General features: G+C 42.9%; 1 protein-coding gene across 1 annotated transcript; it reads right to left on the reverse strand.

Moving 5' to 3' along the window:
* Positions 1 to 53,582: 53,582 nt before the first annotated feature.
* LOC144797936 (vomeronasal type-2 receptor 26-like) lies at positions 53,583 to 54,533 on the reverse strand. Its single transcript, XM_078668739.1, has one exon. It carries the CDS (start codon positions 54,531 to 54,533, stop codon positions 53,583 to 53,585), a length of 951 nt encoding a protein of 316 aa, XP_078524865.1.
* Between the last annotated feature and the right edge of the window lie 233,825 nt (positions 54,534 to 288,358).

Genomic DNA, 288,358 nt, shown 5'->3' on the forward strand with positions numbered 1-288,358 from the left:
ATGAATAATTTTTTTTTTAAATATTTTTTTTTCTTCGTTCCCGCTTCGCGAATCGGGAAGCTTCCCGTTAGCTGACCTTGATGCCGCGAAATAGACCGCGAGCCGGTAAACGTTTCTTTACCGCAAGTGCCGCGTTAGAAAACAACATCGTGACGCCTCCCGTCCGCATGACGTTCCACGTTGTCGCGTGATACGTCATATGACGTGCTACGTTAGCGAACTGGTACGCGAAGCGAGTGCCAAAGCGCAGGTTTCTGGAAGCAAACCGGGAGGCCCTGCAAAGCGCTTAACGTAAACACAGCAAGTCATGTGACTTGGTAATAACACTTTTCATTGGTTCATTTCACTTTTGGTTTCCTAATGATGTAAGACTAGGTCATATAATCTAAAATGAACACTTTTGATTGGTTGAGAACTCTTGTTTTTCCCAAATGATGAAAATCCCTCCTTCTTTCCTCACTCTGACTTTCATCATTGTGAGAGAAAGACCCTTTGTGATCACTGAGCAATGGCTTCTTTAGTAGCTTCAGCTGGTGCTTCCCCACCACCTCCACCACCTCCAAGGAAGAGAGGACCACCTGCTCAAGTTGTAATTCAACAAGAAGAAGAAGAAGAGGAACAGGAGGACGAGCACGAAGAGAGGCAGTTTTTGCCTGAGCAGCCCAAGACGTCTCACCGGAAAGAAAACTTCATTTGGCAATTTTTTAAAATTCCCAAAGGTCAGAAAAAAGTAAATGCAAGATACGTAACTTGCCTTATATGTCAAGATAGACTGTCCAGAGGGACCGACAAAAAATACAGTTTCGGAAACTACACAATGCATCGCCATATGACTAGGTGGCATCCTAACAACTACAGTGCTGCACAGTTTCGGAACGACCTAGATAATCTCCCTATTATGGCCAGAAGATCTGTTGTACCGGAAGTAACGGGACCAGAGGGCAGGGAGATGGTGCCAAATATACAAATGAGATTTGGTGAAGTAAAACACACCTGCGTATTTTGCGATGGATTCATTTCCTACGGAGAAAGAAGCATCACTCTGATCAACAGAGCTATTGACTATCATATGCAAGTTTGTCCGAAACGCCCAAAATAATAAATACTTCTTTTTTTTGTTTTGTTGCTCCTGTTGAGCCCTTTACAATGAATCGTTTTCATTGCCCCCTCCAAGAAAAACCCAAAAAAATATAAAACTGTTCCGAAAAATTCAAAAACATTAAAAAAATGTTCAGAAAAATAAAAAAAAAAGTTCTTTTCAGAACTACCTCCCCGTTATTAAAAAATTGGTACAATATTTGGAACTGTGCCAACCTCTATTTCTCTTAGTTCGCTTCCTAGTTCGCTCGCTGGTACGCGAACTGGAAGCGAACCAAAAACAGTAAGTATAAGGGAAGGAAACACACACTTATGTTAAAAGAAAGACAGCTATAGGGGAGTAAACTAGAGATACTATTACCCATAATCCACTACTGATGATGTCACATATTACATCATTCATGACATGCTCAGTGACATCATCAGCAGAGGATTGCGGGTTTTTTGGCAACATGCCTTATCCACGGTTTAATAACGCTGCCTTTTGCTTTATATAAGTTTTCAAATTGTATGAAATATATACCAATAGGTCTTTATGAACCTTTAGGTAGTGCTTTTGTCCATGAGGTCTGGTCGCTTCCATACACATACAGATGTTTCAAAGATGATCAAGAAGTTTATCTGAATGGAGAGGAATGCACTGAGACGCCAGATCATTCACTAATGTGTAGGCACATACAGTTACACGATTCATGCAACAAACACCGACCAAATATGGCTTGCGTGTTGCAAGGCACGCCAGTTCCTGCTATCATCCCCACGTTCAAGTTGTTGGAAAATGGTAGTTATTTGATGCTCAATAATGAAGATTGTTCTGAGTTAATTAAAAGTATTCCTTTTATCGTAACAGTAAGTGAACGGGTTATTTGCTGCAGAAATGTTCTATTTCCTCCCACACATGAACATAGGGAGTTTTCAATCTGGCCACAAATACCAACCTTGGGACACGTTTCAACGGCATGACAAGAATAAGAGCTCTTTTGTCTCAGAGAGAGGTGGCCTTGAGTTCGGCCCGTGAAACTTTCGTACTTCACATAGCGAACACCCGTACACAGGTTTGCCTTTCAATTTCAGCAACATGTTTCCGACTATCTTTAACGCATCCTCCACAAAATCCCTGGCACACTTTTTTAAAGTTGTTACCAGTGGTCTCGTGACTTCATTTGAGAAAATCTTTGGAGTCATCCCTGCTCCCTTTCATTCCATTTTCTCCACTCTGGTTCGTGGATTGCATTTTTACTTGCATTACCAGCGGACGCTCTTGTGCTTTTTTACATTTTTAAATATGGATGTCCCTCCTATGCAACCTCCGACCCTGCAGCTGCTGACACTGTTCCGCAATCGCATGCTAGAATATTATGGCACAATGCCGTTGGCGATATTAAGCACGGCATATGGATTATCTTTTCGGTTCTCCTACTTCACCTGTGTCCAGCCTGTATTTCACTGCCTGACCTGTGATTTCGATTGGGCCATTGATTTGTGTCTCTGCGGACCGGTTTCTCCTGACGTCGACTTTAATCAGCTGATGACTCCTATCATTACTCACGAGTTGGTTTGTCCTGGCGAAAGGATTATGGCTGTGGCATTGATGCATGGACTACTTGGTCCCTGGAATTTACTGGCGGCAGCACAGTCTTTCTTGGAACACAGCTTTCTTGAAAACCCACCGAGCTGTCCTCTGATGGTGATAGAGGATCCGGTGCTGGGAGAGCACGTATGTTCTTTTCCGCTTTTAAATTGGATGGCTGAACTGTTTTCGGATGAAGACGGTGACTTCCTGTTGGAGGCTGTTGCAGCTTATTTTGCATACACAGTTATGTCATAGACCTTTTTCATGTTTCATATGCTGAGTACTAGCATTTCATTGACAATTCATTGACTTAATTGTCAAGTTTTTATTATTTACCTTGCCTATTGGCTTAAGACTCGATAAAGTACTTGGCTGTTTTATTTTTCTTTAGCATTGAATTTTCCTAGTTTTTAATGCTTTACCTTGCGGACCGTCCACATATAAACTTGCAATCTGCTCTCATGAGATGGCACTTCTATTATCTTATTCAGTTCGTTTCCGGATCATGGGGAGGTGTCATCTAGGTCCTGGATATCTTTACACCGTGTTAAGTTAGCATGGGCTCATTACCGGTTTAAACGCCATTTTTCCTTTTTTGCAACTTCTGCACACGACATTTAGTTGTTGCTTTAGCTTTCCACCTAGTAGTTCATCGTGGTTTACATGAGAATAATATGTTATTGGTCTACTATCTGCTTTACTTGTTAAACTATATCTGTACAGCGAGTGCTAAAGTTTCAAGAACAACACGATACAGAATTGTTATGAGGTCTGATCTCCACGACTTCATACTCATAACATAAGTGCAACTTCTGCCAATTCTGGGCATGAGGCGGGTTTTATATTGCTTTGCCGAACACACATACACAACAGTTGATGCGGTTCACATGAAGAGAGAGCTGGTGTATGCTGATGTGATTCCTTCAAATCTAAGACACTAAAGTATGGGCACGCCCTAAACCAACACAAAGAGACCTTCTTAGCAAATAATATAATATGTGTATTAGGGAGGGTGAGATATAAGCAGCCGCGGGCCGTGGAGGGAGTTACGGTGAGGCAGGGAGGCGGGGAGGGGGAGAAGCAGGGTGGAGCCCTCTCTACCTTGCCCCTCCCCCTCCCCGCCTCCCTGCCCCACCGTAACTCCCTCCACGGCCCGCGGCTGCTTATAAGTGTTGCTAACTCTTATTCATTTACAGCATGTTAACATACTGTCACCATTCGCTTTTTATGTACTAGTAACTATGCTGGTAATTTTGCTACTGATAATATGTGTACTTGTATTCTCCACCCTGCTTCTCCCCCTCCCCGCCTCCCTGCCTCACCGTAACTCCCTCCACGGCCCGCGGCTGCTTATAAGTGTTGCTAACTCTTATTCATTTACAGCATGTTAACATACTATCACCATTCACTTTTTATGTACTAGTAACTATGCTGGTAATTTTGCTACTGATAATATGTGTACTTTTATTATCTAAGGTACTACGCCTGAGAAGACGGCATTAGTAAATAAACATTTCAAATACACATGTGTTCTTCTTAACTCCATGTTCTGGTTTCTAAGAAATATATAACGACCGACTGTTCATGAGTTCCACGTATCCTGAGGTACTATAAGTTCATATTCTGGATTGTCTAAACATTGAGAGTTTGTTATATCCAATGTGACACTGTACCTAGCTTGCTAAATAGTTTTTGATTACTAACGTGAGTTTTGGGACACCCTAATTCGCCGAGGTTCCAATCCTCTGTCCACAGTTCTGTGTGAGAACAGAAACCCTGCGACAGGGGCACCCCCGACCCTTGCTGGAGCTTCATCACACTTGCGATACAACTCCAGCAATGCGCCACCTTTACGGCACAGATACATCACGCATCTGTGCTGTTTTTGCCCCGTGATGCGCCGCATTGTAAATGCAGCACACCATAGGTGACGGAACAGCGGCACAGAATGACTAACACATCCCTGGTGATGCGCCAGTCATCATAAATCTATCCCTATGCTTCTTATCTTGTTAGAGATGAACCGCCATATGTATCATCAAAGTTATTTGCATTTCCTAAATAGCGAACTTTAAGGAATAAATAGCGATTCTTTACCATTCCTAGTTTGCGATGAGCTATTTGCTAATTAGCCGAATGTAGCCCAATGAAGCCCAATGTAGCCCAATGTAGCCCAAAGATGGCCGCCAGACACACAAAAAAACAAATGTAGCCCAAATATCAGCCAGATGTAGCCCAACTATAGCCCAGTGACAGAATGACCAATCAGCTTCGCAAACCTCCGTTACGCGAAGCAGAGCGCTGTTACAGATATATATCTTTTTTTGAACGTTAATTTCTCAAAATCCACTGGAGCACATATATTGAGACCTAGCAAAGGCACATCGGGCTACCAGTCCCTAATATTTTGCCAAGTTTCGTGCAAATCCATTCAGCCGTTCAATTATTATTTTTATTATTTTTTTTTGCCCCGCGGGGCCCTTTTAAAACCTCCACATCAAACCTAGGGGGTCAGCGAGGATCTACTATGCCCCCTTATAGTTATTTCCCCCTTTGTTTTGACCTCCTCTTGTCTCTCGATCCTACCGAGAGACAAGATGGCGGCCGCTACGGACTGTTTGGAATGTTGACAGACGCCGGAGAACCAATCAGCTTCGCTTCACAAAGCTCCGTTGCGCGAAAAGTCCGCGAACCAGAGCGCTAACCGGTCCGCTGTTACAGATATATATCTTTTTTTAAACGTTAATTTCTCAAAATCCACTGGAGCACATATATTGAGACCTACAAAAGGCACATCGGGCTACCAGTCCCTACAATTTTGCCAAGTTTCGTGCAAATCCATTCAGCCGTTCGGGCTAAAAGTGAGGCCAACCGCCCTATGGAAAACTCAATGTTAAAAACACGTTTTGGGACCCCCCTTTTTTCTCGGCCCCCACTGGACGAACCCCCCCCAAATTTTCAAGGGCTGCTCAGAAACAAAATGTGCCATTTTCCTGAAAATTTCAGCCGATTCCGTCCACAAACGCCAAAGTTATTAGACATAGAATTTTCAAAAAACCCATAGAGAAAAAATCCTAACTATATATACCTACTGGCGACCGCCAGTAGGTAATATATATTTTTATATATATATATATATATATATATATATATATATATATATATATTACCTACTGGCGGTCGCCAGTAGGTATATATAGTTAGGATTTTTTCCCTATGGGATTTTTGAAAATTCTATGTCTAATAACTTTGGCGTTTGTGGACGGAATTGGCTGAAATTTTCTGGAAAATGGAACATTTTGTTTCTGAGGAGCCCCTGAAAATTTGGGGGGGGTTCGTCCAGGGGGGCCGAGAAAAAAGGGGGGTCCCAAAACGTGTTTTTAACATTGAGTTTTCCATAGGGCGGTTAGCCTCACTTTTAGCCCGAACGGCTGAATGGATTTGCACGAAACTTGGCTAAATTGTAGGGACTGGTAGCCCGATGTGCCTTTTGTAGGTCTCAATATATGTGCTGCAGTGGATTTTGAGAAATTAACGTTCAACAAAAGATATATATCTGTAAGCGCGGACCGGGCAGCGCCCCGGTTCTCGGACCTTAAGCGTACCGGAACTTCGCGTAGCGAAGCTGATTGGCTCTCTGGTGTCTGTCAACATTCTAAACAGTCCGGAGCGGCCGCCATCTTGTCTCTCGGTAGGATCGAGAGACAAGAGGAGGCCAAAACAAAGGGGGAAATAACTATAAGGGGGCATAGTAGATCCTCGCTGACCCCCTAGGTTTAATGTGGAGGTTTTAAAGGGGCCCCGCGGGGCAAAAAAAAAAAAAATTTTTTTTTGTTTTTTTTCGTGGTTAGCGCCCGGTCCGCGAACCGGGAAGCGTTCTGGGGAGCGTACTACAATGAAAAATGAATGATAGTCTTTTCAAATGCTGTATGTTAATTGATTGTTGGATTTTTTGATTATTTTTTATTTCCTTTATCTTCCCAGGGAGCGACCCGGTACGCGAACCGTTGAGCGCCTCGGTTCGCGGACCTTAAGCGTTCCGGGAGTCCACCATTTTGTGTTTCGGTCGAATTAAGATACAAGATGGAGGGCAAATAATGTTCGGAATGGGTAGAAGGGGGCACGGTAGAGTTATCTTGACCCCCTAGGTTTTCTGAGGGTGGCTGAGGAGGTTTATATGTGCGAAAAAAAAACATTTTTTTTAAAACATTTCGCGAGGTTAGCTCCCGGTACGCGTACCGGGTAGCGCCCCAGGGAGCGTACTTTGTTGAAAATTAGTGAAAAAAGTTAGAGTAAAATAATAATTGTGAGTGATTAGATGTAGGGTAGCTCTGAGAAGAGCTTTTGGGTTTATGGTACATTTAGGTACTTATAAGTAGGTACCAATGCACATTCTTAAATTCAGAGTGAAAACTCTGTTGCCCTCATCTGAGAAGTGAACTCCATCTCCTCTGTAGATATCTTGCATGTAGTAACGCAAGTTATTGTTGTACAGGGAGCCCATTCCATGGTCTCTCATGTAAGCTGAAACAGATTTGTTTACATGCTTCCTCGACTTCTCAATTTGTGGACAAAATTGGTTTGACCACCTCCATTTCTGTCTTTGGCATATATTTGAATATACCAAGGCAGTCTGAGGAAAAAGTGCCATTAATTGCTCAAAGGTGTCCTTTAAAAGCATTTCCAGACCTACACCAGTCAAAGTGCCCAAGTCATTACCTCCACAGTGCACAATTAACAGGTCAGGTTTTGGCAAATGCATAAAGGTTTTCACCAATGGTATCAATTGGTGACATTTTAATCCTCTGTGGCCAAACCACTTAATTTCCACATCTTGTAAATTGAGGTTAGGTAAATTCCTGCTTTCAACGTACCTTTGAGCCCAGTGAATATAACTATGACCAACAATCCAGACAGAAAACATGGTGAGAGAAGGTTCTCCTGCAGTCAGATGAAGTGTGGCAATGAAATGGCAGTTGAAAAAATGAGAGTGTAAAATGAAAAAAAAACTGTGGAGTTTCTGTGTTCATGAAGCAGTAACAGTGATTGGTGGATTTTGATTGATGAAAACAGAAAGTTAGGGTGCACAGATGTGTTCTTTGAAAGATGTATTTTGAGTGGTCAATAAAAAATCATTAAATGAAAGAATGCACTGGATATGCAGGTGCACTGAGAGTTCAGAGTTCAATTGCAACATTGTTGTGTGAACTTGCAAACACCAGAGTTTTTCCAAGAGGTGGTTGCTATGGAAAATAGGCAGAAAGGGCAGAGGGGGAAGGGTTTTCATTTGAAAAAAAGTGAGGGAAGAGTTTTGATTGGGTGACATGAGAAATATGTGTGAAGAATTACAGCATTTCTGTGCTTTTGATAGCTGCAGACTCTGGAGTGCATACCTTTTGCTCTGCTGAAGACAAATTGGTGTGTTTCTTAGACTGTTTTCAAACTCAAAGTATTTGCTAAGGTGAGAAAATATTTCTTTAATTTAGATAGAGAATAGTGTGCTTTAAGGAGAAAATTATGATTTATGTGGCGCAAATTGCTTGTAAATATGCTCTCACATGTGTATGGAAAATTTTGATTTTGAATGTTTGTGTTACATAGCCATGTTAAAAGTGACCCAACCATGCTGGAAAGCCAATCAAAAAATGCTTTCATGTGTTTTAATGACATTTTAAGTCATTTTCCCATGTGCAGTGTTTAGAAATTATGATTTGAAAATCGTTTTTGGGGAAAAGGAATTGTTTTTAAATTCATGACAAGGACATAATGGTGTATGCTTCTTTATAAGGCAATTGACTGTCCCTGATGTTATTTTTCTCATTTTAGTGTAAGACCTTTCTCTGTGGCGCAAATTGCTTGTAAATATGCTCTCACATGTGCATGGAAAATTTAGATTTTGAATGTTTGTGTTACATAGCCATGTTAAAAGTGACCCAACCATGCTCGAAAGGCAATCAAAAAACGCTTTCATGTGTTTTAATGACATTTTAAGTCATTTTCTCATGTGCAGTGTTTTGAAATTATGATTTGAAAATCGTTTTTGGGGAAAAGGAATTGTTTTTAAATTCATGACAAGGACATAATGGTGTATGGTTCTTTATAAGGCAATTGACTGTCCCTGATGTTATTTTTCCCATTTTAATGTAAGACCTTTCTCTGTGGCGCAAATTGCTTGTAAATATGCTCCCACCTGTGCATGGAAAATTTTGATTTTGAATGTTTGTGTTACATAGCCATGTTAAAAGTGACCCTACCATGCAGGAAAGCCAATCAAAAAACGCTTTTATGTGTCTTAAGGACAATTTAAGTAATTTTCCCATGTGTAGTGTTTTGAAGTTATGATTTGAAAATCGTTGTTGAGGTAAAGGAATGTTGTTAAAATTTATGTGCGCCATATGCCCCCAAATTTCTTTTTTAGGGTTGCAGCAGGGTGTTCTTGAGACACCCCTGCACCTTTGGAATAAATTCCTAATTTGTGATGAGCAAATTGTTAATCGCAAATTGCACCTTCATTTATATGAGCCTCCTAGCCCATGGAAATGAATGGGTAAAATAGCAATTAGCAATTTGCTCATTGCAAATTAGGAATGGTAAAGAATTGCTATTTATTCCTTAAAATTCGCTATTTAGGAAATGCAAAATAGTTTGATGATACATATGGCGGTTGATCTCTAACAAGATAAGAAGCTTATGGATTCATTTATGGTGACTGGCGCAATGAAGTAGACATCACTTACTTCATTGGTAGAGCTTTACATGTATTATCTCCTCTGTATTCTTCATCAAGCGTAAATTTAATCTGCAATCCTGAGTAGGCCTCACTTTAAACAAACCTCTGGATAGGCTACATCTTATTGTTATCCTGTATTAATCATTTAAAATGCTAGGGACAGATTTATGATAGGTGTATACCTCTTTTGCGCCACTTAGAAAACATTGTCCATGGGGAAATGACTTAAAATGTCCTTAAGACACATGAATGTGTTATTTTAAAACGTTTGCAATTTTTTTGGGTCACTTTCAACATGGCTATGTGACTGAAACAGTCAAAATCTAAATTCGCAATGCACAGGTGGGAGCATATTTACAAGGAATGTGCTTCATGGGGAAAGGTCTTATAATGTAATATGGGAAAAATGACATCAGAGACACTGAAATGCCTTATAGAGAAGCATACACCATTATGTCCTTGTCATAAATTTGCAAACCATTACTTTTCCCCAAAAACGATTTTCAAATTATATTTTGAAAACACTGCACATGTGGAAATGACTTAAAATGTCAATAATTCAAAATTTGCGATTCCTTAAATGCAATGTATCAAAAAAAATATATGTAAAAAATGATATTAAGGATTTGGAAACTACCACCAACTTCTAGTTTGTGGTAATTTGCGAATTCTTTTCAAAAAGCATTTTTTTCAACAAAAAAAAAAGGTCCCATATGACGCCCATACATGCCCTTAGGGCATGTAGGTGTGCCATATGCTCCCAAATTTCTTTTTCAGGGGTGCAGCAGGGTGTTCTTGAGATACCCCTGCACGCTTGAAAAAAATCCTATTTTGTGATGAGCTAATTGCTAATCACAAATTGCAACCTTCATTCCTATGAGCCTCCTAGCCCATGGAAATGAATGGGTAATTTGCAATTAGCAATTTGCTCATTGCAAATTAGGAATAGTAAAGAATTGCTATTTATTCCTTAAAATTTGCTATTTAGGAAATGCAAAATAGTTTGATGGTACATATGGTGGTTCATCTGTAACAAGATAAGAAGCTTAGGGATACATTTATGATGACTGGCGCAATAAAGTGCACATTACTTACTTCATTGGTAGTCCTTTATATGTATTATCTCCTCTGTATTCTTCATCAAGCGTAACTTTAATCTGCAATCCTGAGTAGGCCTCACCTTAAACAAACCTCTGGATAGGACACACTTTATTGTCATCCTGGATTAATCATTTAAAATGCTAGGGACAGATTTATGATAGGTGTATGCCTTTTTTGTGCCACTGTGCGTCACTTTTATGATGCAGCGGTGGTGCAAAAGATTTGCTATGAGGCGACAACATTACAAATTGATGCATTTAGGCAGATATGTCATGGTGTAAAAAAAACGTACCACATAAAACCCAAGCAGCAGTGATGCAAAAGATGCACCATGTCGCAAGACAGGCCTCACTTGGGGCCATATGTATCAAGCTAATTAGCATTTGCAAAGATCAAAATTCTATGAATTTCGGCCTTTGCGAATGTTAATTAGACAAATGGTATGTATCAAACAAGTTTGATGCAAAATAAGGAGTAGCAAAATTTGCTATTCCTTATTTTGCGATTGCACTGAAGCATTTGCAAATTTTGTGACTACTTAAATGCAATGTATCAAACAAAAACTATGTAAAAAATGACATTAAGGATTTGGAAACTATTGTGGTAAATTGGTGGTAATTTGTGAATTCTTTTCAAAAAGCTTTTTTTCAAAAAAACAAAAGGTGCCATATGACGCCAACACATGCCCTTAGGGCATGTATGTGTGCCATATGCCCCCAAATTTGTTTTTCAGGGGTGCAGCAGGGTGTTCTTGAGACACCCCTGCACCCTTGGAAAAATTCCTAATTTGTGATGAGCAAATTGCTAATCGCAAATTAAACCTTCATTCATATGAGCCTCCTAGGCCATGGAAATGAATGGGTAACTTGCAATTAGCAATTTGCTCATCGCAAATTAGGAATGGTAAAGAATCGCTATTTATTCCTTAAAATTCGCTATTTAGAAAATGTAAAATATTTTGATGATACATATGGCAGTTCATCTGTAACAAGATAAGAAGCTTAGGGATAGATTTATGATGACTGGCGCATCACCAGGGATGTGACAGTCATCCTGCGCCACTGTTCCGCCACCCATGTTGTGCTGCATTTACAATGCGGCGCAGCATGGGGCAAAAACGGCACAGATGCGTGACGCATCTGTGCCGTAAAGGTGGCGCATTGCTGGAGTTGTATCGCAAGTGCGATGCAGCTCCAGCAAGGCTCAGGGGTGCCCCATCTCCACAATGCTGCGTCAAGACCTATGCCAGCTTCAAGCAGGCGCAGGGTTTTGACGCAGCTTTCTCCTATCTGATTGTAAATGCGGCACACCATGGGTGGTAAAGCAGTGGTGCACATTAACTGGTGCATGCCTGGGGATGTGCCATTTAATATAAATCTGCCCTTTAACATTTAAGTATGTGCAGGGGACACAGAGTCGGTGAGGCTTATCCAAGGTTAAGAAGAGATGAGTCCTGTTCAGTGAAAAATTAGACATAGGCTTCACCTGCTCAGCATTGCTGGACATGGCTAAATAATAGCTGCAAAATGTTAATCTTGTTAAACAATTTTACTATTATAATCTCTGAGATTTGTTTCTTACTCTGCAACATCTCATTGTTGTTATCTTTCTTTAAAGATAAAGACAACCTCAACATGAGCGACAATCTGCAATCAGTTGATTTTGACCTCATCATTGAACTTGTAATTGAAACATCAGTGGATGTTGATCCTTTGGATGATTTAAATCCTGAGGATGAAGAAGAGCGTGATGAGGATGCAGATTTGTCCGAATTATATGATATAGGATGGGAAGCTGACCTGCTTGAGCCTTTGGAAATATAAACATTTATTTTTAAAATTTATAATCAATAAAAAGTAAAAAGGTAAACCGTTTAATTTAAAAATAAAGACACCTTCAAAAACAGGTTATGTGTAGTGTCTTCAATAAAATATTAAAATATGCTCATAAAATTAGATCAGATTCACATATAAAATAGCATAGGTAACATAAATATAAATGTCATTTCTTTTCTGGTATTTCTGTATTGTAAAATTGCCAATGACTAAAAAATCTTCAAATTAAAATGTCAAGTAGTGTGTTATGTTTTTGATCACTATTACTGATTTACTGTTTGATAATAATGTTTATTAACATTTTTTATTATATTTTTCCTCAGATTCAACTGCAGATCATTTCAAGATTTCACCATGCCTACAATACAAAGACAGATAAAGGCTGCAAAACGTCAAAGACAGCAGGTGAAAAAAAAAACGCAGCAGTCCTCTAACAAAAAGATTTCTCAAGCCACGAAGAAAGCACCGGGTAAGAGCTCTAAATATTTCATAAAAAATATTTGTAATAAAAAAAATATTACTACAGAAAATGTTTCAGTCCATAACACGAGAAGGAAATCAAATGGAAAGAAAAGGACAATGAAAAATGTTACTGCTAGAGCAAGAGATAAATCTGTGCATGATAGTAGAAGGAAACAACAGTTTAGGGAGATTCGTAAACGAATGTTCCGCAACAGGATAATTGGCAATTTGTTAAAAAATATTAAGAAAGGTCAACAGAAACTAGTTTTTTATAAGAGAAAAAAAAAAGTTGAGAAAGTTATTGATCAGGCATTTGAAATTAAACGTAAGTTATTTATTTTGATAATCAATAGAATTAGGAAGCTAAACAAGGCAATTTTTGATTTCAAAAGAAATAGTAGATGGAAGAGAATAGTTAATCGTAGTAATTTTTGTGAAGTTTTTTCTGGAGAATGGATGCATAGTTCAAGCTGTGAGGCATTTTTTAATGAGGAGAGTTATTTCCAGGATAATGATTTGGTGCATGCAGTTGACACCAGTGGTCGTGCTTATGAAGTGAAAGATGGTTGTCCAGTTGAAAAAGAAAAACTTGTGACAACAGAGGCAGAAGAGTTGTTAGGTAATGAGGTTTTAGGAAGACGTGCTAAGGGTCCTGTGTACACCTGGAAGTGTAGTAGTATTTGCAGTGTGCGACAGGATTCCATCAATTTGCTTTGTGATTTTGTACGGTCATTTAACAAAAAAAGTTTGAAGCAGAAAATGATGTTGTTGCAAGAATTAGATCCTTGCAGAGTAAGAGAAGTGACAGGTTTGCATGGTCATTCACTGGCTTGTCTTTCCAGGAGAGTATGCCAGAGTGTTTTTCATCATTTCAGGATGCTAGCAGTGCATCATAACAAAGTGAGGAAATTAGTTAGAATGTTGTATTATGCTAAGAGTCCAGCAATTATGCTGAAACAATTATGCGCTGCTCTTTTGCATGGTTCTGAAATAGATGTGAAGAATATATGTGAAGAAATTGAGTTTTGTTACTTTGGAAGTAAAGAGGAGAATGTTGAAATTGAGCAAGAAGTAGAGGGTCATGTGGAAGATAGTGTACAGTTTTCCAGTACAGATAATTTCCAGAGGGAAATTGCGACGTTTGACGTGAAATCAAGTGAGAGGCCTAATTTCACTTGTGTGTGTTGTAGACGCACTTATTATAAGAATCAGACTAAGTTAGTGGATTTATATGCAAAAAGTGAAAGGGAAAATAATAGTGAATGGAAGGATTTTGCAACATACTTGATGGTAGAAAATTGTTTTGATTTGGGATTGGATCAACGTGTGTGTACTTATTGTTGTAACAAATTAAAACAAAACCAGATGCCTGCTAGAGCAGTTCATAATAATCTGGAATTGGTTGAGATTCCTTCTGAATTGAAGGACTTAAATACTTATGAATCTATTTTGATTCAAAGTATCCATCCCTTTCAGGCTATTGTAAGAATGGAGCCAAAGACAGGGAAATTGCCTCCATCAGATTTACAGAGAGGATTAAAGGGAAGAGTTGTTTATTTGCCTCTAGATTTCAAGAAAAACATTAACACAATTGGAGTAGAAAAAGTGGAAGAGGAACCTCTGGTTATCTTAGTTAATGGGGTTCCGACAAAGAATAAGAAAATATGGCAAGATTTAGTAGATGTTAGGAAAGTTAAAAAGGCAACATTGTATTTGAAAAAAAATAATAAATACTATAAGAATGTATATGTTGCAGAAGAGGAAGTAAGTGAGGAAGAGGATAGCGATTTGTGTGCTGGTCAAATTGAGAAAGTAGAACCCTCTACTAGTGAAGAAATATATGAACATTATAGTGTTCATCCTTTGCATTCCAAGGAAGTCATGGGGAATGCTATTGAGTTGTTTCAAATGAAACAAGCCAAAGGGAGTCCCATTAGTGTTTGGGAGGAAAGTTTGGAAGCTCGGTGTTTCCCACAGCTTTTTCCAACAGGTCAGGGAGGAAGATATGATGAGCGACCTCATCAAATTCCTGCTTCTGAATACCGGACTTTGCGATTGTATGCAGGAGATGCTAGGTTTCGACAATGCATTCCTTATTTGTTTCATCTCCTGTTTGAAAGCGATCTGTCTGGACTGTCATATGCAGTGAACCACATCTTGAAAAGTGGTATACACATGCAAAACATCTCGGCAAGTGATTTTATGGATAAAGTGAATGTCCAAGATAGTATTTTGGATTCTCACCTGATTAATCTCATGGCGTGTCAGCGTGGTACTAATGAGTACTGGTACCGTCGTCATGGCGATTTAAAATGTATGCTGAGGAACTTAGGTACTCCCACATGGTTCCTCACTCTGAGTTGTGCCGAGTATGGCTGGGAAGACTTACTTCAATTTCTACGAGAGGCAAATGCTAACGTAGATAACATCGAATTCAAGACACCCGGAGAACTGTGCTCTTTGGATCCAGTCAATGTATGTAGGTACTTCAATCATAGATTTGAAGCTATGATGTCTTTCATCATGAATAAGAAGAATCCACCTCTTGGAGAGGTGTTGGATTTCTTCTGGAGAAAGGAGTACCAAGCAAGAGGTGCTCCTCATATACATATGTTGCTGTGGATCAAGGATGCACCTAAATTTGGAACGGATCCAGAAGACTCAGTGATGAGTTTCATCCAACAGTATTCTACGTGTGCTGTTCCAAACGCAAAGGAGAAGAAAAGCCTAAGAGAAAAAGTTCTGCGTTTCCAAAGCCATCGATGTGGAAAGTACTGCCGTCGTAAATTCCGAAACAAAGACAAGTTCTACACCAAATGTCGTTTCGGCTTTCCACGACCGGTGATTTCTAAAGGAAGAGTAAACAGTTTGATGTCTTCGCTGCGACATAATGTGATGAAGAAATCACCTAAAAACACATACAATTTGAAGAGGAACGAAGAGTCCAAGTACATCAACGACTACAACCCGGTGATTTTGTCCATGTGGAATGCTAACATGGATATACAGTTTGTGGCTGATAACTGTATGGCTGTGGCTCGGTATGTGACGTCTTACATCACCAAAAAAGAGAAGACAGAATTGAAGGATATGTGGGAGGACATTTCCCATGAAAAGAGCCTCAGCAAGAAGTTGTACAGTTTCAGTCTGAAGATGTTGTCGCATCGAGAAATCGGAGCGTACGAATGTTCTGACCGGTTGTCTTCAGCAAGTCTCTATGCCAAGTCCAGGAGTATCGTTTGGGCGAGTCTTGGTCTTGCTGCAACGCGTAATCGAGTTCTCAAACCTGTGCGGGAAATTGAGTATTTGGCGGAAAAGGAGCCAAACAGTACCGACATTTTGAAGACAAACATGTTGGATACATATTATCCAAATCGAAGCAGTCACCTCGAGAATGTTTGTCTGTATGAGGTTCTGCAAAATTACATATTCAAGAGGAACATCAAAGAAGATACTGAGAAAGGAGTGTATGCTGTAATAGGAAGTGAGGGATGTCTGGTCAAGCAAAGAAAATGCCACTTGGTAAACCATCGAAAATTGAGTGGCGAATCTCCTGAAAAAAAGGAGTTTTTCTATTTAGCACTTTTGCAACTTTTCAAGCCTTGGCGTGCAGAAGAGGAACTGCTTGGAGATTTCCTCTGTTACGAAGACTCTTTCAATGCCGCCAAGGAGACCATAGAATGTCCTGCTTTTCCCAAATATGTAGAAATGTTGAATGCGGAAATTGAGCAGGAAGCAACGATTGCAGCCGAGATTGCCAGAGACAGTTCTCAGGACAGTCAGAGTTCTGCTTCATTGAGTCAGGATCCACTAGGAGGACCTCTTATCGAAAATGAAGCTGCCACTGCTATGAATGAAGTGGAAAGAGCCATGGCACATGCTCAAGAGGATGCGGTTAACTTAGAAGAGTTGGAAAGGCAACTCAACGTTGAGCAGAGGAAAATATATGACGAAGTTACCATGCAAATTGATCATGGATTAAGTCATGATAAGAAAGAGTGCTCATGTACGTCATTGAAGCCTGTCCGACTGTACGTGAGTGGAGAAGCGGGAACTGGAAAAAGTTTCCTCATTAAAGCAATTTCATGCTATTTGCAGGAAAGGACAGAGTCATCGCTGTCTTGTGTTGTCACTGCTCCAACTGGACTGGCAGCACATAATATTAAAGGGATTACTTTACATCATTTACTGATGCTGCCAGTGGAGCATGACAACAAATTAGAATATCACAAGCTATCTGGAGATGCTTGTTTTGAAGTTTCAAGAATCTTGAGGAAAATGAAACTTCTTCTCATTGACGAAGTAAGCATGGTTTCCAATGTCATGCTTGCCTTTGTGCATTTGAGGATGCAAGAAGTTCTCAAAACAGAGTATGCTGTGTTATTTGGTGGCAAACACATCATTGTTTTCGGAGATCTTTTGCAGCTGACACCAGTGAAAGGGCAACCTGTGTTCAAAATGCTCACGCATGAAGATACCAGGAAGTGCCTAGGCAGCATTGGCAACGTCAATATATGGTTAAACTTCAATTATGCTGAACTGCATGAAAATATGCGTCAGGCGAAGGATGAAGTTTACAAGACTATTCTACAAGATGTTAGAATTGGAAAAGTGACCGAGCATGGGAAAGAAGCTTTACATGCACGATTACTGTCAAATTTATATCCAGAACAAGATGTTGTGCCTGAGAATATTTTTCAGAAAATTACTGAAAAGAAATCTGGAATATGTTTGATGCCAACTCTTGCAGAATGTGCCAAATTTAACAACAAAATGTTGCATTTAGAAAAGCAAGAGATTGTGAAACTGGAAGCTATTGATAGAGTAGAGCATATGGGATCAACAATTATTTTGTCTGAGAATCTGAAAACAAAATTGGATTCATTAGAGAAGAGTATATCTAAAACTGCAGGTTTTGAAAAGACTCTGAATGTGTGCTTGAACTGCCGTATCATTTTAAGAAGGAATTTACATGTTGAAAGAGGTCTGGTAAATGGATCAATGGGTAATGTTGTTGATTTTGTGAAATACAGAAATAGAGATGGAATTGAATTTTTAAAAATTAAATTTGATGGCATTGAGGAAGTACAGCTAATTGCTCGTTGTTCTGCTAGATTTTTGCTTGTAAAAGACTTATATGTTCGCTGTAAGCAGTTTCCTGTTTGCTTGGCATATGCGGTGACAATCCATAAATCGCAAGGTTTAAGTGTAGACAGTGCATTGGTGAATATTGGCAGTTCTGTGTTCAAGGAGGGTATGGCATATGTGGCATTGTCACGAGTTAGAACTTTATCAGGATTGTACTTGATTGAGTGTGATGTCACAAACATTTGTGCAGATCTAGATTGTGTTAAGGAATACAATAGGTTAAGAAGAGAGTATGCGCCACATTTGCCTCAGTTTTCTTTGTTTGAGAAACGTCTGGTAGGCCGGAAACGAAGAAATGAGAACAATACTGGGGAGGTTATAGCAAAAAGACAAAAAGTGAATGAACCTAAAATTACAAGCAGAAACAAAAAGGATTCTGTTGAAGATGTTGTTGGTTTTCAGTTTGAAAACAGTTCTGGTGTCAACTGCTATGCTAATGTAGTAATTAATGTTTTGTTTTCTCTAAAAACTGTAAAAGAAGAGATTGTGGTCAATTCTGATCAAAGATTTTGCGGTTTGTTAAATTCTGTGTTAGAGAAATGTACCACTGATAGAAGAAACATAGAAAGTGTGTCTGAAATTCGAAATCTGTTAGACAGATGTTCAGGCCAAACACAATTCTCTCAAAATATTCAGCAAGATTGTCAGGAGTTTTTAATGTATATGCTTGATGTATTACATGCTGAAGGTGTAGATGTAGATCAGCTGTTTGGGCTTTCTTATCAATGGAAGCATGACTGCGAGAACTGTATGATATCAAGTACTACTAGTGTAGACTCAGAAAGATTTATATATTTAACTTTGCCAGACAGTAAATCAGTCTCCTTTAATAAGCTAGTAAAAGCTGCTAATCACAACATGGAGTGTAGCCAATGTAAATCTGAAATGATGTCCACATTATTTATACGAACATATGGCCAGTACGTCATTTTAATGTTCCAACGATGTAGGCCTGATGGAACAAAATTGACAACTTTAATAAAAAAAATTGTAGCTTCGCAGTTGTCAATATCAGGAAGGACTTTTGTAACTACAGCAATTATATATCATGACGGCCCTTCAATATCATCAGGACATTACACAGCTTATTTAAAGTCTAGAAATGGCTGGTCATTCTGCAATGATTCTGTTTTAATTTTCAAAAAAAAATTGCCGTATGACCTTAAAAACTCTTACCTGGTGTTTTTAAAACCAAAATTTTAGGGAAATAATCTCGGGATGTGCTCTGTGGAATTTCAAGAAGTTCTAATGGCTCCTACACAATTGGGCCTTGAGGATAAGTGTAGTTCAGAGACATAACTTCTAATCATAGGACTGGACATCATGGAGATATATGTGCACTTTGAATGAGTTCAGAAAAACTGTTTCTTTTTATAAGCTAATTGAAGCAGCCAATCAAAACATGGAGTAGAGGGAATGTAAGTCTGCAATGCTGTCTACTGTTTTACATTGCTTTGTGATTAAAAGTGATGTAGAGAATTAAATAATTGTTGTAGTCATAGAGGTAGTGTAAGTCTGCTTCATATTAAGCAGTATCAGTGTCATAGGAAATGTAGAACATGACTGAGCAAGAAGGGGAAGATATTACTATTCCAGGATTGTGAAAATGATCTTCAACATTTTAATTCTGAAAGTTGCGGAAATGCCAAATGATGGGATTGGCTAACAAGAAATCCAAGAGTTATACATGGCTCTGACAAGATTTGGCCTTGTGGAATCTTGTGGTAGAGAGCAAGAAGTCATTTATTGTATGTAACATGTTTTTAAAAACGATGGAGATTTTCTTTCAGAAAGTGGCGGGCTGAAAGTAATAACAGCACAAAAGAGTGTAAGCTATTCATAGGACATCCTTGGACGTCATGGAAAGTAAGTTAACTTTAAGGAGTTCTGATTTTTGATTTCTGATGTTGTATGGGTTTTTTAAACACAATCATTTTGATTGTGTTTTTTTTTCCCCGCTGTTACATGATGAATACCTTCAAGTCACTGTTTTTAGTGAATTTTGATACATTCTGAGAACAGCAAAAATAAACCATTTAACATGTATAATTAATTCTGTACTGTTTGCATTTATGATGTATATGTAGAACTGTGTAGGAGGCATGGAGAAGGTGAGGCTTCTGTAAGTGTCAAAGTTGTTGCATGCAGTGCTGCACTTCTGCGTATTCTTTCATATGCTAGACTACATCTGCACAATGAGATACCTAAGCAAAGGAAACACAAGTGATGTGATTGTGAAATGAGCAAAATAAATTGCATGTATTTCAATTACATCACCTGTGTTTCCTATCATTACGAATCACATTGTGCAGATCAAGTTTAGGTCTGTCCAGGGAAACATAGGAGGTTTGGACTTTGTTGAAGATTGCAGTGGACATGACTCACTTCATTGGTAGACCTTCACATGTATTATGTCCTCTATTCTCTTCAACAACTCGAAATTTCATCTGCAACCCTGAGTAGGCCTCACCTGAAACAAAACTCTGGATAGTAGACATCTTATTGGCATCCTGGAGCAATTATTTTAAATTTTAGTGTCTTGCGACACTTTTCTGAGACAACAGCAATGCAAAAGATGCACCATGTTTTAAGATAGGCCTCACTTCATCTGCATCAAGATAGTGTTAGTTTAAAATGTATATCTTTAGGACTGTGTAGCTTCTGTAAGTGTCAAAGTTATTGAAAAACTGTTTGTCCTTCAATCTTTGCCCTTGTCTTTTGTAATTTTTTAATACATGTTTTATATTTTTCAAATGTTTGTTCTCTCTTTCACAGATTGAAAGTATAAAAATAAAAAATGAGTAATTTAACGACAATTATAAGGTAAATATTTTGTACTCTTTTCGTTACATTTCTATCACATTGAACTACTATTAGTTCCACTGCTTCATTTCTTTAATCCTCAGTTTCCTGCCTTTGCTACTTCCCTCATTCCTTTCTCTATTACCTACTTACTCAACTCCTTCCACTCTTTTTCTCAGTCCCTTTCTTCTCATAGTTCCTCACTCTTGTTCACTCACTCCGTCTCTATTACTCTTAGTGTCTTTGACTGATCACTGTATCACTATTTGTTCATAATGCTTTCTCTGTGTAGTTGAAGCACACTAAGGGGCATATTATGAATGCAGCCAATAAAATTATTGCTCTTTTTATTGGCAGAAAACTGGTGCAAAAGCGGCTTTAGCGGCAGTTTTCTGCCGCAAAAGCAGCTTTAGCGACACATTTCTGCCGATAAAAGCTGCAAAACTTTTATTGCCTATGTTGATAATATGCCCCTATGTTATTTACATTAGGGCTATATTGTCCAGTATAACAATCAAAATTGCTCTCCAAAGACACCAGGCAAAGCAGACGCTCCCTCAAACAGATCACCAAGCGCAATTTACCCTACTTACAGCCTAGCCTGTTCTCTGTCGAGACTTTAGCAATCTTTAGAGCACAAGATAAGATCTTTTCACATGGAAGAGCCAGACGTATTGCAATTCTACTTAAGAAACAAGCATTGGCATAGACAATAGGTCTCGCCTTTGGGACCTTATACGTGTTTAGCCATGCAACAGTTGATGTTGCTGCACCAAGGATATTATGCTGCATAACTAAATACTTAGAAGGTCCCAAAGTCGATACCTATTGGCTATGCCAATGCTTGTTTTTCTTTCACTTCGTTATCTATTTTGTTTTTCACAATTATACCCTCTTCTGTCTGTTCTTTGGTAAATAGATCTATTAAACAGTATCTCTTCTTCACTCCCTATAGCTGTCTTTCTTGAAACATCACTCTCTGTTTACTTTCCTTATACTTACACTTTTTTTTTTTTTAAATCTTTTTTTTTTGGTTAGCTCCCGGTCCGCGTACCGGGAAGCTAACCCGGGAGCGAACCAAAAGAAATAGAGCTTGCCAGAGTGCTAAACATTGTAGCAATTTTTTTGGAAAGGGAAGGTAGTTCTGAAAAGAACTTTTTTTTAAATATTTTTGTTGTTTTATATTTTTTTTTATTTTTTGAACATTTTTTGTTTTTTTTGTATTTTTTGAACGATTTTATAATTTTTTTTGTTTTTTTTGTGGGGGGGAAACAACAAAAAACAGGCGTTGAAAAGTGCTCAACAGGAGCAAAAAAAAATTACTGGGGGCGGTTAGGGCAATCGTGGTGTTCATACGCCAGGTTCAGTGCATTGATGCTCATGTTGCCACAAGCTATTAATGCACGACAGTGCATACATAAGTGAATCATGTGCCCAAAATTTGGTTGGATATTTGGCACAGTTTCCCGTGCCTCCTCTGGTGATAAAGAAACCGATGTTGTTGGTCTCGCCACAGGAGTTGGTCGAGGATTGTCCATCATATCCCTTAATTCCGCCCGGCTGTAATTTAGGGGATGTTTCCTCGTCATGTGCCTATGCATGGTATGATTACCATAGCTGTATTTTTTGTCCGTCCCTCTGGACAATTGTTCCTTGCATATGAGGCATGTTGCGTACCTGGCATTGACCTTTTTTTGGCCACGAGGGATGGAAAAAAACTGCCAGATGAAACTGGGTTTCTTTCTTGAAACCCGGGGCAACTCTTCCAGGAATTGTGGTTGTTCTCCCTCCTCATCCATCTCTTCATCTTCCTCCTCAGTGTTGGTAACCACCTGGGGAGGTGGTCCTCTCTTCCCATGAGGAGGTGGAGGTGGTGGTGGGGGTGCACCAGCTGAAGCAATCAGTGAAGCCATTTTCATACAATCAAAATAGGTCTTCCAAGAAGCAAAATAGGTCTTCCTCTCACAATAATGAAAGTCAGAGTGAGGAAAGAAGGAGTGGTTTTCATCATTTGGAAAAAACAATACTTCTCAACCAATGAAAAGTGTTATTTTTAGGTCACATGACCTAGCCTTCCATAATTATGAAACTAAAAGTGAAATGAACCAATGAAAAGTTTTATTAACAAGTCACATGACCTCTCACGCTCATGTTACGCGCTGCGGAACGCTCCCCGGTTAGCTTCCGGGTCGCTCCCCTTCGCGCCGCGGTCCGCGCCCTGGGACACTTCCGGGTGCGCTAACGCGATACGTCACAAGACGCATTTCGCGGCAACGCGATACGTCGCGCTTTCGCGCCGGGGATCGCTTCCGGGGAGTTGCGTTTCGCGCCTCGGTCCGCGCCCCGGGGCACTTCCGGGTGCGCTAACGCAGTACGTCATAAGACGCATTACGCGGCAACGCGATACCGTCACTATGTTGATTTGTTACCGGTTCGCGGACCGGATCGCGGAATCGAATTGAGCTAACGGGAAGCTTCCCGGTTAGCGGACCGGGAGCGAAACAAAAAAAATATTTAAAAAAATTTATTAATAAACATATAAAATATATTTTTGGATTTAAAGAAGAATACATTTTACAGCTGTAGATATTAGCTTTTAAAAAACCAATGAAATTCACTGAAAAAACCATAGGTTATAGACCATATATAGTTAGGAATTAGCATTTACAAAACCTTGAAAATTCACTGAACAAACCATAGGTTATAGACCATATATAGTTAGGAATTAGCATTTAAAAAACCTTATTTTACTCACACAAAACCATTGAAATTCCATATATAGTTAGTTGTACTAACTATATATCGCGCACCCGCAATCCACTGCTGATCATGTCACATATTACATCATTCATGACATGGTCAGTGACATCACTGATGACATCACTGATGATATCTCAAATGACATCACTGATGACATCACTGATGACATCTCAAATGACATCACTGATGACATCACTGATGACATCTCATTTGACATTACTGATGACATCACTGATGACATCATTCATGTGATAATACGATGAAGCTCTTCAGACTCTAATATAACCTTAGATACAGTAAGTGTAAACAGACACTCACAGACTGTCACTCATCCATAGAGTTACACACACACCTAGTCAGTCATGCAAAGAATCAATCACACATCCATTTTCTCAACTATACAGTTATACACACCTTACTTATTCAAACATATACTAACACATATTTACTCTCTTATACAATCCCTGATACAAGTTCACAATGATCCATACAGCCACTCACACATTCACTGGCTCTTATGCACAGTTATTTATATATGTCAACTCTCACATGTACTGTGTTTTACATATGTACTTACTTTTACATGTAGCACTGAGATATCCATTCACTCAGCAATACACTCATGCACACAGTCAACCGCCCATACAGCTGTTTCCACATGCACTTTTGAACCCATACATCTAGTGAATCAACTGCTCACACATCTATGCACAGAGTCATACACCTCCCAGCCACCCATACACACTCTCAGTCTCCCATACAAATACGTAGGCAACCAATCAATAATGCATATAGTTAATCATATAGCTAATGATCAACACATGCAGCAGTTTATAGAACAACAGACATAATGATGCACAAATTGAGACAGTTTAGTCACTAACCCATGCACTCAGTGAGACACATTTAACCACTCACTCATACAGTCAGTCATGCACCTACTAAATCCTTCATCCAGACATTTATACATCCACTCATTCTTAAATATGTAAGACATATTTTAACTTTACAGAATTATACAGTCACTGGATGACGTCATCAGTGATGTCATCAGTGATGTCATTTGAGATGTCATCAGTGATGTCATCAGTGATGTCATTTGAGATGTCATCAGTGATGTCATCAGTGATGTCACTGACCATGTCATGAATGATGTAATATGTGACATGATCAGCAGTGGATTGCGGGTGCGCGATATATAGTTAGTACAACTAACTATATATGGAATTTCAATGGTTTTGTGTGAGTAAAATAAGGTTTTTTAAATGCTAATTCCTAACTATATATGGTCTATAACCTATGGTTTTTTCAGTGAATTTTCAAGGTTTTGTAAATGCTAATTCCTAACTATATATGGTCTATAACCTATGGTTTTTTCAGTGAATATATATATATATATATATATATATATATATATATATATATATAGTTCCGGTTTGCAGAGGCTGTCAGAAGGGCGGTCTGGCACGGGTTACTGGAAAACCCGAAAAGATTTTAAAAAATCTCCCTCCATATAAGTAAGGATACCAGACACTCCCATGTACTGCAAAATTGTAGATTTATTGGCACAAACGACATCCATAAACTTTCTTCATGATTTAAATACATGGCAACAGAAAGCGGACTACACCATCACCATGTATGGTAGCGAAAGTGAGTAAGAATAAAGCAGCCATCTTGTAACATTGTTTAAAGCTCTCAACTAAAAAAATGGTTGCTGAAAAACTCTAGATATTTACAATGAATGAACAATAGTTACAATTTCTACATTTCTTGAAGACACTTTCCCTATCATTGTTGTTTCATTCTGAAATGATAGTAGATATGATCCACTTCTGTTTAACAAACAATTTGGTGGTGTATTTGCAGAGAGATCTGGCATTGATGAGAATATATCTGAGTTGATCTAGTGGGGTTTTGCCAGAGCGCGGGATCTCGCAGAGGTAGTCGGTCCTGGAGGGGAGGTGAAGTGGCGGTGGAGACAGAACCGTCCCGGCATGAAGTGGGGAGATGCGATGTAGCAGCTGTTATGACGAGCGTCAAGGGTACATAGATCAGTGGTGGAGTACCTGTGGGGGTCCGGGAGGCCAGGGTTCATGGCACTGGGCATGGTTCAGGAGCAGAGGAACTTGCCTTTGGCACACCCTGTGTGCTCCAGTGACACAGCCATTTTGCAGCATAATTAAGTAGGTCCTTCCTGAGAGGATGGCTAGGGTGCAGGGGAGGAAAGCACTGTGATGGCAAGGGCAGGAAAACAGTGAGAGGTCCTGGAACCTAATAACACGGGAACCTGGAGGGCTGCGGGCTGAGTGGCGCTGGGCTGGGGCTGAGGCTGCACTGGCTGTCTACTGAGACTTTCTCTGGGCAGGAGAGGCCTTGCAGTACTTAGATGACTGGTACGAAGGAGAAATGGCAAAGACCTGTTCCACTTCTTGATTCTTGATTATTCACAAGTTTTACAGTTAAAGAATACAACGCCAAGTCAAGTAATGTGGTCTGTTGGAGATCACACTATTTGGTCTAATGCAGAAGCCAGGCTTTAACTTCAAGGGCATATTTTCTGGTAACATACTTTAGCTAGTCTACTGGAAATATCGTATCCTGGCTTCAGCTTCACCATAAACCATTAGGCTTTAAGCATGGTGGTCTCAAAGTCTATATGTTATGCAATTAGGTGTAGCTTCTGGCACATGGCTCAAAAATACATCTCAGCAGTTCTGCAAAATGCATCTCAGCAGTTGCAAAAAATACAAATATAAACGGAAGCATATCAAAGCACTTTAGTCATATGATGATATCATTGGCTTCCTCAACAGAACAAACTAAGGGCCACATTTTTGACCTGGTTTGCGTGACTCTTGTACCAGGCAACGTCGTGCAAGAGCCACACATACCGTAAGTATGATTTTTGAAGCCACATAAAGCCAATTTTTGTGGCTTTGAGTGGCTCCAAAAATTTGGAGTAAAGCAACATACTGGAAATTGCTGCATTGTGCTACTCTGCCCTGAGTAGGTGTTGCATGGGCATTGCATGCATGTTCCCATGCAACTCCCATGGTTTTTTACGCAAACCCAGATTTACAAGGACTTGTAAACCTGGAAATGTGCCAAAATTTACGCCTTCCCAGAAGAGGCGTAATGAGGAGAAATATAATTAGAGGAAACAGCCTCTCAGGATTGTTTTTGTGCAGGAAGGTGTGGTGTTTTACGGCTTAGGTCGGGTTACTTTCAGGGCTAAGGGATGGGTTTTTAGGCTCAATGCCAAGGTCTGGGGTGTAACCTGCACCACACATATGCCTTTATCAATCATGCCTTTACAACAAAATTTGTAAAGGCATGTGTGTCAAATCCATGTGTGGTCGTGGCAAAGACCGCTTTGTTAAGCCATGCGAAGTAATCGCATGTGTGGTTCTGTCATACAGCCCTGTGACACAGGTCTCCGGAGTTCAGCTTTGCTTTAGTCCACTAACGGTACATTCAATTACTTGTGCTTTGTTTATTTGAAAAGTTTTTTGGAAGGAGAGACAAATCATGTTTAGCTACTTGAAGTGGGCAAGGCACTAGTTCGTAAGGCGAGAGGAGTCAGAGCTGAGCCAAGGGGCGGCTTGGCCCTCATATCCAAAGCAGGAGTCGAGCCATGTGAAGGTCAGTTGTGTGTATCTGGTGGGCAGGGTTTCACTTCCTTGTTTTGCATTTTTTTTTAGACTGGAAGCCCAATGCGCATTTCGGGCCTCATTTATGAGAAATGACGCATCGCTGCGTGAAAGCAGCGATGGGTCACTTCTCAGTGCGCACTCCTTGCGTCATGATTGATGCATCATATTTATAATATGACGCATCATGTCGCAGGGAGTTACAGATACGTCAGTATTCTGACGTATCTGTAGGTGCAAAAGTGACGCATTGCTAGAGTGTGTCACAAAAGTGACGCAACTACAGCAATGTGTACTTTCACATGGGCAAGCCCCATATTGTTAGTGCCTGCGTCTGTCTTACGCCTGCCATGAAGCAGGCATAAGAGTTTGACGCATTAGTGGCCAAGAGATGGCGCAGTGAAATCTTATAGATTTCACTGCGTCACTTCCATGACTCTTTCTAGCGTCAATACGCCCCCCTTGCATACATTATCTGGCGCAGGTATAATGTGGCGCAGGGGTTTACAAAGCGACGCATCTACCTAGATGCGTCACTTTGTAAATATGGCGCAACAGGGCGCATTTTTATGCCACTGGTGCGTCACAAAAAGTGGCGCACCGGCGGCGTTAAAGTGACACATGGCCTCATAAATGAGCCCCTTAGTGTTTCATTTGTATTCATCTTATGCATTATCTGCTCTCCTCCTGGATGGAGGATGCTGCTTGGATTTGCTTACTGTTTTTTTTGTTTGTCCTTATATTCATTCATTTAGCAGCAGGCTTCATAAAGGTGGGGGGAGGGGGCTGTGACCTGCCTCTTCTGTTGCGCACGCTTCTTGTGGGCACCAGAGCGAGCCAGAGACACCTTTGACCCGAGCCAGGCTTGAGAGTATATAAGAGATGCTCACGGAGTACCACTATCACGTGTGCTGTGTTGCATCTGTTGAAGCAGCACGACTTTAGTTAACAGGGCGCTTCATGCTTATATTCACACACACGCAGATCCTTGGCCGGCCGTGCCCTGTCAATCAAATTTGAGCCAGCCTGGCTGCTGGTGCCAGACATCCAAAAGAGCCTTTTTTTAAATCCGAATATGGCTGATTTTCTGCCTGCAGAATATCGCCCGCATTACAGTAAAGATTCAGTAAACAATACACCTCGACCTTGAATTTGCTTTTTCTATTATATCCAATTGATTCACTTGAGGCAAGATTGTTTGATACTGCGTGGCTCTGAATTGAATGTAAGAACGTTTGACGTTTTTGTGAGAACCCACAAAAAGTGTCGTTTTTTAAGGCTAAATGCCGACTCGATAACCAACCAATGATGTTTCTCAGTTACCAGTGATATTTCTCGCATTCTCTACACTTGACATAAATGGGCAAAACTGTCCTTAGAGGCCGAGCCTGCAATTATCGGTTAGAATATTCTCTGCCTCGACTGCGACATTGAAATAAGCAAAGACGTAAAATCCGGCGCTGTGTCCATTTAAAGATGCATGCAGGGATAAACTCCCAAAGGTTGTATTTTAGAAGATGCTATAAATGAGATGGAAGTAGACACCGTTTCCACGATCCATTACCACTGACATAAAGTTGAGCATTAATATTAGAGAAAACAGCGTGGTAAGGTTACCACCAGTCATTACTGCATCTCTATAAGAATGTCGTCTGGATACTTGTTGTTGACATTGGGCTCTATCTGAATGTTCTAACCCCAGCAGGGGTTGGAATGACTTTACGAGTGATCGGCACAGGTTCACACCATCTAAATAAAAAGGGCTGGGACTCTAGAATGCATTCTTTTTGAAAGGGAGCAATCAGATAATCATAATGGATGTTAACATTAAATGTGTAAATGGTAAAAAAGGGAAAACAAAAATTAAGAAAATAACAATTTTTGTGAAAGTGTTAAATAGAACGGATTTAAGTATTACAATACAATGGACTCACAGGTGATCAATATATTTGAAATAAAATGCTGCTTTCAATGACTTCCATGGATCTATTTGCCTAGGAGGCACATATATCGAATTCCAAAGACTCAAATAAAGCATTTCATAACATTATTTTACATACCTCCGGCAGTTGATTGGAGCAGGTTTAATAGTGAAATTGATCTTCTCGAATTCTGCGTCATCGTGGAATGGGAAGATACCACCAAGAATGACATCTCCGTCACTGAAGAGACCGGTCACCCCATGGGCTGGAAGGCGACACCCTGACCCCACTATCTGGGCGTCGCACGTGGCAATCATGCAATGCATCAGCAGGTAGAGCAGGACTTTCAAAGGGATGGAGAGGTTGGGATGTCTTCTCCCTGATCCCCTCTCCATGGTTTGGGGGTAGACACTGATCATTGGAGCAGAGACCTGATTGGGTCCCCTGCCAGAGATGAAACTAGGATCGAGAGAAATAGACTGTGTCCATTTCACTCTCCCTAAGTTCAGAAATTAGCAATTCAGGTAAAGAAAACAGATTACTAAGGCGTGCTAATTACGGTTGCTCTTTATTTGGGCAGATAATACGTGTTTGCCACATGAAAAAAATAATGTATTCACAATTTCTCAATTTAATTACCTCGAAAAAAGTGAACTAGAGTTTAGGCATCAAGTTTTCACAGCTGAAATCAAGACATTAGGCCACATGGGCCATAGAGCCAGATGAATTTGAGCAGCACACCCGATTGAATAGCAGAAAAAAGAATCTGTTAATATCTTTTCTTTTTATCCAGCTCCTTCGTAAAAATGTGTGTCACTGGCATCTGCTCTGTGATGCTGTACCCCTACCAGGTGATAGACAGGCCTGGTACCCCACTCTTTACTAAATCACAGAAACTGACTTAACTACTTAATTATGAAATATAGACCTGACAATAAGAAAATGTAATGACCTTAAAGAATTCAAAAAAATCAAAAGTATCTATCTGTTAAACAACACTGACAAATCGAATAAACAACTAAGAGACATGTTGCGATGTTTGCAGGCAGTTTGCTTAAGGTGCCATTGTGGTCACTAAGAAGTAAGGCGAGGTTGCCTTAATATATCCTCAGCTCTGATAGTAAGGGAGGGGGAGCAAGGTGAAGTGAACAGCTGGCTTCATTTAGTGAGTCACTTATCTAAGTGCTAATTGCATGTAGATAGACATGATGACTTGAATCCATCAGGGAATACAACCTGCATGGGATTAGTGCATGTTTTCTATCTAAATTTGCGACCAGATGTATCATGTCCTTGAGAATTTGCAATGAGTCAGAAAGCTTATTGCAACAGTACAAAGCCACTGTTCAGTGAGCAAAATAACCTTTTAAAGCACAAACCAACCATAGGTACTGGCATTGCACTACAACATAATGCAATAATACTGGTCTGCTGCAGACCCAACACAAGCTTTTCATGGAGATATATAGTGAATCAGATGCAACATTGTAAAAAATTCAATATTCGGGAATCTGCAAGTGCTTGGTTACAATGGTATCCTGCAAGTCTAAAACCAAAGTGAATGCAATGAACTGCTATATATGAACTCATCCAAGAATGTATTACTTGTACGCACCGTGGTTGCACCCTATGAGAGGCGAGTCACAGGCCCTGATTTTAATTTTTGATGGGGGCCATGTAAGGCTGTGGTGGCACAGGCCCTGTTACGGCCTGGCCCACCAAATTTAAAGTTGGCCATCAGGTGACAAACAAAACTGTGATGACAGATCCTTCATACCGCAAAGCTTCTCAGATAAAAAGCCCAGGTTTATCTTAAAAAAGAAGAAGTTAGCCGGATTTGCAATGTAATGTGAGGTGGATTTGTAGAGCACTGCTTGTCAACCGTGAGGGATTCCAGGCGGATATGCTGAGAGCTGCACCCAGTTTTTACCAATCCATGCAGAAGGTTTAGCCCTTTTCCTGTCCATGATCCCCAAGATGTGCATGGAAGTCTACAGTATCAATGCTGGCAGATGTGGTGTCATAGGGCTCACACTAAATAGGCCAGCTCCCCTTCCAGCTTTTCCAAATTATAAAAATATGTGTGACTGATTCCTAGTTTCAGTTGGAATCATGACGTACTGACGTCCACTCAGCTGCGGCCGCTGCAGGTAAGAGCAGTTGGGGGGGGGGGCGGCTGGGGTGGAATTTCGAGAGACGACGACGAGAGAAAATTCAATATTTATTTAATTTTCCCTTGTGGTCATCTCTCGAAATCCCCCCGCACGCAGCCGGCCCCACCGCTCTTACGTGCAGTGGCCCTGTCTGCGTCTACTTAAGTTGAATTCTCCAATTTAGGATCTTTTCAGTCACAGACTATCAAGCAGAGTTGAAAGGAGTGGGATGAATTGGGGCGGGGGGGTTACACGAACAGGATAATAACCGCATCATTTCAACATGAATTGTTTGATTGTGATATCAACTATGGTTGTTGTGCATAGACTCTCCCACTAAGATTACATCTGCCTATTTTCCATCCTATGTGATAACAACAGAGAGAGTAAGGGATTTAATCACGCTATGTGAAGGGAGTATACTCCAATTCCCCTGGGCTAGGTATTTTAGTAACAAAAAAAGGAGTATCACCACAGAGAATCATAGATTCTGAATGGGATGTGTATTTGAGAAAAGGAAAATGTTTCCTTTTGTAAATAACCCCTCACTCACCAGCCTAGTGGTGACATGCTTCATCATTGGGGTCCACCCAGATGACCGAGTGCCATCAGGGTGTGCTGCGACACCTGAACTACAGTGGAGCTGGTTGTTGTGATTGATTAGTGCAGAAAATATGTTAAAAATTGTCCTGGTATGACTTGGTTGAAAAAACTTTATTCACAAGCTACTGGACAATGATAAAAAAGGGTGTTACAATACTTATTAGGTGATTATGACCATGAGTATCTATGTGAGTGGTCTACATGTTTCAACCTATGTGTGGCAGTTTCCAGGTTTTCATCAGGACCGAGGTGCAAGAAAATGGACGGTCTACACCCTCTAACGTGTATCCAATCCTAGATTCTTGGTACCAGAATTGCAAAAATCTGCAATTGGTATATGCTCAAACCTAACTAGGCGAGAAAAAAGGAAAAAAGACTCCTGATCGGTGTCTTTAAGACATCGTGGGGCAGAGGGAAGGACTATCTCAGCAACAATTCTATGTTCCCTCCTGCTCTCCCCGCTACCATTTTCTTGCACCTCGGTCCTGATGAAAACCTGGAAACTACCACACATAGGTTGAAACATGTAGACCACTCACATGGATACTCATGGTCATAATCACCTACTAAGTATCTTAACACCCTTTTTTAACATTGTCCAGTAGCTGGCGAATATAGTTTTTTCAACCAAGTCATACCAGGACAATTTTTAACATATTTTCTGCACTTATCACTCACAACAACCAGCTCCACTGTAGTTCAGGTGTCGCAGCACACCCTAATGGCACTCGGTCATCAGGGTGGACCCCAATGATGAAGCATGTCACCACTAGGCTGGTGAGTGAGGGGTTTTTTACAAAAGGAAAAATGTTCCTTTTCTCAAATACACATCCAATGCAGAATCTATGATTCTCTGTGGTGATACTCCTTTTTTTCTTACTAATATATTCCATCCTAGTCTGGAATATTCATTGGTACGGAACTTTTTCATCATTTGTGTTCAAACTAGTTTTGGAGGAATATTAGATATTGAGCTTGTAGGAAACGGCTACACCTTCAAGGTTTGTGTGCTCGCTGGATGGTCAGTTGACATCACTGTCTGTGCTTTTTGGTGAAAAGTAGTACTATTGAAGACCACCCGTAATTGGCTGCTGGCCTGCTCTATTACTTCTTTTAAGGAGCAAAGGGTATTCAAAGTTCAAAGTTTATTTGGTAGACCAAAAATATAATTTCATCATCAAAACATGAAAATACATCAGAACAACTTCATAAAAAGCGAAAAGCAGTTAATCAAAAAAAATATTTGAGATCCCATAATTACATTGGGCATCAACATAGAAACAGTATGGAATGTATTAATTTGTAGAAATGTGTAAATTCCACTATTTAGTGCTAAACTAAAAAACTGACAGAGATGTATCTAATCCGCTTTCCTTCAGCCCTGTTGATAACAGAGCCTGATTTCAATTTCAAAATGTTGCTTGAATGGCTTCTCAGAAGAGAAAATGAGAAATTAGGAGATACCAAATGCTGCGCATTTGAGCAAACATTGCTGTGGTAGAAGCAACCAGGTTTTTATAACCCCAATACAACATCATTTGATTAATCTAAATGGACATTTAAAAAGTAACAGGCGAGCGGCCAACACGTTAAAGCATGGCAGCTCAGGTATTGCAATTGAGTAAGTGTTCACAACCCCCAGCCCCTTGGTCTATTGATAATTTTGAGGTCATCGACCTACGAGTAAGTAAGCATGTGATTTTAAGAAATTTAACTTGGAGGAAAGTGTTTTAAAGCTCAGAGGTAACTCTCGATCTGTGCTTAACCTATAACTATAGAATAATTATCTCGATTACTGATGAAACTTTACAAGAATTGTCTAAGATTCAAATTGAACAGAATCTGTTTGAGAAGGCGAAGCTTGTTATTGCGTGGTATACCAAACTGCCTGCCACAGGAGTGCCTCTCCTGAAAGTAAAAGAAAAAACAAAGGAAATGATGGACGGAGCGTTGACAATACAAGCACTCACCCCCAGTCAACTGATCTGGGTTTAATCCATCACCGTTCTTTAGCCCACTCTGCCACCCCAGTTCAGACATGGCCATATGCAAATGTCTGAACTGGGGTGGCGGAGTGAGCTAAAGAACGGTGATGGATTAAACCCAGATCAGTTGACTGGGGGTGAATGTTTGTATTGTCAACGCTCCGTCCATCATCCCCTTTGGTTTTTCCCTGAAAATCAGTCATGAGGTAAACTCTATAGCAGGTGTCAGGACTGACGACTCCCTGAAGGGATAGTAGGATCAGGAGTTTAAAGAACTACAAGTTAGACCAAGACATAGGGCGAGTAAAGGTGTGGAAGAAAATGTGAGCTTGGAACTTAAAGCTTTGTAGAATAAGTACTAAGGGTTGCTCTCAATAAAAAGTGAAGATTTTATGAATACTACTGGGATATTATGCCTAAAGTCATTACTAAGAATAACTGCGAACTCTTCTGGCGATTGGCAAACAGTGAAATCTTGATATCTCCATCAAGTCTTCTTGAAGCACAAGTCACAGAAACTCAATGGGTAGAAATTTCGCATCTATACAACACTGGTGTAGAAACTAGCACAGACTGTTTTGAGGTCTATGGCTCTGTTAATCAACTAACCATTTTAAAGGGTGCTGAGATAATATCCTAAACAATCAGTAATATGAATCAGTTGCAAGCAGGAGGACCTGAGAATCTGTTGGCATATTATTGAGGCTGATTCATTATAGTGGGCTGATGTCCTTAGTCCCTTTTTACGTCGATCTTTGATTGACCTGTTATATCCGTTCTTTGGGGTTTAGCAAACCCACCGATTGCCATTGGTTACTATCTGTGGCACTCAGAAATGCTTGTTTGTTGTTGGTGCCTTTGTGTAAATGCCCCTCCTCTGCCTGCTTAGTTCCGTACTTGGCAATTTCACTCAGAGAATGTTTTGTTTGGCCATCACACTGTACAGTGTGTGATTGCCCCTCCTCCTTGTTTTCATTCCTCTGCTAGTTTCATTTGGTAGTGGCTCCAGATGGCTTTTTGTTTCACATCCGCTTTACTGTAACTTGTTTTAGTAATGTAGTGAAACTATTAAAGTAAAAAAGGCACATATGAGCGTGGACTTTCCAAAGGATGGAAGCTTGTTCCCCTCTGTAAAACAAAGCACTACTAGTATGTGCTGTAACCCAAGAAGGCAAGAACCTAAGAGCCATCAGCCTACCCAGAGAGTTAAACAAAAGTTGTATTATTTGTTGAAAGAGCCCTTTGGATGGGTTTGTTAGGGCAGCAGCGGAGGCCGCGGGCTGTAAAAAGTCTGGTGTGTCCCATTTAACCACTGTCGAATGTAGAGTTTGGACTCCAGGCTGGAGCAGCATGTCCCATGAGGTGCTGAGGGTCGCTGGATCTTGGTAATAGGACAGGCTTCCTCAGTCCTCCTGAATGTGACAGAACTGAGTGGAGGGCCTGGGCATCCACTCTGCCCCACCACACACCTTGTTAAGCCACCCGGCATCGGGAGGTAATATTCAATTTTGCTGACACACACAGCTCATGTTTCTGATACGTGGATCTGTAAACCAGGATTAGGCTTTGAGGGTGTTTGGGAGGTAAAGTCTTGCCTGTGTGTTGGGCTGGAGGAGCATGTTGCACCTTAACCCGTTCCTGACCTAGACTTGCAGCTCAATATTTCAGATATCCACAGAGCCTTAGTTGAAGGTGAAGCCTGTCTCCTCATCCTTATTGACTTATCAGTGGCGTTCAACATAAAATAAATCGTCTAGCTTCACTTGAGACTCTGAAGAGGCGCTCTGGCATTAATGGCACAGTACTAAAATGGTTCACTTCCTTCCTTCAGCAACGTGCTCAAAAAACTTAAAATCAACTCCTGCCTCTCTGTACAACACAAGTCAAACTTGGAATCTGCAAGGATCGATCCTCTCACCATCCCTCTTCAATCTCTTCATGGAACCCCTTGCAATTATTCTGAAACAAGCAGGGGTTCAATACCATCAATATTCAGATGACACACAAATATACTACAAAATCAAATCACCCAGTGAAGTCCGACACCTCAATGTCACGCCAACCAAGATCCAAACAAGGTTTAACGCAAACCTCTTAAAGCTGAACTCCGACAAAACGGAATTAATACTGTTCATCCTGAAAAGTAACCACAGACCAATTCAAAACTGGCTCAAGATTCTTGATCCTCTAAACTTCTCTCTCAACCTATTCGATTCGGTAAAGTCACTAGGCATTACCCTAGATAAGAACTTGTCAATGAAGGATCACATCAAAAACTCTGCAATTACCAGTCCTTCCTAAACTGGACTATGGGAACACCATCCTAACTGGGACACTAAAAGGTCACCTAGCCCCACTAAGGGCAGTCCTTAACATGGCAGCTCGACTCATAACTGGTGTAAAAAGATTTGAACATCTTACACCAACCCTCAACACCCTCACTGACTTCCCATGGAAGGTAGATGTATTTACAAACTGGCATGCATCACACACAATGCCCTTTATGCACATTCCGCCAACTACCTAAACAGCAAACTGGTAAAAGCAGGAAAATCTAGAACTCCGAGAAGCTCCAACTCACTACTTCTCATCCCTCTGGAACTGGAAAGGAAAACAACTCAGTGGCGATCCATTTCTGGTAACGTACCCACGATGTGGAACGCACTCCCTATTGACCTCAGATGCAACCCCTCCTTCTCTTGCTTAAAAAAACCCCTGAAACTCCTTCTCCTCAACCAATACTACACCGACCAAGTCAATTAACTGAAGCATCACAAAACTAGTGGACTCCCCTCTCACTAGACCTTCAAGGAAGGTGGTTATCTGGCTGTTTCAACCATCTGCATTTTTCTCCCCTTCCCTGTATACATAAGTATTATGTCTTTGCTTATATCTTTAAGCATCCTCAAGTCCTGCGTTATAATACAATTTTTTTTTCCTTTGTGTATGTAAAGCTCTCTGATAGCTACAGGTCTAAGTAGTGCTATATAAAACTTTATAAATAAAATAAAAATAAATATGTGGGAGCAGTTTTATTGTCACTCATCAACCAAATGTGACTTACTTCTCTGATATAAAAGTGATTCTGTTTTAACGCCTTCTATACACAAATAGTGGCAGTTTTTTTGTCCACTCCAGTGGTGAGGATGTATATTCAAATACATGTTTTACTAGCTCAGATAATAAGTACACCCGGGGGAGTGAGGGGACAGCTTCATCACAGGGAACAAGTACTGTGCCAGGGAAATGGTTCCCCATGTATCCCCACTAAGCTCCACCTACTATCTGCCCATAGTTTTAATTGGCTTGTGTCATTGTCCATTGTAAACTGAGGCTTTTTATTGGTCAATTGGCTCAGTAGTCTCTCCTTAGTACCGCCTTTTCCCATGTTGTAACCACACAAGAGGACACGCCCTGTTACTAGTGTTGTTGCTCAGTAGGCTTTAATTGCAGCCTCGAAGCACTATTTTCTTAAACAGCTTTGTCCTGCTTGCTCTTGCTGGTAGGACACTCTCTCTCTCTCTCTTAACGCTGAATGCATTTGCGAGAGTTTAAGCAATTGGAATTGTAAAGGACAGTGGGGCATATTACCAAGCAATAGCGATAATTATCGCTATTGCTTGGTTAGAGACAAAAATTTACCGCTGAGCTGCGGCGATTTTTATCGCAGATAAACCTTGGTATTACCAAGGTTTATCGCAAATGCGATAAAAAACGGCCGCAATGCATGAATATCGCTGAAAAGTCAGCGATATTCATGCATTACCGAGCTAATGCTCTTAGCCATGTTATCCACCTCCCATTGGATAACATGGCTAAGAACTGCTCAGGGCAGGTGTTAGCTTTTGGAGATATTCGCGCTTAGCGCGAATATCTCCAAAAGTTGGTAATAGGAGATAGCGATGTTAGCGACTGTTTCCAGTCGCTAACATCTTGGCACGCCCACTTTGCATGTCATTAGTGATAAATATCACTGACATGCAAAGTGGGGCCCAAGATAGTCGCTATCTCCTACTAGCTGTCGCTAACTGGTGTTAGTGACAGCTACGTAATAGGGAGATAATTTTATCTCCGCTTCTTGGCTTTTAAAGCCAAAAAAGCGGAGATAAACCCCCTTGATAATATGCCCCAATGTCTTTTATTTATCTGTTTTAAAAACAACACATAAATAAAAGGCATTGTCATTACAATGCCCAGACATGGGTCCCTTGCTCACTTTACTACTGTATTCAAGATAGTTTGGCTGATAAGGGGTGTTACCATGAAACCGGTTCCAGGTTGCTTGTTTCCAGTCCAAGGAAGACCTGGCATGGCAGTTCGGGCTGGACTGTTCCCATGAGGCACAGGGTCAAGACTGATTTGCACAGAGCTGGGTCTCAACTGGGGTGACGAAGTGAGCTAAAGTACGCTGATGGATTCAACCCAGATCCATGACTGGGGATGAGTGTCTAAACAGTTTCAGCATTCCATCCATCATCTCCTTGTGTTTGCTTTGTTCGCCCTAAGTTGACAGGGTATGCCCAGACATGGGTCCCGTGCTCACTTTGCTACTTGATTCAAGCTAGCCTGGTTGATGAGGGATGATACCCTGAAATGGTCCCAGGATGCTTGTTTCCAGTCCAGGGAAGACCTGGCTTGACTTTTGCTGTGAGGCACAGGGTCAACACTGATTTGCATAGAGCTGGGTCTGAAATGGGGTGGCGAAGTGAGCTAAAGAACGATGATAGATTGAACCCGGATCTGTGACTGGGGGTGGATGTGGGTGTGTTAAAAGTTTACAATGCCAATAGCTCAAACTCTCGTAATTGCGAGACCAATTGTATTGCAAATGCTTGTTTTAAATGGGTTTCATCCACCGGGTCCCAGGATAAAATCGCACTCTGTGGCGTGGCCGTTCAGTGCTTCTGTTGGCTGCAAAGGGAAGCAGCGTTGGCTTTCCAGTACAGATCACCAACCACCTAATAGCTCTTCAGGTACGAGACTCTAACGGGAGAATTTCTAACACTGGGCAATGAACTCTACTCAGCTAGCGGAAGATGCAGAGATATGGTAATTACCCATTTAATTGAAAGCACGGAATTCATGCAGGAATTTACACTCCGCTATGCTACGCAATGGAGTTACCTACAGTACCCACAACATTTTGGTAAATCAACTTTACCTTTACATACTAAAACGCATATAACCAATTCACAAAAGTGAACTTTGAAAAACATCAGGCAATGAGAGAGGTGATGATTTTGGGGTCATCCCTCACCTAGGGGGAGGGCAAGCAGATGCCTTGAACACAAAGAGCATATCATGCTGAACAATTCGGTAGGGGTCCCATCCTCCTAGTACCACCCCAAGCAAAGTAATGGGCAGAAAAACAATGCCAACCAAAGGCCAAGCAAAGCATTATGGGCGAGATTCTAGAGTTTAGTGAATATTATAGTATTAGCTCTCAGCTAAGCCCCAGAGCCCACCCCGTGAGGAATGTTTTGATATTGGATACTATAATATTCACTGCACTCTAAAATATCGTCCCATAATGCTTTGCAGGGCCTTTGGTTGGGATTGTATTTTGCCCATACCTGTACTTGGGGTGGTCCTAGGAGGATGGAACGACCCCTGAATCGTTTCCGCATTATGTGCTCTTTGCGTTTAAGGCATCTGCTTGGTCCTCTCCCTAGGTTAGGAAAGACCCCAAAATCATCACGTCTCTCACTGCTTGCTGTATTTCAGTTTAACTTTTGTGAGATGACTATATGCAATTTAGCATGTAAAGATCACATTATTTATTGTTTAACTAAAGGCACTGCTCCCTATTTTTTCATTTTCGGGAGATGGCTGTATGTATTTTAGCATGAAAAGAGAATTATTTCTTATTATTTACTAAAGGTATTTGAGAATTCTGTTTAGAACTTTTATTAATACACAACAACGGGGTTCATGCAAAAACTAAGGATTAAGCTATTGCACCCACATTCCATTGATAAAACAATGTTACTTTTACATGCTACAAAACATGTAACCAATTCACAGAAGTGAGCTTTGAAAAATATCAGTCAATTAGAGTGGTGATAATTTTGGGGTCCCCCCTAACCTATAGGGAGGACCAAGGAGGTGCCTTGAACACAAAGAGAATATCATGCTCAATGATTGTGGTGGTCCCATCCTCCTAGGACCACCCTAAGCAAAGTTATGGGCAAAAATACAATGCCAACCAACTGCCCAGCAAAGCATTATGGGGCGAGATTCTAGAGTTTAGTGAATATTATAGTATTAGCTCTCAGCTTAACCCGAGAGCCTGCCCCTAGAGGAATGTTTTGGTATTGGATACTTTAATATTCACTGCACCCTAGAATATTGTCCCATAATGCTTTGCAGGGCCTTTGTTTTGGATTGGATTTTTTGCCCATAACTGTGCCTGGGGTGGTCCTAGGAGGATGGGACCACCACCAATCGTTCAGCATGATGTGCTCTTTGTGTTCAAGGCATCTGCTTGGTTCGCCCCCTAGGTTAGTGAGGGCATCAAAATCATCACCTCTCTCACTGCTTGCAGAATTTTCACTTTTGTGAGGTGATTATATGCATTTTAGCGTGTAATAACAGAGTTTCTTGTTGTTTTACCAAGTTTATGTGAGGTGTCTGTGTTATTAACTGTGATGAGATGGAATGGTGTTGGGGAGCGGAATTCAGTGTTTTGATCAATTCTGCAGAATTTCATATAGTGGTAGTCCACCAACTATGCCCACCCTTAAGGAATTTCAGCAGGCGGTACATCCATGCCGCTCGCCGCCTAGTCCGGGGTGGAAGCTGCATCATGCTATTTGGAGCATAGCGTTGCCTGGGTGCTTTTGGTGGCGGTGTTCTTGATGCCAACCAGATTCCTCATTTGATCACAGACTGATACCCTGCTCAGGAGCAGATATATGTTGATCTACATCCCCCCTTCTTTATTGTCAGCTATGATGAAGAGGCTTGCTCACTACCTGGGCAAAAAAACCGACCCATGCCCTGCCTCTTCTGAGTGCTCCTCTACTCACTCTGATGGGATGTTATTGATTATCAGACATCTTCTCATCCTTTTCGTTCTTCTTCCCACAAAATGGTGGACATCCTCATAACAACAGAAACTGACAAAGGACTGATCCTAATTCAGCTTATAGAGACAAAAGAAGGACGTGTGCAACCTGCACTACTAACTAAACATGATAAAAGGACAAGATCTATCCAGAAACACAGGCTTTACACGGATCCCTCTTTCAAATATCACCTTGTGCTTCTGGAATCCCATGGTTTCAAATATTTGTAATTATTCCTCATGCAATTGATCTGTATCAACTTGTGCTGCTGCAATCTCATGGTTTGAAATTGCTGTAAAATGTAATTTCCATCCTTCGGCTCGTACTAGATTGATGTGCTTGTAACAGAACTGGACTCATATTGCGTGAAAATTACAGCTATAATCATTTGCCATATACTAGGTGGATTTGCAGATACCAGAATATAAACTGTCATATTAATTATCCTATCTCAATGGTTTAGCCCCCGACCTTTTCTTGAAATCGATAAAATGTAATGGATTTATTCACTCTAAAGACCATGGGTTAATCCATTGTTATTCATTCTCGCTGTGCCCTATCTCGGCATGCCCTAGGGGTCTCACCCACAGACATCACCTCAACCTTCTCTCCCTCACTTTACCCTGCCGTTTCTCACACTCACGTAGAAACATGTACAACTGATTCATACCCTTGCATCACAACATGAGTAAGATATATAACTGACTTAAACCCTTGCCTCTCATCATTCCTAAGGTCGATGGCTTCAACTTCAAACACATGCTCTATGCATCCCATTCAGCGATGGATCCAGGGACAGCAATGGACACAAGCTTAGCAAAATATGGTAAACATGTGAACAAAGTAAATTATTCCCAGAACCTTACTAAAAATGCGGCTAAGATGTTTAACCACAGACTTCTAAAAGCCCATCCTGAAACCCTGATCTCTGACCCATACTTCTGAATAAAAAAGGTGCTATCACATATGACCTTTTCCTCTATAAAAGAAGAAGGAGGAAACCTTTTTCTCTCTCCTACTGATCTCTGCTTCCCAAAAACACTCCCCATGGCTCAAGACTCTTGGTAACCCCTCTTCAGCCTACAATGCAGATGCACCCATCTCCATCTACAATAGTGGGACAATGCTCATCCAAGCCTCAGATCACAAACTAGAGCTATTTTAGAAAATGTTCCCTGTTATCCAAAAAGCTGCAACCACGAATATTTCCCCCCCAAAGGCAACTACAAACAGGTGTGCAACAGCCTTCAAAGCGATCCAAGTCAACCCCTATCACTCCCTATACCTCACCACATTCCCACCTCACACCAACGGGAAACACGGCTGAACCATATAGTCATAGTAACCATTTGCTTACTCCAACCGTACCACCCACCCCTCTCCCACTATAATCCATTGAAGTCCCAAGGACTAAACTCATTATGACGGACCTCAATCAGTCACTGACCCTGCCTCCTTCACGTCACCTTAACCCCCTATGAACTAATCAAAAGCCCTCTGACTCATTTGATCCTTTATCTACACTCGCACTTCCCCCTGGCCAGCAGCATTACGCCTACCCAGGAGTCACCTCCACACCACCTACTCTCCCTATACTCCAAGATCATAACACTGAGGCGACTCCTCCTACCAGGCCCGGACTGGCCATAGCAGGCTCCGGGCAATCCCCCTGTGCGCCGCATGGGTGGGGGCCGGTTTTGGGCCCATGGGGGCAAAATCGGCCCTGTACCAAAATTTGCCGAAAACCGGGCCCGGCAAGTGCTCGGCGGCATCTCCAACCCCCCGAGTGGGGAAGGGGGGGGGGGGCGGCTGAGCATTTTGCCTGGGCCGGTTGTGGTTCCCGGTATGGCCCTGCCTCCTACGACTCTATCTACTACTCAAACTTACCTGCCCAGCATAGATTCCAAACTCCATCTCTATCTCTCCCCTCACTTCAAGCCAACACAATACCCACACACATCCTACTAGCAACCAGGATGGATGAGATCGTGCAAACATTACATCAAATGAAGGAAGACTTACATAGTCTTATACCTCTTACAATTAAGTCGACTACCAATGAAGGGATAAGTAGGAATTTCAGTTCAAATGAGCCTGGCCGTGATGTCCAGACACATTGTCTGGGAGGTATCTGCGTAAACACAGATGTCTTTGGGATCATTTGTTCACAGAAACCATAAACAGGTCAGGACCAAGATAGGATTAAAAAAACAAGCCTTTACAATGCAATAGGTCTTGCATTGCTGACAGTTTGAGCTATTGGCATTCCTAATAACAATGCAACGCCAATAGCTCAAACTTTCATTAATGGGAGAGCTAATGCATTGCAGATGGACCGCAGCACTCCTGCTTTATATGTTTAAAGCTAAAGTGGGAGTGCCGCGATTGCTTTGTAATTCAGTAGCTCTTGAAAGCTTGAGCTATTGCTCTGCATTATTATTAGCAATGACAATAGCTCAAACTCTCAGCAATGCAAGACCTATTGCATTGCAAATGCTTGTTTTATATTGCCAGTTTTGCCTCATCATAAAGTACCGCAGAGGGTTAACATGCCTGCTACAAAGAGTGAGTATCATGCAGATCACAGAACTAAATTTTGTGTGGGTAGCTCAGTGGGTTATGGATTTTGTCACAGAGATCATTTTGCTACATGCATTTTATAAGTTACAATTCTAATAGAGCACAGTGACCTATGAACTGCCATCAAAGTCCTGCTTGAGTGCTGCATGGTGTAGGTTTGAAGGTTATGTATATTCCACTGTCTTTCATTATCCTAATCTTGATTTAAAAAAAGGGTTAGTTTGGTTATTAATACAATATTATGAATAAAGTCAAATTCAGTGTGAGCAAAAACTCTTGAATTATACGGTCTACTAATATGGATGACACGTGGCTTCTACACCTTGTAGTCCTGCAACATTTTCTGTAGGCTGATGTACACAGGTATGATTCTCTGTATCTGTATAATGTGTCTGTGTGATGTAAAGTGATCTGGCTCCCTACACGAAATGAGTAGCGCTATAAAACACATTACATGCATATGAGACCGGGGTTTGGAGATATGAGGGGCACTGTTAGAAGGTGGTAGTGATGAAAACCATGGAGACGCAAGTCATTGGGGGACGCCCAAACAATGTATCCCCCTGGGCGCCACCAGCGCTAATGCCGGCAGTGCATACGCCACCTTTCTTTATCGATGTAATATACTATGGGGCAGATTTACAATAACTGGCGCATCCCCAGGGATGCGCCAGTTATGTGCGCCGCAGGTCCGCCACCCATGGTGCGCCGCATTTACAATGCGGCGCACCATGGGGCAAAAACGGCACAGATGCATGACGCATCTGTGCCGTAAAGGCGGCGCATTGCTGGAGTTGCGTCGCAAGCGCGACACAGCTCCAGCAATGCTTTGGGGGGCCCTATCTGTCCAATGCTGCGTCAAGCCTTACGCCTGCTTCAAGCAGGCGCAGGGTTTTGACGCAGCATTGGCCTAAAAGTGCCTGCGTGAAATCTTGTAGATTTCACGCAGGCACTTTTGCGAGGCGCACCGGACCCGGAACGCCCACCCTGCGCCGGAACGCCCACATGTGGCGCAGGGCTTTACAACGTGACGCATCTGCCTAGATGCGTCACATTGTAAATGGGTCGCAGGGATGCGCCACGTTTACGCCGTTGTTGGGTGACGCAACGGTGGCGTAAACGTGGCGCAGGTGCGACATAAATCTGCCCCTATGGGATTTGTATTTTAGCAATGTGCAGTTTGAGCCTGTGTACAGTAGATGGCAGCACTCATGTCTCAATGTCAAAAGTTTAATTATTTACTAAAGGTAAAAGCATTGGTAAGATATGATTTTTTTAAAGGCCATCGTCAATCGTTGCTGTAGTGCGTTGACATTTTTATTACTCCAATGTCCTGTTCCACAGAACCATCATAATTGCCAGGGCTTAATAGGGCAAGTAAGCAAACAAATAAATGCCTAAACGTGAACGTCCAAATCTGCTGCAAAAGACCATTAGGAAGGTCTGGAGGTATAATTTTTTGGGGAGTCTAGACCTCGTTTGAATTAGTCTCTCGACCGGATCTTTCTGTGCTGTTTTGGATTTCTGCAGCACCAATGTCCTCGCCGATTATTCATCACTTTTGCGAAGCACCTCGCGCTGCAAGAATATGATTTAGTGAGCAGGGACAATTATACACATTTTACTAGACATTAGTTCCTTGGTGTTATTACATGTCCTCGGTGGTGTACAGTGCAGATGTGGAGTGCTGGAAATATGTGTGATAAGAAATGGTATCTAGTTTAAGCAGATGAACTGCAGTTGAGGACAGCAGCAAAATACCAGGCACAAGACCACAAAGTACTTTAAAACACCAAAATAACACAACAGCAACACAGCGCACAACCACCCACAATAACAAAACACAAAGCGAAAATATATCTGTAACATAACAAATGTGTAACACAACAATACATCAGCATACAACAAAACATCACTAAGATGCAATAGACATAGAAAGCACAATGCAACAATTTAAGAGCACGCCTATCCAAAACATTATAACAAGATACTTATTACACCAACACATAACATCTTAAGAGTACAACAATTCAATGGTGTTATGTTAGGTTGTTATGTATTTTTGTGGTCTGATGTTCCGTTATTGTGTTGCTATTTTGCTGTGAGTGCTTTTGTTGTGTTGGTTTGTGGTAAACTGTTGTGTTGTTGCATTGATGTGTCATTATGAAAATGTGCTCTTGTGTTATCGGTGTGAATTATGTTGGTATATTTAATGGATCATTGCTTTTTATTCTCTTTTTATTCTAGTATTGACTTGGTGTGTATTTTGTGCTGTGCCATTCTGTGGGCCTCATTTATGAAAATTGACGCATCGCTGCGTCAAAACAGCGATGCGTCACATTTCACTGCACCCTCCTTGCGACACCAATGATGCATCAAATTTACAGTATGACGCATCATGGCGCAAGGAGTTACAGATACGTCAGTATTTCTGACATATCTGTAGGCGCAAAAGTGACGCATTGCTGGAGTGTGTCACAAAAGTGAGGCAACTCCAGCAATGTGTCCTTTCAATCAATCAATCAATCAATCAAAGCATTTATATAGCGCACTACTCACCCGGAGGGTCTCAAGGCGCTGGGGGGGAGGGGGTCCGCTACTGCTCGAACAGCCAGGTCTTGAGCTGCTTCCTGAAGGCGAGGTGGTCTTGGGTCAGGCGGAGGTGGGTCGGAAGGGAGTTCCAAGTCTTGGCGGCCAGGTAGGAGAAGGACCTTCCTCCTGTGGTGGCTCTTCAGATGCGGGGGACGGCGGCGAGGGCGTGGCTGGTCGATCGAAGCTGGCGTTTGGGAGCGTAGAAGTTGAGGCGGCTGTTGAGGTATCCTGGGCCTTGGTTGTGTAGGGCTTTGTGTGCGTGGGTGAGGAGCCGGAAGGTGATTCTCTTGTTAACCGTGAGCCAGTGCAGGTCTCTCAGGTGACCGGAGATGTGGCTGCGGCGGGGGATGTCCAGGATGAGTCGTGCTGAGGTGTTCTGGATCCGCTGGAGTCTCTTCTGGAGTTTGGCGGTGGTTCCGGCGTAGAGGGAGTTGCCGTAGTCCAGACGGCTGGTGACGAGGGCCTGGGTGACCGTCTTCCTGGTCTCGGAGGGGATCCATCGGAAGATCTTGCGTAGCATGCCTAGGATGTTGAAGCACGACGAGGAGATGGCGTTGACTTGTCTGGTCATGGAGAGGGAGGAGTCCAGGATGAAGCCCAGGTTGCGTGCGTGGTCTGTTGGTTTGGGTGCACTGCCCAGGGCGGGGGGCCACCAGGAGTCGTCCCAGGCGGAGGGTGAGGATCCCAGAATGAGGACTTCCGTCTTGTCCGAGTTCAGTTTCAGGCGGCTGTTCGACATCCATTTGGCTACGTCTGTCATCCCTTCGTGCAGGTTGGCTCTGGCGGTGGTGGGGTCGTTGGTGAGGGAGAGGATCAGCTGGGTGTCGTCGGCGTAGGAGATGATGTTGAGGTTGTGCTGGCGTGCGATGGCTGCGAGGGGGCTCATGTAGACAAGCCCCAAGTGAAAGGGCCTGCGTCAGTCTTACGCCTGCTGTGAGGCAGGCGTAAGATTTTGACGCATTTGAGTCCTAGAAGTGAAGCAGTGAAATCCCATAGATTTCACTGCGTCACTTCCATGACCCTTTCTTGCGTCAATACGCCCCCCTTGCATACATTAAACCTGGTGCAGGGGTTTACAAAGTGACGCATCTACCTAGATGCGTCACTTTGTAAATATGGTGCAACAAGGCACATTTTTTACGCTGCTGGTGCGTCACAAAAAGTGACGCACTGGCGGCGTAAAAGTGACGCACAGCCTCATAAATGAGGCCCCGTGTATTTTGTTCTGAATGGATGTTTTAATGTTTTTCTGTTGCACTTTCATATTGTGTTGCTGTGTTGTTTTAATGGTGCATTATTTTGTATTGTTATTTTTGTGCAATGTGGTGCTTTGTGTTTCGTCATTCCCAGTAGAGGCCTTCAAGGCAGTATTTAGTTTGATGGTATTGTTGTGTTGCTAATTTATAGTGGGCTAGCTTAAACCCTCATATTGACCTGTTCTTCCCGTTAAAGCTCCTTAACACTGATATCCATGCGCTAGAGTACTCCAGCACTACCATCATAGTTTTCGATCTGGATGAGCTGGGAGTTATAAATTAAGCTGAAAGCAAATATCTCCAATATAAAGATTTTCGATTTTTGAAGAATTTGGTTGGCAAAAAAGCAGATTGGGCATTTGGACTAAGGATAGCTGATCATTACCTTCTTTGACAATTAAGCCCTCTGTTTTTGATATAGGGAAGTTCAATATACGGCTTCAGGGCGTCTGCAATTCAGAACATAGAAAATGCAATATTTTGCCTTCAGCAACCTATAGTCTAGAAGCAGCGTTACTAGCTTGTTGAAATTAGTCTAATGTACTGCATATGGAAGACCCAATTCAACATCTCAGGTTCAACTATGTTTAAAATGTGGTTCCATTATTCAAATAATACCAAATTTGACAAACGGGTAAGTTTACATTTGGGTTAAGGCTGCAAAAGTGGGTTCTTTAAAAGATTTGTTGAAACCTGTGATCTTAAGTGATGATTCACATTTTACTACTAGATAAAATTGGCTAAGAATGGCCTTAAACGGCTGGAGTTAAAAACCGTTAGGGATATTGGGGCATATTGACAACGATTAGCGATATTTATCGCTAACGAGGCTTAGCAACAAATTGTTTAACGCTAAGCATCGCTGGAAATTATCGCAGAGATAACTTGCTATTAGCAAGGTTTATCTCAGAAGTGATAAAAATCCTCGCGCTAACTGCCAAATGAGAGATTATCGCTGGAAAACCAACGATAATCTCTCGAAGTTTGGAGTTAGCTTGATGATAGGGGCTCACAAACTTAGCCATGATATCCACCTTCCATTGGATATCATGGCTAAATCAGGAAACTACCAGGGGGCATATTATCAAGGGGGTTTATCTCCGCTTTTTTGGCTTTAAAAGCCAAGAAAGCGGAGATAAAATGATCTCCCTATTACCTAGCTGTCACTAACACCAGTTAGCGACAGCTAGTAGGAGATAGCGACCATCTTGGGCCCCACTTTGCATGTCAGTGATATTTATCCCTAATGACATGCAAAGTGGGCGTGCCAAGATGTTAGCGACTGGAAACAGTCGCTAACATCGCTATCTCCTATTACCAACTTTTGGAGATATTCGCGCTAAGCGCGAATATCTCCAAAAGCTAACACCTGCCCCTGAGCAGTTCTTAGCCATGTTATCCAATGGGAGGTGGATAACATGGCTAAGAGCATTAGCTCGGTAATGCATGAATATCGCTGACTTTTCAGCGATATTCATGCATTGAGGCCGTTTTTTATCGCATTTGCGATAAACCTTGGTAATACCAAGGTTTATCTGCGGTAAAAATCTCCGCAGCTTAGCGGTAAAATTTTCTCTCTAACCAAGCAATAGCGATAATTATCGCTATTGCTTGGTAATATGCCCCTTGGTGTAAAAAAAGCAGTGCTAACCGCGGTTAGCGCTGCTTTTTTTTATCACTAACAGGGTTAGCGAAATCCTTGATAATAGGAGAAATGTCGCTTAACAACATTTCTCCTATTATTTTTCTCTGGAACGCCCCCTTTGCATCTCATTAGAGATGCAAGGGGAAGCGTGGAGAAAAAGGGTGCTAACACGCGAATTTGCGTGTTAGCACCCTGTTGCTGATAGGGAGATAATTTTATCTCTGCTTTCTTGGCTTTTAAAGCCAAAAAAGCGGAGATAAATCCCTTGATAATATGCCCCATTGTTTCTCTTAAAATGCAGTTACTACATAAATTCCTTGAGAGGGACCTAGCTGAATATCTACCAAATATCTAACTGGGTACACCCTAAGGATTCAGTGTTAACTCAGCCTTAATTACTGCCTACTGTCACGAACATCCACACTGCAAATCCCCTACATATACGTTTTATGTATTCTCTTTCTATTAAATAAACAGAGGGTGATTTGCAGATAATATTAATTTGTTTAGGAAAACATCTAATCGGTGTAGGCCCTGCTCTTCGTGGGGAAACATGGATTAGGTTTGTGACATTTGGTCATTGAGACTGGTTCTAGTGTGAACAGATGCAGCAAGCTACCTTGCTGTGCTGCCCTGCGTCAAAGTGAAAGGAATGGCCTATGGAGCATTCCAGTTCTTTCCCCCTGCGCCGGCGTCATTTAGCAGTCTTGAAAATGCAGGCACCCTTTCACCATGGTGCAAGAGTGCCTGCGTTGCATGCAGGATTTGTTTTGTGCAGGAAGGCACACCATCTTGCACAAAAACAACCCTGAAAGGCTTTTCCTATTTCTAAGTGTGCTCTAGAATGCGGCACACATAGAAAGTGGAAAGAATGAGTAGAAATGAAGTTATTTCTCCTCATTGCTTTTCCCCTGGGGAGGTGTAACATGTTGGCACATCCCTAGGATTACATGGCCTTCTGAGGAAGCATAAAAATCCATTGGTGTTGCCTGGGAACACGCACTGCAACACCCATAGTAAGAGTAAGTAAGTAAGTACGCAGAGTAAGGCAACACAGCGATACGCCCTACCTTGCCTTACTTCATTTCTATGAGGCCATTCAAAGCCATGCAAAGTGGATGTGCGTGGATTTATTGGTTTGCACCGCGTCACAGAAAGTGTTGCAAGGGCAGCACAAGGGGCTTGTAAATATTCCCAGGAGTGTTCTTTTGCTTTGGTTTCAAGCCTACCATGATATTAAGCAATGTTGCTACGTTTTGGACTAAGGGCCATATTTATGACCTTAGTGGCACAGGGCAGCAAAGCAAATCACATTGCTCTGCTGCCCTGTGTCAAAGGGAATGGGCAGGAATGTGCAGTATGTATCCAATATTGCAATTTTTTTATCCTTTACCCTTCCTCTGGTGCAGTTTTGGCAGTCTAGCACCAACGCAAGCACCCTTCCATCTTGGTGCCTATGTTGTAGGGGTACCTTCCTGCACAAAACAGTCCTGAGGTGCATTTTCTTCTTTCTATGTGTGGAACAGAGATCAGCACACATAGAAAGAGGAAGTAAAAAGAAGAAATAAAGATATTTCGTAACAAGATATTTCTCCTTGTTACACCTTTTTTGGGGAGGTGTATCTTTTTGGGACATTCCATGGTCTTGTAAATCTGGGAATGCCTCAAAAGCCATGGGAGTTGCATGGGAATACCCACGCAATGCCTATTGAACAAGTACCCAGGGCAAAGTAATGCAGCACAGCGATTTGTGATGCGTTGTCTAACCCCACATTTTTGGAGCCACCCAAAGCGACTTTTCAGTGCTTAAAAGATATGCCTTAAGATTTGCGCTGCTCTCGAACCACATTGTGTGGTGCAAGAGAGACACAAACCAAGTCATAGACATGGCCCTCAGTGTCCAAAGCATTACCAATTGTAAAGATTAAAACATAGTAATTGCTTTTGCAAATACAATGTTTTATTAAGGTCTTTATTTTTTAAGATGTGTTCGACTTTTGACTTGCATTCTGAGTTGTAACATATATTATAATCATATATTGCTATTTTAAGGTTTGGAATAATTATGCAATGAACTGTTAGGACTACTGCAAATTCTTTTTGTGGTGGGTGTTGAGTTGTTTTTGCATTTTACTGTGATTAATATATTGCCGTGATGCCTGCTGGTGAGGCTTTTGTGTTGTGTTATCCCTATTGAAGTTTTGTAGTGTTTTATTTTTCTCTCTTGTATCATGATATTTTGCTGTGTTTTGTAGCTTCTTTACACACTAAAACAAGTGCTACTTTGTTTCCAGCCAAAAGCAGCATACTGTACCCCGCAGTCTTTACAACGACTAGCCTTTACAATGAAGTCACTACCCTGCCTGCGATGTTACCATGTGTTACTTTACCAAACAAGTTGTTACAGCTACTTGCTGTAGGGGGCATGTTGTTGGAGTGATGTTGGATTTTTGAGTCTAACACCTTCGCTACTGTTGCAAAAACTGGAGTTGGAATAGTAATTTATACTATTCCAAATTCTAGTGCCCCCTAAAGCAAGTCATTGTAATGACTTGGTTTCTAAAGTAACACATGGTAACGTTCCAGTGTGGATAGTGACTGCGGCGTAAATGCATGCAAGTTCCTTCATACAACCTACTGTGGAGATACCAAAAGTTCAGACTGGCTACAAATGGTGAAGAAGGCTACTTCCTGGGTGGCACTCAAACAAAATAAGTTCATGGTGTCTCTCCTGCTCTGAACACATTGCACTGGTTGCCAGTAGGCTGAGAATGGTTTTTCATAATTTTGAACTTTGACTACAAATGTCTCTTAGTAATGGTTACAATTTACCTTTAGGAAATAACTAGTATGGCTGTAGCTTGATGCTGTCATGTAAAAGTCGTGCAAATAAAATAACTAACTAACTAACTAAATAAATGACCCCCTCTACAGTCTTTCAACTATTTCATATTGAAACCTATGGTATTAATCACTCTATAAATTATTAGTTGCCATGCTCACTTTTTTGTACACAGCCCCCTAGCCCTATAATTCAAAACGCCTATAAGGCTTCAATACCGAATTTGGATAAGAATGTTTACGAAAATTGATTTCTGTCTATCCTTAGTTTCTGATCATGCAGTCTAAGGAATCACTACTATTGTAAGAAGTTTATATTACTTCAAATGTTTGTACATTGTAAAATTGTGCACTGTTGTCTGAAATTCAAGCTATTTATCACTGAGGCATATATTTTCTTTACATAATCTGCTTTGCCTTTATCTGAAGTGCCATATTTTGAACAACAATTTTTTTACAAGTCTCCAAGGGGAGATATGTCTGATGATGTCTGTACATTTTGTCTCTGAAATCAAACTTACAGAGGCATGCATAGAGCAGATAATAAAGGTGGATTCATGGTCGTATGTGATTTCAAAGAAAGACAATTTGATGGAATACATTACTGAGAAACCTTTTTATCTAAACAGTTTAATGGAATTTTTCAGAATGAATGTCATTTACCTTTCTCCAGCAACCAATTCATCAAATTACTTTGTGGTCGAAAAGTTACTTTTGAATGCTCATTTTTTAGGTGTAAATTAAAAAGTTACAGGTCTTACTTTCAGAAATAGGTTTGTGGGAGATATTTATTTCATTTCATTAGTACAGGGGACATTATATAATTTTAATATCTTTTACATTGTCAAATGATTTCTTTCGATCCTTCTAAGTCACTGGACTATCACCATTCATAAACACCATCCATCTCTGACCCCTCACAATAATTAAACACTATCAACCCCTGCCCGCTAAAACCACTCTAACAACTAGGCTACACTCATCCCTGAAGCCTAAAATCCCTTTCTACCCCACAAAACCAGCATTCCTGGTCTATAACATCACTCACTACCCTTAACTCCACCCATTCCAGAACACTAAAAACCTGCTCCAACGCATAAACCCCACCCATCACATACCCCTTAAAACATCTCAGCACACCCAAACTGCAGCCATCCATGAACCAAAAAACCCTCATTGCCCTTAAACACCAGCCATCCATGACCCATAACAACTCCTCTTCACCCTAAACTATCCATGCTTTAACCCAAAAAATCCTTTCTACATCTAAACTCCACCCATCCATGAATCTTTGAAACCCCTCACCACCCTATAGTCCACCCCATCCTAAACCCTGAAATCGCATACTCATAAATGAACTATAAAAACTCTCACCAGCCCTAAACTCCAGCCATCTGTGAACACTAAACCCCTCAACTTCCTTACACTGAAACCTACAAACACATCACACACTCTAAACACCACTCATCTCTGACTCCTAACAAACAATCGTCACCTCAAACATCACCAATCCCTGAACCCCAAAACCCCAAAGTAGTCCTAAACTCCACTCAAGTTTAATGCAATTTTGGATTTTTCCTTAAACATTTTTTTCCCTTAAAATGTTTCATTTAATTTTTTGTATTTCCTTAAAATTGTCTCTCCATAAATTTGTTCTTCCGTGATTTGGTTTTCTCCAATGTGGTTTCTCCGTTTGCATTTTCCACAAATTGACACACATCAGGATTCTTTCCCCATTTCACAGAACAACATTCCAGGAGCCTCTGTATCTTTCAATTAGTTGGCATGTCCTTTTTGCCTTCCCATTAGATGGTTCTTTGAATTCAGTTCTGGTTTCATTAGAATAAGATAACACTTTGGTAAAAATATACAGGATACCAAAGCCAAACTGGAAGCAAGGATGGCAAAAACCTCCATCGCTACCATGTACTTGCCCTTAGTGCTGAGATAAGCCGGGATGAATGAGAGCCACACACTGAGGAAGGCGAGCATGCTGAAGGTGATGAATTTAGCCTCATTGAAACTGTCAGGCAGTTTTCGAGCTAGGAAGGCCACAATGAAACTGGTGGCAGCCAGGAATCCAAGATATGTCAACATCAACCAAAACGCAATGGGGGAACCCTCATTACATTCCGCTATAATTTTTCCAGGTTGGGAAAAAATGTTATATTCTGAGAAAGGTGGAGATATAATCAACCAAACAATGCAAAGAATGGACTGATTGAGTGTACAGACGCAAGTTATGATATAGGAAAATTTGTGTCCCACCCACCTCCTTAAGTTACTGTTCGGTTTGGTGGCATTGAAGGCAATGACAACCATGATGGTTTTGGCCAAAATGCAAGAGACACAAAGAGAAAATGTGATACCAAAGGCTGCTTGTCGGAGAAGGCACTTCTCTGGGGTAGGATAACCAATGAAAATCAAAGAGCAAAGAAAGCACACGGTGAGAGTCAGCAGCAGAAGGTAGCTGAGGGAGCGGTTGTTGGCTTTGACAATTGGAGTGTTTTTGTGAAGTATGAAGAGCCCCAGAATACCAAGTGGGAGCAAGGACATTGAAAGGCAAACTCCTGTGAGGATGGCGCCAAGAGGGTCTTTGTAGGAGAGATATTCCTCAACCTTCTGAACGCACTTTTCTTGACTCTGATCAGGCCACTGATCCCATGAACATTTCAAGCAAGTCACTGAGTCTGGTGGAGAAGAAATGGATGCATGTCCACATTTCATTATTCAGGCTACTTAACCATGATAATACAAATGTTGTTAAAATACAGAATGTGTACAACACACTGATAGGAGCTCTTTGAAATCAGAGCCAGATCTATCAATATTTGATACAGCAAGACAACTTTGCAAATGGAGAGGGCAGAAATGTGTCATATTTACCAAGATATGGTACATTTCTGCTCTCTCACTGCACTGACACATTATGTGCGGCCTATCACCAATGAAAAAGGAACAATTGATAGATGGAATGCTGAACAATGCAAACATTCACCCCTAGTCACAAAGATCTGAGTATAATCCATCATTCTTTTGGTCACCACGCCACCCCAGTTTGGACCCAGCATTTGGAAATTAGTCTTGACCCTGACCTTAAGGGAACAGTCCAGCCCGAACTGCCTAGGCAAGCCCTCCCTGGACTGAAAACAAGCATCCTGGGACTGGTTTTGGGGCATCACCCTCATCAGCCTGGCTAGTTTGAACTCAGTTGTGAAGTGAGCACGGGCCCACTTCTGGGCATTCCGTTCCCACTTAGGGCGACAGATGCAAAAGGAACAATTGATGGATGGAATGCTGAACAATGTAAAGTCACACCCAGTCATAAAGATGTGGGTTAAATCAATTGTTCTTTTGTTCACCATGCCACCCCAGTTTGGACCCAGCCATATTCAAATCAGTCCTGACCCTGTTCCTTGTGGAACAGTCCAGCCCGAACTGCCATGCCAGGTGCTCCCTGGACCAAAAACAAACATCCTAGGATCGGTTTTGGGGCATCCCCCCAATCAGCCAGGCTAGCTTGAAGTCAGTGGTGCACTGAACACAGAACCCATGCCTGGGCATACCCTTCCCACTTAGTGCGACAAGTACAAAAGGAACAATTTGTCACATCGAGAGGGATGGGTATGCCTAGACGATTCAGAGCTGATATTCACTTACCGGTCTGGTTAGAGATTTCGCCCAGAGGACATGGAACACAGAGGAAACAGCAGATAGGTTCACCTTCTATAACAGCTTTCCTGAATCCAGGCATACAATTTTGAGAACACACAGAGTCAGGGATCTGAAAATGTTACAAAGTTCATTGTTTTATATCATATTTTGTTTTAATTTTTAATACATTGGCCCTCAAATCCTAAATATCTGTCAGAATGTTTCCAGCACTACATTCCATCTAGAAACCTGTGATCATCAGGTGCTCGTTTGTTTCAGTTTCCTAGGATCAGAAGTTACAGAAGGGGAGGGCATTACTTTTCCTTCCTGGCTGACAACACCTGGAGCCACATTCCTTCAGTACTCAGTCACACAAGTTTCTTGTGCTGTTAGTGTTGATAGGTCCCATTGGAGCAGATGCTCTGCTTTGGAAATCGCCTACTTTCTTCAGAAAAATGTATCAGTATATAAAGGCCCTCTGTTAACATCTTAGTGATCTGCATGTTTCAATTCAGCATAGGCGCAGCTTTTCATCCTTTTAACTCAATCTATTGAGTCCTATAACAATGCGCAACATATGATATCTACAGTTCCCCGAAATAGTAAAACTTCATTCTAAATTCCTAGGTAAAAAATAATTTGTATTATAATGCTGAGTTGGAAACATATAAATTCCACTCGTATTCACAGGTTTATTGATATTTCCATTAAATGCCTTTTTTTAGTTTCCTGAAGTCAGGGAAAGTATGCATGTTTTCTGGATATCATTTGTTGTGTTTAGAGATGCTTCTAATACCATTTATCCACTTAATATGGTTAATCGTTTACTGCATAGTTTTGCTCAAAACCTTGGAATATTAAAATAAATGCAAGAAACCTCTGTATGACACATTCATACATATTTAAGATCAATAAGATGCACTCAAGAAACAGAAAGAGTTGAGGCCACTTTCCTAAATATTACAGCTGTCCTGAAAATCAACCAATCAATAAATCAATAATCTTTATTCAATCATACAATGGTAGGTCATAAAAGAAACACATTTATAAAAACACAGTATTAAAAAGACAACATACTAAGTTGTAGGTTTAGCAAATAAGATAGATAAACAATTGAAACATTACCACAGTATTTGATAAATCTGATAACAACATTTCCTCAATATAAATCTGATAAAAGAAATCCCAACAACAAATAAACAAAATGAATTTGCTACTAAAATGGGGGCAAATCGTTTAGATATGATACAAAGATACAAAGTCATATCCTGTTGCTATCATCTAAAACATCATGCAGTGGCGTAACAAAACTTGAGGGGGCCCCCCTGCAAACTACATGGAGGGGGCCCCCCAATTCTCCGTGACAGTCTAGAGCTCTCAGGCCAGTGACCCGCCATACTGCAGGAGATGCGGGGCTATTGTTACGCCACTGTCACCAATACAGCCGTTATAAGTAACACTGGATGGTGGAGTTAAAGGCTGGGCTTAGTCTGCCGGCAGGCTATCGTATGTGGTGGTCCATTCATTACAGGGTCCCTGCCATCATTAGGCCAGGGAAGTTTGCCCAATTTTAGGTGGGTTTCCTGATGCAGACTCCTGTCATGATGTACATCGGGCCCACTCATCGTTCAGTTTTAACAAAAGTGCATCCACTGCTCCTTCTCGTTTCCGTTTTAAAGCATTAGACAATGCAACAATGCAGTATTTCAAAAGCAGATGTAACTACAAAGAGCAAATTTTGATAATACATTTTTATTAGTAGACAATAGCAATCTTAAGAGGCATCGTACAGCTTCATAAACACTTTGACCCCAGTTCCATCACAGTCTCTCCCTCTCTTTGTCAGTCAGTCTCTCTCTGTCAGTCAGTCAGTCTATCTCTTTCTGTCATTGAGTCTCTCTTAGTCAGTCAGTCTCTCTCTCTCTGTCAGTCTTTCTCTCTCTCTCTCTTTCTGTCAGTCAGTCTCTCTTTGTCAGTCAGTCACTCTCTCTCTGTCAGTCTCTCTCTCAGTTTTTTAGTCTCTCTCTCTCTCGGTCAGTCAGTCTCTCTCGGTCAGTCAGTCTCTCTCAGTCAGTCAGTCTCTCTCAGTCAGTCAGTCTCTCTCTTCCTGTCAGTCAGTCTCTCCCTTTCTGTCAGTCAGTCTCTCCCTTTCTGTCAGTCAGTCTCTCAGAGACAGTCTCCCTCTCTCAGTCAGTAAGTATCTCTCTCAGTCAGTAAGTATCTCTCTCAGTCAGTAAGTCTCTCTCTCTGTCAGTCTCTCTCTCAGTCTCTCAGTCAGTCAGTGTCTTTCTCTGTTAGTCCCTCTCTCGGTCAGTCTCTCTCTCTGTCAGTCTCTCTCTCAATCTCTCTCAGTCAGTCAGTCTCTCTCTCCCTCTGTTAGTCTCTCTCAGTCAGTCATTCTCTCTCTCTCGCAGTCAGCCAGTATCTCTCATTGAGTCTCTCTCTCTCAGTCAGTGACTCTCTCTGCCAGTTTCTCTCTCTCAGTCAGTGACTCTATCTGTCAGTTTCTCTCTCAGTCAGTCTCTCTCTCTCTCAGTCAGTCTTTCGCTCTCTCTCTCTCTCAGTCAGTAACTCTCTCTCTCAGTCTCTCTCTCTCTCTCTCAGTCAGTCTTTCTCTCTCTGTCGGTCAGTCTCTCTTTTTCTGTCAGTCTCCCAGTCTCTCTGTCAGTCAGTCTCTTTGTCAGTCTCTCTCTCTCTGTCAGTCTCTCTCTCTCTCTCTGTCAGTCTCTCCCTCAGTCAGTCAGTCTCTCAGTCTCTCTCTCTTAGTCTCTCTCTCTCGCTCTCTCTCTCTCTCAGTCAGTCATTCTCTCTCTACCTCAGTCAGTCTGTCTCTCTCTCTCTCTGTCAGTCAGTCTCTGTCAGTCAGTCAGTCTCTCTGTCAGTCATTCTCTCTCTCTCTCGCTCTCTCTGTCAGTCTCTCTTTATCAATCTCTCTCAGTCAGTCTCTCTCTCAGTCAGTCTCTCTCTCTCTCAGTCAGTCTTTCGCTCTCTCTCTCTCTCAGTCAGTGACTCTCTCTCTTAGTCTCTCTCTCTCTATCAGTCTCTCTCTCTCTCTCTCAGTCAGTCTCTCTCTCTCTGTCGGTCAGTCTCTCTTTTTCTGTCAGTCTCCCAGTCTCTCTGCCAGTCAGTCTCTCTGTCAGTCTCTCTCTCTCTGTCAGTCTCTCTCTCTCTCTGTCAGTCTCTCCCTCAGTCAGTCAGTCTCTCAGTCTCTCTCTCTTAGTCTCTCTCTCTCTCTCTGAGTCAGTCATTCTCTCTCTACCTCAGTCAGTCTGTCTCTCTCTCTCTCTCTGTCAGTCAGTCTCTGTCAGTCAGTCAGTCTCTCTGTCAGTCATTCTCTCTCTCTCGCTCTCTCTGTCAGTCTCTCTTTATCAATCTCTCTCAGTCAGTCTCTCTCTCAGTCAGTCTCTCTCTTTCTCTCAGTCAGTCAGTATCTCTCTACCTCAGTCAGTCAGTCTCTGTCAGTCAGTCAGTCAGTCTCTCTCTCTGTCAGTCAGTCTCATTCTCTCTCTGTCAGTCAGTCTCACTCTCTCTCAGTCAGCCAGTCTCTCTCGCTCTCTGTCAGTCTCTCAGCCAGCCAGTCTCTCAGTCAGTCAGTATTCAGTCTCTGAGTCAGTCAGTCAGTCTCTCTACTCTCTCTCCACTGTCTCTCTCTCTCCACTCTCTCTCTCTCTCTCAACTCTGTCCACTCTATCTCTACTGTCTCACTCTCTCTCCACTGTCTCCCTCTCCACTCTCTCTCCACTGTTTCTCCACTCTTCCTCCATTCTCTCCACTCTCACTCCTCTCTCTCTCTCTTTCCACTCTCTCTCCCCAACCTCTCCACTCTCTCTCTACTGTCTCTCTCTCTTTCCACTCTCTCTCTCCAACCTCTCCACTCTCTCTCCAGTGTCTCTCCCTCTTTCCACTCTCTCTCTCTTCAACCTCTCCACCCTCTCTCCACTCTCTCTCCACTCTCTCTCCCCACTCTCTCTCTCTCTTCCCACTGTCTCTCTCTTTCCACTCTCTCTCCAACCTCTCCACTTTCTCCACTCTCTCTCCACTGTCTCCCTCCACTCTCTCCACTCTCTCTCTCCACTCCCTCTCCACTCCCTCCCTCCACTCTCTCCACTCTCTCTCTCCACTCTCTCTGTCCACTTTCTCTCTCTCCGCTGTCTCCCTTCACTCTCTCCACTCTCTCTCTCTTTACTCTCTCCCCATTCTCTCTCTCTCCCCCTCTCTCTCTACTCTCTCTCCACTCCCTCTCTCTCCACTCCCCCCACTGTCTCTCTCTCCACTGTCTCTCTACGTTCTCTCTCCATTCTCTCTCTCCACTGTCACCCTCCACTCTCTCTCTCCACTCTCTCTCCACTGTCTCTCTCTTTAGTGTCTCTCTCCACTTCCTCTCTTTCCACTCTTTTCACACTCTCTCTCCACTGTCACCCTCCACTCTCTCTCTCCAATATCTCTCCATCTCTCACCACTCTCTCTCCACTGTCTCTCTCTTTAGTGCCTCTCTCCACTTTCTGTCTCTCCACTCTCACTCCACTCTCTCTCTCTACTCTCTCTCCACTGACTCTCCACTCTCTCTCTCCACTCTCTCTCCACTCTCTGTCTCCACTCTCTCTCTCTCACCACTCTCTCTCCACTGTCTCCCTCTTTAGTGTCTCTCTCCACTTTCTGTCTCTCCACTCTCACTCCACTCTCTCTCTCTACTTTCTCTCCACTGACTCTCCACTCTCTCTCTCCACTCTCTCTCCACTCTCTCTCTCCACTCTCTCTCTCTCTCCACTCTCTCTCTCTCTCTCTCCACTCTCTCTCTCCACACTCTCCCTCCGCTCTCTCTCCACTCTCTCTCTCCACTCTTTCTCCCCACTCTCTCTCTCCACTCCCTCTCCACTCTCTGTCTTCACTCTCTCTCCCCACTCTCTCCACTCTCTCTCTCTACTCTCTCTCCACTATCTCTCTCTCCACTGTCTCTCCACTTTCTCTCTCTACATCTCTCTCTCCAATCTCTCCACTGTCTCCCTCCACTCTCTCTCCACTCTCTCTCTCCACTCTTTCTCTCCACTCTCTCTCTCCACTCCCTCTCCACTCTCTATCTAAACTCTCTCTCTCTCTCTCTCCACTCTCTGCCCCCACTCTCTCTCTCTACTCTCTCTCTCCACTCTCTCTCCACTCTCTCTCTCAACTCTCTCTCTCCAATCTCTCCACTGTCTCCCTCCACTCTCTCTCCACTCTCTCTCTCTCTCCACTCTTTCTCTCCACATGCCTGACTGAGGGCAGACACAAAGTAGTGTGCCTTCTAACAAGAGTGCTTATCTGAGGGCACCATTTTGCTGCCTTGTCCCTTCTCACATGAGCATTGCCCTGGAGAATGCTGTCTCTGGGCCCCCACCCCCATCCTCTTTCCAGCTCGTGGCTCTAACTGAAGAGAAACAATGTAACTTGTTATATTGTTTCATTTCAGTCCTGCCCTGGGTCAACGGGAGGGGCTCAGAGCAGGCTGCAGACACTGCAGCTGCTTCAGAACTTCTCACAGATCTGATCTCCACCAAAGAGCTGAGGGGCCCCCTTCACCTACTCAAGGCTGAGGGCTCCCTGCACTGCGGGGGCTGCGGGGGTGTTTGTTACCCCTGACATCAAGGTTTTCACAGTCTTCAAGATGTTATAGGAAAAGAGCAAAGAGGTCCTAAGCTTGGTAAACTCATATCTCCGTAACAGGGGCAATACATAAACCCTAGTTAAAGGGAGGTAGTATTTTCGAAAATATACAATGTGTAGAAGAGTCTGGGGTGACTGCTCATCACATGGGTAAGTACATATATCGTATAATCAGGAGGGTAGGGAGGTAGAGAGAGGATCCTTTCAGTCTCCGGAGTTAACTCATTATGATCAAAAGGGGGGAAAGGATCACTTGTCCTGCTTAAACCTTGGGTTTCACAAGTCGAGGAACTGGTATCTCCCAAACAAATATAACTCTCATACACGTGTATTTTGGATGGTTCTTTCTTAGCGGTATATACTGGGTACCCGCTTTTTTACACGTGCGTGCGTAATCATCGAGTTATTTTTTGTATTGTGCACCCTCCACCAGGGTGGAATGGCATGGAGAGCAAATAAATTATGAATTTAGGCCCAGATCTCTGTACTGGGGTGAATGTATGACATTGTTCTGCATTTTGTCCATCAATTGTTCTTTTTGCATTTGTCACCCTGAGTGGGACGGGTATGCCCAGACGTGGGTCCTGTGCTCTCCATGCCACTGGAGTCAAGCTATCTTGGCTGATGAGGGCTGAAAGCCCGAAACTGGTCCTAGGAAGCTTGTTTCCAGTCCAGGGAGGACCTGGCCTGGTGGTTCGGGCTGGACTGTTCCCATTGGGTGCAGGGTCAAGACTGATTTGCATATGGCTGGGTCCAAACTGGAACGGCATGGTGAGCAAACAAACTATGGATTTAGGCCCAGATCGCTGTACTGGGGTGAATGTATGACATTGTTCTGCATTCCATCCATCAATTGTTCTTTTTGCATATTGTCAACCCACGACACATCTGCCCCAGCAGTCACCAGTCTCTTTCCAAGCCACTGATATAAAGTAAAAATAGAATGGGGGCAATAACACAACCTTGGTGTACTCCGCGATTAACTTTGAAAGATGGAATGCACTCACCATTGTCCCTATTTCTAATGGATTCTGAAAGATCCAGATGAAGAAATCTTAAAAAGAATCAAGATCCATCTGAAGGCCCAAGAATACAAAAGCATCCCATAGTTTAGATCTATTAACCCATTCAAAGGCACTCAATAGGTCCATAAATATGAGTTGCATGGATGTTCCCTTTGCTTACTTGTATTAGGCCACAAGCAGATGTAGATTAATACACTGTTCCATAGTCCAGAGACCCTTTCTGAAGCCGTATTGTGCTGGGGACGATTCAAAATGACTATTTTACCGGTAGAATCAAATGAAGATATTAATCGGTAAAACCTTGGATCATGGCATTTCCCTTTTTAAAGATGGGTACAACTACAGAAATGCAAAAGTAAGAAAAACTCCCACCCAACATTTGAAAATAAAAACACTGGTAAGACCAGGAGAGCAGAGCCCATATCCGAAGGGATTCCGTCTGGCCCCGGGCGTTAGTCAAGGGGTAATATAAATATCTTTGAGCACCTCTTCTTCAGAAAGGGAGAGGGTCGTGGGAAAGGGGCATTCTGACTGCCCCCTTCCTGAATAGCAGCATTAGAAATGTAAATTCCAGAAAAAGGTTCTATCCAGGCAACAGAGGTGATGTGGACCGTAACTTTATCTGGGTGGGCCCAAAGGCAAGACCAGCATGATCAGCCTTCCAAAAAGCCTGGGAATATTTATTCTATTCTATTATGCAAATACAATAGTATAGTTTCTCATGTTTAATCCTTAAAGGCAACTTCTTTTTTTTCATTGCTGGAGTTTAGGCTTTCCTGCGTGCTGAACAGTCGCAGCTCGCAATACTCGTGGCTGGGTGGTGGGGGAATTGCGCGGGGGTTCATGCGGGGGGGGGTTAAAATAAAAGTAAAACTTACCTGACCGGGTCCCACGTTTTCCTGCTCCTGAACAGGAACAGGAATGCTCCCTACCCTCCTGTAAGCCAATCAAAACTCTGCAATGGCAGCATTAGACGTTATCAAAGTCACAACTTGCATGTCCTTACACTTGGCTATCACAATTAGTACCTGGCAGTGCCTGCGCCATCTACTTGGGTTGCATAAGTCCTACATTTCAGCTTGATAGGCCTTCCGCACTCTTACCCCCGTGGTCAATTAGTATCTCTGTGGTTGGGGGCATGCATGGGTGCTTATGTTTCAGGCACCACATGAGGATTGCCTCGCAACGCCGTTTGCTTTAGCTGATGCTCAGTCATTTCCACTGCAGCTTTTCAACCGTGCCACCCGTTGATGTGATTCCTCATCATCATAGACATACTAGTCTTGGCCTTACTCATCAACACCAGGACCACGCAAGATTCATTCCATCCTTCAATCCAACTTACGGTGGATCATATCTTGATGACAGTCGATGTTCACATTACCTGTATTCGTGTAGGTCCTTGTTCACCTACCACAAAGGCCCTATTCCAACTATCAAACACACCCATCTAATACTTCCCCTTTAATTGTGCAGGCTGTCCTTGTGTTCCTTTTGTCCTGAGTAAGACCCTCCATGACCACTAGCAAATTGCACATTTTGGGTCGAAATGTTGACACGCCTGTCATAATCCTGACCCTATTCTCTCTTCTCCATGTCCAAAGGAAATTCAAACCCCAAGATTTTTATAGATTTATGTATCTAGGGATAGACGACATCTGAATGATCATTTTTATCCAGCACTTTATCACTGTATATATCTCGTTCACAACCAGCACTTTTATGCACCATGTCACCCTAGCACCGTTTTGTTTGTTTATTACTTGTGACAGCCTCTTAGTGTCATTTATACACTACAAAATGTAAAAAGAACAAAACGTGATTCTTTCCTTCAATATAATTAGGCTATCGGGTTTTAGGTTTAAACCTAGAATAACTGATAAAATCCCACCAGATGGGAAATAGCCCTCACCAGTGTAAACATATAAACACTGAAAAAACAACCCTGCACAGCCACAAACTAAATGCTATTCAAAGAAAGGAAAAGGAGAATGAAAGGTTCATTTTTATTTCTTCCTGAAGGCACCAATACGATGTAACTTTGTTATAATAAGGTAGCAGTAAGAAATACTGGGCTAACATTATTCTGCTTGAGTTTTGTTGTTTGGGATGTCACTAAAATATTGTTTCTTCTTCCTTTTTTCAGTTATGTGTTCTCTGGGCTAAAGCTACAGTGGTTAAAAGCATGTTTTAGGTGTTTTATTTATTTTATAAACTGTGAAAAATCAGGAAATATAAAAATCATATTTGATTTTTTTGCTACGTTCAACTTTTTCACTGAAGGGAAAAATGTAGGTTTCATAAGAATCTTTCTCAATATGTACCATCACATTTAGCCACAGAAAATGGGTAAAAACCCTTGATACATCAGCCCCCTTTTCTAGTGAGTCAGTTTTGATAGTAGGTGAATTGCCAAACACCCCAAGCTTTAAACATTTAATGCAAGTTATAGTGACAGGTATATGTGAAAAGAGTGCAATCACAAAGCATCTGGGATACTGGTGAAAACATGACACCAGGCTTTTGGAAAACATGGAATGCAGTGTCACTTGGAATGCTGCTGCAAAAAGTTCTTACTACGTTTAACAAAGATTGGAGTGATATTGCTTGTATTTGCAGTGATTCAGCTACATAGATAAAGAAGCTGTGTGATGACCTGTCAAAATCGATATCTGAGCTTCCCTGTGAGAGATTCTTGCCGCTATTTAGATTCTATGTGAAAGCATCTTTACAATCTTCAGACTTAATGATGAATGCTATTGACTTTTTAGTCCATTCTGGTGCACTATTTTGTTATGCGCAGAAACTAAAACGGAAATATTTCTCATTTTGTGCTTTGTGTGGTATTAAAGAAAGAATCAACCCAAGTGTGTCACTTAGCTGGTGGTTCTCAGTCTTAGAGACCATGAATTCTACATTATCCATGTGGCAACCATTTATATAACTTTTGGTGAATGATGATGGCAAAGGCAAGAAATGTGAGGATCTTTGGTCACATATTGATAGTGATTTGAAAAAAGTACACCCTATTTCATTCTTAGATTTTTACAGGAAAGCATGACTGCTGTAGTGGACATAATAATAAAAAAACTAGAGTCTGAAAACACCCTTATCTACCAAGTGTTCAGCACAATTGGTGTAGATGTGAAACATCTCCTTTAGAGTACGCAGGGCAACACTGTGAGGGACTTTGGCACCGCAACATGTTCCATGTTAGAGTGCTTGCCACTGCTAAGCAAAGAAATGTTGAGAAGTAATTCAGGAACTTTTATTTTACAATGTATGAGAAATAGCCCTTTACCAATTTTGGCATTTGAAGTCAATGAAGCCTCACTGTGGTACTCTGTACAAGTTATAGATCCCTTCTGTAAAGGCAAATTTTCACCAGAGTTTCATAAGAGCTGCCTCATTTTTGACCGCTTTAATAACTGTGAGGGCATATGCACCCAGTTCAACGACGCATTGCAGAACCTGTCACAGAGAATCACAATCTTCAGGTGCACCTGTATTGGCATGGAAAGCAATGTCGGTGGCCAGAGTTAGAAAATAGCGTGCAGGCTATTTTGGTGTTGCCTGTCTCAAGTGACAATGTTGAGAGGGCCTTTTCACAGATAAAAGTTTACATGGGAAGGAAAGAGCAAGCGTGCAGGACCAAACACTCACTGAAGAAGTATTATATGGTGTACTAAGATAAGTTTGGTTTGTAAAAATGTATTTGGACCTCATATACACTGTACGTACAGTGTCTGTATACCATGCACTGTCAGTACAGAAAGCAAGCAATAATAAAAGCAACAAGTTCCATAAACACCAGAAAAGCACTGATTCTGTTGTTTTTAATGGCACGAAAATGTGTAACTACTGATAACCACTGTTTTTTTAAGGTATTGCAATCACTTGAAATATCCCCACCAGAATTTACCAAAATTGAAACTGAAAACAGGAAAGCCTAAATATAATCTTTTGATTTATTCATGATTGGTGTGTTTCTTTGTTTTCTTTTTCTCCATTAACTGCTATGACACACTTTTTATTTTTTTTATTGAGCAGAATATGTTAGAACAAACATGAAGAAGCATATTTATATATATATATATATATATATATATATATATATATATATATATATATATATATATATTACCTACTGGCGGTCGCCAGTAGGTATATATAGTTAGGATTTTTTCTCTATGGGTTTTTTGAAAATTCTATGTCTAATAACTTTGCCGTTTGTGGACGGAATTGGCTGAAATTTTCAGGAAAATGGCACATTTTGTTTCTGAGCAGCCTTTGAAAATTTGGGGGGGGTTCGTCAAGGGGGGGCCGAGAAAAAAGGGGGGTCCCAAAACGCGTTTTTCCCATGTTAATTTCCATAGGGCGGTTGGCCTCACTTTTAGCCCGAACGGCTGAATGGATTTGCACGAAACTTGGCAAAATTGTAGGGACTGGTAGCCCGATGTGCCTTTTGTAGGTCTCAATATATGTGCTCCAGTGGATTTTGAGAAATTAACGTTTAAAAAAAGATATATATCTGTAAGCGCGGACCAGGCAGCGGTCTGGTTCGCGGACTTTTCGCGCAACGGAGCTTTGTGAAGCGAAGCTGATTGGTTCTCCGGCGTCTGTCAACATTCCAAACAGTCCGTAGCGGCCGCCATCTTGTCTCTCGGTAGGATCGAGAGACAAGAGGAGGCGAAAGCGAAGGGGCAAATGACCATAAGGGGGAATAGTAGATCCTCGCTGACCCCCTAGGTTTGATGTGGAGGTTTTAAAAGGGCCCCGCGGGGCAAAAAAAAAAATAATAATAATAATCGAACGGCTGAATGGATTTGCACGAAACTTGGCAAAATTGTAGGGACTGGTAGCCCGATGTGCCTTTGCTAGGTCTCAATATATGTGCTCCAGTGGATTTTGAGAAATTAACGTTCAAAAAAAGATATATATCTGTAACAGCGCTCCGCTTCGCGTACTTTTCGCGTTACGGAGGTTTGCGAAGCTGATTGGTTTTTCGGCGTCTGTAAACATTCCAAACAGTCCGTAGCGGCCGCCATCTTGTCTCTCGGTAGGATCGAGAGACAAGAGGAGGCCAAAGCGAAGGGGCAAATGACCATAAGGGGGCATAGTAGATCGTCCCTGACCCCCTAGGTTTGATGTGGAGGCTTTGAAAGGTTCTCGCAGGGCAAAAAAATATATACCGTTTTTTTAGTTTTTTTGCGTGGAGTGCGCTCGGTTCGCGAACCGGGAAGCGTTCTGGGGAGCGTACTTTCTTGAAAATTAGTGAAAAAAGTTAGAGTACAATAATAATTGTGAGTGATCAGATGTAGGGTAGCTCTGAGAAGAGCTTTTGGGTTTATGGTACATTTAGGTACTTATAAGTAGGTACCAATGCACATTCTTAAATTCAGAGTGAAAACTCTGTTGCCCTCATCTGAGAAGTGAACTCCATCTCCTCTGTAGATATCTTGCATGTAGTAACGCAAGTTATTGTTGTACAGGGAGCCCATTCCATGGTCTCTCATGTAAGCTGAAACAGATTTGTTTACATGCTTCCTCGATTTCTCAATTTGTGGACAAAATTGGTTCGACCACCTCCATTTCTGTCTTTGGCATATATTTGAATATACCAAGGCAGTCTGAGGAAAAAGTGCCATCAATTGCTCAAAGGTGTCCTTTAAAAGCATTTCCAGACCTACCCCAGTCAAAGTGCCCAAATCATTACCTCCACAGTGCACAATTAACAGGTCAGGTTTTGGCAAATGCATAAAGGTTTTCACCAATGGTATCAATTGGTGACATTTTAATCCTCTGTGGCCAAACCACTTAATTTCCACATCTTGTAAATTGAGGTTAGGTAAATTCCTGTTTTCAGCGTACCTTTGAGCCCAATAGATGTAGCTATGTCCAACAATCCAGACAGAAAACATGGCGAGAGAAGGTTCTCCTGCAGTCAGATGAAGTGTGGCAATGAAATGGCAGTTGAAAAAATGAGAGTGTAAAATGAAAAAAACTGAGGAGTTTCTGTGTTAATGAAGCAGTAAGAGTGATTGGTGGATTTTGATTGCTGAAAACAGAAAGTTAGTGTGCATGGATGAGTTCGTTGAAAGATGTATTTTGAGTGGCGAAGAAAAAATCATTAAATGAAAGAATGCTTTGGATATGCAGGTGCACTGAGAGTTCAGAGTTCAATTGCAACATTGTTGTGTGAGAGGTCTTGCAAGAGGTGGTTGCTATGCAGAAAAAGCAGAGAGGGGGCAGAGGGGGGAAGGGTTTTGCTTTGAAAAAAAGTGAGGGAAGAGTTTTGATTGGGTGACATGAGAGATCTGTGTGAGGAATTACAGCATTTCTGTGCTTTTGATAGCTGCAGACTCTGGAGTGCATACCTTTTGCTCTGCTGAAGACAAATTGGTGTGTTTCTGAGACTGTTTTGAAACTCAAAGTACTTGCTAAGGTGAGAAAAAATTTCTTTAATTTAGATAGAAAATAGTGTGCTTTAAGGAGAAAATTATGAAGAAAGTTGTGTTTTTCAAATGTTGCTTTGTCTCAAGTGTTTCACAAATAGATTTTGTTTGTTTGAGAAATTGTAATTGGAGAAAATGTGAAGTATTAGTACTGACAGGGCTTTTATGTGCATAGGAGCTGTGGAGTGTTTTCAAATTATGACTTGTAAATCGTTTTTGAGAAAAAGCAATGGTTTTAATATTGATGAGAAGGACATAATGGTGTCTGCTTCTTTATAAGGTAATTGAGAGTCTTTCCCATTTCAATGTAAGAAGTTTGTCTGTGGAGCAAATTGCTTGTAAATATGCTCCCACCTGTGCATGGCAAATTTAGATTTTGAATGTTTCCGTTACATAGGCATGTTAAAGGTGACTGAAACATGCTGCAAAGGCAATCAAAAAATGCTTTTATGTGTCTTAAGGACATTTTAAGTCATTTCCCCATGTGCAGTGTTTTCAAATTATGAGTTGAAAATCGTTTTTGAGGTAAAGGAATGTTTTCAAAATTTATGTGCGCCATATGACCCCAAATTTTTTTTTCAGGGGTGCAGCAGGGTGTTCTTGAGATACCCCTGCACCGTCGGAAAAATTCGTAATTTGCGATGAGGTAATTGCTAATCGCAAATTGCACCTTCATTCCTATGGGCCTCCTGCTGCATGGAAATGAATGGGTAATCTTGCTGAAATGCAAAGTCGAATCTGTATTTAAAAGGGTCTGCACCTCTGTACGGGTGTTCGCTATGTGAAGCACGAAAGTTTCACGGGCCGAACTCAAGGCCACCTCTCTCTGAGACAAAAGAGCTCTTATTCTTGCCATGCTGTTGAAATGTGCTCCCAAGGTTGGTATTTGTGGCCAGATTGAAAACTCCCTATGTTCATGTGTGGGAGGAAATAGAACATTTCTGCAGCAAATAACCCGTTCATTTACTGTTACGATAAAATGAATACTTTTAATTAACCCAGAACAATCTTCATTATTGAGCATCAAATAACTACCATTTTCCAAGAACTTGAACGTGGGGATGATAGCAGGAACTGGCGTGCCTTGCAACACGCAAGCCATATTTGGTCGGTGTTTGTTGCATGAACCGTGTAACTGTCTGTGCCTACACATTAGTGAATGATCTGGCGTCTCAGTGCATTCCTCTCCATTCAGATAAAGTTCTTGATCATCTTTGAAAATCTGTATGTGTATGGAAGCGACCAGACTTGATGAAGAAAACCACTACCTAAAGGTTAATAACGACCTATTGGTATATATTTCATACAATTTGAAAACTTATATAAAGCAAAAGGCAGCGTTATTAAACCGTGGATAAGGCACGTTGCCAAAGCAGTCAACCTTTTGGATTTATACTGGAAATGTTAAAGGAAGAATTACGGAGTAGGGCCTGTAAATCTTTAATAGACAACGAGTAAAATTACTCCAACCATCGTATTCCTCTAACTCCGGGATAGTAGGGGTGTTTAATTTTTTAGAAGTAGCCAATCCAAAGCATTTGGTCTGGGAAATTGTTTCATTCACAAACAACATATGTTTTGGGATGAGACATGCACGGTGGAAAGCCTCAGTGCCTTGTACCTGCCAGGTTCGTGAACCCCAAACTGATGTAGATCCTGGATATTTTTACTCTGTATTACGTTAGCATGGTCTCATTACTGGTTTAAACGCCATTTTTCCTTTTTTGTAACTTCTGCACACGACACTTAGTTGTTGCTTTAGCTTTCAGCCTACCTGCGTCAAGATCTATGCCTGCTTCAAGCAGGCGCAGGGTTTTGATGTAGCTTTGTCCTATCTGATTGTAAATGCGGCACACCGTGGGTGGCAGAGCAGCGGTGCACGTTAACTGGTGCATCCCTGGGGATGTGCTAGTTAATATAAATCTGCCCCTTTACATTTAATTATGTGCAGGGGACACAGAGTAGGTGAGGTTTATCCAAGGTTAAGAAGAGATGAGTCCTGTTCAGTGAAAAATTGAAGATAGGCTTCAGTATATTATATACTTAAGTAGTGTGTTAAGTTTTTGATGACTGTTATTAATTTACTGTTGGGTAATAGTGATTAATAACATTTTTTATTATATTTTACCACAGATTCAACTGCACATTATTTCAAGATTTTAGGATGCCTAGCAAAGAAAGAGTAAGAAAGGCTGGAAAACGTCAAAGACAGCAGGAGCATGGAATATTGCAGCAGTCCTCTAACAAAAAGATTTGTCAAGTCACCAAGAAAGCACCGGGTAAGAGTCGAAAAACAGTCATAAGAAATATGTGTAGTAAAAAAAATATTACTACAGAAAATGTTTCACTCCAGAAAAGGAGACCGAATTCAAATGGTAAGGAAAGGCCAATGAGAAATGTTACTGCTAGAGTAAGAGATAACTCTATGCATGAAAGTAGAAGGAAACAACAGTTTAGGGATATTCGTAAACGAATGTTCCGCAACAGGATAATTGGGAATTTGTTAAAAAATATTAAGAAAGGTCAGCAGAAAGTGGTTTTTTATAAGAGAAAAAAAATAGTTGAGAAAGTTATTGATCAGGCCTTTGAAATTAAACGTAAGTTATTTATTTTGACAATCAATAGAATTAGGAAGCTAAACAAGGTAATTTATGATTTCAAAAGAAATAGTAGATGGAAGAGAATAGTTAATCGTAGTAATTTTTGTGAAGTTTTTTCTGGAGAATGGATGCATAGTTCAAGCTCTGAGGCATTTTTTAATGAGGAGAGTTATTTCCAGGATAATGATTTGGTGCATGCAGTTGACACCAGTGGTCGAGCTTATGAAGTGAAAGATGGTTGTCCAGTTGAAAAAGAAAAACTTGTGAGAACAGAGATAGAAGAGGTGTTAGGTAATGAGGTTTTAGGGAGACGTCCTAAGGGTCCTGTGTACACCTGGAAGTGTAGTAGTATTTGCAGTGTACGACAGGATTCCATCAATTTGCTTTGTGATTTTATACGGTCATTTAGTAAGAAAAGTTTGAAGCAGAAAATGAAGTTGTTGCAAGAATTAGATCCTTGCAGAGTGAGAGAAGTGATAGGTTTGCATGGTCATTCACTGGCTTGTCTTTCCAGGAGAGTATGCCAGAGTGTTTTTCATCATTTCAGGATGCTAGCAGTGCATCATAATAAAGTGAGGAAATTAGTTAGAATGTTGTATTATGCTAAGAGTCCAGCAATTATGCTAAAACAATTATGCGCTGCTCTTTTGCATGGTTCTGAAATAGATGTGAAAAATATATGTGAAGAAATTGAGTTTTGTTACTTTGGAAGTAAAGAGGAGAATGTTGAAATTGACCAAGAAGAAGAGAGTAATGTGGAAGATAGTGTACAGGTTTCCAGTACAGATAATTTCCAGAGGGAAATTGCGACGTTTGAGGTGAAATCAAGTGAGAGGCCAAATTTCACTTGTGTGTGTTGTCGACGCACTTATTATAAGAATCAGACTAAGTTAGTGGATTTATATGGAAAAAGTGAAAGGGAAAATAATAGTGAATGGAAGGATTTTACAACATACTTGATGGTAGAAAATTGTTTTGATTTGGGATTGGATCAACGTGTGTGTACTTATTGTTGTAACAAATTAAATCAAAACCAGATGCCTGCTAGAGCAGTTCATAATAATCTGGAATTGGTTGAAATTCCTTCTGAATTGAAGGATTTAAATACTTATGAATCTATTTTGATTCAAAGTATCCATCCCTTTCAGGCTATTGTAAGAATGGAGCCAAAGACAGGGAAATTGCCTCCATCAGATTTACAGAGAGGATTAAAGGGAAGAGTTGTTTATTTGCCTCTAGATTTGAAGAAAAACATTAACACAATTGGAGTAGAAAAAGTGGAAGAGGAACCTCTGGTTATCTTAGTTAATGGGGTTCCGACAAAGAATAAGAAAATATGGCAAGATTTAGTAGATGTTAGGAAAGTCAAAAGGGCAACATTGTATTTGAAAAAATATAATAAATACTATAAAAATGTATATGTTGCAGAAGAGGAAGTAAGTGAGGAAGAGGATAGCGATTTGTGTGCTGGTCAAATTGAGAAAGTAGAACCCTGTACTAGTGAAGAAATATATGAACATTATAGTGTTCATCCTTTGCATTCCAAGGAAGTCATGGGGAATGCTATTGAGTTGTTTCAAATGAAACAAGCGAAAGGGAGTCCCATTAGTGTTTGGGAGGAAAGTTTGGAAGCTCGGTGTTTCCCACAGCTTTTTCCAACAGGTCAGGGAGGAAGATATGATGAGCGACCTCATCAAATTCCTGCTTCTGAATACCGGACTTTGCGATTGTATGCAGGAGATCCTAGGTTTCGACAATGCATTCCTTATTTGTTTCATCTCCTGTTTGAAAGCGATCTGTCTGGACTGTCATATGCAGTGAACCACATCTTGAAAAGTGGTATACACATGCAAAACATCTCGGCAAGTGACTTTATGGATAAAGTCAATGTCCAAGACAGTATTTTGGATTCTCACCTGATTAATCTCATGGCGTGTCAGCGTGGTACTAATGAGTACTGGTACCGTCGTCATGGTGATTTAAAATGTATGCTGAGGAACTTAGGAACTCCCACATGGTTCCTCACTTTGAGCTGTGCTGAGTATGGCTGGGAAGACTTACTTGAATTTCTACGAGAGGCAAATGCTAACGTAGAAAACATCGAATTCAAGACACCCGGAGAACTGTGCTCTTTGGATCCAGTCAATGTATGTAGGTACTTCAATCATAGATTTGAAGGTATGATGTCTTTCATCATGAATAAGAAGAATCCACCTCTTGGAGAGGTGTTGGATTTCTTCTGGAGGAAGGAGTACCAAGCAAGAGGTGCTCCTCATATACATATGTTGCTGTGGATCAAGGATGCACCTAAATTTGGAACGGATGCAGACGACTCAGTGATGAGTTTCATAGAACAGTATTCTACGTGTGCTGTTCCAAACGCAAAGGAGAAAAAAAGCCTAAGAGAAAAAGTTCTACGTTTCCAAAGCCATCGATGTGGAAAGTACTGTCGTCGTAAATTCCGGAACAAAGACAAGTTCTACACCAAATGTCGTTTCGGCTTTCCACGATCGGTGATTTCTAAAGGAAGAGTGAACAGTTTGATGTCTTGGCTGCGACATAATGTGATGAAGAAATCACCTAAAAACACATACAATTTGAAGAGGAACGAAGAGTCTAAGTACATCAACGACTACAACCCGGTGATTTTGTCCATGTGGAATGCTAACATGGATATACAGTTTGTGGCTGATAACTGTATGGCTGTGGCTAGGTATGTGACATCTTACATCACCAAAAAAGAGAAGACAGAATTGAAGGATATGTGGGAGGACATTTCCCATGAAAAGAGCCTCAGCAAGAAGTTGTACAGTTTCAGTCTGAAGATGTTGTCGCATCGAGAAATCGGAGCTTACGAATGTTCTGACCGGTTGTCTTCAGCAAGTCTCTATGCCAAGTCCAGGAGTATCGTTTGGGCGAGTGTTGGTCTTGCTGCAACGCGTAATCGAGTTCTGAAACCTGTGCGGGAAATTGAGTATTTGGCGGAAAAGGAGCCAAACAGTACCGACATTTTGAAGAGCAACATGTTGGATACATATTATCCAAATCGAAGCAGTCACCTCGAGAATGTTTGTCTGTATGAGGTTCTGCAAAATTACATATTCAAGAGGAACATCAAAGAAGATACTGAGAAAGGAGTGTATGCTGTAATAGGAAGTGAGGGATGTCTGGTCAAGCAAAGAAAATGCCACTTGATAAACCATCGAAAATTGAGTGGCGAATCTCCTGAAAAAAAGGAGTTTTTCTATTTAGCACTTTTGCAACTTTTTAAGCCTTGGCGTGCAGAAGAGGAACTGCTTGGAGATTTCCTCTGTTACGAAGACTCTTTCAATGCTGCCAAGGAGACCATAGAATGTCCTGCTTTTCCCAAATATGTAGAAATGTTGAATGTGGAAATTGAGCAGGAAGCAACGATTGCAGCCGAGATTGCCAGAGACAGTTCTCAGGACAGTCAGAGTTCTGCTTCATTGAGTCAGGATCCACTAGGAGGACCTCTTATCGAAAATGAAGCTGCCACTGCTATGAATGAAGTGGAAAGAGCCATGGCACATGCTCAGGAGGATGCGGTTAACTTAGAAGAGTTGGAAAGACAACTCAACGTTGAGCAGAGGAAAATATATGACGAACTTACCATGCAAATTGATCATGGATTAAGTCATGATAAGAAAGAGTGCTCATGTACGTCGTTGAAGCCTGTCCGACTGTACGTGAGTGGAGAAGCGGGAACTGGAAAAAGTTTCCTTATTAAAGCAATTTCATGTTATTTGCAGGAAAGGACAGAGTCATCGCTGTCTTGTGTTGTCACCGCTCCAACTGGACTGGCAGCACATAACATTAAAGGGATTACTTTACATCGTTTACTGATGCTGCCAGTGGAGCATGACAACAAATTAGAATATCACAAGCTATCTGGAGATGCTTGTTTTGAAGTTTCAAGAGTCTTGAGGAAAATGAAACTTCTTATCATTGACGAAGTAAGCATGGTTTCCAATGTTATGCTTGCCTTTGTGCATTTGAGAATGCAAGAAGTTCTCAAAACAGAGTATGATGTGTTATTTGGTGGCAAACACATCATTGTTTTTGGAGATCTTCTGCAGCTGACACCAGTGAAAGGGCAACCTGTGTTCAAAATGCTCACGCATGAAGATACCAGGAAGTGCTTAGGGAGTATTGGCAACGTCAATATATGGTTAAACTTCAATTATGCTGAACTGCATGAAAATATGCGTCAGGCAAAGGATGAAGTTTACAAGACTATTCTACAAGATGTTAGAATTGGAAAAGTGACCGAGCATGGGAAAGAAGCTTTACATGCACGATTACTGACAAATTTATATCCAGACGAAGATGTTGTGCCTGAGAATATTTTTCAGAAAGTTACTGAGAAAAAATCTGGAATATGTTTGATGCCAACTCTTGCAGAATGTGCCAAATTCAACAACAAAATGTTGCATTTAGAAAAGCAAGAGATTGTGAAATTGGAAGCTATTGACAGAGTAGAGCATATGGGATCAACAATTATTTTGTCTGAGAATCTGAAAACAAAATTGGATTCATTAGAGAAGAGTATATCTAAAACTGCGGGTTTTGAAAAGACTCTGAATGTGTGCTTGAACTGCCGTATAATTTTAAGAAGGAATTTACATGTTGAAAGAGGTCTGGTAAATGGATCAATGGGTAATGTTGTTGATTTTGTGAAATACAGAAATAGAGATGGAATTGAATTTTTAAAAATTAAATTTGATGGCATTGAGGAAGTACAGCTAATTGCTCGTTGTTCTGCTAGATTTTTGCTTGTAAAAGACTTATATGTTCGTCGTAAGCAGTTTCCTGTTTGCTTGGCATATGCGGTGACAATCCATAAATCGCAAGGTTTAAGTGTAGACTGTGCATTGGTGAATATTGGCAGTTCTGTGTTCAAGGAGGGTATGGCATATGTGGCATTGTCACGAGTTAGGACTTTATCGGGATTGTACTTGATTGAGTGTGATGTCACAAACATTTGTGCGGATCTAGATTGTGTTAAGGAATACAATAGGTTGAGAAGAGAGTATGCGCCACATTTGCCTCAGTATCCTTTGTTTGAGAAACGTGTGGTAGGCCGGAAACGAAGAAATGTGACCAATACTGGGGAGGTTGTAGCAAAAAGACGAAAAGTTGATGAACCTGAAATTATAAGCAGAAACAAAAAGGATTCTGTTGAAGATGTTGTTGGTTTTCAATTTGAAAACAGTTCTGGTGTCAACTGCTATGCTAATGTAGTGGTTAATGTTGTCTTTTCTCTAGAAACTTTAAAAGAACAGATTGTGGTCAATTCGGATCAAAGATTTTGCAGTTTGTTAAATTCTGTGTTAGAGAAATGTAGCACTGATAGAACAAACATAGAAAGTGTGTCTGAAATTCGAAATCTGTTAGACAGATGTTCAGGCCAAACACAATTCTCTCAAAATAGTCAGCAAGATTGTCAGGAGTTTTTAATGTATATGCTTGATGTATTGCATGATGAAGGTGTAGATGTAGATCACCTGTTTGGGCTTTCTTATCAATGGCAGCATGACTGCGAGAACTGTAGGGTATCAGCTACTACTAGTGTAGACTCAGAAAGATTTATATATTTAACTTTGCCAGACAGTAAATCAGTCTCTTTTAATAAGCTAGTAAAAGCAGCTGATCACAACATGGAGTGTAGCCAATGTAAATCTGAAATGATGTCCACTTTATTTATACGAACATATGGCCAGTATGTCATTTTAATGTTCCAACGATGTAGGCCTGATGGAACAAAATTGACAACTTTAATTAAAAATTTTGTGGCTTCACAGTTGTCAATATCAGGAAGGACTTTTGTAACTGTAGCAATTATATATCATGATGGTCCTTCAATAACATCAGGACATTATACAGCTTATTTAAAGTGTAGAAATGGCTGGTCATTCTGCAATGATTCTGTTTTAATTTTCAAAAAAAAATTGCCATATGACCTTAAAAACTCTTACCTGGTGTTTTTAAAACCAAAATTTTAGGGAAAGAATCTCGGGATGTGCTCTGAGGAATTTCAAGAAGTTCTTATGGCTCCTACACTATTTGGCCTTGAGGATAAGTGTAGTACAGAGACATAACTTCTAACCATAAGACTGGACGTCATGGAAAAATAACTGCACTTTGAATGAGTTCAGAAAAACTATTTCTTTTTATAAGCTAATTGAAGCAGCGAATCAAAACATGGAGTAGAGGGAATGTAAGTCTGCAATGCTGTCTACTGTTTTACATTGCTTTGTGATTAAAAGTGATGTAGAGAATTAAATAATTGTACTAGTCATAAAGGTAGTGTAAGTCTGCTTCATAGTAAGCAGTATCAGTGTGATAGGAAATGTAGAACATGATTGAGCAAGAAGGGGAAGATATTACTAGTCCAGGATTGTGTAAATGATCTTCAACATTTTAATTCTGAAAGTTGCGGAAATGCGAAAAGACGGGATTGGCTTACAAGAAATCCAAGAGTTATACATGGCTCTGACACGATTTGGCCTTGTGGAATCGTGTGGTAGAGAGCGAGAAGTCATTTATTGTATGTAACATGTTTTTGAAAACGATGGAGGTTTTCTTTCAGAAAGTGGCGGGTTGAAAGTAATAACAGCACAACAGAGTGTAAGCTGTTCATAGGACATCCTTGGCCGTCATGGAAAGTAAGTTAACTTTAAGGAGTTCTGAATTCTGATTTGTAATGTATGGGTTTTTTAAACACAATCATTTTGATTGTGTTTTTTTTTCCCCGCTGTTATATGATGAATACCTTCAAGTCACTGTTTTAGTGAAATTTGATACATTCTGAGAACAGCAAAAATAAACCATTTAACATGTATAATTAATTCTGTTCTGTTTGCATTTATGATGTACATGTAGAACTGTGTAGGAGGCATGGAGAAGGTGAGGCTTCTGTCAGTGTCAAAGTTGTTGCATACAGTGCTCATATTCTACGTAGTCTTTTATATTTCATTACTTTCACTGTTTCTGACAGATCTAAAAAATTTTTTTTTAAAAGAACAGTAAGTATAAGGGAAGGAAACAGACAGTTATGTTAAAAGAAACACAGCTATAGGGAATAAACTAGGGATACTGTTACCCGCAATCCTCTGCTGATGATGTCACTGAGCATGTCATGAATGATGTAATATGTGACATCATCAGCAGTGGATTACGGGTAATAGTATCTCTAGTTTACTCCCCTATAGCTGTCTTTCTTTTAACATAACTGTCTGTTTCCTTCCCTTATACTTACTGTTCTTTTTTATAAAAAAATTTTTTTGGTTCGCTTCCGGTTCGCGTACCGGGGAGCGAACTGGGAAGCGAACTAAGAGAAATAGAGGTTGGCACAGTTGCAAATATTGTACCAATTTTTTTATAACGGGGAGGTAGTTCTGAAAAGAACTTTTTTTTAAATTGTTTTTGTTGTTTTATATTTTTTTTATTATTTTTCTGAAATTTTTTTTTACTTTTTTTGAATTTTTCTGAACAGTTTTATATTTTTTTTGTTTTTTTTTCGGAGGGGGCAACGAAAACGATTCATTGTAAAGGGCTCAACAGGAGGAAGAAAACAAAAAAAAGAATTTATTGTTTGGGGAGTTTCGGACAAACATGAGCATGATTGTTAATAGCTCTGTTGATCAGAGTGATGCTACTTTCTGCGTAGCAAATGATTCCACTGCAATGTACGCAGACTTGTTTTACTTCACGAAATCTCGTTTGTATATTTGGCACCATCTCCCTGCCCTCTGGTCCCGTTACTTCCGGTACAACAGATCTTCTGGCCATAATAGGGAGATTATCTAGGTCGTCCTGTTCCTCTTCTTCCTCTTCTTGCTGAATTATAACTTTAGCAGGTGGTCCACTCTTCCTTGGATGTGGTGGAGGTGGTGGGGAAGCACCAGCTGAAGCTAGTAAAGAAGCCATTGCTCACTGGTAACAAAGGGTCTTTCTCTCACAATGATGAAAGTCAGAGTGAGGAAAGAAGGAGGGATTTTCACCATTTGGGAAAAAAAATAGTTCTCAACCAATGAAAAGTGTTCATTTTAGATCATATGACCTAGTCTTACATCATTAGGAAACCGAAAGGGAAATGAACCAATGAAAAGTGTTATTACCAAGTCACATGACCTGCTGTGTTTACGTTACGCGCTTTGCAGGGCCTCCCGGTTTGCTTCCAGAAACCTGTGCTTTGCGACTCGGTAAGCGTACGAGTTCGCTAACGTAGCACGTCATATGACGTATCACGCGACAACGCGAAACGTCATGCGGACGGGAGGCGTCACGATGTTGTTTTCTAACGCGGCAGTTGCGGTAAAGAAACGTTTACCGGCTCGCGGTCTATTTCGCGGCATCAAGGTCAGCTAACGGGAAGCTTCCCGATTCGCGAAGCGGGAACGAAGAAAAAAAAATATTTAAAAAAAAAAATTATTCATAAACATATAAAATATATTTTTGGATTTAAAGAAGAATACATTTTACAGCTACAGATATTAGCTGTTAAAAAACCAATGAAATTCACAGAAAAAACCATAGGTTATAGACCATATATAGTTAGGAATTAGCATTTACAAAACCTTGAAAATTCACTGAAAAAACCATAGGTTATAGACCATATATAGTTAGGAATTAGCATTTAAAAAACCTTATTTTACTCACACAAAACCATTGAAATTCCATATATAGTTAGTTGCACTAACTATATATCGCGCACCCGTAATCCACTGCTGATGATGTCACATATTACATCATTCATGACAAGGTCAGTGACATCACTGATGACATCACTGATGACATCTCAAATGACATCACTGATGATATCTCATTTGACATCAATGGTCACATCAATGATGATATCATTAATGTGACAATACAATGCATCTCCTCACACTTTAATATAACCTCTGTTACACCCAGTGTTAAATACAGAGTATAATTTTTGAAACCATTGACACACCAATACTAGTTACTACATACCCACTCACTGATTCCTACGTCTACACACACATTCACTCATTCACCCATACAATCATTCATACATACAATCACTCATCTTTACAACACTATCATATGCACTCATACACCTATACAGACACTCACACTCTGCCACTCATCCATGGAGTTACTCACACACCTAGTCAGTCCTGTAAAGAATCAATCACAGTTCCATTTTCTAATCTACACAGTTAAACATAGAGTACCTTACATTTTAAAACATATACTAACACATACTTACTCTCTTATAGAATCACTGATACAAGTACACATTGATCTGCACAGAGTCACACACCTCCCAGCCAGTCATACACACACTCAGTCTCCCATACAAATACTTGTGCAACCAATCAATAACCCATATAGCTACTTATATAGCTACTGATCAACACATGCAGCAGCTTGCACAACAACAGACATGCTGATGCACACTTTCAGACAGTTTAGTCACTAACCCGTGCATTTAGTAAGACGCATTTAATCACTCACTCATACAGTCAATCACGCACCTACTAAAACCTTCATTGAGACACTTATACATCCACTCATTCTTCAATATGTAAAACATATTTAAACTTTACAGAAACACATAATCACTGGATGTTGTCATCAGTGATGTCATTTGAGATGTCATCAGTGATGTCATCAGTGATGTCACTGACCATGTCATGAATGATGTAATATGTGACATCATCAGCAGTGGATTACGGGTGCGCGATATATAGTTAGTGCAACTAACTATATATGGAATTTCAATGGTTTTGTGTGAGTAAAATAAGGTTTTTTAAATGCTAATTCCTAACTATATATGGTCTATAACCTATGGTTTTTTCAGTGAATATATATATATATATTACCTACTGGCGGTCGCCAGTAGGTATATATAGTTAGGATTTTTTCTCTATGGGTTTTTTGAAAATTCTATGTCTAATAACTTTGGCGTTTGTGGACGGAATCGGCTGAAATTTTCAGGAAAATGGCACATTTTGTTTCTGAGCAGCCCTTGAAAATTTGGGGGGGGTTCGTCCAGTGGGGGCCGAGAAAAAAGGGGGGTCCCAAAACGTGTTTTTAACATTGAGTTTTCCATAGGGCGGTTGGCCTCACTTTTAGCCCGAACGGCTGAATGGATTTGCACGAAACTTGGCAAAATTGTAGGGACTGGTAGCCCGATGTGCCTTTTGTAGGTCTCAATATATGTGCTCCAGTGGATTTTGAGAAATTAACGTTTAAAAAAAGATATATATCTGTAACAGCGGACCGGTTAGCGCTCTGGTTCGCGGACTTTTCGCGCAACGGAGCTTTGTGAAGCGAAGCTGATTGGTTCTCCGGCGTCTGTCAACATTCCAAACAGTCCGTAGCGGCCGCCATCTTGTCTCTCGGTAGGATCGAGAGACAAGAGGAGGCGAAAGCGAAGGGGCAAATGACCATAAGGGGGAATAGTAGATCCTCGCTGACCCCCTACGTTTGATGTGGAGGTTTTAAAAGGGCCCCGCGGGGCAAAAAAAAATAATAATAATAATAATCGAACGGCTGAATGGATTTGCACGAAACTTGGTAAAATATTAGGGACTGGTAGCCCGATGTGCCTTTGCTAGGTCTCAATATATGTGCTCCAGTGGATTTTGAGAAATTAACGTTCAAAAAAAGATATATATCTGTAACAGCGCTCCGCTTCGCGTACTTTTCGCGTTACGGAGCTTTGCGAAGCTGATTGGTTCTCCGGCGTCTGTCAACATTCCAAACAGTCCGTAGCGGCCGCCATCTTGTCTCTCGGTAGGATTGAGAGACAAGAGGAGGCCAAAGCGAAGGGGGAAATGACCATAAGGGGGCATAGTAGATCCTTCCTGACCTCTTAGGTTTGATGTACCATTTTGCCAAGTTTGGTGTAATTCCGTTCAGCCATTCAGGCTGTAGACGTATGTAAATGTCCTATGGAAAATTGCATGGGGAAAACACATTTGAAAGTGTTGAAATTTAGAACCAATTAAAATGTTACTTTGGTTTTGTATTTGTGTGTGATGAAAGTTAATTGGTTATGTATATATGTCAAATGAGAGGAAACCACAGCCATTTTGCGATACTACTGTCTGAGGTACATTTGTGAGGAATTTTTGGTGGTGAATTTCTGGTGTTTGATTTACACAGTACTAACACTTCTGCTACTTTTAAAAAGGTGAGTTGTTAATTTGTAAGGGGAACTATGTTGTACACTTGAAGATAATTTGAAAAATGTTTTCTGTTATTTATTTGCAGTCCTTCTGTTATACTAAATACTTGATGAAGTTAGTTTTATATTATGTATTACTAAAAACGATAAATGAAAGTGATTATTTTTTTCTGCAATTTACAGCAAGCAATTTCAAAATAAAATGGCTCACAATGAAGAGACCGTGGCAATTTCTTTTGAATTGTCCACTACATTGATTGAAATTGAGAGCACCAATAATGAAATATTGTCACAAGGAGGACATGACTTGTATGATTCCATTAGATTGATTGAAATGGACAGCACCAAGAATGAAATATTGTCACAAGGAGATGACTTGAATGATTCCACTACATTGATTGAAATTGAGAGCACCAATAATGAAATATTGTCACAAGGAGGAGATGGCTTGTATGATTCCATTAGATTGATTGAAATGGACAGCACCAATAATGAAATATTGTCACAAGGAGGAGATGACTTGAATGATTCCACTACATTGATTGAAATTGAGAGCACCAATAATGAAATATTGTCACGAGGAGATGACTTGAATGATTCCACTACATTGATTGAAATGGACAGCACCAATAATGAAATATTGTCAGAAGGAGGAGATGACTTGAATGATTTTTTTGATCAATCTCTTGATGGCGAATTTATCGAGTGTTTGGAGACCATAGAGTTACAAGAATCATCATTGCAGACTTTTAATGAGGAGATTCCAGATGAGATGATTGAAGAGGAAATTACTGATGAGGACATGTTACTAGTTGTTTCAAATTTAGAAAATTCTGAAGAATAAATTTATATTTAGAAATCAAAAATTGTTTGAGACATTATTTATTTTTATTTTTAATTTATGAGGTTGTAGCGAAGTGATTGTAGTATAAAATGAGACTTATAATATAGAGTGCAACATTTTTATGTTACATGGTAAGTTTACTCATATTTACTTCCCTTCTGCCACTATATTATCTCCAATGTGTATTTGACATGTCTTCTTCATCTCCGGCCTCCTTTCTCTCACTGTGTGTCTCCGATGCATCTTATCGCTGGTATTTTGTGTAATTACAGAAGAGAGTAAAATAAAATAGTTCGGAACGTGAAAAGGGGGCAAAGTAGAGTACTCCTCACCCCCTAGGCCTTTTTAGGCGGTCCCAAAAGGATCAGTTTCTGCTTTCCTGAGAGATTATGGTATGAGTTCCATATACCACAATAACTTGCATTACAACATGCAAGATATCTATCTCCTATTACCAACTTTTGGAGATATTCGCGCTAAGCGCGAATATCTCCAAAAAGTAACACCTGCCCTGAGCAGTTCTTAGCCATGTTATCCAATGGGAGGTGGATAACATGGCTAAGAGTATTAGCTCGGTAATGCATGAATATCGCTGAGTTTTTAGCGATATTCATGCATTGCGGCCGTTTATTATCGCATTTGCGATAAACCTTGATAATAGTAAGGTTTATCTTCGATAATTTCTGACGATGCTTAGTGGTAAAAAATTGGTTGGTAAGCATCGTTAGCGATAAATATCGCTTAACTTTGGTAATATGCCCCAACGTCTGTTAACGTTCGATTCGAAGGAAATGAGGAAGTGTTGAAAAACATTGTCTGCGCCATCTTGCCTTTTTTGAAATGCCACACTTTTGTCGTGCACGGCAGCCATTTTAGATGTCTTGACCAGACCCACTCTCTGCACGCTGTCGATTCGTAGCATGGCTCCTCACCCTCGCAAGCATCTTCCCCAGGCACTGGTCACCCCCGCTCTCTGTCTTATGCATGGGCAATAAACCTCCCCCCATCTGCGCTGCTCTTCTCTGAGAATCACACTGTGCCCGCCCGACACCTCCCTTTCGCCCTATTCACTACCGCACCCTGTGACACTCCTCTTCCTCTGTGTCCGATTGTCCAGGCTATCAGCTAGCCCTGCAGATGTAGTTTATGGCCCCAGCTGTAAAGAATCACCCCTCTTCAAAGGAGTTATAGTAGATCAAGGCCCACACCCGATGAGATCCGTCACACCACACGTGTTCCTACTATCTGAAAACTATCCTGTATTGTGATTGGGGAGGGGACCGAGCCTGAAGCGGAAGATTCCAGGAATGACTCTTTGTACATCAAAGTTTTTACAATTATGTGTCACATAAAAAATATATAGCACTCCAACAAAGTAGTAGGAATATAAAACTTTAATAACATATAAATATATACAACAAAACAAAAACAGTAATAGATTTATTGAAATTGACAGCACCAATAATGAAATATTCTTGTCAGTAGCGGTCTGTTGTGCGAATAGTTCCAAGGCAGCAGAACGCGCTGAAATCTGGATGTCACGAAAGTGATGTCTAGCAAGTTGCCGCCCAGCAAATAACGGCGTGGGGCGCCGCGGGGGTGAGTGAGTCCAGTAGGCACCACAGCTATTCTTACCGGCATTGCAGAATTACTGCTGGGGACAATGCCTGTGCTGGAGCAGGGTCACAGCAGAAACAAAAAGGATTCTGTTGAAGATGTTGTTGGTTTTCAATTTGAAAACAGTTCTGGTGTCAACTGCTATGCTAATGTAGTGGTTAATGTTTTGTTTTCTCTAGAAAATGTAAAAGAGGGGGAGGCAGTCCAAAGTTCCGTTAAAAGGGCAAAGGAAAGGATCGGTGGTTTGAACTATCAGTCAAAAAGGGGAGGGGGTGCAACAATTTTTCCTACCGGGTCACACTGTGCTTTCACCGGAAGTGAGGTCTGCAGGATTCTAGTAATTCAAAGTGAGGCTGGCGCCGACGTCCCGCGGATACAGTTTCGTCACTCCACGGGTGATCATGGCAGTCATTCCCCATCGGGGGTCGGAGACTCCCGCGGCTCCTCTAGAATCTTCAAGGTCGTGGAGGACTACGGTGGTGGAGTCAACCAGTGACCGGGCCATTTCTTTATGCTGGGCCCGCTCTTGCCAGGTCGACCGCCATTTTGAGAGTTCGGTAGCTACTGGCGATCGCGGGGTCAAATGAGCGGACGGGCTCCACCCTGCCGGGCGAGACGTTGCAGCATGGCCACAGTGGAAGAACTCTTTTCCGGGCGCCTGGACCGCTGAGGGTGCAGCTGGGAAGCCTCCACTGGGGAGGCGGGAGAGGCCTGTTCGCACCGTCTCTCCCTCCCAGTGCACCCCACGGCGTCTCGCTTGAGATTTGTTATGGCCGGACCAGGCGATGAGGACGAGGGGGGGGGGTCGGAGGCATGTGCAAGACATCCCCCCCCAGGGTTGTTGCAGCAATTATACAAGAAAGAAGAAGTGTCCCGTCCGTCTTCGGGCCGGGCTTCCGGTAGATGTCGGCCGGACGCCCCTGGCTCTGGCCCCATGAACGGGTTTCTTGGTTTATCGGCTGCAGCCGGATTCCGTCGGTCTCGGCCCCCCGACCGTTGGTGGCCGGACCGGAAGAGCATGTGGCGGGAATACCTGCAACTCTCAAGGGCCACCGCGGCCGGACTGGGAGAGAGAGGGGAGGGTCGAGGAGACATTCCCCCCCCCTGCAACTGTTCAGCGTTGTAAAGGCAATTCCCTGGCCGGGTCCCGTTGGTCTCGGCCTCTCCTCCGGCTACACCCTACGTTAGGATCTCCTGGCCGAGGCGTGGCAGCAGGACCTGCCTTATATGGGCTGCTCCCGGCTGGGCGTAGCCGGAACCCTGCCCCACCTTGGAAGTTTCCAGAGTGGGGGCGGATGTTCTACTGACTTGCATTTTCCCTAGTCTATCGATTTTTTTGGCGTGGCAGGCGGTGGGACAGCGAGGGGTGATTTGGTTTCTCTTACTGTTTTTCTGGTCTCTCACCACTGGCATATTTTAACGTTTTCTTGTTTCTAGGACATTAATAGGTTTTATCATTACGTTATGTTATCGTTTCTTTGTTCGTTGTTTAATAAAAGTTCATGTTCATCAGTGGCCTACTGATTTTCGTTTTCCTATTCTTTTCTTTCCAGGTTGTTTCATGCTAAAGTTTCTGTTAACAGGATACAGTGATCACTTCGTTATTATTGCATATGTCCTTTTCACTAGGGGTGCTCTCTGGTCGGGCCAGATGACGTATGTCTAGTAAATGGTCCGGGTGAAACAGGTGCATCAATCAGTGGGGAGTAGATAGGCATGACAGATTACAACGGGGGAGAAAGGTCCGCATTACGTACCCTTTCACTACTTGCAAAGATTTTCCTACGTTTATTTGCAAACAGGGAATACCTCCAAAAAGAACTAATTCCCAAACAGTCAATGTTCGGACAATCAATCAATCAATGAGGAATGAAATAGGTACGACGTGTTAAAGGCTTGCGTTACCTACCCTTCACTATCTGCAAAGGGAGAGAGAATATTCCTATTCTTCCTCGTTTGCAGGTAGAGAAGATCCTTAAGAGAATTAACATCGAACAATTCAATGCTCGATTGAAACAATCAACAAGGGGTACTGTGAACACAAATGAACGCCGCTTATGTACATACGCATTGCTATTTTCAACAGGTTGTTCCTAATGTTTCTATTTTAGCGAGGTCAAAAAGAGATCCCATTAGTGGCCTACTGATTTTGCTCGATTCCTTTTGTTTTTTTACACGATTTTTCGCTATCTGCAAAGACTAAACAGAGTATTGCGACTCTGTGCTTGTTTGTAAATAGAGAATGAACCAAAGAGAACAATCAATCAAATGGAGAGAGAAGCAGGCACGACGGATTACAAAGGGGGCAAAGGGCTGCGTTAACTACCCTTCACTATCTGCAAAGAGAGAGTACTCCTAATAGAAATGAGGGGTGGGGGGCAGCATTCAAAGCAGATCAGTGTGCATAAACACGAAAATGTTTTTACTTACCACGTACTTGACATTCGACAGCTTATGATATTTGCTATTAAAAAACCATTGAAATTCACTGAAAAAACCATAGGTTATAGACCATATATAGTTAGGAATTAGCATTTACAAAACCTTGAAAATTCACTGAAAAAACCATAGGTTATAGACCATATATAGTTAGGAATTAGCATTTAAAAAACCTTATTTTACTCACACAAAACCATTGAAATTCCATATATAGTTAGTTGCACTAACTATATATGGCGCACCCGCAATCCACTGCTGATCATGTCACATATTACATCATTCATGACATGGTCAGTGACATCACTGATGACATCACTGATGACATCTCAAATGACATCACTGATGACATCACTGATGACATCTCATTTGACATCATTCTTGTGCTAATACGATAAACCTCTTCAGACTCTAATATAACCTTAGATACACTCAGTGTATACAGACACTCACACACTGCCACTCATCCATGGAGTTACTCACACACCCAGTCAGTCATGCAAAGAAACAATCTCACCTCCATTTCTTCAACTATACAGTTAAACACACCTTACTTATTGAAACATATACTAACACATATTTACTCTCTTATACAATCCCTGATACAAGTTCACAATGATCGATACAACCACTCACTCATTCAGTGGCTCTCATGCACAGTTATTTATATATGCCAACTCTCACATGTACTGTGTTTTACATATGTACTTACTATGACATGTAGCATTGAGATATCCATTCACTCATCAATACACTCATGCACACAGTCAACTGCCCATGTAGCTGTTTCCACATGCACTCTTGAACTCATACACCTAGTGAATAAACTGCTCACACATCTATGCATAGAGTCTCACACCTTCCAGCCACCCCCACACAAACTCAATCTCCCATAGAAATACTTGGGCAACCAATTAATAACACATATAGCCTCTCGTATAGCTAATGATCAACACATGCAGCAGTTTACAGAACAACAGACATAATGATGCACAAATTAAGACAGTTTAGTCACTAACCCATGCATTCAGTGAGACACATTTAATCACTCACTCATACAGTCAGTCATGCACCTACTAAATCCTTCATCCAGACACTTATACATCCACTCAAGACATATTTTAACTTTACAGAAAAATACAGTCACTGGATGTTGTCATCAGTGATGTCATTTGAGATGTCATCAGTGATGTCATCAGTGATGTCACTGACCATGTCATGAATGATGTAATATGTGACATGATCAGCAGTGGATTGCGGGTGCGCCATATATAGTTAGTGCAACTAACTATATATGGAATTTCAATGGTTTTGTGTGAGTAAAATAAGGTTTTTTAAATGCTAATTCCTAACTATATATGGTCTATAACCTATGGTTTTTTCAGTGAATTTTCAAGGTTTTGTAAATGCTAATTCCTAACTATATATGGTCTATAACCTATGGTTTTTTCAGTGAATATATATATATATACTAATACAGTTAATACTATTTAATACATAAGATTGCCAATTTTTATATAAATGTAGGAATAGTCCAATCATCAAAATTAAAGTGCATTTAGTAGCGTACTACATACTCAACAAGCTTATTTTCAACATCAGCAGAAGTCATCACCTAAATCATTTATAGTCAAGAGAGGGCTATTCTCCTAAATTAAAGTGCAAATGCAGATTCATTTGAGGTCAGAAAAATACAATTAAATGGATAGAATTGGTACGATTAACTAAAGTACAAGTGCAAATTCACATATACTATACAATTCTTTCCTTCAAAATAAGCGGACATACATCTCAAAAACTAATACTTGAGATAAAAAAATACACATGGAGAGCATCACCTGGATAATAATACTTAATCCAGCAATATCATAAACATGATAAAATTATCCCTGCAGATTCCTCTCCATTTAATTGAAAAAGTTTCCAAACCGAAACAAATTTCTTAACAGCTCCAACCCTTTTTTGCATAAACTTCTTCATAAGCTCCAACTTGGTTCATTTTTTTATATACCATTCAATAAAAGTTGCAGTTTTTGTTGTCTTCTAATTCTGCAGAATCAGAGAGCGTGCCACCAGAAAGGAGATTGATAAAAACATTTCCCCCCCTTTTGTTAAAACCTAGTTTGGGCTTTGTTGTAATAGACCAAACAGTGCCACCTCCGGTTCTGGTTGTATATTGCTTCCCAGAGTGTGGCTAAGCTCAGCGCATAATTCCATCCAGAAATGACTCAACTTAGAGCATCCACAAGCAATATGGAGCCAGCTGCACTCACCAGCTTGCTGACAGCAAAAACAAGTATTTTCAATCATGGGATACATTTTATGAAGGACATATGGGGTATGGTAGGCCGACCATCGGGACAGGAAAGCCATCCTTTTGAAATTTGCAGCCCTAAGTAGGGCCGCCAAGCTATAGAATTCCTTGCCTGTCCACATACGTGCTATCGATGGGCTCCTCGCTTTCGGGAAGGCTGTAAAAACCTTTCTTTTTCCCTTAGTCCCTTAGTTCTGTTGTGCTGTGTTTCTCACTCTTGTCCGGATCTCTGTTCTGTACCAGCGCCAGGACGCCCCTTTGCTGGGGCATCTGCGCGCTCAATAAATCCGGGTAACATAACATAACATAAGTGCCTGATTACCGTACTGCGAAATCACTTGCCATTCTCTGATTGAGAGGTTGCAGGACAATTCATGTTTTATTTTATCCAGAACATTAGTCACAACAGGAGGCTCCCCTTGATTTTGAAAGAGTCTATACCAATTCCCTATTTTTTTATTTTTTATTTATTTTATTAAATTTATATTGCGCACAGCTACCCGTAATAGGTTTCCCGGCGCCAGGGACAGACTAAAGAAGAAAACAAGCAATTGCTAAAAAGAAGAAAAGAAGAACAGAGTCAAACTAGAACAGAAAAGTTTTCAGTTTTTTGCGGAAAACCAAAAGGTTGGTTTCAGTTTTTAGCGCCAACGGGAGAGCATTCCACATCTTTGGTCCCAAGTGTGCAAATGAGCGACCACCCATTTTTGCCAGTCGGATTCTTGGAACTACGAAGTAGGCATTGTTTGATGACCTGAGAGAGCGACTGGGCTGATATGGCTGGACAAGATTTTGCAGATAGATAGGGGCAGAACCCTGACGAATCTTAAACAAAAGACATAAGGTTTTAAAAACCACACGATCAGGGATTTTTAACCAATGAAGGTCACGCAGGGCTTGCATTGCAGACATTCTCCGCGGAACATTGCACAAAAGGCGGGCAGCTGAGTTCTGTACAACCTGGAGTTTATTCATTGTAGCTTTGTCAGCTCCTAGATAAAGCACATTGCCATAGTCGATACGGGACATCACAAGGGCCTGCACAACAATTCTTCGAGTAGACTCAGGCAACATCCATATGATCTTCTGCAACCAGCGTAAGGTGTTAAAGCAGATTGCAGCAACCTTAGTTGCCTGCTGTCTCATCGAGAGTTTTTCGTCGATCAGGAAACCGAGGTTACGAGCAACTGGCACGGGGATAGGTAACGGACCCATTTCACTGGGCCAGTGTGTAGAGCCCCACAGATCTTTATGTTTGCCTAGTATGATAACCTCAGTCTTTTCTCCGTTGAGCTTTAGCAGATTGACTTGCATCCAAGCCGCAACGCGAGAAAGGCCAGTTTTTAGGGCAGAGATGTCCTGAGCCCTGCTGCCAGACAGAGAAAACACAATCTGCCTGTCGTCTGCATATGAGTATATAGACAGACCGGCGTCCTCTACGATAGAAGCAAGTGGTCTGATGTAAATATTGAACAACAGAGGGCTCAATATAGACCCTTGAGGGACGCCGTGAGCAGATGAATGGATCGCCGATTCAGCTTTGTTTGAAAAAACCTGAAATGTGCGCTCATTAAGAAATGAGGCCACCCAGGCAAGCGCTGGTCCAGCAACACCAAGGGAGCGGAGGGACTCCAATAGAATGGAATGAGACACGGTATCGAAAGCTGCGCTTAAATCCAGAAGGATAAGCGCAAAGGTCTCACCGCTATCAATACCATGTCGGAGTCGCTCGATCACCCCAAGGAGTGGGGTCAATTCAGTACTAAACACAGTCGAAAGGACCAAAGGGTTGCCTATGTCGCTTAAAAGTACATTTTTATCTATCAAAGAACTTATCTGGAGGAAACTAAAAAAAAGGACCCTACTCCTGCTATGACACAAATGTTTGAATAATTGTTCATTTTCGTTAATGTTGTGTTTTATTCAGTAAGAAAGAAAGGAATTGTGTACCAGACAGAACCAGCATTACTACGTATATAACCACCTCAATTGTGACTGGATCTATTTTAGGTTCCAGCAAGGTTTGGAGCGGTTGTATCGCCGTCATTATTGCCCCAGGGAGGATTCCGCTGAGGCTGCTGAGGCCTCCGGACTAGTGGGTCATGCCTCTTATCCCTGAGGAGGACTGGGGGCTGCATATTTATCCATTTAGTTTGATTGGTGTGGTTGGCTCCCCTTGGGCTTCACCATTCCTCTAGCTGTATGCTTTTGTCGGGACTGCTGTCAGAGAGTTACTACTTCTCTTTGCACTGTCCTGCCTGATCCTCCAATCTGGGTAGCCGGCGACATGGTGGGTATTTGAATTTATGTTGCCAGTTCCCTGAGGATCCCTACTCAGATTGTTTTGTTCTCTCACCACTATGACTGACAATGGCCCACGTGTAGTCTACTATAGCCCTTGGAGTATAATTGAAGTCATGGGGAAGTACCTCCACCTCCCCGAAGCAGCAGGGCCCCAGCGCTGGTCCTTTTTCTTTCTTTAAAAACAAAAAGAATAATCTGGCTCAGCCTTGCATCTCCCCGAGTGGACGTCCAATTACCAGTGCCCACACACACGTCCCTCTGACCTTCTAACCTACTGTGGTCTCAGAGCGATTGTTCTGTGGTTGCTCAAGTCTCCTGCATTGTTTGTTTTCTGAATCGCACTGTTGTGGAAGGGCCAGTGGGGGCATAACTTTACCAGAGGACCCTGGATACCTATAGCTTCTTCCCACCGCATCGGGCCACTTTCTTCAGGGCACCACTAGTTCCCTTGCTTGTAGGTCTGCTCCCAGGCCTGTTCACCCTGGTTAACTATATATTTGCTATTTCCGAGGTATAGGGCCGCACTGTCACCTACGCCACCGCTGCAGTCGCAGATTTACATCTTCTCTCCTGCCACGGGTAGTACTCGCTCCTCCTTCCTGTTCTCTCTGGCCTTCCAGGGCCTCGAGGGGTTCACACATGTGTGGGCCTACTCTCAATATGGCCGTCACCTCCAGATCTCATTCGCGGTCTAGTACTTGCATAGCTGCCACTCGATCGATCGGGGGAGCCCCTCCGATCGTGCGGGCACCTGAGGCTTCTCTGGTCTTGCTTAAGGTGGAGAGTGTGGCAGGCATGTACGCCTCTGTGCCTCCACCCCCCAAAAGCCCTCGGGACTTCAATTCTCAGGCTGCCTGCTTCAGCTGGGCCCTTCCCACAGCCCCGCTACCCTCCATTCAATCTCGGCTCACAGATGAATATGAGCTCGGCTCAATGTGGTCCTGGTGAGTTCCCGGAGAAGCAGGAGCCTGATGGGAGTATGGAGTTTCTCACTTAGGCGGCCATTACGATTGGTGCCACGCCACAACCCCTGCTATAAGAAATTGTATACAAATCTCTCTCTTCTCAGTAATTTAAATAATGCCTGAAAAGATGATTAGCAAACAGCTGTTGTATTTTTTGGAAGAGAATCAGCTACTCCACAGAACTCAATCAGGCTTTCTCTCAGGATTCAGTACTGTAATGGCCCTGCTAGAAATTGTAGAAATTATTACGGCTAACATAGATCAGGACCATGCTGTTGTAGCCATTAAGAGACAATGTCACCCTTGTGCCCAACTCTGTTTATTATACACATGGCTCCCCTTGGTAAAATAATTGAATCCCGACTCATATGCAGTTGATTCTCTCTAGACACCACGTCAATGAAGGACCCTTGCCTCGATCAATATGTGTAGCACCTTGGTTAGCAACTCATCTCTCAGTACCATAGCACATCCATGGTAGACTAGTTACATGACAATAGTTACATTTTAATTTGGACCATCTAGGGTTTTTTGTTTAGACCAAGTCTTGATTCGTCAGGAGGATGCTGTCTTTAAATGAAACATGTATTAGGCCACACTGTAGCTGGATAATTAGATTATATTTGTTAATGATGATAGAATTAAGGGGAAAGGTTTAATGACTTTAATGATCATATTCAGCTGAAGGTTGAAGCATGTATTATTTGCTAATGGTAGAGGATAGGGCTCTTACTGAGGATTGTCTGAAGACCAGGTGGAGATGGAATTCCAGATTTGGACAATTGTGCTTGAGAAGAAGTTAAAAAGTTTGGTAAATTTGGCTTGTGGTTGAATAGGCATTTGTGAGGAACGTATTCTCAGTAGAGGCTCATAATTTAGAAAAGCTGTTTGGTTCAATATAAAGTATTGTTAATATGGGTCTGTAGATAGTTGGCTCCGGAGATGATTTTATGTTTGTAATTGTTCCTGGTGGATTTTAGAATGAAAGTGAACTGGGTGTCTTTTTGGTTTCCCACTGTTTCTGTAGTTTTCCCATTCCCTTGAACCAGGGCTGTGCCGCAGTCACTATTTTCTTTTTAATTGGAGAAAGTGTCTTGAAAGTTTGAAGCTTTTTGTTTTTGTTCATTAAGGTTACAGAAGGATTCATTAATGTCCTGAGGGATGATTGTGCAGCTTGAAATCATGTTTTGTACATTGAGAAGGCCAATGAAATGCCTGAAAGATGTTTGAAGTGTAAATAAATGATGGTGAAAGGGTGAGAGTGTGTTGAGTTTAGCTTTCAGGATGTATTGAAGAATGATGAAATGGTCAGACAAGTGTACATCAATGTGCTTGAGGCAATTTACCTCAGTTTGATCATGGATCAAGATTAAGTATTTTGACCTTTAAATGTGAAAGGCATTTAGAAGGCTGTTTTAAGTTTAGCTGCATAAAAGGTTTCTGGAGGACTATAGCACAGGCATCAGAATTATCATAATTGTTATTAATGTTTCCCATAAAAAATAGTAGGGTCATTTATTGATTGCTATTTGGTAATATAATCAGTGATATATGAGTTAAAGGGCTAAATGTGCATACAACTGGTCACAAAATACTGGTTACTATTGTATTAGTGGGCCTGCAGCACTGATTGTGCCACCCACATGAGTAGCCCTGAAAAGGTAACTCAGACCTGGCACTGCAGAGTCTGCATGCAGTTTGTAACTGCCATGTCGACTTAGCAAGTGTACCCACTTGCCAGGCTCAAACCTTCCCTTTTCTTACCTGTCAGTCACCCCTAAGGTAGGCCCAAGATACCACTGTGGCCAGGGTGCAGTGTATGTGAAAGGTAGGACATGCCCTGGTGTGTGTGGCATGACCTGATAGTGAACTACGGCAAAATGCGTTTTTCACTATTGAAAGGCTATCTGGCCCATAGGAAAGAATGGCAGTTAATTTATAAAATCTTATATATATATAACTTCCCCTTGGGACCAGATAGGGAAATAAAGTTTAGTATGACTGAACTCAGAATCTAAAGATGTATCTTTTAGTAAAGGTGATTTTTACATTCTGTGTTTGAAAATACCCCTTTCAGAAAGTAGGTATTTACTTGCTTAGCCATCCTTTGTGCCTCTGCTAGAATGTGTATTGACTTTCTGTCTTTGGAGTTGGGGAGGTGCATTCTCTCAGACGGACACCGGGGGGTTGATGTGTGTCCTGCTTTTCCTGAAAGAGTCAGGGCTGTGTTGAATAGACTCGAGCCGCATTCAGAGTAGTGGGAGGAGTTGCCACTAGCACCTTGATAGGCCCAGTCTGCATTTAGAGTGGTGGGAGGAGATTTCCCTTGTACCTGAATAGGCCCATTCGGCCTTGGAAAATGTTGTCTCCACCTCCTGACAGGAAGCTGCACCAGAGACTGGTTGGGGCTGGGTTCAGACACGCTCTGCCTTCAGAGAACAAATTATTTGGTTTTATAAATATTGAGGCCCAGACCCCAGAACTTCAGAACTCTTTTGGACTAAGAAGACTATCAAGAAGAAGAGCTGGAGAAGGTGTGATGAGGAATTACCACTTTGCTGAGTGCTTTGCTGTGTTGACCTGCAGTAGCTGCTTCTGTCTTGGGCAGTGAAAGGAATGGACAGAACTTTCTGCAATCTACTTTTGTGAGTTTCTCCAAGAGCTTGAGGTAGAGCTTGCCCCCTGTTCAAGTAGTCTCAGGAACAGCAAAGACTTCAAGTTATTCTGCCCTCAGTACTGGGGGCTGTGTGTTTTGAGCTGCAACAGAAGAAAAAGCAAACTGACACCATCTATGACGACGCTGCCAGCTCTGTGTCCTGAAAGCACCGTAGAGGGCACTGCCACCAAGCCGCTGTTCGCACCGTGACCAGAGGGCGTTGTACGCCTCACCGCTGCACTTTGCACCGCAGCACCCGATGCCCGCCATCGCCAGCTCTCCTGACTTCAACTGTGAAGAGTTGGATCTGCTGCACCGACCTCCGGAACCAACGTCTTTGGACACCGTGCTTTTGGAAGCTCAACGAGAGGTCGCTGATGCCCTACATTTCTCAAGGTACTGTTTTGGGGGGCTTTCTTTCCCGTAGCTGGCCCGCGACCAGCCACAACTGTTTAGATTTGTTTGTTCACGACGCCCTGATATCCCCGGACGGAGCTATCGACTTCAAGGAAATGCATTTCATGGTTACTTTGATAACTGCAGATTTCTAAGTATTGTACTGTGGATTTTTATCGTTTTTGGTCTTGTCTTAAGTATATAAACATTGGATGTTTTTCTAAACTAATGGGATGTCCTTTTGTAGTGCTTTCACTGTATTACTGTTGGTTATGGGCAAATGCGTTAAACACTGCCTCTAAGATAAGCCTGACTGCTCATGCCAAGCTACCAAGGGGGTGAGCAGGGGTTATTTTAGGAGTGTAACTCCCTTATCCTGACTAGGAAGAAGGGTCCCTATTTGGACAAAGGTGCAAGCTCTTGCCAACTAGAGACCCCCATTTCTAACATTGGTTGTCACCTGTGAGGATAGGAATTGTGTTTGCACTTTAATTACAGTTATTGGTGTGCACTACTACCATATTGCAGACTATTATGTACCACATACTGTTTTTCCATGTTTCCCTTCGGAATTTGGTTGCGGAACTCTGGTTAGTCATTGCACCTGTGGGGCCTTGGCAAAATGGAAATCAACTTTTTGCCCTGCACATCTACAAGATAAGGGAACTAAATGTATTTTGCAAAGAGAGGGGGCTAGCTGTGAAGAGAAGATCCACAAGGCAGGATCTTGAGGCAGTCCTGCATTGCTATGAGGTGCTACAATGGGAGGCAACACTATCAGATGACTCTGAGGAGGAATCTACTATGATGTGGTATTCAGAAGGCACATCTTAAATAAAATAGTTTTTAGTTCGCAAACCCAAATTGTGATGCCTTAGTGTATTACCTAATTGCTAGTTGGGTTTGATACAGTAGAAAAATACTTTTTGCATTTGCAAACAGCCTGATTCTGCAAATCAGGATGTTTGTGACTGCAAAAAGGCTTAGTACATCTAGACTAACATTCTTAAATGCTTTGTGAGGATTATAAATAGTGTATAGATAAATTATGTAGATTCCAAACCACCTTTAAGACTTCAAAAGAGCCAAATTAAGGAGTGTGCATCATTTTGCAGGACAGGGTGGATGAATGTATGACAACAAGTATATTACTGATGCCTTTAGACCTGCCCAGCCTGACCTTTAGACCTGATGATGTAGTCAGATGGGACAAGTAATCTACGATGTCAAGCCCGGATTCAAGACTCAATCTAGGTTTAAGTTGTCAATGGTGTCAGAGGTAAAAAGGCATGCTGAGCATTAACTGACCTGCAGTTGTTAAGACCAGCTTTGATTTTAATCATGACTAGCACCATGTTTGGTTAGCAATTTTGATTTCTAGAAATTTGCTTTAGATAGTTTTGATTTTTTGTATTGATTGCCTCCTCTTATTTGGTTGTAAATAAGATTTTCATTTTTTTAGTGGTAAAGTACTTACTAGTCTGTTAGTGGTAAGATGTGTTAGGAGTTTGAGTGTATAAAGCTTTAATTGAAAGTTCTGTTAAAAAAAAGGAGACAAATATATAAATATTTCACGCAGCACAGTGCAGTGCAGCACGTCACCTTGCTGCGGTATGCTGTGTGAAATGGAAATGGCAGAAATTAGCCATATTTTGCATCATATGTGCATTCTTATTCTTTCCTTGCGATGGCACACAATGTGCTGCCTAACGCCAACCCAGGCAACCTTGCATCTTGATGCAAGGGTGCCTAAGTTGTAAGCAGGAATGCTTTTGTGCAGGAAGGGATACCTTCTTGGACAAAAACAATCATCCCATGATGAGTCAATTTCTTCTTTCGGTGTGTGCTGCACAATGCAGCACACATAGGAAAAAAACGAGGAGAAATAATACAGATATTTTGTCTCGTTATGGCTCACCTGGGAAGGTGAGGCATTCCCAGGCCTACTAGCAATGGTAAATCTGGGAATGTGCCAAAATACATGACGGAAGTGTGGGAACACCATCGCAATGCCATTGGAGTGGCTCCCCAAGGCAGAGTAACGCAATGCAGCAATTTGCCCTGTATGTGTTACTCTAGATTTATCAAGTCACCTCAGATTTCCCCAAGGTGGCCGTGGGTGGCTTGGTCAATCTTACTTAGCAGTTATATCATCATTGAGTCCCCTTGAGCGAATCATTGGCGATGCAACTCGTTGATAAATCTGCCCCATAAAGCCTGCCTTTCTAGAAAGTTTTAAAAAGAGTTTTCTTTGATTACTTGTAGCTACCCTGGTAAAAGACGGATAAGGAGTGTATCTGAGTAACGAGCTAAGGTTGGTTACTAGTTCTGAGTTTTTATCATTAGAGTGGTATAATATCAATTATCATTATAAAAAAGTGCTAGAAATGAACAAGTGTATGAACAAGTGTATTCTTGCCCAATTAGTCCTTGAGAACAACTGTGTAAAAGATTCAATATGGCATCATTAGTCTGTTCATTATTCACTGGTGGACAATTCATTAGAGTTGATCAGATCCTATGTTGGGCAATTACTTTTCAATTGACCTGTGATCAGAATTGTGCAATGTTTGAAATCTGTATTGGGCTCTTGAAACAACACCATTGCCAGTTACCAGTAAAAAGAAAAGGCACATATTTCATTGTATATTGTAAGGAGAGGTTGAGGATGAAATCATTATTTTAAATGGTAGCAGAGGAGAAGATGAGTTTACGTTCCTGTAGTTCAGAGTTGAGAGCGCAAAGTGTTGTTTAACTACCAAGTACACACAAGGGGACGGTTTTACAGTGCAATCTGCAGTTTTCTTTTACAGATTAAGCACTGAGTATAATTCTACAGACTGCTAGTTTAAGGAAATCTGGTGTTGTTGTTTTTTCAGGTCTAACAGTTGTGTCATAGATGCCTAAATATCTGGACTAAGTATGCTCTGTTTTTTGAATGGCCTCATTGTTGGTCAGTGACTTCCATTGAGTCTGTCACTCAATCTTGCACGGCGTTATTGGGTTGCCACTCCTTTGTACCACATTAAACAAATCTCCTGACATCTTCGCTGACTTCTCTTCTTGGCTTGACTAAGAAGTGTGTGATACACACTGAGGTGTTACTTTTTATGAAAGGTTTGCAAATGAGGACATTGGTAAATTATATATGAAGGAGGAAGCTTAAATCTTTGAAGCAATTATTTAAAAAATCAGTCTAGTGATATGAGCATTGTCAAGATATACTCATACTCCCCCAACTGTTGAATTCTCTGTCTCAGGCAATGTTAAAGACAATTACGCTTATTGAAATTCGGGAGGCACTCCAAAGAATTCCTAATGCTAAGGCATGTAGGAATGATTGATTCCCTTCAGAATTTGCTAAATATTTTCCAGAAAACTTGTTCCCTTTTTAGTAGAGCTTTTCAACCATATTAAAGAAGGTGGGGAAGTTCCTTCTTCTTTACAGGAATCAAGTATTGTAGCTTCCCTAAGAAAAGTATGAATCTGAAAAATGTGAACTCGTACATAGAAATATGAGAAAGTCTATGTTAACTGTCCAAATGGAATAGAAAATGCTTTTATTAGAACATGTAAGACATGAATAAAGTGGGAAACATAACAAAAAAGTGGGTGAACAATCTTTAGGACTCACACATTATACACGTGACTATAATAAAGGTAAGCAAAGCACGTCAAATATTGCAAGAAGTACCAATACCAGCATATATAACTATATATCAATTCTAGGGGTCATGGTATTGTTTGTTAGGACATTTCGATCCCCTCAAAGAGTACTGGGACCATCATCAGGACATAAGGTTTATGCCTGAGATGTACTATGCCAAGAGAACATTGTTAGGCAATTGGATTATGAAGTCATCCCAAAGTGGTACAGGAAGATCTGAATATGATAAATTTACTCATACATGGATGTGAGCTGATGCGGGGTATGGTAGCCTGACAACCAGAGTCTCAGTAGACTGCTATCCACGAACGCCAAAATGCTACCATACCCCGCCTCAGCCCACATCCGTGGATCAGAAAACTTATCATAGTCATAATCAGTGGACTACCTAGACAGACAATTACCTATCGATAAAGAAAACACACATCGGGGGGATGGGCAATATAATAGCATACCATCTAAGTAGAGTGAATTCATTCTCAAAGCATGTCTCTTTGACCTAATTGATTTTTCAATTTGCAGAAAGTTTGGGATTTTAAACCTTGACTTAATTGTATCTAATACAATGTTCAGATCCCAAGGTTTTGCACTTAGTATCCATAGAAAAATGCATGGGGAGGATACCCTAACAATGGAATTTCACAAAATAGCTGCTCCATGCGTTTTCTTCTTCTCCTATAACTCCCAATGAGTATCAAGGAGGAGTATGAATGTAGTAATTTCCTTTTCTCCACAGAGGCATTGGTCTCTCCTATTACAGACTCTAGTAATTTTGTTAAGCAGAATCTTCATCTGCATCTTTCTCCTCTAGGTCATTTGTTCCATCCTCTTCTGAGACGGTGTCACAGTCAATTTGGAAATTGAAAGGATAACTTGTAAAAGCACAGGCTCTCCTCCATCGACTAGAGTTCAAAACTCATGTAGACATTACACATTAAAATCATACGCCTGTCATTAGTGAGCATTTCAAAAGTGGTTTCGAGTTAAATTCAAATTTTCCTTTAAAACAAGAATTTCCATCTATTCTAGAATTTATTTAGGATGTTTTCTTTAAACACCTTCCATGTCTAGTCTCAGAGCCCTGTGGACAGCAATGCAGGCTTTCAGTGAGATGGAGAAGGTCTGGCTTTCTGTCTTCTAAAATGTTTTTCTTTGGCTTGTTTTGTAGTTTACCCTTTGGTCGCTCTGTGGGATTTATCATTCATCTTACAGGCGATGCAAAAACAGCCCTTTGACTATTGGTAATGCAAGGATGTTAAATTCTGAAATAATGGAGTTGATTTTGTTGGGGGCAGTGACTTCAACACAAATAATTGGGGACATAGGAGATTTGTTTTTTAGGGCTCCTTGTTTGTCCTTTCTGGTTGATAACATTATTCTTCATGCACCTCAGGATTGTTCCACACTGTGTCTTGCTGCTTTTATTTCCATTTCCAGATAATTAAACACAACCCAGCATAAGAAGTGTTCATGTCTCATTTTCTCTCTCTGGCTTGCCCTGAAGATGAATTGCTATATGGTTTAGATGCGAAGAGCACTTCAGAATTATTTGGATAGGTCTCATTTATTTTCTAGTTTTGCTACTGAGACAGGGCCAAAATGCTTCATCCATAAACTTTAGGAGATAAGGATCACAATAGCATTGATATATTCTCTGTCTGACAATCCTCTCACAGATGGTATCCACAGTTGGTGTGCCAGGTGATTGGCTGCATCTTGAGCAAAGATTAGGGGGTATTTTCACAGAAATTAGTAAAACAGCAGGTAGGCACACCATTTTGCTCACCACTACAGGCTTCAAGGAATCGACAGTGATAGGAGGAAGGTTATGGGGCATAAACTAAATCATTTCACAAAAAATCTTACTTTTTTTTAATAATGTCACTGGGTGATGCAAGAAACTGAGACCTAGATTTACTGAGGGTTTGGGTTGCCCTTGTGTCTTGCAAGGTGTCACAATGCAGCGCAAGCCCTTAAGTATGATTTAATAAGCCACGAAAAGCCACCATGCATGGCACTGCATGCGTAGTACATCTAGTGTAACCCAAGACAGTACAAGTCTTTGTCTAGCATTTGCATGACTTGGAGGATGGTAGGCATGCCACTCCATTAATGGAGCCCTGTGAGGATGGGCAGGATGTACATTCACAGCATTTTCCTGCAATTTTTCCTTTCTCAATGTGGATTTTACCTTAGAAGGATGAGATCAGTAAGGATTAAGAGTAATGAAGATTATTGGTAAACAATCAGGCCCTTATCTATATTTAATGCATCTCAGAGATATTTGGAAGCACTTGCTTGATCAGATGGCCACCTTCTTTTCATAAAGTTCCATACCATGCAATTGCACGTTTTAGATGTGATACGATAAAGGGCTGATTTTCCAAGTAATGTAGACATTTATGTACTCAGAATGATCTAGCCAACAAAACAATTTAAAGGGTAATAATGTGATTAAGTTTACACTAAATTAGTGCACAGGTAGGCAGGAGCTCAGTTAAAGACATAGCATGGCATAGTGGCAATAATCGCTGGTATAAACATTTAACCCACATCTTCAAATGTTTCTCATTCTATTTCTCCCTGTTTAATTTGGAACTTATGATATTCCAGTCCAATGGTGTGGAGTCATTAAGAGCAGGTAAAGTTGAAGTTATCAACTGGGACCGATGGGCTGTGATGCTCATTCCCACTCAAATTGTGACTAGTTCTTTATGGGCATCTTCTATCTGGATATCTGTAGCCAAAAGTTCAGAAATAACTTGTTAAGTGAATTCTATAACAGAGCTGGGGAGGGGCTGGTCTTAGGGCTGACTAGTTCAGTGACAGAAAAAAGATGCAAAGGGACTAGGAGGGTCAGAGAGAGAATAAAATAATTTGGGAGGAAGAACAATATAAGAAATAAAATGTATAGAGGAGAGAAAAATAAAGGAAGAGAAGGATCAAAGAAAAATGGGTAAAGGGAGGAAAGTGTATCAGGAAGTATCTTTGCTGCTAGTGAGGGCCAATAATGCGGTGTCTGTATTGACAGCCTTTATAACACAGAGAAAAGGGCATTAAGTATATTAACAATCCTCCTCCCTGGGTAAAACAAAGGAGACACATATTTGAGGCACAATGCAGAGTTGTTACTCAATGAGTAATAATTGACACAAAGTAATGTTAATGCTACACAGTTCTAAGTAATCTTATTGTGATCGTGTGACATCTCGTCTAACCGAAAAAAACAATCCACATTACAAAAATATTCACAATTAAATGTAAACCTTACCTGAGAGCCCAGTGATGGCCAAATAATGGCACTCATGTTGATGATTAGATTCCTTCCCGGAGGGGCACTGTGGTCATATCTTCCAACTGTTACCTGGCTGATGCTACCAGTAAGACTACTTTGCCAGTTTATAATATCATACTGAGCAGGAACTTCACCATTTGCATTAAAAAATATTTCTTCACCAGCTTTATTTTCAAATCGTACTTTCCTTACATAATGATTAAGCTGCATCAAGAATAAAAACATATATGGATTGACAAAATAGAGATATTTCAAAGCATACTACATGCTCAGAAAAATGAACATACTTTGATTGTAGCATCAGTTACTCAATAATTAGGTGTGCTGCAATGTCCAATTCTGTCAATACACCCTTCTTTGGAACTTTAGCTCATGTGGTTCCACTAGTCATTTGAAAAACACTGCTTTTCAATTGCATCATGAATTTAAATGTGTTTTATAGATCAGTCATTGCTTGGTGCAAACCCTCTTTTACCATCACATTATTTAAGCAGAATACTGGAGCTGATAATGTGTGACAAGAAGCTATGTACTTATGTATTGTGTTGCATTTTTATCATGGATATGATATGGTTTGTTTTGCATTATTGCTCTGTGTTGCTGTGTTGTACTGAAGTTGTTATGCTGCAGTCTATTTTTACTGATTTGCACCTTGTTTTGCTTGTTGTTATGTTGTTATTTAGCATTCTGAGCCTTTGCGTTGTGTCCTTTTTTGTTATTTAGCTACTTTAGAGATGTCACCAAATGCACCTAGTCCGAAATTGGGTTATTCATTTTCACAGTGGTACACATGCTATGTTAATAAACACAATCTGCTTATGCTAATTCTCCAAAAAACTCTTTCAATCCCTAGTAGCTTTTTTGCTATTTGTTGTTATATTAGGGGGTATTTATAGAGCGCATGTACACTGACAGGTCTCTTGGCGGTAAGTAAAGAAGCCACCATTATTTGAGTCCATACATAGCTCTATGCTTTGGTGAAAAGCCATGTTTTCAGCTTTTCCCTGAAACACATGTAATCTGCTAACTGTCTGATAGCTATAAGCATTGAGTTCCAAAATTGAGGTCCTAGTGTGGAAAAACGTGACTCTTCAATTCTCTTACATCTAAATCTCGAGACCTCCAATGAACTCATTTGCGCAGATCTAAGATTGCACTTCAGGGAGTATCTGTGAATCCTTGTGGATAGGTATTTGGATTCTTTGCTGTGGATCGCTTTAAAGATAATGCACCCTGTTTCAAACATTGACCGCTGCACCACTGGATATCAATGAAGCTCCTTCATCAGCGGCTTCGTCTGGCAGTGCCTAGGTTGTTGATAGATGAGTCTGACAGCTTGGTTTTGTATCATCTGTAATCAATAATTTTGATTAATCAGGAGACCCAGATAGATAGAATTAGCTTAATCAATTCTAGAAAGAATCAAGGCAATAATTATTTGAGTGTTGGCCTCGCTACCGAAGAATCTTCTAATTTTCCTAAACTTCCTGAGTTGGAGAAAGCAGGAGGATGTAATCGAGCTTGTCTGAGGTTTCATGGATAGGTCCCCATCAATTTGGATGCCAAGACTTTTTATCGTACTCTTATGAATGGTTGTGGAGGCAAGCTCCATTGGCAAGTGAGCAGAGGTACCATAGTTTGGTTTACTATTGGGGATGACAAGCCAGGGCGGAGTTCCGCCAAAAAAAACCCTGCCTTTGCTATGTGGAGCTTTGCGAGCGGCGTAGTTAGAACAAATGCCATTTGCAATAATTTGCAGTGGCGGGTGTTTGTCAGCGCTGTGAAATTGTCGCAAATGACATCATGCACAGTGCAAGCAGGCGCTGCTTCCTTTCTGCCGCTTGAATAGGTCTTCTACCTGAGCGGCAGCCTTTTCAATGCGAACGGACGGTTTCTCAACGCAAGCGGTCGTGAACATACAAGGCCACTCGCAATGAGAAATACGTCCGCCCGCATTGAAAAATCTCACCTGGCGGTTGTTTTCCCTTGCTTGAGCTCACAACTTGATGTTGACAAGTGCAAATGAGAAAAAATCTCACCGGGAGGTGGATTTTCCTCGCTTGTGCTTGTCAACTTGATGGTGACGAGCACAAGTGAGGAAAAAATCTCCGCAGAGCAAAGTTTTTCAGAACTCCGCGAGCTCCGCGTAACACGGAGAGTGGAATACTGTGGTTGCTATTCATCCAGTCTCTGACGACAGCATGGCATTCTGGAGGAACTCATTGGAGTCAGAAGTCTCATAAATTTGAAAATCAACTGCATGTCATCCCCATAATTGTACATTTTAACCTTTTTTTGTGGTAGAGTATGTATCAGAGGGCGATTGTAAAAGTTGAAGAGATGGGGAGACAAGCAGCTGCGGTCCATGCAGGTAACAGCGGAGGGGTCGGATGAGGGGGGATTTCGAGGGATGATGCCGGGGGAATATTAATTATTTATTTAATTCTCCATCGGCATCGTCCCTCGAAAACCCCCCTCACCCGGCCCCACGCCCCACCACTGTTACTTGCACGGACCGCAGGTGGAGACAGGGAGGAACCCTGGGGCACCTCAAAATTCATAGTAACAATAGCAGAACTATGGGGTGAGAGGTGAACTGATTGCTTTCAGTCTTTTAAAAAAGATTTCTTCCAGTTTAACCCCTTTAAAGCGTTGTAAATAGACCTCCCCAGTGCTGCGCTGTCCATTGGAACTAGTGCTGAATGGACGTCCAACGGTCGTGCGCAGCACTGGGGAGGTAGTGGCCGTGACGACCGTTGGCCGACGGCAGCAATTAAGGGGTTAAAGCAATACCCCTGAGACCTGCTGCAGCAGTTCGATCCATTAGGATCATATGATCAACGGTATCAAACACTGCAGATAGATCCAACAGGATTAGTGCCTGAGTGCATCCCTCGTCAGCCTTTTTGTTTTAGGTCGTCCACTACTGATGAAGGATAATATTCAGAAACATATGTGTCTAGAGATTTACAGCACTAACAAGTTTTTGGGACGGCAGCCTTCCTCACTCTTACTTGCCATCCCAGGGCAGCAATAGCAAGAACCCTCCCACCACTCCTCAATGTGTTTGCCACAAAACGGAAAACGGAGAAGACTCACCAGCAAACCCCCCCACACCCCCTTTACTGCGGCCGCCATAGGTGGCCAGTGGGCTAACTATGCCACTAAAAAGTAATTTTAATCTCTGTAACGTCTCTGTAACTTCATAACCCTGAAAGACCCTCATTACGAATCTCCGATTCGAATACCAAATTCAATGCCCATTATCTCACCCTTAGTGAGACAGATGCAGTGAATTTTGTTTTGATAACAAAGGGGTAGTGATTCAACATACCATGCAGCTGACAAAGTCGCCATTTGAGGGGCCATTTTCCTTAGAGGGACATGAAAGCAGAGACCTATTCATACAATAGTCAGAAATGAATTGACCTCTCTTGGCGGACGAGTTAATACACAGATTACACTATACTTCAACTATCTATCTGTGTCTGTATATTCATTATATTTATAAAATGCTGCTCCTGGGCCCTACCACATTATATTGTGCAGTAAACAGTGTATGCAACCATCTTACCTCTGGCAGTAACAAAAACTTTGGTTATATAACTTTCTCTCGCTCATTCTACAAATAAGAACGTAGGAACTGGATCATTACAATACTGCAAGCAAAGTGTATAGTAAATTTATAAGTGTGTGCTATTGCTCGAGTTATTTTTTTTAGCATATTTATATAGTGCGAAGTCGACCCAAAACTATGTCAGCGATTTACATGAGCACCGTATTTACAGTACATTTTCGGGCACGCATAGATTACGTCATTTGTCTACAATAACAGGATGTGGACGCAACTCCGAGGCTCGAAAACTGATTTCCAGCACCAAGTTCGACAGTATACCTGAATGACCACATACGTATATATATTAGCTGCCCTTCATGTGCCAAAAACTGCAACCTAATGCTTTCATAGCCCTGTATTACTACATCTACAACACTCCACTGAATGTACAACAAACATTCATATTCGCAGAAATGCGTCATGTCCACCATCTTTTAAGTGTGGAAATATGGATAAATGTAGGATCAGTGATTCCCCGTACCTTCCATGTTGGCCATGTTGTGGGACTTCACTGACATAATGACACACTTGTGTTTAAGACCCAGGTGACGGCAGCACTACAACACAGACACCCAAATCAGTTGATTTCTCATATAGCTCATGACGGAGCCACGCCTATAGCTCCGGAGTCATTGTTCACAGCCTCGCGCAGCACAGGCATTCGTCAGGCCAGCCCACTTCTCTTACGCTTCCAGGAAAACACAATAACGCTACATGGCCCAGATTTTCATTGTAGTAATTTCTTAGTTCCAGGTCTAGTTGTCAGAACGGCACACACTCCCTCATGGCTGGTATACACCCACACCACACCCATCCAGCACAGGCATCACAACATACGTGACCCTACCAATAAAAAAGATCAGGCACACGTGCTCTACGCCATTTTAGAGTTGCTCCCATCACAAGCGCTGTGATGGCCCGTCCTGGTGGTTCGGACACCTCATGTAGGCCCAAAGTGCCGAACAGAGTGGCCTCTTTGGTCACTGAGTTAGTTGTACCACAAGGACTGAGTGGGTGAGGATCCTGTGATGAAGATGGGTGCACGAGTATGTCCTTTGCCATAGCGATATCAAGACTCAGCAACAAATGTGAGACTTCTTGGTGGCAGAGCGGGACTGCATGATGTAGATGGTGTTCTGTCCGCAAAAAGGTGAGCAGCGAGGCCTGGGTGTGCACCGGAGGGAGTAGATGTAATTCAGCAGACTGGATACAAAAAAGCGACGCAGCGATTTAGGCGTATGCAGTCCTACATATCCTATCTTATTGCATTTGTATTCTTTTTTCTATAGCAGGAAAGTTTTTATAGTCGGTCAAATGTCCGTTGCTCCCACATGCGTAGCGAAGTAGATGAGTATTTATTTTTTTATACTATGTCCTTTCTCAATTAATTTAGCACTCACGCCTCTGTTGCTGTGCGCAGTACAGCTTGTGCCTTTGTTGAAGTGGACAGCACTCCTCACGCAGCGCGAGACATTTTCTATATGAAAAAACAGGGATATGAACCTAACCTACGAATCGCTCACGCTTGTGCGTGTCTGTTTCCTTCCGTGCTAAACCATTGGCCTTTGCGTGCGACTTATTCTAAAATACTGCATGCAATTGGCCAGAGACGGGTGCATTGCTCCGTCCATGGCCTATTGGTATCTATTACGCACTTGCTGCGCGTAATAGACTCCAATAGCACATGAGGTTTCAATTATCGTGCCCAGATACGGGCGTAATGATTGAAACGACGTGTATGACTGTGCACCACTTGTTTTCTATAACCGGATGGAAAACATTACTACTCTACTAATTGTTCATAAATCGAAGCCCATTAAACAAGTTAGAACCATACAAATGGTTGTATTTTTAATGAGGGAGGGAAGGTGTGTGAAAGGGCGATGTTATTCTACTCCATATTAAGATAGTGGCAATTACCAATCAAAACATCTTTCTTTTACTATCTTTTAGATGTGGAGCTTCAGGGTGCACTATGTCCCGGCACATGGTGGAAGACACACCGGTGACAGAAAGGTGAGCTGCGAATATACTTTTCAGTCACTATCTCACTTCCTCCCTCCTTTGATGAACAAATGACGCACAATCTTATCTTCCTTTTTATCTAACAGGTTGTGTTTCACAAATTGGCATCCCCCCAACACCTCCAAAGCTGAGCATTTAAGAATTCTGTGATGATGCATGGCCATCGTAACAACGCGTAAGAAGGTTGCTTCGACACGTGGTGGACCCTCTTTGAAACACGCCAATGGCACAAGGTGAGCAGAGAAGCTTGTTTCCGAAGCAACGAGAAGTCACCTGTGGGCGGAGAGAGTGGATAGTGGGCAGCAACTTGAGTGCATAGGAATGTACAATCACCTCGGGGCAGTGGGAGTGGATAGGTTGCAACAGTCTGGGTGTGCAGGAAAGGGCACTCACCCCACTGGGAGTCAATGGGGTGCAGCAGTGGGAGTTGATGTAATACAGTACCCTGGGTGTGCAAAGGTGTAATGCAGAAATATGCGTGTGCAGTTGTATGTACTCTGCAATTACTAATTCTATACTATCTTTCAGATCACTAAACTTGAGGGTGCACTATGAACCAGCACGTGGTTGGACACACACCGGCGGCAAAAAGGTGAGCTGTGAAGATTTTCTCCAGTATCAACACTACCTCTCCTGCTCGATCTATTACTTTCTATCTCACACACTTTCAATGACTTTCTTTCTCTCTTTCTCTCTCTCCCTCTCTCCCACACTGTTTCTCGTTCTCTTCTCAAGTTATGAACGCTGCTGTCCACACTGCAGATGAATAAATCAAGGCTGAATTTAACACTGTCTGCAGTATAGCTTCAAAGCAGAATTCAAGTGGTGAGCTCTTCTAAAAGCAGTGTTTGCAAAAGGTAAGCAGAGCGGTCTAGATCCACAATGCTTCCAATTAAACGAGCTGTGAACAAACAATATTGTCCTGCATAATGACGTGATCTCTCACCTCATTCTGTCTCATCTCTGAATCCTTTTAAAGACCTGCTGGACCATACTGTAGATCTGAGCCAGCAGGCATATCCCTACAGACACCTCTTCAGCGCAGGCCTACGAGAGGGGTGGGATGCATCAGGCACACTGCACACGTGGGAATAAGCAATATTGCCAAGTGTTACCTTAATTTGTGATCTTTGACCTCATTCCGTCACACCTCTGTCTCATTTTAAATACCATCTATACCATAAGATAGGCCTAAGCCTAAAAGCAGTGCTGCCCTACAGACTCCTGTTGAGGGTGATTCTGCGGGAGGGGTAGGGTCCACTACCCTGAGTGTGCATGTGAGAAAAAACAATCTTGCCTTTCGTAATGATGTAACCTCTCGCCTCATTCAATCACATCGATCTAATTTTAAGGACTTATGTTTCATCTTTGTTTTGCAGGTTACCTTTGCTGCTACCACTGGAGTCCATCTCACATTTTGTTTATTATACTGTTATAGTAAAGTTACATTTCTATTTATTTATTTCTGTTTTAATAAAAGAATTTAAAAAAAACTGACTGTATACGTCTTCTTTTTCTGACAACATTTGATTATTATTTAGTGTGATAATCATTTGCTTAGAGAATATTTTAAAATCAAAACTATTTAACATTACAGTGCACATACAAAAAATAATGTAAGTAACTCTTAGGCACATAAATCCTGAGTAATTACACAACTACAAGAGTTCAATGAGTGTATCACTTTATAACATCATAAGTACTGTCCGTGTGATTACAAAACAAATAAGGCACTGCCTAGCACCACTGAGGCTTCATAGACTGCCGAGGCACACCCTGCATATTAAAATAAAGATCCTGAGTGTGACAATTCCCGGACTTAAATTGCCTCGAACTCCTCGAACAATTAGTAAATAATTCTCGGGAAGGTGGCTGTCTTCTAGACTACAAAACGTCTCTGTACCCTTCCGTGCCCAATTCACATGTGACATTAACACAGTACTTGGGGGGCATATTTACAAGGAAGCCGTTAAAATTATACCCCTTAATTTGTAAAAGAATAACTGACGGGGCTCAAAGTTTTACTAAGAAAAGAATGATGTTTATAACTAGAAGTGTAATACCGAGACTAACTCTTTACCAGCTCTTTACCAGAAGCTGTAGCTGCGATTAGCGGTTCCTATGGAAAAAATTCAAAAGTCCAGCACACTTGGTGTTTGGATTAGTAACATTGTATGCTGAACTTGTGACCTGTGTGCTCAATTGAGTGTTCCATGAACTGTTACTATGGTAACAGGCAGTAAGCAGTTTGGGAGTAGGGTTCAAAAGTGCTGGCTGTACAGAAACAGTCATATTTACCCAAAGTCCTCTACATGACACAGGAGAAAGCAAATTGAGACAACAGAACACTGTGTACATTAGGAGCAAAAGAAGTACACAACTCTTCGAATTAACCTCAAGAGAAGGCGCAAGCAATAGCCGCTGGCGTTACAAAACCTCATGTACAATTTGCCTACTCTGTACTAAACAATGGGTAGTTCTTTATCGATCCCAATCAGACACTGCTGTTTCATGTTTCACAGTGTGCACTTCACTCAATACTTTGTGACTATTTAAAAGGAAGAAGGGATTGTCGACATTCCAAAACGTAGGGGCATATTTACAAGGACGACGCGTAAATTATCGCCGCTTTAGCAGCAGCAAACTGCCGTTAAAGCAGCGATAATGGACTTGAAAATCCTTTGTTGTCTTACCGGAAGATTTTTTCTACACTGCTGTTTGCTATGGCAGGGTGTGAGCCAAACCTCCTGCACTGCCATAGCAAACTTGGTTTGGATTTTGAAAGAGAGAACAGGGAAACCTACTCACTCTTTCAAAATACAAAGCATTTTGCTTTTCCCCACGGAGAGCTGCATATTAGCAGATCCACGTGTGGAAAAGTAATGGCGGCTTCAGAAGGACGCGGTGAGCTGGCTAGGACTATAGAGACATTGGGGCTACACCCACGGTCCCCAACGTTGTATATACGCCTCAATATTAAACAAGGCAATATCATTTTCACAACATTTTTGCCTTTTTTTAAAAAAAATGCGGCGAAATGGCCCTTGTTAATATGCCCTCAAGTTTGCTATGACAGAGCGGGAACCTCGACTCCCGCCCTGTCATACCAAACAGCAGTGTCCCGGGGGTAGGCACCCCGAGACACAGCAGGAGCCGATCCTGGGGAGTGGTGTTCCCCAGGGCCCTCAACTGCTCCTGAATTGGAGCCACGCGACCCCCTCCCACAATTTAAAAAGCCCCAGATGGTGGTGATCCCCGGAGCTTAGAGGGACCCTTGAGCCCTCCCACCCATTTTTTTTTAAAGCCCCAAAGATTAGCGGTCTCCGGGTTTGGAGAGAGCCTTTAAGTCCCCATACCCAAGTATTTTACTGGGGGAGTACATTTGAGCCCCCCACACCCGTTTATTTTGTAGCATCCAGGGATGGCGGTCCCCTGGCTACAGGACCCCTCTGGACCCCCATCAAATTTAATATTTTAGACCCTGGGATTTGCCCCCCCAGGTAGCTAATTTTGAGACAAGCACAGGAGCCCGCGCCTCGTTTTTATTTTTTGTACGGCAGATCCATGCACCCAGCACACATTTCTCAGTTTTTTCAACATAAAAAAACATTTGGGGCCCTAGGGGGTCTTTGTGGGACCCCCTAGCAGGTCTAGAGGGTCAAGATATTTCTAACCTGCCCCCTTTATACGTTTTGAACACTTGTTCCACTGATTTCTAGACCCTCGCTTCTACCGAGACACGAAATGGCTGCCAACACTTCCTGGTTTCGAATGTTGACAACCACTTGACAGCCAATTAGCATTCAGTGCGTGATCGGGACGGTGCGCTCAGGGTGCGCTCAGGATGCGCGGATCAACGGCGGCCATAGATATATATGTACTTTTAATTGTGATTTTCTCATGAACTACAGAACGGATTTACACCATTTAAGCAAAAGCCACAAGTAATTCCGTTCAGCAGTTCGGGCTGTAGCCGCGATGAATGGTTCCGATGGAAAATTGCATGGGGAAAACACGTTTTGGGACCCCCCTTTTTTCTCGGCCCCCACTTCACGAATCGCCCCAAGACTTTCAGGATAGGAGCGGACTGGAGCGTCCCACTAGTTTTGAGAATTTTGCGAAGATTCGTCAACCGGCGCCAAAGTTAATCCAAATAGAATGTTGCGGATATCCTATGGAAAATAGATCCTAACTATAACTACCTACTGGCGACCACCAGCAGGTAATATGTACATATAAATATACACACACACACACACACACACATATATGTATATATTACCTACTGGCGGCCACAAGTAGGTAGTTATAGTTAGGACTTGGTTTCCATAGGTAAAGCGTTTTTTGGATTTGCCAAGATCTTTGGCGCCGGTTGACAAAACTTCGCAAAATTTTCAAAACTAAGGGGGCCATCCGGTCAGCTTCTTTCGGGGAGATTTGTCAAGGGGGGGGCTAAAAAACACATTTTCTCTGTATTAATTTACATAAGAAACTTTAGACAAAGGTACATCCCGAACTGCTGAACAGAATCATGCTACATTCAGCAAAAAGGTAGGTCTTGGTCTAGAAAGCGTGCTATTTTTAAATGGTGTAAATCCATTCAGTAGTTACTGAGAAATTGAAAAAATAAAAATATCGATATCTGAGCACCGGAAGATTCGTGAACCCTCCAGGCACGAGCTTCACACCGATCGACTGCCAACACTCTAAACCAGAATGTGTGGGCAGCCATCTTGTGACTCTGTAACCGAGTAACAAGAAAAAGGTAAAACGAAGATAAAAAACAAAAAAAGGGGCAGGGTGGAAACACCCTGACCCATTAGGTCTGCTCAGGGCATCCCACAACGACCCTCAGGCCCCAAAAAAATCATTGTTGTTTTTAGAAAACGGTCCAGATTTGCGCTAGGTGCCCGAATCCGGGCACTCTTTTTTTAAAAAAACAAAGTGCGGGCTCTCGTGCTTTGTTTTCCATAAGCCCTCGGGTGGGCCAGGTCCCGGGGGCAATTCCTAATTAATTAGCAGGGGTTCACGGAGGCCTCCACAGCCCCAGGGACTGCCACCTTCCCGGGGCTTAGTTAATTGTAGGTGGGGGGCACGTGGCCTCCCGCAGCCCCGGGGACTTTCTCCTCCCCGGGGTTTGAACAATACATGTGTGGGGAGTCTCAACCCACCACGCTGCCCCGGGGACCGCCACCTCCCCAGGGCTTTGTTATAATTGAGGCGGGGGCTTCGTGGTCTGGGGATCACCTCCAGCGTTTGCAGAGTGGTGCAGAAAGGGGGCATAGCCTGTGTCCAACTCCCATCATTCCCACAGTGTGGGGCTTACTGGAAGTAAGAGGTAGGCTAATTGGCCCCTGAGGACACCCAGAAACGAAGGGGACTTCAATGCCCATACAAGAACACGCCAGAGAGCGTGTTTGCTGAGTGGTGGACAAAGGGGGTGTGGCCTGCTATGAGAACTTAGCAATACTGCAGTGTGGGACTTATTAGAGGTAATAGGAGGGGTTGTTGGCCCCCAAAGATGTCTTTGGGGCCAACTACCTCTCTTGTTACCTCCAATATTTCCCACACAGTGGGATTGCTAAGACATCTTTGGAGGCAATGCCCCCTTTCTCTACTACTCTGCAAACGTACCTCCTGGCAGACTACAGGATGGGGCATGAAGTCCACTTTACTCCTAAGCGACTTTGGGGGCAAAGAAGCCCTCCTGGTTCCTCCTGTTAGTCCTACACAGCAGAATTCCTGATCACTGGTCGGAGGCCCAGCTCCCTTTCTCCACCACTCTGCAAATGTGACTACTAGTTAAAGAAGCATTTGCAATGTAATAGGTTTCACATTTGGGAGAGTTAGAGCTATTAGCATTGTAAATGTAACGTTTTTTACTAATGTTTTTTGGAGTGGAGTGGATGTATGTTATGTGTAGTCAAATTATGTGGTATGTTGTGCAGTAAAATTATGTGGATGGAAAGTATGTGGTATTTAGATTGTAGGAAGCTCAACTATGAACTCAGTGAGACTAAAAAGAAGGAATCACTGAGGAGCACTTGTGGACCTAGGTATGAGCAGGGCCACTGGAATTATGCGAATGTTTGGCAGCACCGACTTTCGGACAATTATAGAGTTTCCGTATTAGCCACATAATCTATCAACTGCTCCATAATCTGCAGATTTGAACAAAAACAGCCTTGTTTCTAGCTCAAACAGCTCAAACGTTACAAAAAATGCAGCGACAAATGTTACAGCATGTTGGAAAGCCCTTTGCAAACCAAGAATGGTCACCTGTTACTTATTGCGAAATGTGGGTGTTAAATTGGCAGTAATGGTGTGCAAGCCACTTTTGCTTCTTTCTGCACCTCTCTTGCCTCTTTCTGCACCTCTGTTGCTTTCTTCTGCACATCTCAAGCCTCTTTCTATACCTCTCTAGCTTCATTCTGCACCCCACTTGTCTCCTTCTGCACCCTTCTTCTCCATTGGTGCAGCTCTCTTGCCTCTTTCTACACCACTCTCATCTTTTTCAGCACCCTTCTCTCCTCTTTCCACCTTTTTTTTGCTGGTTTACGCACTTCTTTTGCCTTTTTCTGTACCCCTCTTGCCACCTTCTGTAGCTCAGTTGTTTCGTACGGCACTGCTTTTTCTTCTTTCTGCACCTCTCTTGCAAATTCCTACACCCCTCTTGCCTCTTTCTGTACCCCTCTTGCCTCCGGCACCTCTGTTGGCTTTTTCTACACTGCTCTTGCTTCTTTCTGCACACCTTTTGCCTCTATCTGCACCACTGTTGGTTCTTTCTGCACTTCTCTTGCTTCTTTATGCACTTCTCTTGCCTCTTTCTGCACCTTTGTTGCCTCTTTCTGCACTTCTCTTGCCTATTTCTATACCTCTCTTGCTTCTTTCTGCACCCCACTTGCCTCTTTCTGCACCCTTCTTCTCTCTGTGTGCACCTCTCTTGACTCTTTCTCTACCTCTTTTGCCTCTTTCTGCACCCCTCTTGCCTCTTTCCACCTTTCTTTTGCTTATTTTTGCCTGTTTCTGTTCCCCTCTTGCCTCCTTCTGTACCTCTGTTGATTCTTACAGCACTACTCTTGCTTTTTTCTGCACCTCTCTTGTAAATTCCTATGCCCCTCTTGCTTCTTTCTGTACACCTCTTGCCTCCTGCACTTCTGTTGGTTCTTTCTCCACTGCTCCTGCTTCCTTCTGCACCCCTCTGCCTCTTTCTGTGCTTCTGTTGCTTCTTTCTGCACTTCTCTTGCTTCTTTCTACACTTCTTTTGCCTGTTTCTGTACCCCTCTTGCTTCCTTCTGTACCTCTGTTGTTTCTTACGGCACGGCTCCTGCTTCTTTCTGCACCTCTCTTGCAAATTCCTACAACCATCTGGCCTGTTTCTGCAAATCTCTTGCCTCTTTCTGCACCTCTGTTGCTTCTTTTTTTTACTTCTCTTCCTCTTTGTGCACCCCTCTTGCCTCGTTCTGTGTCGTCTGTTGCTTCTTTCTGCACTTCTCTTGCTTCTTTCTGCACCCATATTACCTCGTTCTGGACCCCTCTTCCATCTTTGTGCAACTCTCTTGCCTCTTTGTACACCTCTTCCCTATTTTTGCACAACTCTTGCCTCTTTCTGTACCTCTGTTGCTTCTTTCTGCACTGCTGCTGCCTCTTTCTGCACCCTTCGGTCTTCCTTCAGCAACTTTGTTGCTTTTTTCTGCACTTCTCTTCATTCTTTATGCTCCCCTTGTGCCTCCTTCTGCACCTATGTTGCTTCTGTCTGCATTTCTCTTGGTTCTTTCTTCAATGCTGTTGCCTCTTTCTACATTCCTCTTGCCTCTTTGAGCACCTCTTTTATTTCTTCCTGCACTTAGCTCTCCTCTTTCTGCACCCCCTCTTTCCTCTTTCCGCACCTCTCTTGCTTCTTTCTATACTCCTATTGCGTCTTTCTGTACTTCTCTTCCTTCATTCTGCACCTCACTTGTCTATTTCAGCACCTCTGTTGCTTTTTTCTGTAGATCTCTTGCCTCTTTCTGCACCCTTCTTTTCTCTTTCTGTACCTCTTTTGCCTCTTTCTGCACCCCTGAGCGCTCTTTCTGCACCTTTTCTGCCTGTTTCTACACATCTCTTGCCTCTTTCAGCTCCTCTGTTACTTCTTTCCACACTTCTCTCCCTTCTTTCTGTACCTCTCTTGCTTCTTTCTGCACCTCACTTGCCTCTTTCTGCACCTCTGTTTCTTTTTTCTACATATCTCTTGCCTCCTTACTCACTTCATGTGCCTCTTTCAGCACCTCTGTTCCCTCTTGCTGCACTTGTCCTGCCTGTTTCGTCACCTCTCTTGCCTCTTTCAGCATCCCTGTCCCTTCTTTCTGCACTTCTTGTTCTTCTTTCTGCACCTCTCTTCCTTCTTTCTGCACCTCACTAGCTTCTTTCAGCAACTCTGTTGCTTTTTTCTGCAGATCACTTGCCTCTTTCTGCACTTCACGTGCCTCTTTCAACACCTCTTGGTTTTTTCTGAATATCTCACACCTCTTTCTGCACCACTCTTTTTGCTCTTTCTGTACATCTCTTGCCTCTTCCTGCACCCTTCTTGCCTCTTTCTGCACCTCACTTGCCTCTTTCAGCACCTTTGTTGCTTTTTTTCTGCAGATCCCTTGCCCCTTTTCTGCAGCTCACTTGCCTCTTTCAACACCTCTGTTGCTTTTTTCTTCAGATCCCTTGACCCTTTCTGCACCTCACTTGCCTCTTTCAGTACCTCTGTTGCTTTTTCTGCAGATCTCTTGCCTCTTTCTGCACCACTCTTTTCTCTTCCTGTACCTCTCTTGCCTCTTTCTGCACCCCTGTTCCCTCTCTCTGTACCTTTCCTGCCTGTTTCTGTACCTCTCTTGCCTCTTTCAGCACCTCTGTTACTTCTTTCTGCACCCCTCCTGCCTCTTTCTGTACCTCTTTTGCCTCTTTGTGCACCCCATCTACTATTTTTCACCCCTTGCCACTCCTGCACCTCTGTTGGTTCTTTCTTCCTTGCTCTTGCTTCTTTCCGCATCTCACTTGCCTCTTTCTGCACTTTTCTGGCTTCTTTCTACACCTCTGTCACTTCTTTCAGCAAGTCTTCTGTCTCTTTATGAACTTCTCTTCCTTCTTTCTGGACCCCATCTACCTCTTTCTGTACATATCTTGCCTCTCTGTGCACCTCTTCTACCTCTTTCTGCACCCCTCTTGCCTCTTTTTGCATATCTGTTGGTTCATTATGCACCGCTCTTGCTAATTTCTGTATCTCAATTGCCTCTTTCTGTACTTCTGTTGCTTCTTTCAACAATTCTCTTACTTCTTTCTGATATTCTCTTGCTTGTTTTTGCACCTCTCATGTAACTTTCTACACCTCTATTGCCTCTTGCTGCACTTCACTTGCTTTTTTCTGGGCCTCTTTTGCCTCTTTTGGCTACTATGTTGCTTCTTTCTGCACACCTCTTGCATCTTTTTGCATCCCTCTTCCATCCTTGTGCAACTCTCTTGCCTCTTTCTACACCACTCTTCTATCTTTCTGCACCACTCTTGCCTCTTTCTGTACCTCTAGTGATTCTTTCTGCACTTCTCTTGCCTCTTTTGGCACTCTTCATGCCTTTTTCAGCACCACTGTTGCTTCTTTCTGCAATTCTCTTCCTTTTTTCTGCACCCCTTGAGCTTCCTTCTGCACCTCTGTTGCTTCTTTCTGCACGTCTCTAGGTTCTTTCTGCACTGCTCTTGCCTCTTTATGCAACCCCCCTTGACTCTTTGAGCACCTCTGTTGCTTCTTTCTCCACTTTTATTGCCTCTTTATGCACCTCTCCTACTTCTTTCTGCACCTCACTTGCCTCTTTCAGCACATCTGTTGTTTTTTTCTGTGTATCTCTTGCCTCTTTCTGCACCTCACTTGCCTCTTTCAGCACCTCAGTTGTTTTCACTGCAGATCTATTGCCTCTTTCTGCACACATATTTTCTCTTTCTGCACCTCTCTTGCCTCTTTCAGCACCCCTGTTCCCTCTTTCTGCACCTTTCCTGTCTGTTTCTTGACCTCTCTTGCCTTTTTCTGTACCTCTGTTACCTCTTTCTGCCCTTACATTGCTCTTTCTGCACTCCTTGCTCCTCTTTGAGCACCTCTATTGCTTTTTTCTGCAGACCTCTTGCCTCTTTCTGCACCCCTCTTTTCTCTTTCTGTACCTCTCTTGCGTGTTTCTGCACTCCTGTTCACTCTTTCTGCACCTTTCCTGTTTCTTTATGCACCTCTCCTGCCTCTTTCTGTATCTCAATTGCTTCTTTCAGCAATTCTGTTGCCACTTTATGCACTTCTCTTGCTTGTTTCTGTACCTCTGACTTAGAGGTGGTTTTAATCCCCCCGCCCTAACATGTACTAGGGCCTTACAAGGGAGTTCATGCCAATCATAGGGGTACCCCAACCCATAGTGTACCCTAGTGTATATAGGTGTTCTCATTGTATTCTAAGCGTCTTTCAGGATAGCACAGGCTCTGGGTTTGGTTAGTCAGAGTCAGTAACCACCAGTACCAGTCAGTAAAAAGTTGGGGGCACAGGATGACTTTGCAACAAGGCCTCTTTCTGTACCTCTTTTGGTTCTTTCTGCAGATCTCTTGCTTCTTTCTGCACCTTTCTTCGTCTTTCTGGAGTTATGTTGCCTCTTTCTGTATGTCTCTTACTTCTTTCTGTGCTTTTCTTCCTCTTTGTGCACATGTACTACCTCTGCAGGAATAGTTAGAAATTAGCATTTAAAAAGCCTTCGAAATTCACTGAAAAAACCATAGGTTTCAGGGGAGTTATAGTTAGGAATTAGCATTTAAAAAACCTTTGAAATTCACTGGAAAAACCATAGGTTTCAAGGATGTTATAGTTAGAAATTATCATTAAAAAAAACCTTTGAAAATCACTGAAAAAAAACATAGGTTTCAGGGACATTATAGTTAGAAATTAGCATTTAAAAAACCCTAGAAATTCACAAAAAAACATAGGTTTTAGGGACATTATAGTTAGAGATTAGCATTTAAAAACACTTAGAAATTCACTGAAAAAAAACACGGGTTTCTGGGATATTATACTGAGTTCGAAATTTCATTTGTGGAAAACCAGACAAGTATATTTGTTACAGTTAGTTGAGCTAAATATAACTTGCGTCCCCGTCAATGCACTGCAGATGATGTCACATATTACATCATTCATGACACGGTCAGTGACATCACTGATGAAATCTCAAATGACATCACTGATGACATTATCCACGTGATCATTTGACGCACCTCCTCATAACCTTTGATGCACCCACTCTAAAATACAGACTACCATTTTTGAAACCATAGACACACCAATACCAGTTACTACATACCCACTCACTGGTTCCTAGATCTATACACACATCCACTCATTCACACATTCATCACTTATCAATACAGCACTATCATATGCACTCATACACCTATACAGACACTCACACACCGCCACTCATCTATAGAGTTACTCACATACCTAGTCATTCATGCAAAGTTTTAATTTTTACAGCATACTCAACAGATGTGTTTCGGCTCGCACCTAGGCAAAAACTTGAAAAATTACCCCCGGGAGTGCTATTTTCCTTGGATAAGTGGAAGGAGAAAGGAGCTTATATTGATTACGTGGGGACACCCCCACGAGACAGGCACCCACCTGCGAGTGCTCCATGAGAGGTGTTTGGAGCTGTACTATATATATATATATATATATTCACTGAAAAAACCATAGGTTAGAGACCATATATAGTTAGCTGGACATTTTATTCACATAAAACCAATGAAATTCCATATATAGTTAGTTGCACTAACTATATATCGCGCACCCGCAATCCACTGCTGATGATGTCACATATTACATCATTCATGACATGGTCAGTGACATCACTGATGACATCACTGATGACATCTCAAATGACATCATTGATGACATCACTGATAACAACATCCAGTGATTTTATGTTTCTGTAACGTTTAAATATGTCTTACATATTGAAGAATGAGTGGATGTATAAGTGTCTGAATGAAGGATTTAGTAGGTGCATGACTGACTGTATGAGTGAGTGATTAAATATGTCTCACTGAGTGCATGGGTTAGTGACTAAACTGTCTTAATTTGTGCATCATTATGTCTGTTGTTCTGTAAACTGCCGCATGTGTTGATCAGTAGCTATATGAGTAACTATATGGGTTATTGATTAGTTGCCCAAGTATTTGTATGGGAGACTGAGTGTGTGTGTTGATGGTTGAGAGGTGTATGACTCTGTGCATAGATGTGTGAGCAGTTGATTCACTAGATGTATGGGTTCAAAAGTGCATGTGGAAACAGCTCTATGGGTGGTTGACTGTGTGCAGGAGTGTATTGGTTAGTGAATGGATATCTCAGTGCTACATGTCAAAGTAAAAACATATGTAAAACACAGTATATGTGAGAGTTGACATATATAAATAACTGTGCATAAGAGCCAGTGAATGTGTGATGGGCTGTATGGATCATTATGAAATTGTATCAGGGATTGTATAAGAGAGTAAATATGTGTTAGTATCTGTTTGAATACGTAAGGTGTGTATAACTGTATAGTTGAGGAAATGGAGGTGTGATTGATTCTTTGCATGACTGACTAGGTGTGTGAGTAACTCCATGGATGAGTGACAGTCTGTGAGTGTCTATTTACACTGAGTGTATATAAGGTTATATTAGAATCTGAAGAAGTTCATCGTATTATCACATGAATGATGTCATCAGTGATGTGATCAGTCATGTCAAATGAGATGTCATCAGTGATGTCAATTGAGATGTCATCAGTGATGTCATCAGTGATGTCATTTGAGATGTCATCAGTGATGTCATCAGTGATGTCACTGACCATGTCATGAATGATGTAATATGTGACATCATCAGCAGTGGATTGCGGGTGCGCGTTATATAGTTAGCGCAACTAACTATATATGGAATTTCATTGGTTTTATGTGAATAAAATGTCCAGCTAACTATATATGGTCTCTAACCTATGGTTTTTTCAGTGAATTTTCAAGGTTTTGTAAATGCTAATTCCTAACTATATATGGTCTATAACCTATGGTTTTTTCAGTGAATTTCAATGGTTTTTTAATAGCAAATATCAAATCCTTTAAAATGTATTCTTCTTTAAATCGAAAAATATATTTTATATGTTTTTAATACATTTTTTTATGTATTTTTTTTGTTTCGCTCCCGGTACGCGAACCGGTGAGCTTCCCGTCAGCTCAATTTGGTGCCGCGACTCGGTCCGCGAACCGGTAAACGTTCCGTTTGCGCAACTACCGCGTTAGAAAACAACATCGTGACGCGTTGCGTAACCGCGACATATCGCGTTGTCGCCTAATGCGTCTTATGACGCGCCGCGTTAGCGCACCCGGAAGTGCTCCGGTGCGCGAAGCGAGGCGCGAAGCGCAGCGTCCCGGAAGCGATCCGGGGTGCGGCGCGGAGCGCGTAACGTAAGCATAACAGGTCATGTGACTTGTTAATAAAACTTTTCATTGGTTCATTTCACTTTTAGTTTCCTAATGATGTAAGGCTAGGTCATGTGACCTAAAAATAACACTTTTCATTGGTTTAGAACTATTTTTTTTCCCAAATGATGAAAACCCCTCCTTGTTTCCTCACTCTGACTTTCATCTTTGTGAGAGGAAGACCTTTTTTCATCACTTAGCAATGGCAAGTGTTGTAGCTTCAGCTGGTGCATCACCACCACCACCTCCTAGGAGGAGAGGACCACCTACCCAGTTTCTTCCCAGAGGAGGAAGAAGAGGAAGAGGAGGTACAGGAAAGAGTATTCTTGCCTGAACAGCCCCGGAAATCCCACCATAAGAACCATTTCATATGGCATTTTTTTTCCTTTCCAGCAGGGCAAAAAAAAGTCAATGCCCGTCATGTCACATGCCTGATATGTAAAGGGGTTCTGTCCCGAGGCACAAATAAAAAATATAGCTTTGGGAACTATACAATGCATCGCCACATGCAAAGGTGGCATCCAATAAATTACAGCGTGGCTGAGGTGCGTGACTTGCGTGAAAACCCGCGAACTCCTGTAGTCACCACCTCAACACAGGAAAGTTTTTCGGGACCAGAGGCGAGGGAGACGGTCCTGAATATTCAAAGCAATTTTCAGCACATCAAGCTGGTGTGTATTTATTGTGGGGGACTACTTTGCCACGGGGAGATGAGTGTCATTTTAATCCCATGATCCTTCGCAGACCCGGAAGCAAACGCGAACGCGGTGACTCTAAGGAAAGAAGCTGGACGCGTCGTGCCCCGCAAATTGAAGGCGGAGGCACAAGAATCCCTTACACAGACTCCCGTGTCCTCCTGCCAGAGGGCAGTGAGGTAGGGACCGAGTGGCATTAAATCAACACGCACCACATGAACCAAATAAACCTGTCCACGTCGGGAACCCTGGCCAGGTACCCCACTCTGACAAACAAGAGACAACGGTCCTGATGAGAACTCGCATATAACACGAGTTTGAAACGCGTAGACCTTTCAATAAGCCCAAATTACAAAAGTGGTTTCCAAAAGATTGTGGAACTTTTATCTCCTTTAGAGATTATTAATTAGCTAGGGCTCTACTGTGAATATTCTGATTCCGGTATCTGTTTAAAAATAGATTGTTATTGTTGTTTGTGTTGGTATGTCTGATAAATGAATGGTGGTTCGATTGATTAATATTTTTCTTAAGTGTATATTGAAATTAATTTGTTGTTTTTGTAAATATGAATGTATTTTTTGTATATATAAGGTTGTAAAAATGTGAATTTGGCAAACTAAGAGACCAAAAACAAAGGTAACATATAAATACAATTGAAAATTTAATAAAAATGAAGTGATAAATCACACAAAACATGATGTTCTAGTTCATATGTTTTGAGGATAAATAATCCAGGTTAAGTTGAGTACGGCACGTGCATTTCTGTTGTTTATTATTAGCTTGTGGCAAGCTGTGCCGTTGGGAGCCCAGACCCAGTGGTGGTTGTTTTTTTATTTTTTATTTTAATGAACAGGGCATATGAAAATCACAAGTGCTCTAAACGCCCCAAAAATTGATTTTTTTTTTGCTCCTGTTGAGCCGTTTCTAATGCCTGTTTTTCGTTGTTCCCCCTCAAAAAAAACAAAAACATTTCTTTAAATTGTTCCAAAAACAAAAAAAATAAAAAAAATTCAGAAAAAAAATAAAAAAAATATAAAAGAACAAAAACAATAAAAAAAAAGTTCTTTTCAGAACTACCTCCCATTTATAAAAAATTGCTAGAATGTTTAGCACTCTGGCAACCTCTATTTCTTTTGGTTCGCTTCCCGGTTCGCTCGCCGGTACGCGAACCGGAAGCGAACTAAAAAAAAATTAAAAAAAAAAAGAAGAGTAAGTATAAGGGAAGGAAACAGAGAGTAATGTTAAAAGAAAGACAGCTATAGGGAGTAACACAGAGATACTGTTTAATAGATCTATTTACCAAACAAAAGATGGAAGAGGGTATAATTGTGAAAAACAAAATAGATAAGGAAGTGAAAGAAAAAAAGGAGAGTAGAAGAATAATAAACAAGAGTTTCTTAGAGAATGTGAGTGAATGTTCAAAATAAGATTAAAACATGTGGAATAACAGAGAGAAAAAACAGAAAGCAGAAAAGAAGAAGTAACAGAAAAGGAATGATTGAAACAGCAAAGAAATGTGAATAACATAGGGGCATATTATCAACATAGGCGATATAATTATCGCTGCTTATATCGGCAGAAATCTGCCGCTAAAGCCGCTTTTGCGGCAGAAAACTGCCGCTAAAGCTGCTTTTGCGGCAGTTTTCTGCCGATAAAAGCAGCGATAATTTTATTGCCTGTGTTGATAATATGCCCCTTAGTATGCTTGAACTACAGGGAGAAAGCATAATGAACAAGTAGTGAAAGAGTGATCAGTCAGAGACAGTGAGAGTAATAGAGACGGAGTGAATGAACAAGAGTGAGTAACTATGAGAACAGAGGGACTGAGAAAAGGAGTGGAAGGAGTAGAGTAAGTAAGTAATAGAGAAAGGGAAGTAGCAAAGGCAGAAAACTGAGGGTTAAAGAAATGAAGCAGTGGAACTAATAGAAGTTAAATGTGATAGAAATGTAACGAAAAGAGTACAAAACATTTACCTTATAATTGTCGTTAACTTAGTCACTTGTTATTTTTATACTTTCAATCTGTGAAAGAAAGAACAAAAATTTGAAAAATATTAAAACGTATTTAAAAATTAGAAAAGACAAGGGAAAAGATTGACAATCATCCAATTTTACAAAGAAATAAAGTTAGAGGCCTCCGCTTCTCCATGCCCCCTACACAGTCCTAAATATATACATTTTAAACTGACTTTATCTTGTTGAAGATGAAGTGAGGCCTATCTTGAAACATGGTGCATATTTTGCACTGCTGCTGCGTCACAAAAGTGACGGAACAGCGGCGCAAAAGAGGCGCACGGCCATCATAAATCTACCCCTAACATTTTAAATGATTGTTTCTAGATGCTGATAAGATGTGGCCTATCCACAGATTTGTTTCAGGTGAGTCCTACTCGGAGTTACAGATGAAATTTAAGTTATTGAAGAGTACAGAGGAGATAATACATGAGCAGGCCTACCAACGAAGTGAGTCATGTCCACTGCACTCTTGAACAAACGTCAGACCTTCTCTATCTCCCTGAACAGGCCTAAACCTCATCTACACAATGTGATTCGTAATGTTAGGAAACACAGGTGATATAATTGAAAAACGTGCAAATATTTTTGCTCATTTAACAATCACATCACCTGTATTTCCTCAGCTTAGTTATCTCATTGTGCAGATGTAGTCTAGCATATCCAAGAGTACGCTGAAGATGAGGACTGTATACAACAGAGCAATGTACATTACTCACCTCCCTTGACACTTACAGAAGCCTCAGTTTAATATTTCTCAGTTCAATATTTATTTAAAGAAGCAGACACCAATATGACCTTCTCATAAATGTGAAAAGTGTGTTTAAAAAAAAAAAAAAAACGATTTTCTGGTCATAATTTGAAAACACAGCACAGGTCCTATGTAGAAGCACACCCTATCAGTACTTAAATTAGCCAAGCACACATGGGGGCGTATTTACAAGGACCTTGCACCACGGGGAAATGTCTTAAATTAAAATGGGAAAAATAACATCAAAGGGACTCAAAGGCCTTGTAAATATGCCCCAAGCAACCTATGAAACTCTAGCAGTACATATCAAGAAACCTAATTGATTTCAAAAAACGTTTTTAAACCTATCATGTAAAACAATTATATACCTACATTCATGGGGAAGTGACTTAAAATGCCCTAACACACATGAAAGCGTTTTTTAAGACCCTTGCACCTTTTTTGTATCACTTTTAACATGGCTATGTAACTCAAAGAATCAAAATCTAAATTTGCCAAGCACACATGGGGGCGTATTTACAAGGACCTTGCACCACGGGGGAAATGTCTTAAATTAAAATGGAAAAAATAACATCAAAGGGACTCAAAGGCCTTGTAAATATGCCCCAAGCAACCTATGAAACTCTAGCAGTACATATCAAGAAACCTAGTTGATTTAAAAAACGTTTTTAAACCCATCATGAAAAACAATTATATACCTACATTCATGGGGAAATGACTTAAAATGCCCTAAGACACATGAAAGTGTTTTTTTAAGGCCCTTGCACCTTTTTTTGCATCACTTTTAACATGGCTATGTAACTCAAAGAATCAAAATCTAAATTTGCCAAGCACACATGGAGGCGTATTTACAAGGACCTTGCACCACGGGGAAATGTCTTAAATTAAAATGGGAAAAATAACATCAAAGGGACTCAAAGGCCTTGTAAATATGCCCCAAGCAACCTATGAAACTCTAGCAGTACATATCAAGAAACCTAATTGATTTCAAAAAACGTTTTTAAACCCATCATGTAAAACAATTATTCAACCACATTCATGGGAAAGTGACTTAAAATGCCCTAAGAAACATGAAAGCGTTTTTTTAAGGCCCTTGCATCTTTTTTTGTATCACTTTTAACATGGCTATGTAACTCAAAAAATCAAAATCTAAATTTGCCAAGCACACATGGGGGCGTATTTACAAGGACCTTGCACCACGGGGAAATGTCTTAAATTAAAATGGGAAAAATAACATCAAAGGGACTCAAAGGCCTTGTAAATATGCCCCAAGCAACCTATGAAACTCTAGCAGTACATATCAAAAAACTTAATTGATTCCAAAAAACGTTTTTAAACCCATCATGTAAAACAATTATTCAACCACATTCATGGGAAAGTGACTTAAAATGCCCTAACACACATGAAAGTGTTTTTTTAAGGCCCTTGCACCTTTTTTACATCACTTTTAACATGGCTATGTAACTCAAAAGAATCAAAATCTATTTGTAAAACACTTGACACAAAGCAACATTTTAAATACACAACTTTCTTCTTAATTTTCTCCCTAGAGCATGCTATTCTCTATTTAAATTAAATGAATCTTTTCTCATCTTAGCAAATACTTTTTGAGTTTCAAAACAGTCTCAGACACACACCAATTTGTCTTTAGCAGAACAAAGGGTATGCTCTCCAGAGGCTGCAGCCAAAAAAAGCACAGAAATGCTGTAATTCATCACACATATCTCTCATGTCACCCAATCAAAACTCTTCCCTCACTTTTTTCAAATCAACACCCTTCCCCCCTCTGCCCTTTCTGCCTTTTTTCCATAGCAACCACCTCCTGAAAGACCTCTGATGTTTGCAAGTTCACACAACAATGTTTCAATTGAACTCTGAACTCTCAGTACACCTGCGTATCCAGTGCAATCTTTCATAAAATTATTTTTTCTTGACCATTCAAATTACATCTTTCAAAGAACTCATCCATGCACCCTAACTTTCTGTTTTCAGCAATCAAAATCCACCAATCACTGCTACTGATTCATTAGCACAGAAACTCCACAGTTTTTTTCATTACATACTCCTACTGTTTCAACTGCCATTTCATTACCACACTTCATCTGACTGCAGCAGAACCTTCGCTCACCATGTTTTCTGTCTGGATTGTTGGACATAGTTACATCTACTGGGCTCAAAGGTTTGCTGATAACAGAAATTTACACAACCTCAATTTTCAAAATGTGGAAATCAACTGGATTGGCCCCAGAGGATTAAGATGTCACCAATTGATACCATTGGTGAAAACCTTTTTACATTTGCCAAAACCTGACCTGTTAATTGTGCACTGTGGAGGAAATTACTTGGGCACTTTGACTGGGGTAGGTCTGGAAGTGCTTTTAAAGGACACCTTTGACCAATTGATGGCACTTTTTCCTCAAACTGCCTTGGTATATTCCAATATATGCCAAAGACAGAAATGGAGGTGGTCCAACGAATTTTGTCCACAAATTGAGAAATCGAGGAAGCATGTAAATAAGTCTGTTTCAGCTTACATGAGAGACCATGGAATGGGCTGCATCTACAACAATAACTTGCGGTACTACATGCAAGATATCTACAGAGGAGATGGAGTTCACTTCTCAGATGAAGGGAACAGAGTTTTCATCCTGAATTTAAGACTATGTATTGGTACCTACTTATAAGTACCTAAATCTACCACAGACCCAAAAGCTCTTCTCAGAGCTACCCTAACTATGATTACTCTTTTAAAATTTCAAATGTACCTTTTTTCACTAATTTTCACTTTTGTTCGCTTCCCGGTTCGCTACCCAGTTCGCGTACCGGCAGCTAACCTCGCGAAAAATTCAAAAAATGTTTTTCTTTTTCGACATATATGAGCCTCCTCAGCCACCCTTAGAAAACCTAGGGGGTCAGGATACGTCTCCTGTGCCCCCTTATACCCTTTCCCAACATTCTTTATCCTCCATTTTGTGTCTAAATTCATCCGAAACACAAGATGGCGGACTCCCGTTACGCTATCGGTTAGCTTCCCAGTCCGCGAACCGGGGCGCGCCTATACCGCGAAAAAACGGAAATTTTTATTTTTTTAATTTTTTACCCCGCGGGAACTTTTATTGCCCCCTCATCAATCCTAGGGGGTCAGGAGGGGTCTACCTTGCCCCCTTTCATTAATTTCCCCTTTTGTTTTTCTTCACCTCTTGTCTCTCGATCCTACCGAGAGACAAGATGGCGGCCGCTCCGGACTGTTTAGAATGTTGACAGACACCGGAGACCCAATCAGCTTCGCTTCGAGAAGTTCCGTTACGCGTCAGGTAAGTGAACCGGGGCGCTAACCGGAGCGCTTTTACAGATATATATATTTTTTTAACGTTAATTTATCAAAATCCACTGGAGCACATATATTGAGACCTAGCAAAGGCACATCGGGCTAACAGTCCCTACAATTTTGCCAAGTTTCGTGCAAATCCATTCAGCCGTTCGGGCTAAAAGTGAGGCCAACCGCCCTATGGAAATTAACATGGGAAAAACGCGTTTTGGGACCCCCCCTTTTTTCTCGGCCCCCCCTTGACGAAACCCCCCCAAAATTTTCAGGGGCTGCTCAGAAACAAAATGTGCCATTTTCCTGAAAATTTCAGCCAATTCCGTCCACAAACGCCAAAGTTATTAGACATAGAATTTTCAAAAATCCCATAGAGAAAAAATCCTAACTATATATACCTACTGGCGACCGCCAGTAGGTAATATATAGTTAGGATTTTTTCTCTATGGGATTTTTGAAAATTCTATGTCTAATAACTTTGGCGTTTGTGGACGGAATTGGCTGAAATTTTCAGGAAAATGGCACATTTTGTTTCTGAGCAGCCCCTGAAAATTTTGGGGGGGTTCGTCAAGGGGGGGCCGAGAAAAAAGGGGGGTCCCAAAACTCGTTTTTCCCATGTTAATTTCCATAGGGCGGTTGGCCTCACTTTTAGCCCGAACGGCTGAATGGATTTGCACGAAACTTGGCAAAATTGTAGGGACTGGTAGCCCGATGTGCCTTTTGTAGGTCTCAATATATGTGCTCCAGTGGATTTTGAGAAATTAACGTTTAAAAAAAGATATATATCTGTAACAGCGGACGGGCAGCGCTCTGGTTCGCGGACTTTTCGCGCAACGGAGCTTTGTGAAGCGAAGCTGATTGGTTCTCCGGCGTCTGTCAACATTCCAAACAGTCCGTAGCGGCCGCCATCTTGTCTCTCGGTAGGATCGAGAGACAAGAGGAGGTCAAAACAAAGGGGGAAATAACTATAAGGGGGCATAGTAGATCCTCGCTGACCCCCTAGGTTTGATGTGGAGGTTTTAAAAGGGCCCCGCGGGGCAAAAAAAAATAATAATAATAATAATCGAACGGCTGAATGGATTTGCACGAAACTTGGCAAAATATTAGGGACTGGTAGCCCGATGTGCCTTTGCTAGGTCTCAATATATGTGCTCCAGTGGATTTTGAGAAATTAACGTTCAAAAAAAGATATATATCTGTAACAGCGCTCCGCTTCGCGTAACGGAGGTTTGCGAAGCTGATTGGTCATTCTGTCACTGGGCTATAGTTGGGCTACATCTGGCTGATATTTGGGCTACATTTGTTTTTTTGTGTGTCTGGCGGCCATCTTTGGGCTACATTGGGCTACATTGGGCTTCATTGGGCTACATTCGGCTAATTAGCAAATAGCTCATCGCAAACTAGGAATGGTAAAGAATCGCCATTTATTCCTTAAAGTTCGCTATTTAGGAAATGCAAAAAACTTTGATGATACATATGGCGGTTCATCTCTAACAAGATAAGAAGCATAGGGATACATTTATGATGACTGGCGCATCACCAGGGATGTGTTAGTCATTCTGTGCCGCTGTTCCGTCACCTATGGTGTGCTGCATTTACAATGCGGCGCATCATGGGGCAAAAACAGCACAGATGCGTGATGTATCTGTGCCGTAAAGGTGGCGCATTGCTGGAGTTGTATCGCAAGTGTGATGAAGCTCCAGCAAGGGTCGGGGGTGCCCCTGTCGCAGGGTTTCTGTTCTCACACAGAACTGTGGACAGAGGATTGGAACCTCGGCGAATGCATTGCTGGAGTTGTATCGCAAGTGTGATGAAGCTCCAGCAAGGGTCGGGGGTGCCCCTGTCGCAGGGTTTCTGTTCTCACACATAACTGTGGACAGAGGATTGGAACCTCGCCGAATTAGGGTGTCCCAAAACTCACGTTAGTAATCAAAAACTCCTTAGCAAGCTAGGTACAGTGTCACATTGGATATAACAAACTCTCAATGTTTAGACAATCCAGAATATGAACTTATAGTACCTCAGGATACGTGGAACTCATGAACAGTCGGTCGTTATAGATTTCTTAGAAACCAGAACATGGAGTTAAGAAGAACAGATGTGTATTTGAAATGTTTATTTACTAATGCCGTCTTCTCAGGCGTAGTACCTTAGATAATAAAAGTACACATATTATCAGTAGCAAAATTACCAGCATAGTTACTAGTACATAAAAAGTGAATGGTGATAGTATGTTAACATGCTGTAAATGAATAAGAGTTAGCAACACTTATAAGCAGCCGCGGGCCATGGAGGGAGTTACGGTGAGGCAGGGAGGCGGGGAGGGGGAGAAGCAGGGTGGAGAATACAAGTACACATATTATCAGTAGCAAAATTACCAGCATAGTTACTAGTACATAAAAAGCGAATGGTGACAGTATGTTAACATGCTGTAAATGAATAAGAGTTAGCAACACTTATAAGCAGCCGCGGGCCGTGGAGGGAGTTACGGTGGGGCAGGGAGGCGGGGAGGGGGAGGGGCAAGGTAGAGAGGGCTCCACCCTGCTTCTCCCCCTCCCCGCCTCCCTGCCCCATCGTAACTCTCTCCACGGCCCGCGGCTGCTTATATCTCACCCTCCCTAATACACATATTATATTATTTGCTAAGAAGGTCTCTTTGTGTTGGTTTAGGGCGTGCCCATACTTTAGTGTCTTAGATTTGAAGGAATCACATCAGCATACACCAGCTCTCTCTTCATGTGAACCGCATCAACTGTTGTGTATGTGTGTTCGGCAAAGCAATATAAAACCCGCCTCATGCCCAGAATTGGCAGAAGTTGCACTTATGTTATGAGTATGAAGTCGTGGAGATCAGACCTCATAACAATTCTGTATCGTGTTGTTCTTGAAACTTTAGCACTCGCTGTACAGATATAGTTTAACAAGTAAAGCAGATAGTAGACCAATAACATATTATTCTCATGTAAACCACGATGAACTACTAGGTGGAAAGCTAAAGCAACAACTAAGTGTCGTGTGCAGAAGTTGCAAAAAAGGAAAAATGGCGTTTAAACCGGTAATGAGCCCATGCTAACTTAACACGGTGTAAAGATATCCAGGACCTAGATGACACCTCCTCATGATCCGGAAACAAACTGAATAAGATAATAGAAGTGCCATCTCATGAGAGCAGATTGCAAGTTTATATGTGGACGGTCCGCAAGGTAAAGCATTAAAAACTAGGAAAATTTAATGCTAAAGAAAAATAAAACAGCCAAGTACTTTATCGAGTCTTAAGCCAATAGGCAAGGTAAATATTAAAAACTTGACAAATAAGTCAATGAATTGTCAATGAAATGCTAGTACTCAGCATATCAAACATGAAAAAGGTCTATGACATAACTGTGTATGCAAAATAAGCTGCAACAGCCTCCAATAGGAAGTCACCGTCTTCATCCGAAAACAGTTCAGCCATCCAATTTAAAAGCGGAAAAGAACATACGTGCTCTCCCAGCACCGGATCCTCTATCACCATCAGAGGACAGCTCGGTGGGTTTTCAAGAAAGCTCTGTTCCAAGAAAGACTGTGCTGCCGCCAGTAAATTCCAGGGACCAAGTAGTCCATGCATCAATGCCACAGCCATAATCCTTTCGCCAGGACAAACCAACTCGTGAGTAATGATAGGAGTCATCAGCTGATTAAAGTCGACGTCAGGAGAAACCGGTCCGCAGAGACACAAATCAATGGCCCAATCGAAATCACAGGTCAGGCAGTGAAATACAGGCTGGACACAGGTGAAGTAGGAGAATCGAAAAGATAATCCATATGCCGTGCTTAATATCGCCAACGGCATTGTGCCATAATATTCTAGCATGCGATTGCGGAACAGTGTCAGCAGCTGCAGGGTGGGAGGTTGCATAGGAGGGACTTCCATATTTAAAAATGTAAAAAAGCACAAGAGCGTCCGCTGGTAATGCAAGTAAAAATGCCAATCCACGAACCAGAGTGCAGAAAATAGAATGAAAGGAAGCAGGGATGACTCCAAAGATTTTCTCAAATGAAGTCACGAGACCACTGGTAACAACTTTAAAAAAGTGCGCCAGGGACTTTGTGGAGGATGCGTTAAAGATAGTCGGAAACATGTTGCTGAAATTGAAAGGCAAATCTTAATTGAAAAGGGTGTGCACCTCTGTACGGGTGTTCGCTATGTGAAGTACGAAAGTTTCACGGGCCGAACTCAAGGCCACCTCTCTCTGAGACAAAAGAGCTCTTATTCTTGCCATGCCGTTGAAACGTGTCCCAAGGTTGGTATTTGTGGCCAGATTGAAAACTCCCTATGTTCATGTGTGGGAGGAAATAGAACATTTCTGCAGCAAATAACCCGTTCACTTACTGTTACGATAAAAGGAATACTTTTAATTAACTCAGAACAATCTTCATTATTGAGCATCAAATAACTACCATTTTCCAACAACTTGAACGTGGGGATGATAGCAGGAACTGGCGTGCCTTGCAACACGCAAGCCATATTTGGTCGGTGTTTGTTGCATGAACCGTGTAACTGTATGTGCCTACACATTAGTGAATGATCTGGCGTCTCAGTGCATTCCTCTCCATTCAGATAAACTTCTTGATCATCTTTGAAACATCTGTATGTGTATGGAAGCGACCAGACCTCATGAAGAAAAGCACTACCTAAAGGTTCATAACGACCTATTGGTATATATTTCATACAATTTGAAAACTTATATAAAGCAAAAGGCAGCGTTATTAAACCGTGGATAAGGCATGTTGCCAAAAAACCCGCAATCCTCTGCTGATGATGTCACTGAGCATGTCATGAATGATGTAATATGTGACATCATCAGCAGTGGATTACGGGTAATGGTATCTCTAGTTTACTCCCTTATAGCTGTCTTTCTTTTAACATAAGTGTCTGTTTCCTTCCCTTATACTTACTGTTTTTGGTTCGCTTCCGGTTCGCGTACCGGCGAGCGAACTGGGAAGCGAACTAAGAGAAATAGAGGTTGGCACAGTTCCAAATATTGTACCAATTTTTTAATAACGGGGAGGTAGTTCTGAAAAGAACTTTTTTTTTTATTTTTCTGAACATTTTTTTACTGTTTTTGAATTTTTCGGAACAGTTTTATATTTTTTTGGGTTTTTCTTGGAGGGGGCAATGAAAACGATTCATTGTAAAGGGCTCAACAGGAGCAACAAAACAAAAAAAAGAAGTATTTATTATTTTGGGCGTTTCGGACAAACTTGCATATGATAGTCAATAGCTCTGTTGATCAGAGTGATGCTTTTTTCTCCGTAGGAAATGAATCCATCGCAAAATGCGCAGATGTGTTTTACATCACCAAATCTCATTTGTATATTTGGCACCATCTCCCTGCCCTCTGGTCCCGTTACTTCCGGTACAACAGATCTTCTGGCCATAATAGGGAGATTATCTAGGTCGTTCCGAAACTGTGCAGCACTGTAGTTGTTAGGATGCCACCTAGTCATATGGCGATGCATTGTGTAGTTTCCGAAACTGTATTTTTTGTCGGTCCCTCTGGACAGTCTATCTTGACATATAAGGCAAGTTACGTATCTTGCATTTACTTTTTTCTGACCTTTGGGAATTTTAAAAAATTGCCAAATGAAGTTTTCTTTCCGGTGAGACGTCCTGGGCTGCTCAGGCAAAAACTGCCTCTCTTCGTGCTCGTCCTCCTGTTCCTCTTCTTCTTCTTCTTGTTGAATTATAACTTGAGCAGGTGGTCCACTCTTCCTTGGATGTGGTGGAGGTGGTGGGGAAGCACCAGCTGAAGCTACTAAAGAAGCCATTGCTCAGTGATCACAAAGGGTCTTTCTCTCACAATGATGAAAGTCAGAGTGAGGAAAGAAGGAGGGATTTTCATCATTTGGGAAAAACAAGAGTTCTCAACCAATCAAAAGTGTTCATTTTAGATTATATGACCTAGTCTTACATCATTAGGAAACCAAAAGTGAAATGAACCAATGAAAAGTGTTATTACCAAGTCACATGACTTGCTGTGTTTACGTCAAGCGCTTTGCAGGGCCTCCCGGTTTGCTTCCAGAAACCTGCGCTTTGCGACTCGCTTCGCGTACCAGTTCGCTAACGTAGTACGTCATATGACGTATCACGCGGCAACGTGAAACGTCATGCGGACGGGAGCGTCACGATGTTGTTTTGTAACGCGGCACTTGCGGTAAAGAAACGTTTACCGGCTCGCGGTCTATTTCGCGGCATCAAGGTCAGCTAACGGGAAGCTTCCCGATTTGCGAAGCGGGAACGAAGAAAAAAAAATATTAAAAAAAAAAATTATTCATAAACATATAAAATATATTTTTGGATTTAAAGAAGAATACATTTTACCGCTACAGATATTAGCTGTTAAAAAACCAATGAAATTCACAGAAAAAACCATAGGTTATGGACCATATATAGTTAGGAATTAGCATTTACAAAACCTTGAAAATTCACTGAAAAAACCATAGGTTATAGACCATATATAGTTAGGAATTAGCATTTACAAAACCTTGAAAATTCACTGAAAAAACCATAGGTTATAGACCATATATAGTTAGGAATTAGCATTTAAAAAACCTTATTTTACTCACACAAAACCATTGAAATTCCATATATAGTTAGTTGCACTAACTATATATCGCGCACCCGCAATCCACTGCTGATCATGTCACATATTACATCATTCATGACATGGTCAGTGACATCACTGATGACATCACTGATGACATCTCAAATGACATCACTGATGACATCACTGATGACATCTCATTTGACATCATTCTTGTGCTAATACGATAAACCTCTTCAGACTCTAATATAACCTTAGATACACTCAGTGTATACAGACACTCACACACTGCCACTCATCCATGGAGTTACTCACACACCCAGTCAGTCATGCAAAGAAACAATCTCACCTCCATTTCTTCAACTATACAGTTAAACACACCTTACTTATTGAAACATATACTAACACATATTTACTCTCTTATACAATCCCTGATACAAGTTCACAATGATCGATACAACCACTCACTCATTCAGTGGCTCTCATGCACAGTTATTTATATATGCCAACTCTCACATGTACTGTGTTTTACATATGTACTTACTATGACATGTAGCATTGAGATATCCATTCACTCATCAATACACTCATGCACACAGTCAACTGCCCATGTAGCTGTTTCCACATGCACTCTTGAACTCATACACCTAGTGAATAAACTGCTCACACATCTATGCATAGAGTCACACACCTTCCAGCCACCCCCACACAAACTCAATCTCCCATAGAAATACTTGGGCAACCAATTAATAACACATATAGCCTCTCGTATAGCTAATGATCAACACATGCAGCAGTTTACAGAACAACAGACATAATGATGCACAAATTAAGACAGTTTAGTCACTAACCCATGCATTCAGTGAGACACATTTAATCACTCACTCATACAGTCAGTCATGCACCTACTAAATCCTTCATCCAGACACTTATACATCCACTCAAGACATATTTTAACTTTACAGAAAAATACAGTCACTGGATGTTGTCATCAGTGATGTCATCAGTGATGTCATTTGAGATGTCATCAGTGATGTCATCAGTGATGTCACTAACCATGTCATGAATGATGTAATATGTGACATGATCAGCAGTGGATTGCGGGTGCGCGATATATAGTTAGTGCAACTAACTATATATGGAATTTCAATGGTTTTGTGTGAGTAAAATAAGGTTTTTTAAATGCTAATTCCTAACTATATATGGTCTATAACCTATGGTTTTTTCAGTGAATTTTCAAGGTTTTGTAAATGCTAATTCCTAACTATATATGGTCTATAACCTATGGTTTTTTCAGTGAATATATATATATATATATATATATATTCACTGAAAAAACCATAGGTTATAGACCATATATAGTTAGGAATTAGCATTTAAAAAACCTTATTTTACTCACACAAAACCAATGAAATTCCATATATAGTTAGTTGTACTAACTATATATCACGCACCCGCAATCCACTGCTGATGATCTCACATATTACATCATTCATGACATGGTCAGTGACATCACTGATGACATCACTGATGACATCTCAAATGACATCACTGATGACATCACTGATGACATCTCAAATGACATCACTGATGACATCACTGATGACAACATCCAGTGACTGTATTTTTCTGTAAAGTTAAAATATGTCTTACATATTTATGAATGAGTCGATGTATAAGTGTCTGGACGAAGGATTTAGTAGGTGCATGACTGAATGTATGAGTGAGTGATTAAATGTGTCTCACTGAGTGCATGGGTTAGTGACTAAACTGTCTTAATTTGTGCATCATTATGTCTGTTGTTCTGTAAACTGCTGCATGTGTTGATCAGTAGCTATATGAGTAACTATATAGGTTATTGATTGGTTGCACAAGCATTTGTATGGGCGACTGAGTGTGTGTGTGGGTGGCTGGGAAGTGTATGACTCTGTGCATAGATGTATGGATTCAAAAGTGCATGTTGGAAACAGCTGTATGGGCGGTTGACTGTGTGCATGACTGTATTGGTGAGTGAATAGATATCTCAGTGCTACATGTCAAATTAAGTACATATGTAAAATACAGTACATGTGAGAGTTGACATATATAAATAACTGTGCATAAGAGCCAGTGAATGTGTGAGTGGCTGTATGGATCATTGTGAACTTGTATCCAGGATTGTATAAGTGAGTAAATATGTTTTAGTATATGTTTGAATAAGTAAGGTGTGTTTAACTGTATAGTTAAGGAAACGGAGGTGTGATTGATTGTTTGCATGACTGTCTAGGTGTGTGTGTAACTTCATGGATGAGTGACAATCTGTGAGTCTGTGTTTACACTGAGTGTATCTAAGGTTATATTACAGTCTGAAGAGGTTCATCGTATTATCACATGAATGATTTCATCAGTGATGTCATCAGTGATGTCATTTGAGATGTCATCAGTGATGTCATCAGTGATGTCATTTGAGATGTCATCAGTGATGTCATCAGTGATGTCACTGACCATGTCATGAATGATGTAATATGTGACATCATCAGCAGTGGATTGCGGGTGCGTGATATATAGTTAGTACAACTAACTATATATGGAATTTCATTGGTTTTGTGTGAGTAAAATAAGGTTTTTTAAATGCTAAATCCTAACTATATATGGTGTATAACCTATGGTTTTTTCAGTGAATTTCATTGGTTTTTTAATAGCTAATATCAAAACCTTTACAATGTATTATTCTTTAAAAAGAAAAATATTTTTTACATGTTTTTTATACAATTTTTTTTTTATTTTTTTTTGTTTCGCTCCCAGTACGCGTACCAGTTAGCTTCCCGTTAGCTCAATCCGGAGGCGCGACCCGGTACGCGAACTGGTAAACGTTCCTTTTGCGCACCTCTCGCGTTACAAAACAACATCGCGACGCTTCGCGTCAGCATGACGTTTCGCGTTCTCGCGTAATACGTCATATTACGTGCTACGTTCGCGTACCCGGAAGCGCAGCGGTACGCGAACCGGAAGCGATCCGCGGCGCGGCGCCGACCGCATAACGTAAACATAGCAGGTCATGTGACTCGGTAATAACACTTTTCATTGGTTCATTTCACTTTTGGTTTCCTAATGATGTAATACAAGGTCATGTGATCTAAAATGGACACTTTTCATTGGTTTAGAACTTTTGTTTTTCCCAAATGATGAAAACCCCTCCTTCTTTCATCACTCTGACTTTCATCTTGGTGAGAGAAAGACCCTTTATTGATACTTTGTGATGGCTTCATTAGTAGCTTCAGCTGGTGCTAGCCCACCACCTCCACCAAATCCAAGAAAGAGAGGACCACCTGCAGAAGTAATTTTGCAAGAAGAGGAAGAACAGGAAGAGGAGGAAGAGGAGGAAGAGCATGAGTTTTTGCCAGAGGAGCCCAGGAGGTACAATCGAAAGGAGAATTATATCTGGCAATTCTACAGAATTCCTGAGGGGCAAAAGAAAGTCAATGCACGTTACGTGTTTTGCCGCATATGCGGTGATAGATTGTCAAGGGGCACTGATAAAAAATACAGTTATGGCAATCATACTATGCATCGGCATATGAGTAGGTGGCACCCAAATAATTATAGTGCTGCCCAGCTACGTGACGAACAACAAAATCCCCTCCCAATGGCAAGAAGATCGGTGGTTCCAGAGGTGTCGGGACCAGAGGCGAGGGAGATGATCGCAAACATCCAAATGTTGTTTGGGCACGTAAAGCAAGTGTGCGTGGAATGTGGCACTTTCATCTGCTACAGAGAAAGTAGCATCACTTTGATTTTGCGAGCAATTCAAAATCATATTAATGTTTGTACAAGACGCACCAAAAAATAAATTCTTTTTTTTTTTTTTTGCTCCTGTTGAGCCCTTTATAATGGATCGTTTTTGTTTCCCCCCCCCCAAAAAAAACCAAAAAAAATTTAAAAACGTTCAGAAAATACAAAAAAAGTAAAAAAATGTTCAAAAAATACTAAAAAAAATATAAAACAACAAAAACATAAAAAAAAAGTTCTTTTCAGAACTAACTCCCCATTATAAAAAAATTGGTAGAATATTTGGAACTCTGCCAACCTCTATTTCTCTTAGTTCGCTCCCGGAGCGCTACCCGGTACGCGTACCGGAAGCTAACCAAAAAAAATATTTTTTAAAAAAAAGAACAGTAAGTATAAGGTAAGCAAACAGACAGTTATGTTAAAAGAAAGACAGCTCTAGGGAGTAAACTAAGGATACTGTTACCTACAATCCACTGCTGATGATGTCACATATTACATCATTCATGACATGGTCAGTAACATCAACAGCAGTGGATTGTGGGTAACAGTATCCTTAGTTTACTCCCTATAGCTGTCTTTCTTTTAACATAACTGTCTATTTCCTTCCCTTATAGTTACTGTTCTTTTTTAAAAAACATTTTTTTGATCAGTCATAAACAGTGACATTAATAGAAACAGAGAGAGTGAACAAGAGTGAAGAACTATGGTCCTCCTCAGCCACCCTCAGAAAACCAAGGGGGTCAAGATACATCTACCGTGCCCCCTTCTACCCATTCTGAACATTATTTGCCCTCCATCTTGTATCTTGATTCGACCGAAACACAAAATGGTGGACTGCCATAACGCTGCTGGTTTGCGAACCGGGCAACTTCCCGGGAAGCGGTCCAAAAAAAAAAAAGTTGGGAAAGTAATTCACAGACACTAAGAGTAATAGAGATGGAGTGAGTGAACAAGACTGAGGAACTATGAGAACAGAGGGACTGAGAAAAAGAGTGGAAGGAGTTGAGTAAATAGGTAATAGAGAAAGGAATGAGGAAAGTAGCAAAGGCAGGAAACTGAGGATTAAAGAAGTGAAGCAGTGGATCTAATAGTAGGTGAATGTGATAGAAATGTAACGAAAAGAGTACAACTATTTACCTTGTAATTGCCGTTAAATTAATCACATTTTATTTCTATACTTTCAATCTGTGAAAGAGAGAACCAACATTTGAAAAAAATTAAAATATGTATTTAAAAATTACAAAAGACAAGGGAAAATATTGAAGGACAAATAGTTTTTCAACAACTTTGACACTGACAGAAGCTTCTGCTTCTCCAGGTCCTCTACACAATCCTAAAGATATACATTTTAAACTAACAGTATCTTGATGCAGATGAAGTGAGGCCTATCTTAAAACATGGTGCATCTTTTGCATTGCTCTTGTTTCAGAAAAGTGTCGCTTCAGTATGCCAATAACATGTCTCCTATCCAGAGATTTGTTTGAGGTGAGGCCTACTCAGAGTTCAAGATGAGATTTACACTTGTTGAAGTGTACAGAGGAGATAATATCTGTGAAAGTCTACTAATGAAGTGAGTCATGTCCACTGCACTCTTCAACAAAGTAGAAACCTCCTATGTTTCCCTGGACAGACCTAAACTTGATCTGCACAATGTGATTCGTAATGATAGGAAACACAGGTGATGTAATTGAAATATGTGCAATTTATTTTGCTCATTTCACAATCACATCACTTGTGTTTCCTTTGCTTAGGTATCTCATTGTGCAGATGTAGTCCAGCATATGAAAGAATACGTAGAAGTGCAGCACTGCATACAATAAATGTAACACTTACAGAAAACTCACCTTCTCCATGCCTCCTACACAGTTCTACATATACATCATAAATGCAAACAGTACAGAATTAATTATACATGTTAAATGGTTTATTTTTGCTGTTCTCAGAATGTATCAAAATTCACTAAAAACAGTGACTTGAAGGTATTCATCATGTAACAGCGGGGAAAAAAAAACACAATCAAAATGATTGTGTTTAAAAAACCCATACAACATCAGAAATTAAAATTCAGAACTCCTTAAAGTTAACTTACTTTCCATGACGTCCAAGGATGTCCTATGAACAGCTTACACTCTTTTGTGCTGTTATTACTTTCAGCCCGCCACTTTCTGAAAGAAAACCTCCATCGTTTTTAAAAACACGTTACATGCAATAAATGACTTCTTGCTCTCTACCACTATTTTCCACAAGGCCAAATCTAGTCAGAGATATTTATAACTCTTGGATTTCTTGTAAGCCAATCCCATCATTTGGCATTTCCGCAACTTTCAGAATTAAAATGTTGAAGATCATTTTCACAATCCTGGAATAGTAATATCTTCCCCTTCTTGCTCAGTCATGTTCTACATTTCCTATGACACTGATACTGCTTAATATGAAGCAGACTTACACTACCTCTATGAGTACTACAATTATTTAATTCTCTACATCACTTTTAATCACAAAGCAATGTAAAACAGTAGACAGCATTGCAGACTTACATTCCCTCTACTCCATGTTTTGATTGGCTGCTTCAATTAGCTTATGAAAAGAAACAGTTTTTCTGAACTCATTTAAAGTGCACATACATCTCCATGATGTCCAATCCTATGATTAGAAGTTATGTCTCTGAACTACACTTATCCTCAAGGCCAAATTGTGTAGGAGCCATTAGAACTTCTTGAAATTCCACAGATCATATCCCGAGATTATTTTCCTAAAATTTTGGTTTTAAAAACACCAGGTAAGAGTTTTTAAGGTCATATGGCAATTTTTTTTTGAAAATTAAAACAGAATCATTGCAGAATGACCAGCCATTTCTAGACTTTAAATAAGCTGTGTAATGTCCTGATGATATTGAAGGGCCGTCATGATATATAATTGCTGTAGTTACAAAAGTCCTTCCTGATATTGACAACTGCGAAGCTACAAAATTTTTTATTAAAGTTGTCAATTTTGTTCCATCAGGCCTACATCGTTGGAACATTAAAATGACGTACTGGCCATATGTTCGTATAAATAATGTGGACATCATTTCAGATTTACATTGGCTACACTCCATGTTGTGATTAGCAGCTTTTACTAGCTTATTAAAGGAGACTGATTTACTGTCTGGCAAAGTTAAATATATAAATCTTTCTGAGTCTACACTAGTAGTACTTGATACCATACAGTTCTCGCAGTCATGCTGCCATTGATAAGAAAGCCCAAACAGCTGATCTACATCTACACCTTCAGCATGTAATACATCAAGCATATACATTAAAAACTCCTGACAATCTTGCTGAATATTTTGAGAGAATTGTGTTTGGCCTGAACATCTATCTAACAGATTTCTAATTTCAGACACACTTTCTATGTTTCTTCTATCAGTGGTACATTTCTCTAACACAGAATTTAACAAACTGCAAAATCTTTGATCAGAATTGACCACAATCTCTTCTTTTACATTTTTTAGAGAAAACAAAACATTAATTACTACATTAGCATAGCAGTTGACACCAGAACTGTTTTCAAACTGAAAACCAACAACATCTTCAACAGAATCCTCTTTGTTTCTGCTTGTAATTTTAGGTTCATTCACTTTTTGTCTTTTTGCTACAACCTCCCCAGTATTGTTCTCATTTCTTCGTTTCCGGCCTACCAGACGTTTCTCAAACAAAGGAAACTGAGGCAAATGTGGCGCATACTCTCTTCTTAACCTATTGTATTCCTTAACACAATCTAGATCTGCACAAATGTTTCTGACATCACACTCAATCAAGTACAATCCCGATAAAGTTCTAACTCGTGACAATGCCACATATGCCATACCCTCCTTGAACACAGAACTGCCAATATTCACCAATGCAGTGTCTACACTTAAACCTTGCGATTTATGAATTGTCACCGCATATGCCAAGCAAACAGGGAACTGCTTACGGCGAACATATAAGTCTTTTACAAGCAAAAATCTAGCAGAACAACGAGCAATTAGCTGTACTTCCTCAATGCCATCAAATTTAATTTTTAAAAATTCAATTCCATCTCTATTTCTGTATTTCACAAAATCAACAACATTACCCATTGATCCATTTACCAGACCTCTTTCAACATGTAAATTCCTTCTTAAAATTATACGGCAGTTCAAGCACACATTCAGAGTCTTTTCAAAACCTGCAGTTTTAGATATACTCTTCTCTAATGAATCCAATTTTGTTTTCAGATTCTCAGACAAAATAATTGTTGATCCCATATGCTCTACTCTATCAATAGCTTCCAGTTTCACAATCTCTTGCTTTTCTAAATGCAACATTTTGTTGTTAAATTTGGCACATTCTGCAAGAGTTGGCATCAAACATATTCCAGATTTCTTATCAGTAACTTTCTGAAAAATATTCTCAGGCACAACATCTTGTTCTGGATATAAATTTGACAGTAATCGTGCATGTAAAGCTTCTTTCCCATGCTCGGTCACTTTTCCAATTCTAACATCTTGTAGAATAGTCTTGTAAACTTCATCCTTTGCCTGACGCATATTTTCATGCAGTTCAGCATAATTGAAGTTTAACCATATATTGACGTTGCCAATGCTGCCTAGGCACTTCCTGGTATCTTCATGCGTGAGCATTTTGAACACAGGTTGCCCTTTCACTGGTGTCAGCTGCAGAAGATCTCCGAAAACAATGATGTGTTTGCCACCAAATAACACATCATACTCTGTTTTGAGAACTTCTTGCATCCTCAAATGCACAAAGGCAAGCATGACATTGGAAACCATGCTTACTTCGTCAATGATAAGAAGTTTCATTTTCCTCAAGATTCTTGAAACTTCAAAACAAGCATCTCCAGATAGCTTGTGATATTCTAATTTGTTGTCATGCTCCACTGGCAGCATCAGTAAACGATGTAAAGTAATCCCTTTAATATTATGTGCTGCCAGTCCAGTTGGAGCAGTGACAACACAAGACAGCGATGACTCTGTCCTTTCCTGCAAATAGCATGAAATTGCTTTAATGAGGAAACTTTTTCCAGTTCCCGCTTCTCCACTCACGTACAGTCGGACAGGCTTCAACGACGTACATGAGCACTCTTTCTTATCATGACTTAATCCATGATCAATTTGCATGGTAACTTCGTCATATATTTTCCTCTGCTCAACGTTGAGTTGCCTTTCCAACTCTTCTAAGTTAACCGCATCCTCTTGAGCATGTGCCATGGCTCTTTCCACCTCATTCATAGCAGTGGCAGCTTCATTTTCAATAAGAGGTCCTCCTAGTGGATCCTGACTCAATGAAGCAGAACTCTGACTGTCCTGAGAACTGTCTCTGGCAATCTCGGCTGCAATCGTTGCTTCCTGCTCAATTTCCGCATTCAACATTTCTACATATTTGGGAAAAGCAGGACATTCTATGGTCTCCTTGGCGGCATTGAAAGAGTCTTCGTAACAGAGGAAATCTCCAAGCAGTTCCTCTTCTGCACGCCAAGGCTTGAAAAGTTGCAAAAGTGCTAAATAGAAAAACTCCTTTTTTTCAGGAGATTCGCCACTCAATTTTCGATGGTTTATCAAGTGGCATTTTCTTTGCTTGACCAGACATCCCTCACTTCCTATTACAGCATACACTCCTTTCTCAGTATCTTCTTTGATGTTCCTCTTGAACATGTAATTTTGCAGAACCTCATACAGACAAACATTCTCTAGGTGACTGCTTCGATTTGGATAATATGTATCCAACATGTTTGTCTTCAAAATGTCGGTACTGTTTGGCTCCTTTTCCGCCAAATACTCAATTTCCCGCACAGGTTTGAGAACTCGATTACGCGTTGCAGCAAGACCAAGACTCGCCCAAACGATACTCCTGGACTTGGCATAGAGACTTGCTGAAGACAACCGGTCAGAACATTCGTACGCTCCGATTTGTCGATGCGACAACATCTTCAGACTGAAACTGTACAACTTCTTGCTGAGGCTCTTTTCATGGGAAATGTCCTCCCACATATCCTTCAATTCTGTCTTCTCTTTTTTGGTGATGTAAGACGTCACATACCGAGCCACAGCCATACAGTTATCAGCCACAAACTGTATATCCATGTTAGCATTCCACATGGACAAAATCACCGGGTTGTAGTCGTTGATGTACTTGGACTCTTCGTTCCTCTTCAAATTGTAAGTGTTTTTAGGTGATTTCTTCATCACATTATGTCGCAGCGAAGACATCAAACTGTTTACTCTTCCTTTAGAAATCACCGGTCGTGGAAAGCCGAAACGACATTTGGTGTAGAACTTGTCTTTGTTTCGGAATTTACGACGGCAGTACTTTCCACATCGATGGCTTTGGAAACGCAGAACGTTTTCTCTTAGGCTTTTCTTCTCCTTTGCGTTTGGAACAGCACATGTAGAATACTGTTGGATGAAACTCATCACTGAGTCTTCTGGATCCGTTCCAAATTTAGGTGCATCCTTGATCCACAGCAACATATGTATATGAGGAGCACCTCTTGCTTGGTACTCCTTTCTCCAGAAGAAATCCAACACCTCTCCAAGAGGTGGATTCTTCTTATTCATGATGAAAGACATCATAGCTTCAAATCTATGATTGAAGTACCTACATACATTGACTGGATCCAAAGAGCACAGTTCTCCGGGTGTCTTGAATTCGATGTTTTCTACGTTAGCATTTGCCTCTCGTAGAAATTGAAGTAAGTCTTCCCAGCCATACTCGGCACAACTCAGAGTGAGGAACCATGTGGGAGTACCTAAGTTCCTCAGCATACATTTTAAATCACCATGACGACGGTACCAGTACTCATTAGTACCACGCTGACACGCCATGAGATTAATCAGGTGAGAATCCAAAATACTATCTTGGACATTCACTTTATCCATAAAATCACTTGCCGAGATGTTTTGCATGTGTATACCACTTTTCAAGATGTGGTTCACTGCATATGACAGTCCAGACAGATCGCTTTCAAACAGGAGATGAAACAAATAAGGAATGCATTGTCGAAACCTAGCATCTCCTGCATACAATCGCAAAGTCCGGTATTCAGAAGCAGGAATTTGATGAGGTCGCTCATCATATCTTCCTCCCTGACCTGTTGGAAAAAGCTGTGGGAAACACCGAGCTTCCAAACTTTCCTCCCAAACACTAATGGGACTCCCTTTGGCTTGTTTCATTTGAAACAACTCAATAGCATTCCCCATGACTTCCTTTGAATGCAAAGGATGAACACTATAATGTTCATATATTTCCTCACTAGTAGAGGGTTCTACTTTCTCAATTTGACCAGCACACAAATCGCTATCCTCTTCCTCACTTACTTCCTCTTCTGCAACATATACATTCTTATAGTATTTATTATTTTTTTTCAAATACAATGTTGCCTTTTTAACTTTCCTAACATCTACTAAATCTTGCCATATTTTCTTATTCTTTGTCGGAACCCCATTAACTAAGATAACCAGAGGTTCCTCTTCCACTTTTTCTACTCCAATTGTGTTAATGTTTTTCTTGAAATCTAGAGGCAAATAAACAACTCTTCCCTTTAATCCTCTCTGTAAATCTGATGGAGGCAATTTCCCTGTCTTTGGCTCCATTCTTACAATAGCCTGAAAGGGATGGATACTTTGAATCAAAATAGATTCATAAGTATTTAAGTCCTTCAATTCAGAAGGAATCTCAACCAATTCCAGATTATTATGAACTGCTCTAGCAGGCATCTGGTTTTGTTTTAATTTGTTACAACAATAAGTACACACACGTTGATCCAATCCCAAATCAAAACAATTTTCTACCATCAAGTATGTTGCAAAATCCTTCCATTCACTATTATTTTCCCTTTCACTTTTTGCATATAAATCCACTAACTTAGTCTGATTCTTATAATAAGTGCGTCTACAACACACACAAGTGAAATTAGGCCTCTCACTTGATTTCATGTCAAACGTCGCAATTTCCCTCTGGAAATTATCTGTACTGGAAACCTGTACACTATCTTCCAAATGACCCTCTACTTCTTGCTCAATTTCAACATTCTCCTCTTTACTTCCAAAGTAACAAAACTCAATTTCTTCACATATATTCTTCACATCTATTTCAGAACCATGCAAAAGAGCAGCGCATAATTGTTTCAGCATAATTGCTGGACTCTTAGCATAATACAACAGTCTAACTAACTTCCTCACTTTGTTATGATGCACTGCTAGCATCCTGAAATGATGAAAAACACTCTGGCATACTCTCCTGGAAAGACAAGCCAGTGAATGACCATGCAAACCTGTCACTTCTCTCACTCTGCAAGGATCTAATTCTTGCAACAACCTTATTTTCTGCTTCAAACTTTTCTTGTTAAATGTCCGTACAAAATCACAAAGCAAATTGATGGAATCCTGTCGCACACTGCAAATACTACTACACTTCCAGGTGTACACAGGACCCTTAGCACGTCTTCCTAAAACCTCATTACCTAACAACTCTTCTGCCTCTGTTGTCACAAGTTTTTCTTTTTCAACTGGACAACCATCTTTCACTTCATAAGCACGACCACTGATGTCAACTGCATGCACCAAATCATTATCCTGGAAATAACTCTCTTCATTAAAAAATGCCTCACAGCTTGAACTATGTATCCATTCTCCAGAAAAAACTTCACAAAAATTACTACGATTAACTATTCTCTTCCATCTACTATTTCTTTTGAAATCAAAAATTGCCTTGTTTAGCTTCCTAATTCTATTGATTATCAAAATAAATAACTTACGTTTAATTTCAAAAGCCTGATCAATAACTTTCTCAAATTTTTTTTTTCTCCTATAAAAAACTAATTTCTGTTGACCTTTCTTAATATGTTTTTAACAAATTGCCAATTATCCTGTTACGGAACATTCGTTTACGAATCTCCCTAAACTGTTGTTTCCTTCTACTATCATGCACAGATTTATCTCTTGCTCTAGCAGTAACATTTTCATTTGTCCTTTTCTTTCCATTTGATTTACTTGTCATGTTATGGATTGAAACATTTTCTGTACTAATATTTTTTTTATTAGAAATATTTCTTATGAAATATTTAGAGCTCTTACCCGGTGCTTTCTTCATGGCTTGAGAAATCTTTTTGTTAGAGGACTGCTGCGTTTTTTTTTTCTCCTGCTGTCTTTGACGTTTTGCAGCCTTTATCTCTCTTATTTTCGTAGGCATATTTAAATATTGAAATGATCTGCAGTTGAATCTGAGGAAAAATATAATAAAAAATGTTATTAAACATTATTATCAAACAGTAAATCAGTAATAGTGATCAAAAACATAACACACTACTTGACAATTTAATTTGAAGATTTTTTAGTCATTGCCATTTTTTGGGAAAAGTAATGGTTTGCAAATTTATGACAAGGACATAATGGTGTATGCTTCTCTATAAGGAATTTCAGTATCTCTAATGTCATTTTTCCCATATTACATTATAAGACCTTTCCCCATGAAGCACATTCCTTGTAAATATGCTCCCACCTGTGCATTGCAAATTTAGATTTTGACTGTTTCAGACACATAGCCATGTTGAAAGTGACCCAAAAAAATTGCAAACGTTTAAAAAAAAAACATTCATGTGTCTTAATGACATTTTAAGTCATTTCCCCATGGACAATGTTTTCTAAGTGGCACAAAAGAGGTATACACCTATCATAAAACAATAACAGTGATCAAAAACTTAACACACTACTTGACATTTTAAATAGAAGATTTTTTTAGTCAAATTTACAATACAGAAATACCAGAAAAGAAATGACATTTATATTTATGTTACCTATGCTATTTTATATGTGAATCTGATCTAATTTTATGAGCATATCTTAATATTTTATTGAAGACACTACACATAACCTGTTTTTGAAGGTGTCTTTATTTTTAAATTAAACGGTTTACCTTTTTACTTTTTATTGATTATAAATTTTAAAAATAAATGTTTATAATTCCAAAGGCTCAAGCAGGTCAGCTTCCCTTCCTATATCATATAATTCGGACAAATCTGCATCCTCATCACGCTCTTCTTCATCCTCAGGATTTAAATCATCCAATGGATCAACATCCACTGATGTTTCAATTACAAGTTCAATGATGAGGTCAAAATCAACTGATTGCAGATTGTCGCTCATGTTGAGGTTGTCTTTATCTTTAAATAAAGATAACAACAATGAGATGTTGCAGAGTAAGAGACAAATCTCACAGATTATAATAGTAAAATTATTTAACAAGAGTAACATTTTGCAGCTATTATTTAGCCATGTCCAGCGATGCTGAGCAGGTGAAGCCTATTTCTAATTTTTCACTGAACAGGACTCATCTGTTCTTAACCTTGGATAAGCCTCAACGACTCTGTGTCCCCTGCACATACTCAAATGTTAAAGTGCAGATTTATATTAAATGGCACATCCCCAGGCATGCACCAGTTAATGTGCACCACTGCTTTACCACCCATGGTGTGCCGCATTTACAATCAGATAGGAGAAAGCTGCTTCAAAACCCTGCGCCTGCTTGAAGCTGGCATAGGTCTTGACGCAGCATTGTATAGATGGGGCACCCCTGAGCCTTGCTGGAGCTGCATCGCACTTACGATACAACTCCAGCAATGCGCCACCTTTACGGCACAGATGCGTCACGCATCTGTGCCGTTTTTGCCCCATGCTGCGCCGCATTGTAAATGCAGCACAACATGGGTGGCGGAACAGTGGCGCAGGATGACTGTCACATCCCTGGTGATGCGCCACTCATCATAAATCTATCCCTAAGCTTCTTATCTTGTTACAGATGAACTGCCATATGTATCATCAAAATATTTTACATATTATAAATAGCAAATTTTAAGGAATAAATAGCGATTCTTTACTATTCCTAATTTGCAATGAGCAAATTGCTAATTGCAAATTACCCATTCATTTCCATAGGCTAGGAGGCTCATAGGAATTAATGTTGCAAGTTGTGATTAGCAATTAGCTCATCACAAAATAGGATTTTTTTCAAGCGTGCAGGGGTATCTCAAGAACACCCTGCTGCACCCCTGAAAAAGAAATTTGGGAGCACATGGCACACCTACATGCCCTAATGGCATGTATGGGCGTCATATGGGACCTTTTTTTTTTTTTTTTTTTAAAAATGCTTTTTGAAAAGAATTCGCAAATTACCACAAACTAGAAGTTGGTGGTAGTTTCCAAATCCTTAATATCATTTTTTACATATTTTTTTTTGATACATTGCATTTAAGGAATCACAAATTTTGAATTATTGACATTTTAAGTAATTTCCACATGTGCAGTGTTTTCAAAATATAATTTGAAAATCGTTTTTGGGGAAAAGTAATGGTTTGCAAATTTATGACAAGGACATAATGGTGTATGCTTCTCTATAAGGCATTTCAGTATCTCTAATGTCATTTTTCCCATATTACATTATAAGACCTTTCCCCATGAAGCACATTCCTTGTAAATATGCTCCCACCTGTGCATTGCAAATTTAGATTTTGACTGTTTCAGACACATAGCCATGTTGAAAGTGACCCAAAAAAATTGCAAACGTTTTAAAAAAAAACATTCATGTGTCTTAATGACATTTTAAGTCATTTCCCCATGGACAATGTTTTCTAAGTGGCACAAAAGGGGTATACACCTATCATAAATCTGTCCCTAGCATTATAAATGATTAAATCAGGATGACAAAGATGTGGCCTATCCAGAGGTTTGTTTAAGGTGAGGCCTACTCAGGATTGCAGATTAAAGTTACGCTTGATGAAGAATACAGAGGAGATAATTTATTGTAAAGGCCTACCAATGAAGTAAGTGATTTCTACTTCATTGCACCAGTCATCATAAATGTATCCATAAGCTTCTTATCTTGTTAGACATCAACCGCCATATGTATCATATAACTATTTTGCATTTCCAAAAAAGCGAATTTTAAGGAATAAATAGCAATTCTTTACCATTCCAAATTTGTTTGAGAAAATTGCTAATTGCAAATTACCCATTCATTTCCATGGGCTAGGAGGCTCATATAAATGAAGGTGCAATTTGCGATTAACAATTTGCTCATCACAAATTAGGAATTTATTCCAAAGGTGCAGGGGTGTCTCAAGAACACCCTGCTGCAACCCTGAAAAAGAAATTTGGGGGCATATGGCGAACATAAATTTTAACAACATTCCTTTACCTCAAAAACGATTTTCAAATCATAACTTCAAAACACTACACATGGGAAAATTACTTAAATTGTCCTTAAGACACATAAAAGCGTTTTTTGATTGGCTTTCCTGCATGGTAGGGTCACTTTTAACATGGCTATGTAACATAAACATTCAAAATCAAAATTTTCCATGTACAGGTGGGAGCATATTTACAAGCAATTTGCGCCACAAAGAAACGTCTGACATTAAAATTGGAAAAATAACATCAGGGACAGTCAATTGCCTTATAAAGAACCATACACCATTATGTCCTTCTCATGAATTTAAAAACAATTCCTTTTTCCCAAAAACGATTTTCAAATCATAATTTCAAAAAACTGCACATGAGAAAATGACTTAAAATGTCATTGAAACACATGAAAGCGTTTTTTGATTGGCTTTCCTGCATGGTTGGTTCACTTTTATCATGGCTATGTAACACAAACATTTATAATTAAAATTTTCATGCACATGTAAGAGCATATTTACAAGCAATTTGCGCCACAGAGAAAGGTCTTACACTAAAATGAGAAAAATAACATCAGGAACAGTCAATTGCCTTATAAAGAACCATACACCATTATGTCCTTGTCATGATTTTATAAACAATTCCTTTTCCCCAAAAACGATTTTAAAACCATAATTTCTAAACACTGCACATGGGAAAATGACTTAAAATGTCATTAAAACACATGAAAGCCTTTTTTGATTGCCTTCCCAGCATGGTTTGGTCACTTTTAACATGGCTATTTAACACAAACATTCAAAATCTAAATTTTCCATGCACATGTGAGAGCATATTTACAAGCAATTTGCGCCACAGAGAAAGGTCTTACACTAAAATGAGAAAAATAACATCAAGGACAGTCAATTTATTATAAAGAACCATACACCATGATATCCTTGTCATGAATTTAAAAACAATTCCTTTTCCACAAAAACGATTTTCAAATCATAATTTCTAAACACTGCACATCAGAAAATGACTTAAAATGTCATTAAAACACATGAAATCATTTTTTGATTGGCTTTCCAGCATGGTTGCGTCACTTTTAACATGGCTATATAACACTAACATTCAAAATCAAAATTTTCCATGCACATGTGAGAGCATATTTACAAGCAATTTGCGCCACATAAATCATAATTTTCTCCTTAAAGCACACTATTCTCTATCTAAAGTAAAGAAATATTTTCTCACCTTAGCAAATACTTTGAGTTTGAAAACAGTCTAAGAAACACACCAATTTGTCTTCAGCAGAGCAAAAGGTATGCACTCCAGAGTCTGCAGCTATCAAAAGCACAGAAATGGTGTAATTCTTCACACATATTTCTCATGTCACCCAATCAAAACTCTTCCCTCACTTTTTTTCAAAACTCTTCCCTCACTTTTAAAGGACACCTTTGAGCAATTAATGGCACTTTTTCCTCAGACTGCCTTGGTATATTCAAATATATGCCAAAGACAGAAATGGAGGTGGTCAAACCAATTTTGTCCACAAATTGAGAAGTCGAGGAAGCATGTAAACAAATCTGTTTCAGCTTACATGAGAGACCATGGAATGGGCTCCCTGTACAACAATAACTTGCGTTACTACATGCAAGATATCTACAGAGGAGATGGAGTTCACTTCTCAGATGAGGGCAACAGAGTTTTCACTCTGAATTTAAAAATGTGCATTGGTACCTACTTATAAGTACCAAAATGTACCATAAACCCAAAAGCAAAATGAAAACCCTTCCCCCTCTGCCCTTTCTGCCTATTTTCCATAGCAACCAGCTCTTGGAGAAACTCTGGTGTTTGCAAATTCACACAACAATGTTGCAATTGAACTCTGAACTCTCAGTGCACCTGCATATCCAGTGCTTTCTTTCATTTAATGATTTTTTATTGACCACTCAAAATACATCTTTCAAACAACACATCTGTGCACCCTAACTTTCTGTTTTCATCAATCAAAATCCACCAATCACTGTTACTACTTCATGAACACAGAAACTCCACAGTTTTTTTCATTTCAAACTCACATTTTTTCAACTGCCATTTCATTGCCACACTTCATCTGACTGCAGGAGAACCTTCTCTCACCATGTTTTCTGTCTGGATTGTTGGTCATAGTTATATTCACTGGGCTCAAAGGTACGTTGAAAGCAGGAATTTACCTAACCTCAATTTACAAGATGTGGAAATTAAGTGGTTTGGCCACAGAGGATTAAAATGTCACCAATTGATACCATTGGTGAAAACCTTTATGCATTTGCCAAAACCTGACCTGTTAATTGTGCACTGTGGAGGTAATGACTTGGGCACTTTGACTGGTGTAGGTCTGGAAATGCTTTTAAAGGACACCTTTGAGCAATTAATGGCACTTTTTCCTCAGACTGCCTTGGTATATTCAAATATATGCCAAAGACAGAAATGGAGGTGGTCAAACCAATTTTGTCCACAAATTGAGAAGTCGAGGAAGCATGTAAACAAATCTGTTTCAGCTTACATGAGAGACCATGGAATGGGCTCCCTGTACAACAATAACTTGCGTTACTACATGCAAGATATCTACAGAGGAGATGGAGTTCACTTCTCAGATGAGGGCAACAGAGTTTTCACTCTGAATTTAAAAATGTGCATTGGTACCTACTTATAAGTACCAAAATGTACCATAAACCCAAAAGCTCTTCTCAGAGCTACCCTACATCTAATCACTCACAATTATTATTTTACTCTAACTTTTTTCACTAATTTTCAACAAAGTACACTCCCTGGGGCGCTACCCGGTACGCGTACCGGGAGCTAACCTCGCGAAATTTTTTAAAAAAATGTTTTTTTTTCGCACATATAAACCTCCTCAGCCACCCTCAGAAAACCTAGGGGGTCAAGATAAGTCTACCGTGCCCCCTTCTACCCATTCTGAACATTATTTGCCCTCCATCTTGTATCTTAATTCGACCGAAACACAAAATGGTGGACTCCCGGAACGCTTAAGGTACGCGAACCGGGGCGCTCAACGGTTCGCGTACCGGGTCGCTCCCTGGGAAGCGCACCATCAAAAAAGGTGGGAAAGTAGTTTACAGAAAAGCCACTGGAGACAATTTCACCAAATATAGATTAGCTCATACTACATACCAATCCCTACCATTTTCACAAATTTGATTGGAATTCCATTTAGCCATTTAGCCTGTACACCTCTCTAAATACCGTGAGGTAAATTACTTCACAAAACACATCTGAAATGTTGGAATTGACAACCAATTAAAATGTTACTTTCATTTTCTACTTTTTTTACCTCACATTTGATTGGTTATGTACCCGAATATATATAAAGGAAGAGAAGGAAACACAGCCATTTTGACTACTACTTCCTGGTGTACATTTCAATAGGATTTTCATTAATAACTTAAACTTCTTTTGAAAGGTAAGTTGTTATTTTTAAAACTGAAGTATATTGTGCACTTTAAGTTAATATGGCAAACTTTTTCTGTTAGTTATATACTATCCCTCTGTAGTACTTATAAATTTAGATACACTTTTTTATATTCCTACTTCCACTCTGATACTATACACTGCCCAAAGATAAATTCTCTGTTAAAAACTGCCTATCTAAAATTAATCCCAACAGTGCCCTACCTCTACTAATATATATTTTTTTTATGCAAATTTCAGGAAAAATGGAAAGTGAACAAAACATTTCATTTGAAATTGTCCTTCCAGAGTCCAACACAGAAATCATTGATCCAAATGAGATTGAATTTATGGATGAAACTTGGGACCAAGAACTACTGCAATGTGTACAAGCAGTAGATAACCTCCTTGCAAATGAGGACATTTTACAACCTCAGAGACTACAATCTATATTCCATGATTATGAAATTTCTGACAATGAAATGTTAGAAAGTTTAATAAATTATGAAACACAATAAAAAAAGCTTAAAAAAAAAAAAAATAATCAACAAAACCAACAATCAATTAACATACAGCATTTGAAAAGTCTATCATTCATTTTTCATTGTGATACGCTCCCCAGAACGCTTCCCGGTTCGCGTACCGGGCGCTAACCACGAAAAAAAACAAAAAAAATTTTTTTTTTTTTTGCTTAGCGGGGCCCCTTTAAAGCCTCCACATCAAACCTAGGGGGTCAGGGAGGATCTACTATGCCCCCTTATGGTCATTTGCCCCTTCGCTTTTGCCTCCTCTTGTCTCTCGATCCTACCGAGAGACAAGATGGCGGCCGCTCCGGACTGTTTAGAATGTTGACAGACACCGGAGAGCCAATCAACTTCGCTACGCGAAGTTCCGTTACGCGTCAAGTACGCGTACCGGGGCGCTGCCTGGTCCGTGCTTACAGATATATATCTTTTTTTGAACGTTATTTTCTCAAAATCCACTGCAGCACATATATTGAGACCTACAAAAGGCACATCGGGCTACCAGTCCCTACAATTTTGCCAAGTTTCGTGCAAATCCATTCAGCCGTTCGGGCTAAAAGTGAGGCTAACCGCCCTATGGAAAACTCAATGTTAAAAACACGTTTTGGGACCCCCCTTTGTTCTCGGCCCCCCCTGGACCAACTCCCCCCAAATTTCCAGGGGCTGCTCAGAAACAAAATGTGCCATTTTCCTGAAAATTTCAGCCAATTCCGTCCACAAACGCCAAAGTTATTAGACATAGAATTTTCAAAAAACCCATAGGGAAAAAATCCTAACTATATATACCTACTGGCGACCGCCAGTAGGTAATATATATATATATATAAATATATAGATAGATAGATAGATAGATAGATAGATAGATAGATAGATAGATAGATAGATAGATAGATAGATAGATAGATAGATAGATAGATAGATAGATAGATAGATAGATAGATAGATAGATATATTTACCTGCATAAATAATTGACTAGCACTCATAGGAGAGTTAAACACTTTTTAGGATTTATTTGTACTTTCATTCAAAACCTGTTTCGTCAGTTTGCCTACATGGCTACCGAACGCCTCTTAGCAAAACCAATGTGTGGGACTCACTGATGTTAACAGGAGGGGTAGTTGGCCCCCAAGGAGACGTTTTGAAGCCAAGGGGAATACATGCTTCTATTGGTATTGCGTCAGGCAGTGTATTTGCACAGTGGTGGAGAAAGTGGGTGTGGCCTCTGACAACCTCTCAGCAATCCTGCTGTTTGAAACTTACTGGAGGTAACAGGAGGGAAAGTTGGCCCCCAAGGATGTCCTTGGGGGCCAACTATCCCCCCTCTTACCTCCAGTAAGTCCCACACAGTGGGATTGCTAACAGGTCTTCGGAGGCCATGTCCTCTTTCTCCAACACTTGGGAGACGCGGCTCATGGTGCACTACTGCTCGGGGTATGAAGTCCACTTTACTCCTATCGACCTTAGGGGGCCAAGAAGCCCTCCTCTTCACTCCTGTCACACCTACACAGTGGGATCCCTGAGTACTGGTCGGAGGACCTGCCCCCTTTCTCCACCACACTGCAAATGCGATTACTAGTTAAATAAAACATAGACATTCACTGAAAAAAACTAAGGTTACAGGGCCCCACAGTTAGGAATTAGCTTTTAAAAAATCTAGTTGCCAATGGTTTGCACCTCGGTCCAAATAGGGACCCTTCTTCCTGGTCTGGGTAAGGGAGATGCACTTCTAAAATAATCCCTGCTCACCCCCTTGCTAGCTTGCAATGAGAAGACAGGCTTCTCTCAGAGGCAGTGTGTAAAGGTTCTGTGAACACATACAGTAAAACACTGAAAACACTACAAGTGGACCTCAAACTATTTTAGAAAAATAAGCAATCTTTATCTACACCAAACAAGACCAAAATGATAAAAATCCACAATACAGTAATAAGAATATGATTTTTAAATGGTAGAAATAATTCAGCTTAAAGCAAATTGCAGATGTAACACATTTTGCCCAAAGTACCTCGAATATGTTGCGTACACAAATGAAAACTGTCACAGAGAAGTTGATACGTTTATTCCTTACGCCCATGGTAGGTGATGTGTCAGTTTCTTACTGCCAAGCAGGGGCAGTGATGCATCACTTCCTTACTGAAGGAGAGGTGATGCATCGGTTTCTTACTGTGCGGGGGGGTGATGTATCAGTTTCTTACTGCGACCTCGGTGTTCTTGCTGGCATGGCTCCCAGATACGATGCGTGAGGATCGGTATGCCTCTATCCCATGATGCAGTGGTTCTTGCAGCCGCACACCAGGGCCTATGTCGAAATTGGTATTTTGATCTCAAACTTTGGAGATCGGTGCTCGGGATTCGGCGTGCAGCATTTTCTTGGGCCGCAGCAGGCACATCGACGATTTCTTCGGTGATGCATCGGAAACTGATGCGGATGCATTGTGCTTCTCGAAGTTGCATTACTTTTCCAGCTCCCAGCAGCATATAGCCTCCAGAGATCCAAAACTGTAGTAGGCACCACTTTGCAGATCAGAACTCCCAGCAAGGAAGTTCAGGGGAGCTGGTGTCAAAGTATTTGTTTCCCTGACAATTCAGAACAGGAGGCAAGCTCTCTTTCACACCCTTGCAGATCTTCTTCAAGCAAGGGACACAGCACACAGCAAAGTCCTTTCTCCTTTCCTTGACAGAAATACCTCTGCAGGCCAACCCCAGACAGCAAAACAACAAAGGGGCAGTACGCCTCCTCAGTTTCTCCAGCTCTTCTCCTTGGCAAAGGTTCCTCTTGATTCCCAGAATTGATCTAAACATCTAGGGTCTGGGCCCCTCTTTTTATAATACAAAATCCTTTGTTCTCTGTGGCAGAGAAGCTCTTTACCAAGCCAAAACCAGTTCTGTCCTCTCTGGTGCTGCTTCCTGGCAGTAGGTAAAGACAGCATTGTCCAAGGTAGAACAGGCTTATTCAGCTGTGAAAGAAACTCCTCCCCATACTCTGAATGCAGCCCAGGTCTATTCAGCCCAGCCCTTACTCACCCTGAAAAGGCAGAACACACCTTGTCCCCCCAAGAAGCTGTCTGAACAGAGTGCACATCCCCAGCCCTTGTCACTCCAAAGCCAGACAATCAATACATAACCTGGCAGAGGCATACTGGATGGTTAGGCAAGAAAATACCTACTTTCGAAAAGTTGTATTTTCAAACCCAGTATGTAAAAATGTATTATTTGGAATCGGAGCTTTCGATTTTTTAATGGACCCACCTCCATTTATATCTGCACCCGTCATGAAGAGTGCAGCAAGTGCCTGAAGGTGGTTTCGGAGCAGTGTGTATTACTTGGCTGTTTGCACCACCAGTAAGGCATCTGGGCACCGCCGCCATCGCATGTCGACAGTTATCCAAAATTGTTTGAGACTCGGCTATCTAACCGGCTCCTGCGCTGTGTGCCGTGAGATCTTATGATTCGATGAGGGGCCCCACTACGAGTCACCAACAGCGCAAGAAGGTATGAAAAAAAAGGCCTGCTGAATTTGTAAACACAGAGGGAGACAGTTAACACTTACCATGAGTGAGGACGAACTGTGAACTCAGGAAATATGCCTATATGGAGTCTTTATTGTGACCAATATGAGCCATGCAGGCAGGAGGAGTGAAACTGGGTTTCCTGGGAAAACCAATGGACTATGAAATCCCCGTGAAAGAGCGAAGGGGGAAAGGACATTTGCCCGAGAGAAGCAGTCCTCTCTCTGTGTTTATCTCTAACATCCAATAAGGTGCAGGCAACCTGTTTAAATTCATCATCATACTCTCAAATAAAGGAAGGTACCCCTATATAATTCACAGGGAAGGGGTAGGTAACCAATATAAAAATACTGAACCCTGCAGACAAAAGGCCTCGCAATAGCACTAGAATTTATAAAAGACAAATTCCAATTTTTTTAAAAAAAATGTAAAATCCAGTTGACCTATATTTTTCCTAGATTGTATCTAAGTGTGTGTGCCTATATATTACAACTCTCATACAACTTAATCATGAAAAATCGATTTATTGTTCAAATCAATACCTCCCTCTGGATTACAATCTAAAAAATTCCTTTGTATTAAAAACAATGAGATCCATACATGAATACAATACAATCTGGATAAAAAAGTCCTCATAAAGGATCTGTACTTGTGATAGGAAAACTGCACGTTGGAGCCACCGATCTATAGAATTCCGGTATCCGCACGTTAGAGCAGGGAGGCCGCCACAACCAATCAGATCGCTTTGAAATCAAGAATAAGCTATCGGGAAAGCAACATACACGCTTCCAAGTACAAGACAGGGTTTGCCGTAATTGATATTCGGAACCCAAAGGACCTCTATAGATCGGTGGCTCTAATGTGCAGTTTTCCTATCACAAGTACAGATAAACAGGTGACATAAAGAGGAGCTGGATAAACTATCAGGGTATAATCTGATACTATGAAAATGAGGAATCATAATCTCCAAACCACCCCACAAGATTAACATTTTTTAATTATTTGTCCTGATGAAGATGGATAAGAAGTTTGCACACCGAAACGCCGCGTCAACAGTTTTTTAAATATTAAAATCCTTTTTGAGGATTTTTTATCCAGATTGTATTGTATTCATGTATGGATCTCATTGTTTTTAATACAAAGGAATTTTTTAGATTGTAACCCTGAGGGAGGTATTGATTTGGACAATGAATTGATTTTTCATGATTAGGTTGTATGAGAGTTGTAATATATAGGCACACACACTTAGATACCATCTAGGAAAAATATAGGTCAACTGGATTTTTAATTTTTTTTTAAAAAAAATTGGAATTTGTCTTTTATAAATTCTAGTGCTATTGCGAGACCTTTTGTCTGCAGGGTTCAGTATTTGTATATAAATTCATCATCATGACAGCTTGCATTGATTCATGTTTTACAAAAACAAGCAGGAAGAAAGCTGAATGCCGAAACACATCCTTGAAATAAAGCATATTTTGAAGGGGCCCCGTGAGTGCGGATTTGTTCTTTGCAACATGAACATTGTGCAGTTTGTTGTTTCTAGGGCTGAGTGCCCTTGTCACCACTTCGCTCTCTCCCCAATGTTCCGACGTGTCTCACTTCGGAGTATTGCACACAGAGGTTTTAGTTCCGTTCAACCCTTCATTTGTGTGTGTGCATATGTATGATCTCTCAAGCCCTTCTCTAACCCTATGTTCCCTGGTCTGGCGGTGCAGCTCACTCCCTCTACATTGCTGCAGGTTTGTATGCAGTTTGATGATCCCCGACATCAAATTATGTCTTGTGGGTGTTCGTGAATACACATGTCAATATGGGGGTCTGTGTGTGCTGGTGGTTCTTGGGCTGAGATCATCCATGAAGCGGAGCCACAGTGCTACGTTTGCCATATGTTGGTCGTTTTCCTCTCCCCAAGCCACGCACCTCTCCCACCACCCCATCATGAGATTAGGGTAGCTTGTGGAGAAGGAAACTCCCATGGCCGTTCCGCAGCACTGTGCAAACACCTTTTTGTCAAATAAAAAAACATTATTATAGAGACATATAGTTATCATTTGTGTCAACATTTTGGAATGTTCATACTCTATGATGGGTCGTTGTTGGAGGAAGTACTGTATTGCTTTGAGACCAATTTCATGGTTGATGGACGTATATAATGAAATGACGTCTATTGTCACTAGCAAGTAAGAATGTTGCCATTCAGTGTTTGATAGAATCCGTAAGAAATCTCATGTGTCTTTTAGGGAGGAGGATAAGGTTGGTACAATTGGAGCAATGAAACTGTCAACCTAAGTCGATACATTTTCATATAGTCCTCCACAGCTGGATATAATAGGTCTCCCTGGTGGCTTTTTTAGAGTCTTATGTATTTTCGGGAGAAAGTATATGGTGGGTGTGATGGGATTGTCCACCATTAAAAATGTCCTCTCTTGTTCTGTTATGAGACCAGCTTTTTTCCATTCCTCCAGTCTGTCACTTAGATCAAGGATCATGTCTTTTGTTGGATTCCTTGGAAGGATTTTATAGTTGTTGGTGTCTGCCAGTTGTCTCATAGCTTCGTCTATATAGTCCTGTTTTTCCAGGATGACTATGTTACCTCCCTTGTCGGCCGGCTTGATCTCGATGGCATTGTTGGCTTTAAGGGATTGTATTGCTAGTCGCTCTTTTTTGCTAAGATTTTCAAGTTTGCCTTGATGGACATTTTTCATATTGTCCAATTCACCCAGGACAAGATCTTGGAAGATATCTATTTTGTTGCCCGGATATAGGGTGGGGCAGTATTTTGATTTCGCTTTGAATTTGGTTGTGGGTTTTTTTCCAGTTTCTATGTTCATCTCTTGTAGTATTTGTGTGCTGCCGATTGGTGTGGCAGAGATTTCATTTGCTAGTTCATACGCAGTGCGTAGTTGCGGTATTTCGGATATTTTAAATTGTGCTTGATCGGCTGGCACTTCGATGGTTTTTGTTCCTTTGTGTTGTGGATATTTTTTGAAGTGTTTTTTTAACTTCAATTTCCTGATATACTTATACAGGTCAATTTTAGTGTCAGTGATATCATGATGGATTTGCGAGCAGAATGATAATCCTTTGTTTATGAGGTCTGTTTCGCATTTGGTTAGTGTGTACTTTGAGAGGTTTATCACCAGATCCGGTGGCCTCTTTTTGTTTCCTGATGTTTGTTTCACTTTTTCACTATTGTTCGGTTCCTGAGATTGTAGCCTCCGCTTTGGTCGCCTGCTTCTCCTTGTTTTGCAGCTTGATTTTTTGATTGGAAGGAGCCTCTTCCTCTTCCCCGTGTCCGATTGTATCCTCGGCTTGGTAGTTTTGTTTTCGGCGTTTTCTGCTCTTTGTAGAGCAGTTGTAGCTCGTCTAAAAAAGTGAGCTTCTGTGCTCCCCTTGTTCTTTGTTCTTCCTCACTCCAATCGGATTTTGTTTCACTAGCCGATTTTTCGTTGCTTTTGCCAAAATGTTGACACAAATGATAACTATGTGTCTCTATAATAATGTTTTTTATTTAACAAAAAGGTTTATGCACAGTGCTTCCTTATCCCCAAGCTATGCTAATCTCATGATGGGGTGGTTCTGAATGACAACTAGGTGGGACTCAAGTTCACCTATAACATATGCCCTAAGGAAATTAAGTTTCTGGACACAAAAGTGTACGTGAAAAACAAAAGGATAGAAACAACAGTTCATCGCAAAAAAACGGCGACGAACAGCTTACTTCACGGACAGAGCTTTCACCCCGAGAAGTTAAAGAAAAGTATACCCTATGGAGAATTGCTTAGAATGAAGAGAAACTGCTCAGAACCAAGCAAAATGGAAAAGAATTTTGATGGAACAAAGACACGTTTTGAGCAGAGAGGTTATAAACGAACGGATATCAGCAGGGGTGAGGCAGCAGCAAGAAAGAAAAACAGAACGGAAACTCTCTTAACAAAAGAAGAAAGAAGAAACCTAAACAGGACTGCAGGAGAAGGAATACAATCAGCCACAGACATCCACAATGATGACACAAATGAAGAACAACCAAGAATGATAACAAGATACACGAAGGAAAGCCACAAAATTGAAAAAATCATGTCAAAATACTGGCACATTCTAAAAAAAATGGACATAGGGGAACGACCATTAATGACCCATAGGAGAGCACCTAATCTCTCTGATCACCTAGTGCATAGTCACTTTGAAGTCAAGAAAGAAACATCATGGCTGGAAAAGAAAGCCAAAGGCTTCACAAAATGCCAAGTCTGCAAAGCATGCAAAATTGGGAGAAATCTGTCAAACATCAAAGACCCAAAGGGCAATAATTTTGAAATAAGAGAAACCATCACTTTTGAGACTCCGTTCGTATATACTTGTTACAGTGTCACTGCGGAAAACAATACATTGGAAGCACTACTTGTCTTCTGAAGAAACGAATCCTAGAACACACCCGTGCAATGCAAAATGGAGATCACTCTTATGCCATGGCGAAGCACATTGCCGGCCATCCTGGAAAAACATGGCTAGACATAACACTCTGGTCCCACAACATGAACGGGGTGGAGATAGAAGATTAAGGCTGAGAAGGCTGGAATCAAAATTGATAATGAAATTCAAAATGAGGAAACCCCAGGGACTGAATGTGGACGAGGAACTGCATCTCCACCTGTAACCCACATGGTGGGATTTGTAATTCAAAGAACTAAGAGTGACAAAACTGAAGGGACTAATCATGTAATATAATTTGTTTCACTATGCCTGTACCTTTAACTATACACAAATGCCGCAAGCTAACATATCCCAAATCTACCCCTATACCCATGAGTCACAAAGTGCCATGTAGTGCCACTCAGCCCCAGAACCACCAGCACACACAGACCCCCATATTGACACGTGTATTCACAAACGCTTTCAGGCCCCCCCAGCACCAGGGACCACCACCCCGGGGCTTCTTTCAATTGTGGAGGTGGGCTCTCAGGCCCCCCCAGCCCTGGGGACCACCACCCCTGGGGCTTTTTGAAAAGAATGGCAGGGGGGCATACGTCCCCCCGCAGCCCCGGGGACCGCCACCCCGTGGCTTTTTTAAAATATCATCAGAGATGTCATTTGAGATGTCATCAGTGATGTCACTGACCATGTCATGAATGATGTAATATGTGACATCATCAGCAGTGGATTGCGGGTGCGTGAGTTATACTTACTACAACTAACTGTAACGGAGGAATTTCAATGGTTTTGTACACCATGTAACTATAACACCCCTAAAACCTATGTTTTTTCAGTGAATATATATATATATATATATATATATATATATATATATATATATATATATATATATATATATATATCAAAACCTAGAGTGTCACATAAATTGTGCAGAAAAGAAGCAGGGAACCCTGGGTAGTTCCCAGGTTTAGGATGAGAGAAGCTCTTACAGAGAGCACTAGCAGCAATCTGACATTTTTAAGCACAGGATTAGTACAGTGCCATCCACGCTGGGATAGAAAGGGACAGTACCCTTTTCATAACCCTCTGAAAGCATGCTTCCAAAGACGCCCACCAAAAATGTGTCCTGACAAAGCAGTATGCACACAGATGTATCACGAAAAAAGTTACATGTCTGGACTCATTGTTTAACTTCACCTGGGGATAAGCTGACAAAAGATCAACTACGCTAAAACCTTTAACATCTCCAAACATGGTCCAAGCCGAATTATTTAGAAATGGTTGATGATCCACTAATATATATGTTGTTGATATCATTCATTCATTCATTAAATCTTTATTTCACTGTAGAAAACAATAAAAGATACACAATGAACAATGTATACATGTTTGATTTTAAAAACATGATTTAAAATTGAAGACATTCTTTTGATATTTAGAATAACACCGGCAACATTTTTTATTAAAATGTAATAAAAAGATGCTAAGCTTCTAATCCTATATAGGTATAACCACAGGAGAATTTTAAGTCAAGACAGCTACTAAAGTGCAGATACTTTTGAAAGTGCATATAGACAAATGGAACAAAACGAGACAAGATCATTCAGACCACTGCCCTTTTTCAAAGTGCAAGTGCAAAAATAAGAATGTACGTGTTGGAAATTACAGCTACACATTAAAACATCAAAATTTTAAAATGTCAGCCCTTTTTTCTCTCCTAATATACCCTCAGCGAATAAGTATCTACTGATACTAAAAACAGTTTCCTATAAAGTATTAGTTTTTAGTATTCTAAACGCTACAGAAAAAGACGTAGTTCCCAGGTTTCGACAAATGGGTTTAATCCATGTTTGCCTCGGCATGGCATATACAGGGCAAAAGAATAAGATATGTATCTCATGTTCTAGTAAATTGCATAGCCTTAAGACACAGCATTCATCATTATTAATCACATCAGTCCTTTGACCCCATTTTGCTGTGTTTGAATTAATTTGCAGTATACCATAGCAAAATTTCATATACAATGTTTTGCCAATTGGGGCTGTACCTCATCCAAGTATTGTTCAAAAAATTGGAATGGTTTTATAAGCAGGAACTGAGATGTTAATCTGCCTGTGTCTGGGTTATGGGAAACACTATTCTGTATAAACGCACAGAAAGCAGTTTACAATGTCTTTTTGGCTGTTGCTGTCAGTAAAGATTGAGTTTCCAAAAAGTGCTTTATCCCAAGTTTATCAAACAATGTATGCACATGCTTAACCCACTGGAGAGTGTTACTTTTGTTGAACTCTAGGATCTCCTCTAGCCCATCCTTGTAACTAGCTAGTTCTGTTGTAGTCCATAATCGTACCCAAATCAACAAAGGTCTCAATATGGCCTGGTGGTCTATGCGTTTTATATCCAAGTCCATAACGAGGGGTATGATAGGTTTTCGCACAGGAAGATGTAGCAGCGATCTAAAAAATGCATTTTCTTGCCTGGCAATGTGTTCCTACAGCTAGCCCCCCATATTTCTGCACCGTAGAGGGATGCTGCTTGTGCCCTGTATTTATACACTTCAAGTGTGGGGGACACTGCCTTTGTGATACTATTCCCGTGTTTTTTTATTATTGGTATGGAGTTTTGACTCAAGAATAGTCTTACTTTTTTCCAAATGTGGGTGCCAGGTCATTTTAGTGTCTAGTGTTATGCCTAGATAGTTGAAAAGTGTCACTTATTCTAGCTTTTGTTTTCGGACAGTTACATTTTTCTTAAATAGTCTGTGTGGATTAACCGCCATATATTTTGTTTTGCTAGAGTTCATTTCTAGGCCCTTGCAATCACAATAGACACTGAAAGAATCGAATAGACCTTGAAGGCCCTTTGGGGTCTGCAACACTAAAAATAGTGTTGTATGCAAATAAAAGAGAAGGTACTGGCACCCCCCCTAACTTTGGTGAATCGTGTGTATCCCAAAAGGTAATTCGGAGCATCATTTACATGTAATGAAAATAGGATTGGTGCCAGTACACAGCCCTGCCTTACACCTCTCTTTACAGGGATTGCCTCAGTAAGCTCTTCCCTTGGACTCCATCTAACCTTTGCATAATTATCTTCGTGATATCATTTAGATCAACATACACCAAATCTGTTTTCTCCTATTCTTAGGTGCAATCACAATCAGAGCAAGCAATTGCGCAGGCTCAATCTCCCTGATTATCCCTTCGCTGAACAACCTGTCAGTCTGGTTCAAACATGAGATATGGAACCTTCCTCATTCTATACACACACAGAGCCACCTTCTTTCTTAGACTGATCTTGTGTTCAAAGTTCATAAGAAGACCCAAGTTCTTATTAAACACACCCGGAAATTTCTCAATAAGGTCCTCATTACCCTGTTCAGCTGACAATAATATGACCGGGTGAACAGCAGTGGGAGTTGGGCAATTTTTCCTTGCTGAACTGGTTACGTCACCACAATAGATTGTCCCCCTGTTTCGCAACATATACCTTTCCCATCATTTCCCTTTTCCTAAAATGTGATCTTCATCACCACATAACCCAACACATTGATCTTGGACCCTCCATAACTCAATGGATTTATGTCCGGTGTGAACAGGGCTACCTCTCCACTAAACACTTTTTCCAAATTGCTATCACCCACCATTGGTTATGGCTACCCTGAATCTGGCAACATTACCATCTCCTTATCACCTAATCATATATGACATTCTTTCCTATGTAAAGGACCCACATCCACTTCACTAGGATCTAGTTTTATTGCCAGCACCATCTTCCTTACATCTTCCATATTGGAATCCACACTCTGGGACTGATTAAACCTTACTGCCACACCTCCTGCACACGAAATTCCTTGCAGAACATTGTGTACTGTTTGTGGAATGGTCAGGATTCTCACGACAATTGCACTTCTTGCTTTAAACCACTGTTGGTTTTTTCTTCTTCCAAATTGGTCTTTGCACCAACTTGACCTACCAATTCATGAACACTACAGTCTTTCACATCTCTCTGTAGGTACAGCATGCATTTCTTGTACCTATCTATGTGTTGGTGCTTTCCACACCTTCTACAATCGTAATCGCTTCCCTCAGATCTGGATTTCGACAACAACTTTCCTTAAACCCTTACATTGCTTGTGCACCTCACTAATAGATCCCTGATTAGAGAGTCCGTCAAAGGATCAAATTCACAGGTATGGGCCAAGGTTTTTAAACACGTTATGTTTAGTTCCAACATTCTTGCCCTTTCCCTGTGTTGTGCAGAAACATTTATGACATTCCAACTCTATATTAATACTAGACTCAAAATGCTTTCCACCATCAAGACCGGCATATCAGAAACATCATCAGCTTCCCCCTCTGCATTGCCAATAGTGATAATCTCAAGGCTATCATAAATATTACATCCCTCCAACCCTAAATTGTGGAGCAGCAGCTCTTGTTTTCTGGCCGCTGATAACTTCTCCCATCCAATGGTAAACAAATATGAATCAATAAGGTTTTCCCCCTCTGGTATCACTGGTTCACCTTTATCCAATAGAAGCACATGTGGAGTAAGCATGTTCGTCAAAGTCATGACGAAAAAAGAAGATTCATCTCAAGAATCACCACAAAACAATGCGCTTAGAGATGCAAATGATGCATTATTGTAACGGTGCAAAGGTATAGCACAATCATTTAAACTGACACTTTGGTTGCTGTTACATCTGAGGCACACAGGTTTGCTAATAACTGTGCAGTAAGAAGAAAATCAGAACTTACAAACAGCTCCCAAAGAACAATCAACAATTAAAGTGTTCCCCAAACTGCAAAATGTATTACTTAATATAATTGTGCAGATCACTGCAGCATACTTTCTAAAAATAAACCTTTCTCTCCCACAGAAATGATTGGCAAAACCAAGTGTTCCAATCATTGCAGGTATGTCGAAATAGAAATCGTGATGCAATTCCAGATTAACTGAAAAGCTTGCATCACATAGTTGCAGAAAGAAGGTCTCATTTGTTCGTTATACTCCCTATAGGAATGCATTGAGACCGGCTAAAAGCTATCAAATGACTACCAAAATATGTCTTTCCCCTGTTGTTTCAAGCGGGATCCAGCTTGTTTCACACATCGGCACACAGCTGAGTGCACATCACTCATGTTCGTCCTCCAGCCTCATTGTAACCAGCCTGATGCATGCTTGCACGAGTAGAATCTCAGGATAAATTGAGACCAAAGGAGCACGCTCTTGCACGTGCACAGTCCACAACTGAAGGTGAGAGTTGATTTGCTTAATTTAAGTTGAAAAGCTTCACAATGGCAAGTAACTCGCCAGAAAAATCTCAGATGGCTGGAGCACACGTTCCCCAACATCAGCTGAAATCCATAGCACAGTCTTACCGCAATCACATGCGCGTAATGGATTCAGGAGAACTAGGTGCCTCGCAGTGCCTGTCTCCTCCTGGACACTCGTGGACATTGTAAAAATCCAGGAAACATCCATGGGGAAAGTCTGGGGTCTAAAGGATCTTTAATTCAATTCCACCAACCACAGGAGCAGCTACACCTTCAGCTCTCCCTTATCAACTGCCTAACATAGAACCCTCAGAACTGGTTCTCTAGAATGACATAAGATTCCTGTACATCACCCCCAACAATCTAAATCCATTACAACAGCTTGGCCCTCTCTGCAGGGTAATCCCTCCTCTTTTCTGATCCAATTTCTGCTGATTTTAAGGAATCTTTGAACTTCCCCAATGCCAGCTAGGGCTAATGTGCTTTTACTCATAGTAAATTTACCTTACAACCAATTGAAACATTTAATTTACTTGTAAGTTTCTAGTAGAGTGGGGCTTTATGTACGCAGGGCCTGTATAATAATTGCTACTAGTGGGCCTGCATCACTTATTTTGCCACCCACTAAAGTAGCACTTTAGAAACATGTCTCAGGTGTACCACCCGTAGTGCAGTTTTAAACTGCCAATTTGACCTTTCAAAAGAAACCGTCTGATAGGCCTAAACCTTCTTTCTAATACAAAGAAGTCAACCATAAAGTAGGCCCTAACCAGATCATAGGGCAGGGTGTATCGTATTTTACAAAAAAGTGTGCCATGTGTTTTGAGTTTTACTTGTCTTTGCAGTCAAAAACTCCTACATTTGCTTTTCACGAATGTAAGGCTTACCGCTCCTATTTAATAACATTGAGTTACCTTATTGCATTCAATAATTTGCTAACATTTGATTAAGAACAGGTACAAATGTCAGGTTTAGGTTCAAATGAATTGTAATTTAAAATCCATTTCAGCGATAAAGTCCGATTGTAAATCCCAGTTCTGAAAATGCCACTTTTGTAAAGTTGCCTTTTCTTGTCCTAACCATTTGGTGCCTGCTATGAGTGTCCTGGGTCAAATGATCCTGCTGGTAAGCTTTGTGTATTCCTCCCAGACAGTGAGACAAAAGGGCTGAGGTGTGAGCATGATGGGCCATCCTGAAAGGATGGGTGTGGGAGGAGCTGTTCCCTGCCCCACTTGCACTTCAAAAGTGTCTGCCTCTGGCACACACAAAGAAAACTAACACCAGTTGTTTGTCTTGGAGCTTTGGTAGGAGATGAAGGGAACTTTCCAGTACCACATTTGAAGGTAGCCTAGATGTTTCTCCCACTTCAAAGAACAGCACCAGGTACAAATATCGGATCCTCAGACCAGCTTTTCAGTACACCCCTGGAGCTGTGGGCATTACAAAGGAAGGACTGCCTTGTTTCTCAGAGAACTGCCTTTCTTCATGAGATTTGTCTTGTTCCTCAGAGTACTGCCCTGCTGCTTGAGGCCTGCCTTGTTTTCTACAGGACTACACTGCTGCCTGAGGCATGCCTTGCTCCCCAGAGGAGTACCCTTCTGATTTAGGCCTGCCCTGCTCTCTGCCAAAGAAGACTGGATCTGCTCCTTCACCCAAAGCTACCTTAGTGACTCCAAGGATCAGTTGAGAGACCTCCGGTTCTGAGCTACAGTGGCACATCGAGCTCTAGAGGCCTCCCTGCAACTGCTCAGCTGACCTGAAGCAATTGGACCTGCCTGAACCTGCAAGTGGACGTGCCTGAGCCCTACTGGCCTCTGCTAGAGTAGCTCTATAATTCTCAAGATCCGCCTCCCCAGGTACTGAACCCTTGACTGGTATCAGAGTGCACTCACCTGCAATAAAAGGAGAAATCTTGAAGTTCTGGACTCTTTGCTCCAGACTTTGAGAAGGTAGCTTTTTCAGCTTGACTAACCTAGTCCCTATATCCGCCTTGTGCTACATCACAGTCAGCCTGAACTTGCGAATTTCCTCCAGTCTAGTAGGAGTGGGGGAAACTCACATAATTCCGTGTAGCATAATCATGTGGAATTACCTCAAAATTATGTCATGTTATGCTTGAATTATAAGAGAAGATTAACTGTGTTTAGCAAAATGTTTTAGGGTAAACATGCCCCTTCAAGTCCATAATGGTTGCAACAATGCATTTTGTCCTACAAAATAACACTATGTGCAACAGAACACGAATAGCGAATACAAGCAGTCGCTTGTGCTTGCTAAATGTGATAGGATTGCCTCCAACTTACGACTGGCATTTAGTGCTATAAATGCACCCTTGCTTTCAAAATGGACATGGGGATGTCTTTTGTGCTAAATGCAGCAGAACATGAAATTGTAGTTCTCACTGTAGGTTTTTTCCCAAATTACTCTTATTTATGTCTGTAGAAGCAATCATTTAATTTCAATAATTCTGCATCAAAGAGTAATTCACAATGACCAAAATTACTCTAATTACTCCAGCGCAACGAAATTCTGCCCAGACCTAATGTCTAGGACGACCAGATGACAACAAGTATCACTTTGTGCTGTAGGCACTATACCAACCCAAAAAGTTTTCTCATTTTGTGTCATTTAGTTTTATCAAATTTTCTAAATTGGTTTGAGTTGTTGTTGTTTTGTGTTTTCTTTTTATTATTGTTTGTGTGCTGCATACGTGCTTAAAACATTGTATCTAAGGTAAATCTGACTGTGTGTGTGCCAAGCTACTAAAGGGCAAGCACAGGTTTAATTAGTGACTTTTATGGTACACCCTGACAAGGATTGTGGTAATAGTTTCTTGGGAAGGGTTTACACCCCTCAATCAATAACACATTTGTTACAATTGCTATTGACATTAGGACTGCAGCCCTTCTTTCTCAAGAAGGGGGACTAGAGCACTTTTTAAAGAGGTCCAGCAACAGTACCCAGTCAAATCAATAAAGCAAATGCAGATACTGTTTCTCTAAAGGATGCTGCCTAGTTGATGAAAAGTGGCTTGACCATCAACCAAAAGGGGAGGTGATGGTGTGGAGGTTTTAAGAGCACAAACAAGGAGGGGTGGGGGATCCCGCTGTGGCGTAACTAGGGTCCTCACACACCCAACAAGCTATGTGTCATGCTTCATCATCTGGACCTGCTCCTCGTCGGTAGGCGGTGCAATAACCGACGGGCGCCCGTGAAGGGGCTCTTTTTCGGAGATCTTTTGTTCCTTAGCCATATGATGAAGTGGGGGGGGGTGGCCTGTGAAAGTGCAGATACAGTGAAGTGCAGTGTGTGTGTTAAAAAGGTTAGATATTCCGGATAATATTTATATTCAGGTTGGTATTCTACCTTATTAAAAACATGTAGAGTGGCAGCTCCCCTGATGTGAGGTTAAACCTATGCTCATCTCGTGGGGTCAAGTGTGGCTCAATGGTTAGAGCGGCAGACCCTGATGCAGAGGCCTAGCCTGGGACCAGGGTTCAATTCCCGCCTCGGTGGGTCTTGGGCTAAATTTCCTCGGACCTGATAATTCTCGCCTCGGTGCCTATTCTAATTCATGGGTCCCACTATGCAACTCTGGGCAATAGCTTGCTTAATCTCCACAACGGCCCCAACAACACTAGGATGCCTGGCTTCACCTTGGGGGTGCCCAGAAGTGGGCCCTTCACAGGGAAAAACCAGGAAGGGTTCCACAGCGGTATGCGTACAAGCGCCGAGATGCCTCATTGGTGATTTGTGCGCTATACAAGTACTACTACTACTACAACATGTTTCTTGCCTGGTGGTTACTCAATACTTGCAATGTGGGTAGGTGATCTACCGTGGTCCCCCCTGGACTTGACATGACTTATTGAGTTGTCTTGAGATTCACTGTACCGGAAGACGCACCATTCCTTAAAGAGGGAGGCCCCCGAATAGCACTACTGGAGAGATGTGGAAGTGTTCCCTTTGGTAATTAGCTGTTAGCTGTAGTTAGCTGTTAGCTGCACCATTGAGTTTAGATAGATTAAGCTTACATTTGATTAGGTCCTAAAGAATTGCCACGGTATTGAGTAACCACCAGGCAAGAAACATGTTGTTCCACCACAGTGGGATCCGCCCCACCCCTTCTTGTTTGTACTCTTAAAACCTCCACACCATCACCCCCCCTTTTGGTTGATGGTCGTGCCACTTTTCATTAACTAGGCAGCATCCTTTAGAGGGACAGCATCCACATTTGCTTTATTAGGACTGCAGCACCATCAATGAGGATGAATGCAGAGCTGAACAGAAGTCTTATAGGAGCACCAGACTTTGTAGCAAAGAGGATCTCTTTTCATAGGTCAGAAGCTGCACAAAGGGTTCTTTGTGTTGTTTGAATAGAACTTCATCCAAGATTGCCACTGTATTCCAGAGAGAACACCGAGTCTAATGCACATCTTGCAAGAGTTGGTAGTCTTGCAAAATTTTGCCCTTCAGACTGTCCTGGACCACCAAATCACAGAGTCTGGGCCACCTGAAGGCGTTAGGAGGTCCCATGTGAAGAAGAATGTACATGCCGAGAAATCTACTAAAATGTTTCAAAGTTTTGAAACCTACCCATTTCCAGCCTTCCCTGATTATCTCACAGTGAGTGATATTCAATAAAGATAGTGATGTATGTGTGTTTTGAAGACATATTTGCCTTTGTGCAAGTATCATTCACTATTTACTAAGTATTCATATTTCTACATGAGCCGTAAAGGAGCAGTAGAGTGTTGTGATTCTTGACTTCCACAAATAATTTCCCATTGTTTCAATTGTATTTGTTTTAGATTCACATCACCAAGTGAGATATATCATTAACGATTATGTTTGAAGTCTAAAACTATTTCGACTAAAATGTCTTAGATTACCTGCCATGGATGGAAACCAGCAATATCTTTCCAGGTTCCATTAATGAGCGGATGCTGTGCTGCCCTTTCAAAATTTAGATAATGTAAAGCCCAAGCAGTGGCATAAACTGCATTGTAGACATTATAAGCTACTCGTAAATTAGCCACATCGTTGTAGTCATTCTGAAGGCTCCCCATACCCTCGTCTCCTGTGCACCACAGCGATGCATTATCCACAGCACTTATTTGATTTAGCCCTGCCCACTTGCATCCAAAAGCTTCTTCCCAGAAAATTGGAAGAAACCCATTATCCATTGACCTTGAATGATGGACACTGTTGAGATGCTCTTCAAACCCTGGGATCTCACCATTGCGGCTTGCCAACCCAATGGAGCCGACAAGAACATCAGAGTAAATCCCCATAGCTAATGGGGCAGATATAGACCAACCTTCTGTGGCAATCCATACCTTCCCAGTCACTTTCTGCCTCATCATCTCATCTACTAAAGGACCAAGACCCGCATCACTGGAGAAGATGACAATGACCTTGGCTGTTGAGCTTTTCATCACCTGGATAATGTGGAAAGCATTCCTGTTGGCTTGGCTCACAATGATATTCTCAGAGAAGGCAATACAAACACCTGCCTTGTGCAGTTCCTCCTTCAAAATATGTGCACCTTGTTGGCCATAGTCATTATCTTCTACCAGCAAACCGATCCACGTCCAGCCAAAGTGTATTAACAACTGGGCCAATCCTCTGGACTGATAGTCATCATTGGGAATGGTGCGGAAAAATGAAGGAAATTGTTTACGATCACTCAGGAGTGGACTTGTTGAAACAAAACTGATCTGGAAAAAGAGCATACCAGAACAACAAAGTATTTTATATCAGTTAACGAGAGGAATATAGTTAAAATACCTAAACAGCATGTATAAGAAAAATAAATGCTTTGCAGGAAACATTTAATACACTATGTTTCTGTTACATCCTAGGACGCCCCTGTCACTGAAAATAATTATGTTTTCACTTGAACCCACTTGGAGTGTGCAAACTAGTCTCTTTCATTTAGACACTTTGTATTGTTTGAAAATGCTTTTGTAGGAAGTTCTAACTCTTATGTTATGTGAAGACACGATCAGAGGAATTACCTCTGCCCCAGGGATAACATGTTTAAGATAATTCTTCTGCATGGATTGTCCATTGGAGATAAATCCTCAAATGGCTATTGTTGTCAGGCAAAAGCGGATCATTAATCATTGTGACTTTTAAAGGTAATCTATTTCCATTACAAAGGTAAGTAAGACTCATCATAGTATTTTCTGGTACTATTGAAACAGTACACAATTTCAAAATGATATTTCAGGTATCACAGCTGCTTTTAAATAAAGGGTATGTGAAGTAAAGTGCTGCAGTGGTAGATGTGTAAAGTTTGCAACTCCACAAGATTCTGCAGAGTTGCAAAATCTGGCCACTTTTTTGAGGTTTGTCTTGAGCCAACACATATTTTGCAAGAGAATTCCCATTCTTCAAAACATTAAGTTACCTGGATTTTAACACACTTTTAACATACTTGGCAACATTGTGAAGATGCTGAAGCTGATGAAGATAAGTTTGTGAAGTTTGCAGAAGTTACGTCATTATAAATACGGCAATGGCTGGGTCAGTTCTAGTTAAGCGGGGCACGAGGCAAGGTTGCCCATTATCACCCGTTCTTTTTGCGTTTTTTATTGAGCCCTTAGCAGTTGCAATTCGGAATTGCGTGGATATTCTTCCTCCTGTTCTATTAATGGCTAAGATCAAGCTATATGTGGATGATATTATGCTGTTAATTAAACCTGATTTACAATCTCAAGTACGGGTACTTCAGCTTTTTGAAGAATTTGAGGCTTTGGGGGGATATCGGATCAATAAAAAGAAAACGGAAATTCTGGTTTGTGGAGGTAGAGATCCAGAATTGCATCCTGACATAAGTTGCTGCATCAATAGTAAACCGAAAAGATACCTCTGTTTTTTTTTTACAGCTTCAGTTACAGATTTGTACAGTCTTAACTTCGATCCCCTTTTTCAAAAGATCCGTATAATGTTTTCTCGGTGGAACTCATTGCCATTGTCAATTCTTGGCTGGGTCGCTTTGATAAAAATGTCCGTTCTTCCTTTATTTCATTTTCTGATTTCTACCATCCCTTGTTTTTTGCCAGGAGTATTTTTTTCGAAAGTTGAATCTATGTTTTCGTTTTTTGTCTGGGCAAAAAAAACACCCCGAATTGCAATAAGCACTCTTTATGAGGAATTGGATCAGGGAGGTCTTTCTTTACCAAATCTCAGGGATTACTATAATGCCTACTTTGCTCAGTATCTGTCAAGATTTAAAAACCAAACTCTAGACCAAAACGTATTTATTAATTTTTTTTGGATCTAATTTGCCTCGAAATTCAGATACCCCCCCCCCCCTTTGCAGGTACTCAAATCTCCCAAATTAGTTCGTTATAAGACACTAGTATGGTTTTTTAAGAAACGAACTGCTCTGCTTAAAAGATATTCTCTTCCCCTCTTTAATTCAACAACTTTGCTGTCTCACTTATTTCCGTTTATAGGGATTAAGGTAGGGTCAGAGATAGTTTAAAATTCGGTCAGGGTAGGATTTATTAAAGTAACCGATTTTTTACAAAATGGATTGTGGATAACCCCGTCAGAGATGGCACGGGGAACTTTTTGTTGGCTGGGTCGTATAATATGATTTATAAAACTCTGGGGCAATTAGATCCCATACAGTTCACTCAGTCATCCCAACTGACCAACGACCTCTTTGTTAATGTAGTGTTAAGGAAACCCAGGGATTGGAAACGTTGCTTAGCGCAGAGTAAAGAGGTGGATTTAAGCCTAAAAGCAATTAAATAATGTCAGGAACAAGAAAATCATGTATTATCCTTGAACACCTGGATGACTATTAATGAATTTAATTTTAGTACATTAAGGGGTGCCAACTGGCGTAGAATGTTATTTTTTGGCAAATGGCTATTGTACCGTACACCTGCGGTGATTTCTAAAATGTATATCAGTCATTCATCTTATTGTTTTAGATGCTTAAAACATGCTCCGGCCAACTGGTCCTATGTAATGGTCCACTGCACTTTTTTTTTTAATTTTTTTTTTATATATTTCGATGAAATTTTAGTTTTTTTTACAAACCTATTATCAGATTATGATTTCCTTAAATGTAAAATTAATGCTTTACGGTTTTGATCCGGATTTCAAGTTCTCTGACCCGCTGGCCAAATTAGTGTATATCGCAATGGCAGTGGCTAGATCTTTGCAACTACAGAAATGGTGGTCAGAACAGATCCCATCCATGCAGGAATGGTTACAGAAAATGTGGAGAGTCAGGAAAAGCGAGCAAAGATATGTTTTGAGGGTAGGGGGGTAAGAAAATTTGTTAAAATTTGGGGCTTTTAAATTGATTAATTTGCACATAGGACATCGCAGATGAACGTTAAACTGTAATTCATGATTGTATCTGCTGGCTGGATATGTTATATGATGAATTCAGTTTTTTGTATTAATAATTTGCAATGACACTAAAGGACAGAAAAAAAATATATGAAGTTTGCAGAAGTTAATTTCAGCATTATCTTTGGTCCTCATTTAAACTTTGCTGTGTAGTCTGTTACATTTCTGGTGTAGTAGAGGTGCTGAATGTCTTCTCTTTGTTATTACTTCATATAAAAGAACCCCATAGTAGAAATCTATCAAGAATTATTATACCCCACATGCTGCAACGTTTGAACAAGGTGAATAGGACTTTCATTAATTGAATTTTCCTTGTTTTAATCGAGATTGTCTATCTGTTCTATCTTCATCACCTGGTGCAGCACCTTCCAACAGTACTGTTTATTTACAAAATACATTTTTACTCTAAATTTTACCTGAGGAAACCTGTACAAGCCTAGTACTCGGGCCATGACAATAGAGCTTGAGGACCCAGCATCACCAATAACACCCATGAGTGAGAGCTTTAACTGGCAGCTAAAGTTTGGAACAGGCTCTTTTCTCCCTCCCAGGATCCAAAAGGTGCCCTCAAGAGACCGCTGCATTACCCTACAGGAGTCATAGATGCGGAATCCCAGAGTGGTATTTGGTAGGAATCTCGGGTTCTTGTTGATCTCCACAATAGCATAAACCATGGCTTGTAGTGATTTGTAATTCTGGAGACGAAACCTGAAATATTAATTGAGAGATCACATGCTTGCAGACTTTACAATTTTTAGTGGCTTGTGTAGCAGGTGACTGCAGCATACATATTCCACTTAGAGTAAAATAAGAGATAATTAGTTATTTCCATGTTGAGATAAATGCACTGGTTACTTATGGGCAAGAAGACAAAAGCTCTCTAAAGACACCTGCCTGGTCAGAACACTGATGATCTTCACTCCTAAGCCAAGCAGAACTGGTTTCCCTTTAATCATTTTACTGAGATAAAAGGGCCGACCAATGCACACCATTCCCACAGACAACTAGACATGAACAGTGACAATCTTTCATCACCAAGCCAACCAGGAGTCAGTCTCCCCTCCAGGTACTCTACTGAGCTATCAAAGGACGTCGGCCCACAAGTGCACATCATAGAGCACAACGTGAGAAGACAGATGCATCTCTCAAAGTTCAGCTGATCACGAACAAGCCTCCCTTCCCATCACTGCTCTGAAACAAAAAGGCAAATCAATATGAACCTGCCTCAAAGAAACTAATTCAGAACTGGATGCCCAACAACTACCCAATTCTCAACCATCTAATGCAAAATAACGCATGTTCTCAAAGAAAGCAAAGCAAAATTGAGCAGACATGAACATTCATGATTTTACTCCCCTTCCCCCAAGCTAACAACCAACTTGAAATCCCTATGTTCTCTACCAACAAATAGCTCTCTTAATAAGAAACAAACATCAAAGAAACCCAATCCAGCATTGTATTATTTCTTACTGCAGAAAAAGTAAAAACTCTTACTATCCAAAACAAATAGTAGGGCAACAATTCACTCATGGGTCGTCTTCAACCCTTGGGTTACCCTACCCACTATTGCAGTTTGTCAGTGTGCACTAAGGCAAACAATCCCACAGTGCCCCTCTCGGCCTAAGTGCAAAATGGAGAAACGTTTCTGCCATTGTGTAGAGCCTTTGTACCCATCCCAGAGTTCAAGCCAGGGAAACGAGCAACCCCGCTCTGTGAGAGCTCCAAGCGAGTTCTGGGGCAGCAACCTCCACACAGGGATTAGTGTCTGCCTGATTAGGGGAACAAAACAAGGGACCTCTCCAGGTGTCATCTGTCATCTCCTTGTAACAGAAGAGGCCCCTTGGAAGAAAATGTGTTTCCTTGGCACTCCCCAATGAATCTTTCTGCCAGGGAACAAGAACACCTAGGAATGTGTCTCTGCCTTGGAAGCAGTTTCCACATCTGATTTAGGACTTGAATACTCAGAGGTCTAAATGTAGGTTATATTGCAAATTAGCCTCTAGGAGCTTCAGGCAAGGAAAGGTAACTTTCTAAAGGTAGCTATTTCCACTTGTTATTCAAAATCCAATGTCACCAGTGAATTTGGCTTTTTATGAACATTACAAAGAGTGCGATGATCTTGTTTCTAGGTGTTTCCTAGTCAAAGAGAGTACTGGGCACCGCAGAAGGACGATAGGTCCAAGGAGGAACCAGACCGGCAATTCCGGTCTTTTTCTCTGCCAGGTGACCCAAGGAAGCTTTGTACAGAAAAAAGCCTGTCAAAGCGAGAGGGAATCCCCCTCTCACCCATATAGCACCTTAGAGAGTGCTACACATAGTCAAAACAACACAATCACTATAATTTAGTTTATTTATTTAATTTACACCTTTTACACATACTCACTTGGTCCTGAGGAAAGCCTGTTTCAAATTAAAAAAGGCCAGGCTAAAACATGTAGACCACACAGGACGCTGGAGGTCATAATCCATACTCCAACACGTCCGTCTGCCTTTTAAATAACCAACAGGGGCCCAGTAAATTAAAGTATTTTTTACCCTCGGGTACTGGGACCGTCTGTATGGTTTTTTAACTTTCACCTTCTCACTCACCACACTGCATACTCAGCAAGTATACCAGCTCCGCAGTAATCTGGCGTTGAAGCACACCCGGGACACATTAGGTGTCACTGTGGTGGGCCCGATCATGAAGCATGCCACCAACTAGGTTGGTGGGTGAGGGCTTTTTGAAGAAACCAACTGGTTTGCCGACACACGTACTCCATTGAGTCTCTTTCTCCTATAACTTAGCTAGTCCTCTTTTGATTTTTTGATATATAATAACGGGGATTCTGACTAGCTTATCTAGTCCTCTCTCTCTCCTTTGATTTAACAAAGAGAGTATTGTCACATGTAATATTGCATCCCATTGTTTCTATATGGTGTAGTCAACCTTGTTACAGTGAAATGTCTTTTGGAAGCTAGTCACTGTAAAGGAGATGATAAACATTAACTTTCAACAAGTTCAACCTTTACATGTCATGCACTCTGCTTTATAGGCTCCGAGGCCTTCATAGGTACATTCTATTAATTTTTAAAAAGGAAGGTTTTGCCCTGTCAAAAGGTTGCAATATTACACTGCTACAATCAAGCTAAAATGGTGAGCTTGAAACTGAGGGGGTCATTAGGATGGCGGGCAGACTTAGTCCGCCCGCCATCCTATTGGACAATGGGACCGCCCGCCATAAGGGCGGGGGTCCCGTGGGGGGTATTAGGATGCGCCCGCCACAATGGTGGGTGCATCTAGCATTTTTAACATTTTGGCGGGCGGTGCTCTCAGCACCGCCCGCCACAATGCTAAAAATGCATGTATACATTTGCATACACAAAGCGGCAGGCACCGCGCGGTGCCTGCCGCTTTGTGTATACAAATAATGGGGGGTACCACCGGTACTACCCGAGTGCACCCCCACCTCGCCTTCAATTCGGGGGCCCGCAGGGGGCCCCCGAAGTGCAGACCGCCAGCCTTGAAAGCCATCAGATTGGGCCCATACTAATATGGCTGGCGGTGTCAAACAGACACCGCAACCATATTAAACCTTTTCCGCCCTGGTCGCAAGGCGACCGGGGCGGAAAAGCGGCAGAATGAAGCGCTATAACCTGTTTCGCTGAGTAAGCATGTGAAAGATCAAGAGCTAGTCCGAGTGCGTCATGGCTTTAAGGGACCTCAGACGGGGGGTAAAAGCCTTCTTCCAATAAAGCGCTATAACCTGTTTCGCTGCAGTAAGAATGTGAAAGATCAAGAGCCAGTCCGAGTGTGTCATGGATTTAAGGGACCTAGGACGGAGTCCTAGGATCGTTATCCCCGGGTCAGTCGGTATAGGAAACCCCACCACTTCCCTAATGTGGTTTAGGATTTCTTTCCCAAAATTTTTAATGAGTGGACAAAACCACCATATGTGCATGAATGAACCCTGGGAGGCCTGACAGAGCCAGCAGAGAGGAACAAAGCCGGAGAACATATTTTGCAGCCTAAGGGGGGTATAGTACCAACGGGTCAAGATTTTATATGCCGCCTCCTGCTATGCAACACTTTTAAAATGCGTGGAATATCCTGCCATAGTTGTTCCCACTAGTCAGGAAGAATATCTTTCTCAAGATCCCTCATCCAGTTGTGTTGGTAGGTGTGAGGGGCCCCTGCATGTGAGTGTTGTAGAACCTTGTAAGTCTTGAATATCAGCCCTCGGGAGCCAATCAAAGATCGGACTAAGGTTTCAAAAGGAGTACATTAGCGTGTTGCGCCCTGTGTTTAGGAAGGGGTGTGGAGCCAGTGGTGAATTTGAAAATATTCTAAGCATGCTCTGTTAGGAAGGCTAAAGTCCTTCCTGCATTGCACAAAGGAATTAAAAAGTCCCCCTTCAAAAAGTTGTGCTATGATACGGAACTCACCAGCTGCCCATGCAGGAAAGGAGGCGGTGTGCAGGGTCGGGGGAAACTTATGATTATGCGCCAGTGGTGTGTTGGGGGAGGGATAGGTAGTAAGTAGGGCTGGGCGGGAAATTCCATTCCGCTCGCGGAATTTGCGGACTTTTGGTAATTTTACGGTCCGTGGAGAAGGCAGAATTGACAAAAATTCCGCAATCCGCGGCTTTGCAGTGTTTTTTGCATGTTCGCGCTTTCAAAATGCTTGTTCTCAAGATATTACCCCCCAAGCCGCAAAAAGCGCTCGCGAACAGGAAAAAAGCATCGCAAATGGGCAGAACAACCAAATCTTTGTGTTCGCTGAACTTTTGCGTGCTTGCGGATATTTTTTACCGTTTCACCGAGCCTTGCATAGTGCCACTATGCAAATTCCACCCACCCTAGTGGTAATGCCACGGGTCACAGCTATTCTGTCCCAGATCTCCAAAACAGTTTTTGTAGGGGTGGCAATATAAGCACTATGGTGTCTGGCACCTCTCGGGAGCCAAGCTAGGTCCCACAGGGTGCGACAAGCCACAGCCCTGTCCATGTGGAACCAGTGCTTTATGCTTTTGCAAACCACCCACTCTGAAATATAGCTCAGGTGTGATGCCCAGTAGTAGACATGGAAGTCGGGGCATGCCAGCCCTTCCCTGTCTTGAGGTAGCATTAAGACTTTTGTAGAAAAGCATGAACCCCCACACCCCAGATGAAGGTAGTAACATCCCGCTGTAGGCTCTGAATGTCCCTTTGGGGGATAGGCTTTGGGTGCACCTGAAAAAGGTAGAGCACCTTAGGATGAAGTGACATCATGACCGCATTAAGGTGGCCCAAACAGGAGATGGGAAGCGATTTCCAACGACGGAGGTTATCCCGTACATAATTTTTACAAGCCGGCCAACTCGCCTGTGTCCACCAGTCTAGTGTAGCTGTGACAATAATGCCTAGTTAGCGGATAGATCGTTGGGCCCATTGGAAGAGGATAGCGTCCCCAGGTTCTCCAGCTGTTGCAGGGGATGGTAAGGTTAAGCACCTGTGATTTAGCAAGATTGATTGTGAGCCCTGAGATCAATTCAAATTGGGAGTGTACATCAAGTAGCGTGGGGAGGGAGCTCGTAGGGTCACTAAGTGTCAAGAGGAGGTCATCGGCGAAGAGGGCGATCTTATGTTCAACCCCCCGAGCAGTAGGCCTCGTATATCCACAGAATGACAGATGGCAATCACCAGGGGCGACACAGCAAGGGCAAAAAGAAGAGGTGACAATGGACACCCCTGGCGCGAGCCCCGTCGAATGAGGAAGGGTGGGGTGAGGAGACCGTTGACTCTAATCCGCTCAGATGGCGCAGCATATTTGCGCAGTCATGACTGGGTCCAGTCCTATCCGCTGTAGTACTGCCCTGAGAAAGGACCAGTCGACCCGGTAGAAAGTCTTCTCAGCATCAAGAAATAATTGTTGTTTAGGATGGGCTTGACAAAAAATGATGCCATTCACACAGGTGGGAAAGACCTAGAGAGGTTGCATAGATTTCATTACCTTGGGGTTAAGCTAAATGAGGGCTTTAAATGAACAGGACAAATCAATATGGGTGCCGTTCTAATAGAACAGAGATCAAATGCTATTATTAGGTTACAAATACAAACAAGTTAATGTCATGTTTCACCACCCCTAGAGGTCTATTACGCAAAAGCACAGGGTGCCGCACTGTACAGTGCCTAGATCTGGGGCTATGCAGATGTCCATTCACTAACCATCACCGAAAATAAATTTGCAAGGTGGTCTCTGTCCCCAACAGCACCTTTTTAATTCCACTATTCTTTGAATTGGGACTGAAGAGAATTAACAACCAGGCAGCGCTTAAGGCGCTAATGTACTGGGTTCACCTCTGGTCTACACCAGAGTTAAGTGACTACAGAGATGCGCTCAAAGATCTACTTAACTTAATGGGCCCAAAGACAGTTCCTTGACTCAAATTAATTTTACATTGGTTCCAAAGGTGGAACTTAACAGGTTTTGGGATACGCCAAATGTATTATCTCAAGCTGACATTGTCAATTTGAGAACCTGCTACTGGGCACAAATACATGAAGTTACATGAGAAATGGATCACATGGATCATCGACTAAAATGTATCTTGATTTTAAATTGGTCACTTACTTTGAAACATTTTTATATTTTATATTTCTTCCCCTAGCCAAAAGCTTGAATATTCGTTTCTGCTTAAGCATTGTCCTATTGAGATCCTTTGTCAAGTCAAGTCAAGTCAAATAATTTAAATACCGCACTACATACCCAGAGGGTCTCAAGGCGCTTGAGGAAGGGTGGGGAATTACTTGTCGAATATCCAAGTTTTAAGTTGCTTTCTGAATGCTAGGTGGTTCTGAGTGAGGCGAAGGTTAATGGGGAGTGAGTTCCAGGTTTTAGCTGCCAGGTAGGAGAAGGATCTACCTCCCATGGTGGTTTTGTTGATGCGGGGTATGGCAGCACGGGCTTGGTTGGAGGAGCGTAGCTGGCGGGAGGGGGTGTAGAAGGAAACTCGTGTGTTGAGGCATTCGGGTCCGAGTTCGTAAAGTGCTTTGTGTGCGTGGGTTAAGAGGCGGAATGTTATTCTCTTATTGACGGGGAGCCAGTGGAGGTTTTTCAGGTGACTAGAAATGTGGTCTTTACGCGGGATGTCTAGTATGAGTCTGGCTGAAGCGTTCTGGATGCGTTGGAGTTTTTTCTGAAGTTTTGCGGTGGTACCGGCGTATAGGGTGTTACCGTAGTCCAGGCGACTCGTGACCAGTGCGTGGGTGACCGTTTTTCTGGTTTCGGTGGGGATCCAGCGAAATGTTTTTTTGAGCATGCGAAGAATGTTGAAGCACGATGATGAAACGGCGTTGACTTGTCTGTTCATCGAGAGTGAGGAGTCCAGGATGATGCCCAGGTTCCGTGCGTGGTCCGTCGGGGTGGGTGCTTTCCCAAGGGCCTCAGGCCACCAAGAGTCATCCCAGGCGGAAGGGGAGGTGCCTAAGATAAGGACTTCTGTTTTGTCTGAGTTCAGTTTCAGACGGCTGTGTTTCATCCACTGGGCTACTTCTTTCATTCCTTCATGTAGGTTGGTTTTGGCGGTGTTCGGGTCTTTGGTGAGTGAGAGGATCAGTTGAGTGTCATCAGCGTAGGAGATGATGTTGAGGTTGTGTTGGCGTGCAATGGTCGTGAGGGGGCTCATGTATACGTTGAAGAGAGTGGGGCTGAGTGAAGATCCTTGTGGCACGCCGCAAATGACTTCAGTGGCTTCTGACTTGAATGGTGGAAGGCGGACTCTCTGAGTTCTTCAGGTAAGGAACGAGGTGATCCAATCCAGTGCTTTTCCTTGGATTCGAATGTTTCTGAGTCGTTGTAGGAGGGTGTTATGACAGACTGTGTCGAAGGCTGCGGAGAGGTCAAGGAGGATGAGGGCGACTGTGTCTCCATTGTCCAGTAGGGTTCGAATGTCGTCTGTTGCTGCAATGAGTGCGGTCTCAGTGCTGTGTTTTGCTCGGAAGCCGCACTGTGAGGGGTCGAGGGATTTGTTGGTTTCGAGGAAGGCGGCTAGCTGGCTGTTGACGGCTTTCTCGATGACTTTGGCCGGGAATGGTAGGAGCGAGATGGGGCGGTAGTTTTTGAGTTCGGTGGGGTCAGCTGTGGGTTTTTTCAGAAGGGTGCTGAGTTCGGCGTGTTTCCAGCTTTCCGGGAAGGTGGCAGAGTTGAGGGAGCAGTTGATGACGTCTCAGAGGTGTGGTGCTATGATGGAGTCAGCTTTGTTGAAGATATGGTGAGGGCATGGGTCAGTGGGGGATCCTGAGTGAATGGATTTCATCAGGCGGATGGTGTCCTCAGTGGAGATTGGGTTCCAGTCAGTAAGGATGTTCTGATTGGGGGGTGAGGGTACGGCAGAAGGTTGGGTGGGTTGGTCTCCGTGTTGGTTGTCGAAGCTGTTGTGGATGTCTGCGATTTTGTTGTGGAGGAACGAGGCAAGGGAGTCGCAGAGGGTTTGAGAGGGAGTGATGTCGTTGGAGTTGGCTGAGGGGTTGGTAAATTCTTTGACGATGTTGAATAATTCCTTGCTGTTGTGGGCGTTGTTGTCTAGACGTTCTTTAAGTGCAGCTTTCTTGGCAGTCCGGATCAGTTGGTGGTGTGTGCGGGTGGCGTTTTTGAGGGCGTCCTTGGTGCTGGTGTTTGGGTCTTTTTTCCAGGCCTTCACAAGGGAGCGACAGAGTTTCTTGGATGTCTTAAGATCATCGTTGAACCAGGGAGCGTTTTTGCTGCCTAGTTTGATTTGACGTTTTTTCAAAGGTGCTAGGTTGTCGGCGCTATTCGTTAGCCATTGAGTGAGGTTAGTGGCTGCTTCGTTGGCGTTCGAAGAGTGGGCCGGGGGAATTTGAAGAAGCGATGAGGAGATCTGGTCGATGGTGATTTTGTTCCAGTTTCTTCGCAAAGTGGGTTGAGGAAGGTTGTGGGTTGTGGTCTTTTTGTAGACAAAGTGAACACAGCTGTGGTCCGTCCAATGGAGAACTGTGGTGTGACTGAAGGAGATATGTTTGCTGGAGGTGAAGATGGGGTCGAGTGTGTGGCCTGCGTAGTGAGTGGGGGTGGTAACAAATTGTTTGAGTCCGAGGTTGGCCAGATTGTCCAGAAGGGTGGTGGCGTTGTTGTCGTTGCTCTTTTCCGGGTGAAAATTGAGGTCTCCCAGTAGTATGTAGTCCTCGGAGGGGAGGGCATGTGGGGTGATAAAGTCAGTGATGTCTTCACTGAATTGTGCACGGGGTCCTGGTGGCCTGTAGAGAAGGGTGCCTCGGAGTGTGGTCTTGGGGTCGGTGTGGATCTGGAAGTGAAGGTGTTCGGCGCTAGCGAGGTTGGCGTCTGAGCTGGTTGAAATGCGGATGGGATTCTTATGGACGATTGCGATGCCTCCTCCTGTTTGTTTGATGCGGTCCTTACGGATGATCTTGTAGCCTTCCGGGATGGCAATGGTGATGTCTGGGGCTGAGGATGCGTTCATCCATGTTTCTGTTAGGAAGGCGACGTCCGGAGAGATGGTGTCTAGTAGATTCCAAAGGTCGATGGCGTGTCTGTGGACCGATCGGGTGTTGAGCAGGATGCATTTTAGGTGGTTGGGGTCAGATCTCTGTTTGGTGTTCGTGGATGGGGAGTTGGTCTTGGTGTCGTCATACTTGCAGGAGATGCATGTGAAGGGTCCATGGGTGTGTCCAGGAGCGGCTTGGGCGCAGTTGGGGAGTCGGCCTGGGTTAAGGGCTAAGAGGGTGGAGGCGTCGTAAGTGATGCGGGTAGGGTTGGTGGTACGGGGGCCAGGGGGTCTGGCGCTGGGCGCTTACCTTTGGCGCACCTTCGGCGCGACTGGGGCGCGATCGCTGCGCGTGAACGCTGCGCGCAAGAGTATCTGTCATATGTGGAAAGTGGAAGGGGAGTGTCGTGTTTTGGCAGCTCCTGAGTTAGCGTTTAGCACAGCTACACGGTCTTTTCTGTTAACTTGACCAAAACGAACGGGGGCCATTTTGAATCCCTCTGACTTCCGTTTTCTATGAACACGCTGCCTCGTGGTCAGTGTGCCCTTTTGTCCTTCCTTGATACCCATGGTCCCTATTCTGCTCGACAACAGGCTATTTTTAGTACTGGTCAAGCGCACATGCGCACTATGCATCAGCTGGTCACTCTTTAGGAATGTTAGCACTAACTGACCAGTGTTATTGAACTCCTCCCACACGCTGGCTGTGTTCCAAAAATGACCTTATATGTACCTAAAATGTGTTACTTGTAACCGCCTATCTTTTTATTGCTATTAAACTATATAAAAGAGGTCGCGCACCGATGTTCGGTGTGCTACTTCTTACATTGCCGAAGGGTGCTGTGAGAATGTATCACCACCCCATGGGGTCTTAATAAACTTGTCTTTTACCTTTTCCAGTGTCCGTGCCAACTTCTATACTAAGGTGTTCGAGAGTTTAGCAGAGTATGTAGGCCTGATTTGAACCCAACTCCACAATTGGCGACCACGAAGGGACTCATCGGCGACTCGGATGCCCGAAGGAAAGGTCGTGACGAAGGTCAGGAAACTCGCCATGGACGCGTACGCTGCCACTGAGTGACCCGAGTCTTGACACCCACGGTGTGTTTTTCCTTCCTTCCGATCCGACCTTCCAGGTGGTGCCGGTCTTCGACTGAGATTCTGATCTTGGATTGTCGTGATGTGCCGTTTTGGCTGATTTGACCACAGAACTTGGCAGTTGGACTTTGGACGTTTGAAAATATTTGGTAAGCTTTTGATTAGTGAGGTAGTCTACTGACACTTACTGTGGCCTTTTGAATTTTGAATTTGAATTTGAATTTGTTAGCTAACGTTTGAATCTTTGAATTTGAATTTGAATATGTGAAGTGCACCTCACATAGGCAGGCATGTAGGGATATTTCTCTGATTTATTTGATTTGAACGGTACACCGCGTTAGGTGTCATTTTTGTAGTATCGCGTTCTCGTGGTACTTTTTGAAACATGCCTGTTTTTAGCACACTCCGAAGGATGTGCTGTTCTGAAAATGGTACCAATTATCGATTAAGTAAAAAACAGCCGGCTCCCCCAGAGGGGACTCCAAATCGTGAAATGTATGTCAAATTTGGTATCCCACCAATAATGTATAGCGCATTATGGCATAAATATACTAAGACTGATCGTGAATTACAATGGCCACTATATGGGTCGTTTGACCTTCGAAAGGTACAATATGTAGAGCAGTGTTTGTTTCAGCGAAGGTCTAGACAAGATATGTTTGATTGTGTGCGTATGTGGGAGAAAGAGGTGCGTGAACGAGTGAAGCGTGAGGAAGCCTTGGCGGAGAAAGTGCAGCGGAAGGCTGCACATGACAAAGCTTTACAGCTACAGGAGAAGGAATTACAGGAAAAGGAAGAGAGGGAGAGACGAGAACGCAATTTACAGGTTAACGGTCAATTCCCTATCAGGCGTCCTCTTTATCCAGTCCTTACTAATGAAACAGATGATTTTTCATTACTAGATCGTTGCCCGCCTCCGTACGTCGCACCTACGGCTCCGAACGAGGAATCAGACGAGGATAGTGATCGAACACAGCGTACCAGGTTACATGCAGAACGAACTGCGGAATTACGTTCGTTTGCACGAAAGCTAAATATTAATACTGTTACTGTTTCTGACATTACTGCAAAAATGGAACAGTGGTCTGATCAGGAGCGACTGTATTTTTTAGATCATCTTGGAGACGAAGTTGTTGAGCGGTACAGAAAATATTCTCCCGAGTTAGAACCAAAGGAGATATCCGAGGGTCGTGAGAATTTTCGTAAAGGTCTTTTTGTTCTTTCAGATGCGGACGACTTCTTCAAGCGTTTAATTCAACTGCGAAATGAGGCGACACGACTACGGGAGTTGGCAAAGTCGACGAATTTGTCTGCGTCCGGAGCGACGGGGATATCCAAAGAATGCCCTATCTTTGAAACAGATAAGATTGCTGCGATTAATGTTAGACCTATGCGAGAAGCTGCGCCTTTATATGTCCCTCATAAAGGGGATGGCACAGATGATGATAAAAGATCCAAAGATGCGAAAGGGTATTTTGTATATAATTGGGTTTATACGCCTTGGAATAGAGCAGATGTTATGGCACTTAAGAATGCTTTACCTGATCCCCGTAAAAATCCTGCGGCTTTTTATGAAAATGTTGAAAGTGCAATTTCTTCGTGTATCATGACGTTAGTTGATATTGATCTATTTTTCGGGTTGATATTGCCCCCTGATATGTGGAGAGCGATTCGTAGGTTTGATGACCTCACGACTCTCGGGGCCACTTGGAAAGATCTTGTTCAGGCTGACTTGGATAGGGAACCAGCATGTAAGCCGTGTCAATTAATATTAGACCTTCCAGGGGCCATACTAACAAAATTAAAGACTCTTGCTCCCGCTAAAAAGATTGATTGGACTATATTAGCCTCTTGTAAGCAGAAGGCGGATGAATCGGTTTCCGATTTTTTTCTCTCGCTTCGAGGAAGCATTCCATGATTACAGTGGTCAATCATTGACAGAAGATACAGGCAGGCATTTATTCGTTGATAAGTATGTGGCTAATCTCCTACCGGAGATTGCGAAACGATTAAAAGCGAGTGAAAGTTCATGGACCACAGCAACCCCTGCTTCTTTATTGACTATGGTTCAATATTATGAACGACAGGAATTGGAGGCAAAAGAAAGTAGTGACAAGAAAGCAAAGGATTTGAAGACGAAGGTAATGTTAGCCCAGGTTCAGGCTACGAGAGGAAACAATAGAGGAGGGCGAGGATCGTACAATAATGCTCCTCCCCCTCGTTCTGACATTTCTGTGAATCAATGTGCATACTGCAAACAGTTTGGGCATTGGATTGCAGACTGTCCGGTGTTTCGAGAGCAGCGTAATTTGAGGGGACGAGGAAGCGGGAGGTCTAGAAATAATTATGGGGGGTCAAGAGGAGGTTATGGCTCGAATGATCGCGGAGGATATGGAGCAAGGGGTCGCGGTCAGGCAGATTATAATACGTTTGATAATCGCAATCAATATCAGATAAATGAGGGTGGTTCTGCTGAACCACGGGATGAGCATTATGCATAGGATTGCGTAGGATGGGGTGTGGAATCGGTTGAGGTACCAGTTGATCAAAGGGGTCCATATATAGAAGCACATGTTCTGGGTTCTACTGATCAATTTCTGGTCGATACAGGAGCTACTCGTAGCGCTTTGTCCAAATACTTGGTTCCAAGGGCTCCCCTGTCTGGCGAGGTAATTACAGCAATAGGGTTCGATGGAACACCTACTTCTAGCCCACTGTCTCAACCAGTTGCATTTCATGTTGATAACTTTGCTGCCCTTTGTCCCTTTTTATTGTCCCCAAATACACCAGATAATATTATGGGACTCGATATGTTAAAACACTTTCGAGCTACTATTCGCTGTGCCCCAGAAGGAGTGCGAGTTATGTTGAATGAGAATTACCCAGAATTTGAGCGAGTGTGTTTTCTCCATGAATCTGAAGTATTGGCCTCCTTACCAAAAACGTTGTGGGCCACTTCAGACACGGATGTAGGACAGATGATAATTCCTCCAGTACGTATTACTGTGAAGGAGGGAGTATCTCTACCACGTGTCCCACAATATAAGATTTCCAGAGAAGGCGAACTTGCTTTGATACACATTGTGAATGATTTGATTTTGGCAGGAGTAGTTGAGGAAGTCCCCTACAATGTTTGCAATAGCCCAATTTTACCGATCCTTAAAAGAGCTACAGATGCTAAGGTTTACCGTTTCATTATTGATTTGAGGGAAATAAACAAGATAGTAGTGCCTCAGTACCCGGTGGTGCGGTGGTGTCTGACATCACCACGTTGCTTACGTTGGTTCCATCGACGGCAACTACTTTTACAGTCATCGATTTGAAGAATGCCTTCTTTTCGATCCCTGTACATCCTGACAGTCGATATCTATTCGGCTTTACATTAAATAATAAATCGTACAGATTCTGTCGAGTTCCTCAAGGCTATACTGAAAGTCCTAGCATTTATAGTCAGGCATTAAAAAGACAGCTTGATTCCTTTGACTTACAAGAGGGAGTGGTTCTCATTCAATATGTAGACGATATCTTACTTGCTGCAGACACGCCAGAACAATGTGAGAAGAGTACCTTTTCCTTGCTTTACTTCCTGGCCAAACATAATCATAAAGTTTCGAAGAAAAAGCTGCAATATTGTAGACCAAAGGTGACCTACCTCGTCATCTTTTGTCTAAGGAGGGCCGTGCATTGACACCAGATCGAATTCAAGCAATCCTAGACACTCCAGTTCCTTGCACTCAGAAGGATGTTCGTGCCTTTATAGGTTTGACGTCTTTTTGTAGGCAATGGATATTGGGCTTTTCACATATCGTTAAACCATTGTTGGCATTGTTGTCTAAAGATACACCGATCCCCATTGAATGGACGGATGAATGTCAGAATGCTTTTGAACAATTGAGACAAGCTCTTTGTTCTGCACCAGTGTTGGGTACACCTGATTACACGAAGATCTTTACATTATATGTACACGAGAAGGATGGGTGCGCATTGTCAGTGTTAGTGCAGACACACGGAGACAAACAGAGGCCTTGTGCATACTTCTCGGCGGTACTCGACCCTGTGGCTCGAGGACTGCCTGGATGTTTTCGAGCAGTTGCAGCAACAGCAGTTGCGATACGACAAAGTGAGGGAATAGTTTTGTCACACAAATTGTTGGTGTTAGTTCCCCATGCGGTAGATGCGTTATTGAATCAAACGAAAACACAGCATCTAACCAGTGCCCATCTGACAGGATATGAGCTAACATTGTTGTCGCCGCACATCACACTAAAACGATGTGCGACACTGAATCCTGCTACTTTACTGCCGGATCCTGTTGCTGAGGCCCAGAAGGAAGAACAACATGATTGTGTTTTTCTGACTGAGGAACAGACAAAGGGTCGTATCGATTTACAGGATACGCCATTTCCAGATGTAGATGGGGAACTGTGGGTTGATGGATCATGCGTGAGGTTACCAGATGGTACGACTTCCGCAGCTTATGCGATCACGACACTTAAGACCGTGGTAGAAGCAGCACGAATACCCCAGAAATCGGCTCAAGCAGCTGAATTGATAGCCTTAACGAAAGCATGTGAGTTAAGTGCTGGACTATGTGTGAACATTTACACGGATAGTCGTTACGCTTTTGGAGTAGTGCATGATTTTGGCCTACTCTGGAAGGAACGAGGATTTTTGACTTCACATGGAGTACACATCATGCATGGAGAATTGGTACGCGATCTCCTGAATGCACTGTTATGCCCAAAGAAAGTTGCAATAGTAAAGTGCAGTGCACACAAAAAGGTGACGGACAAAATAGGGCAAGGCAATGCTTTTGCAGATCGCATTGCGAGAGAGACCGCTATGCTGCAAAATAATTTCCCCATGTATGTGGTGAAGTCACAAGCCGAGCGGTGGCATGATGCTAGAGAAGAAATACTAGATATACAGAAGTCAGCATCTGAGGCAGAACTTATGAAATGGGCCGCTGAAGGAGTATTGGATGATGAGGGTTGCTGGCGTAGTAAAGATATGGAGAGATGGAAACTACCCATGGCCTACTTACAAACAATGGTGCGCATGACACACGGGCTGGCACACATTGGAGCTCTCGCAATTACTAAATTGCTTACACGAGTTTGGGAAAATGCTGACATTGCTAGCACGGCTAAGAGAGTGGTGCAGACCTGTCTGATATGTTTACAGCACAATCCTGGACAAGGGACTCATACTCCTAAAGGAGGGTTTGTTCCACCTACTGCACCATTCAAAGTACTACAAATGGATTACATCCAGCTGGAGCGCTGTAATAATCTCAAGTATGTCCTAGTAGTGGTGTGTGCCTTCAGCAAATGGATTGAGGCTTACCCTACAAAAGACAATACAGCCTTGACAACAGCTAAGGTGTTACTAAAGGAGTACTTCCCGCGCTATGGTGTTTGTAAACTTATGTGGAGTGATAATGGTCCTCATTTCATTGGGAAAGTAGTGGAGTACGTCCTGAAAGGATTGGGAATCAAGCAACGATTCCACGCAGTCTTTCACCCACAATCAGCAGGTTTGGTCGAGAGATACAATGCAACTCTGAAGCTGAAGCTAGCAAAGATAGTGGCATCCACATCTCTGAAATGGCCGGATGCTTTGCCTCTGGCATTGCTGTCCATTCGCTCAGTGCCACATTCTCGATCTGGCCTCACACCCTATGAAGTGGTGTTTGGAAGGCCGATGAATATTTGGGGAGCTCCAAAACCTCGTTTGATACATGATATGCCTTGTATAATGATGAACGATTATTTGGCACGATTAACAAATGATTTGCTTTCTATTCATCAACAGGTTCGAGAGGCGCTCCCTGATAACTCCACTGGTGAGGCTCACGATCTCCGCCCTGGGGACCATGTGATGGTCAAAGTATTTGAGCGATCCAGCAGTTTGGAACCGAGATGGCATGGCCCTGAGCAAGTGCTGCTGGCTACGCGAACTGCTGTGAGAGTCACCAACAAGAAGCGGTGGATACATTCAACGCACTGCCGACGTGTCTCTCCGGATCTGGTGAGCCCTGTGGTGCTATCCGACTACAGAAAGATTTTGGATACAGAAAAGAGCCCAGCTGTCATGCCTGATGAATTGGAGGGAGCCTTCCCGGACCACGTTGTTTCTGATAAAGTGAAGTACAATCTACGCCCCAGGGAATAAGATTCCTTTTGTGTTTTTGAAACTGGTTGGTAACCGCTCTGAGGTTTGTGAAACGGAAGCCGGGAATATCAAGGGGGGGGGATCAGTTCTGCCCAGTGTAGCGACACCCGTCTTGAATCCCGGAGAACAAATCAACGGCAGCCTCGGTTCAGAACCATCGGTTTATTTTTCTCGCTTAGTGTTGTTTTTGAAGAGTATTGTTTTGTGAACTATGGCATCTCCTTCGACACGAAAGGGGAGAATTCTTGGTGCTGTTTTGTTTGTCCTGACCGTAGTGGTGATCGCAGTATTAGCTTAGACTATAGAACTATTGTTTCCCGTACGAGAACATTTGTTGTCTACCACTCCAAGTCCATCTGAACATTTTCATTTTACTTTGCCTTTTCACGAAGAAAGACATAGGCAGACTTATTTGAATAACAGCTTTATTCAGATTTTGCATCATACTCATAACATGACCAACACGTCCAATTGTTGGGTATGTGGAATGTTGCCCGGACATCAGAAGAAGGGAGGAACACCACTCATTCCTCTCCCGTTTTCTCATAATGGTTCTTGTCATGCTTGGTACACTCTTCTTTTTACTCTGCGATGGCCAACGAAAGGTGGACTACTTTTTCGATTGAATAAAGTATGCTATAACGACAAAGATGGCTATCCACACGCTGAAGGAACTAAGTTTGAATGGGAAGAGTATCGTCCGGACAATGTTTCTACACCTCGTGTATATACACGAATCAAAGACTTATAAATGTGACGAGCTCGCATATGATAACAGTCATTGATACAAAAGCAGATTTGTGTATTAGAAATAAAGGTACAATCCCTGTAGGCCGCAGTGAATGTAATATTACACTTACCTTTGATACACCAACTGGAATTGCATTTGTAGCTTCACGTAACACATATTTCATTTGTGGAAATAAGGGATACCATCGTCTACCATTGGGATGGTTAGGAACATGTGATATAGCTTTTGTATTACCACCTGTATTTATTGCTCCTCCCATGTACCACAATGATTACGTTCTGTACCATGACTTCATACTGAACAGAGTTAAAAGAACAGTAGATCTTGATGAAATAGACCAGACTGATACCACTTTACAACAATATGTAGATTTCAATTTGGGGTTATTCTCATTCGTAGGAGCTGCACTGAATAGCAGGAAGATAAGGCGGCTTACACGTGTGGTGGAAGCTGTCGCTAATGAAATTGCCTCTGCTTTAGGGAATATTACTGAGGAATTGCAAATTACCAGAATTGTGGCGCTCCAGAATCGAATGGTTCTGGATGTGATACTAGCTGATAGGGGCGGAGCATGCCGCGTCATCGGAAGTAGTTGTTGCGTGTACGTGCCAGATAACTCACCTTCCGTATATGATTCGATTACAAAATTACATAAAATAGCTGCTGAGATCCACCCAGAAAATGGGACATGGACCTTTTCTGGTTGGTTCTGGACTTTGCTTAGTACTTGGGGTTGGAAATTATTAACGATTCTCTGTGTTTTTATTGGAGTACTATTTTTCCTTTGTCTATGTATTCAATGTGGCCCTACATTATGTTCTGTATGTATCACAGCCTGTATTCCGTCTAAACGAGCTATTGTTAAGCAAGAGAAACTGATCAATGATGAAGTATTGAAAATAATGGCTATTAACATTGAGGATGAACATTCTGACTACGTTCACTATGAGGTAGCTTTTGCTAAACGCTAAAAGGGCCGTCTGTCGTGTTTTGGCAGCTCCTGAGTTAGCGTTTAGCACAGCTACACGGTCTTTTCTGTTAACTTGACCAAAACGAACGGGGGCCATTTTGAATCCCTCTGACTTCCGTTTTCTATGAACACGCTGCCTCGTGGTCAGTGTGCCCTTTTGTCCTTCCTTGATACCCATGGTCCCTATTCTGCTCGACAACAGGCTATTTTTAGTACTGGTCAAGCGCACATGCGCACTATGCATCAGCTGGTCACTCTTTAGGAATGTTAGCACTAACTGACCAGTGTTATTGAACTCCTCCCACACGCTGGCTGTGTTCCAAAAATGACCTTATATGTACCTAAAATGTGTTACTTGTAACCGCCTATCTTTTTATTGCTATTAAACTATATAAAAGAGGTCGCGCACCGATGTTCGGTGTGCTACTTCTTACATTGCCGAAGGGTGCTGTGAGAATGTATCACCACCCCATGGGGTCTTAATAAACTTGTCTTTTACCTTTTCCAGTGTCCGTGCCAACTTCTATACTAAGGTGTTCGAGAGTTTAGCAGAGTATGTAGGCCTGATTTGAACCCAACTCCACAGGAGGGGCGAGGGAGGAGCAGCTGGGAGGCGGGTGCGTGGGGGATATCCGGCCAGGGGGGCACGACAACAACAACAGAAATGGCTGCAAGATAAACACCGGAGCAGCGTGGGGATACAGACGATCTAACCACACTGAGCGAGTAAAAATTCAAAATCGCGCTCTATGTCAGTCTAGCGCTACAATTGCAATTTACTTGGCAATAGCGAGTGAAACAGCGCTACGATACCAAATGGAGGCTTCAGTGGGGCTGGGAGCAGCGTGAGGGAGCGTCCGCTTCTGATGTGAGTCAGGGCAGTCACAGCTTGCAGATGGGAGAGCGGCGCTTACAATGCTTGTGGGAGGGAGGAGCAGCTGGGAGGCGGGTGCGTGGGGGATATCCGGCAAGGGGGGCACGACAACAACAACAGAAATGGCTGCAAGATAAACACCGGAGCAGCGTGGGGATACAGACGATCTAACCACACTGAGCGAGATAAATGGAACAAGGACCTGGCCAAAAGCCTCTGTCCTGCTTGTGCTTTGGACATCGAGACTGAGACACACATATTGTTTTTTTTGTTCAACATACCTTGGGTCTCGTCGCAAATGGATTCGACCAATATGTCAGTCCTTGGACTTGTCAAGATATTTAGTGGCCCATAGAATTTTAAAAAGTGACCCGACCGCTGCTATTCTTTTTGCTGTCAGTAAATTATTGCAAGCTGTTTTGCATAGGTGCCCAAAAATTCTAAAGTAGATAGCATGTTCAAATATGCAGTACACTAATTGTTTATAATCACATTCATTGGATTATATATCTGCACGTTTAAAATGTTTTTTAAATTTGATTGACGTTTTAATTCCCTGACAATCATAATTTTTTAATTCAGTTTTTCAGTCAATTCTTTATCAATTGTTTGTTTAGAGGAATCAAATGTGTACTCACTGAGATTTTATAGTTACACAGATAGGGAAACAATCTTAAACTGTCCTTTTGCTTTTGTCGTCCTAAGTGGTAAGGGTATGCCCAGACGAGGGTCCCTTGCTTACTGAGCCACTGGATTCAAGCTAGCCTAGCTGACGAGGGGTGATGCCCCAATACCAATCCCAGGATGTTTAATTCCAGTCCAGGAAGGACTTGGTTTGGCAGTTCGGGCTGGAATGTTCCCATGAGGCACGGGTGAAGACTGATTTGCATACAGCTGGGTCCAAACTGGGGTGGCGTTGTGAGCAAAACAACAATGGATTAAACCCAGATCTTTATAACTGGGGATGAATGTTTGCATTGTTAAGCATTCCGTCCATAATTTGTTCCTTTTCTTTTGTTTCCCTAAGTAGGAAGGGTATGCCGAGACATGGGCCCCTTGCTCACTGCACCACTGAATTCAAGCTAGCCTGGCTGATAAAGGGGTGATGCCCCGAAACCGGTCCCCGACTGCTTGCTTCCCATCCAGGGAGGACCAGTTTTGGCAGTTCGGGCTGGATTGTTCCCATGAGGCACAGGGTCAAGACTGATTTGCATTTGGGTGGGTTCAAACTTGGGTTGAGTGGTGAACAAAATAACGATGGATTAAACCCAGATCTTTGTGATTGGGGTGAATGTTTGCATTGTTCAGCATTCCATCCATTATTTGTTCCTTTTGCTTTTGTTGCCCTAAGTGGTAAGGTTATGCCCAGAAGCGGGTCCCTTGCTCACTGCGCCACTGGAGTCAAGCTATCCTCGCTGATGAGGGTTGAAGCCCCGAAACCAGTCCCAGGATGCTTGTTTCCAGTCCAGGGAGGGCCTGGCTTGACATTTCAGGCTGGACTGTTCCCGTGAGGCACAGGGTCAAGACTGATTTGCATAGGGCTTGGTCCAAAATGGGATGGCAAAAGAACAATGGATTAAACCTAGATCTTTGTGACTGGGGGTGAATGTTTACATTGTTCAGCATTACGTTCATCATTTGTTCTTTTTGTTTTTGTCACCCTAAGTTGGAAGGATATGCCAAGTCGTGTGTCTGTTGCTCACTGTATCCATGGATTCAAGCTAGCCTGGCTGATGAGGGGTGATGCCCCGAATTTGGTCCAAGGATTCTTGTTTCTGTATACAGGGAGGACCTGGCTTTCCAGTTCGGGATGGATTATGAGCTACTATGAGACTTTTGGTCAAACTTTACCCTTGTGAATACCTGAAAAGTAGTAAAGTTAGACTTTTGGTCTAAGTTAGACTTTTGGTCACACTTTACTTTTGTGAATCAGGTTCTGAGTTGTGTAAGTAAACTTTTGCTTTTGGACTCCTTACAGTTACAGTCTGTAAGCTGCTTCCATTTTTAAGGATTGGATATTGTCATTGAAATCCAAATACAAGTAGAATACTATACTGGCCTATACTGACTAGCACCATATAAACAGTTTAATTGCATTATATCTTATATGTCCTGGTGGTAAGTAGATGCATCCTTGATTTATTATCACTTGCATATCTATGTTATACCCTAGGAAGTCTACCTTCATTTGCTTGCTTAAATAAAACATGGTCATCAATACCAAGCATTCTTTCACAGATGAACCACAAAGAAAGCCAGCATAGGCTGGTTGTGTCTCAGCCTAGCCACTATCAGTATAAGCGTGGGTCATTTCTCCCTTGCATTGACTGAAGCATTTCCTCTTCAAACGACCTTCCCAGTTCCTTCCTATACTTCTTCCCAGCATAAACACCAGACAACTTGACAAGAGGATGACCACACATACACACTTCCAGTTTTTCACAAGACAACTTGACAAGAGGATGACAACACATACACACTTCCAGTTTTTCACAAATGGACCTCTTGCAATTTACATAGTTGCAAAAAACATATTTTGTGCCCCTATTCTTCTACCCAGTTGGTAACCACCAATGGCCCATGAACCATGAACTTTTCTGATCTCCATCTATTCAGCTCCATCAACTATTTTCTGCAACCTCCCATGCCTATTAATCATGTTTACACCCCTCGTCTAAATTTGTGGTTACACATTAACTTTGTATCTGCCCACAAACATCACAGCACACATTTAACACTTGCTTTCAAACCCTTCAAATATTTATGATGTAAGATATCTCTTCCACCTTAGTGCCCAATGAGTCCTAAGTGACCTTTACCTTGCATTTAACACACCATCTTCAGAGTTCGTCAAATACATCATCCTGTGTTGACAATATTCATCAGCAGGCTGTGAATAGCTTTGTTTCACCATCCCACTGGAGTCACACTAGCCTGACTGATGAGGGATTATACCCTTAAACTGGTACCAGGATGCTTGTTTCCGGTCCCGGGAGGACCTGGCCTTACAGATAGGGCGGGACTATTTCCATGGGGAGCTGGGTCATGATTGATTTGCATATGGCTGGGTTTAAACTGGAATGGCATGATGTGCAAAAACATTGGATTTAGGCCCAGATCTGTGTACTAGGGTGAATGTTTGGTATTGCCCAGCATTCCGTCCATCAATTGTTCTTTTTACAATATTTTGTTTCAAATCACCTGACACACTATCAAGTCTAATCAGAAAGCCTGGCCCAGTTATTCAATTATACTTTTAGGGCCTCGATTACAAGTGCCTGTTTATTTTGCAAACAGGCCGCAATTACACGAGATGCAATAAATTCAACAATCCTGAAGTTTTCTGCCTGGCAGGTCAAACTGCTTTCAGCAATTGGTAGATGGCAGGAGGCGGAGTGCTTCCAGCTGCGGTGCAGGAATGAGAATAGAGTTCAGTGGGATAGAACAGATCTGCATAGCAATGATGGGGAGTTCTAGGGACAGGCTGAAAATATACTGCAATCCCCACTAAATGTTATCTACAGTTTCACAAGGTGCACACTAGCCAGGGCAGGACTGGGAAGCAAAACCGGCCCCGACAAAGTGCAAGCCCCCCCTCTCTACTCGGGGGGGGGTTGGAGGTGCCGCCGAGCTCTTTGACGGGGCCGGTTTTCAGCCGACTTTTTTACAGTGCCGATTTTGCAAAAACAGCCCTGTAACAACAACGGACCCCAGGGGCCTTAGTAAGTTTTTTACAGCTGCATAAATCCTGGGTGTTTTCTAACCCATCTTTTCACTACCTGCTACTGTTTGCTCCTGGAAATTGCTTCTTACCTCAGCTGGAATCAACTTGATCTTTCAAATCCAACCTAAACAAATTTCAATCATACAAAAGGGCCCACTTCACACACCGCTCTCCACAAGAAAAGCCTACCTCAACAAGCGAGTCAAAGACCTGTTCAGAGAAAAATCCACCAAAACTAGCACACACCCTCTCGATTACTGCCACCTTACTCAATGTAAGGCCAGCAAATGCTCACTACCTACAAATTCCTTAGCTTCAACAACCAAACGCAGATATTTTCTGCATGACAAAAAGAAAATTCTAAATTACTTCTCCCAAAAGATTATGGACTTCCTTCATCTAAGAACACGTAGACAAATACACATTGGGGGATGAGTGGCAATAATCTTCATAGATACTCTCTCCTAGCCCAAATCAGATACTAGATCTTACCCCACATTCAAATGCATGAAAATGACACTGGTTGCAAATCCTTTCATAACTATTTACCTCCATAGTTACCTCCACGAGTGTGCTTTACAAATTTACACACATAATACAACATACAATCTACAGGCTGCCGAAACCCTCCAATAACATTGCAGAAAACTTCTCTGAATATGCCACTCTCAACCAGATTCTAACTGCAAATATGATCTACTTAAGACACTTCAATAGGGACTGGAGAAAACAAAACTGTACCTCTATGGAGAACTACATAATAGTATTAGTTTCATGATATCAGTCAAAGATTTACTATATGGACTCACAACAGAAGAAAGATGTGAGATCTCTACTTCACACAGTGGCGGCTCGCCGAGGGAGTGCTGCGGGTGGTGGGGCAGGGTGGGGGGTAGTAGAGTCCAACATATGATGGATAGGAGTAAGGTAAGTAATTAAATAAATAAAACTATTTACCTTGCACGCGCTGCATCGCCAACTCGGCGATGCAGCCCTCGCATGGTAAATTGTTTTATTAATTTACCTAGTTTTATTATTATTAATAATTTACCTGGGACTTTTCAGGTTTTTGGTAAGTTTGAGGAGATCAGATCGATTCAACTTACTAACCCTCGTTTTAGCCCTTTGGACAGTTTCAAGCCGATAACTTCTTTGTAGAAACCTTTCTGTGATACATTGCTCTGCCAATGCATAATCAGAGTCAAGAGAACAGTTTATTTTAGCCCGCAAAAATTCCCCATTGGGAATATTTTCAATTTGTCTTTTGGGGTGACTAGAGTCTGCATGCAGAACAAAATTAGTGGACGTGGGTTTCCTGTACCGTTTGGAAACTAATCTACCTTCTTTAATATACAGCTCAACATTTAAGACGTAAATTCTTTCTCTGCTATACTACAAGGTCAACTCACATTAAAACGATTTGTATTCAAATATTCATGATACAAAATGAGCTCAGGGACAGTACTGTGCCAGATTAAAAACACATCGTCGATTTATCGAGGCCAAAAAATCACCTTATCTGTACTGCTACATCCACCAGTCCAGGCATGCTCCGTCTCATACACACCCATAAATGGATTTACAATGGGTGTTATGTGGGCATTCCACAACAACACCCACTGATTTTTATGCTGCCTCATATTCACAATGACAGCGTAAATATGGGACGGCACCAATATTAAGACCAGTAAAAACCTGGTCTTAAACAGACGCAATGAGGAAAAATGTTTAATTTCTCCTTGTTTTTGCTGTTTCCAGGTGTGCTGCGTTGTGCAGCACACATAGAAACAGCAAAAGGCCTTTGATTGTTTATGTACAGGAAGGTGTCCCTTCCTGCACACAAACAATCAATAAAAAGATGACATTGTGCATCTTCTATGTGTGCCCTCCACGGTATACAACCTTTACAATGCAGTCATTACAATGCAACATCCTTACATCGCATGCCATTACAACACAGCCATTACAATGCATGTCACTGCAACACATGTCATTACAAAGCATGTCACTACAACGTATGCCATTACAATGCATTATAAGGTAAGTAATGTGGATTAGTAATTTTTAACCCTATACTATCCAACACTTACCCTACTGCTTCACTCACTGGAGTGGGAACAGTAATTTTTACCACTACACTATCCAACAATTACCCTACTGTTGCCCTAAAAGTAATATGCGTTGTAATGGTATGCATTGTAATGGTATGTGTTGTAGTGACATGCATTGTAAATGCTTTGTTTTGGAATGCATTGTAAAAGCATGCATTGTACTGGATGTTGCGATGTAACAACTGTGTTGTAAAGGCATGCGTTGTAAATGTTTGTGTTGTAATGTCATACATTTGCCCTGCACATATACAGTCTTCCCCTAAACGCAGATACCCTTGCACTATGGTGTAAGGAAGCCTATGTTGGAGCTAGGTTGCTAGTTTTAGTGCCAGCGCTGGGGGGAACGCAAGGCTGCACCATTTTGTCGAAAATATTGTGCAGCCCTGGTTTCAGAAGTTGCGGAGCGTGGCGTTATGCCAAGGAGGCTAACGCCACGCTCCGCCACTTCTTTAGTAAATATGCTCCTCAGTTTTACTTGAGACAGCAAACACCCAGGTTTTGGGCAGCTTTCTTAAAAGACCATCACATTTTGTGTCCTTCCTTCCTAAGAGAAGAAAATGGTACAAGAACTGCAGCACACAAACTAACTAAGAAAATTCATTAACAGCCATTGTAGAAATTAACTAAGCACATTGAATGACACACACGTCATGGTATGTCCCATGAGCACTGCATTGCCCACAAATTTTTAACTATGAATGTATTCGTAGTGTAAACAAATCCACTCGATGAGACCTACTGCAGAATAACTACTTTTGGCTTTTTAGGCTCTCCTGCTGAAAAACCTTTGATGAAAAAACCATTGATGAAAAACACACATCAAACCGTTGCAAATGGTAAATAAACCTGAATACTCACTTTCATCTTTCTGGTACTATTACTAGGAAGCTATAACCAGATGTCCATACCCTCCCTGTGACCACATCATGGGCACGTTCTTTGGTTCTAAAATTTCTTTGGGCTGAAATGCTTAACCTTGCGATTGCCTGAAAATTCACCAGGTGGTTTCACAAGTTTAAGACATCCCTTCTCCATTGGACTAACTTGCCTAACATTACATTCTCCATGGAAAGGTTGTGCGCCCGCTGTTTAATTTGTGAATCACATAAGTGCCAGAGCTCTTGTAAGGAGGTCACTGCAGCTTCCACCATCCATTGCTCCTACCAGAGCTGCCAATGACAGTACCAACACAACTATCCCCCACGAGCACAGAAAGACCATCACACACACCTCGTCACCAGTAGACTCAACTACGGCAATGCACTCTACGGCGGAATAAACTAAAACCTCAGCTGTAGGCTATAAAACATCCAGAACACTGCCGCAAGACTGGTCCTCAACCTGCCAAGACACTGCCACATCTCCCAGCACCTCCGCACACTCCACTGGCTCCCCATCAAGGCTAGAATCACCTTCAAGATTCTCATCCACGCACACAAAGCCTTCCATGGCACCGGACCAGCATACCTGAACAGCCGACTCAAATTCCACGAACCACAAAGGACCTTATGATCAGCCCAGCTCTCCTACACCGCGCCAGAAAGACCAGATCTGTAGGACATTCCCTCTACTTCCTCACAGCGAGACCCTGGAATGGCCTGCCTCTCCACCTCAGACAGACAACATCACTCTTCATCTTCATGAGAAACCTCAAAACTTAGCTCTTCGACAGACCCCCTCGTTGATGGACTGGAACCTGCACCTCCCAGCCTTCGCAGCACCTTGAAACCCTTACGGGTGAGTAGTCGTGCTTAACAACCACGTGATTGATTGAACTAATAACCATCACACTCAAACAAGTCTGACAATTCAGACTTTTAACATACATTACAAATTATTAATACCTGCCGCCCAAGCACTTCTTATTGCTTTGTGTGGCACGTATTAGTCATTTTTTATTGTATATTGAATTATTAAACAGTTGTGGTTGGGCTCCTCCCAAAATGTAGCAAACAGTTCGACCATACGCAGGCTGTCACAAATGTCGGTGTTGACAAGAAAGCACCAGAAACCTCCGTCTCAAATTAAGCACTTGGTGCGCCTGTCCTCAGCCCCTATTCATTCACCTCCCCTTCAACTCATGCATAAACTGACATGAGTTGCAGACATGTCATCGTCCGTAAGCACTCCGCTGCAGCAGAAGCGTGTCCTGCTGTTCCACTGCACAGAGCAGCAGCACCGTCCTTCCTGCACAACTACTCTCTGCTCTACATCCGCTTCTGAAACAGCCACTACTGTCCCACTTCTGTAGCTCGGTCCAGCTTTGCCTAAGTAGCTGCACCCGTGTGTGATGTGACTCACTGCTAGGATGTCAGCAGCAGAGCATCACAAGCGTGCCCAGTGCCTCTCGTGGCTGGCTACAGGCTCACCTCCTGGGATACTGAGCCACTCCTGCCGCTGCACCCCAATATATATCAGTAGCAACAGCTGGGACTCAAGAGACTGGCCAGTATTCACCATTCTCAGGGAGGAAACTGCCCCTTTCGACTGTGGGTAGCAGTAAGTCAGAGGAGGGGTTAGTGCTCCCCATTTTAACATTTTGTGGAGCATCATGCAAAATCGATGTTTGAGCACCCACTCCCCCATGTTAATGCTCCTCTTTCACCCGTAGATTTCAGAGGAGAGAAAAACTGCAGCTTGCAATGCTTTACAGCGCCGGAACACTCCAAGGAGTAGCAGTGTGCGCTAGAATAGTGCGACCACACGTGCGACTCGCTGCCCACCTCTGAAACAACTCCCAAGGAGATAACCAGTTGCAATTAATGTGGTTTAACCAAGGGCCTAGCCTTTTATTCACATAGTCACATTCCTTCAGTGAGGAAAACCCTAGTTAAACATACATCATTGTTATGAAAATACAGATCAGCCACTCACTCTTATGAGAATACAGGACATTAGCAAAACAGCTCAACGATTATGCAAGCAATAAAATGGTTGTCTCCACACATTAAAGCACACAAATTCAGAATGCACTTGTAAGATCAGTCCAAGGCATTATAGTTCTGAGAATACAGTAAATAAGATCAGCAGAAACAGCTCAAAGATGGCGCAAGCAATAAAAACAGGCCCAGACTGGCCATAGCGGGCACCGGGCAATCTCCCTGTGCTCTGCACGGGTGGAGGCCAGTTTTGGGCCCCTGGGGGCCGTTTTTGTTATAGGGCCGTTTTTGCAGCGTAGCTGCAAAATCGGCCCTGTAACAAAATCGGCAGAAAACCGGCCCGACAAAGTGCTCGGCCCCCCCTCCTCCCCCGAGTGGGGAGGGGGGGGGGGGGGCGAGCACTTTGCCAGGGCCTGTTGTGGTTGCCAGTCCGGCACTGAATGAAAACAGTTGGCAAATACTTTGGAATGAAAAAGTGCCAGCAGGCCACTTTTCCATATCCATCGCCCACATCCTCAAGCCAGGCATCTGAGGCATAACTTTTTAGCAACTTCCCCTGCATCACTCATAGGGATGGGCAATTCCTGCAGTTCCACATCAACAGGGCACGCATAGTGCTCCATCCCTGCCGGGGTACCTGTCACCAGGGAAAACCCCCAGAAGTTCAACTTTAGGCATCTCAGAGTAGAGCAGAAAAGTCCAGGACCACCAGCAGGTCAGCCCCCCCTCCTGCCTGCCCCAGTGCCCGCACAAAACACCCCCCCAAGGGGTAAGTTCAGTATATCAGGCCAAAATGTGGGTAGCCCCCTATTTCTGCTGCAAGAAATTCCATCACAGGGCCAAGAGTTCGCTTGCGATCTCGCCTTTCCCCTAGCCACGGCCGGAGGGCCTTAGTAATAGCCCATAAGATAGTGCAACTGCTGATGCATCCACTATCCAATCTTAGTGACTTGCCATGGGTTGCAGTCCACCCTTGCAAAGTGTCAAAACAGACATTATTTGTACATGGAGCTGATGGAATACCAGCTCTGGCTACGAGTCCCCTGCTCGCTGTGTACACCAAAAATAGCAAGCCTTGCAACTTGACTGAGGCTCTTCTATGTGGGAGATGGTGATTTGATCATCCACTGGTAAGATTCACGATTATCGGTCCCTCTTGGCCAGAGGTCTTCAATCTGTGGAGCGTGACCCAAAGGGGGGTCGTGGAGTCCTGGGAAGGGGGTCGCAGATTCTGCCAGAGTGCAGTTCCTGGCGTCGAGCTGATCGAGGGTGCTCAAGGCGGAGGCCGCCTAATTCACACCGAGGTGTGAAAAACATCAAAGCCTCGTTAACAAGTAAAGGTCTTTTAAAGACCTGTGATAGTACTCTGGTGTGCCTTTGTGTGTGTCCAAGCTGTTTCAGCCAGGCTGACATACAGGAGCTGGGGGGGGGGGGGGGGGGGAGGAGGCTGTAGCCCTTTGAGTTCAATGGACTTAGCTGTGGGTTTATTTTTACTTTTAACGTTTTATATAGCGCTAGTTTAACCCGTAGGTATCAGAGCGCTTTACAAATACACAGGAAACAGCAGAAGGACATTACAATCATATCATTGGTTCAAGTCCCACGAGCCCTCATACCTGGCGCCTGTGCAGGAGAAATGTGGCTGAGAGTCTGTTCTTCATGGTGAGATATTTTCTCAGCCGGTAATGTTTTACAAGGGGGTCTCGGCATCAAAAAGTTTGAAGACCTCTGCTCTAGGCTATAAAGTGTCCTGCTGCCCAACAAACCAAGAGCCAATGCATGAACAATAGTCTTTTGCCATTACTGTAGGCACTGTGACAAACTTCTGAAAGTTCTCGGGCGATGTTGCTGGGGCTATGTTGCCGCTATCCGAGCGTGGTGGCAAACCAGGAACTTTTCTAAATGACTGCCCAGAATGTGCATGGTTGATGTTGCGTGGACAACGTTACCGCCATTTAGCAAAATATTTCACAAACTTAAGAGAAAATAAGAACGTAATAGTTAAGTGCAAATTAAGGTTTTTCCGATAATTTTATGAAAGTGTATCCACGGCTACGCTCATGGTAGTCCCACCAAACAGGTACCCAACACACCCCTGCAGACATCATGATCAACTTTAACAAACGTCCTCGAAGTATGCAAACTCCGACACCTGTTTGCTGGGGTATGCTGGCTGGTGCGCGGTGGAAAGAAAAGTAGGCCCGTCTCTCACCTCGTGATGCCTTATAGGCTTTTCAGGCTACACCCAATGACGTCACTGGTGACCCTCTCCTCTTCCTAACAAACAAGCAATGGACTCCCGATTGTTGCTTTGTGCAATTGGAGTGACTAAGGGCGCCCCCCTGGTATTTGCAGGGGGCGCCTGGTCAATAGCATCAATCTTCCATTCACAATGATTGGGTTTGTATCTCCTGTTACCGGTCCTCTCAGGACGACCATGGAGGCCGAAGATAAGTCAACAAAATCACTACCTGAAGGCCTGGTTCGATGGGACTATAATTCAACAAAATAAAAAGAGGACAATAGGTCTATAAGTAGGACATGCACCATTCATCATCTTCTCCAGAAATGCAGGAAATGTGTTTTAAGAAAAGCCCCATGGGCACCATAGGTAGCCCTATTATTAGTTGCCCATAATCAGACACTAGAAAAACTTGGAATTTCAAGGTGCAAATCCAGCCAACAGTGAAGAGTACACAGAGTGGTTGTTCAGTGGTCCCTAAGGGATGGGGAGCACACCGTGTTTTTTAAATGCCCCTCACACACCAACAGGCCCCTTGGTGTCATGCTTCATCATCGGGGCCTTCGCACCCCTCTACGGGATGCGGCGTGCTACGACAGAACGACTACGCAGGAGCACTTGGCAGTGAACTATGTGAGGGAGTGTATTTACGTGATGTGAGTGAGGTGAGGTGAAAAAGTGATTAATAAATACCTGGCACTAAGGAAAAGAGAAAATTTTATTCAGTCCCTGGCTGGTATTAGTAAAAAGTGCAAAGACTGGTTGAAAAAATACGTGCTAGGGTATATCAACCAACAACAGTGTCAACATGTTTCGGAGTACAAGACTCCTTCTTCAGGACGAGGATATGCACTATGATCCCCACCTTACTCACATGGAATGTGAAAGTGTTCAAAAAAATATTTTATAAAAACAATGTGTAATGTACCTATCAATGTTTTAAGTGATGGTATGCTCGTTGCGCCCAATTGGCGTTTGAAATATCTGAAAAGGAAAGACAAAGTAAATAAACTAGTCGGATGTCCAGGAACATAATAGACTTGCTAGTCGGATGTCCAGGAAACAAGAAAAAAGAAAAAAAGGGGGGATTCCTTTTATAACAATGGTAAGTATGCAGAACTCCACTGTGGATCTGGTACCTTGCGAGAGAAAGACATTTAAGGGGGACATACAATTCTAGACACAATCATACATACATACATGCAATCTCCCTGGTATACATGGGAATGTAAAGATGGTATTTTGTAGTGGTACAAGCTTACTTAAGTTCAAAATGCGGATGGCCCCATGAGCCTTAGCGTGGTATTGGGGGTATCACTCCTCATTGCCCAGTCAGCAACCTATAAGATAGTAAATAGCGGTATTCAGGGAGGTGAAAAAAGAGATTAAAAAGGCCAGGTTACTAGTGAGTGAAAATACACCCTCAGTCTCAACCGGCTTTTACTCACGATGACTGCAAGGACCGAATGCCTGCCTTCCCCTCAACGCTGCTCCGCTGGAAGTGAGCTGTGAAGGCGGAGGTTCGCATTTTATACCCTAAGGTGCGGTTAATTGGTTAGGGAAAATTGGATAATTGTAAGCGGAAGAGGCCCATATACGGGTAAATGCATCGTCTCTGTATAGAGGAGTCCCGGAGCTGCGCAGAGCTTGGACGCGCTGGCTCCAAGGTAAAGAAATGCCAAGCGCGCATGCGCAGGGCAGCGCCGGTGTAGCGATAGTGGTGCGCTTACCGCGCATGCGCAGGCCCTGTTATGGACACTAGCGGTCTGTGCGCGAACGGATTAAATAGCGGAGTTTAAGCATATCAAGTCATGGCAATTTACCTCAAAAGGTGCAAAATCACTGGCTACCTCAATCATTCGCTTTAGGGGGGAGAGAGAAGCAGAGTGCAGGTCAAATGGCCAGGTATACAATGTAGTAGGGTGTTTTAAATACATACAATGGAGATTGTCAAGTGGCCCTAAACAACCCCCTCCATGGTGGGGGGCGTGTACCGCTAGGGTTGAGCGAGTACTGAAAGGGTCAAAGATGTAAACATAGTCGCACGGGCGCTCCCTATGACATAATAACCCCGAAGACGCTGGTTTTACAGAAAAGGGTTACAGTATTGTGTCACTCATCATATCATTCATGCAGTGTTCAGAAGCTAACGTAATTGGCTCCAGGGAATGGAGTCATTAAGCCCTGTGACATCGGTGCCCAGCCGGAACACCCAACGTTGCTCCTTTTCCAACAGACCAACGTCTGAGGGAAGTTGTTCAATCACTGTCCAATGTACATCGTTGACACAGTGCTGAAGTTCCTGGAAATGTGCTGACATTTTTGTGGTTACCTTTTTGCATCTAATGTTGCTCTTATGCTCATTTATCCTGACTTTAACTTGTCTGGTGGTCATGCCCACGTACTCCTTCCCGCAGGGACAGGTGATCAGATAGACCACGTTTTTACTATTGCAATTCGTGAACATTCGTTGTTCCCAGCTTGTCCCATTGGCGAAGGAGAGGGTCTGGCTCTTCTTAGTCAGGTGACAGCAGTTGCAGTTGCCACATTGATGGTGGCCCTGTACCCCTTTTAGTCTGGTCTGCTCTGCCTTTGGTGATTTCGGCCTTGTATGGACTAAGATGTCCTTCAGGTTCCTGCCTCGTCTGTGGGCGAACATCGGTTTTTCCAGGGATAATGTGCCACATGTTAGGGTGCGCCAATGTCTATTAACCAGTTTCGTCAATTGGTTGGTGACCGGGCTGTAGGTGGTTACTCAGACCGTTCTATTCATCTGGTTATCGGATGTAGGTTTGTCTTCAAGGAGGGACTCACGATTGTTATTTCTGGCTCTTTTCATAGCCTTCTGAATAACAGGGGTTGGGTACTTCCTTTCTTTAAGCTTGGTGCAGAGGTCTTTTGCTTGACATTTATATTTCGCCAGGTCGCTACAATTCCGACGCAGGCGGAGGAACTGCCCATAAGGTAGGTTCTCCCTCAGGTGACGCGGATGGAAACTGTCGAAGCCGGTTGAGACTGAGGGTGTATTTTCACTCACTAGTAACCTGGCCTTTTTAATCTCTTTTTTCACCTCCCTGAATACCGCTATTTACTATCTTATAGGTTGCTGACTGGGCAATGAGGAGTGATACCCCCAATACCACGCTAAGGCTCATGGGGCCATCCGCATTTTGAACTTAAGTAAGCTTGTACCACTACAAAATACCATCTTTACATTCCCATGTATACCAGGGAGATTGCATGTATGTATGTATGATTGTGTCTAGCATTGTATGTCCCCCTTAAATGTCTTTCTCTCGCAAGGTACCAGATCCACAGTGGAGTTCTGCATACTTACCATTGTTATAAAAGGAATCCCCCCTTTTTTTCTTTTTTCTTGTTTCCTGGACATCCGACTAGCAAGTCTATATGTTCCTGGACATCCGACTAGTTTATTTACTTTGTCTTTCCTTTTCAGATATTTCAAACGCCAATTGGGCGCAACGAGCATACCATCACTTAAAACATTGATAGGTACATTACACATTGTTTTTATAAAATATTTTTTTGAACACTTTCACATTCCATGTGAGTAAGGTGGGGATCATAGTGCATATCCTTGTCCTGAAGAAGGAGTCCTGTACTCCGAAACATGTTGACACTGTTGTTGGTTGATATACCCTAGCACGTATTTTTTCAACCAGTCTTTGCACTTTTTACTAATACCAGCCAGGGACTGAATAACATTTTCTTTTTTCCTTAGTGCCAGGTATTTATTAATCACTTTTTCACCTCACCTCACTCACATCACGTAAATACACTCCCTCACATAGTTCACTGCCAAGTGCTCCTGCGTAGTCGTTCTGTCGTAGCACGCCGCATCCCGTAGAGGGGTGCGAAGGCCCCGATGATGAAGCATGACACCAAGGGGCCTGTTGGTGTGTGAGGGGCATTTAAAAAACAGGGTGTGCTCCCATCCCTTAGGGACCACTGAACAACCACTCTGTGGATTCTATTTTGTTTATTCATGACGCCTAGGGAGACTGAATCCACTTCTCTCTCTCTCCCCCCCATTGTTGTTTTTCCGTTCTAGACAGCGCACAGCTGTGGGAGCCCCCTTTCCCATTCAGAGTTAGACACTGTGGACATACCATATAACACTTTCCCCTACATACATTTACTTTGCCCGGCACGTCCTCCAATACCATCATGGATGACGATCAGGGACTGACCTTCAGTGAGGAGGACATCGATAGAATTCTGGCAGATGTCAATCCCTTCGAAGGTCTCAGCAGTAGCGACCCAAGCCCAGTGGTAGCAGACTGGGATGAGCTAATGAACATTAGGAAAGTCCAGATAAGAGCAGCCCTACATGGTCTCTTGATGAGGGAATACTTAAGAAACAAAATAGCCCCTCAGGGCCTTTTGGTTAAAAACGAACCCTTCATTTTTCAGGATGATATGGTTTTTAAAAAAGCATGGTCTCTCATTTCGTGGCATTGCACTAGGGACTGGCTAGTCTTAATAGTGCATACTGCCACAAGGAAATCTCTTTTACTAAAAACTGAGATCAGCAGACTAGAGGTGAAGTTGAAGGCTTTCATTTCACCAGCCGATCTGAAAAAAGGATTAGATGAACTTAACCAGCAAATGATGGACTTTGAGGCAACCCTAAAGCAAAGTAAATTTAACAAAATGAAAAAAGATAAAGATCGCTTTACCCCGGAATGGGCGTACCCTTATACAAAAACAGACTATGTGATGAAAGATAAAGGGAGCGACTCAGACAATGCTAGTTCTGATGGGAGTACTACCAGTACAAATTCAAGTGGTTTCCAACAAAGAAAACAGAGGGGTGGTTACCGACAACAGAGATCCCAATTCCCTCGTCAACGAGGGTGGAGAGGTTTTCAGGGACCACAGTTTAACCCCTACCAGAACCAATTTCAGTTCCCACCATACCAATTTGTCCCCCCACCAATGGGGCAGATGTATCCACAATGGGTACCGGAACAATCGAATATAGCCCAAAATGCTCAGCCTTTTTTATCCTGGGGCCAGGGATCGAACAGAGGAAGGAACAAGAAGGGCAACAACGTAAACTGGCAACCCGGGGACGGAACAGACCCCAGGGTCCTAACCAGGAGCATGACAGCGAACCAGGCATCCACGAGCAAGAGAGGGACCTAGTGATCAACATAACTCCGTGGCCACTTACTAAGGTACAAACACAGGTACTGAATAAGGGCTTAGGGTATGTCCCAACAAACAAACCTGACCTTTTTCTGCTACACAAAGAGATGCAGGATTTCATAAGAACTATCAAACTGAGGGCTTTCTTTAAGGATAAGGAACCACCGACAGAGACCACAGACACAGGGTTAAGACCAAAATCCAACTTCACTCCATTAGACAGCCAACTCCCGGTTGAGGTATTGGCTTTTGAAAAGGCAATCATGCAAGAACTTAAGAATTTGGATACCAAACAGAGGGTATTCCAAAACATCAGCAAAGTGGAAAATGAAGCTATCAGAGAACTCGGTCAGAACAAGGACCTAGTCATTAAACCAGCTGACAAAGGGGGAGCCGTGGTTATACAGACCTCCTCTGCCTACGACAGGGAATGCAGAAGGCTCCTAGCCGATAACAGAAACTATCAGGTCCTGGCTGTAGATCCGACCGAGTCCCTTAGAGTAAGGATACAAGGAATGATTGAAGAGGCCCTGGCGCATGACTGGCTATCCAAGAAAGAGTCAGAGTTTCTAGTCCAAAAGAACCCACGCACGCCGTACTTCTACACCATACCGAAAGTACACAAAAACCTTGAGAACCCACCCGGACGCCCGATTGTATCCGGCATTTCATCCATTCTTGAACCCCTATCTAAGTTTGCTGATGCTTTCTTGAGACCCCTTGTGCAGGCTACTGATACCTATCTGAGGGACACGAAGGCAGTACTCCAACTGTTGCAGAGTCACCCATTTAACCCTGAATCACAAATGCTACTGAGCTTGGATGTGGAGAGTCTCTACACGAGCCTCCCTCATGATGAGACACTTCTGATCATCGAGGAGGTACTCCACTCCACCCATTGGAGATACCAAACCCCTAGAGGGGTAGTAATGGAATGCATCTCTTTAGCGCTCACAAAGAACTTCTTTGAATACGAGGGAACTCTATAGTGGCAAAGCCATGGGACCAGCATGGGGAGCACCTTTGCTCCGAGTCTGGCAGGACTCTATGTCCATCATTTGGAGTCCTCCAAAATCCTCCATCCGAACAACCCCTACAGAACTAGGATACACACGTCGCGACGCTATATTGACGACGTCCTAGTTATCTGGGAGGGGGACGAGAATTCCATCACTGAGTTCATGCAATGGCTGAACAATCAGAACAGTTTCCTCAAGTTCACTCACCAGATGTCAAACAGGTCTATGGTTTTTCTGGACCTCAATATCTATCATGAGGATGGTTTTCTCAAGACAGAAACCCATTTCAAACCGACGGCCAGGAACTGCCTCCTCAGGTTCGACAGTTTCCATCCGCGTCACCCGAGGGAGAACCTACCTTATGGGCAGTTCCTCCGCCTGCGTCGGAATTGTAGCGACCTGGCGAAATATAAATGTCAAGCAAAAGACCTCTGCACCAAGCTTAAAGAAAGGAAGTACCCAACCCCTGTTATTCAGAAGGCTATGAAAAGAGCCAGAAATAACAATCGTGAGTCCCTCCTTGAAGACAAACCTACATCCGATAACCAGATGAATAGAACGGTCTGTGTAACCACCTACAGCCCGGTCACCAACCAATTGACGAAACTGGTTAATAGACATTGGCGCACCCTAACATGTGGCACATTATCCCTGGAAAAACCGATGTTCGCCCACAGACGAGGCAGGAACCTGAAGGACATCTTAGTCCATACAAGGCCGAAATCACCAAAGGCAGAGCAGACCAGACTAAAAGGGGTACAGGGCCACCATCAATGTGGCAACTGCAACTGCTGTCACCTGACTAAGAAGAGCCAGACCCTCTCCTTCGCCAATGGGACAAGCTGGGAACAACGAATGTTCACGAATTGCAATAGTAAAAACGTGGTCTATCTGATCACCTGTCCCTGCGGCAAGGAGTACGTGGGCATGACCACCAGACAAGTTAAAGTCAGGATAAATGAGCATAAGAGCAACATTAGATGCAAAAAGGTAACCACAAAAATGTCAGCACATTTCCTGGAACTTCAGCACTGTGTCAACGATGTACATTGGACAGTGATTGAACAACTTCCCTCAGACGTTGGGCTGTTGGAAAAGGAGCAACGTTGGGTGTTCCGGCTGGGCACCGATGTCACAGGGCTTAATGACTCCATTCCCTGGAGCCAATTACGTTAGCTTCTGAACACTGCATGAATGATATGATGAGTGACACAATACTGTAACCCTTTTCTGTAAAACCAGCGTCTTCGGGGTTATTATGTCATAGGGAGCGCCCGTGCGACTATGTTTACATCTTTGACCCTTTCAGTACTCGCTCAACCCTAGCGGTACACGCCCCCCACCATGGAGGGGGTTGTTTAGGGCCACTTGACAATCTCCATTGTATGTATTTAAAACACCCTACTAAATTGTATACCTGGCCATTTGACCTGCACTCTGCTTCTCTCTCCCCCCTAAAGTGAATGATTGAGGTAGCCAGTGATTTTGCACCTTTTGAGGTAAATTGCCATGACTTGATATGCTTAAACTCCGCTATTTAATCCGTTCGCGCATGCGCGGCGCGTCACAGACCGCTAGTTTCCATAACAGGGTCTGCGCATGCGCGGTAAGCGCACCACTATCGCTACACCGGCGCTGCCCTGCGCATGCGCGCTTGGCATTTCTTTACCTTGGAGCCAGCGCGTCCAAGCTCTGCGCAGCTCCGGGACTCCTCTATACAGAGACGATGCATTTACCCGTATATGGGCCTCTTCCGCTTACAATTATCCAATTTTCCCTAACCAATTAACCGCACCTTAGGGTATAAAATGCGAACCTCCGCCTTCACAGCTCACTTCCAGCGGAGCAGCGTTGAGGGGAAGGCAGGCATTCGGTCCTTGCAGTCATCGTGAGTAAAAGCCGGTTGAGACTGAGGGTGTATTTTCACTCACTAGTAACCTGGCCTTTTTAATCTCTTTTTCACCTCCCTGAATACCGCTATTTACTATCTTATAGGTTGCTGACTGGGCAATGAGGAGTGATACCCCCAATACCACGCTAAGGCTCATGGGGCCATCCGCATTTTGAACTTAAGTAAGCTTGTACCACTACAAAATACCATCTTTACATTCCCATGTATACCAGGGAGATTGCATGTATGTATGTATGATTGTGTCTAGAATTGTATGTCCCCCTTAAATGTCTTTCTCTCGCAAGGTACCAGATCCACAGTGGAGTTCTGCATACTTACCATTGTTATAAAAGGAATCCCCCCTTTTTTTCTTTTTTCTTGTTTCCTGGACATCCGACTAGCAAGTCTATTATGTTCCTTTAGTTTATTTACTTTGTCTTTCCTTTTCAGATATTTCAAACGCCAATTGGGCGCAACGAGCATACCATCACTTAAAACATTGATAGGTACATTACACATTGTTTTTATAAAATATTTTTTTGAACACTTTCACATTCCATGTGAGTAAGGTGGGGATCATAGTGCATATCCTTGTCCTGAAGAAGGAGTCTTGTACTCCGAAACATGTTAACACTGTTGTTGGTTGATATACCCTAGCACGTATTTTTTCAACCAGTCTTTGCACTTTTTACTAATACCAGCCAGGGACTGAATAACATTTTCTCTTTTCCTTAGTGCCAGGTATTTATTAATCACTTTTTCACCTCACCTCACTCACATCACGTAAATACACTCCCTCACATAGTTCACTGCCAAGTGCTCCTGCGTAGTCGTTCTGTCGTAGCACGCCGCATCCCGTAGAGGGGTGCGAAGGCCCCGATGATGAAGCATGACACCAAGGGGCCTGTTGGTGTGTGAGGGGCATTTAAAAAACACGGTGTGCTCCCCATCCCTTAGGGACCACTGAACAACCACTCTGTGGATTCTATTTTGTTTATTCATGACGCCTAGGGAGACTGAATCCACTTCTCTCTCTCTCCCCCCCATTGTTGTTTTTCCAACAGTGAAGAGTAACCAGGGGGGTTGGAGAAACCCAGAATCCAGCTCATAAAATGCTGTTTTCTCTGACTGTCAGATACACTACTCCAGTACTGGCATGTCCAGGGGCTGAAATCACCAGGCCCATTACCGAGCTGCTCATTAAAGAGGCCATTATAGTGAATGGGGTGGCCCAACAAAAGAGTCCTTGGACCTGGGTATCGAATGGTACGAAAACAGTCGTCCTGGACTTGTCTATTCACATAAATACCTAATATGTACAGATATTACTCAGTATCAACTAAGAGCCTTCGTACAGTCAGCTCACGGTTACCAAGAATCCAAATTAGTTGAAATTATTTTTGATGTGCAACAACCATTTGTTTTCAAAAAGGCATACATTTATTAATCACAAGATTTGCAAATGGTAAACATATTACTTAATTATCCATCGAAAGAGAAAGTATGGTTGCTGGAAGGGAACGTGAAAAGCAAGTGCTCTGATGTGAGGTAAGTATAAATAGGAGGAAGGGAAATGATTTCAAGGCGGATTCAAAAGGCAATTTAGATAATTGTATAAGCACGCTCATTAAAGAGGGCCATGGATACAATGCTCTTTTGAAATTTCTTTGGCTCTGTATTGGCATGCGATCGATGGTGACCAGCGTCTAATCCTTGGTGTCAAGTGTGACAGGCAGGTGTGGGGTGTCAGGAGAAGAGGGGGAATGTGAAGGATTAGGGATGCGACTGGGGGTGGATGGTATTCCGTAAAGAAAAGTACATTGAATAATGAGCATCTCCATGTATGGGTAAAGGTGAGTATATGGTACTCACACCGTATCACCTGCAAATAACAGGTTACCAGTAAGTTAGTCAGGAGGTTGAGTGAATTCTGTAGGATATAACTTTAAGTGTATATCCTGCTCGTTACACATATCAATGGCAATACGTTAATGCGGCTTCGAATATGTGTGTGTCGGTGTTATGTATTTTATAAAGCTGGGATCCAACTCTAAGGAGCAGTATGGCACTTTACTAAAGCCAGCTGGAGCATCGCAAACTTGCAGGCTTATACATATCATGATGCTCATGAGTCACAGTTGAAATCCGGTTATAATGACTGTTAGACCTGACATCATTGGCATGAGTCTCTCCTCCATTTTTTCTGTTTGCCTCCTCTGTTTACGATGTTTTTTTGCTGGTATAATGCTTTGGGCACTGTGCCACTGCTGATCAGTGCCACAGTGCAAGTGCTCCCTATGTGAAATTGATGTATTGATTGAATTCCATGTTTGGCTTATTTGGTTTACTATCAGTCCCTAGTAGAGTGCACCAGGAGTGCCAGGGCTTGTAAATACAAATGCTGCTAGTGGGCTTGCAGCACGTGTTGTGCCACCCACAGAAGCGGCCTAGTAAAAGTATGTCTACAGGTCTGCCATTGCTAGACCTACGTGCAGTCTGGTACTGTCACGCAGACTGCGCAAGTACACCTACTTGCCAGTCCCTAAACCTTCCCTTAACTTCATGTTAGTCAACCCTATGGTAGGCCTAAGGGCAGGGTGCATTGTAAGCATAAGGTAGGACAAGCCTGACAAGGTTGGCATGTCCTAATAGTGAATTACAGCCATATTCGTTTTTCACTATTGTAAGGTTACCTGCTCTCCATCAGTTAGAATGGGCTGCCAGGATTATTAATGCTATAATCCTAGTGGGCTCGGGGAGCATGGTGCAATGTCGAGTTTGGTATCCCTGAACTCAGGGTTTAATAACGCATACGTTTGGGTGGATGGTTTTTGGACTCTGTGTTTGAAAATAGCACTTTTAGAAAGTAGCTATTTTCTTGTCTAACTGTCTACCGGTCTCTGCTGGTTCTGGTGTGCTTGTGACAGGAGCTGGGTGGCTCCAGAGGTCTGAATGAGTCAGTGTGGGGTGAGTGGGGCATTTGCATTGAGAGTAGGGGAAGAGTAGCTCCTGATAGCCTGCCCTGCCTGATACAATGTTGGCTCCGCCCCCCTGCCAGGCGACTGATGACTCTGTGCCTGCCAGGGACTTTCCTGGCCCCACCTCCTGCCGGGCAACTGATGGCCCTGCCCCTGCCAGTGACAATGCTGGCTCCCCTCCTGCTGGGCGGCTGAAGACTCTGCCCTGCACAGTGAATAGGCCAGGTGCCTAGGCCTGGCAACACCCACAACAAACCCAAGATGGGGGGAAATTCCCCTGCATGGACAAAGGGATCAAAGCCGAAAAGGGGTATAAGAGAAGGACCCCTGAACCAAGAATTTAGATCACTTCTGACAAGGAAACCTGAACCAAGGACAAGAAGCCTGCTGATCCAAGGACTGCCTACCCCTTATGCCAGAGTGCTGTTTGTTGGGGGAATCCTGCAGTTGCTTCTTTATTTTTGCCAAGGAACCAGGAGAGAGGAACTGAGTGTGTACTCTCAAACTTGCTAAAGAAAATCTCCAATGGTTGGAAGAGTGCCAGCCTCCTGTTGAAGTCCTAGGGCCAAAGGACTTCATTTATTTGCTAAAACGTGCTTGTTGCTGGAACCTGAAAATCCAGCACCTCTGAAGAATCCAGCAATCTCGACGCCGACGGACGCCGCCGAATCCAGCTCGACATCGTGAGTAACGGCTCCAGTGTCCCGCACCTTCGACGCCGGCCGCCGGGCCCGATCGACGCCAGTAGCGACGCCAGTGAGTAGCGAGTTCGGCTCCAGCTCCAAGTGACCCTGTGTCGACGCCGCCACTGATCGCATCGACCTCGAGCCCTCTCGACACCGTGAGCGCTGCTCACTCTTGCAACATCGACATCGACGACGACGCCGTATCCTGCTTCTCCTCGTGAGCGCTGCTCCTGCCTGACTTTGGTCGACGCCGCTGCAGATCGCCCCGACTCCGAGGCCCGATCGACGCCGAAGACGCAACGCCGGACATCTCGTCGCCGCTGATCATCGAGTGCTTCACTTTTCCAAGGTACTGTGTTGTGGGGGTCTGTGCGACTCCGGGCTCGACGTAGCGCTCCTCGCGGTCGACGCCGAACCTTTGGATTAACTTGCTTCGACGTCGTGTGACTCCCGTGTGGGTTACATTGTTGCCAAGAACTGTGTTTTAAAGAAGAAGAGATGCTTTTGTTACTAAAGACTTTGTGCTAAGAAGAAACCGTGCTTGAACTATTATTTTTCCTTCCAAGAGTATTTATTAAGATTGTGGTATATTTTTGTCGTTATTTGGTCTTGTGCTAAGCCTTATATAAACATTCTTATTTTTATAATACTACTGTGTCGTGTCCATTTGTAGTGTATTCACTTTATTACTGTATGTGGTCATAAATGCTTAACGCACTGCCTCTGAGATATGCCTGTCTGCTTTGCCAAGCTACCAAGGGGGTGAGCAGGGGTTATCTAAGTGGGTGATCCCCTTGCCCTGACTAGAAAAGGTGTGTCCCTATTTGTCAGAAGTGTATACCTCTGCCAACTAGAGACAGCCGCTTCTAACATTGGTGGCAGCGGTGGGATTTGAACTTTGCATATATGACCCATGTGCAGTGAATAGTGTGCGCTACATAGTGAAAGCAGACCATAGCGCAGCCACAATCTATTTTGGTTGGATATCCTATTTTTGTTCTCCGCTTTCCTGGAGCTTGATTTTTGAAACTGCCAGTTTTGACCATGAGTGATGCCGGAGTCACTACCCCTGTTGTTGTTGTGGAGGAGTTTGATAGGAGTAAGATAAAGGATTACAAGTTACAGCAGCTGAAATCCTTTTGCAAGCAATTTAAAGTTCCTACAACAGGCCTCAAAGTTTAGGGAGAATATCTCAAAGCATTGGAGGCCTGGTTAGAGGCCAGAGATCCCTCTGATTCGGTGGTGGTACCGACAGGGGAAGGGGAGGAGGAAGTACCAGTGAATGGGCCCACATCCCCTCCCGGCAGCAGTGTTTCCTCCAAAGGTCTTTCTCCTGAAGAAAGACAAGAAAGGGCGAAGGAGCGAGCATACAACATGGAAATGGCCAAACTTAATATAGATGGGCAGTTAGAGATAGAGAATGCAAGAGGCAGGAGAGAAGCTGATATGGAGATCAAAAGGTTGGAATTTGAAAGAGAAAAGTTAGCTTTTGAGCGTGAGAAAATGGTGAGGGACATGGAGCTCAAAGCTAAGAATTTAGAATTGAATCCCTCTGGTGGCAGCATCCCATCTGTGCCTGCAGAAAGTAGGTTTTATTTTCCCAAAGATGTGATCAAAGATTTTCAGAAGAATGAGGATATTGGTCAACAGCAAAAGGCCTTTGATTGTTTATGTACAGGAAGGTGTCCCTTCCTGCACACAAACAATCAATAAAAAGATGACATTGTGCATCTTCTATGTGTGCCCTCCACGGTATACAACCTTTACAATGCAGTCATTACAATGCAACATCCTTACATCGCATGCCATTACAACACAGCCATTACAATGCATGTCACTGCAACACATGTCATTACAAAGCATGTCACTACAACGTATGCCATTACAATGCATTATAAGGTAAGTAATGTGGATTAGTAATTTTTAACCCTATACTATCCAACACTTACCCTACTGCTTCACTCACTGGAGTGGGAACAGTAATTTTTACCACTACACTATCCAACAATTACCCTACTGTTGCCCTAAAAGTAATATGCGTTGTAATGGTATGCATTGTAATGGTATGTGTTGTAGTGACATGCATTGTAAATGTAGTTTCCGAAAATGCTTTGTTTTGGAATGCATTGTAAAAGCATGCATTGTACTGGATGTTGCGATGTAACAACTGTGTTGTAAAGGCATGCGTTGTAAATGTTTGTGTTGTAATGTCATACATTTGCCCTGCACATATACAGTCTTCCCCTAAACGCAGATACCCTTGCACTATGGTGTAAGGAAGCCTATGTTGGAGCTAGGTTGCTAGTTTTAGTGCCAGCGCTGGGGGGAACGCAAGGCTGCACCATTTTGTCGAAAATATTGTGCAGCCCTGGTTTCAGAAGTTGCGGAGCGTGGCGTTATGCCAAGGAGGCTAACGCCACGCTCCGCCACTTCTTTAGTAAATATGCTCCTCAGTTTTACTTGAGACAGCAAACACCCAGGTTTTGGGCAGCTTTCTTAAAAGACCATCACATTTTGTGTCCTTCCTTCCTAAGAGAAGAAAATGGTACAAGAACTGCAGCACACAAACTAACTAAGAAAATTCATTAACAGCCATTGTAGAAATTAACTAAGCACATTGAATGACACACACGTCATGGTATGTCCCATGAGCACTGCATTGCCCACAAATTTTTAACTATGAATGTATTCGTAGTGTAAACAAATCCACTCGATGAGACCTACTGCAGAATAACTACTTTTGGCTTTTTAGGCTCTCCTGCTGAAAAACCTTTGATGAAAAAACCATTGATGAAAAACACACATCAAACCGTTGCAAATGGTAAATAAACCTGAATACTCACTTTCATCTTTCTGGTACTATTACTAGGAAGCTATAACCAGATGTCCATACCCTCCCTGTGATGAACTGTGACCACATCATGGGCACGTTCTTTGGTTCTAAAATTTCTTTGGGCTGAAATGCTTAACCTTGCGATTGCCTGAAAATTCACCAGGTGGTTTCACAAGTTTAAGACATCCCTTCTCCATTGGACTAACTTGCCTAACATTACATTCTCCATGGAAAGGTTGTGCGCCCGCTGTTTAATTTGTGAATCACATAAGTGCCAGAGCTCTTGTAAGGAGGTCACTGCAGCTTCCACCATCCATTGCTCCTACCAGAGCTGCCAATGACAGTACCAACACAACTATCCCCCACGAGCACAGAAAGACCATCACACACACCTCGTCACCAGTAGACTCAACTACGGCAATGCACTCTACGGCGGAATAAACTAAAACCTCAGCTGTAGGCTATAAAACATCCAGAACACTGCCGCAAGACTGGTCCTCAACCTGCCAAGACACTGCCACATCTCCCAGCACCTCCGCACACTCCACTGGCTCCCCATCAAGGCTAGAATCACCTTCAAGATTCTCATCCACGCACACAAAGCCTTCCATGGCACCGGACCAGCATACCTGAACAGCCGACTCAAATTCCACGAACCACAAAGGACCTTATGATCAGCCCAGCTCTCCTACACCGCGCCAGAAAGACCAGATCTGTAGGACATTCCCTCTACTTCCTCACAGCGAGACCCTGGAATGGCCTGCCTCTCCACCTCAGACAGACAACATCACTCTTCATCTTCATGAGAAACCTCAAAACTTAGCTCTTCGACAGACCCCCTCGTTGATGGACTGGAACCTGCACCTCCCAGCCTTCGCAGCACCTTGAAACCCTTACGGGTGAGTAGTCGTGCTTAACAACCACGTGATTGATTGAACTAATAACCATCACACTCAAACAAGTCTGACAATTCAGACTTTTAACATACATTACAAATTATTAATACCTGCCGCCCAAGCACTTCTTATTGCTTTGTGTGGCACGTATTAGTCATTTTTTATTGTATATTGAATTATTAAACAGTTGTGGTTGGGCTCCTCCCAAAATGTAGCAAACAGTTCGACCATACGCAGGCTGTCACAAATGTCGGTGTTGACAAGAAAGCACCAGAAACCTCCGTCTCAAATTAAGCACTTGGTGCGCCTGTCCTCAGCCCCTATTCATTCACCTCCCCTTCAACTCATGCATAAACTGACATGAGTTGCAGACATGTCATCGTCCGTAAGCACTCCGCTGCAGCAGAAGCGCGTCCTGCTGTTCCACTGCACAGAGCAGCAGCACCGTCCTTCCTGCACAACTACTCTCTGCTCTACATCCGCTTCTGAAACAGCCACTACTGTCCCACTTCTGTAGCTCGGTCCAGCTTTGCCTAAGTAGCTGCACCCGTGTGTGATGTGACTCACTGCTAGGATGTCAGCAGCAGAGCATCACAAGCGTGCCCAGTGCCTCTCGTGGCTGGCTACAGGCTCACCTCCTGGGATACTGAGCCACTCCTGCCGCTGCACCCCAATATATATCAGTAGCAACAGCTGGGACTCAAGAGACTGGCCAGTATTCACCATTCTCAGGGAGGAAACTGCCCCTTTCGACTGTGGGTAGCAGTAAGTCAGAGGAGGGGTTAGTGCTCCCCATTTTAACATTTTGTGGAGCATCATGCAAAATCGATGTTTGAGCACCCACTCCCCCATGTTAATGCTCCTCTTTCACCCGTAGATTTCAGAGGAGAGAAAAACTGCAGCTTGCAATGCTTTACAGCGCCGGAACACTCCAAGGAGTAGCAGTGTGCGCTAGAATAGTGCGACCACACGTGCGACTCGCTGCCCACCTCTGAAACAACTCCCAAGGAGATAACCAGTTGCAATTAATGTGGTTTAACCAAGGGCCTAGCCTTTTATTCACATAGTCACATTCCTTCAGTGAGGAAAACCCTAGTTAAACATACATCATTGTTATGAAAATACAGATCAGCCACTCACTCTTATGAGAATACAGGACATTAGCAAAACAGCTCAACGATTATGCAAGCAATAAAATGGTTGTCTCCACACATTAAAGCACACAAATTCAGAATGCACTTGTAAGATCAGTCCAAGGCATTATAGTTCTGAGAATACAGTAAATAAGATCAGCAGAAACAGCTCAAAGATGGCGCAAGCAATAAAAACAGGCCCAGACTGGCCATAGCGGGCACCGGGCAATCTCCCTGTGCTCTGCACGGGTGGAGGCCAGTTTTGGGCCCCTGGGGGCCGTTTTTGTTATAGGGCCGTTTTTGCAGCGTAGCTGCAAAATCGGCCCTGTAACAAAATCGGCAGAAAACCGGCCCGACAAAGTGCTCGGCCCCCCCTCCTCCCCCGAGTGGGGAGGGGGGGGGGGGCGAGCACTTTGCCAGGGCCTGTTGTGGTTGCCAGTCCGGCACTGAATGAAAACAGTTGGCAAATACTTTGGAATGAAAAAGTGCCAGCAGGCCACTTTTCCATATCCATCGCCCACATCCTCAAGCCAGGCATCTGAGGCATAACTTTTTAGCAACTTCCCCTGCATCACTCATAGGGATGGGCAATTCCTGCAGTTCCACATCAACAGGGCACGCATAGTGCTCCATCCCTGCCGGGGTACCTGTCACCAGGGAAAACCCCCAGAAGTTCAACTTTAGGCATCTCAGAGTAGAGCAGAAAAGTCCAGGACCACCAGCAGGTCAGCCCCCCCTCCTGCCTGCCCCAGTGCCCGCACAAAACACCCCCCCAAGGGGTAAGTTCAGTATATCAGGCCAAAATGTGGGTAGCCCCCTATTTCTGCTGCAAGAAATTCCATCACAGGGCCAAGAGTTCGCTTGCGATCTCGCCTTTCCCCTAGCCACGGCCGGAGGGCCTTAGTAATAGCCCATAAGATAGTGCAACTGCTGATGCATCCACTATCCAATCTTAGTGACTTGCCATGGGTTGCAGTCCACCCTTGCAAAGTGTCAAAACAGACATTATTTGTACATGGAGCTGATGGAATACCAGCTCTGGCTACGAGTCCCCTGCTCGCTGTGTACACCAAAAATAGCAAGCCTTGCAACTTGACTGAGGCTCTTCTATGTGGGAGATGGTGATTTGATCATCCACTGGTAAGATTCACGATTATCGGTCCCTCTTGGCCAGAGGTCTTCAATCTGTGGAGCGTGACCCAAAGGGGGGTCGTGGAGTCCTGGGAAGGGGGTCGCAGATTCTGCCAGAGTGCAGTTCCTGGCGTCGAGCTGATCGAGGGTGCTCAAGGCGGAGGCCGCCTAATTCACACCGAGGTGTGAAAAACATCAAAGCCTCGTTAACAAGTAAAGGTCTTTTAAAGACCTGTGATAGTACTCTGGTGTGCCTTTGTGTGTGTCCAAGCTGTTTCAGCCAGGCTGACATACAGGAGCTGGGGGGGGGGGGGGGGGAGGAGGCTGTAGCCCTTTGAGTTCAATGGACTTAGCTGTGGGTTTATTTTTACTTTTAACGCTTTATATAGCGCTAGTTTAACCCGTAGGTATCAGAGCGCTTTACAAATACACAGGAAACAGCAGAAGGACATTACAATCATATCATTGGTTCAAGTCCCACGAGCCCTCATACCTGGCGCCTGTGCAGGAGAAATGTGGCTGAGAGTCTGTTCTTCATGGTGAGATATTTTCTCAGCCGGTAATGTTTTACAAGGGGGTCTCGGCATCAAAAAGTTTGAAGACCTCTGCTCTAGGCTATAAAGTGTCCTGCTGCCCAACAAACCAAGAGCCAATGCATGAACAATAGTCTTTTGCTATTACTGTAGGCACTGTGACAAACTTCTGAAAGTTCTCGGGCGATGTTGCTGGGGCTATGTTGCCGCTATCCGAGCGTGGTGGCAAACCAGGAACTTTTCTAAATGACTGCCCAGAATGTGCATGGTTGATGTTGCGTGGACAACGTTACCGCCATTTAGCAAAATATTTCACAAACTTAAGAGAAAATAAGAACGTAATAGTTAAGTGCAAATTAAGGTTTTTCCGATAATTTTATGAAAGTGTATCCACGGCTACGCTCATGGTAGTCCCACCAAACAGGTACCCAACACACCCCTGCAGACATCATGATCAACTTTAACAAACGTCCTCGAAGTATGCAAACTCCGACACCTGTTTGCTGGGGTATGCTGGCTGGTGCGCGGTGGAAAGAAAAGTAGGCCCGTCTCTCACCTCGTGATGCCTTATAGGCTTTTCAGGCTACACCCAATGACGTCACTGGTGACCCTCTCCTCTTCCTAACAAACAAGCAATGGACTCCCGATTGTTGCTTCGTGCAATTGGAGTGACTAAGGGCGCCCCCCTGGTATTTGCAGGGGGCGCCTGGTCAATAGCATCAATCTTCCATTCACAATGATTGGGTTTGTATCTCCTGTTACCGGTCCTCTCAGGACGACCATGGAGGCCGAAGATAAGTCAACAAAATCACTACCTGAAGGCCTGGTTCGATGGGACTATAATTCAACAAAATAAAAAGAGGACAATAGGTCTATAAGTAGGACATGCACCATTCATCATCTTCTCCAGAAATGCAGGAAATGTGTTTTAAGAAAAGCCCCATGGGCACCATAGGTAGCCCTATTATTAGTTGCCCATAATCAGACACTAGAAAAACTTGGAATTTCAAGGTGCAAATCCAGCCAACAGTGAAGAGTACACAGAGTGGTTGTTCAGTGGTCCCTAAGGGATGGGGAGCACACCGTGTTTTTTAAATGCCCCTCACACACCAACAGGCCCCTTGGTGTCATGCTTCATCATCGGGGCCTTCGCACCCCTCTACGGGATGCGGCGTGCTACGACAGAACGACTACGCAGGAGCACTTGGCAGTGAACTATGTGAGGGAGTGTATTTACGTGATGTGAGTGAGGTGAGGTGAAAAAGTGATTAATAAATACCTGGCACTAAGGAAAAGAGAAAATGTTATTCAGTCCCTGGCTGGTATTAGTAAAAAGTGCAAAGACTGTTTGAAAAAATACGTGCTAGGGTATATCAACCAACAACAGTGTCAACATGTTTCGGAGTACAAGACTCCTTCTTCAGGACGAGGATATGCACTATGATCCCCACCTTACTCACATGGAATGTGAAAGTGTTCAAAAAAATATTTTATAAAAACAATGTGTAATGTACCTACAATGTTTTAAGTGATGGTATGCTCGTTGCGCCCAATTGGCGTTTGAAATATCTGAAAAGGAAAGACAAAGTAAATAAACTAGTCGGATGTCCAGGAACATAATAGACTTGCTAGTCGGATGTCCAGGAAACAAGAAAAAAGAAAAAAAGGGGGGATTCCTTTTATAACAATGGTAAGTATGCAGAACTCCACTGTGGATCTGGTACCTTGTGAGAGAAAGACATTTAAGGGGGACATACAATTCTAGACACAATCATACATACATACATGCAATCTCCCTGGTATACATGGGAATGTAAAGATGGTATTTTGTAGTGGTACAAGCTTACTTAAGTTCAAAATGCGGATGGCCCCATGAGCCTTAGCGTGGTATTGGGGGTATCACTCCTCATTGCCCAGTCAGCAACCTATAAGATAGTAAATAGCGGTATTCAGGGAGGTGAAAAAAGAGATTAAAAAGGCCAGGTTACTAGTGAGTGAAAATACACCCTCAGTCTCAACCGGCTTTTACTCACGATGACTGCAAGGACCGAATGCCTGCCTTCCCCTCAACGCTGCTCCGCTGGAAGTGAGCTGTGAAGGCGGAGGTTCGCATTTTATACCCTAAGGTGCGGTTAATTGGTTAGGGAAAATTGGATAATTGTAAGCGGAAGAGGCCCATATACGGGTAAATGCATCGTCTCTGTATAGAGGAGTCCCGGAGCTGCGCAGAGCTTGGACGCGCTGGCTCCAAGGTAAAGAAATGCCAAGCGCGCATGCGCAGGGCAGCGCCGGTGTAGCGATAGTGGTGCGCTTACCGCGCATGCGCAGGCCCTGTTATGGACACTAGCGGTCTGTGCGCGAACGGATTAAATAGCGGAGTTTAAGCATATCAAGTCATGGCAATTTACCTCAAAAGGTGCAAAATCACTGGCTACCTCAATCATTCGCTTTAGGGGGGAGAGAGAAGCAGAGTGCAGGTCAAATGGCCAGGTATACAATGTAGTAGGGTGTTTTAAATACATACAATGGAGATTGTCAAGTGGCCCTAAACAACCCCCTCCATGGTGGGGGGCGTGTACCGCTAGGGTTGAGCGAGTACTGAAAGGGTCAAAGATGTAAACATAGTCGCACGGGCGCTCCCTATGACATAATAACCCCGAAGACGCTGGTTTTACAGAAAAGGGTTACAGTATTGTGTCACTCATCATATCATTCATGCAGTGTTCAGAAGCTAACGTAATTGGCTCCAGGGAATGGAGTCATTAAGCCCTGTGACATCGGTGCCCAGCCGGAACACCCAACGTTGCTCCTTTTCCAACAGACCAACGTCTGAGGGAAGTTGTTCAATCACTGTCCAATGTACATCGTTGACACAGTGCTGAAGTTCCTGGAAATGTGCTGACATTTTTGTGGTTACCTTTTTGCATCTAATGTTGCTCTTATGCTCATTTATCCTGACTTTAACTTGTCTGGTGGTCATGCCCACGTACTCCTTGCCGCAGGGACAGGTGATCAGATAGACCACGTTTTTACTATTGCAATTCGTGAACATTCGTTGTTCCCAGCTTGTCCCATTGGCGAAGGAGAGGGTCTGGCTCTTCTTAGTCAGGTGACAGCAGTTGCAGTTGCCACATTGATGGTGGCCCTGTACCCCTTTTAGTCTGGTCTGCTCTGCCTTTGGTGATTTCGGCCTTGTATGGACTAAGATGTCCTTCAGGTTCCTGCCTCGTCTGTGGGCGAACATCGGTTTTTCCAGGGATAATGTGCCACATGTTAGGGTGCGCAAAGTGTCTATTAACCAGTTTCGTCAATTGGTTGGTGACCGGGCTGTAGGTGGTTACTCAGACCGTTCTATTCATCTGGTTATCGGATGTAGGTTTGTCTTCAAGGAGGGACTCACGATTGTTATTTCTGGCTCTTTTCATAGCCTTCTGAATAACAGGGGTTGGGTACTTCCTTTCTTTAAGCTTGGTGCAGAGGTCTTTTGCTTGACATTTATATTTCGCCAGGTCGCTACAATTCCGACGCAGGCGGAGGAACTGCCCATAAGGTAGGTTCTCCCTCAGGTGACGCGGATGGAAACTGTCGAAGCCGGTTGAGACTGAGGGTGTATTTTCACTCACTAGTAACCTGGCCTTTTTAATCTCTTTTTTCACCTCCCTGAATACCGCTATTTACTATCTTATAGGTTGCTGACTGGGCAATGAGGAGTGATACCCCCAATACCACGCTAAGGCTCATGGGGCCATCCGCATTTTGAACTTAAGTAAGCTTGTACCACTACAAAATACCATCTTTACATTCCCATGTATACCAGGGAGATTGCATGTATGTATGTATGATTGTGTCTAGCATTGTATGTCCCCCTTAAATGTCTTTCTCTCGCAAGGTACCAGATCCACAGTGGAGTTCTGCATACTTACCATTGTTATAAAAGGAATCCCCCCTTTTTTTCTTTTTTCTTGTTTCCTGGACATCCGACTAGCAAGTCTATATGTTCCTGGACATCCGACTAGTTTATTTACTTTGTCTTTCCTTTTCAGATATTTCAAACGCCAATTGGGCGCAACGAGCATACCATCACTTAAAACATTGATAGGTACATTACACATTGTTTTTATAAAATATTTTTTTGAACACTTTCACATTCCATGTGAGTAAGGTGGGGATCATAGTGCATATCCTTGTCCTGAAGAAGGAGTCCTGTACTCCGAAACATGTTGACACTGTTGTTGGTTGATATACCCTAGCACGTATTTTTTCAACCAGTCTTTGCACTTTTTACTAATACCAGCCAGGGACTGAATAACATTTTCTTTTTTCCTTAGTGCCAGGTATTTATTAATCACTTTTTCACCTCACCTCACTCACATCACGTAAATACACTCCCTCACATAGTTCACTGCCAAGTGCTCCTGCGTAGTCGTTCTGTCGTAGCACGCCGCATCCCGTAGAGGGGTGCGAAGGCCCCGATGATGAAGCATGACACCAAGGGGCCTGTTGGTGTGTGAGGGGCATTTAAAAAACAGGGTGTGCTCCCATCCCTTAGGGACCACTGAACAACCACTCTGTGGATTCTATTTTGTTTATTCATGACGCCTAGGGAGACTGAATCCACTTCTCTCTCTCTCCCCCCCATTGTTGTTTTTCCGTTCTAGACAGCGCACAGCTGTGGGAGCCCCCTTTCCCATTCAGAGTTAGACACTGTGGACATACCATATAACACTTTCCCCTACATACATTTACTTTGCCCGGCACGTCCTCCAATACCATCATGGATGACGATCAGGGACTGACCTTCAGTGAGGAGGACATCGATAGAATTCTGGCAGATGTCAATCCCTTCGAAGGTCTCAGCAGTAGCGACCCAAGCCCAGTGGTAGCAGACTGGGATGAGCTAATGAACATTAGGAAAGTCCAGATAAGAGCAGCCCTACATGGTCTCTTGATGAGGGAATACTTAAGAAACAAAATAGCCCCTCAGGGCCTTTTGGTTAAAAACGAACCCTTCATTTTTCAGGATGATATGGTTTTTAAAAAAGCATGGTCTCTCATTTCGTGGCATTGCACTAGGGACTGGCTAGTCTTAATAGTGCATACTGCCACAAGGAAATCTCTTTTACTAAAAACTGAGATCAGCAGACTAGAGGTGAAGTTGAAGGCTTTCATTTCACCAGCCGATCTGAAAAAAGGATTAGATGAACTTAACCAGCAAATGATGGACTTTGAGGCAACCCTAAAGCAAAGTAAATTTAACAAAATGAAAAAAGATAAAGATCGCTTTACCCCGGAATGGGCGTACCCTTATACAAAAACAGACTATGTGATGAAAGATAAAGGGAGCGACTCAGACAATGCTAGTTCTGATGGGAGTACTACCAGTACAAATTCAAGTGGTTTCCAACAAAGAAAACAGAGGGGTGGTTACCGACAACAGAGATCCCAATTCCCTCGTCAACGAGGGTGGAGAGGTTTTCAGGGACCACAGTTTAACCCCTACCAGAACCAATTTCAGTTCCCACCATACCAATTTGTCCCCCCACCAATGGGGCAGATGTATCCACAATGGGTACCGGAACAATCGAATATAGCCCAAAATGCTCAGCCTTTTTTATCCTGGGGCCAGGGATCGAACAGAGGAAGGAACAAGAAGGGCAACAACGTAAACTGGCAACCCGGGGACGGAACAGACCCCAGGGTCCTAACCAGGAGCATGACAGCGAACCAGGCATCCACGAGCAAGAGAGGGACCTAGTGATCAACATAACTCCGTGGCCACTTACTAAGGTACAAACACAGGTACTGAATAAGGGCTTAGGGTATGTCCCAACAAACAAACCTGACCTTTTTCTGCTACACAAAGAGATGCAGGATTTCATAAGAACTATCAAACTGAGGGCTTTCTTTAAGGATAAGGAACCACCGACAGAGACCACAGACACAGGGTTAAGACCAAAATCCAACTTCACTCCATTAGACAGCCAACTCCCGGTTGAGGTATTGGCTTTTGAAAAGGCAATCATGCAAGAACTTAAGAATTTGGATACCAAACAGAGGGTATTCCAAAACATCAGCAAAGTGGAAAATGAAGCTATCAGAGAACTCGGTCAGAACAAGGACCTAGTCATTAAACCAGCTGACAAAGGGGGAGCCGTGGTTATACAGACCTCCTCTGCCTACGACAGGGAATGCAGAAGGCTCCTAGCCGATAACAGAAACTATCAGGTCCTGGCTGTAGATCCGACCGAGTCCCTTAGAGTAAGGATACAAGGAATGATTGAAGAGGCCCTGGCGCATGACTGGCTATCCAAGAAAGAGTCAGAGTTTCTAGTCCAAAAGAACCCACGCACGCCGTACTTCTACACCATACCGAAAGTACACAAAAACCTTGAGAACCCACGCGGACGCCCGATTGTATCCGGCATTTCATCCATTCTTGAACCCCTATCTAAGTTTGCTGATGCTTTCTTGAGACCCCTTGTGCAGGCTACTGATACCTATCTGAGGGACACGAAGGCAGTACTCCAACTGTTGCAGAGTCACCCATTTAACCCTGAATCACAAATGCTACTGAGCTTGGATGTGGAGAGTCTCTACACGAGCCTCCCTCATGATGAGACACTTCTGATCATCGAGGAGGTACTCCACTCCACCCATTGGAGATACCAAACCCCTAGAGGGGTAGTAATGGAATGCATCTCTTTAGCGCTCACAAAGAACTTCTTTGAATACGAGGGAACTCTATAGTGGCAAAGCCATGGGACCAGCATGGGGAGCACCTTTGCTCCGAGTCTGGCAGGACTCTATGTCCATCATTTGGAGTCCTCCAAAATCCTCCATCCGAACAACCCCTACAGAACTAGGATACACACGTCGCGACGCTATATTGACGACGTCCTAGTTATCTGGGAGGGGGACGAGAATTCCATCACTGAGTTCATGCAATGGCTGAACAATCAGAACAGTTTCCTCAAGTTCACTCACCAGATGTCAAACAGGTCTATGGTTTTTCTGGACCTCAATATCTATCATGAGGATGGTTTTCTCAAGACAGAAACCCATTTCAAACCGACGGCCAGGAACTGCCTCCTCAGGTTCGACAGTTTCCATCCGCGTCACCCGAGGGAGAACCTACCTTATGGGCAGTTCCTCCGCCTGCGTCGGAATTGTAGCGACCTGGCGAAATATAAATGTCAAGCAAAAGACCTCTGCACCAAGCTTAAAGAAAGGAAGTACCCAACCCCTGTTATTCAGAAGGCTATGAAAAGAGCCAGAAATAACAATCGTGAGTCCCTCCTTGAAGACAAACCTACATCCGATAACCAGATGAATAGAACGGTCTGTGTAACCACCTACAGCCCGGTCACCAACCAATTGACGAAACTGGTTAATAGACATTGGCGCACCCTAACATGTGGCACATTATCCCTGGAAAAACCGATGTTCGCCCACAGACGAGGCAGGAACCTGAAGGACATCTTAGTCCATACAAGGCCGAAATCACCAAAGGCAGAGCAGACCAGACTAAAAGGGGTACAGGGCCACCATCAATGTGGCAACTGCAACTGCTGTCACCTGACTAAGAAGAGCCAGACCCTCTCCTTCGCCAATGGGACAAGCTGGGAACAACGAATGTTCACGAATTGCAATAGTAAAAACGTGGTCTATCTGATCACCTGTCCCTGCGGCAAGGAGTACGTGGGCATGACCACCAGACAAGTTAAAGTCAGGATAAATGAGCATAAGAGCAACATTAGATGCAAAAAGGTAACCACAAAAATGTCAGCACATTTCCTGGAACTTCAGCACTGTGTCAACGATGTACATTGGACAGTGATTGAACAACTTCCCTCAGACGTTGGGCTGTTGGAAAAGGAGCAACGTTGGGTGTTCCGGCTGGGCACCGATGTCACAGGGCTTAATGACTCCATTCCCTGGAGCCAATTACGTTAGCTTCTGAACACTGCATGAATGATATGATGAGTGACACAATACTGTAACCCTTTTCTGTAAAACCAGCGTCTTCGGGGTTATTATGTCATAGGGAGCGCCCGTGCGACTATGTTTACATCTTTGACCCTTTCAGTACTCGCTCAACCCTAGCGGTACACGCCCCCCACCATGGAGGGGGTTGTTTAGGGCCACTTGACAATCTCCATTGTATGTATTTAAAACACCCTACTACATTGTATACCTGGCCATTTGACCTGCACTCTGCTTCTCTCTCCCCCCTAAAGTGAATGATTGAGGTAGCCAGTGATTTTGCACCTTTTGAGGTAAATTGCCATGACTTGATATGCTTAAACTCCGCTATTTAATCCGTTCGCGCATGCGCGGCGCGTCACAGACCGCTAGTTTCCATAACAGGGTCTGCGCATGCGCGGTAAGCGCACCACTATCGCTACACCGGCGCTGCCCTGCGCATGCGCGCTTGGCATTTCTTTACCTTGGAGCCAGCGCGTCCAAGCTCTGCGCAGCTCCGGGACTCCTCTATACAGAGACGATGCATTTACCCGTATATGGGCCTCTTCCGCTTACAATTATCCAATTTTCCCTAACCAATTAACCGCACCTTAGGGTATAAAATGCGAACCTCCGCCTTCACAGCTCACTTCCAGCGGAGCAGCGTTGAGGGGAAGGCAGGCATTCGGTCCTTGCAGTCATCGTGAGTAAAAGCCGGTTGAGACTGAGGGTGTATTTTCACTCACTAGTAACCTGGCCTTTTTAATCTCTTTTTCACCTCCCTGAATACCGCTATTTACTATCTTATAGGTTGCTGACTGGGCAATGAGGAGTGATACCCCCAATACCACGCTAAGGCTCATGGGGCCATCCGCATTTTGAACTTAAGTAAGCTTGTACCACTACAAAATACCATCTTTACATTCCCATGTATACCAGGGAGATTGCATGTATGTATGTATGATTGTGTCTAGAATTGTATGTCCCCCTTAAATGTCTTTCTCTCGCAAGGTACCAGATCCACAGTGGAGTTCTGCATACTTACCATTGTTATAAAAGGAATCCCCCCTTTTTTTCTTTTTTCTTGTTTCCTGGACATCCGACTAGCAAGTCTATTATGTTCCTTTAGTTTATTTACTTTGTCTTTCCTTTTCAGATATTTCAAACGCCAATTGGGCGCAACGAGCATACCATCACTTAAAACATTGATAGGTACATTACACATTGTTTTTATAAAATATTTTTTTGAACACTTTCACATTCCATGTGAGTAAGGTGGGGATCATAGTGCATATCCTTGTCCTGAAGAAGGAGTCTTGTACTCCGAAACATGTTAACACTGTTGTTGGTTGATATACCCTAGCACGTATTTTTTCAACCAGTCTTTGCACTTTTTACTAATACCAGCCAGGGACTGAATAACATTTTCTCTTTTCCTTAGTGCCAGGTATTTATTAATCACTTTTTCACCTCACCTCACTCACATCACGTAAATACACTCCCTCACATAGTTCACTGCCAAGTGCTCCTGCGTAGTCGTTCTGTCGTAGCACGCCGCATCCCGTAGAGGGGTGCGAAGGCCCCGATGATGAAGCATGACACCAAGGGGCCTGTTGGTGTGTGAGGGGCATTTAAAAAACACGGTGTGCTCCCCATCCCTTAGGGACCACTGAACAACCACTCTGTGGATTCTATTTTGTTTATTCATGACGCCTAGGGAGACTGAATCCACTTCTCTCTCTCTCCCCCCCATTGTTGTTTTTCCAACAGTGAAGAGTAACCAGGGGGGTTGGAGAAACCCAGAATCCAGCTCATAAAATGCTGTTTTCTCTGACTGTCAGATACACTACTCCAGTACTGGCATGTCCAGGGGCTGAAATCACCAGGCCCATTACCGAGCTGCTCATTAAAGAGGCCATTATAGTGAATGGGGTGGCCCAACAAAAGAGTCCTTGGACCTGGGTATCGAATGGTACGAAAACAGTCGTCCTGGACTTGTCTATTCACATAAATACCTAATATGTACAGATATTACTCAGTATCAACTAAGAGCCTTCGTACAGTCAGCTCACGGTTACCAAGAATCCAAATTAGTTGAAATTATTTTTGATGTGCAACAACCATTTGTTTTCAAAAAGGCATACATTTATTAATCACAAGATTTGCAAATGGTAAACATATTACTTAATTATCCATCGAAAGAGAAAGTATGGTTGCTGGAAGGGAACGTGAAAAGCAAGTGCTCTGATGTGAGGTAAGTATAAATAGGAGGAAGGGAAATGATTTCAAGGCGGATTCAAAAGGCAATTTAGATAATTGTATAAGCACGCTCATTAAAGAGGGCCATGGATACAATGCTCTTTTGAAATTTCTTTGGCTCTGTATTGGCATGCGATCGATGGTGACCAGCGTCTAATCCTTGGTGTCAAGTGTGACAACAGGTGTGGGGTGTCAGGAGAAGAGGGGGAATGTGAAGGATTAGGGATGCGACTGGGGGTGGATGGTATTCCGTAAAGAAAAGTACATTGAATAATGAGCATCTCCATGTATGGGTAAAGGTGAGTATATGGTACTCACACCGTATCACCTGCAAATAACAGGTTACCAGTAAGTTAGTCAGGAGGTTGAGTGAATTCTGTAGGATATAACTTTAAGTGTATATCCTGCTCGTTACACATATCAATGGCAATACGTTAATGCGGCTTCGAATATGTGTGTGTCGGTGTTATGTATTTTATAAAGCTGGGATCCAACTCTAAGGAGCAGTATGGCACTTTACTAAAGCCAGCTGGAGCATCGCAAACTTGCAGGCTTATACATATCATGATGCTCATGAGTCACAGTTGAAATCCGGTTATAATGACTGTTAGACCTGACATCATTGGCATGAGTCTCTCCTCCATTTTTTCTGTTTGCCTCCTCTGTTTACGATGTTTTTTTGCTGGTATAATGCTTTGGGCACTGTGCCACTGCTGATCAGTGCCACAGTGCAAGTGCTCCCTATGTGAAATTGATGTATTGATTGAATTCCATGTTTGGCTTATTTGGTTTACTATCAGTCCCTAGTAGAGTGCACCAGGAGTGCCAGGGCTTGTAAATACAAATGCTGCTAGTGGGCTTGCAGCACGTGTTGTGCCACCCACAGAAGCGGCCTAGTAAAAGTATGTCTACAGGTCTGCCATTGCTAGACCTACGTGCAGTCTGGTACTGTCACGCAGACTGCGCAAGTACACCTACTTGCCAGTCCCTAAACCTTCCCTTAACTTCATGTTAGTCAACCCTATGGTAGGCCTAAGGGCAGGGTGCATTGTAAGCATAAGGTAGGACAAGCCTGACAAGGTTGGCATGTCCTAATAGTGAATTACAGCCATATTCGTTTTTCACTATTGTAAGGTTACCTGCTCTCCATCAGTTAGAATGGGCTGCCAGGATTATTAATGCTATAATCCTAGCGGGCTCGGGGAGCATGGTGCAATGTCGAGTTTGGTATCCCTGAACTCAGGGTTTAATAACGCATACGTTTGGGTGGATGGTTTTTGGACTCTGTGTTTGAAAATAGCACTTTTAGAAAGTAGCTATTTTCTTGTCTAACTGTCTACCGGTCTCTGCTGGTTCTGGTGTGCTTGTGACAGGAGCTGGGTGGCTCCAGAGGTCTGAATGAGTCAGTGTGGGGTGAGTGGGGCATTTGCATTGAGAGTAGGGGAAGAGTAGCTCCTGATAGCCTGCCCTGCCTGATACAATGTTGGCTCCGCCCCCCTGCCAGGCGACTGATGACTCTGTGCCTGCCAGGGACTTTCCTGGCCCCACCTCCTGCCGGGCAACTGATGGCCCTGCCCCTGCCAGTGACAATGCTGGCTCCCCTCCTGCTGGGCGGCTGAAGACTCTGCCCTGCACAGTGAATAGGCCAGGTGCCTAGGCCTGGCAACACCCACAACAAACCCAAGATGGGGGTAAATTCCCCTGCATGGACAAAGGGATCAAAGCCGAAAAGGGGTATAAGAGAAGGACCCCTGAACCAAGAATTTAGATCACTTCTGACAAGGAAACCTGAACCAAGGACAAGAAGCCTGCTGATCCAAGGACTGCCTACCCCTTATGCCAGAGTGCTGTTTGTTGGGGGAATCCTGCAGTTGCTTCTTTATTTTTGCCAAGGAACCAGGAGAGAGGAACTGAGTGTGTACTCTCAAACTTGCTAAAGAAAATCTCCAATGGTTGGAAGAGTGCCAGCCTCCTGTTGAAGTCCTAGGGCCAAAGGACTTCATTTATTTGCTAAAAGTGCTTGTTGCTGGAACCTGAAAATCCAGCACCTCTGAAGAATCCAGCAATCTCGACGCCGACGGACGCCGCCGAATCCAGCTCGACATCGTGAGTAACGGCTCCAGTGTCCCGCACCTTCGACGCCGGCCGCCGGGCCCGATCGACGCCAGTAGCGACGCCAGTGAGTAGCGAGTTCGGCTCCAGCTCCAAGTGACCCTGTGTCGACGCCGCCGCTGATCGCATCGACCTCGAGCCCTCTCGACACCGTGAGCGCTGCTCACTCTTGCAACATCGACATCGACGACGACGCCGTATCCTGCTTCTCCTCGTGAGCGCTGCTCCTGCCTGACTTTGGTCGACGCCGCTGCAGATCGCCCCGACTCCGAGGCCCGATCGACGCCGAAGACGCAACGCCGGACATCTCGACGCCGCTGATCATCGAGTGCTTCACTTTTCCAAGGTACTGTGTTGTGGGGGTCTGTGCGACTCCGGGCTCGACGTAGCGCTCCTCGCGGTCGACGCCGAACCTTTGGATTAACTTGCTTCGACGTCGTGTGACTCCCGTGTGGGTTACATTGTTGCCAAGAACTGTGTTTTAAAGAAGAAGAGATGCTTTTGTTACTAAAGACTTTGTGCTAAGAAGAAACCGTGCTTGAACTATTATTTTTCCTTCCAAGAGTATTTATTAAGATTGTGGTATATTTTTGTCGTTATTTGGTCTTGTGCTAAGCCTTATATAAACATTCTTATTTTTATAATACTACTGTGTCGTGTCCATTTGTAGTGTATTCACTTTATTACTGTATGTGGTCATAAATGCTTAACGCACTGCCTCTGAGATATGCCTGTCTGCTTTGCCAAGCTACCAAGGGGGTGAGCAGGGGTTATCTAAGTGGGTGATCCCCTTGCCCTGACTAGAAAAGGTGTGTCCCTATTTGTCAGAAGTGTATACCTCTGCCAACTAGAGACAGCCGCTTCTAACATTGGTGGCAGCGGTGGGATTTGAACTTTGCATATATGACCCATGTGCAGTGAATAGTGTGCGCTACATAGTGAAAGCAGACCATAGCGCAGCCACAATCTATTTTGGTTGGATATCCTATTTTTGTTCTCCGCTTTCCTGGAGCTTGATTTTTGAAACTGCCAGTTTTGACCATGAGTGATGCCGGAGTCACTACCCCTGTTGTTGTTGTGGAGGAGTTTGATAGGAGTAAGATAAAGGATTACAAGTTACAGCAGCTGAAATCCTTTTGCAAGCAATTTAAAGTTCCTACAACAGGCCTCAAAGTTTAGGGAGAATATCTCAAAGCATTGGAGGCCTGGTTAGAGGCCAGAGATCCCTCTGATTCGGTGGTGGTACCGACAGGGGAAGGGGAGGAGGAAGTACCAGTGAATGGGCCCACATCCCCTCCCGGCAGCAGTGTTTCCTCCAAAGGTCTTTCTCCTGAAGAAAGACAAGAAAGGGCGAAGGAGCGAGCATACAACATGGAAATGGCCAAACTTAATATAGATGGGCAGTTAGAGATAGAGAATGCAAGAGGCAGGAGAGAAGCTGATATGGAGATCAAAAGGTTGGAATTTGAAAGAGAAAAGTTAGCTTTTGAGCGTGAGAAAATGGTGAGGGACATGGAGCTCAAAGCTAAGAATTTAGAATTGAATCCCTCTGGTGGCAGCATCCCATCTGTGCCTGCAGAAAGTAGGTTTTATTTTCCCAAAGATGTGATCAAAGATTTTCAGAAGAATGAGGATATTGGTCAATGGTTTAAAGCATATGAGTTAGCATTGTTGGCCCACCGGGTCCCTGAGAAGGATTGGGGAGCGGGGTTGTGGGGTCGCTTTGTGAATGAGGGAAGAGATACCCTGTTAGACATGCCTGTTGACGATAGGATGTCTTATACTCATATGAAAGATGCTTTAATGTTAAGGTATGGCCTAACCCCAGAAAAGTACAGACAGGCCTTTAGAGAATGTAAGAAATTGCCTGGTACGACGTGGGTTGAATATGTGTCATTTTTTTGCAGAGCCATGGATGGTTGGGTAAAGGGCAGCAAAGTGGAAAGTTATGATGCTCTTTATGATTTGTTTGCTTGGGAGTACTTGTCTTATAACTGTTTTCCAGAGCTGCGCCAGCACCTTATTGATAGCAAGATATCTAACCCTAGAAAACTTGCTGAGGTCAGTACCAGGGTCCACAAGGGTCCAGTGGGAGACTCAGCCAAAGGTGGGCAGGGTCCCCAGCAGAAGAGTGGGGGGGACAAGGTTAAACAGAGGGAGTTCCAGAAAGGGTCCCAAAGTAATCCCCAAGGGAACCAAGGGAAGGGTTCCCAGCCTCCCCCTGTGAAGAAACCAGAGGCTCCGACAGGTAAACCTGGTCATAGGGGCCCAATGAAATGCTTCGCTTGTAAGCAGGTGGGACACCGTTTTTATGATCCTCAGTGTCCCTTGAAGAACTCTAGTGCACCACCCCATGCACCTCCCCGTCAGTTGGCGAGTGTAGCCCTGGGAGGGGAGGAGATGGTTGCCCATGGTGGGGAGGGTCCTGCAGAGATGTCCCTGGTCTCTTTAGGAGACATAGAAATGGTCCATCCACCCCCTCTGCCTAGTAACACTAAGAAATATAGGCAGTGGGTGACCATTAATGGCCATAGAGTGGAAGCTCTCAGAGACACCGGAGCGAGTGTGACAGCTGTCAAGTGTCACTTGGTGTCCAGAGAGCAGGTTGTTCCCCACGCATTCTACCTTGTGATAGCTCCTGACAACTCCCAGAGACAGTGTGAGGTAGCTCAGGTTCCCTTTGAATGGGGGGGGGTTTCAGGTACTCTTCAGGTTGCTGTAAGGCCCGCCATGCCTGTTGATTGTCTCCTGGGCAATGATTTGGAAGACTCCCCTTGGGCTAAGGTGGAGAGGGAGACCCATTTGAAAATGTTGGGTGTGCCAGAGTGGGTGTGTGCAACCACTCGATCCATGACAGCAAGTAAGGGTGTTGATGGGGTTCTGGAGCCTGAAAGTATGGCCCAGGACCCAGCTGGGAAGAGAAGAGGCAGGGGGCGCGGGAAACCGTCCCCCGTAGTTCCCGTGGTCCAGGAGGAGGCAGACCTTGAGGGGCATGCCCTGGAACCCACAGGTGAACAAGTTGCTGAACTGGGAGACCTGCCCGAGCTTACCCACTGGCAGCAGGATGGTGGTCCCTCCAGGGAAAAATTTTGTGCAGAACAGAAAGTGTGCCCTTCTCTTGTGGGTATGAGGCAGCAGGCCTCAGCCCAGACAACAGGTGATCAGTCAGGGTCACATTTGGTCTACTGGGAGAACGATCTCCTGTATAGCGAGCCTAAGGCTGCTGAGCCTGGGTCAGCACGTGTGCTGGTGGTACCCCAGCGCTTCAGAGCCTTCCTACTGGGTTTGGCTCATGACGTTCCGTTAGCTGGGCATCTGGGGCAGGACAAGACCTATGACAGGCTTGTCACTCATTTTTATTGGCCTCAGATGAGAAGGGATACAGATATCCATTGCAAGACCTGTCAAACTTGCCAGGCAAGTGGGAAAAGCGGGCGGAAGCAGAAGGCTCCCCTCCAACCTTTTCCCGTGGTCAGTATCCCCTTTGACCGGGTGGGGATTGACATTGTTGGGCCCCTGGACCCCAAGACAGCCCTGGGCAACAGGTTCATCCTGGTCTTGGTGGACCATGCCACACGGTACCCGGAAGCCATCCCTCTCAGAACAGTGACGGCCCCCGTGGTGGGACGGGCACTGATGAGTGTTTTTTCCCGAATGGGGTTCCCCAGAGAGGTGGTGTCAGACCGGGGCACCAACTTCATTTCCAACTATATGAAGTCTCTGTGGAAGGAGTGTGGGGTAACCTACAAGTTCACCACTCCTTACCACCCTCAAGGTAATGGGTTGGTTGAAAGATTCAACCGTACCCTTAAAGGCATGATTATGGGTCTTGAAGAACCAATGAGGCATAATAGGGACGTCCTCTTGCCATGTCTGTTGTTTGCTTACCGTGAGGTGCCACAGAAGTCTCTAGGGTTCAGCCCCTTTGAGCTTTTGTATGGACACCCGGTAAGAGGACCTTTGAGTCTGGTCAAAGAAGGCTGGGAGCAATCTCCCAGGAAACCTCCCCAGGATGTATACAGTTACATGCTGGCCTTTAGGAACCAGACTAGGCGCTTCAGAGATCTTGCTCAGGCAAATCTGGAGGCCAGCCAGGAAGAGATGAAGCGGTGGTACGACCGGAATGCCACTCTGGTGGAGCTTCAACCTGGACAGAAAGTTTGGGTCATGTCCCCTGTGGAACCTTGTGCGCTCAAGGACAGGTGGACTGGGCCATTTGAGGTTGTGGGGAAAAAGAGCGATGTCACCTACATGGTGGACTTGAAGTCTCCCAGGAACCCCTTGCGGGTCCTGCATATCAACCGTTTGAAGCCCCACTTAGAAAGGTCCGAAGTGGGCATGCTCCTAGCTACAGATGCTGGAATGGAGGAGGAGAGTGAGCCTCTTCCTGACCTGCTGTATGCAAAAGAGCAAGATGGGTCAGTGGATGGTGTTGTCCTCTCTGACACACTGACCCCTGAGCAGCAGCAGGATTGTCCCCAACTGTTGGGACAATTCCCTGATCTGTTCTCCTTGATTCCTGGTGTCACTCAGTGGTGTGTCCATGATGTGGACACCGGGGACAGCACTCCTGTGAAGCACAAGGCTTACAGAGTGACTGACAAGGTCAGAGCATACATCAAGGAGGAGGTCTCCAAAATGTTTGCCTTAGGGGTGGTTGAGTCCTCTAGCAGTCCTTGGGCCAGCCCAGTGGTCTTGGTCCCAAAGGCTGCAGCGCCTGGTGCTTCACCGGAACTGCGGTTCTGTGTGGATTACCAAGGACTCAATTCAGTCACCAAGACTGACGCGCACCCCATCCCCAGAGCTGATGAGCTCATAGATCGGTTAGGGGCTGCCCGGTACCTCAGTACGTTTGATCTAACGTCTGGGTATTGGCAGATCGCCTTGACTGATGGGGCAAAAGAGAGGTCAGCATTCTCCACACCAGATGGGCACTACCAGTTCCGGGTTATGCCCTTTGGGATGAAGAATGCCCCTGCCACCTTCCAGAGGTTGGTCAACCAGGTCTTGGCTGGACTGGAGGATTTCAGTGCCGCCTACCTGGACGACATCGCAGTGTTCAGCGCCAGCTGGGAGGAACACTTGCGCCACCTCCAGGAAGTGTTGTTGGCCCTGCGCAGAGCAGGCCTCACAATCAAAGCCAGTAAGTGCCAGATTGGGCAGGGTTCAGTGGTGTACTTGGGGCACCAAGTAGGGAGCGGCAAGGTGGCCCCCCTGCAACCCAAGATTGATAACATCCTGGCATGGGCACCGCCCAAAACCCAGACTCAGGTGAGAGCCTTCTTGGGTCTCACGGGTTACTACAGGAGGTTTGTCAAGGATTATGGTAACATTGTGCACCCCTTGACTTCGCTGACTTCCAGGAAGCAGCCAAGACTTGTGATCTGGACTGACGCCTGTCAGACGGCCTTTGACACCCTGAAAACTGCAATGTGCACAGCACCCATACTCCAGGCACTCGACTTTTCTAAAGAATTTGTTGTCCAGACGGACGCTTCAGAGCATGGCGTGGGGGCTGTTCTAGCTCAGGTGAATGAAGAGGGCCGAGACTTACCTGTAGCCTTCATCAGTAGGAGGTTACTTCCCAGGGAACAGAGGTGGAGTGCGATAGAGAGAGAAGCATTTGCTGTGGTCTGGGCGCTGAAGAAGCTAAGACCCTACCTGTTTGGGACTCACTTCCGGGTTTAGACAGACCACAGGCCCCTCAGATGGTTGATGCAGATGAGGGGTGAGAATCCAAAGCTGTTGAGGTGGTCCATTTCCCTACAGGGGATGGACTTCACGGTGGAACACCGCCCTGGCACAGATCACGCCAATGCTGATGGTCTGTCCAGATTTTTCCGCCTTAGTGATGAGGACTCCCTAGGGTAAGGGTAGTTCCCCCCACATTTCAGCTGGAGGGGACAGGTGTTAGACCTGACATCATTGGCATGAGTCTCTCCTCCATTTTTTCTGTTTGTCTCCTCTGTTTACGATGTTTTTTTGCTGGTATAATGCTTTGGGCACTGTGCCACTGCTGATCAGTGCCACAGTGCAAGTGCTCCCTATGTGAAATTGATGTATTGATTGAATTCCATGCTTGGCTTATTTGGTTTACTATCAGTCCCTAGTAGAGTGCACCAGGAGTGCCAGGGCTTGTAAATACAAATGCTGCTAGTGGGCTTGCAGCACGTGTTGTGCCACCCACAGAAGCGGCCTAGTAAAAGTATGTCTACAGGTCTGCCATTGCTAGACCTACGTGCAGTCTGGTACTGTCACGCAGACTGCGCAAGTACACCTACTTGCCAGTCCCTAAACCTTCCCTTAACTTCATGTTAGTCACCCCTATGGTAGGCCCAAGGGCAGGGTGCATTGTAAGCATAAGGTAGGACAAGCCTGACAAGGTTGGCATGCCCTAATAGTGAATTACAGCCATATTCGTTTTTCACTATTGTAAGGTTACCTGCTCTCCATCAGTTAGAATGGGCTGCCAGGATTATTAATGCTATAATCCTAGCGGGCTCGGGGAGCATGGTGCAATGTCGAGTTTGGTATCCCTGAACTCAGGGTTTAATAACGCATCCGTTTGGGTGGATGGTTTTTGGTCTCTGTGTTTGAAAATAGCACTTTTAGAAAGTAGCTATTTTCTTGTCTAACTGTCTACCGGTCTCTGCTGGTTCTGGTGTGCGTGTGACAGGAGCTGGGTGGCTCCAGAGGTCTGAATGAGTCAGTGTGGGGTGAGTAGGGGAAGAGTAGCTCCTGATAGCCTGCCCTGCCTGATACAATGCTGGCTCCGCCCCCCTGCCAGGCGACTGATGACTCTGTGCCTGCCAGGGACTTTCCTGGCCCCACCTCCTGCCGGGCAACTGATGGCCCTGCCCCTGCCAGTGACAATGCTGGCTCCGCTCCTGCTGGGCGGCTGAAGACTCTGCCCTGCACAATGAATAGGCCAGGTGCCTAGGCCTGGCAACACCCACAACAAACCCAAGATGGGGGGAAATTCCCCTGCATGGACAAAGGGATCAAAGCCGGAAAGGGGTATAAGAGAAGGACCCCTGAACCAAGAATTTAGATCACTTCTGACAAGGAAACCTGAACCAAGGACAAGAAGCCTGCTGATCCAAGGACTGCCTACCCCTTATGCCAGAGTGCTGTTTGTTGGGGGAATCCTGCAGTTGCTTCTTTATTTTTGCCAAGGAACCAGGAGAGAAGAACTGAGTGTGTACTCTCAAACTTGCTAAAGAAAATCTCCAAGGGTTGGAAGAGTGCCAGCCTCCTGTTGAAGTCACAGGGCCAAAGGACTTCATTTATTTGCTAAAAGTGCTTGTTGCTGGAACCTGAAAATCCAGCACCTCTGAAGAATCCAGCAATCTTGACGCCGACGGACGCCGCCGAATCCAGCTCGACATTGTGAGTAACGGCTCCAGTGTCCCGCACCTTCGACACCGGCCGCCGGGCCCGATCGACGCCAGTAGCGACGCCAGTGAGTAGCGAGTTCGGCTCCAGCTCCAAGTGACCCTGTGTCGACGCCGCTGCTGATCGCATCGACCTCGAGCCCTCTCGACGCCTTGAGCGCTGCTCACTCGTGCAACATCGACATCGACGACGACGCCGTATCCTGCTTCACCTCGTGAGCGCTGCTCCTGCCTGACTTTGGTCGACGCCGCTGCAGATCGCCCCACTTCCGAGGCCCGATCGACGCCGAAGACGCGACGCCGGACATCTCGACGCCGCTGATCATCGAGTGCTTCACTTTCCCAAGGTACTGTGTTGTGGGGGTCTGTGCGACTCCGGGCTCGACGTAGCGCTCCTCGCGGTCGACGCCGAACCTTTGGATTAACTTTGCCTCGACGTCGTGTGACTCCTGTGTGGGTTACATTGTTGCCAAGAACTGTGTTTTAAAGAAGAAGAGTTGCTTTTGTTACTAAAGACTTTGTGCTAAGAAGAAACCGTGCTGGAACTATTATTTTTCCTTCCAAGAGTATTTATTAAGATTGTGGTATATTTTTGTCGTTATTTGGTCTTGTGCTAAGCCTTATATAAACATTCTTATTTTTATAATACTACTGTGTCGTGTCCATTTGTAGTGTATTCACTTTATTACTGTATGTGGTCATAAATGCTTAACGCACTGCCTCTGAGATAAGCCTGTCTGCTTTGCCAAGCTACCAAGGGGGTGAGCAGGGGTTATCTAAGTGTGTGATCCCCTTGCCCTGACTAGAAAAGGAGTGTCCCTATTTGTCAGAAGTGTATACCTCTGCCAACTAGAGACAGCCGCTTCTAACAATGACCAGAACACGATAATATGAGAATAGCAACATGGTATTAATGATGGCACAATAAAAGTCACTTCATACCACCAAGGGTCACATGTACGTAGTTTAATTTTGTGATTTCGTAATAGCAAATTATTGTGATTTGCTAGGAGTAAACTGCAGACAGCTATCTACTAATGTGTCCTTGACACGTTTAGCGATTCCTAATAGGATAACAATTGACCTACCTCGTTATTATTCATGAGGTTGGTTGCAATTTGCGACCCATTGGGAATCGCTAAAACACAGGGGTGGTGGGCTGCTTCGGACAGTAGAGCACCATGTCTGCCTTAGCTTTTAAAGAAAGTAACTTCTTTAATTTGCTGCCGCTTTTCCTTAAAGGAAACTGGGATGTGTTTAAAAAAAATATATATATATGTTTCAATTTCGTTTTTTAGGAGTAGGCTTAGGCAGTGTCCTTCAGACCACTGCCTTCTCTTAAAAACATTTTTGCATATATTCGCAAGTGACCCCTTCCCATTTAAAAATTGGTTACCACCAACTTGAAGTCGGTTGTAAAATGTGAATGTCCTGTGCCTGAATTTCTGATGCAAAACATTTGTACATAGCATTGCGAGTCACTATTTGGAAGGGACACCCTTAACAAACCCCAACCTAATACTGAATCGTTAACCCATTTTGCAATTGGGCAATAGGTTACCAAATCACAAAATGTATCATTTCACAGAGGAAAATGCATTTTTTCAATTGCAAATGACCAAATTCTTCAAATCAGGCCGTTAGCAACAAGAAAAAAATGACTTACATGTGGCCCTTAATTTTTACTTTAAACACATTTAATGTTTAAGGCACAGTGAAAAGCAATAGATTTGGCCACAGTCACAGGGACGTTGGTCATATGAAGACTCTTGAATTCAAACCTAGGTCAGCCACATTACTAGGTTAAAACAAGTCATGGCTACGCCAAAATGTCCTGTCATTATAATAAGCATGCCAAAGTATTAGCTTTGCCATTGTTGGGTTGCAAATAATTGTTTAAAAAAATGAAAAAGAAAAAAATTGAATCGAGTTAAAGTAAAGATATGTCTTAAGTTACTTCGAAACTGTACGAATAATTCAATATTTTCAATCATTATAATGGCCTGTTTTATTTCTCAAATACTTTTCACTTTGGAATGATGAACATAATTTAAAAGGAACTGTTAGCCTAATTTACTTTCCTCATGACTCAGAACGAAAACATTATCCAGTCATTGGGTCCTCTCCAGTAGCCCAGTGTGAGAAAGTGAATCATTACTTGGGGTTAATAGGAGTCGTAAAGCAAGTTATAATGGTACTATGTTTGTTAAGTCAACTAATCTAAACCTGAGCTCAATACCTGGTAGCTGTGCTACAGAGCAGACAGGCTCAACTTAAGAACATATTTAAAGCATTTAAAAGTACTAAACAGTTACAAATTCATCAACACAACACAATAAAATGCCAATTTTAATTCATAAAAATAGAGAATATTTTAATAAACAAAATGGCCCCAAAATGACTAAAATCCAATAAGGGGAAGTGGGGATATGAATTTCTAAATTCTGCCAAAAAGTGCAAGGAGTCACCAGTGGGCAACTGATCACACTACACTGAGGGCAAAGTTAAGGCCACTTCTGTCATTCACCAGTCGGGTACAGGGGCTGGGTTCATCCTACTCCAAGAGCAACCTTCTTTCTTAGAAGCATTTCTGGACATCAACAGGTTGTCAATGGGCAAATTGATGCACCAACAAAAGACATGAGCGTGAAGCAGGGGCTCAAAAGTGTTGAGTTGCAGGATGATGGGGCCTGATGAAGTCATTGATGAAGGCAAGAGAAGTTTGAAGCTCTGCTCCTTGGCGCTCCTTGGTGTCAATCGATTCCTCATCAATGCCGGTGTCAAGGGAGCTGCAGAGTTGAGATGATGTGGCCTCACCATTGACGGAACTCACTGCTGAGCATAGAACATAGCAGCAGGTATCGAAAAGTCGGGCTCACTGGCGATACACCCATAATGGATTGGCTGTCAGGTTGGTCGTGGTCCCACCACAGTTCTCCATGCAAAATTTAAGCAAAAAGGTTTAATCCCCAGCTTTTAGAGTTAGGCAGGAGGGCTCTCTGACACCAGCCAAGGCCAAAGCTTCCAGGATTTTAGGAACAGTACTTGTTGGGTGGCAGGAATCACTTTGACAGTAGCCACCAGCAGGATCCACGACAGGCCCAGATGTAACTGGTCAGCCAGGCTCCCTGAGGAAAAAGGTAGTTTTGTAGTTTTGGTGTCCCTGTTGCCTAACAGGACATCAGCCAACTTGATCTTGCAGTCCACTTCTTAGTCCTGGATACAAGTGGAAGCAGATCCAACTCTTGGGGTCTCCTCACAGGTCTGAATAGCAAGTGCAGTCCTTCTTCTGTCTCTTAATGTCCAGCAGCAATGTCCAGCAGTGTTTAGAAGAGGGTGCCATGGGTGCCCTGGGGTGCCACATTGCCTGGAAATAGCACGAGGAGGGGGTTACTCCTGTCTCTTCCCTAAACAGTAGGTAAAAAGTTCCCTGGCATAACTCTACCCACTTTTATTGCAGTTTGTGTGTACCTGACTGCAAATATCCCAGAGAGTACCTCTCTACCTAAATTCTACATGGCAGAACCTTTCCTCACCTCTGCAGAATGCCTGTGACCACCCTGGAGAAAAATTAGCAAACCCTCCCTTGTGGTCACTCAAAACTGTTCTGGAGGCAGCTCTTCTCTCACTGGGATTTGTGCCTGGCTAGGTAGACAAAAGGCAGAACAGATTTGAGCTACATCTTCCAGTGAAAGGGTAGACATCCTTTGATGTTATGCAAGAGGCAAGGCGTAGCCTCCAGACCACCCTGTCAGGGGTAGGTCAACTTCTCTACACACTCAAGCCCCTTTTCTCAGCACTAGGAACCAATTCACAATGAAGCATGGCGCTAACCAGTTTCCTGGTGACAGTTGTGAACTCAGGCAACGGAGCTTCTAGATCCTTTTGCGAAACATTTTTTGCCAATTCAACTTTACCAATGAAGTGGATCTGCAATAAATATTCGAATACAATCAACGGTGAACTTTTTATGTAGTTTGTAGGGAGAGATATCTTTTTTCAGTCTAAAAAAGACCTTCACTGTTTTCCTAAGAAACAGCTAAGCCTGCTACAGCGAAAATTGCTTTTAGCTCATTGTTACAAGTACTATATGTTGATAGCATGCATCTAGCCTTATGAGCCTTTATGGTCTATTTAGAGGTGAACTATTAATATTAAAAAGAAGGGTATAGGCCTGTCAAAAGGGGTTATTTTGACAGGTCAAATTTGCAGTTTAAACCTGAACAGACAAGTTAACAGTGAGAGGCCTGAAGTCACAATTTGCATTGTCATTTCAAGGCGTGGCACAATATGTGCTGCACTTCAATAGTGACATTTAACTTACAGGCCAGGGATACATTTTGGACCATATAATAGGGATTTCTAGATAAGTTACACATGCCAATTCGGAGTGTGGCCTATTTTGACAGGGTTTTAGCGGTCAGAACGGATGCCCTGTGGCCTGGTTAGAAGAATCCTAGTGCACATAGTCAAAAATCCAACAGTATCAATCCAAGAACAAAATGGGGATAATCATGCAAAAAGAGGCATTTTCCTACTCCGAGGGAACAGATTAATGTCCTCTAGGAGAAGAGATTATTACTTTTCAAGCATGCTTCTGACTCAAATGCCAGGTGAGTGGTGCAGCAGCCAGCCATTACTCCAGTACCATAAAAGTCTTTGTGTGCTAAGCCTGTGAATTCATGCAATATATGGAATGAAGAAGAGAAACAAAGAAAATATTATAGTCTGCTATTTCCTCAAAAATATACCTGTTGCTGTGCTTATACAGGCAAGCTGGTAGGTGGGGAATGCTACATTGAAAGCATGGTAGGGGGAGGAATTTTGTGCAGGGGTGGAACAAGAGGGGGAGAGTCAGAAAACACAAGGACTCTCATGGAGTGCCGAACAGAAAAGAAAAAAGTAGTCCCCTGAATTTGATTTGAGCAATTAAAGGATACAAGTTAGCAAATCAAAAACATGGTAAAAAAGGCTATGCTACGGGGCTGGGGTTACATAGGAACAGGAAGGTAAGCCATCCAATAAGAAGCATTTGAATAAGACTGACGATAAAGCCAAGTAATGGTAAACTGTGGAGAACTTCAATGCCCACTGTAACCTTTTGGTATGGCCCAGAAGAGGCTTTTGTGTACCAGACAGCTAAAAGATATTTGGTGTGTGAGACCTAGTGCGTACATTTTAACAATCAAAGCATAAAGGCTGAGTCTCAAAATGTCGACAGAATACATGAGGTGGTAGGCAATAAGCATATTCCACCACTCTACTTTTCAGTAAGAGAAAAGTGCACATTTCAGAATTTTTTAAGATTTAATTATTTTAAGGAACACTAGAGTCAATAATAGAAAATGTTAAGTTTCAACGCTTGGCAAAATGGATTTTTTAAGAAAACAGAGAAGTGAAATGTACAAGTTTGCCAAACATAAATCTGAAAATCTGGATTTTTTTGCTGAAGAGGGAAAGTGGGGAAGAATAAGCATATAGGTGGAGGGCAGTATGCACATTTACATTTTTTCCAAAAAACCACACAGGAACAAGTAGAAATGCTGTGTAGCTATAGACCTAATAGCCAAAAAGCCATTCTGACACTTGTGTATCATAGTTTGAGCAATTGAACTGATTTGGGATGCTCAAATTCTAGTGTATAATTTGTAGTCAGAATTTAAAAGACGTATTGGCCTACAGGAATTAACATTCATAGGAGACTTCCTTTTTAGGGAAACTGAATATCTTGACTCTTTAAAAGATTTAGAGCCACATTTATAACCACTTCATTTTGTGAGTTCCTAATTGCGACTTTTTGTGACTCACAATTAAGAAGTCACAAAATACGATGTACAAATGTGTCTCAAATACATTTAGCGATTCATAATGGGGTCGCAATTGACCAACCTCATAAATATTCATGATTTAGGTTGCTCTTTTCGACTCATTGAGAATCACTAAAAACACAGTGATGGTGGCCTCCTGTGGACAGCAGACCACCATATCTGTGTTTGCTTTTAAATAGAGCAACATTTTAAAAATGTTTTAATTGCAGTCCATTCTCATTAAACGAAAACAGGATATGTCTGAGAAAGAAAAATGACATGTTTCAGTCCCATATTTTAAGCATAGGCATTGATCCGTGGAACCAACGCCTGCTCTTAAAAAACATTTGCGCAACCATTCACGAAAGGGGAATGGGTCCCCTGGAATACCCTTCCCATTTGCCACTAGGTTACAATCTACTTGAGGTAGGTAGTAAACTGCAAATGTTTTGTGACCGCATTCCGGTCAGAAAACACTCATACATCCCCCTGCAACTCGCTATTAAGGAAAGACACCGTTGTAATTTTCTGACAACATGAAATAGTGTTAGTACATGTCAAACTTCTATTTAGCAGTCACTAACAGCCCAATTCTCCATTTATGACTGCTTAAACCTTTTGTACATGTGGCCCTTAGGGATATCCGCTCCCTCTCTAATTTAGTTAAATAGCTGGTCTAGAAAGCGGAGAAGCTCCTTTGGAAACATATTATGTACCTCATTAGGAAAGCATTGATTCCAGCCAGCTTTTGCATTAGCCATATTTATGAGTGTTATTGGTACTAAAGAAAACTGTTTTTTTATCTAAAAAATATCGTTTTTTATCCTCGTCATTTGGGGCAGACTCAGGACCTGATTTAGATCTTGGCAGATAGGTTACTCCATCACAATGGTGATGGATATCCCATCCGCTGAAATATAAATCTCATTATATCCTATGGGCTCAATATTTTGGTGGATGGGATACCATTGTGACAGAGTAACCCATCTACCAAGATCTAGATCAGACCCCCAGTGTGAGCTAAAATATTATTATGTCCTGGATGTAGGGACTAAAGCAGCTTTCTTGTACAAATTAAAATAATGCACATTTTTATTCAATCCATTGATTATCTTTCTAGTAATCAAAGGAAAGCTCCATTACTTATGATGGATGCCAAAAAAGGCTTTTGGTTAAATTTGGATTCCCTGACCAATTTTCTAAAATGTTTATAAACTTCTATCACAATGCTGAAGCCAGAATTAACTTTAACGCTAAGGAAGTAGGATAAGTGAAAATTAATAGAGGCACCCGACAGGGTCGCTAAATATCTCCAATTCTTTTAAAAATTGTATTGAGCCATTGGCAGTGAAACTGTGCAATTAAGAATAATTTGTCCCACCATTGGAAAGGATGTTGAAAAATAAACTTTTTGCCAATAATATTGTGCTGGATTTAAAAGCTGACAGAGATAATATCCAATAATGTAGGAAGCTATAAAGTATACCAGGTGAAAAGGTAGCATCTATAATTCAATGCGACACCCAGCTATCTACCTCAAAACTTCCATCACCAGTTCGTACCCCAGCATCTAACCCATTGTTATTATTATTATTTTTTTGTTTTATGTAATGCAAACTCGACCCGAAGGTATCAGAGCGCTTCACATGAGCACCAGTTGCGTTACAGGTAGATTTTGTTAGGCAAGGGAGATTAAGTGATTGGCCCAGAATCACAGGATTTTGAGAGTCCCCGAGGAGACTCGAGCCTGGATCCCCAGCTTTGAGGTCAACCGCTCTAGCCATTAGGCCACAAATTACTATTTGCAAGTGGTTCTGCTAAAGTACAGTGTTATGCTCAGCAAAGTTAAAACCTTACAGGACAGATGAAGCTTACTTCCTTCGTCATTGATAGATAGGGTGGCTCTAGTTAAAATGTCTATTTTGCCATTATTATTATTCACATTTTCAAACTTCCCTATTAAGATTAGCAGTGTACATTGTGGAGCGCTAGATTCACTTTTAACAAAATTTGTAGAGAATAATAAACATTCCAGGGTAAAGCTTTCGGTCATGCAGTTGGATGAAACTCAGAGTGAATTTGTGTAACCTCATTTCCAGACCTATTATCAGGCAGTGCTGTTGGATAATGGGTTCCAACTTATTTCGATACTGTTGTTATATTACTTCAAATGGTGAAAGAGTCAGCAGTTGATTTACCAGCATTTTTAAAAACAGCAGAACTTCCAAAAAAGACTAGGTAATAAAGTCCTCCATGCACTGGCAAATCAAATGAAGGATTTCTTTAAGTCATGACAGACTCCAACATGCCATGTATTCTCATCAATGCAGGACTGCAAACATGTGGGATTGACCTTGTTGAGATCCACTTTGGAATCTTGGAAGAGTAAGAGGTTTTTAAGGCCTTGTGATTTTTTCATAGTCCACAAACAGTTATAATGGGAGGACATAATGTTATATTTAGGGACTCAGAGCCACTCGTTAATGTACAGTTTTAATCAGATATCAGGTTTCCTAAAGTCAAATTACCAGGGGATGAGCAGTGAGGCATACTCGCTAATGCAGCTGTTCGTGAAAAGCAAATTGACAGGAGTGGATAACTGGTATAGGCTGTTGCGTATACTACAGCCAGGGTCTGATTCCTGAACTATTTGATAAAATCGCCAGCAAGACGAATTGCAAGGTAACAATAGGGGAAATGGCAATATATTTCACAGATGCAAATTACCTGCCTTAAGGGGTGCTAGTTTTAAAAGAATGTGTTTTCTGTCAAGGTGGTTAGCTTTTTACACACGGATAGTCTGCATAGGATGTTCCAGTCTATTTCGGTGCCATCTAAATGGCAAAGGGGTTTGGTTGCATTGTATCTTTAACATGAATCATACGAGTGGGATAGTACACCTATTTAACCCCTTCAATGCCTGTGACGGAACCATTCCGTCATCAGTCACGGTTGGGCTGTGCTGATGACGGAATGGTTCCGTCATGCCCGCGATTGGAATGTCCAGCACAGGGCTGGAATTCCTGCAGCACGCAAGCGGTTAAGAACATAGGTTATGGGATATTAAGCACATTTCAGACAATCTTCAGAGTTATTATATTGTTGATACACTTTGAGTTAGGAAGCCTTTTTGGAGGTCTTCCACTGGTCCTACTACTTGTAGTGGATATCCTGGTTGTAATATCCCTGCAACGCAATGGACGACCAAAATTCCAAAGAGATGGTAAAAGCACTCTTGGAGCGACGTTGTCATGAATGCTTTCTTTATAACCAACATATTACAGCATTTGTTAGTTATGTCATCCAGTCGGATGAGGCGTGGTTGTTATACACCCTAATGCGCCCCAATATACGCCTAAGTAATTGCACAACCTCATAACTATATTCAACCTTCCTTGCTCTACATAACAGTTCTAGCACTGGCCTTTCACCTAGTTAGGTGCTGAATACATGTGTGTGGTTTTCTCCGAAAACTAGCCTCATTTATTGTGCATTAGTATTATCATCATCTGCATAATAACTCTGAATAAGTGTCACTGCTATCAACATCTTCGGCAGACATGCCCACAGAACTATGACACATCTAGGTAGAACCTCTGAGGGTACTATTTGGGTATATAAGCATCACATCTTCGTTGGGCAAACCAGAGGAGAAAAAACATCCATGCTGACACGCTGACGCTAGACGCTGAAGTGCCTGCACTCAGACACTCAAGCACACAGTGGTCTGACATCCCTCGCGGGGTGTCCAACTCGAGACCAAGATGAGGTCCTTCACTCTCTCACATCAGGTAATGGGGTTGGCTCTTTCCTCGGGGGATTCTTGGCTATACACCGACATACATGATTGGTACACTTAGATAAATCTAGTTAGGGTTGGCATCATAGGAGTGCACATAACTACTGCCATGCACTTATATGCCTGCATATATTCACTGTTTTAGCACTATGGTAGAATTCTACCTTTTATTTATTCCATTGGTGCTTGTAATCTTCATCATCTGTTTCTGTCTCATGTTTGTTTCAGCCCACGTATTTTATTCTAGAATAACGCTGGTGCAATAAATACTAATTGAAAACATCCCTACCATTTATTCTGTGTATCTCTCTGAGACAAAGTGAGCACGAGTGACTGAGCAATAATACTGGACTGTTTCCTTGAACTTTGAGGGGTCAGGTTTGTTGTTAGAAATGGGATTTCTGGTTGGCTAAGGCTTGTGCCAAAGCCAGATAAAACTACCACTCTAGTCAGTGCAAGAGAGTTACATACTGAAGATAACCCCTGCTCACCCCCTTGGTAGCTTGACAAGAGCAGTCAGGCTTATCCCAGAGGAAGTGTGTAAAGTGTTTGCGCAACACTCACACAGAACAACATACTAGGCACACCACAAAAGGAACTCCATACAAGGATATATATAAAAATAGCCTTTGTATTATCATAAAATATACACTGTGCCAACTGGCACGAGGCAATATTTACAGGGGATTATATACACATGACAGGGCCAATTGGGCCACTGTCAGAACCATCACAAAGTGAAAATAGTAAATGTGTAATAAATAATAAACGTAGAGAACAACCAATGAAAAATTCTTTATTGTGTAGTTAATAAAAACCATTACAATGTAAGATGCAACATTGACTTAAAATGGATCAGAGAAAGCACGTTCTTATAGAATAATAAAACAAACATTGATTTAAAAGGTAAACATAATGGCACTGGTATAAAAAATAGTAAATGCTGGTTCAAATTCTATAAAATACAGGTTAAAAAGTTCGGGGAAATCAAATTTGTAGTAGGTCTTGACACAATTTCTGTTTTTTTTCAAAATTGATAACATATTTAATTATTCGACAGATAAATTGAGGGTCCGCCGAGTCCAACACTTGGACTATGGCTGAGCGGCATGTGCGGATTCCTAGTTTGTTAAATTTTGCCTTGAGCAGGTGCCGACGTTCACTGTCTAGTTGCGGGCAAATGCAGATCAGATGAATGAGATCTTGTACCGCAGCGCCACATAAGCTACACTCCTTTGAGCCTGGTGTCTTCCAGCCCGGTTGGTCAGCATTTGTAGGCAAATTACCCATTCGTAGGGTTAGGTATTTGGATTTCAGATGTGAGGAAAAGGCTAGCCCTAGATAGGGTGCCGGGGCCAGCTTCTTATATGATTGGATTATCATCCAGGAGTGTGAGCGTTGTCTCAGGATTGTTTTATCGTCAATCAGCGAGTGCCAATTAGCTGCCTTTTTTGTAGCCTGTTTGAATAAAGACACGGGTAACTGCTTTTCCCACAAAGACGCCAGCGCTGTGGTTTCTAGGGATGATTTTAAATACTTTGCATGCTGGGAGTTTGAGTTGCTTTGCATAGCTTCCCAGAGAGCAAGGTTTATTTGTATCTCACGGTTTCGCCACACATTGTACCAGAATCTAACTGTGTCGTATTTTTTTTGCAATGTTTGACACTTCAATCCAAATTCAAGCCGAACCTGGGCGGGTGAGGCGTCGCATGGCAATCTGAATATGCGTTTATACACCCTTGTTTGGATTTTGTCCAAGAGCGGTGCGCTCTTTCCACAATGAACCACACTGCCGTAAGCTATTGTTGGAAGTAGCTTGGCTTTGATGACTGTTAAAAGGGGGGTGAACAAGGGGCCCTTAAGTGATTTTGATAAACTGCTGAATGCATGGAGTAGCGCTGTGCCTTTCTTCGCGATGTCATTGAAGTGCGCAGAGAAGGTGAACTGTGTATCCAAGTATATTCCCAAGTACTTATAAATATCCACTACTTCCAATTTGTTATTGTCAATTATAAAATTCTGTACTTTTGGGCGACGGTGAGTTATAATCAAGACCTTTGTTTTCGTGGTGTTTATTTGTAGAATATTCTGTTTGGTGTATTCAGCCAGTTCGTTTATGAGACGTTGCAATCCTATTTTCGTCTGGCTAAGGAGAACAACGTCATCAGCGTAGAAGAGATGCGTGAGGGGCATTATTCCTAAGCGTGGGGGGTGTGCATTGGTCCCATCAAGCCTTGGTGTCAAGTCGGCCATGAATAAATTAAACAGATGGGGGGCCAGGACACAGCCTTGTTTTAGACCATCACAGGTGCCGATCTTCCTCGTTAGCCGATTGCCGTTATCGATCTTTACCTGCATCCAGGTGTTGGTGTATAGGTCCATTATTGGGTTTAAGATCGCGTCCGGCAGGCCCTGCTGCTTTAATTTTGCCCAGAGTAATTGTCCGCTGACACGGTCAAAAGCCGCCTTAAAATCCACGAAGCATAAGTGTAGTACTTGATGATTTTGAAGGCTTTTTTCTGCAATCAGGCTTATCGCTATGGCGTTTGCCATGGTACCTATGCCACGGCGGAACCCTGACTGGTTTACAGGTATTTTGTTGTAACTGTCAGACCATTTTGTCAGGTTGGCTAATACCAATGAGGCATAGTACTTTGCCTCGGCGTCAATGAGCGCTATCAGGCGGTAATTTACAGGATTTTTTCTGTCGCCACCTTTGTAGATTGGGTTGATGATCGCCCCACGCCAGCTTTCCGGAATCCGACCACCGATGTTTATTGTCCGAAACAATTTGTAAAAGTTGCTGGCCCAGAAGTGAGGATCCTCCTTGTAAATTGCCTTAGGAACGCCGTTCGGTCCTGGTGCACTATCTTTCCTGCTTTTCTTTATTATTTGTAGTATGTCTGCTTCCTCATGTGGTTCAGGATCTTGCTGATTGATGTTAATAAGATCAAGCGCTATTGTATCAGCTTTGGATCTTTGAAATGCTGAAATTTCTGTTAGCGGAGGAGATTTCATAGGATTTATTGAAAAGATATCAACTAGATGCTGTGTCCATGCCTTTTCAGTAATGCAGGTCATGCATATAGGGCTAGATGATCTGTTGAGTGTATTTACTTGAGACCAAAATGCTCTAGAATCAGATTTTTTTGCATTATGTATTATTTTTGTCCAAAAATCGGTGACCTCGTATTTTTTTTCGATCCAAATTTGTTTCTTATAAAGTTTCTTTATGTAACGTACGTCCTGCCATGCCTTGGATTGTGAACTGTGACCTTGTGCTCTCCTCACAGACTGTCGCAAGCGTCTTCTTAGAGAGCGTATTGCATGGCTGAAATGGCTAATGTTCTTTGCCTTATGCCTTATATTGTCATGGAGTTTGGTCTTTGGTAATTTATCCACAAAGGTAACCCACGTTTCCATGGCTAGTTCATTTTCTAGGGTAAGCTTATGCAGCAAATTCTTTGCATCTTGAGCTATTTGCGGGAGTGTGGCACTTGTCCACTTTAACCGTTTCAAGTTTATCGTTGAAGTGACCCCTGCTAATTTTGGTGCATTTGGGTGTTTTGAAGGTGTTAATTTAATTTCAATGTGCTGAGCCAAATGATCACTATCTGGAGAGCATATAATTTGGAACTTTTTAATTAATCCCAAGAGTGGAAGGGAGACAACAGTGTAATCCAGAATTGTCGATTTGCTAGGGCCAATGTAGGTGCTGTTCGGGGGTCTGTCCTGGCTTATTCTCCCATTTAACACTCGTAGTCCTTGTTGTTCTAACTCCCACAACAACTGTCGTCCCGTTTTATCCAATCTCTTCGCGTGCGGGATTTCCTGTGTTTCGACAGCCCAGAGTTCATTAGCTGTGATGATATTTTCTTCATCCTCATGAGGGTGTAGTAAATTGGCATTGAAATCGCCTGTCAGTATTATTTCCCACGTTGGCTCTTCTAGGCGGAATTTTGTTATTACCCCACTGAGTTTCTTGAATAACTCTTGTTTAACCTTAGATTTTGGGTGGGCGTTGATATTAATAAGAATAACAGTTCCGATGCCAACCGGGGATCCCATTTCTAGTTTAATTATTTGCATATCTGCAGTGGATGCTGGTATCTGGGAGGACTTGATGTTTAGTGCTGTGGAGATATAGACTGAAAGACCCCCCTTTGCTCGCCCGTAGTTTTGGGTTCGAATGGCACTAACATGGAATCCTATCCTGCCTGGGACATCAACTATAGATGTTAGCCATGTTTCCTGTAGTGCAATGATGTCATAGGTATCCCAGGAGTCCGTTTTATTTTTATCACTTACGATGTTTTTTGCTCCCGCGATATTCCAGGATAGAATTTTTACTGGGTTTTGATCCAAGTGGGTGCCCTGAGTATTATTTCAGGCCTCTCGTGTTCCATGGGTTAATCGGAATTGAACTTCGGGCTTCCGATTTTCCACGCCCCTGGCACCTTGCAGTACCGAGTGTGTGATTCTTTTTGCCACTGGACTGTTTGCTCTTGTACGGTGTTTCATCAAGAGAGGGGACGGGTAACCTGGTGTTACCTCTGCTTTCAGGGTAATCCCCCACTCATCAAATTTGGTGGTTTCGTTGAGTAATTTCGTGACCGTTTCGCTATTCCTCCAGACTGTTAAAGTGCAGTCCTGCATTGAGTAGTTGTCTGAGTTTACAAATTCTATTGATAGTAAATCATCAGTTGTTAGATGGCTGAGACTCGGAATTACAGATGTCAAGTGTAGGATGTTTCCTCTATTTAGGTAGTCTTGTGGGCCTTGTTGTTTATAATTTGGAATGAAGAGGATCCTTCCATTTATGTTCGTTTTTTTTCTTTGCATTAGCGCATTTAACCCTTGTCTCGATGTGTTCTTTCTGTCTTTATCGTTTGCTTCGTTGGGTGAATTATTCGTATTGTACTTGTTACCCTCCCTCCCTGTGTATATGGGGGGGTCGGTTGCCTGTGTAGATAAGTTAGGTGCTGCTTTTACCGGGCAATGCAACCCATGGATTGATGCATGCTCATTGATGGTGGTTGCTTGCAGTGATCCTGTCCTTATTCCTGAATCCTGCCCACCATCTGTTTGGGGTCTATCTAGGTCTGTTGTTACTCTGAGTGGTGGATATTCTTGCAGACTTTTGTCAGCTATCAATGTGACTTGCCTCTGTGTTTTGACGTCCCTTCTTAAGGTTGTTGTTACAGGACTTAATACTGTGTGCAGGGTAAGGGATACTTTTTGTGTGTTTGTGTCGGCTTTAACAATAGCCTCCCTTGTGTGCCCCTTCTTCGCCATTGCACTTGTGGTCTGGTCCTGGGCTCTTATGATCTGTACCTTGTCTGGCTGAGATATGTCGACTGAGGGTTTTAATTTTGATTTTGTCCCACTGTTTTTAAGGTGACCCTTTGGGCTCAGCATGTTTCTGTTCGATTGAGTGGGTTCAGCGACCACACTCTCTAGGCTTCAGTCTGCACGACTTTTTTCCACAGAGGGGGTTGGTAGTTCATCATCGTCGCATTCCTCTATGGACATTAGTGAATTTGATGTCGGCACCTGGGAACTTACATTACAGTTGGGTACCAGTACAGTTGGCTGTTGTACTTCATTTCTTGAGGTCTTACTCGTAGTATTTGACTTATATTCTCCCTTATATGTTTTAGTTTCAAAATTTGTTAGGACTTTGGGGAGATTAAAGATTGGGTAATTGATCAAGGCCTGCTTATTGGCGGGTCTACTGCTCAGTTGTTGGTTTCTGCTTTTTCTTGCACGTTTTCTTTGTCTTTTAGTTAAAACTTGTTCCTGATTATTTGTGGCGTTTATCTTATCTGCTTTTGTTTGTTCTTTTACTGTCGGATATTGACGATTGTTAATCTGGTCCTGGGATATGTTCTGTTTTTTCGATGGGCCTCCGGATTTTGTTTTTGTTACTTTACTCTGCTGAGCGTTTGTATCTGCCACTTGTTGTAAAGTTTCTATTTCTATCAAGGTGTTTTCACTCCTCGCATCTGAATGCTGGTTTCTTTCTTCCAATAGATGGTTGGAGCCAAGATTTGTACGTCTGCATTCCTGCAAGATACTTTTGAGGATTGACGGGAGGTCCCTTAGTTTTTCAAGTATGGGACTACATGTACAGTTTCGGGAAAGAACCCGTTGGATGTTATGGTTCTGAAGAGATTCAAATGTGGTTGCCATGGCATCGAGCTTTTTATTGATATCAAAAATATACTCAGCGATTGTGCTCATGAGATTTATTTGGATGTCGAGTTTATCCGACTGCATGTTCAGCATTTTAATTGATGTTTCTAATATTTTTCCTAGGGCTCCATGGAGTTTTATTATGGATTCCAGATTTTGATTACAGCCGAACTTTCCGGCTTGTTGGCTCTGATTATCCTGGTAATTAGATGTATACGCTAGGTAGTTGGGATGTTCCTCGACATTTTCCTCTGCCGTGGTGACTCGTTCTTCCGTGCCCACATTGGCCAGGGAAGATACTTTGTCTGTCGGAGTTCGGCATTTAGAGCCAGACAATTCCCAGACGCTCGATATTTCTATTATTGTTGCATCCTGAGGGGGTACTTGATTTGTTTTTTTCGATTGATCCAAGGGTGGGTATGCTTCCTCTTCCGACCCACTGGTTATCTCGATTAGGTTTTCCTTTGTTGGATCTTGAAGCAGTTGGTAGCTTGCATGGCAGCCAACCTGGGCTTTTACTTGCACATCCTTGGCTGTACTTTCAAGTTTATTGATTGGTTTCATTTTTTCCAGATCAGATTCCCTAATGTTTTTGATTTGCTTGTCATTGACATTGTTTGTATATTGACCTTTTACTGATTCCTTATTGTCAAGGAGAATTTTGGGTTCCGACCAGGAGTTACACACCACATCCTTTTCGGTGAAAACAAACTTTGTGTGATTTAGACATGACTCATGTCTAGGTGTCGAGTGCTTGGTTGGTTGGTCTTTATATGCCTCATCTAAATTGCTGGGGTTAATGCATCCCTGGTCGTTATGTATAAATAGATTGGTGCCAGCCCCTAGTTGGTCTAATTTTGTGTCGCTAATTGTTAACGCTGGGGGCGTGTTTGTCATTACTGAGCTCTTTTTGCTTAAATGTATTATGCTATTTTCTAGGGCATTTTCCATGGTGTTGTCTGAGATCCTATCAGTGGGACCTTGCGGTGTGATGAATTTTGTTTTGGGTTGCACCTGGTCATCTCCAGACCTGTTGGTCTGTGCGCCGTATTCCTGCCTGGATCCTCTGTGTCGATACCATTTGTTATATTGATGATTGTATCAGGTATGGTAGTGGATGTTACTGGTAACTGCATGCTTGGTTTACTCGGTTTCAACGGTTTTTGAAGTCCATTTAGGGTTGCTGGCATTGTATAAATGGCTGTTACTGGGTCTTTCAAAAATGTGAATTTACTTGTTGGGGTTCTTGCGCCGAAAATCGAGTACATTGGAGGTATTAATGAGGTTGACTTCTTTATTCTCAGAGTTAATGGTTAATGTTTTGTTTTTAGATTTCCGTTTCGTGGATTGCTGTGGATTCCCTCTTGTCCGCCCCGACCTCATTGCTCAGTTTTTTGTTGTTTTTTTGGACAGGGGCAGAGGGCGATGGGCAATGTTGATTTGTTGTCCTGCACGAGCGGAGCACACGGGGGGCCGCCGGCCGCGCCTGGCCTAGACAGGTCGCCTCTGCAAGCCACCCCCGGCTCTTACTTTGCGTCTACCGCTAATGGCAGTCGCGCTCGCTGCTCCTTGGCAAACGTTACTCCCACCTGTATCACCTGTACCATGGGGAAGTGTCCGACCGGGCGTAGCAGCTCTAATGTGGATTTTCGGCTGTTTTTTTTTGCTTTCATAAATGATTTTTTTCGTTGCAAGTTCTTATATTTTTATGTCAGACCTAAGCCGGGGGTATGGTTCTAACTTTCAATATGGGGCGGTATTACTGAGGCTACTGAGGCTAATGCTAATGCAGAGGCAGAGTCCAAGGCGGTAGATTGCGTTAAGGGGGCTACTCAGCCACTATTGCCTCCTTCATGCGCTGCCTATGATGCCTGTGCTCACCTGCAGCCGTGATTTTTCTGTCTCCCGCTCCTGCTTGCACCAGCACCACGCCAGCTCCGCATCGAGGTCTCTGACGCTTTCTGCCGCCTTCCACAGCTGCTGTGCTGCACTCGTAAACCCCCGCCGGCGCCGCCGCTAAAGCTGAAATTTTGCGGCCAGCGGCCCCCGGCACTCGAAGACCGGACGTTCCAAGTAGAACAACCAGTAACTACTGGCAAACACTGTACTCAGCATTATCCTGCAATATAAATCATAGTATGCAATCAGCATCACATCAGGCGTAAAATACATTATGCGCCAATCCCATAAGCCTAAACATATTAGACCATAACCTACTAATCATAAATCACATTAGGGGCATAAATCACAGTAGAGAATAACCTCACAAGCATAAACCACTGTATGCAAATAACCTCATACATAAACCACATTAGAGGCATAAATCATGGTAGAGAAGAACCTCCTGAACATAAACACAGTATGCAAAACCTCATAATCAAAAACCACATTAGAGGCTTAAATAAGGGTGCATAAATCATATTACATGAATCACATTTCCTTCACACCACATAAATCGGATTAGGGCCTGGAGCCCTATCAACCTAACAGTCCCCCTAGCTAACTGGCCTTCTCAGAGGACTCAAATGCCCTATGTCCATAATGTCAGGTCTGGCTGCCAATGCTTCAACATCAAAACTACGTAATTGCGCTGGGGAAGAGGAGTGTATCTCACTCCTGTCTCATCCAAAATGCCCCCAAAGAAATGCTGGCCTAAACGTTGCAGCTGCCGGTAAATGCCGTGCAGCTGTGAAGGAAATTAGGCACTGGCACCCACTTTGTCCTGAGAGCCCGACTGGGACTCCATAAAACAAATATGCCAAAACGTTGCAGCTGCCCGCGCTGGTGTGGTCAGCTGTGCATGAAAAAAAGGCAGGCACGCCCGTCTCGGTGCCCTCAAGAGTCAACACTGGGACTCGACAACAAGAATGCAGCCAATGTTGCAGCTGTCTGCTACGGTGATGCAGCTGTGAATAAACCAAAAGGCCCTGCTCTGGAGCTTTCTGAACAAATCTGCCTCCATCGTTGGAGCAACCCACTCTCTTGCGGGACCGCTCAGGCACTGTGCCTTGATTAACACAAACAATGGAGAAGCCCCTACTCACTGGTCTCTCTGTGGGGCTCTGCGCTCCTGTGAATGCCACTGGGAAGGGCACCGGCAGTGTGCCATGACCGGCACTGCTCCCAGGGGCCTCGCCTCCTTTTCCTCATCTCCTCGGCCCGGCGGCACTGAAGACTGCGGGGCAGGGAGAGCCCTCGGGACTCTGGTTTGGCTTTCCTTTTCAGAACGCCAGTGCAGGGTGGGCTCCCACCTGGCTTCTACTACACCATGAGCTCCCACAGCACACAGGAGTCCCACTCACTTCTGGCAGCGCGCGCAACAGGCCCTGCCCATAACCAGGCAGCTTGCCTGGCTTCCGGGCCACGCTTGGCAGCGGCCTGACGGCTATTCCTCGCCGCAGCATTCTTCTCCTTCGGCCACAATGTGGGGTGGGCACCCGCTTCTCAAAATAGGCACAGATGCGGGGTGGGCACCCGCAAAAATAAAAGCATAAGCGGGGTGCCACCCACAATTTAAATATACACGATGCGGGGTGGGCACCCAAAATTTAAAGGTAATTGTGGCATAAAAGTGGGGTGGGCTCCTGCCTAATTGGCAAAGGAGAGGAATCGCTACGCCGGGGATTGCCTCCTCCACTGGCAGCTCAGCACAACCCACGCATTCCTCTTCTTGGGGAAATGAAGCACAGCACTCACAAGGCACTAGAAGTCCTAAAAAGTCTCCAAAGTCCTGGAAAGTCAAAGGGATATTGCTCCTAGGGTGCAAGGCCCCCCATGGTCCATGGGGCATAGCTGGGCCCAGGGAGGCCAGCACACAGGGCCCTCCAGCAGGGAGGTAAGCCCCCATGGCAGTACCTCCTAGGCCCCAGCAACAGCAAGACCCAGCAAGTCAGGAACAAGCACAAACACACAAAATACATGGGGTCACAGCCCCTACATTTATACCACACAATTCATTGTCTGCAGTACAGGGTTTGGGGGAACCAGATGCAACTGGTTCAGGGGGGAATTGGAGCACTTTGTTTACAAGGCTACTCTTCCCCTTTGTCAGGTTGGGGCTCGGTGATCAGACACACCACAGGGGGTGGAGATAGCATTGTACAGGCTGGGCACAGATCTATTCAGGGTCAGGGGATTACTCCTCCCACTACTCCAAATGCAGCTGTCCCATCAGCCTAGTGCTGACTCATCTTGCCCCTCCTGGAGCCACACACCTCTCAGCTCCTTTCACTCAAAAGCCAGACATGCAATTCATATCAGGCAGGCAGACACATAGCATGTGGCATTTCTAAAATAGTTATATTAAATCTGCGCATACCATTGTGAAGCATTTATTATGACAATGTCAAATATACAAAACTTGGCCACGCTGTTCCTCCCATATCAGGAATTACTATTGACACACTAATCAGGGAATCCCCAATGCATTCCTATGGGAGGGCAGGCCAACCTTACCAAATGTAACACAGAGAACGGACTCACTTTATACTGGACAGCAGTGCTAAAGGTCTGAAACCACCAACACCATGTCAGAGAAAAGGCTAGGAGAAAGGCAAACAGTGCCCAGAGGCCTAAAACCACCAACACCATGTCAGAGAAAAGGCCAGGAGAAAGGCAAACAGTTTAGAACTCTGCAAAAAGGGCCAAGTCCAACAGTTGTCATATTCGATAGTAACCAGAAAATATTCGCTCCTTGGGAAGGTTGTGGGGCTCATAGTGGCACTGTGAGCTAGCCGGTCTACAGACTAACATAGCCTCTGTGGGTGTCTGCAATCAGTCTGGACACCAATCCCTAAGTTTATGTTACCTAAACATGCAGATCCTATATAAATTTGTAGGGACTACACAACACCCTTAGGGTATATTATCAACACTGTGCTGCCACAAAGTAATGCCACGTGATTCAAAGTAGCATGAGTATTGATAAAGCATTTGCTTTCTAGTCCAAAACTCTTTTGCACTGGGGATCGACCTTCAGCTAGAATAAGTAGTGATTTGAGCCACTTTGTGCTACTTTAGGTCAAGGGGCTGCTCCATGGTGGTACTTGGGTGTTCCCAGGTTCACATCCATGGTTCTTCATGCAAAGCCAGATCTCCAAAAATTGCCATACCTGATTTTGCATCACAAAATAATTCATATTTGACATTTCTACAGAAATGTCAATCTTTTGATGTGTGTTGCACTATACAGCACACACATGCACTATGTGGTGTGTTAACATTTTTTATCTAAGCATAAGATGTTGTACTGGGTGGGTAGCCTTCCAGTTAGACAGCATGCACAGACGTCAGCACCATGGTCCAAAAGTGCTGCTAGGCAGCCTGTTGTGCACCATTGCATGGAAAGAGAGCTGCAGTAGATCAACTTTAGTAAATATATCTCTGTGCTGTTCTATCCCCCTAGTGCAATACAGAGCAGCAACTTTCTTTTGGTTGGTGTTATGCTATTATTTTTATAAATCTTCCCCAAACGTCCTGTAATAAACAAATGGAGTGTCCATCAACCCAAAAACAGATAATTTATGTCTTCAAATATATCCAAATGCAGACACAAATTCCACACAATGCCTGACATGTAAGGCCACTCTCCATAAGTCCAGTGGTAGGCAAACCAACCTTCTAGATCAGTGAGTACGACGCAGGGGCTGTCTGTGACTCTCCTGACCTTCACATGTGACCCCCGGGTTAACAGCAGCACTGGACTACTGTTTACTTAAGATAGCACTAACAATCAAAAAGATGTTAAACAAATGGGGATGCTTTTATTTACAAGCTAACAGAAGTAAAGGAAAATATTCAAATCAAGTATCCTGCAACATTTAACCACCCACATAGTCCCACTCCCATCCTGCTAGCATGATTGAGCCCCTCAGGTTCACCTCAGACCATACATTGTGGTGCCTCAGAAAATGTTTGTGTGTATCTATGTTCTAGATGATATCCATAGGTACCCATTATCTACTCAACAACAGGTATGGCTAATATCTACATGTTCAGCAGAGAGTATTGCCAGCCTTTCCATGTTCAGAAAAGAGTAATGTAACAATTACTTATAGGTGTTGGAAAGTTGGTTATTAGTAGTGGTAAACAGATATCTATAGATGGCAATAAGGCCTCATACACACTCTAGGGCTCAGAATAGGTCTCAGAATATTATTCCCATGCTCAACCCTTAGTAGCTTAGCTGCAAGCAGGCACGCTTAACCTCAGTCACAGGTATGTAAAGCATTTAAAAACACCAATTCAGAAAATATTTAAAATATAACACACAAATAAAATCCAACACCAATTTATAACAATGAGTTCTTTCTTTAAAATGACACCAAAACTAAAAGAATCCAATGTAGGGAACCGGAGATACTAATTTTTAAAGATTTTGCACTATATGGCACCTAGAAACCTATAGCGCCTCTTGGCACATCTGGTTGCGCGAGACCGGGACAAAGTTAAAGTTTCAGGCTGACCGCAATGGAGCCCTACACGGCTACTCTTCACTAGACCGGGTTCGGTGAGTGTTCTCCAGATTGCCCTTGGTCGAGGTCCTGGTCAAAATCTGGAAGGCGGACCTCCAGAGCATTTCAGCGGGACGAACTTGGAGGGCAGGCCTGCTCGCAGCTGAGAGTCACCGGATTGGCTGGCCAGGTCAAGTTGGTCTACTTATGGAGATTTATTTCCAAAGTTGCTCCAAACTTCTCCAAACTTTCAAAGTTCATCTGAAGGTCCCAAAGGGTCCAAAACATACTCCAATGGTCTGAAAGTTCCACGATGGTCCTTGAAAGTGTTGGACTTCTGTTCCGACAATTCATTTGGACAAAACCCTTACAAATCCACTGGCGTCACTCCAGGCTGGGGATTCTTGGTGATGATGGACCAGGTGAGCTCTGTTAACCTGTATGTTGCAGGCAATCTTTATACCTCTTGAAACAAGTTAGGTCCATAGGTTGTAGTTACAGATTGTACAGCAGGTGCAGCCAGTCAGAGGGCAGGGCCTTGTTGGTGCAAATCAAACCTCCAGCATGGACCTTTTTCTTCTTCTTCTTTCAAGCAGCAGATCTGAGAGGCTCTGTCACTCTCAGATATGTATTCAGTGTTCTCTGGGGTCAAACGGGAGGGTACTCCTATCCAATGAGGTACAGGGCAACATCCCATACCAGGACCATTTCCTCCCAATTCTAGCATAATGGTCTCACAAAAAGCACTATTTGTCCAAAATGCAATATGGTTGAAGTCTCAGGAGAGAGGCAAGTGCTATCTAAACCAACCTCCAGGATGGCCATCTCCCCCTGGCATCTGCAAATTCCTTCCTTAAGCCTGCCAAATGGCTGGGTTTAGAGGGGATGAATTTAGATGGACCTGGCTTCATGTGTCTGCCCCCTTCTTCCTTTAAAGCTCATGGTTTAAGACCCCTCCGCCTTGCTCTGGCATTCCTGTGCATCTGAATCCTCTCCTCCTAGATGACTCCTCAACCTAGGTGCCACTTCATCAAAGCAGTCAGACAGACCACTAGAAGGCTACATTTTGGCTCACAGACAAAACAAGTCTTATAACTTATTTTCTGTACATTTTGGGATACATTCAACAACAGCTTATTATTAGATGTATCAATACTATTTTCCTAATTCCTTGAATGATATTTTCCATAATCCCTAGTAAGTATGGGCGGATTTTGCGAATTGGCAATCCGCGAACTTGCGTATTTACGTATTCGCAATCCGCAGAATCTGCGAACTCTCGCGAATTTGCAGATTTTTTTTTTTTGTGTGTTCGCAAGGGTTTCTGCCAGTTCGCGAGGTTTGTGTACCAGTTCGCAATTGCGAACTTACTTGTCGGCTCGCAACAGCCGCGACTATGTTGTTTCTACGTCTGGTTCATCATCACAGGTTAACAGCACCCTCTGTTTCACCACTGCCACCCTCTGGTACACCCATGCCACCCTCTGGTACCACTGGAGTCAAGCTAGCCGGGCTGATGAGAGGTGTTACCTCGAAACCGGGCCGGTCCTCGGATGCTTGATTCCGTTCTGGGAAGGACATGGCTTTTGTAGTTCGGACTGGACTGTTCCCATGGGGCACAGGGTCAGCGCTGATTTGCATATCGCCATTGTCTAACCCAGGGTGGTGTGGAGTGGAAAAGCGATGGATTTGGGCCCAGATCTTTGGACTGGGGTGAATGTGTGACATTGATCCACATTCTGTCCATCACTGTTGTGTTTGCAATTACCGCTCTAAGTGTACTGGGGATGCTCAGACGTGAGTCCCAGGCACTCCACACCACTGGAGTCAAGCTAGCCGGGCTGATGAGAGGTGTTACCTCGAAACCGGGCCGGTCCTCGGATGCTTGATTCCGTTCTGGGAAGGACATGGCTTTTGTAGTTCGGACTGGACTGTTCCCATGGGGCACAGGGTCAGCGCTGATTTGCATATCGCCATGGTCTAACCCAGGGTGGTGTGGAGTGGAAAAACGATGGATTTGGGCCCAGATCTTTGGACTGGGGTGAATGTGTGACATTGATCCACATTCTGTCCATCACTGTTGTGTTTGCAATTACCGCTCTAAGTGTACTGGGGATGCTCAGACGTGAGTCCCAGGCACTCCACACCACTGGAGTCAAGCTAGCCGGGCTGATGAGAGGTGTTACCTCGAAACCGGGCCGGTCCTCGGATGCTTGAATCCGTTCTGGGAAGGACATGGCTTTTGTAGTTCGGACTGGACTGTTCCCATGGGGCACAGGGTCAGCGCTGATTTGCATATCGCCATTGTCTAACCCAGGGTGGTGTGGAGTGGAAAAACGATGGATTTGGGCCCAGATCTTTGGACTGGGGTGAATGTGTGACATTGATCCACATTCTGTCCATCACTGTTGTGTTTGCAATTACCGCTCTAAGTGTACTGGGGATGCTCAGACGTGAGTCCCAGGCACTCCACACCACTGGAGTCAAGCTAGCCGGGCTGATGAGAGGTGTTACCTCGAAACCGGGCCGGTCCTCGGATGCTTGATTCCGTTCTGGGAAGGACATGGCTTTTGTAGTTCGGACTGGACTGTTCCCATGGGGCACAGGGTCAGCGCTGATTTGCATATCGCCATTGTCTAACCCAGGGTGGTGTGGAGTGGAAAAACGATGGATTTGGGCCCAGATCTTTGGACTGGGGTGAATGTGTGACATTGATCCACATTCTGTCCATCACTGTTGTGTTTGCAATTACCCTCTGGTACATCACTGCCACCCTCTGGTTGGTTTATCACTGTAGATTATGGGGGTGAAAAAAAGCAAGCACACCTGCCCTGCTTCAACTGACATGAATTAATTTGGGTTTGATTAATGTGTCACTGTATTTAAACTTGCTTCCTTATCTGTAATTTGCTTTCTGTTGCAGTGCAATTTTTTTTCACAGGAGCTTTGTGGCCTACTTGTAGCTATTCTATGAGCCTGCTGCGAGGGTCAGAGCAGGGTCATAGAATAGTTGCAAATAGGCAACTGAACTCTGGAGGGGCCCCTCAGGAAGCACTAGAGGGAATGGTTACTAATGTTAAGATTGAACTTTTGCACCTGCTGAGTGCTTTCAGTTTTGCAAAAATCGATTTTCTGCAATTTCGCGCGATTCGCGGGGCGCGAATTCGTGCGAGATCGATTTCGGAAGCGGCGAATTCGTGCGAATACACGATTTGTTTTTTTTGCGGCGTGTTTGTTCGCGTGATTTTTTGCGTGTTCGCAAGCCGCTTGTACCGCAACGTTTGCGAAGTTGCCTTAGCGGTCGTACATGGGCGCGGCCATCTTGTTTGCGTGACGTAATTCCGTTTCCGGGCGCGATGTGTAATCTCGCAAAGTGTGCGACTCGCTAGTACAATTTCACGTGTGATCGCGAGGAAAATCTCGTGCAAACTTACCCACGCGGTCGTGAACGGGCGCGGCCATCTTGTTTCTCATTCATTGCTATGGTTCTGGGCACGCTTTCTGTATCCTCTCTGAATCTCTGCCATCATTTGCTTGTTTGAAGTTTTTTTTAATCTATTTTACTTATTATCTATCCCTCTATTTTTCTAGCTCTATATTTTTGTGTTTTCTGCTACTTTTGGTTAATTTTAAACTACTTTTTAAAAATCTTTTCTTTTCTTCTTCCCTATTCTATTTCTTCTATATTATTTAGCTTCCTTTCTGCCCAGACCATGGTAAAGGGAGCCAGGAAGCATCCTGAGAAAGGGAAGGGTCCCGCACCCCGTGCCCTGCTCCCGTGCGGGCGTTTGAGGGGGGAGAATGTCCAACCCCGGGAGATCTTCAGCGCGGAGGAGGTGGGCGCACTAGTTTTTTATGTTCAGCGCCGCCTCCCCAGGACCATCATGGCAGGCGGCAGGATCGCTAGCGGGTACGGGATCCGGGAGCGCCGGAAGCGGTGGGAGAAGGTGTGCCGGGCCATGTACCAACACTCTCGGGTCCGGCGCACCTACAACCAGGTCACCCACCGTTGGACGGATATCCTGGACCGGGAACACGATCTGCTGGACCTGCTCGGCCTTGAGATCCCCGGGCTTGGTGAGTAGTAGTAGCTATTTCTTTACTACTCTCTTTTCTCCTGCTCTGTGTGTTATTATCTTGCAAATTTTTGTTTTTTACCAAGAGCAATAATGCTGCTGATTACATTGTAGGTAAATTATATTTCAAAATCTTCTGTGCATTTCAGGTGCACTGCTCTCCTTCTCAGTAGCGCTGCTACTATGCTTATTTGTTTTCGATTTTGTGTTCATTTCATTGGCCTGTGAAATTATGCATGAGTGTAGTTTAAAGAACTGCGTAATGCTAGACACTAAGGGTCAGATTTTTAATTACCGGCACATCCCTGCAAAGTAGCAGGGATGCGCCAGTAATTGTGCCCCACGCCACCACCACCCATGGTGCGCCGTATTTACCATGCGGCGCACCATGTGCCCAAAATGTCACCAAAGCGTTACGCTTCTGTGCCGTAAAGGCGGCGCATTGCTGGAGTTGTGTCGCAACGATGGTGCAGCTCCAGCAATGCTGTGGGGTGCCCTATCTCCCCAATGCTGCGTCAAGCCGTACGTCTGCTTCAAGCAGGCGCAGGGTTTGAGTCACGCATCATTGTCCTCAAAGTGACTGATTGAAATCTTGTAGATGTCCCTCAGCCACTTTTAGGATGCGTTCCTGCGCAGGAACGCCCTCCCTTGCGCCGGAACGCCCCCTGATGGCGCAGGGCTTTACAACGTGATGCATCACCCATATGCGTCTCGTTGTTAATATACGCCGCACCATGGCGCCTCTTTTGTTCTGCCGCTGCGTCACAAAAGTCACGCAACAATGGAGCAAAAGAGCCGCAAGGGGCTTCTAAATCAGCCCCTACAGACTCAAGTCCAGTCCTTTCTTTGTACACATGGCGATAAGAAGAAATAGTGGTGGTGGATTGATAATTTGAGTATTTTAATGACTGGTTAATGTAGTAGAAAACTTTTTAGTGTTGTCGCTGATCTGCAATCACGATGGACTTTGTCTGTCACTTCGCGTGCTGCGTACTGCTGCCTGCCAGTCCTAGGCGAACCTTTTTAGTAGTTTGTTTAGTGAGTTACATAAGAACTTTCCAAGTCGACGGTCCGCAAATCAAGCAATACTAATAACGTAGTAGACCACTTGAGATCGGTCAATATATCCTGTGGAATAGTTGTCTATTTGCTATTTTGCCAAAATATTTTGCTATTGTTCTTTTGAAATGTTTGATTTGGTTGACAAATATCATCCATGTTTTCTGGTCCTTCTTTCTTTGATGTTGTACATCAGCTTCCCCCAGGGGCAAGAGGGAATTGGAGGAGGCTGCTGCTGCTGAACAGGATCGGTCAGGCGAGGGCTCCTTTGCTGGCCCCGGTAAGTTTTAATTGTAATATAGAGTACCTATGCACATTTGACAATTCCATTGGACTCCCATTCTAGTCAGACATAGCTCTATGCACTGAGTGCAGTCCTCTGGGATTGTCCATAATGTCTTTTCAAGTCTTCTAAATGTTTATGCTTTGACAATTGCCATCAATAAAAAGGTGAATGACCACCAAGAAAGAATAAGATACTACGTTACTTTTGGTTTGGATAGGAGGACAATCCATTCTACTACTGTTGCAACTGTTGCAGGGACAAATCTGCACAAACAGAACTATGGACACTAAATAATGCATTGCTTAGCTTATCAATTATAATAGGCGCTGTTAGACTTTCCACATACCTCAGTGATAACAGACTTTGTAGTTAAACCCCCAATCTCCTTACTGACTAGATAGTGTGGTAGAGTCATTTAGCTCCCAAAGTCACCGATGATTGATCCCCAATGATGATTATCCAACGCAGGACAAGAGTACGGAGTCAGAGTCAAGAAGTGTCAGAGGCTCGGACTCATGCTTGCAAAAATTGCAAAACCTTTAGCTCAGCCACTCTAGTCTGGAGGACCAAAAACCACAGAGTCTATTTAAGTTTAAAAGTGTTATTAAAAGTAAACACATTTATTAAACTCAAGTTTGTCATAAATCTAAACGTTTAACTGAAAATGGAAAAGTGCTTAGTGCTGACGATTAATTGAACACATTTCTTGTGGTCGAGCCGAGCTCTCATCTGGTTTGAACTTGATCTTGCTCGTGTTCTCAGAAGTCAAGCTTCTGTCTGTTAGGAGAAAAAGTGATGCGTGTTAAAAATAAAAAGCAAGCATTCATCAGTTGTGCCAAAAAGTGCAGCAAGACAACAGCCTCCCCTGGAAAAAGGGACATTTTTACTTTAGAGTAGACAGTCACAAATTATTACATTGTTTTCTGGGTTTTTTCACATTTCTTTATTCCTAGACCAAATATTATATAGGAGTGAGTGGTGTATTCTAACATTCTTAAATGTACTTTGTAGGTGGAACATCTGGTGGCGGGGCCAGCGCGGAGGTGGTGGTGCTGGATGAGGAGAACACTTCTGGGGAGGAGGCGGTGCAAGTGCCGGACGACACCAATGTGCCTGTGAGGGTTCACACGGTGGTGGCGGGCAGAGGTAAGCTATATATTCCTTACTTATTGAGATTGAAGACTGCAGAGTGTGCTTTCTGTACGGGTGTATTATAAATCAACCAGGTAGTAGCCTCCTCTAAATGTACTTCGACTTAGCTGTGTAGTTTTTGGCGAGAAGAATCCCAATCAGATCTGAGATGAACTTGATGGATGGGATGAACGAAAAGCGAAAGAAAGGTGTAAGTAAGTGTGGAAGGACGAGAAATTTAATGATGACTGGCAAAGAAGAATGATATGTGTTTGCTTGGTCCCCGAGGTGGCTGGGAAGGAAAGAATATGGTATGGTGCATGGCTGGGTGAATGATGAAGCAAGGATGGGTGGAAGGAGAACAGCCTGGGTGGGTGAAACAGAAACTGTATGTGTGCATATACTTTGAATGGATGGATGCCTGGATCATGGTACTATCTGACTCTTAGATAGCATATGTGTATCTAGAGAGAGTAGACGGTCACTGGATGAACTAAGTGTTACTTTGAAGAGCATGTAATACCGCACCCGCACGTCCGTTCCAGTGTAGGAAAGGCAAGGAAAAGAAGTTGTAATTTTGTCCAAATACTACCATGAACAGTAGCAGTAGTTTGTATTGCAACTGCAAGCACAGCATATATCCGGTTATTACGGTGGACACTCCCTACCTCTCTTAATAAGTTTAGTAGTAGTACGTCATTCATGTGTGGGTGTATCACTGTTCACTCAATAAAAAGCAAAGCACCTAAAGTTATCCTATGTGTAATCAAATACATCCCATGTGAAGTGATAGATAATCAGATTATTTAGCTTCTTCATTTTCCTTTTCTAGTACTCATTTGCACTGTAGGGTGAAAGTTAAATTAATTAAGCAGGAGCCCTTTTAACAGAGTATTCTCAGTGCCACCCGTATTAGAAAAGTAAGAGCTTCACCACCTGCATGTACTGGACCGGTACAGTAATGCAAGTCTGTCTCACTCATCATGGTGTGCGTCTGTTTTTCTCGGGTGCAAGTTCACTGCGCTGGCATTATGCCGGCTTGCATAAGATAACGTACCAATTTTCCTAAACAAGAGAGAAGAAGAAGAATAAGACTGGTGTACTGTCATAGCCGACTGTAATGGAAGTCCATAGTGCTCGTAGAATTTGTTCCTTAAACTCCCACTAATGTTAGAGCAAGGATGAAGAAGTGGGAGGTTAGATAGATACTGGCCTCAATAGTTATGTACTGTGCTTTCAAGTTGCTAGTTGTACTGTGACACAACTTTCTGCTCAATCATTTTTTGTTAATCTTAAGGAGCATTGGTTGCAGACTATGTCTTTCTTTCTTCATATAGTTGCTCCTTCCAAATCAAAAAAACCATCAAGGAAGGAGCTGGCTCGAATGGCCCGGCAACGGAGGCTGGATGCCACTGCCACGAATATCGGCGGCTGCTGGCCCTGGAGGAGGAAGGCACGCAGTCTACTGGTACATCCACTGCGACAGCTGCATCCTCCTCCATGCCCCCACGGGCTGCCATTCAGCGCAGTGCTCCAGCGGTACGGAGCCGGGCTACCAAAGCCAACCGCCACCGCCGAGCAGAAAAGACAGCAGCTGCCCCCCCACAGGAGTTGCAAGGCACGCCAGCGCCGCTTATACCTCAGAGTGTCCTACCTGGAGCAGGAGGTCCTAACATATAAGACCTTGGTGGAGGGCCTCCGCTCCGACCATGCCACCCTCCGCAAGGAGTATGATGCCGTGGCCGCTAAAGTGAACAGCATCCTGCCGTAGTGTCCCTTGCCCCTTTTTTAGAGACTTTTGGGGGGTGGGAATTGGGAGTTGGGTTGTTTGGGGACTTTTGAAGGACAATCGTTGGGGTTAGGGAGGGTCTTGCGGGAGAATATTTTGTTAGGGCTACACAAATATACTTTTTGAAACTTTATCTGAGCATACCTGTTTTTTACTGCTTTTGAGTCTGGTGGGTGGGGGTTTAACAGTAAGTTTGTTTTCCTGAAACTTAAGTCTGTGTCATTTTCTTCCTTTAAGTGTAAATGGCTAAATGTTTTCAACACTAAGTGCCTCTCACAGAGTAAGTGAATTCAAGAGTCCTAGGAATTTAGTAGTACTACCGTCAATCTCTCGTCTCTCCTAATACTCCATTATACTACCTCCCACCAAACGCTTATCTTACCTGTAATTTGTGTTTGAAAGTAGGGCTAGGCCCAGGGCTGGCTCCATGGGAAATGGCGATTAAGGTTGGCAATCCTGGGCGGATGAAATGTCCTCATTGCGGTGGTACTAGTGGTGTGACACAGTGGCAGTTGCATGCCTATGGAAAAAAAGAAAATGAAACCTGCTTTGTCCTTACTGGAGCATTACAACGGTACGATAGAGAACATAGCAGGTGACAGTACACTAGAACAGTGCCACAATGTAGCCTAACAAATGGTAAAGTATTGAAAGTATAACTAGTACTTGCGTTGAATTTGTTTGACATTGGCTACTACTACAAGAAATAGTACTGAAGCTGAGTAAGTCTAGAATATATCCTCGGATTCCTTCACCAGCCTGTTGCTATGACCTTATCCTCCCCAGCAAGTGTGTGGAATTATTGCTGTCATTTAGTCACATATCAAAAACCACACAGCCCGGGGGAAGAGGGTTAGGGTTTGGAAAATGGATGGGAATGGTTTTTTTTTGGGTAAGTTTTGTTGAGAGAAGAAAAAAAAAGCACAGCATGGACAAACAATAGTAGTACTTTCGACAACCGTGAATGACAGAATGCGACAGTACAGGGCTGCAGCGTTTTCACTTGCCTATCTCTGCACTCAGAGAAACACTTCTTACATTAAATTAGGTTTAAAAAATAGCCGAAGTAAAACCTATAGAATGGCTGTAGGTGTAGAGATCAATTTAGAAGCAGAGAGAGATCCAAGAAATGCAGAGTCACACTCATAGAAGTTCACAGCAATAACATTACTTAAAAAATAATTTGAAAAGAATGGATACTGTATCTGTATGTTGTTGTAGTTGTCCTGTTGAATTTGGTAAGTAAGTTGCACGCATCAAACCATTCCTCTTATTAGCGGCACTCCAGCTGACGCTTCGTCCATCAATGTTGGTGACCAGAAGACACCCTGTCCACTGCCTGCCTGGCGGATGCTGAATTGCGGCTCGCTAATATGAATCCTGACTTCATCCTTTTTTTCCCATTGGACAGACTGAAACCCGGCCTGTAATTATTGATGGAAAAACAGGAAGTGATATTAGAACACCACTGACAAATAAATATAAGGTATGTACGCTGTGTAGTGCAAAAAGTCACACTTTGAATTTCCTAATAGACAGTACAATATTTTTGAAAGTGTGTACTTTGTCTGAGTCTCCTTTTGAAGGATAAATACGTATGGGCAAATTAATTTAGCGGATCTTTCCCCTCAAGCTAGGTGTACTGTAAACTGTGTTTTAGAACAAAATTAGACCTTTCCAGCAGTGCTCCCACCCGGACCCTTACTAAAACCAGTCGCAAAAATGTAGAAGACCCCCAATCAGATCTCAAAAAACGAGGCCTAGTAGAAAACTGGTGACAAAACGTACTTTGAAAGTAAAAGTAGGCCCAAATCCCCCATTACCCACCGTGGATTGTATTCAAAGCACTTGCAAGCAAGCAAAAGTATCCATACCCAGCATCGCTCCAAGACTCGCAAACCCCCCCACAAACAGCCCCCCACCCAAACACATGCAATACAAATACTGCTAACCCTAACGAGCCCAAAGTTAAGAATAGTGGCAAACGCTTTCTTTAGCTATGCCAAATCCCCCCTTTCCCACCATGGATTTTCTTCAAATCACTTGCAACCAAAATTACACATTCCCACGAGTGCTCTAAGACCCCAGAACTCAGTTGCAAAAATCAAGAACACCCCGAAACACATGCAATCCTGCTGCTAGGGCTAACCCTAACGAACCCTAAGTTACAAAAAGTGCCAAAAGGCTTTTCCGCATGGATTTTGTCCAAACCAGTTTTATCCAGTATTAGACTTTCCCAGCAATGGACCAAGACCAGCCAACCCACCCGCAAAAAAACACAACACCCGCAAACAGCCAAAAAGCCAAAATGGAAAATCTCATATTACTTACAATATTTTTCGGCCTTCTGTCCAAACGCGCTGTGCAGCTAGGTCATAACTCCCGTTTTCAACCATGGATTTCCTGAAAAGCAAATGCTATCAAAACTATCCATACCCAGCAGTGCTCCCAGACCCCGAAACCCACCCACAAACACCAGGAAGCCCCCCGAAAACGCTACATTGAGCGAAATGTCAGAAAATGCAAAAACTTTTCCCTCATGGATTTTGTCCAAACCAGTTTTATCCGGTATTAGACCTTCCCAGCAATGGCCCCAGAGCCGTCAACCCAGGCGAAAACAAGGAGAAGACCCTCAAAAAGCCAAAAAGCAAAAGTACAAAAATGAGGACTTTGTCACTTTTGTAAAAATTTCCAAAATCACTCAGCGGGCGCTCTGCAGCTAGGCCCTAACTCCCCTCTGCCTCCATGGATTTCCTTCATACCTCTTGCTATCAAAACTATCCATACCCAGCAGTGCTCCCAGACCCCAAAACCCACCCACAAACACCAGGAAGCCCCCCAAACAGGCCCCCGAAAACGCTACATTGAGCGAAATGTCAGAAAATGCGAAACCTTTTCCCTCATGGATTTTGTCCAAACCAGTTTTATCCGGTATTAGACCTTCCCAGCAATGGCCCCAGAGCCGTCAACCCAGGCGAAAACAAGTAGAAGACCCCCAAAAAGCCACAAAGCAAAAGTACAGGTGATTAAAGTTTTAATTATATTAACTGTGCATAACAAAGAAAGACAGACACACAGGAATAAAAGTGAATAAGTACGAAAAAGACAGTTATTGATTCATTGGCTCATTTTCAGGGCTCGGTGTCAGGGAAGAAGAGTTCGCCCTCATACTCTGCGAATTCAGGCAGGAGTAGGTCAGTGTCACCTAACACAGAAGAAATTCCCTCATCTAAGTTGCTGTCCTCCTCGTCTTCTTCCGTCATGTAATCTCGTACTTTGTAATCTGGTGGTATGAGGTGCTGATTCATCTTGATCATTGTTAACCTCTCCACATTTTTGGGCGAGAGGCGGGTCCGTTTGCAAGTTACAATGCCACCAGCAGCACTGAAAACACGTTCAGAAGACACACTTGCGAGTGGGCAAGACAAGTAATTTATAGCCAGGTTGGTGATCTCTGGCCACAATTCTTTTTTCCCATGCCAATACGCCAATGAGTCAGCAGTAACATAGACCTCTGTTGACTCTTTCAGATAGTCCTGCACCATCGACTCAAGGTTCTTCACGGTTCCTCCACTTTGCTTACTTTTTGCTCGGACCTTTTGAGAACCAAACCCAAGCACAGCTAGGCAATCCTCTTCATCACCCGATATTTCTGTTGTGTCTGGTGCAGATGATCCGGTTGCCGGTGTCTTTAACGGCTGAGAGGTCACTTCTGCCACAGCCACAGGTGCAGAAGTGGAGTCTTTTGACTGGGGATGGCCTGCTGATGCTGATGTACTGCCTTTTCCTTGAATTTGCTGCCGTTCTCTTTCAAACCTCATGGCTGACAAGGCTAGCCAATGTTTGTACTTTGTAACATCTTCATCACCAAAAGGAAATAATGCACTGCCTGCCAGCGCCTTTTTGTAGCGTGGATGCAGAATAGTAGCACAAATGTAATGCTGTTCTGAGTGGATCTTTTGAAGATGTTCATCGCCAAGTAGGCCCTCTAATAATTTCTCCGCCAAAACAAAAGCATCTTGCTTTTCTTCATCTGTTTGAAACTTAGAAGACACCGCCTTCAGTTTGTGCTCCAGCATGCGCAACAATGGGATAGATTTTCCCAAATTACAGTCCTCCCTGCTGACTGCACGCGTGAAGACCTCAAAAGGACGGAGCATGTCTGTCAGGCTTTTAACTAGCTTCCATTCCGCCGCATCTAGCCTCAGGTCCTTCTGAGCTGTACCCAGTGTTAAGAAATACTGATCGAGTACCGTAAACTGCTCATACAGACGCTCAAGCATGTAGAAGGTTGAGTTCCAACGTGTTGGCACCTCCTGGATGAGTGCTTTCACTGGCATTCGACGTTCATGTAGCAGGCTCCTCAGATGCTTCGGGCCTTAAAAGAATGGCTGAAATGATTGCACATTTTTCGGCAGGTGGCCACTAACTCGCACGCTGGACTGTCTTTATCCAAGAATTTTTTAACAACCAGGTTTATACAGTGCGCCAAACACGGCACTCTGAAATAGTTACCCAGATCCATGGCCTTAACTACATTGGCGCCATTATCCGTGGAAACATAACCAATCTCGCGTTTTTTTGGGGACAGCCAGTGAAAGACCTTTGTGTTAAACTCATTCAAAATGTTTTCTGCTGTATGACGTTTCTCCAATCCTTCACTGGAAAATATTTCAGACCTCTACTTGTGCGGCCAATTGTCTTATAAGCGGCCACCACAATCTTTGCTAACTGGCGGGGTTTGTCGGCATCGGGCAGAGCAGCCAAAGCATTCGACACCTGAAAGTTAACTGCATCTCCTTTAACATTGGAGAGAATGAGATCACTTACAATCTCAAAAGAACCACACAGGCGCATACCCAATTCAACCGCTGCCTCTGGACCGTGATCATTCTGAACACGTCTAATGATTTCAGGCAGAGCATTCATAGACGGGGTGCCGAAGCACCTCGTATAAACTGCCGCAAAAGTTTTTCCCCAGCTTTCACAGTCAGCAAGTTCAGGAGTAATATCCTTCGGTAGAGTAATCGTTAACATTCTATGTTTATCAGCAGGAGTAGAATTCGGAAAAACCGCCTCCAGTTGATCAAACTTCTCTGCTAGCCAGAATGGGAAGTCATCGTTGTCAACAGGACGCGCACCAAAAACCGAATTAACCATCACTGGATTGAGACGCATTCCGCCTCGTTCCATGGGAGCGGCCGCACCCCCCTGGGGACCACCAGGAAGATGTCGACCGATGTATTGCACTAAAGCACGAATCACGGAAATGGAAACAACATGTAGCCTGCGAATTTCTGCCAGGGTACAAGCCCCGTGATTCGGGTGCGGGGTAAAGCCACCCAACGCAGGCCAATTTGTACCTGGAATTGAGAGTGGACCTAACCTCGCAGCGGACAAAGAGTGGGGGAGGGCGCCATCAAACCAAACTCGATGCTGCCAATGATCAATAGGTATTTCCAATGCCCTGTACGGCGTATATTCAGCTGGGACATCCGAGGCGGTGTAGGAGTGGAACAAACCAGAATTAGCGTCCACAGCCGGAAACGTAACCCAAGAGTAAAACAACTCGTAAGGAAATGCCGGATCTGCACATACCACGAAAATCACAGCCATCCCATCTACCGGGACCTGGTACGTCTGAAGATGGTTGCGTACCGCTACGCGACTATGCTGCGCAATAGCCACCGCCGCCATGACAACACTGGAAACAAGAACACACAAAGAATACTTTGTAGCACAACTGGGTAGTAATTCAAAGAAACCGTTTAAGAAAGAATCAAGCTTGAATAAAGACCTATTTCAAAAAATAGGTAGGTTTCACCGACACCCCGTTTTCCGGAAACGGATGTGAAGGGGTTAAGGCATGAACGATAAACTACCCGAGTGTCATGATATAAGACCACCGAAACCGTTGGGCGCCATGTTGCAGGGTTTCTGTACTCACACAGAACTGTGCACAGAGGAGTGGAACCTCGGCAAATTAGGGTGTCCCAAAACTTACCTTAGCAACCAACTCACCCCTTACCGAGCTAGCTACAGTGTCTCATTGGACATATCAAACTCCCAATGTTTAGACAAACCAGAACATGAACTTACAGTACCTCAGGGTACGTGGGACTCATGAACACTCTTTCGTTATATTATCATTACAAACCAGAACATGGAGTAAAGAAGACACATGTGCATTTGAAATGTTTATTTACTAATGCCGTCTTCTCAGGCGCAGTATCTTAGATAATACAAGTATACTTATTATCAGTAGCAAAATTATCAGCATAGTTACTAAGACATAAAAAGCGAATGGTGACAGCATGTTAACATGCTGTAATGAATAAGAGTTAACAACACTTATATCTCACCCTCCCTAACACATATATTATATTATTAGCTAAGAAGGTCTCTTTGGGTTGTTTTAGGGCGGGCCCATACCTTAGTGTCCTAGTATGAAGGAATCACATCAGCATACACCAGCTCTCTCTGCATGTGCACCGCATCAAGTGTGTTAACAATTCTCGTGCAAAGCAATATCAATCCCGCCTCAACCCCAAGTTGGCAAAGGCTGCACTTGTGTTATGACTATGAAGGCGTGGAGATCAGACCTCATAACAATTCCATATCGTGTTGCTCCTGAAACTTCAGCACTCTCCGTGCAGACATGGTTTAACAAACAAAACTGATATCAGAGCAATAACATATTATTCTCACATACACCACGGCAAACCACTAGGTCGAAAGCTAAGTCAACAATTAAGGGTCGTGTGCAGAAGTTGCAAGAAAGGAAAAATGGCGTTTAAATCTCAAATGTACCTATGCTAACTTAACACGATATAAGGATATATAGGAGCTATACAACAGTGTGCATGTTTCCGAGCAGCTTTAAAAACTTGGTCCAGGTCCTTGGTCCAGGTCAACACCTGCGTTTAGCTTTGCTTTAACCCCTGAAAAAGAGACCCAGTGTGCAGTGATGTACATGTAATCAGTGCCTGCGCCACTGGTCCACATGTCTGTTGTCAGATGTATAGTGTGAACAGCACTCTTCTGCAAAGCTGCCCCAATCACCTCCAGCACATCTTCATGTAGTGCTGGAACCGCAACTCTGGCAAAATAGAACCGGCTTGGAACCTGCCACTAATTCTAGAAAACCAACCCCAGCTACAAAAGAAAAAGGGAGAAGGTCCAGCGCTAGTTTTTTAGCCAGCTTAGTGTTATACAGACGCACCGTTGGGTGGTTGCGTTCATATGGCGCGTCTGAAAACAACATGGTTTTAATATTGCCCTGGACCATTTTACGGGATGATGATGATGACTTCTTCGACTCAGTTACGCTCGCTGATAAACTTTTTCGCATTGGTGTCTCACTCTCTCCCACAATCTTAGTGTGGCTCACAGGGGGTGTGCTGACAGGGGTACTGGGTGTAAGTGAAGCGTTTGATGCTTCTTCCTCCTCGTCATCATCAGATGAAACATCAACGTTTTCTTGACTTGCAATTTGGGCTTCCTTGATCTCCTTTAGGTGCGCAAACCATTGGACAGTGTGCTGTCTCTTAAGATGACCTCTCTGGCCTCCAGTCCCATAGTTGGTACCAAGCTTACCACGACTAACTGCAAGCTTACAAATGCTACAAATGGCTATGTTTTCCTTTTTTGCGCAAACACTAAAGAAGTCCCAAACTGCGGACTTGAACTGTCTGTGGGGGCCGGAGGAGGCGACACTGGTGGTGGTCATGCTGCTAATGCCAGATAAAGTGGAGGATGTGTATTGCTGAACTTTACTACGTTGTGCACTTTCCCCACCACTAATTGAGGTCAAGGTGGATGGAGGTCCCTTCTGGCGAGGAAGAAATATGGAAGCGGTAGGTGGTGGTGTACTAGTTAACTCCAATGATTGTGGTGTTCCCATTGCCTCCTCGTCGACTTCATCATCACGCTCAGCAGCTTGTCGGGCTAGGGTCAAAATGTCTGTTTGCTGCATGCCCGCTGAGGCTGGAGTGAAGCCTGTGATGACTGCGTCGTCGTCGTGAGAGTCTTCAGCAGCAGGAGTATACGCCACTTCTTGTTGAGCGTCATCACACGCCATAACTATGAGAGTTTCGACGACCTTCCTTTTACGCTTAGCTACCTTTGTCAGATCATGGTGTGCCTCAGCCTCACTCTCAGACGGCAGTGGTGCTGGTTCCCAAGTAAGATCCATATCATCAGAAGGAGGTGGGCTTGAAGAAGATGTAGACACCACCCTTGATCTTTTACTTGCTCGGGATGTGGAAGACAATGAATGATCATCAGGAGGAGTGGCTTCCTCGAATGATACCTCGGCTTGATTGTCGATTTCCAGATGTGCCCCTACTTCTGGAGGAACAACTATTGTGGGCACTTGTTGTGCCCCTCCATGCACCTCTGCTTGTGCATCTCCTTGCGCTGCCTCTCCTTCCACATGTACTTGGGCTTGTACTTGCACATGTGGTTGTTGTTGCGGCTGTGGTTGTTCAACACTCGTCAGATGAGTTACAACAACCTGTGTTGATTGAGGGACATTGCTGCTGCTTTCTTGCGATGAGCCAACATCACTGGTCGATGGTGATTGAACAAGTAGACTGGCTGCCTCTGCAGCACTCAAGGGCTTGGACTTAAGTTGGCGTGGTGGTGGTGGCACTGAGCCCAATGGAGCAGGGGTGCTGCTCCCAGCTTGGTCCCCAGCAGATCCCGCTGCTGCTGCAGGCGTACTTTTTTTTTTATTCCCAAAAAATGTGGCGGGCGGCACACCAGTCTGCTTGGCAACTTGCTTCTTCTGCTCCTTTCTGGCAACTTTCTTGCTAGAGGAGCTACGGGGAACTTTTTTGGGGGCCATCTTCTTCAGATGTCACTCAGAACAGCAGGCCGCAGTTGCACAAGTTGCAGAGTTGTCTGTGGCCACATGTGACGTTGTGCTGCACACACCGCAGCAGGACTTCTTCCTGGCACTGGTGGTTCTCTTGTGCACCTAAAAGCAATGGAAGACAGAGGAACATCAGTTATACACCCCAAAAAGTCGAAAAAACACACAAAATTCAGCACAATCCCAGGCCATCCATGCCCTCAATGATGTTTAAATTCAAGAAGACACCCCACAGAAAGACTAGGCCCATGCACCACTCACTACCCCTGGGCATAATGGATGAAAGCTAGGCAAAATGGGTGCAGGCCTCAGACACTGCCTGTCTTCAAAATGGCCCCTTGCACCCCAAGCACATGTTGCCTGTACCAGCACTCAAGATGGCCACCACCACCCACATGGCCAGTCCACATCAACAGTACACCCCAAAAAAACGAAAACACACAAAAATCACCACAATCCAATGCCATCCAGGATGTTTACATTAAAGAGAGTGAGACCCCACAGGCAGACTCAGTCCATGCACCACTCACTACCCCTGGGCAAAAGGCCTCACCAGCATCCCCCAAAAAACGACAAAAACCACACAATTCTGCACAATCCCAGCCCATCCATGGCCTCAATGATGTTTAAATTCAAGAAGACACCCCACAGAAAGACTAGGCCCATGGACCACTCACTACCCCTGGGCATAATGGATGAAAGCTAGGCAAAATGGGTGCAGGCCTCAGACACTGCCTGTCTTCAAAATGGCCCCTTGCACCCCAAGCACATGTTGCCTGTACCAGCACTCAAGATGGCCACCACCACCCACATGGCCAGTCCACATCAACAGTACACCCCAAAAAAACGAAAAACACACAAAAATCACCACAATCCAATGCCATCCAGGATGTTTACATTAAAGAGAGTGAGACCCCACAGGCAGACTCAGTCCATGCACCACTCATTACCCCTGGGCAAAAGGCCCCACCAGCAGCCCCCAAAAAACGTAAAAAACACAAAATTCAGAACAATCCCAGCCCATCCATGGCCTCAATAATGTTTAAATTCAAGAAGACACCCCACAGAAAGACTAGGCCCATGCACCACTCACTACCCCTGGGCATAATGGATGAAAGCTAGGCAAAATGGGTGCAGGCCTCAGACACTGCCTGTCTTCAAAATGGCCCCTTGCACCCCAAGCACATGTTGCCTGTACCAGCACTCAAGATGTCCACCACCACCCACATGGCCAGTCCACATCAACAGTACACCCCAAAAAAACGAAAAACACACAAAAGTCACCACAATCCAATGCCATCCAGGATGTTTACATTAAAGAGAGTGAGACCCCACAGGCAGACTCAGTCCATGCACCACTCACTACCCCTGGGCAAAAGGCCCCACCAGCAGCCCCCAAAAAACGACAAAAAACACAAAATTCAGCACAATCCCAGCCCATCCATGGCCTCAATGATGTTTAAATTCAAGAAGACACCCCGCAGAAAGACTAGGCCCATGCACCACTCACTCCCCCTTGGCATAATGGATGAATGCTAGGCAAAATGGGTGCAGGCCTCAGACACTGCCTGTCTTCAAAATGGCCCCTTGCACCCCAAGCACTATTGCCTGTACCAGCACTCAAGATGGCCACCACCACCCACATGGCCAGTCCACATCAACAGTACACCCCAAAAAAACGAAAAACACTCAAAAATCACCACAATCCAATGCCATCCAGGATGTTTACATTAAAGAGAGTGAGACCCCACAGGCAGACTCAGTCCATGCACCACTCACTACCCCTGGGCAAAAGGCCCCACCAGCAGCCCCCAAAAAACGACAAAAACCACAAAATTCTGCACAATCCCAGCCCATCCATGGCCTCAATGATGTTTAAATTCAAGAAGACACCCCACAGAAAGACTAGGCCCATGCACCACTCACTACCCCTGGGCATAATGGATGAAAGCTAGGCAAAATGGGTGCAGGCCTCAGACACTGCCTGTCTTCAAAATGGCCCCTTGCACCCCAAGCACATGTTGCCTGTACCAGCACTCAAGATGGCCACCACCACCCACATGGCCAGTCCAAATCAACAGTACACCCCAAAAAAACGAAAAACACACAAAAATCACCACAATCCAATGCCATCCAGGATGTTTACATTAAAGAGAGTGAGACCCCACAGGCAGACTCAGTCCATGCACCACTCACTTCCCCTGGGCAAAAGGCCCCACCAGCAGCCCTTAAAAAACGACAAAAACCACAAAATTCAGCACAATCCCAGCCCATCCATGGCCTCAATGATGTTTAAATTCAAGAAGACACCCCACAGAAAGACTAGGCCCATGCACCACTCACTACCCCTGGGCATAATGGATGAAAGCTAGGCAAAATGAGTGCAGGCCTCAGACACTGCCTGTCTTCAAAATGGCCCCTTGCACCCCAAGCACATGTTGCCTGTACCAGCACTCAAGTTGGCCACCACCACCCACATGGCCAGTCCACATCAACAGTACACCCCAAAAAAACGAAAAACACACAAAAATCACCACAATCCAATGCCATCCAGGATGTTTACATTAAAGAGAGTGAGACCCCACAGGCAGACTCGGTCCATGCACCACTCACTACCCCTGGGAAAAAGGCCCCACCAGCAGCCCCAAAAAAACGACAAAAAACACAAAATTCAGCACAATCCCAGCCCATCCATGGCCTCAATGATGTTTAAATTCAAGAAGACACCCCACAGAAAGACTAGGCCCATGCACCACTCACTACCCCTGGGCATAATGGATGAAAGCTAGGCAAAATGGGTGCAGGCCTCAGACACTGCCTGTCTTCAAAATGGCCCCTTGCACCCCAAGCACATGTTGCCTGTACCAGCACTCAAGATGGCCACCACCACCCACATGGCCAGTCCAAATCAACAGTACACCCCAAAAAAACGAAAAACACACAAAAATCACCACAATCCAATGCCATCCAGGATGTTTACATTAAAGAGAGTGAGACCCCACAGGCAGACTCAGTCCATGCACCACTCACTTCCCCTGGGCAAAAGACCCCACCAGCAGCCCTTAAAAAACGACAAAAACCACAAAATTCAGCACAATCCCAGCCCATCCATGGCCTCAATGATGTTTAAATTCAAGAAGACACCCCACAGAAAGACTAGGCCCATGCACCACTCACTACCCCTGGGCATAATGGATGAAAGCTAGGCAAAATGAGTGCAGGCCTCAGACACTGCCTGTCTTCAAAATGGCCCCTTGCACCCCAAGCACATGTTGCCTGTACCAGCACTCAAGTTGGCCACCACCACCCACATGGCCAGTCCACATCAACAGTACACCCCAAAAAAACGAAAAACACACAAAAATCACCACAATCCAATGCCATCCAGGATGTTTACATTAAAGAGAGTGAGACCCCACAGGCAGACTCAGTCCATGCACCACTCACTACCCCTGGGCAAAAGGCCCCTCCAGCAGCCCCAAAAAAACGACAAAAAACACAAAATTCAGCACAATCCCAGCCCATCCATGGCCTCAATGATGTTTAAATTCAAGAAGACACCCCACAGAAAGACTAGGCCCATGCACCACTCACTACCCCTGGGCATAATCGATGAAAGCTAGGCAAAATGGGTGCAGGTCTCAGACACTGCCTGTCTTCAAAATGGCCCCTCGCACCCCAAGCACATGTTACCTGTACCAGCA

The sequence above is a fragment of the Lissotriton helveticus genome, chromosome 12, assembly GCF_964261635.1.
Source record: "Lissotriton helveticus chromosome 12, aLisHel1.1, whole genome shotgun sequence".
NCBI classification, from domain to species: Eukaryota; Metazoa; Chordata; class Amphibia; order Caudata; family Salamandridae; genus Lissotriton; species Lissotriton helveticus.

What these genes read in the sequence shown, in the direction of transcription:
- LOC144797936 (XM_078668739.1), bottom strand. Translation starts at nt 54,533, where the DNA reads ATGAAATGTGGACATGCATCCATTTCTTCTCCACCAGACTCAGTGACT.